The sequence below is a fragment of the Heptranchias perlo genome, chromosome 41 (assembly GCF_035084215.1).
Source record: "Heptranchias perlo isolate sHepPer1 chromosome 41, sHepPer1.hap1, whole genome shotgun sequence".
NCBI classification, from domain to species: domain Eukaryota; kingdom Metazoa; phylum Chordata; class Chondrichthyes; order Hexanchiformes; family Hexanchidae; genus Heptranchias; species Heptranchias perlo.
In genome coordinates this window covers 4,374,323-4,662,680 of record NC_090365.1, presented here as the reverse complement: position 1 = coordinate 4,662,680, position 288,358 = coordinate 4,374,323, and the positions used below count along the sequence as shown (strand labels likewise).

The 288,358-nt window shown below is 45.2% G+C and overlaps 7 protein-coding genes and 2 long non-coding RNA genes across 16 annotated transcripts; 6 read left to right on the top strand and 3 right to left on the bottom strand.

The window, feature by feature from the left end:
* Nucleotides 1-19,268: 19,268 nt before the first annotated feature.
* On the bottom strand, nucleotides 19,269-101,765 carry LOC137305973 (SPARC-related modular calcium-binding protein 1-like). Of its 3 annotated transcripts, XM_067974954.1 has the most exons (13): nucleotides 101,382-101,765; nucleotides 80,860-81,031; nucleotides 79,077-79,189; nucleotides 77,472-77,571; nucleotides 75,483-75,533; nucleotides 74,163-74,213; nucleotides 71,632-71,709; nucleotides 69,740-69,808; nucleotides 68,733-68,925; nucleotides 67,001-67,083; nucleotides 66,290-66,386; nucleotides 64,853-65,100; nucleotides 19,269-22,251 (listed from the first exon to the last, which is right to left on the bottom strand). In XM_067974954.1, the coding sequence occupies exons 1-13, from the start codon at nucleotides 101,466-101,468 to the stop codon at nucleotides 22,238-22,240; spliced, it is 1,356 nt and encodes a 451-aa protein (XP_067831055.1). In that variant the 5' UTR covers nucleotides 101,469-101,765; the 3' UTR covers nucleotides 19,269-22,237. The 3 variants fall into 3 exon arrangements, with proteins under 3 accessions (XP_067831055.1, XP_067831056.1, XP_067831054.1); XM_067974955.1 differs by lacking the exon at nucleotides 71,632-71,709; XM_067974953.1 differs by lacking the exon at nucleotides 19,269-22,251 and having other exon boundaries at nucleotides 64,836-65,100.
* On the top strand, nucleotides 101,390-114,653 carry LOC137305977 (uncharacterized). The gene is made up of 3 exons (XR_010958799.1): nucleotides 101,390-101,545; nucleotides 108,857-109,014; nucleotides 114,277-114,653. It is a non-coding gene; the product is annotated as an uncharacterized lncRNA (long non-coding RNA).
* A 5,400-nt stretch (nucleotides 114,654-120,053) lies between these two features.
* LOC137305969 (dynein axonemal assembly factor 10-like) lies at nucleotides 120,054-133,361 on the top strand. 3 transcript variants are annotated; one of them, XM_067974946.1, is made up of 8 exons: nucleotides 120,336-120,627; nucleotides 124,967-125,067; nucleotides 126,560-126,690; nucleotides 129,038-129,139; nucleotides 129,697-129,812; nucleotides 130,921-131,055; nucleotides 132,052-132,149; nucleotides 132,875-133,361. In XM_067974946.1, the coding sequence occupies exons 1-8, from the start codon at nucleotides 120,433-120,435 to the stop codon at nucleotides 133,080-133,082; spliced, it is 1,086 nt and encodes a 361-aa protein (XP_067831047.1). In that variant the 5' UTR covers nucleotides 120,336-120,432; the 3' UTR covers nucleotides 133,083-133,361. The 3 variants fall into 3 exon arrangements, with proteins under 3 accessions (XP_067831048.1, XP_067831047.1, XP_067831046.1); XM_067974945.1 differs by having other exon boundaries at nucleotides 132,872-133,361; XM_067974947.1 differs by lacking the exon at nucleotides 124,967-125,067 and having other exon boundaries at nucleotides 120,054-120,627; nucleotides 132,872-133,361.
* Nucleotides 133,362-136,081: 2,720 nt separating this feature from the next.
* On the bottom strand, nucleotides 136,082-152,519 carry LOC137305970 (serine/arginine-rich splicing factor 5-like). Its single transcript, XM_067974948.1, has 8 exons — nucleotides 152,373-152,519; nucleotides 150,347-150,499; nucleotides 146,417-146,487; nucleotides 144,970-145,074; nucleotides 143,885-143,954; nucleotides 140,938-141,011; nucleotides 138,999-139,109; nucleotides 136,082-137,807 (listed from the first exon to the last, which is right to left on the bottom strand). Exons 2-8 carry the CDS (start codon nucleotides 150,470-150,472, stop codon nucleotides 137,510-137,512), a joined length of 855 nt encoding a protein of 284 aa, XP_067831049.1. The 5' UTR covers nucleotides 150,473-150,499; nucleotides 152,373-152,519; the 3' UTR covers nucleotides 136,082-137,509.
* A 2,167-nt stretch (nucleotides 152,520-154,686) lies between these two features.
* Nucleotides 154,687-163,643, top strand: ccdc97 (coiled-coil domain containing 97). Its single transcript, XM_067974944.1, has 5 exons — nucleotides 154,687-154,854; nucleotides 155,559-156,119; nucleotides 158,981-159,226; nucleotides 160,927-161,056; nucleotides 162,445-163,643. Exons 1-5 carry the CDS (start codon nucleotides 154,821-154,823, stop codon nucleotides 162,569-162,571), a joined length of 1,098 nt encoding a protein of 365 aa, XP_067831045.1. The 5' UTR covers nucleotides 154,687-154,820; the 3' UTR covers nucleotides 162,572-163,643.
* Nucleotides 163,644-168,928: 5,285 nt separating this feature from the next.
* Nucleotides 168,929-194,015, top strand: c41h19orf47 (chromosome 41 C19orf47 homolog). 4 transcript variants are annotated; one of them, XM_067974940.1, is made up of 8 exons: nucleotides 168,929-168,970; nucleotides 175,560-175,647; nucleotides 180,364-180,478; nucleotides 183,754-183,835; nucleotides 186,424-186,552; nucleotides 187,995-188,066; nucleotides 188,483-188,553; nucleotides 190,191-194,015. In XM_067974940.1, exons 1-8 carry the CDS (start codon nucleotides 168,952-168,954, stop codon nucleotides 190,734-190,736), a joined length of 1,122 nt encoding a protein of 373 aa, XP_067831041.1. In that variant the 5' UTR covers nucleotides 168,929-168,951; the 3' UTR covers nucleotides 190,737-194,015. The 4 variants fall into 4 exon arrangements, with proteins under 4 accessions (XP_067831041.1, XP_067831040.1, XP_067831044.1 ...); XM_067974939.1 differs by having other exon boundaries at nucleotides 187,995-188,141; XM_067974943.1 differs by lacking the exon at nucleotides 186,424-186,552.
* A 2,596-nt stretch (nucleotides 194,016-196,611) lies between these two features.
* ttc9b (tetratricopeptide repeat domain 9B) lies at nucleotides 196,612-210,952 on the top strand. The gene is made up of 3 exons (XM_067974755.1): nucleotides 196,612-197,259; nucleotides 208,351-208,533; nucleotides 210,756-210,952. The coding sequence occupies exons 1-3, from the start codon at nucleotides 196,674-196,676 to the stop codon at nucleotides 210,848-210,850; spliced, it is 864 nt and encodes a 287-aa protein (XP_067830856.1). The 5' UTR covers nucleotides 196,612-196,673; the 3' UTR covers nucleotides 210,851-210,952.
* An 18,622-nt stretch (nucleotides 210,953-229,574) lies between these two features.
* On the bottom strand, nucleotides 229,575-283,573 carry map3k10 (mitogen-activated protein kinase kinase kinase 10). Its single transcript, XM_067974938.1, has 10 exons — nucleotides 282,604-283,573; nucleotides 248,981-249,161; nucleotides 246,789-246,937; nucleotides 243,862-244,037; nucleotides 241,769-242,009; nucleotides 240,374-240,496; nucleotides 236,873-237,011; nucleotides 235,644-235,756; nucleotides 233,584-234,309; nucleotides 229,575-230,807 (listed from the first exon to the last, which is right to left on the bottom strand). Exons 1-10 carry the CDS (start codon nucleotides 283,409-283,411, stop codon nucleotides 230,371-230,373), a joined length of 3,093 nt encoding a protein of 1,030 aa, XP_067831039.1. The 5' UTR covers nucleotides 283,412-283,573; the 3' UTR covers nucleotides 229,575-230,370.
* Nucleotides 243,409-287,769, top strand: LOC137305966 (uncharacterized). The gene is made up of 3 exons (XR_010958797.1): nucleotides 243,409-244,058; nucleotides 280,478-280,617; nucleotides 286,477-287,769. It is a non-coding gene; the product is annotated as an uncharacterized lncRNA (long non-coding RNA).
* The last annotated feature ends 589 nt before the right edge of the window (nucleotides 287,770-288,358 follow it).

The window sequence follows — 288,358 nt, the reverse complement described above, 5'->3', positions numbered from 1 at the left end:
ACCTGTGGAATTCTCTACCACAGAGGGCTGTGGAGGCCAAGTCACGGAATATATTTAAGAAGGAGATAGATAAGATTTCTAGACACAAAAGGCATCAAGGTGTATGGGGAGAGAGCGGGAATATGGTATTGAGATAGAGGATCAGCCATGATCATAATGAATGGCTGAGCAGGCTCAAAGGGCCGAATGGCCTACTCCTGCTCCTATTTTCTATGTTTCTATCCAAAGTGCATCCTCTACGATTGAGGTCCATTACATTATACGATGAAATAGATAGCAGTGTGTTTGAAGGATGCAACATGTCTTAGTGTTGACATAATAGGGTAGAATTTCTATGTTATTCTCCTGATCTCCCAGCGTAACTTTGTCGGAAACCCCAGAGGAACAGCGGCAATGGCTGTTTACATCGTTTCTCCAGTTTCTGCTGATCTTCAGCTGAGGTCACGTTGGGAAATCGAGAAAAGCCCCATGGAGGTTTTACTCCAATGTCTATAAACTGCTCGTGTTTCCCTTCTCAAAGTTTACGACATCCTTTCAAGCCATCAGAAAGAAACAACTTGTATTTATATAGCAACTTTCACATCCAATTAATTATTACTTATAGCAAATAGGAGCAGGAGTAGGCCACGTGGCCCCCTGAGCCTGCTCTGCCATTCAGTAAGATCATCGCTGATCTTCAACCTCAACTCCACTTCAACTCAACTGCCCAATCCCCATATCCCTTGATTCCCCTAGAGACCAGAAATCTGTCTATCTCAGCCTTGAATATATTCAACGACGCAGCATCCACAGCCCTCTGGGGTAGAGAATTCCAAAGATTCAACGCCCAGAGTGAAGAAATTCCTTCCCATCTCAGTCTTAAATGGCCGACCCCTTATCCTGAGATTATGCCCCCTAGTTCTAGACTCTCCAACCATGGGAAATAACCTTTCAACATCTACCCTGTCAAGCCCTCTCATAATCTTATACGTTTCAATTAATTGTTATTTATTAATTATTTTTTGGAATTTTTTTTTATTCGTTCATAGGATGTGGGCATCGCTGGCAAGGCCAGCATTTATTGGCCATCCCTAATTGCCCTTGAGAAGGTGGTGGTGAGCCACCTTCTTGAACCGCTGCAGTCCATGTGGTGAAGGTTCTCCCACAGTGCTGTTAGGTAGGGATTTCCAGGATTTTTACCCAGCGATGATGAAGGAACGCCAATATATTTCCAAGTTGGGATGGTGTGTGACGTAGAGGCCAATGTGCAGGTGGTGTTGTTCCCATGAGCCTGCTGCCCTTGTCCTTCTAAGTGCTAGAGGTCACAGGTTTGGGAGGTATTGTCGAAGAAGCCTTCGCAAATTGCTGCAGTGCAGATGCGCCACACTGCAGCCACGATGCGCCGCTGGTGAGATGACTGGCCTCCATCAACCACTACCATCTTCCTTTGTGATGTGGAGATGCCGGTGATGGACTGGGGTGGACAAATGTAAGGAATCTTACAACACCAGGTTATAGTCCAACAATTTTATTTTAAAATCACAAGCTTTCGGAGATTATCTCCTTCGTCAGGTGAGTGAGTGAAAGGTTCTCAAATCGCATATCTTATATTAGGCTGGGACACCATCACACCAATCAAAGGTGTCGTTGGTGTTCAGACAGGTTAGCCACGGAAAACAGTAGGTTCCAGTATGCTGAATACACATTGTGTCAAATTACACAGACAGAGAGAAAGAGACCCAAAAGGCAGAGAGAGAGAGAATATTAAAAACCGATAACTTTTTTTTCCCTTGCTGGTGGGGTTACGTGTAGCGTGACTTGAACCCAAGATCCCGGTTGAGGCCGTCCTCATGGGTGCGGAACTTAGCTATCAATTTCTGCTCGACGATTTTGCGTTGTCGTGTGTCTCGAAGGCCGCCTTGGAGAACGCTTACCCGAAGATCGGTGGCTGAATGTCCTTGACTGCTAAAGTGTTCCCCGACTGGGAGGGAACCCACCTGTCTGGCGATTATTGCGCGGTGTCCGTTCATCCGTTGTCGCAGTGTCTGCATGGTCTCGCCAATGTACCATGCTCCGGGGCATCCTTTCCTGCAACGTATGAGGTAGACAACGTTGGCCAAGTTACAGGAGTATGAACGATGTACCTGGTGGGTGGTGTCCTCTCGTGTGATGGTGGTATCCGTGTCGATGATCTGGCATGTCTTGCAGAGGTTGCCGTGGCAGGGTTGTGTGTTGTGGACGCTGTTCTCCTGAAAGCTGGGTAATTTGCTGCGAACGACGGTCTGTTTGAGGTTGGGTGGCTGTTTGAAGGCGAGTAGTGGAGGCGTGGGGATGGCCTTAGCGAGGTGTTCGTCGTCATCGATGACATGTTGAAGGCTGCGGAGAACATGGCGTAGTTTCTCCGCTCCAGGGAAGTACTGGACGACGAAGGGTACTCTGTTGGTTGCGTCCCGTGTTTGTCTTCTGAGGAGGTCTATGCGATTCTTCGCTGTGGCCCGTCGGAACTGTCGATCGACAAGTCGAGCGTCATATATCGTTCTTACGAGGGCGTCTTTCAGCGTCTGTAGGTGTCCATCGCGTTCCTCCTCGTCTGAGCAGATCCTGTGTATTCGTAGGGCCTGTCCATAGGGGATGGCCTCTTTGACGTGGTTAGGGTGGAAGCTGGAAAAGTGGAGCATCGTGAGGTTGTCCGTGGGCTTGCGGTAGAGTGAGGTGCTGAGGTGCCCGTCTTTGATGGAGATTTGTGTGTCCAAGAAAGAAACCGATTCTGAGGAGTAGTCCATGGTGAGTTTGATGGTGGGATGGAACTTGTTGATGTTATCGTGTAGTCTCTTCAGTGATTCTTCGCCGTGGGTCCATAGGAAGAAAATGTCATCGATGTATCTGGTGTATAGCGTTGGTTGGAGGTCCTATGCAATGAAGAAGTCGTGCTCGAATTTGTGCATGAAAATGTTGGCGTATTGGGGTGCGAATTTGGTCCCCATGGCTGTTCCGTGTGTTTGGGTAAAGAACTGGTTATCGAAGGTGAAGACATTGTGATCCAGGATGAAGCGGATGAGTTGTAGGATGGCGTCTGGAGATTGGCTGTTGTTGGTGTTGAGTACTGAGGCTGTTGCAGCGATGCCGTCATCGTGGGGGATACTGGTGTAGAGTGCCAAGACGTCCATCGTGGTGAGAAGTGTTCCTGGTTCAACTGGTCCGTGGGTGCTGAGTTTTTGTAGGAAGTCTGTAGTGTCGCGACAGAAGCTGGGGGTTCCCTGTACGATGGGTTTCAGGATGCCCTCGACGTATCCAGAGAGATTCTCACACAGGGTTCCGTTGCCTGATACAATAGGACGTCTGGGTGTGTTGGCTTTGTGTATCTTTGGGAGGCAGTAGAAGTCTCCCACGCGGGGAGTACGTGGGATGAGAGCACGTAGGATGTTTTGAAGGTCTGGATCGAAGGTCTTGATCAGTTTGTTGAGCTGGTGGGTGTGTTCTTTGGTCGGATCTGCGGGTAATTGTCTGTAGTGTTCCTGATTGTCCAGTTGTCGGTATGCTTCTTTGCAATAGTCCGTTCTGTTCTGTATGACAATGGCTCCTCTTTTGTCCGCTGGTTTGATGATGATGTTGCGGTTGGTCTTGAGAGCGTTGATGGCGTTGCGTTGTGCTCGGGTGACATTCTGGACTGTCTTGTGAGTGCGGCTGATGAATCTGGCATTGACACATCTCCTTACTGCTTCAGCATACATGTCAAGCCGGAGCATGGTACATTGGCGAGACCATGCAGACACTGCGACAACGGATGAACGGACACCGCGCAACAATCGCCAGACAGGAGTGTTCCCTCCCAGTCGGGGAACACTTTAGCAGTCAAGGACATTCAGCCACCGATCTTCGGGTAAGCGTTCTCCAAGGCGGCCTTCGAGACACACGACAACGCAAAATCGTCGAGCAGAAATTGATAGCCAAGTTCCGCACCCATGAGGACGGCCTCAACCGGGATCTTGGGTTCATGTCACGCTACACGTAACCCCACCAGCAAGGGAAAAAAAAGTTATCGGTTTTTAATATTCTCTCTCTCTCTGCCTTTTGGGTCTCTTTCTCTCTGTCTGTGTAATTTGACACAATGTGTATTCAGCATACTGTTTTCCGTGGCTAACCTGTCTGAACACCAACGACACCGTTGATTGGTGTGATGGTGTCCTAGCCTAATATAAGATATGTGATTTGGGAACCTTTCACTCACTCACCTGACGAAGGAGATAATCTCCGAAAGCTTGTGATTTTAAAATAAAATTGTTGGACTATAACCTGGTGTTGTAAGATTCCTTACATCTTCCTTTGTGCTAGGTATGACTCCAGCCACTGGAGAGTTTTCCCCCTGATTTCCATTGACTTCAATTTTACTAGGGCTCCTTGGTGCCACACTCGAACAAATGCTGCCTTGATGTCAAGGGCAGTCGCTCTCACCTCACCTCTGGAATTCAGCTCTTTTGTCCATGTTTGGACCAAAGCTATAATGAGGTCTGGAGCCAAGTGGTCCTGGCGGAACCCAAACGGAGCATCGGTGAGCAGGTTATTGGTGAGTGCCGCTTGATAGCACTGTCGTCAATACCTTCCATCACTTTGCTGATGATTGAGAGTAGACTGATGGGGCAGTAATTGGCCGAATTGGAATTGTCCTTCTTTTTGTGGACAGGACATACCTGAGCAATTTTCCACATTGTCGGGTTCATGCCAGTGTTGTAGCTGTACAGGAACAGCTTGGCTAGAGGCGCAGCTAGTTCTGGAGCACAAGTCTTCAGCACTACAGCCGGGATGTTGTCGGGGTCCATAGCCTTTGCTGTATCCAGTGCACTCAGCCGTTTCTTGCTATCACGTGGAGTTAATCAAATTGGCTGAAGACTGGCTTCTGTGATGGTGGGGATATCAGGAAGAGACAGAGATGGATCATCCACTCAGTACTTCTGGCTGAAGATGGTTGCAAATGCTTCAGCCTTGTCTTTTGCACTCACGTGCTGAACCCTGCCATCATTGAGGATGGGGATGTTCACGGAGCCTCCTCCTCCCGTTAGTTATTTAATTGTCCACCACCATTCACGACTGGATGTGGCAGGACTGCAGAGCTTTGATCTGATCCGTTGGTTGTGGAATCGCTTAGCTCTGTCTGTAGCATGTTGCTTCCGCTGTTTAGCATGCATGTAGTCCTCATTTTTAGGTACGCAGGTTATGGGGAAAAGTGGAATTTTGTGCACAGCAAGATCCCACAAACCAGATGAATGACCAGTTAACCTGCTTTGATTGCTGATGAATGTGAGTCAGGACACTTCCTGTTCTTCTTTGAATAGTACCATGGGATTTTTTATGTACATTTGAGCAGGCAGATGGGGCTTTATTTTGAAGTCTCAAACCTCCAGCAATGCAGCATTCCCTGAGTATGGCACTGGTGTCGTCCTAGATTATATGCTTAAATCTAATCCCACTCTCCTGCTCACTTCCCATACTTTTTAATCTTCCTTTTTTTCAAGCAACTAATTCCCTTTTAAAAGAATTTATGGACTATCCTTCAACAGTGATTTGTGAAAGAGAATTCCATATTCTAACCACCTTCAGTGTAAAGACATCTAGCCTCCCCATTAATTCATTTTGCGACCATTTTAAATTTGTTCCCTCTCATTACCATCTCACTGACCAGCAGAAACATCTCTCACTATTTACCTTATCATAACCCTTCATAATCTTGAAAACCCCTGTCAGGTCCCTCCTTAACCTTCTCAGCTCCTTAACTTCTCACGTCTTTACACATATCTGTGTCTCCCTCATAAGAACATAGGAACAGGAATAGGCCATTCAGCCCCTCGAGCCTGTTCTGCCATTCTGTTAAATCATGGCTGATCTCTACCTCAGCTCCATTTTCCCACCTTTGCTCCATATCCCTTAATACCCTTACTTAACAAAAATCTATCGATCTCAGTCTTGAAAATTTCAATTGACCCTCAACATCCACAGTCTTTTGGGGAAGAGAGTTCCAGATTTCCACTGCTCTTTGTGTGAAAAAATGATTTCAATCCTAAATGGCCTAGCTCTAATTTTAAGATTTTGCCCCCTTGTTCTGGATTCCCCCACCAGAGGAAATAGTGTCTCTGTATGTATCCTCTCAAATCCATTTATCATTTTAAAGACATCAATTAGATTACTCCTCATCCTTTTATACTCAAGGGAATACCACCCAATTTTATGCAACCTGTCCTCATAATTTAACTAATTTCTCGTAACATCCCAGTGAATCTATGCTTCACCTTTTCCATTGCTTTATAACCTACCTATAATGGAGTGCCCAAAACGGTAGACAATTCTTTAACTGCAGCCTAACTAATAAGAACATAAGAACATAAGAAATTGGAGCAGGAGTAGGCCAATCGGCCCCTCGAGCCTGCTCCGCCATTCAATAAGATCATGGCTGATCTGATCCCAACCACAAATCTAAAGAACACAAGAAGTCGGAGCAGGACCCGGCCACATAGCCCCTGGGCCCTCTCCGCCACCCACAGGGCATTGACCGATCCGAACTCAGCTTCATGTCCAATTTCCTGCCCGCTCCCCATAACCCCTAATTCCCTTTACTTCTAGGAAACTGTCTATTTCTGTTTTAAATTTATCTAATGATGTAGCTTCCACAGCTTCCTGGGGCAGCAAATTCCACAGACCGACCACCCTCTGAGTGAAGAAGTTTCTCCTCATCTCAGTTTTGAAAGAGCAGCCCCTTATTCTAAGATTATGCCCCCTAGTTCTAGTTTCACCCATCTTTGGGAACATCCTTACTGCATCCACCCGATCAAGACCCTTCACAATCTTATATGTTTCAATAAGATCGCCTCTCATTCTTCTGAACTCCAATGAGTAGAGTCCCAATCTACTCAACCTCTCCTCATATGTCCGCCCCCTCATCCCCGGGATTAACCGAGTGAACCTTCTTTGTACTGCCTCGAGAGCAAGTATGTCTTTTCTTAAGTATGGAGACCAAAACTGTATGCAGTATTCCAGGTGCGGTCTCACCAATACCTTATATAACTGCAGCAATACCTCCTTGTTTTTATATTCTATCCCCCTAGCAATAAAAGCCAACATTCCGTTGGCTTTCTTGATCACCTGCTGCACCTGCATACCAACTTTTTGATTTTCTTGCACTAGGACCCCCAGATCCCTTTGTACTGCAGTACTTTCCAGTCTCTCGCCATTAAGAAAATAACTTGCTCTCTGATTTTTCCTGCCAAAGTGCATAACCTCACATTTTCCAATATTATATTGCATCTGCCAAATCTCCGCCCACTCACCCAGCCTGTCTATATCCCCTTGCAGGTTTTTTATGTCCTCCTCACTCTCTGCTTGTACAAGTTCAAGGAGATATTATCAGTGAGCATGGACAAGTGATATTCTCTCGATAATACCCAGCTTTTCAGTCTATATATAAATGACCTGGATTTGGGAATAGAGGGGAATATATCCAAATTTGCAGATGATAGTAAGCTATGACATATAATGAACTGTGAAGAGGAGAGGAAAACATTGCAAAAGGATTTATGTCCATCTGAGAGGGCGGACAGGGCTTCGGTTTAATGTCTCATTCGAAAGACGGCACCTCCGACAGTGCAGCACTCTCAGTGCTGCTCTGGTGTGTCGGCTTAGATTATGTGCTCATGGGTTCAACTCCCACTCTGGAGTGGGACTTGAACCCATGACCTTCTGATTCAGAGGTGAGAGTGCTACCACTGAGTCATGGCTGATACCTTTGTCACAGATTCAATCATGGTTTGAAACTAATAATTAGAAATACAGATGAAATAATGGCAACAAAAAAAAGAGAAAAAAATTCTTCCCTTTGACGTTTGCTTTCAAAACAGGTGTGTACTCGTTAAAGCCGCTGGAATTTCCAGATTCCAAACCCATTCTCCAGGAAAAAAAGAAACCGCCTGGATTTTTTTTTCAATTTTTCTTGTCAGTTCTAAAAAGATTAACAAAGAGCAGAGCTATGTGGTGCTGACCTGATTGAACCTGTCTCTCTTTGAGCTGTAAGGTTATAAATCGAACAGAAGATGAAGGACTGAACTGAAAGGTCTTGTCAGACCCAAAGAGCATTCCTTTTCTCTTATTTGCACGAAGGTGTTGATTCTTGCCAAGTCCCTCAGGTGCTGAGGACTGTCTGGTATGGTGCCCAAATGCCCATTTACTTAGCGGGAGTTTAGACCAGTGAGTGCCAGCAGGCTATATGATTGTGTAGGGCAACGCAAGCAAGTCCAATCCTGCCCTCGCTCAATATCCAAAACATAGCCACTTCCCAGCATAGCAATCCTGGCAGAATGTTTTATTTTTCCCCTCTCTGTTGCTGAGGCCAATTCTAGCACCCCCAGAAGCTGACTTGGTTGAGATCCGCTAATTGATTGGGTCTGTAGCTGAAAGAAAACCTCATTCGTTTACTTAAAAATATCGTTAGCAAAAGTAATGTCTTGCCAAGCCATGGAGGCCAGGAAAAGTCTTGGGGTCCATATCTGGTCTGTTTTAAACTGGCTCATCTCAGACAAAGCAGTAGTAAGGATGCTCCAATTGGCCTCTGTCCCTAAGTTAGGGAGAGGAAAGAAAGTTAACTGGGGCTCCTGCTGCTAATTGCTATCAAGTGATCTCTGTTGGAAAGCATCTGCTTCTGGATGTCAGGTTAGGACAGGATGTTGCTGGCCCGTGATGCCCTCCACTCTTGAATAGCCTGCTGACAGTCACTGGTAGGGCATTGAGCGCAGTTTTTTTTCCAGAGTTCCTGAAGCTCTGTAAAGTTGGGAGTAGAGAGAAATCCAATGTGTTCTGCACAGACGATAGACAATGAAATCTGTCAGGGCCCTCGACTTCACAGATCTTCAGGCTCTATTCGTAGACATTGGGTGGAAGATCTAGTCCTACAATCCCAGTCAAGTCTAAGCACACATACAAACAATGGCCACTGGGGGATAGTGGGGCTACCAGCAGCATGGAACCATAACTAACTGTGAGTCAGCATCTTGGGGAGAGCGCAAAAGGCAGAAAGTGGGGAAAATGTTGCATGGAATCAGTTGGGGGCGGCGGGGGTGGCTTTTCCATGGTTAGAATTCAGGAATATTGCTGTGATTGTGCTGAAAGAGTCTTTTTTTTTATTCGTTCATGGGATGTGGGCGTCGCTGGCGAGGCCGGCATTTATTGCCCATCCCTAATTGCCCTCGAGGAGGTGGTGGTGAGCCGCCTTCTAGAACCGCTGCAGTCCGTGTGGTGACGGTTCTCCCACAGTGCTGTTAGGAAGGGAGTTCCAGGATTTTGACCCAGCGACAATGAAGGAACGGCGATATATTTCCAAGTCGGGATGGTGTGTGACTTGGAGGGGAACGTGCAGGTGGTGTTGTTCCCATGTGCCTGCTGCTCTTGTCCTTCTAGGTGGTAGAGGTCGCGGGTTTGGGAGGTGCTGTCGAAGAAGCCTTGGCGAGTTGCTGCAGTGCATCCTGTGGATGGTACACACTGCAGCCACAGTGCGCCGGTGGTGAAGGGAGTGAATGTTTAGGGTGGTGGATGGGGTGCCAATCAAGCGGGCTGCTTTATCTTGGATGGTGTCGAGCTTCTTGAGTGTTGTTGCAGCTGCACTCATCCAAGCAAGTGGAGAGTATTCCATCACACTCCTGACTTGTGCCTTGTAGATGGTGGAAAGGCTTTGGGGAGTCAGGAGGTGAGTCACTCGCCGCAGAATACCCAGCCTCTGACCTGCTCTCGTAGCCACAGTATTTATATGGCTGGTCCAGTTAAGTGTCTGGTCAATGGTGACCCCCAGGATGTTGATGGTAGGGGATTTGGCGATGGTAATGCCGTTGAATGTCAAGGGGAGGTGGTTAGACTCTCTCTTGTTGGAGATATGATGTGGAGATGCCGGTGATGGACTGGGGTTGACAATTGTAAACAATTTTACAACACCAAGTTATAGTCCAGCAATTTTATTTTAAATTCACAAGCTTTCGGAGATTTTCTCCTTCCTCAGGCAAATGTTTCAAGAGCTCCTTGAATGCGTAGGCTTCAAGGAGCTCTTGAAACATTTGCCTGAGGAAGGAGAAAATCTCCGAAAGCTTGTGAATTTAAAATAAAATTGCTGGACTATAACTTGGTGTTGTAAAATTGTTTACAATTGGAGATAGTCATTGCCTGGCACTTATCTGGCACGAATGTTACTTGCCACTTATGAGCCCAAGCCTGGATGTTGTCCAGGTCTTGCTGCATGCGGGCTCGACTGCTTCATTATTTGAGGGGTTGCGAATGGAACTGAACACTGTGCAGTCATCAGCAAACATCCCCATTTCTGACCTTATGATGGAGGGAAGGTCATTGATGAAGCAGCTGAAGATGGTTGGGCCTAGGACACTGCCCTGAGGAACTCCTGCAGCAATGTCCTGGGGCTGAGATGATTGGCCTCCAACAACCACTACCATCTTCCTTTGTGCTAGGTATGACTCCAGCCACTGGAGAGTTTTCCCCCTGGTTCCCATTGACTTCAATTTTACTGGGGCTCCTTGGTGCCACACTCTGTCAAATGCTGCCTTGATGTCAAGGGCAGTGACTGTCACCTCACCTCTGGAATTCAGCTCTTTTGTCCATGTTTGGACCAAGGCTGTAATGAGGTCTGGAACCGAGTGGTCCTGGCGGAACCCAAACTGAGCATCGGTGAGCAGGTTATTGGTGAGTAAGTGCCGCTTGATAGCACTGTCGACGACACCTTCCATCACTTTGCTGATGATTGAGAGTGGACTGATGGGGCGGTAATTGACCGGATTGGATTTGTTCTGCTTTTTGTGGACAGGACATACCTGGGCAATTTTCCACATTGTCGGGTAGATGCCAGTGTTGTAGCTGTACTGGAACAGCTTGGCTAGAGGCGCAGCTAGTTCTGGAGCTAGTTCATCCAGCCCATGTTATGCCTGAGGTGGAATACTTGCTACTGATACTGGGAGCAAAAAAATTCAGTTCTCCTCACTTGTCTCCCTCGGCAAGAATAAAATTGTCTGCCCCACCACCAAGGGCAGGGATGGCTGTCGCTGATGTTAGTGTACAAATGCTTAACATGTTCATACCACGTTCTTCTCTCCGCTGTTTTAATGGAGAGCTAACCTGTTTAATAAAAAGGGTAATACTTGTGGACTCCCAGCTCACCGGGCTCATTTAAATGAGGCCCATGGCCCAATATTGGGTGTGCATCGTGCCTACCCATTCCAGCGCAGGGATTATTCCCTTGGTTGCTGGCACGAACCAATTGGTTGAGCCTATCCTTGAACAGATTGGTTCACTCTGCTGGCTAATGCACAGAGGCTCACCTGAGGGCAGCTCCAGTACAATACAGGACTGTCTATTCACTGTGCTGACAAGCCTTAGATGTCAAGGCAGCAGCCAGCAACTCTTTCTTTAAAGTTTGTATCTCTCATTAAGTTCCGTTTAACCAGTAATTCATTGCCACCATCATTCTGCTTTTAACAGCTCTACTCATCCCACATAAAGCACTCAAAAGATTATTTGTTATACATTACTCCCTCTACACTCAACCACACACACACATGAACACACCCACACATGAACGCACACACACCCACAAACATGTACAGGAACACATGAACATGAAAACATACAAACACATGAACATATATACACACAAACATAAATACACATGAAAGAGGATGCATGAATGCACATGAACAGGCACACAAATACACATGCATGAACACAGACACATATATGAGTGCACGTGAACACATACTTGCAAAACCACACCCACACAAACACAGCTTAGTTTATTAAGTAGAATTTTGACAAGATGCCAAATTGCCTACTCTGGACGTCCTGTGATTAATGATCATAGTAATGAGAAATGTTCTTCTTTGTAATTTTAAGAATAAAAAGAAGACATTTGCCTTGGGGCCCATTGTCACAGAGATCTCTGCAGTGTGGTAAGCTAGGTATTTAGAATTAATTTGCATGTGTAGACTGATGTTTGTGTCTGTACACTGTTTTGAAATCAGCTTTTTTATATCCAGATTTCTCTCCATCTCTCCTGAAAGTGCTGACTCTCACTGGGTCCTCTGTAACCTTGTCCAAGTTGACATTCTTCATGTGTGAGCTGAGACAGTGGGGTAGCTCTTGACTTTGTGCGATAGTGTAAAATGGGTGTTAGCGAGTCGGCAGCCTGTTTTACATCTCTCCCGATTTTTATTCCCATTGATGTAAAAGCTGTTTTATACCATCGCACAAAGTCAAGATCTACCCCTGTGAGTGTTACCAGTTACAGCAGCATGCATTTTGCAGCACAGCCCACTGGACACTAGAAGGAAACCTGCATTTATACAGTGCCTTCAGGATGTCCCAAATGCTTCACAGCCACTGAATTATTTTGAAGTATAGTCACTGTTGTTTTGTAGGCAAATGTGGCAGTCAAATTGCGCACATCAGTGAGATAAGTGACTAGTTAATCTGTTTTTGGTGGAGGGATAAATGTTGTCCCAGGACACCAAGCAAACTCCCCTGCTCTGCTTTCAGTAGTACCTTGGAATCTTTTACATCCGCCAGAACAGGCAGAAGCCGAGGCCTTGCTTTAACATTTCGTCCAAAAGGCAGCATTCTAACAGTACAGCACTCGCTCAGTACTGCAGTCTAGATTAGGTGCTCAAGTACCTGGAATGGGGCTTGAACGCATAATCTTCTGCTCAGAGGCAGGAGTGCTACCAGCTGAGCCAACGCACTGTTCTGAGTTGACAACCGGGGTTGTTCACCTCTGCATTGTGGTTTACAGCCAACGGGCTGACGAGCATAGAAGCAGAAAATCCCGGACGATGTGCTTAGCAAACAAGGACATGGGAGTAGTTGTAATACAATTCAAAGGACCATTCAACTCATAAGCCAAGAAGATTGGAATTGGATCAATTGGATATTTGTCTGAATTTTCTGGAATGTCTCAGCTCATATGGTGAAGCTTCAGTTTTCCTTTGAAAAATTAGTTACCATGGCAGTTGTTGTGTGTTGGTTGACATCTTTGCCCCAAGCCACAGTTGACAAAAACTAAACATTGTATTTCCTTATTTTGATATAACTGACTGTTTACAGGGGCATACATTCAGCTGGACAGCGGTGGAGCATGCATCTGATCCCATGGGAGCACGTTTTCAAGAAACTAGTGATTGATGATGAGTAACGGAATGTGTCTCTGTACTCTGATCATTTTGTGATATGTGTAACTATGATCCAAGGGTGGGGATGTGTCCCTGTCACCAAGTGGTTTGGCAGCGACTGTGCATCCATTAAAGGGAACAAAGAATGCCTCTACTAATCTCATGGTGGCATATGTCTAATCCATAATGATTAAGTAATGCAATATGCATCTATGTCTAATGGGTAGGGTTTGTGTCCAGTCCTTGGTGGTTTAATGCTGCTATGGCTTTATTTGTTCTAATGTGCTCTTCCTTTTATTAGAAATAAGAGCAGGAGTAGGCCCCTCAAGCCTGCTCCGCCATTCAATAAGGCCATGGCTGATATTCGACCTTAACTCCGCTCTCCTGCCTTATCCCCATATCCCTTGATTTCCTTAGTGTCCCAATATCCATTAATCTCAGTCTTGAATATACTCAACGACTCAGCATCCACAGCCCTGTGGGGTAGAAAATTCCAAAGATTCACAACCCTCTGAGTGAAGAATCTTTTCCTCATCGGTCCTAAATGGCTGACCCCTTATCTTGAGACTATGACCCCTAGTTCTAGACTCTCCAGCCAGAGAAAACAGCCTCTTAGCATCCATCCTGTCAGGCCCTCTAAGAATTTTATACGTTTCAATGAGATCAGCTCTCATTCTTCTAAACTCCAGAGAATATAGGCCCATTTTACTCAATCTCTCCTCATAGGACAACCCTCTCATTCCAGGAATCAATCTAGTGAACCTTTGTTGTGCCCCCTCTAAGGCAAGTATATCCTTCCTTAGGTAAGGAGACCAAATATGTTCACAGTACTCCAGGTGTGGTCTCAGCAAAACCCTATATAATTGCAGCAAGACCTCCTTACTCTTATACTCCAACCCTCTTGCAATAAAGGCTAACATACTATTTGCCTTCCTAATTGCTAGCTGTACCTATGTGTTAACTTTCTGTGATTCATGTACAACGACACCCAAATCACTGACTACCAACATTTCTTAGTCTCTCACCTTTTAAAAAATATTCTGCTTTTGTATTCTTCCACCAAAGTGGATAATTTCACATTTCCCCACATTATCCTCCACCTGCCACCTTCTTGCCCACTCACTTAACCTTTGCGTCCTCCTCACAGCTTACTTTCCCACCTAGCTTTGTATCGTCAGCAAACTTGGATACATTACACTCGTTCCTCTCATCTAAGCCATTGATAATAGATTTTTCTCCCTTTTCCGAGGGCTCTGATTCTTGCTGAGGTACACAGGCACCAGCGTTCCTCTTGGGCTTCATTCAAATGGAATCATATGAACATACGAAAACTGATGGGCAGGAAAAGACCTACTGGTCCATCCAGCCTGTCCCATATATTGTGATGTCTAGTTTATCACAATACATACATTCCCCACCCCACCCAGAAGCCATGTAATCTCCAAGGAGAGGCGAAAAAACAGATAAAAACCCAGGCCAATTAGAGGGAAATATTTGGAAAATTTCTCTCTGACCCCCTTAGGAGATCAAGTGAATCTTTGGAGTGAATGTCAGCAGGTTACTTGACCATGATTGGCATTACAACTCAATCCAATCCAGTCCATCCCTTTGCTTGCACTTTCCAGCAAGGATTATGGACTATTTTCCCATGATTCACTTGGGAAATCCTCATGAAGTATGATGTCACACCACACCAGATGACTTATTAGGTAAGTGTATTGCTCTGATTTGAGCTAAATTAGCTGATCTTAACCAGGCAGTGCTGGGAGCAGTACATTTGAGGTCAGGACCTCTGGGCTAGGGAGGAGAAAAAAATCAGCCAGGACTCACACTTCTTTCTGGACACTGTTCTAACCACTGATGTTACCGAAGCGGCATCTGAGAGTTACCATGGAGGAGGGATGCAATCCACTTGGAAGAACTACATTGTTGGTGTCGTTCAACCTGTTCTAACCCCGTAAAGAGGTGCTACTAATTAGTCAGCAGTTCAGTGGCACTGTATTACAGTGAACAGATGAGGGAGAGTGTCGTATTTGTAGAGGGTCCTTCATACGGAAAACTTTGAAAAGGTATTTGAGCAAAAAGCAAGAATAGCAATCTAGCATTTTAATCAAATTGTCACTAATCAAAGACCATAGACTGCAGACCTTGGATGTGAGTAGCTAGCTCATCAATGACATCTTACTCTGCCAGTGTATAACACCCACAAAACGTTGCTCTTAAGCACCTCACACTCGATGCTCTCAAGGACTTGAAGGAAGTTCTTCACACAAAGAGTGATCAACACATGAATGAGATTTCTGGGTAGGGTAGCGGAGGCAAAACACCTGGATGCATAAGAAACAGTCTGGTGAGGGGACTGTAGGGTTTTTCTGAATGGGACGAATGGCCCTACTCATCTATATCGATCATGTGATGTAACCCCTGATTAGACCTATTGGAGAGAGCTCCCCCTCAGCATTGACTTGTTAATTAAGGAGTATAGAAAAGTTATGTCAGCAGAAAAATATTTCTACTTACCCAATAAACATGAATATATATATTGCCAATCTCATATTTTGACTGTGTGGTTGAATAGAGCATTTTGTACCAATACTACGTGGCATGGCACTGCAGCATGTGGGATGGTGCTTCCCCGCAGGATGTTTCTGATTCCAGATTAGCTGACAGGCTAAGTCAATGAATTTAGATGAAATGTTTCACCATAGAATAGGGCTCCTAGCCCCTGCTTGGTCTTTTACCAAACCATTCCTGTGTATCTTGAGCCCTTTGTCTGTGTACTGTCAAAAACTAAACACATTGTTTTGCTAAATAATAGTTGAATACTGTTTTTGTTAATTATTATTCATAGTTAATTTATTCTGAAAAACACCAACCCAATGAGGAATATGCAGCCTATTGTTCCTATGTTGAAGTGCTCACATCTGTTGAAAAGGGTCCGACTAGAACCAGTGGTGTTGATGTGGGGGTGGCGGGGGGTGGGGGAACGGGATTGAAATAGAGCACATTCTTCAAAAGTTTTTTTTTGTGCTCATCAAGGTGCGGGAGAAGAGTGTTAGGGATGGAACACTGCCCACGGGTAGATTTTCCGCTTCTCGAGCTCACAACTAATGGGCAGAAAATCGCAGGCTGGTGAGCACGCAAGTGGAAAATCCCAGACCCCAGGTCAGCTTCAAACACCCCCCAAGTCAGCTACACCACAGTTAGATGAAGAGCAAGGCTTCCTCTACTCTGGCCCAATAACATGCCTCAGCCTCAACCTCCGAAGATTGCCCCCTACTCCACCAGTGCGGCACTTTTCCCATTTTCTACATCAGCCATCCTGTGGCCTCTGAGTGACATTGCCAATTAGGGCCGAATGACCAAGAAGAGAAAGCTTAGAAAAGACTTAGAATTTAGTAGTATTGATAAAATAGAGAAAGACAAGAGAGACGTGGGCTGGAGGTGCCAGAAGGATCATCTATCAAATGTAAAGTTTGTTTTTGTGTCCTAGACTATGAGGGAACCCCAGCTAGAAAGTATATCTATGTATGTACAGTGAGTGAGGAAAGGATTGGGTTTGGCTTTGAAGCCATTTATAGCTGCCAATACCAACTGTCTAGGCTCACACAAAAAGAATAGGCACTTGAGTGAGGTTTCAGAGAGTGATCGGTACCTGTGGACTGTTTCCAAAACGTCAATGTCTTCAGGAAGGAAGAAAATTGGGTTGGGGGGAGTTTTCTTTTAACCTCTGATCTTTCTCATCCTTGAATTGGAAATGGATAATCACTGACTGGAGTGACAGTTCAATTGGTAGAATGGTGTCACAGGATCAATGCCTCTCTAATCTTATTAGATCATGATGCTACTAACGCCCACCTGTGCAACCTCAATGGAGCAAAACCCTGAGTTGTTCAAGGGCTTGCCGGAAAAGTTCAGCCCATACATGTTGAAAACAAACCATTTCACTCTGCTAACCAACATAAGTGTCTACTCAACATCCACAGTAATCAAAGTCAGGGATAGCACTGTTTCATTTTGTTTCCTTCCTAAAGTGTTAGCTTGACTCATTAGTTTGCCTCTCGGTCAGTAGGTTGTGGGTCCAAGTCCTGATCCAGTGCTTGTGCACCTAATCTAGTCTCATACTTCAGTGCAGTACTGAGGGAGTGCTGCACTGTTGGAGGTTATGTCCTTTAGATGTGAAACTGAGGCCCTGTTTTCCTGTTCAAGTGTATGTCAAACATCCAATGGCTTTATGCGAGGATGAAGAAAAAGCAGCAAGTTCTGCTGGTGTTGATATTCCTCCCTCAACCAACAGTGGGCAAAAAAACACAGATCAATTAGGGTTTGCTGATTTGACTGAAGCTTTCAAAAGAAGCAGTCTTCCATCCCATCAATCTGGTCTGGTTACAAAGGTAAGAGGACAACCTATCAACCCAGGCCGACATTCAATAAAAATAATAAATGAGAACTTTCTTAGACCACACAGACTTTTTAATACCCCTTAGAAAAAAAATACCTTAAAAAAAGGAAAGCTTCACCTCAACATGAAACCAGGCGTCAGCCATGGCTCAGTGGTAGCACGCTCACCTCTGAGTCAGATGGTCGTGGATTTTAAGTTCTGCTCCAGAGACTCGAGCACACAATCTAGTGCTGCACTGTTAGAGGTTCCATCATTTGGATGAGACATTAAACTGAGGACCTCTCCGGAGGACGTAAAAGATCCCACGGCACTGTTGGAAGAAGAGCAGGGGAGCTCTCCTGGAGTCCAGGCCAATAATTATCCCTCAATCAACATCACTAAAAAAAATTATCTTGTCATTTATCTCATTGTTGTTTATGGGACCTTGCTGTGTGCAAAATTTGCTGCTACACTTCCTACATTACAACAGTGACGATACTTCAAAAGTACTTAATTGGCTATGAAGCGCTTTGGGACTGAAGCCATGAAAGGCACCATATAAAATGCAAGTTTGTACTTTCTTTCTAACTCATAATTTTTCTAGCACCTCTCTCCCATTCCTCGATAGGATAAAACTTGTCCTCTGGTAGTGGGTCTCTCTCTCTCCTCCAACCAACTACCCTCTTGCAACCTTTGTCATCTTTTGCTATTTTATTGTTTCCACTAAGATCAATTGGTTCTCTGAACATTCTTCTCTCGTTCCTCCTCAGCTCCAATGTACCTTCCTCATAGTCTTCCACCAACCTGCATCCTCACTATTTTGAACTCAAGAGGCATCACACCATCTTCTACTCTAATGATTCTTTCTTAGCACTTCAAATCGTGGAATGCCTTGCCTTCCTCAGTCTCCCCTTCCTCCTACCTCCTGTGGCCTATTCAAACCCAAGCTTAGAGTCATCTAGCCACCACTTCCCAGTTTATCCCATCTTCTCCCTCACTTTTTCCAATCTTGGTGATGTCCTGCACTATGGGCCTTGGCCCTTCACTTTGGGTTCTCAATAAACAAAGAGTTTTTTTAAAACCTCTCGAATTAAAAATAGGTCATCGCTGCCTGGAGTGATAGTTCAATTGGTAGAATGGTGTTACAATTTCAATGCCTCGCACACACAGCTCATTAAAACTTTCATCAGTAGTTTACAGTCTATCTCTTCAATCTGGGATTCTTCCATGTAACAGGATTTGCTCTGAGTGAAGTATGCAGCTTCGATTGGAACCCTCACACACGTACACTCAACGCTCTGTCTCTGCACCTGAAACTCTCTGCCTGCAGCTGCCTCCAAAGCCTCAGCTTGTCCTGTAATACTAGAAGATAAAGAATTCAGTCAGAAAGAGAGAGGGCGAGAAAAATGCCCAGCAGCACATCCGGTAAAAACAGCTTAGCATTCTGACAAACAAAAAAAAATCATAGGCCAACCCTTGAACAATAAATCACAGCTCAATACACATGAAACAAGAGACCAATAAAGAATACAGCTTCACGCACTGCCTGATTTGGATCACATTACATCTCAAATTGTGACTGCTTTTAATCCTCTCTATTCTGGCTCACGTGTGTCATGGTGAAGCATGTAGTTGGCTAGGAAGAAAACTAAAAAGTGACAGCAGAGTGCTTTCAACGTTGATTCATGTTTAATGTTTCACGTTTAATGCTGCAATCATTAAATATAAACATTCATTTGACAATCCTTTTTTATTTTACACACACAGTGGTGACTTGGAAATCCAAACAGGTTAAGTCAGTGATAGAAAATCAGTTGAAGGCTGTGACAAATTGATGAACTCTTCATCAAAAAATAATCTTATTCAAATGTATCCTCTACAAAAGGACCAAGGGTTACAGTACAGTAGTACTTGCCCCAACCACCGAGGGGTTCTTAGCTGCAATGTGCATTATAACTGCTGCCAATTGTCCTGCACAATCACCTGGTAGGAGGCGCACTTTGAGCTGGAGGCCGCTTTGGGTTCTTTTGTTCTTCTTGTTGCTGTGTTTAGAGGATTGCGTGTGCAGTGGAGCCCACCTGAATTTCCCCTATGCGCTGCACCCAGGCAATCCATTAAGCACAAGTGGATAAAAAGAAAATTTGCCCCAAAAAGTCAAAACATTTGGCCCATCAAAGCTCATTACTACTCTCACTCTCCCAATACAGCATTTATTTTCTTATATGTTCATGCTTCCAGTAACCCCACCCAGCAGTTATTCCAACCATTTCTCACTCTTTCATTAAAAAAGTTCTTCCTACTGTTCTACATAACTGTTTTAAATTTACTTTTCGCCCTACTTTCTTGATTGCACCTTAATTAATAATCTGGGTTTACCTTGTCTATCTGCACTGTTCATATTTTATACACCATGACCAGGTCACCCTCAACCACCTTCCTTGCTGACTGCAGAGTCTAGGCTTCTCTAATCTTTCCTCAGACCTCATCGCCTCTATCCTTGGGATCAGTTTTGTTTCTCTTCTCTGGTCCCTCTCCAGTGTTTGTATATATTGTGGCATGTTGACCACTCCAACTTTGGTCTGGCCAGTGCATTATAAAGCCCCAACATACTCTCTAGAGACTTGTACTCTACTGTTCTGGCTGTATACTAGCATTCTATTTCTAAGTAATTGCACCACTTTTCAATCCCCTCATCCCTAATCTTTTCTTGTACCGTACTCTTACAGTAGATCTGGTTGATGATGAGCTTCCCATGAGATAATTAGGAATAATTTCCTGTTCGACAATTTATTACAGTTTGATTTGAGATGCAAAAAGCTCCAATTTTATTTGATATTTGTTCTTGGAATGTGGGTGAAACTGGCATTGTCACATTGTCCATTTCGAGTTGCCCTCGGAAGCTGTGGTGGGCCTTCTCCTTGAACCTCTGCAGTCCTTGTGGTGATGGTGTTAAGGAGGGAATTCCAGGATTTTGACCCAGTGATGATAAAGGAATGGCATTATATGTCCAAGTCAGGATGGTGTGTTACTTGGAGAAAACTAGGAGGTGATGGTGTTCCCTTGATTTGTTGTTCTTTTTCTTCTCGGTGGTAAAACTCACGGAGCTTCGAAGTGCTGTTGGAGTAAATTTGATGAGTTGTTGCAGTGCATCCTTTACATCATACTTACTGCAGCCACGGAGTGCCAGTGGTGAAGTGGATGGTTACTGAGCCCAGTGGCGGGAACACTGATCAAACAGACTGCTCTATCCTGGATGGTGCCCAACCTCTTGAGTATTGTGTATTGCATCATAGATGGTGGAGAGTATGTGTTGCTTGATGGTGCTGTTGATGACCCTTTTAATCAATTTGCTGATGATTGGTAAGATGCTGATAGTGCAGTAATTGGCTGAGTTAGATTTGTCCTGCCTTATGGGGATGGGACATACCTGGGCAATTTTTCATGTTGTCAGGTAGATGCCAGTGTTATAGCTGCACAAGAACAGCTTGGCTAGTGATTCATTAAAGGATTGATCCCCAGTCGTTACTAAGTTAACTGACCTCAGATAAGGCTTCAATAGAACCTCTAGTTGAGACAGGAAGGGGGGGGAAAAAATCAGCCACACTACTAGCTCCTCATTGATATCGAGTAACTCCTGCTGGAAAGTGCGAGTGTGAGAATGTTGAGCGAGGATCGGGCTCAGCTGTGACGCTCCGCTTCACGGCTGAATAGGTTCACACTGAAGCAATGGCTGCTTGGGTAAGGTCCCAGAGGGCACCCCCAGTCCCAAAGGTAACATGCCTCAACAAGGAGTTACTGCCTTCAGGAGTGATGGGAGGAAATAGGGGAGGAAAAAAGCTACAAACAAAAGAGAATATCAATTGTTGCAGCTCAACTCAACGGAGAAGAATCCATTATGATGTTCCCTTACTGTAGTTGTGAACTTCCCCATTTTCTCTCTCCTAGCTGATCCCTTCTTCCATTGCTTCCTCATCAATTAGTTTGCAAGATAGTCCATCTCATAGATATCTCCAAGGATATTAACAATGCAGCTCTTCGCTTGACCAATTGGGAGGTGTACCTGAGGGGTACGTTAAGGGAATCCCCCATGCAAGTTTCTTCTATTCAATCCAGGCTGAGAACAAACTTTTGACCTGGAAGAGAATGGCAGTTGAGTACAAAGTTTCCTAGTTGAAATAGGAAACTAGTTGAACTGAAGCCACCTGGGAATTCTGTATATTTGACATCTTTAAAAAAATTTGTGGATTAACACCTTTTCAGATTGACAAGTCACCACAGTAAACAGTCGCAAGGTAAATGTATCGCTATGGTTCAGTCTTTAGATTCAATATTCTTTCTGCTTCTTTTTGTACTTTCAGCCTATAAGTCGACAAAGAAACTGCTGACAATGAACTAGAAGCTTTAGCAGAAATACAAAAACACATACATTGTATGTTAACTACATGCAGTTTTCTCTAAACTATGTTAGCAGCAATGCCTCAAGTATACCAGTATCTTACAATTCAACAGCCAACGAGGCTGGGTTACATATCTATGGCTGTTTTACAATCTATAAACTCTTTTTACAATCATTCTACAATTCACAGTGCAAATATCTGCCAAGGGAAGGTGTGATTGAAGTGCTCGAATCCAGCTGCTCTGTTGTAGGACCTTTTCTGGATTCCTGCTCGCTCCCGCTCCTTGTTCATGGCTTGTTTGCTGCAAAAAGTTTGAAAATTGAACATTTTAGAGAATTTATTTTATTTTACTATTTTTCCCTCCTCAGACTCTCGGCCTGAAATAGAGGGGCAGCGAACCTGCTCTAAGCATCAACCAGTCCAACTCTTGACCAGTGATTGCCAGGTGCATCTGACCTGACTGGCCTCTTCCTCCATGCAGAGAAATGCCTGGCTTGTAGATAAATAGACACTTAACCTAGAATAAGGTAGATGCAGATCTGATCCTTGCAATGGTTTCCAATAGATTAAGCCACTTCCCAGTCACTCCCAATGTACAGAATTAAAATAGACCAAACCCCTTCTCATTCACTCCCAATGTATAGAATCTCAAATAGATCAAACAATTTCCCATTCATTCCAATATGTGGAATTCCAATTGACAAATCCTTTTCCCACTCACTCCCATTGCATAGCATTCCAATGGACCAAACCATTTCCCATTAACTCCCATTACATAGAATTCCAATGGACCAAACCCTTTCCCATTCACTCCCATTGTATAGAATTCCAATGGATCAAAGTCCGTTCCATTCACTTTCACTGTATAAATATGATGTATTCCATTATACTTTGTCCTGCTACCTCTCTACCTGCTTTCAAAAGCCTCCTAAAGATCTCCCTCTTTGAATATGCCTTCAGTCTCCCACTAGAATCCCTCCTGGGTGGCCACCTCTGTCCCGTGTTAAGCCCTCTGAGGTGCTTGTCCAAGTGAGGGGTACTGTATAAACTGTTAAATGTGACTTTAATGATTTTTAAACTTGCAGCATACTAAATACAGTGAGGTCATTGTCAACTCCCCCTGAAGACAGCAGCACATTTGAGAAATGTAATAATTTATGTGCAATAAATATATTTTAGTTCAGTATTTCCTGTTTTTCTTCAGACTGACTAGCTGAATGAATGATTGAATGGCCTGCGGTACACACTGGCAGTTTTAATGCTGGTTTATGGAATTCTCTACTAAAGCCTGACATTTCTTGGCAAACTTGCAGTAACTTTATTAGGATTCCAGTGTATTAATGTTATTGCAACGTTATTTTGAACTATGTAGAAAACACTTAGCGTACTAGGGGCTCCTTTGGCACAAGTGGATGCCAAGTGCTAAACTCCATTATTACATTGAGCCACCCACTAGGAGGTGAGAGAGTGTGAATGAGTGAGAAAGGGAAAGAGAGAGATAAAGGAGTACGAGGTGACTGAAGGGCAAACTGATCTCATAATGAAAAGTGAACACAAAAGGGTAAATTCGGGGAGGCTGTACTCGAAGCGAGTGCCGATCAATGGTAAGATTGCAGCCCCGATTCTCCGACCCACCCTTCCTTCAAGTGCAGCTGGGAGCACTGAACTTACCCTAACCCTACATCAGTGTTATCACTAGGATTTCAGCAAATGGTGGGCATGCAAAATTTTCACTTGAACTATGAGAAACACCCAGCTGTACGATTACAGACTCTAACCGTCAAAACTTATATGGTGTCTGGAGAGAACACTGAGCTGTACAACACAGGGGTGAAGTACTGGTACAGGTCTGTCAGTGGTAATGGGTGCAGTTTAAGGGAATATAGCCTATTGCTGTTAATTCAGAGTTGCTTAATTCGAATTACTGGATCATTCTATTTCGAACTGTGCTAAAACAAAAGCCTCCAGTGCACTTTTATTCCAACTGATTCATTGGAATTACTAGAGAATTCATTTTTTTTAGTGCAAAAAAACAACTTTGAATTAACTGTAAATTAACACCATCCCATAGAACATGTGGGGATAGATTTCCAACATGCCGCCTGGGAATAGAAATGGAAATGAAAATCGGGCAGCTTCTATAAAGGGCAGCCAATTTGCATCACCAGCTTTACGCCCGGGCTGCAAGTTGAAGATCTAATGGGGGTGAATTTGGACATGGGCAGTGATACAAAACAGGCGGTATCACATTGGCCAACACTGAGACCTACAAAGGTAAGTGCTGGGGCCCATTTGGAGGGAGATGAGGCCTTTGCTAGCCCTCTCCCTTCATCACGGGACTTCAGGGTCATTGCTGCCACTAACCTGGGCCTACCGCCACCTTTGAACAGGTGGCCCCAGTCAGTGGGGTAGGAGGCAGCTGTCGGGGGCAGGGGGGAAGCAAAATCCAGATCCAGGTGGTAGTAGACCTCGCTGCCCTGTTTTCCTGCCAATTCCAACACTATCCTGCCCAGATTGGGGTGGGATAGTGGAAGGAAATGTTGTCTGTAGTTTTCATTTTGATTGTGAAAAGGGGCGCTACCTATTCCTCAGTGCAGAATGGGTCGGGCCTAATGATTAAAACTTCTCCGATAGCACCTAGAAACAGGTACAGGCCATTCAGCCCATCGAGCCTACCACCATTTTGTTGGCCGTGGCAGCTCGCTATCTTTTAATCCCAATTCCCCAACCTTCCTTTACATACTTAGTATCTTTACTTCCAAAATATGTACACAAATGTGAAACGATTATACTGGTTCTGGTGCACTGTCTTTTATTTTTAAATGGAGGAGTCAAATACTGGATTTTGGGGGTTACATTTAGCTCGCCTTAACTGCTCATTTTCAGGTGATTCTGGAACAAGCCAGAGAGGGAAATCAGCAGGTGAGCTGTTCTGCTAACTCCCCGTCACTTCCAAGATTTTCCTCCGAAGTAACAGTGGACACTGATTACTCGCCCATATTTGGGCAGGTGCATTCAAATGGAATGTTAATGAAGGAAATATGTCATCCAACATATTTTCCTGTATTAATCCCTGAGCAAGGCTGGTGGGTGGGAAAATCCACCCAGGTCAGAGCTGGGAGCTGCAGACAGGTGTAAAGCCCATCCTGCCATATTTCCGGTAAGTTCAGCCTTATTTAGTCGTGTTAGTCATGGCTCAGTGGTCAGCACTCTCACCTCTAAATCAGAAGGTTGTGGGTTTAAGTGCCACTCCAGAAACGTGAGCACATAATCCAGGTTGACACTACCAGTGCAGTAAGTGAGGGAGTGCTGCACTGTCGGAGGTGCCGTCTTTCAGATGAGATGTTAAACCGATGCCCCACCTGCCCTCTCAGGTGGATGTAAGAGATCCCATGGCACTATTTTGAAGAAGAACAGAGGAGTTTTCCCCTGTGTCCTGGCCAATATTTATCCCTCAACCAACACCTAAAACAAATTATCTGGTCATTTATCTCATTGCTGTTTGTGTGAGCTTGCTCTGCACAAATTGGCTGCTGCATTTCCTATATTACAGCAGTGACTACACTTCAAAAGTATTTAATTGGCTGTAAAGCACATTGGGATGTCCTGAGGTTGCGAAAGGCGCTATATAAATGCTAGTCTTTTTTTCTCTCTTCATTCCTAATGTGCTTAAAGTGCTTTCATATTGTATTGGCACTGCCAGGTTCTTGGAGTCTCACGCAGCCAGCTGAAAATTGTCTTTTTAGCAGGTCTTCTGAGACACTGGTCTTGGCAAGTGCATTTGACTTGGAGCCAGTTGTGGAAGAGCCCACACTTCTGGAGCTCAACTGCACTGGTGTCAGAAAAAACACTTCTAGATCTAATAATATGTCACAGAATTAGAAATGGTCAGTCCCATTCAGTACTTCTATTAAAAATATATTTGCCCAGGGCCTGAAATTCTTTTGAGGTAAATTTTGGGACTTCAATGCCATGGGTGTTGATGTTAGTTCCATTGCCCAGGAATGGGCTAATTGACTTCAGTGAAATTAATTGTCACAGGGAATCATCACTTAAGTGAAGCGCAATCCGAAAGCCACTTTGAGAAACACTTTTACAAGAATCGTGCGTTGCCAGGAGCCAATCATAAATAACTCATCTAATCGAGGGTCTCAGATCAAATCATAAACAAGACACGGGAAGCTGAAGCTATTTACAATCTATATTAATGAAGGGACTGAGTTTAATGTTTCCAAGTTTGCTGACGATACAAAGCTAGGTGGGAAAGTAAGCTGTGAGGAGAACACAAAGGGCTCAATTTTGAAATGGCGGGTTAGCAGCGGGGGGTGAAGGTGTGCATGGCAAACCCGAATAAAAAAAACGTAACTTTTCCGAAGCGATCGCAATGTAATTGATGGTGATTAAAGTTCTGTCCAGGTTTCGCGCCCGGCAGCCAGCCTGATTGATAGGCTGGCTGCCGACAGGAGCTGCAATGCCAGGGGGCGGGGGGAGAGAAAGAGAGAGAGCGGGACGTCATCCAGCGCTGGAACAGAGAGTGGAGGACACTGAAGATCTGGGGTGGGGGAGAGTGGAAGATCGGGGGTGGGGAGAGTGGTATATCGGGGGGGGGGGGGGAGAGAGTGGAAGATCAGGAGGGAGGAGGGAGATGGGGGGACGGGGAGATCGGAGAGGGACATCGGGGGGGAGAGGAGGAAATCGGAGAAGGACATCGGGGGGGGGGAGAGGGGGACATCGGAGAGGGAGACATCGGGGAGAGGGGGACATCGAAGCAGGGTGAAAAGGTAGGTTTATTTTGTTTTTTAACGTTGTGCAATCGTTTTTTATTTAATTTGTTTATTTTTGCCTGATCCGGCCCAAACCAGGCGTGAATCAGAAGCCGTGGGAAAGCTGCCCATGTAAGTTTAAAATAATTTCAACTATCTACAATGTCAGAAATAAAGTACCTTAAGTACCTCAATGAGGTACATTTAGTTCTTTAACTATCACCCCGCCGGCTTTAATTGCCGGCAGGACTTCCGGATTCGTGAAGCTCACGTGCACACAGCCGCGTCTGTGGGGAACCCAGAAGTCAGCGGGTTGGAGCCGGCTTCCAAACCCGCTTGGGATTTTTGCAGCCCCCCCCACCCCCAATGCACCCGCAATTTGATTTTAAAATTGACCCCAAAGAGTCTGCAAAGGGATATAGACAGGTGAGTGGGCAAGAAGGTGGCAGATGGAGTATAATGTGAGGTTATTCACTTTGGTAGGAAGAATAGAAAAACAGAATACTTTTTAAATGGTGGGAAACTATTAAATGTTGGTATTTGGGGAGACTTGTATGTCCTCGTATAAGAAACACAAAAAGTTAGCACGCAGGTACAGTAAGCAATTAGGAAAGCAAATGACATAATGGCCTTTTGAGCCACATAAGGAGGTATTAGGACAAATGACCAAAAGCTTGATCAAAGAGGTAGGTTTTAAAGAGCGTCTTAAAGGAGGAGAGAGATAGAGAGGCGGAGAGGTTTTGGGAGGGAATTGCAAAGCTTAGCGCCTAGGCAGCTGACGGCATGGCCGCCAATGGTGGAGCAATTAAAATCAAGGATGCGCAAGAGGCAAGAATTGGAGGAGTGCAGAGATCTCAGAGGGTTGTAGGGCTGGGGGAGGTTACAGAGATAGGGAGGGGCAAGGCCATGGAGGATTTGAAAACAAGGATGAGAGTTTCAAAATCGAGGCGTTCCGGGACCGGGAACCAATGTAGGTGATGCACAGGGGCGATGGGAGAACTGGACTTGGTGTGAGTTAGGATATGGGCAGCAGAGTTTTGGATGAGCTCAAGTTTATGAAGGGTGGAAGTTGGGAGGCCAGCCAGGAGACCACTGGAATAGTTCAGTCTGGAAGTAACAAAGGCGTGGTTGAGGGTTTCAGCAGCAGATGAGCTGAGGCAGGGGTGGAGACGGGCGATGTTACGAAGGTGGAAGTAGGTGGTCTTGGGGATGGAGCAGATATGTGGTCGGAAGCGCATCTCAGGGTCAAATAGGACACCAAGGTTACTCCTGTGAAGTGCCTTGAGACGTTTTACTTTGTTAAAGGTACTATATAAATGCAGATTGTTGTGTGTGTGTGTGTATGTATTGTAAGATCAGGCTCAGCTGTGATGGACATCATAGTTCAATAGCCTGCAGAGGTTCACTGCCCATGTTTGTATTCAAAGAAGAGCCACTTGGATGAGGCACTAAGCTGCCTTTATACTATGTGAGACCAGTGCTAGTGCCGCTGGTTTCCAACACGTGTGTCTTGCACTACTGGCTACAACCCAAAGGGAAAGTTGCTGGAATTTGCTAAGGTGACCAGCGGGTATACCTTCGGGTTGTCGCCAGCGGTGTGAAACCCATGTGTTGGGAACAGTTGGTGCTAGCACGGGTCTCACTTAGTATAAAAACAGCTCGAGAGAACCACTGATATCTGTGGAACAGTATCTCACACAAGTTCCAAGCTTCAGGAAAGGAGGGGCATAAGGGGAGACAACTAAAGAACAAAAAGGAGCTGAAAGTGTGTTGCACAAAAGCCATAAAGCTTTAAGATATAAATGGTAGAGAATAATACAATTGCATCATTGATAGCTAGGTACAGGGGGATTAGTTTGCACTTGGGAAGATTAAGGAAGATTAACATTGTAGTGTACATTATACACAATTACCCAAAGAATCCTACAATCTACAGGCTTTTAAAACCCAAATTTGGCATCATCTAAACACCACTTCCCAGCTTATCTCTCCTTCTCTTATATCCTTTTCAACCTTGGAGGTGTTCTATCCTCCAACTCCAACTTTGTGCTTGGCCCTTCTTAGGTTCCTCAATAAAGAAAAGAGCACCTCCCACTCTTGGTGGTTTGTTAGAGATTCCTTAGCACTTTGTGAATGAATTGCGGGTCTTTCATGCTTGATGGAACATGAGTTGCAACCTTTCAATAACTTAAACATCTTTTTGTTTGTAGGACCAGTCCTCCAATGATTGAATCGAAACCAATGACCCTCCATGGCCTTTAGTGGAGCAATGGGGCAATGTTGGTAGTCCGAGGCTGATAATGAAAAGCTTTGACTTGCCCACCGAGCTTGGGAATTGCAGTTCTGCCTGGGAGGTTGGCCATTAGGAGGCACGTATTTTAGATTTTTACTTTAAACTTGAGAAAATAGCTTGTGGGATTCCAAATATTGAAATTCCTCCAGTATTTTAGTAAAGACGTTGACCCATTTGAAATAAATAGGTAAACTCCTCAAAATAGCGGCATGGGGAACTTCAGATTGCTGTATTAAGCGTTCATGTCCCATGAAAGAAAGACTTGCATTTATGTAGTGCCTTTCACGATCTCAGGACGTCCTGAAGAGCTTTATAGCCAAAGAAGTACACTTGAAGTGTTGTCACTGTTGTAATGTAGGAAACACGGCAGCCAATTTGTGCACAGCAAGCTCCCACAAACAGTGAGGAGATAATGTCCAGATAATCTGTTTCAATGGTGTTGGTTGAGGGGTAAATATTGGCCAGGACACCAAGGAGAACTCCTTTGCTCTTCTTCCAATTAGTGCCATGGGATCCTTTACGTCCACCTGAGAGGGCAGACGAGGTCTCAGTTTAACGGCTCATCTGAAAGACTGCACCTCCAACAGTGCAGCACTCGCTCAGTACTGCTCTGGACTGTCAGCCTAGATTATGTGCTCAAGTCTCTGGAGTGGGTGACTTCGAGGAGAAGGGTCTCTCCTTGAGTGTCATTTAAGCACAAGCTCTGGTGGCATCATCTGGAGAAATGAGTTGCTGAGCCAGGTGGTCTGAGAAAGCTGAATAAATACATGCAATCGAAGCTGGATAATTGACTGTATCTCTACTGATGTTAATTCAGTTCCCTCGTGCTGCCAGGTTCAGCAACTACTCCAAGCTATAGCTGGATTATGTTAATTAAGGATGCATTGATGTGGGTACTGGAGTCCTATACCCCACGGCGTTTCTAGGCACTCTTTTAGCTTTCATAGCGACATGCCCCAAACCCATTCAAATTAACAATTAAATACATGTTTGGCAGCACAAGTAGAATAATTAAAACAATGAATCATTGTGCTGCCAGGCTTGGTGCATGACCCGTGTTGATGAACTTTTAGTGAGTAGGACTTGGCCTATCGTTTTATAGACAGGTTCCGCCACCAATTAATGCTCAATGTGAGGCAATACATTGATCAGAGGTGCCATTTTAAGCTAAAAATAATAATACAAACTGTTAAAAATGTTGGAGATTCAAGCAATCTGTTCTCTGTTCAGATGTTTAAACTTACTCAGTATAAATTGATCCAAAATTATTGAACTTTAACTTAGATCTCAATCGTTGAATCCAAGACAGAATGTACAGTATGGGACAGGACGAGGCTTGGCTCAATAACAAGGTTCACTTCTGTGACCCCCGTTTGAACCAAGCCCAGACCAATAGGACGAAATTCTCCTCTGCCAGCTCTATCATGATCCCCGATCCTGGAGGCATCAATGCCAACTTCAGATTCTATTCCTTAGCACTGTTGTCTTTTCAGCAATAGAAACTTGCATTTATATAGCGCCTTCAACGCAGAAAAACATTCCACTCACTTTACAAAGAAAAATTATATAAAATGCCCAGCCATGGTGCGAGAGTTAGGAGGGATGATCGAAAGCTAGGTTGAAAACATGGGTTTTAAGAGGCTTTTAAAGGTAGAGAGAGAAGATAATAACAAGAACTTGCATTTAAATAACATCTTGAATGTAGAAAAATGTCTCAAGACGCTTCACGGAGGCGCAATCAGACCGAAATGGACAAAGAAAGAGATATTAGCAGGGGTGACCAGGAGGGTCTTAAAGGAGGAGAGGGAGGTGGAGAGGCAGAGGGATTTAGGGAGATAATTCCAGAGCATGGGGCCGAGATGGCTGAAGGCATGGCCACCAATGGTGGGGCAAAGGGAAGGGAGGATGCACAAGAGGTCTGAGCTAGAGGGATGGAGAGTTCAGGAGGAGTGTAATGTAGGGCTGGAGGATGTTACAGAAATATTGAGGAGCAAAATATTTAAACACAACGATGAGGATTTTAAACTGGAGCCGTTGGAATGGGAGCCAACGTAGTCAGCAATATCAGCAAAAGAGAGAGAGGGGTTTGGGAAGGAGTTCCAGAGATGGGACCATGGCATATGAAGGCTCTGTCACCAATGGTAGAGTGAAAGGGAGGGGGATCATACAGAAAACCAGAATCAAAGGAATAAAGGGAGTTGAAGAGGGCATATGACTGAAGGTAGAGCGAGGCTGGGAAGGGATTTGAAGATGAGAATTTTTAACTCAATGCACTGTGGGACAGGGAGTCAGTTACTCTAAATGCACACAAAAATTCATCCTCAACTAAACAAAAGCTAAACTTTACTCTTGGCGATATTAGTGGACAAGCACTCATACGACATTTCTCCGTCTCCCATTTTAACGCAGCTGTTATGGTGGACAGCAGAGAGTCGTACGAAGGTTTCAGTCATTCATCGGCTGGTATGACCAGCAACAATCTTTAGTTGAGTTTCCAGTGCTTCAATAGCGAAGCTCGCAGGAACTACCCAATAATGGAGGCCTTTACAAGGCGTTGGGTGCTGATTCAGCCAAGACCAGCTGTATAGGGCTTCAACTTGCCTCTGGCCAGATAAGTGCAAGTTGTGCATTCATATTCTTGACCCTTGCTCCTCGTTCACTGGTTTTCAGGAACAATAGTACATAGCAGTGAGAGGTTGTCATAGCAACAGAGAAACACTCTCAGTAAAAACATGAACTCAGCAAGTTTATCCAGTGAGTAGCTGAGTGATAAATACCAGGAAAGGAAGAACCTGCATTTATAGAGCTCGTTATCTTATCTCTCAGGATGTCCCAAAGTGCTTCACGTACCATTAATCAGTTTTGAAATGCAGTCACTGTTGCTATATAGGCAAATGCTGCAGCAAAGTTGCACATAGCAAGATCCCATAAATATAAATGAGATGAATGACCAGTTAATCTATTTTTGGTGATGTTGGTTGAGGGAGGAACTTGGCCAAGACCCCAGGAGAACTCCCTGATCTTTTTCAAATAGTACCGTGGGATTTTTAGCATCCACCTCAACAGACAGATGGGGCCTCCAATAGTGCGGCACTCCCTCAGGACTGCACTGCATTGTGAACCAAGATTATGGGCTCGATTTTCGAATGAAGTAGCGGGAGCACTCCAGAAATCAGGGAAATCCTGAGCAGGTTCGGAACCCGCTCCAACCCGCAGACTTCCGGGTTCCCCACTGACGCATTTGGGTGCGCGCGTGCCTCCCAAATGCGGAAGTCCCACCGGCAATTAAAGCCGGTGGGATGATATTTAAGAGACTTACTTAGATACTTGAAGTACTTAATTTTGTCCACATTGAGGCCGGGGTCCGATTTTTAAACATCCTCAGCGTGTTTCCCATGCTGTGGGAAACACTCCATGTTCCACCAGAAGTGTTTCAGCCAGCAGCCAGTTGGACATTCAAATGCTTGTTGACAGATGGGGAGCAAAGGTGAGTTCTTGCTGCAGGGCACTCAGTCCTTTCACACAAACTTTTGGCTGCGAGATCTTTGTGTTTTCACTGAAAATTCTTACTTTCCTCTCACAATTCTTCTGTTCACACATATTTAACAACTTTTCAGACCCCCTCAAATTCACACCATCAGGATGGGGGGCGCACCATGGCTGCATTCGCCACTACATCCGAGGACAAGCAACATCACCAGCCTCACCAGGCACGGCGTGCACTTCCGCCACTTGGAGCTCCACAACACAGTGCTGCGCCAGAGGCACCTGCATAGGAGCACGGAGGGCAACAAAAGAGAGAGCGACGTTGCAGGAGGCACTACCCTCGCCACAGGATCTATAGACCGAGGCTCAGCTTCCTAGACCTCTCTGAGCAGCAGTGCATGCGGAGGCTCAGAGAGAGTTGCCAGGTAGTCGCAGACATCTGCAGCCTCCTTCATGCTGAGCTGCTCCCGGCTGGACCGAGCAGCATCTCCTTACCCGTTGCTGTCAAAGTCACTACTGCCCTCAACTTCTTCGCCTCCGGATCATTCCAGAGTACCACTGGAGACATCGCCAGAGTCTCTCAGTTGTCTGCACACAAGTGCATAAGGCAGGTCACCGACGGCTTGTTTCGTAGAGCCTCGCAGTACATCAACTTCCCCATGGACGACCTCAGCCAGACGGAGAGGGTAGTGGGATTCCACTCTGTGGCTGGCTTCCCACAGGTGCAGGACATAATCGATTGCACCCATATAGCAACACAAGCACCTCCACACAAGCCAGGACTGTTCATCAACAGAAAGGGGTATCACTCCATCAATACTCAACTCGTTTGTGACCACCGCAAAAGATTCCTTCACGTGTGCTCCAGATTCCCTGGCAGTGCCACGATTCCTTCATTCTGAGGGAATTCAACATCCCTCCCCTCTTCCATGCACCGAACAACCTTAAGGGCTGGCTCCTCGGGGACAAGGGATACCCTCTGCACACGTGGCTCATGACATCTCTGAGGAACCCCATCACCTACACAACATGGCACAAGAGAGAGGGGTGCTGCTTGAGGAGGTCCCATCCATGTCTGCCATCCACATTGAGGAGGACGAGGAGGAGGAGCCCATGGGCAGAGCAGCGGCTCACGTGGCTGCTCGTGAGGCCAGGGAGTCACTGATATGTGAACGGTTCTCCTAACACCAGAAAGTGTGACGAGTCCAGTCCTCAGACCACGTGAAAAAAGCAGCGCCCACACCAGGCCACCCACCCCTCCCTGCACAAAACAGTCCTGCAACTACACATACACCCACTGTAAAGTGACGCAATGGGTGGCATCAAGTGTCGCCATTCATGGTGAACGTCATGAAAGGGCCCTATCACAAAAGCTAGTCAAGAATGGGCAAGACGTGGCAGTAGTGGTGACAATCATAACATTTAATGTGACTTTAACAAAAAGCAAATATAAATGAAAAACATGACCATCTGTCAAACACCCTTGTGCATAGCCTTCGTGCTCACAAAACCTTTGCCTTTCTCTTACGACTACTTCTACGTGGTGCATCCCCTGTGGCTGCAGCAGAGGTAGTGACAGGTTGCTCATGTTCATACCCTGACTGCTTAGATGCTTTCGGCCTACGCCTCTGGGTTTCGGAGCCCGTGAGGGGCCCCTCCAAAGACTGCTCCACCTGCACCTGTGCGGGGGCAGACTCGGCCACCTGGAGAGGAGGCAGCATTGCGGGTACTGGTTGAGAAAGGGGCAACGGGTGAGACGTGGGAGCACTTTGAGTGGTGTCCCCACTTCCATGTCCCCTTTAGCCATCATCCCTCCCCTGGGCCAGGGCCACATCATTCCAACCACTCTGCTGGACAAAAGTTTGGAGGACATGTGTGATGCCTTGTAAAAGGCCAGTGCTAGTGTATCTATCTGCCTGTTTAAAGCGGCAGAATGTTGTTCACAGTGAGTCTGAATGGCCGTTGTCAGGGCCTGAATGGACTCATTTGTGAGACGTGCTTGAAGCTCAACGGAGGCTAGCCTTCTCTCCATCTCAGTTGCTCACGTCCCTGCGACACTATCTCAGAGAGTTGCTCACGTCCCTGTGACAGTATCTAAGAGATTCCTTCCAGTATCTGTGCCACCATTCCACTCATGCAGCAGTTGGAATCCTCCATCCTCTGCGCTATAGTGGAGAGTGCGGGTGGCACCTGTTCCAGTACCTCACAAATGTGCCACTGTCCCTCGATCATTCTCTTTTTAAAGGATGGCCCTCGGAGTTCAGCATCCTGTCCAGCTGAGCAGAGCCTGGAGAGGAGTGCTCCCATCGACCCGGACTCTCCACAGCTGCCCCTGCCACCAGTGTCTGCTCGTGCTCACTTGTGTGTGGTGACTCACCAGGTGCCAACCCAACTAACTGAGTACTAGGACCCACCAAGGTGTGAGTATCTGCACTGGTGGATGGCTCACTAAGATGTGACTGTGCACTCTCAGAGGCCAGCGGGTCCTCTGAGGAATCACCCTCTGCCGTCATTGCGGTTGCTGAAGTTCCTGTAAGAGAACAGAAGGCAATATTAAGCATCATCACAGATGTGTCATGTGATGAGCGTACTGAGGTGCTGAAGTTGGCAAGCATTGTTAACATCAATTCATATTGTGTGTGATGAATGTTAAAAGTTGTGTCACCAGACGTTTTTGGGGGGCCAGTCTCGCCGTCCCCGACGGACAGGCACTCAAGGGTGTGGCTGAGCTCCAGCGCATCCTGCTCCACGTCTGTGAGGACCACTACTTGTTGTGGCCCCCCCCCCCTCCAGTCCCTGCCCTTTCGCGTGCATTTTGCGCTCTCTTCTAGAAGAGGAAAAAGAGCAGACGTGTGAGTGAGTGATAGTGAAGTGGCCAACTGATGAATGCATTGCTTTGGGTGAGGCTGACCGTGAAAGAGGTGCATCAGAGGGTGAATATGAGACAGAGCCATCACATTGGATGAGTATTGGGGTGAGTGGTAGTGGTGGGATGACTAATAGGGAGGTGAGGAAGTGCAGGTAAGTTGAGGATGAGCCTTAAGTGGATGTGAGGAGTTATGTGATAGAGTAGTCTTGGCAGTGCAGAATGAGTTGGGTGGGGGGATGATGTGCAACACGGAAAGTGTACTCACTTTTGCTGATCTAGTTAGGTCATTGAAGCGCTTTCTGCACTGGATCCAGGTACGGGAGATGTTGCTGCTGCTGGTGACCTCCTCTGCCACCTCGAGCCAGGCCTTCTTGGTGGCAGAGGCTGGGCACTTGTTCCCGTCCACGGAACAGTTCCCTCCTCCTCCTCATCCCATCCAGTAGCACCTGGAATGAGGCATCGTTGAACCTTGGAGCAGCCTTGACTCTGTGCTGCTCCATTGTGATTTCTGGGTGTTTGCTCCAGCAAAAGCCTTTGGAGCAATGGCCCTTTAAATAGAGCTCCTCCAGCTGACAGCCTGTGATGCAGGTGCGCAGCCCGCTCGCTGCGCAGCTTTCCAATGGCAAACCCGGAAGCCAAGTTAAGTGGCACCAATTCAATTGCGATCGTGTGGGAAACGGACATTTTTTATTGATCGGGTTACCCACGCACCCATTCACCACCCCTCCCCCCCGCTGGCATCCCACCTCCATTCTAATATCAGGACCTAAGTCACTAAGTCCTGGAGTGGAACTTAAATCTCCAAACTTCAGATTCAGAGGCAACAGTGCTACCAACTGACACTAAAGGCCAGATTCTTCATCTGTGTTAAGATGACGGATCCCAGCCAGGTCAGCGACTGGCTTGGTTGCAATCGGCCTAAGATTAAGAAGGGGGAAGTCGGTGACTCCTTGGCTGAGAGCATTCAAATAACCCACCAAGGCTCACACATGAAGAATGGCCCCCTGACTGAGGTAATAGTGGATGACTGGCATCTAACAAAAAAGTGCAAGAAAGCAATCAGTGCCTTTAGAAGAGGGGGGAGGAAAATTGGTGGAGAATATTGATGAGAAATAAAGGTGAGTTAAAACTTAGAGTATCTATCCTAAACCCCATCCGCACAGAAGGATTTAGACAGAGGCAGTACACCCACGTACAGGTGCTGGGGTTTTTGTCAGCGAGGATGAATTTATAAGCTGCCTGAAGGCTCATCTCCTCCTCCATTCCTCAAATACTACTTGGGTCGTAAACCTGTATTTATTCTCGGGGGGCACTGCTGATAACCTCACCACACCTGATGTGATGAATCACAGCAATGAAATTAAAAGCAATAATTCTCTGCAATAAATTAGTACTTAATGTTTGCTCACTCTATACTGTGCTTCAGAATGCCCATCAGCCTTCAAGGGACTGAGTGGCGGAGCTCCTCAGCTGGGTTCCTCACTTACTTCAGGCAATACTGAATGTAAAGTTGCATGTATGCCTTTGGTCTTACCAGTGGATGATTGTCATTTAACCCTTAGTGTCCCCCTGGAGAAGTTTATCTGTTGAGTCACATGTTTCTGAGGCATGCTGCCAACTTTACTCAACCATTGGTCTTCACTCCTCTCCTCAACGATCTACAGTGGCTCCCGGTTCCCAAACGCCTCAAGTTTAAAATGATCATCCTGGTCTTTAAATCCCTGCATGGCCTTGTTTCTCCCTATCTCTGTAATCTCCCCTATGCAAATTGGGCATATTCTCACTAGAAAAGAGAAGGTTGAGAGGTGATATCATTTCTGTTTTTAGGATTCTAAAGGGACTAGATAATGTAGATCATGACAAGCTACTTCATCTTGTTCAGAACAGTAGAACCAGAGGACACAACCTGCACTTGAAGTGGGGTAAATTCAAAACAAATCTGCGGAAACAATGGCCCCAATATTAATGGGGAGGCAGGGAGGCTTTGGGGTAGTACGGGGAAAACCCGGCAAGGCACGGGACGTGGAGGCCCTGCCAATTTTAACAGCGGGGCCTCATTTAAATAACCAGCTGCAGACTCCCGCCTGACAGCCGGCCAAATTAACAGCCTGGCCAGCGGGCGGAAGCACAAACAAGCGGCAGGAGGCCGCAGCCAGGGACCCGTAGGGTTCTACAACGGGCAGGAGATCCACTCTGCCATGTTACCGCCCTAGGCAACAAAGTTAAACTCCACGATCTCCAGGTTGCTAGGCCAAAGCTACTAGATTGTTCTACAAAAGTGGAGGGATCCTGCCACCCTTATCATGTGACTCTAGTCTCTTGCTATGTGATTGCCCTGATAGGCCTACTTATCATTGACGATGAAGAAGACCCATCACCATCACCTCAGGGCAACTAGGGATGGACTATAATTGCGGCCTTGCCAGTGATGCCCAAACCCTGAGAGCAAATTTTTTAAAAACTTCTGATTTAAATATACATTTCTTGACAAACCCACTAGCGCTGCATCAGAATTGTATTAAAATCTTCAAAAAATGACTGGAAATTTTGTTAAAAGGTTAATCGACAACTATAAATCTTTAAAGTCAGACGGTCTCTCCCACCGCACCCCACCCCCCCATTTCTTGACAAAAAATTTATCTTAGTAACAACAAACTCATGCAAGCTAAACCCATGGCTGATTACAATTCAATTTGGCTCTCCTGAGGCATTTTTGAAATAGTTTGGCTCCTCTGGAACATTTTCGGAATCGTAGCTCTATCGGCATGTAAACCGTTTACCTATAAACAGGAATGTTTGCTGTGTGCAGATTGAAAGCTGCCACAGTGTTATTTTGTCTCGCTTCTCTTTCCTTTTTTTTTAAGAGAGCTTCTCAACACCTGCAAACCATTTTGTTACAATCTGGGTTGAATCAAAAGAATTTCTTTTCTCCCTCCAATTTTCAGTATTTGCCAGGAACCCTTGAGATTGTTACAGCACTAATGAACTTGCTGACTGTCTGGCGCCCATGTTTTCATGAATGTTTACACATTGCATTTGTTAAAATTCCTCAGTGTGTGTGTGTGTCTGTGTGTGCACTTCACTGGGATCAGCATGTGACTGTGGTTTTGTGCGCGTGTGTGTGTATGTATGTATGTGTGTATGGGTGCGTGTTTGTGCGTATGTACGTGTGTGGTTATGTATGTGTGTGTGCGTGTGTGTATGTATGTGTGTCCATATTTCCTTGGCTGCATGTCTACACATTTATGAATTTGTATGCGTTTTTGTCTATTTGTGTGTAGGTGGGTGTGATTCTCTGTGTATCAGTGTGTGTCTTTCTCTATGTGAGTACGTATCATTGCATACATCGCAGTCATTGTGAATGTGTATTTGTAGTGGAAATCTGGAACTCTCCCCCCAAAAAGCTGGTGAGGCTACGTCAATTGAAAATTTCAAGACTGAGATCGATAGATTTTTGTTAGGTAAGGGTATTAAGGGATATGGAATAAAGACTGATAAATGGAGCTAAGATACAGATCAGCCATGATCTATTTGAATGGCGAAGCAGGCTCGAGGAGCTAAATGGCCTACTCTGGTTCCTATGTTCCTATAAGTGACCAGTTACTCTATTTTGGTGATGTTGGTTGATGGATAAATGTTGGCCCAGGATACTGGGAGATCTCCCCTGCCCTTTTTCAGATAGTGTCGTAGGATGTATATATAGAGGCTCTGGTTTTCACCTGTACTAGTCAGTAAATTCTGATTTCATCTCTACCCTTACAAACTCTCATCTCTCTATTTTATGGCCAGTGCTGCTCGGGATTTCCTCCTTTGTTTCTCCTAAGCTGTAAATACTAAATCCCTCCGTAAACTTCAGCTCATCCAAAGCTCTGCTGCCCGTATCCTAACTCGCACCAAGTCCCGTTCACCCACCACCCCTTGTGCTCGCTGACCTACATTGGCTCCCAGTCTGGCAACGCCTTGTTTTTAAAATTCTCTTCCTTATTTTCAAATCTGTCCATGGCATCGCCACTCCCTATCTCTATAACCTCCTCCAGCCCTACAACCCTCCGAGATCTCTGCACTCCTCCAATTCTGGTCTCTTGCGCATCAATTTCCTTCGCTCTAACATTGGTGGCCACACGTTCAGCTGCTAGGCCCTAAGCTCTGGAATTCCCTCCCTAAACCTCTCTGCCTATCTACCTCTCTCTCTCTTCCTTTAAGGCGCTCCTTAAAACCTACCTCTTGACTACCTGTACTAATATCTCCTTATGTGGCTTGGTGTCAAATTTTGTTTGATAATCGCTCCTGTGAAGCACCTTGGGACATTTTACTACGTTAAAGGCGCTATATAAATGCAAGTGTTGTTGTTGTATGTGCTCATCCTTCCCGCATTTTCGCTGTGTTGAAATGAGATTGCCCTGAGGTGATTCCCAGTGGGAGCTGGAACTCAAGGCAAGTACCAGTCGGGTAATTTAAAGGCCTACAACCTGTGATTTTCCATTCATTAAAATGAATAGACAGCAAATCACAGGCTGCGGGCCTATTTCTCGACCTGCACTCCCTGCGAGCGCCAGATCACCCCACAATACTCAGTGCACCCTCTCCTACTTCAACTCATTCTCTCACGGGACCTCAAAACTATGAAATCTTTATCTCTCTTAGCCTTCCTCAAACAACAAAAGGTCATTAAAACCCAAGCGTGGTGCTCCGCCTACTTTATCCTGATTTATCTTGTCTTCTCTTTCTACTGTCTTCACAAGATTGATACGGGTGCGTAAAGGCAGGTCGTCCATCTAGATAGAACCAACAGTCCTCCACCTACATCATCCAACTGTTAAATGATTCCAAGGTGTTTGCCTCCGTTATCCTATCCAAGAGTCCACCCTTTGTGCGAAGACAAGCATCCCGATAGCAGATCAAGATTTGCTTTTCTCCACTTTGGGTTGTAGCCTCTTGTCCCAAGGTCACCACTTAACTTGAAGGTCCATCCTTGATATGCCAAGGGCACTTGCCCTTCACCTAGGTTTCTCAATGAAAACTTTCTGTCTCGTACGTCACACCACGTACACCGGCCTCCATACATGTTCAAGAATGGTTAAAAACAAATGAAAGCAGGCATGGAACTGTTTCAAATGAGCAATGATTGGAGGACATATTATAAAGAATATCAAAAGTCTGGCAGTAAGTTTCAGGCAATGTTTCAATCTCAAAGTCCTGCTGATTTTCATTAATGGTTATAATCAGAACCACTTGATTGAATTACTGGCATCTAACTCACTGCCAGCTATCTCATTCCTTATGTGTAATGCAGACCCACGCTATCAAACTGACAAAGAGCCTTGAATCACCACAGCCTGAGTCAGCTCGCCATCCTACCACTTTGAGCTGTGTGGTGTGAGCACGAGTTACCGCCCATGTTGATCAGATGAACTTTAAGAAAATATGTTCTCCTTCTCCTTCTCCTAGTACTGGGCCAAGATACATCTAGCTGCTTCAGGGACCAGAACTGATTCAGACCAGATCCAACCCTCAGGAGAGGATTGTATTTTATTCAGAAACCCAGGGTAGGACAGTCGGGCCAACAGTAAAATGTTACGATTTTCCTTGGACTGAAAACCGGGTGGGCTGTACATTGGGCCTGCAAACCTCCATGCCCAAATACCCGATATGTGCTCCTGTCATGCACAGTCCTGTGCTAGGAGTGTTAAATGGTAATGCTTACCCCCCCATTTTTCATGAAGGGGTGTGGGGTACACAGTGTAGACGATCATCTGCATTTATTACAGCAGCAGTAGGAGGGATTCAGACGTCAGCTTATCCATTGCCATTTTGTCCAATGTATAGTTAACAGCCGACCCAGTGAAGGCTGTATATGTGAGTGCACAGCTAGGGTAAGGTGGGAGGGTAGGGTCAGCATGTCCATACTTTAAATTGCTAGCTACATCCCTGATTTTACAACGTGCATTACAGGCAAGCACAGCATGCTTCTGAGAACGAGTCTACTTTCAAGCCAATCCCTTAGCCTGAAGCTCTGAATGTTATGATGGCATATCACGTTTTGCTCATAGATGTATATAAATAATTATTATTTTTGTTAAAATATCATATTATTAAAAGCTACACCAGATTCAGTTGTTTCCTATTCAGAGAACATTCCACGAAAAGAAAAGGAGAGAGACAAACAAGTTGGGGAAAAAGGCGCCAACATCCTGTAGGTACTTGTCTTTCCATTGGCACAGCAAAATGAAAATGAACCACAGAAGAGGCTGTAACTGGTGGTATGGCAATGAGCTAAAGGTATTCTCTTTGAGTGCAACGTTTACCTCAGGTTGTCCAGACTTACCTATGTTCCTAGAACTGACAGCCAGAAAAAGTGTTTAATTTCTGAGTCAGTTGATAGCTTTAAAGAGGAACAGCATCAGTAACTTTCCAGAAAATGGGGGTTACAGAGATATCAATAGCTATGTCTGATTCACACGACTGTTAGGAAGAAATTAAGCAGTTACGGGTCTGTCACACATGAACTGAAAAAGGAACAGGCTGAATGGTCTTTTCTCATTCCAAACTCTCTAACATTCATATGTTTTTGTTTACATTTTCAGATCTTAGCTGTGAGAAGAGTCTAACGATGTACTTTACTGGACTTCCCTTTAAGGACAAGGCAAGTGTAGGGGAGCAGCTTTCTATTCAAGCACTGCCCCTAAAATCTCTCTGGAAAAAGTATATGATAGTGTGTATAGATATCTGCTGGGAACAATCTTCAAAATGTCTGCATCACGCGGACCCATCATTTCCCTTCAGTGACGTCAGTCATGCCAAGGAGCCTCATGAATCCTGAAGTATCTCCAATAAATTCCAACAGAGGCCAGCACTTCCGCCTAGCCTAATAGGGGACTGCTGTGGCTGGACTGCTCTGAAATTGGCGCCCAGGATGGTCTGAAGTGCAAGCCCAATTGAAATGAACACTGCTTCTCAAGAGTCCACGTGGGCATTTCTCATAACCAAGTTGCTAGCATGGCTTTGGAGGGAAGGAGACCTTAAATGGCAGGATATTTCTTGGATGGTAACAAATATACATGCTACGACTAGGAGGCCACCCATGGAATTGCACTGAAGGGCGGGCAGGGTTGGATGAAGGAAACAATATGGCTGCTGAAAGGATTTGGAACAAGGTTTGTAAGCGACATGCTCAGAAGCAGTGAAGTAAGTGGCTAAGTGGGCTAAGTTGGTTCTGGAAAATTTGAGCAAATAAAGGTTTTATGTGGATGAGCTCCTTACCCTACACATTGATGGATGGATGAATGGAGAAAGATGTAGGAATGGGTGAATAGACAGACAGATAGATAAAGAAAGAGAGACAGGGACAGTTAATAGACAGATATATAAATATCTGAGATAGACAAAGGGAAGTACTTGGAACAGAAACAATTTTCCTGGGCTTTCCTTTCCCTTTAAATGACACAATTTAACACCTTCACTCGCACAGGTTCGAATCACCTACCCAGCATGTCTCAGGGTGAGTGATTGTGTTCATTAAGATGAAGGATATCACTGTTGGGGAACTGAACACTTTCCCACTTTTTGTCCCTAGTGTCTGTATCAAGAGCTTCTAGGTCATGGCTCAGGTGCAGAGAAACGTTCCATCTACTTTCCCCCAACATTGACCCCAACCTCAAAAGAAATCAACCCTTCTGCTTTTCCAACACCACCATCTGTATTTGCTTTGTGAACCAGACTGGTAACAGTGCCAATTTGTGATTAATTCTGACCATTTTAGCGCTTGGGACAATGTCGAGACTTCCCCAAACTATCTGATTTCAGCTGCTTTTTGAGAGATTGGAGATCCTGGCCAGAAATCCAAATCTAGTTGGTTCAGTCAAGGCCAAAGCCCAAACTTTGTTGCCGCAGACCCATGTTTCTTCAAAACTGGGAGCATAATCCACCACAGAGGAAATTCAAAATCATTCATCCGAAACCGAATAAGATCATATCTGAGTCACAGACTTCACAAAGACATGGTGCCACAAATGAGCCCTTGACTGATTGCATCTGAAGAGAACATTTATCAGCTCCTGCCCAATTTCACATAGAAAGGAAAATAGCTGCAGTGACCTACTGCAGAGCTTTTATGAGGCATCTGGTTGATTTTTTCCCCCTGGAATGGATGTTCCACGTTGCCCAATTCTAACTCACTCTTTCCCAGGCCGTACACACTGAGGAGCTCCTAACCTCTCTCAATCTTTTCCTCCTCCAATTCTCTGCAGGCTTATAAAAACCTCCAAGCTTGGTGTCACCTAACCACAACTCCTTGATTTATTTCAACTTCTCTCTCACTCTTTCCAGCCTGTATTCTGGGCCTGGACTGTTCACTTAGCTTTCTCAATTAAAAAAAAATGAGGGGGCTTTCAGGTGCAAGCTCTCTTGCAAGCCCAATAATGTACCTCAGAAGACCACCCCTCTACTGCACCAAAATGATTTCTTACACTAGCTTTCTTGTGGCCTGCCTGAGTAAGATTGCCAGTTTAAGGGCTTTTCTTTTTACTGTAGCACTAAAAGACTTGCATTTATATAACGTCTTTCTCGACCTCAGAACGTCCCAAAGCGCTTTACAGCCAATAAAGTACTTTTGAAGTGTGGTCACTGTTGTAATGTGGGAAAGGCGGCAGCCAATTTACGCACAGCAAAATCCCACGAACAGCAATGTGATAATGACCAGTTAATCTGTTTTAGGTGTTGGTTGAGGGATAAATTTTGGCCAGGACACCGGGGAGAACTCCCTGCTCTTCTTTGAAATAGTGCCATGGGTTCTTTCACATCCATCTGAGAGGGCAGACAGTGGCTTGGTTTAATATCTTATGCAAAAGACAACACCTCTGACAGTGCTGCAGCACTCCCTCAGTACTACACTGGAGTGTTAGCCTAGAATATGTGCTCATCTCTCTGGAGTGGATCTTGAACCTACAACCTTCTGACTAAGAGGTGAGAGTGAGCCACGGGTGACACTAAGGCTGGATTGAAGTTGCTCAAACTCACTTCACATAGGACCCCAGCAGCCTGTTCCGCCATTCAATTAGATCATAGCTGATCTGCACATCAACTCCATCTACCTGCCTTGGTTCCGTATCCCTTAGTACCCTTGCCTAACAAAAATCCATCAATGTTAGTTTTGGCTGGCTCCTACTTATTCGCGGATCTGTTCTAGTGTATTTTTCCTCAAATCATTTCCCTCCTCGTCCCCTAACTTGCTCCCTTCCTTACGATTCTTCGAGCATCCTCTGGTATCTCAATGAAGTGGCCCCTCTTAGCCAAGACAGTGAGTGTCAACAGATTCGTAGGTTGCAGAGGGTATCACAGTCCAATCCAATCTGCTTCCCACCCAACATTCGTACTGCTGCTCTTTCCAGCAGGATCGGCGAATAGGGATTAGGTTCTGTTCCCTAACTCAAAGGCACTGAGGCAACCTCCAGTGTCCCTACTGCTTCCCAGACAGGTATCAGTTAACTCAGTTGAGATTGGGGATCAAACTGGGATGTTTCTGGTTTATGTACCTTAGCGCTACACTGGGCAGTATCTTTGTTCACTAGGGCATCAGGAAGCTAGCTCTCTTCAATAATATGCAATCTATAATAAATATTACATTAAAAATTATAAGTCAATGTGAGCAGACAACAGGCTTTGTTATAGATGCAAAATAAAATGAGAAAGATAGCCAGTTACCTAATATTGGGTGCTTCTGATCTATAGCCAAAACTGCCAAGCATTTTACAATTTGCATAGTTTCCCAACCAAACAACAATTGAACTCTGGTTGTCTAACAACTAGTCTTTGTGGCCTTGAACGGACACAGTTCCACTTTAGCAACAGAATAATACACTCATGCTGGGCTAGTGCAATGAGGCCGTGCCACGTGAAAGGCTCCCTCTTCCAAATATTGTAGTGGATAATCGGGAAGGCGGATAACTGGAATGTTCTAGTAAGTTCTACTACTATGTTGGCTCTTCCTGCATGGTTCCTTGTAATAAATACAGCTCCTACCCACACTCTCACTGGAATGGCCTCCTTTTCACTGGTGGAAGAGAAAGAGCACAGAAAAACTACCATGGAAAAATACAAGAATGGTAAAGGAAAAGTCAGGTAGTGATCTGAAACATGGCCCGAGCTGTTTTGCTCTTGTCTGCCTGAGGCATTGCACCTGGCTGGGAAAACTGCCACCGGAATCCATCACATCATCAACCGTCACTTTAAGTGTTTCGATAACATTTTTTTTTAAAGATTTCTTTTTATTCTTTCCGATTTCCACCCTTCTGTTCCCAAGAAGGTCACTTCTGCTAAAGTCCCAGCTGACCTACAGTCCCTCAGTAAAGCGTCCATTCTTTATGTGTGAGCCTAGGCGGCGATTGTTGGTAAGCTATTTTATCATGGGGGGCATCACAATTGATCCAGATCTTGTTGTTACCTGAAGCCCACACACGCAGACACATAAACACACAGACACAGACAAATACATAGTGGTGAGAATGTGGAACTCGCTACCACATGGAGTAGTTGAGACGAATAGCATAGATGTATTTAAGGGGAAGCTAGATAAACACATGAGAGATAAAGGGATAGAAGGATATGCTGATAGAGTTAGATGAAGTAGGATGGAAGGAGGCTCGTATGGAGCATAAACACCGGCATAGACCAGTTGGACCAAATGGCCTGTTTCTGTACTGTAAATACTATGTAATTTTATGTAATACACACACAAACATAATTTCTATCAGGGATTACTGGATAGCGATCAGAAATATGAATTGTGGCTAATATTCTCCTCCCTGGCCCAGGAGCGATGTGGTCAACTGTAGCCACCTCAACTACTGCCTCAGCCCAACTCAGCACAGACTGAGGATCAAACCTGCCGATTTCCCTAGCTGGGAAATCTCCCACCATATGTCCTAGTTACACCCCTGACTCTGGATTACATCTTGTTCCCCCTCACTCCACCTTCAGCTACTGATCTCAGCCTCTTCATCACTCCCCTCTGAAATTCTGTTCAATATTCCTTTGGCTTGCTTCTCTCCCTGCTTTCAGAATCGTCCTTAATGCCTCTCTCTTCAAGCTAAACTTCAGTTCCCCCTCCCCCACCCCCACCCCCCCCCCCAAAACAAGTTCCTGCTCAACATCCACCACTCCCCTTTGCAAAACAGTCAGACAAACTCATCTACGTGAGGAGCACTGCTCATATTTAAATTGCTGTTGTCTGTTTGGCACAGATCCACACTGCGGAATACATTTACCCATTGAGCTATTGGCAGAGCCAAAGTTTCTCTGTTTATAACTTTTCATCACACAATTTTTTTGTTTAGTTTTTGCCCTTTTTTTTGGAAATGGGTGAGAAAACAAGAATAAACAGGCAGCCAAGAATTTATCTAATTATTTGAAATTTATTCACACGCCAGTCAACTCCCCACCCCCCGCACCCAGCTTGGAGTCTCTATAATGCAAACACCGACCCCGAAGACAGTGTGTGTCAATTGTTATCCTCTCAATCAGCATTAAAAATAAACGCGCCATCAGCCCGAGAACAAGCACACTCCGAATCCCTCCGATTGATCACTCCATCACGGCAAAGGCAATGCTGAAATTAATTTGCAATTGCATATGTGATGTATGTCTTCCTAAAGATCTCGCGCTATTTTGAAGAAGAGCAGGGGAGTTCTCCCCGGTGACCTGGCAAAATTTATCCCTCAACCAGCATCACTAAAACAGAATGTATGGTCATTACACGAGGTACATCTAGGTACATCAAGTCTGCAGCACAGGAACAGGCCATTCGGCCCAACTGGTCTATGCCGCCATTTTTGCTCCACATGAGCCTCCTCCCTCCCTACTTCATTTAACCCTATCAACATGCCCTTCTAGTCCTTTCTCCCTCGTGTGCTTATCTAGCTTTCCGTCTCATTGCTATTTGTGGGACCTTGCTGTGCGCAAATGGGCTGCCATGTTTCCCTACATTACAACAGTAATTATACTTGAAAAATACGTCATTGGCCGTAAAGGGCTTTGGGACGTCCTGAGATGGTGAAAGGCACAATATTAATGCATAGTGGCCATTTGAGTGAGGTACTGCAGAATATCCGGCTCCTACTGAACCATATCCCAGCCTGAAGTTAATGCTTTCAGTAGTGGGAGGGGCAGAGGGAGAGAAATCTAGCAAAGAAAATTAGAGAGAGAGAAAAAAATAAACCTATTCTACAGACAAGCACCAAGATTGATACTGGTTAAGACCAGGATGCTGGCAGGAGTTTGCTTACACTGATCAGGGCATAACTATCATAGTAATAGTATAATGACAACTGAGTCTGACTTTATATAATTATCTGAAGATCAACACAAATGAGGACAACCATCCCGGCTCATCCATCAAGAAAGACCCAAGAGTCTCCCCATCGCAGCATCCAACTGTTCTTTAAATGATTCCATGGTTTTCACCTCCACTACCCTATCCTGAAGTCCATTCAGTGTTGATCACTCTTTATGTGCAGAAGAACTTGTAACATCGGTTATAAATCTACTTTTTGTTCATTTGAACTTGTATCTCCTTGTCCTGTTATGGTTTAATTTGAAGTGGTGTTCCAAATTAATCTTCTCTATATTATTCCCTATTTTATATAGGAGGTGCTACGCCTCTGTCAGCCTCCCTCGTTCTGGATGTGTGGAACTAAATTTATTTAAATTACATTTTTCCCCTGAAAACCATATCTGGCACTTCATCAAAAAGAGAAGACTAAACAGGTCAGCAGATGTTTTTAAAACAATGGGTGAATGACGCACGATAAAAATTATATATTATAGAATCAACATTCCAGCAAAGGAGACAATCCCCAAAATGGTGAGATGAGGTGGGGGCGGGATTCTGCTTTCATTTAAGAAAAACTGCAGTATGTTGGAAGAGTGAGCTCAATGAAAGAAAGAAAAAAGGATGAATGAGAGAAAATGAGAAAAAATAGAAAGAGAAATAGGGAAAGAGAAAAATAGAGGAAGAATGAGAGAAATAAAGAAAAAAGAGAAATGGAGGAAGAATGAGAAATAGGCTGAGAGAAATAGAGAAAGAAAAACAGGAAAAGAGAGAGAAATAAAAAGAGAGCAAGAGAAAGATAGACTAAGAACTGGAGAAAGAGAAATCAAGAAAAAGAAGGAAAGAAAAATAGTCAATGAGCAGAAAGAGGAACACATTAAAACCCATCTTTTCGGACAAGCTTTTGGTCTCCTGTCTTAATCTCTCCCTCCGTGGCTCAGTGTCCGTACCACTATCTTTTTCCATTTGTGAAGCATCTTTGTCTTTTTATGCTAAAGGTACTATATAAATACAAGGTGTTCATTTGCACAAGTGAGGTGATCGAAAAACGTACGAGCACCAAACTTGTGTGTGAATTGTATTCAGTATGAGGAACAAAATGTAAAAATATTAGTAAACTGCCTGTGGTATTGCTTATGGTCAGTTGATGAATACAAGGTCTTTTTGTGTACAAGATGGTAATGAAATTTGGGAAGAGGCTTCAGAGACTTGCTTCTTCACTCAGATGGTGGTGAACCTGTGGAATACTCGACCACAGAAGGCAGTGGAGGCCAAATCATTAGATGTATTCAGGAAGGAGATAGATATATTTCTTAATGCTAAAGGGATTAAGGGATATGGGGAAAAAGCGGGAACAGGGTACTGAGTTAGACAATTAGCCATGATCATTTTGAATGGCAGAGCAGGCCCGAAGGGCTGAATGGCCTACTCTTGCTTCTATTTTCTATGTTTCTATTTTTCATCTAATGGCCAGAGTCTGCAACTGCATTGTGACAGTTGACATACCAACATTGAATGGGAAATATTGACACAGCAATTTACAATGGTAAATGTTGACACAAAAATGTCACAACATGAAGTAAACAATCAATGCAAGATTCTTAACAATATATGGGTATAAATATCATACTCCATGAATGATTATACAAGATTGCTCCCTTGATCCCATTCCCACTAACTGCTGACCACCCAATTTCCTTTCCTGGCCCCCATGCTAGCTGACATTGTAAATGTCAATCTTCAAGTACTCAAAGAAGAATCATAGAAATTTACGGCACAGAAGGAGGCCATTCAGCCCATCGTTTCTGTGCCGGCCGAAAAAGAGTTATCCAGCCTAATCCCACTTTCCAGCTCTTGGTCCGTAGCCTTGTAGGTTATGGCACTTCAAGTGTATAACCAAGTACTGTCCCCCTCCCTCTTAAAATTGTGGTCGTCAGCCACCTCCTCGGGCTGAATGGCCTCCTTCTGTGCCGTAAATTTCTATGATTCTTCTTTGAGTACTTGAAGATTGACATTTACAATGTCAGCTAGCATGGGGGCCAGGAAAGGAAATTGGGTGGTCAGCAGTTAGTGGGAATGGGATCAAGGGAGCAATCTTGTATAATCATTCATGGAGTATGATATTTATACCTATATATTGTTAAGAATCCCACTAAATTTGCAAACTACCAGCCATCTCCAACCTCCCTTTCCTCTCCAGAATCCTTGAACGTGTTGTTTCCTCCCAAATCCATGCCCACCTTACTTGCAATTCCATATTTGAATCTCTCCAATCAGGTTTCCATTCCTACCACAGTATCAAAACAACCCAAACCAAAGTCATAAATGACAACCTCTGTGACTGAAGCATTATCCCTCCTTTAAACCTCTTCATAGCCTCGCTCCTCCCTAAATTTGTAACCTCCTCCAGCCCTACAACCTCTCCCCTCCCCACACCCCCAACTCTCCGTTCCTATCACTGTGGCCTTTTGTGCCTCCCCCTCCCTTCGCCACACCATCAGCCACCTAGGCCCCATGCTCAGAAATTCCCTCCCCAAAACCCCTCTGCTTCTCGACCTCGCTCTCCTCCTTTAAGACACTGCTTAAAACCCACCTCTTTGTCCAAGTTTTTGGTTACCCCTGCTAATAGCTCCTTCTTTGGTTTGGTGTCTATTTATTTCTGATTACATCTCTGAAGCGCCTTGGGATGTTTTTCTACATTAAAGGCGCATTATAAATGCAAGTTGTTCACTGTTTTATATACTTCTATGAGGTCCATTCTCAGTCACCTTCTTTCAGGAGTGAAGAGCCCAAGTTTCTCCACTCTTTTCAGATAATTGGTATATTTCATGTAATTCAGCTATTGTCAGTGTCAGCTTGGCTCAATTGATGGCAATCCCATCTCTGCATCAGGGATTGTGGGTTCAAGTCTCACTCCGAGACTTGTGCAATTAATCACAGGCTGATGCATCAGAGCAGTACTGCTGCGTTCTCAGAGAGGTGTCGTGCTTCGGATGAGGAATTAAACTGAAGCCCGTTTTTTCCGGTTCTGGTGGATGTTAGAGACCCCACAACATATTTGAAGGAGAGAAGGGAGCTCTCCCAGTCTCCTGCGCTAAAAAAAAACAGATCAACTGGTCATTCATCTCAGTTGCTATTTGTGGGATCTTGCTGTTTGAGATTTAACTGCCATATAGCAACAGTGAGTGCACTATAAATGTTGTAATTCATTGTGAGGTGCTATGGGGAGTGTTAGGTGATGTGTTAATACGTTATATAAATGCAAGTTCTGTCATGGCTATACATGTGCTTTATTCTCTTTGTGTTTCAGCTTCATTGTAACTTTACAAAAGTTTAACTTACAGTTAAATGTAACCTTTAAAATGGCAAACGAATGGTCGGGCGTGTACCCATCAAAGCTAAATAAGATCAAGATCAAACATGGCAAGCGGAATAATCTAATTACTCCACATCCATTTATATTCCTGCACTGGGGTTAACCACACACATTTATTTACGGTGTTGAAGTTTATATATAAATAAGGATCATCTCAGAGGCTAACCCTATTTATTAATAAGGCAAGGAGAATTATCCTTTGTAGCGGAAGAAGTAATAGTTTGATCTTCTCCCAAGAGCAAGCTGGAACTAGCTGTTGATGGCGTGCACGTGGATCATACCTGGCACTATTTCCTCATTTACCTTGACTTCTCATTCTTTTCAACCTTGGTAGTGTCCTGTATCTTGAATGTTGACCCTTCACCCTTAGCTTTTCAGTTTAAAAAAAACTTGACTCAGAGGACTAAATGTTTCCTTGCCTCGTGCACCAATGAGGCTCCTTCATCACCTTGTCCAAGGTCCATTTGACTCCTATCGGCCTGGGCTCAGTTGGTAGCACTCTCACATCTAAGTCAGAAGGTTGTGGGTTCAAGCCCCACTCCAGGAATTGAGCATGTAATCTAGGCTGACAATTCAGGGCAGTACTGAGGCGGTGCTATATTGTTGGAGGTGCCATCTTTCAGAAGAGATATTAAACTGAGACCCTGTTTGCCTGTTCAGGTGGATGTAAAAGGTTCTATGGCACTATTCGAAGAAGAGCAGGGGAATTCTCCTGGTGTCCTGGCCAACATTCCTCCCTCAACAAACACCACCAAAAACTGGTTATTTATCTCTATGCTGTTTGTGGGACCTTGCTGTGCGCAAATCAGCTGCTGCATTTGCCTATACAACAGTCACTACACTTCAAAAGCGGAGCAGATTCGAGGGGTCGTATGGCCTACTCCTGTTTCTATTTCTTATGTTTTAAAAGTAATTCATTGGCTGTAAAACGCTTTGGGATGTTTTGAAGATGTGAAAGGTGCTATATAAATGCAAGTTTTTTCTTTTATCAAAACTATTTCCTGTCTTTAGCTCTTACGATTATTCCAATTATCTACAAGCACAGACGGACAAAGGAAAACTGCTCCTTGCTCTAGCCACAAGTGTTAGTGATTGTTATTGGAAACCATTTTGGAGGAGAGATGGGATTTGAAAAGGAGAGTCTATGAGATGTTTGTGTCCAGTCGACACACTGCTGCATTGGTGCTGACATATGGACCCTGACGAAGGCACAGAATTACAGGCTGGACTTTTCCAGAATGCGCTGTACAAGGAGGATGCTGGGTATCAGCTGGGAGGGCAGAGTGACCAACAGTGAAGGTAATGAAAAGAATTGACTTACGTTCAGTGATAGAGCATCCTGTGCTGAGAAAATTGTGATGAACAGGGCACATGGCTGAAGTCTGGCATTATGAGAAGGTGACAGAAGGGTCCCAGCTGGAAAAAGGCCTTGCGGAAGGTCAAAGCTCTGATGATAAGGCATTGTGCAGCAAAACCTGATGGGAAGAGTGGCTGAGTGGGCAGATAACTGTGGGAGTGTGAGAGGGAAGAGAATGATGATGAGGTCTTATGGCATTTATGACCACCTTGGTTATGACAACTGCCCGCTAGCTAAAGCAGTCTGGTTCTGATGTTGAGTCTGTCTGAGGCAACAAGTGGAACATCAGTGTGAGGCATTCACAGTGCAGCCTGGGGCCTGGTGATTCTGATGGGAGTAATTCAAAGTGATCTTATCCATGAAATGGTTCATCTTGAACAAATATCATCCTAAAGAGGGAAAACCCTGTCACTGGCCCTGATATGGTGATCGCACCTCTTAAATCATATCCATCTTTTGGATGAGACATTAGACCGAGGCCTTGTCTGCCCTCTCAGGTAGACGTAAAAGTTCCCACGGCACTATTCAAAGACGAGCAGGGGAGTTCTTCCCTGGTGTCCTGGCCAATATTTAACACTCAACAAGCATCGCTAAAAAACAGATTATCTGGTCATTATCACATTGCTGTTTGTGGGAGCTTGCTGTGCGCAAATTGGCTCCTGCGTTTCCTACATTACAATAATGACTACACTTCGAAAGTGCTTCATTGGCTGTAAAGCACTCTGGGATGTCCTACGGTTGAGATAAATGCAAGTCTGTCTTTCTTTATGATGTGAAGACACTTTCTGGATGAATGAACTAGGATGGGCAAAATGGCCCTCTTCGTCTGACTCCTGACCTGGCGAGATGATGTGAAAAAGAATATGCAACTGCACAAATATGTCAACCAGTTTTGTTTCTTTTAACAAAAAAGATTAAGGTAAAGATTCAGGATTTTGAACAATGAGGTTTAATATTGTTACCTTACAGCCCAATGCTGGTGGCAGTTCTGAATGATAAAAGAGCACTGCGATCCCTGGATATGCCACGACCCACCTGGCACCTCTGGCGTCAGGAGCAAATATAGAGACGGTCACTACCTGTGGCGCCAGCTGCCATTTGTTCTCACCTTGGCCACCCCCCACCTCCGACAGGTTTTATGTTCCCCCACCAGGAGGAAATTCACTGACAGCGAGAAATGAAAAGCATCTTTCAAAGAAACTTTGTGCCAGTGAGCTTGTGTCTGCAGTTTGCTGGCGGTGCTATGGATTCTTTCACATTTCCCCTACCCCCCACCCTTCGCCCCATCATTGGTGGCCGTGCCTTCAGCCACCGACAGCCCATGCTCTCGAATTCCTTCCATAAACCCCCCCGCCTCTCCACCTCCCTCTCCTTCTTTGACCCTCCTTAAAACACATCCCTTTGACCCTCACCCCTCCTAATCTCGCCTTTAGCTCAGCAACCGTTTTCCAGTGAACTGCCGTAGGATGTTTTTCTACATTAAAAGCACCAAGTGCAAATTGCTGTCCTCGTTGCCCAGCAATGAAAATAAGGCAGTACCTGCAACTTCCTCAGATTACAGAACCACTTCTACTAGAAGCCGTTCTTCAACACATCGTAAGTGTCCAACTTTTAAAAATATACGGCGGGAATTTCCTTCCATCTTCTCCTGCTGCACCCCCGTAACTTCAGGGTAAATGAGGCTTTGTGCCAAACTTCCGCTGCAGCTACAGCGGGAAAAGCCTCAAGGAAATTCCCGGCGATGCTGTTAAATCAGAGATTTAATTAACAGAGTGGGGATAAGGACTGTAAAATATGAAACTCTAAACTAACAGCAACCCTGCCTATTTTCACTAATTCATGCACTGCTCTCTACTGAAACATTAAGGGAAGTTGTTAGAAGGGAGGATTGGGCCACGGGGTGGGGAGGGGGAGGCGTTATTTAATGAGTCCACCGCATTGCCTCGCCCACCGGCAGTGCAGTGCAAAACTGCACCCTCCACCACGGTCATAAAATTGTAGGTAGTATCCACCCAAAAATTACCTCCAGTGTTGGGCACAAACTCTACATTGCATCTGGCAATGGTCAAAATTCGTTGTGGCCAATCTGGAGATAATTAAATGTAAAGATTTTTATTCCTGTATCCTCAAACTACGTTGCAAGCCAGGGGCAGGATGTGGGCCCTGTGACAGAAGCTGAACTTTATGTCTTAATATTTATATGCCTGTTAAAATAGCTAGAGTTAAATTGGAGGCTGTCTGCCTTCACTAAGGTTACATTGAATAGAATTGCATAGAATTTCACAGCACAAAAACAGGCCGTTTGGCCCAACAGGTCTGTGCCGATGTTTATGCTCTACACAAGCCTCCTCCCACCTTACTTCAACTCACCCTATCAACATATCCTTCTATTCCTTTCTCCCTCATTTACTTATCTAGGTTCCCCTTAAATACACCTATGCTATTCACCTCAACTATTCCACTCTCTGGGTAAAGAACATCCCATGTATATCAAATAATGCCCTGTGTGTTACTGGAGTATAACACCCCCTGTAACATCAAATGAAAGATGGTCAGCATGCATGAAGGAGGCAAATGCCTTGTGTTGGGTGATAAATAGTTACTTTGATAATTGGAACTGTTATTTGAAATGTTAATGTATGCGGCTGAACAGACAGAATTATGTTTGCCTAACTGTTGTCAGATGTTAAGAACAGACAATTATGCCACCCAGAAGACTCACTTGACATCCTGAGCGTTAAGAATGTTTAACGTTTTGACTGCCTGTCAAGAAGAAATCATGTCACCTTTAAAGGAAAAGACTTTTCTTAGCGTCTTTAGTCCTTATTTGCCTCATAGCTAATGTGTGCCAATTGGCAACTGTTCTCACGTACATTACTATCAGAGACGGTAGCCCTGAAATTGTTCTCCTGGTCTCCTGTTGTAAATCCAACAGTAACCCCTTTTTTTGGGAGGGGTTCTGCCAGTCTCCTACCAGCAGGAGACCAGGAGAACCCCCGCCGGATTTCAGGGCTGGAGTCCTTGGCAGGCAAAAACTGCAATGATTTTGGATTCCCTTGTTTTTAAACAAACAGACCAGTTCGTATATGAAGGGTAAGTTTGCATGTCCACATTGCCAATTGAGAACCTGAACTGACCAGTTTCACATGTCGGAAGTACTGGCGCGTACTGCCCATATGGGTGGAAAATGGTGGGTAGCGGCCCATCCTAATTTTTGATATATGCTGATGGTGGGTGACGCCTCCTCCAGACTCCTAAAATTACCCCTATTATGTAAGATTGGTCATTCTACAGCATTATCATCTTGTTATGACTTTTTGCTTCTGTATATTATTTCAGCTGTAAATAAATACGAGCCAGTAATTTAGCCTGTACCCATTAGTCTACTGGGGTGTTATTTTCTGCCTTCTGAAGTGACGGGAGAGTGTGTTGGGCATCCCATGTATTCTCTAGTAAATGGTTTACTGCAACTAGGGGTTAATTGGCCACACTAACCCATATACAACAGAGAATAAAGATGCTGGTTTTGATTCTTGTGAGACTCGGTCTGCTTATGGAAACTGCCATCTATGAACATGAATAAAGCTTTTGAGGGAAAGAGGCCTGAAATGTAACCCAAAATATGACCCAACGTATTTTATTAGCTTACTAAATTCCATGCCTGTGTCGTTTTGCATCTCTCTAGCAGTACACCTAACCTGGGAGAGAATGCTGTTCACATTCCTTGGTAACCAAATAGAGGCCTGTGATTTTTAAAATACTTTTTTGTTTTGACGGATCAAGATAAGTAAACAGAGAAACTAAACAAGGTGTTTGTTGTTCAGTCCCTGACATATTTATGTCTGCCACACTCTTGGCTTTTCGTGCAGTAATGCTCAGAGTCTTCCAAGTCAAACAGTGAGCCAACAGGCTTAGCCAGGCCTTTCTCTCCTTGGTCAATACGATGGGACCCGAGCAGTTACGCCCTGTTTGTTGCCATTGGCCTTCCGTCAGGGCTGCCCCATCATTTTTTAAAAAACTCACTCCCAACTGTCATAAAGTCAAGAATTCATGAAGTGGGTAGGTTTTATGTATTTTTTTTAAGAAGCAAATTACTCAGTTAAGAACTGAAATGCGACAGTCTCTTGACTGCCCCTCTCAGTTTGCCGGGCTTTAGAGGAGCGTGGCCTTTAAGAAAAAATATATTTGGCAAGCCTTTTTATTGCTTGGTAAAGGTGTGTGTCATTTTCAGCTAGGTGATCTCGCAAAAGTAATTAGATATTGCATTTTAGTGCAACTTATGCTATTTCATTGTGTATTTGGGAACAAATAATAAAACTTTTGCCATCTTAAGAAAGACTTGCATTTATACAGCGCCTTTCATGACATCCCAACGCGCTTTACAGCCAATTAAGTACACATCATGAATCTTAAATGATTCCAGTGTATTTGTCTTCACAGCCCAGAGGTCCATTCTATGTGTTTATCACTCTTTGTGCAACCTCCTGGCATCTACAGGAGTGTACAACATATAACGATTTAATGAGCATTGTTATAGCTATGCCCATTGGCATTGAGTTTTACAGATTTTAGGGATAGGTGGGCAGGGTGTGGGGAGGTAAATGGACAGGGGCTAGCCTACCTTTTATTGGGATGTTTCTTGTGGTGCCTGGAGCAAATGCCTTTCTCTTTTTGTAAGAGCTGTTCCACTGGATGGCATCGGGCAAGGAAGCATTGACGCTTATAATCTGGAACGATCCTGTTGCATAGAATACCAGTGTGGTTGTGACCATGACAGCAACTGGAAGATTCAGGGTTTTGAACCTTGGAACATCATCACTTTGACACAAGGAATTCATTACTGTTCAATATTTTAGCAAAGGAGTTATGAACATGATAATGCAGGAGAAAAATAAAGGTAATTTGGTCCATCCTGCTCACTCTGTTATCCAAGTCCTGTTCCATGACCTAATCTACAGCTTCCATCTTTTTCCCATCCTAAGCTCCTGTCCATTTCCATATCTCGCCTGTAAGCTTCAGCTAACACTAGGTGGCAGTCCAATCCATGAGTCAATGACTTGGAGCATGTAGGAATTATCCCTTAAGTTCAGCTCAGCTCGTAGCTTCTTTCATTTACTATCATGGATCTTCTCTCCTGGGCTGCGCAAGATTTCTCTCCACATTTCACCATATTAAGATCCTAAGACTTCTCAGAAACAAGCAGGGCCATTAAACCCAACAAGTCTGTTCCTGTTTGATGGATCTTAGTTCCACCTACACACCTTCTCACTTTATCTTTGTCTGCTCATCTCTCTCCAGAAATGCCTCCTGGGTCCATATTGGAACAAAAATGGAATGTTTCTACCCATTGTTTATTGGTCTTTTCTGTGTATACATGAGACACGACCGTCATAATAACTTCCGTTATTGCATGCTGGGAAATTAGCCATGCCTCTCTGGCCCTGCCTGAAGCACATTAGGAAGAAGCCAGTCACCGTTAATTGCTAACAGACATGGCATCTGAAGGAAACAATGATCCAAGTGCTAGAAAGAATTAACATGTATCACCAGGCAATCAATCACCGTCACAATCTATCCAGGATGACCTTTATTTAGACAGCCCTCAGTGACCTCCCCAGCTGGTCTTCAACAGTCCTTTTGTGTATGTGTTAATGCCGAGAATTTCCTCAGGGGCGTCTCTTCTGAGCAGTCACTGTAACATTGGCTGAAGATTAGCAGAAACAGGGTTCCCCAGAGGAATTCCCAACGTTGGGGTCCATTGTGCAAGTAATCGCCTTAGACTGGCATAATGGCTTCTCAAAAGTCCAGGCTGCATTTCAAAAGAGTGCGAGAAGTATAAGTTTTAGACATTTCTGATGTTCTAGTCAATTAGTTATGATTTTGACTGAGCCACAACAGACAGGGAGACAAGACATGAACACCTACGTAATTCCGAATAAAGACAACAACCAGCAGCGATTAGGGTATTATTAAGTCACCAAGAAGCTCAACTTATCCATTACCTGGAAAACCCTCAAAGAAAGACTATTTAAAAGGCCAAAACAATTGTCGGTTTAACTCTTCCATCTACTGATTTAAAATTATCCTCTTATTTGAGCTGACTTCGATAACTAGCTGCTGTTTGAGGCCCTCTCTCTGAATAAACTTGTTTGGGTATTTAATCTGATATGAAGAGGTGTCTGATGTGACTGATATTAATCGTGCTCAGAAGGAGTGTGAATGTGTAATGCACTGCAGTAACTCACCAAGGCTTCTTCGACAGCACCTCCCAAACCCGCGACCTCTACCACCTGGAAGGACAAGAGCAGCAGGCACATGGGAATAACACCACCTGCATGTTCCCCTCCAAGTCACACACCATCCCGACTTGGAAATATATCGCCATTCCTTCATCGTCGCTGAGTCAAAATCCTGGAACTCCCTTCCTAACAGTACTGTGGCAGAACCCTCACCACATGGACTGCAGCGGTTCAAGAAGGCGGCTCACCACCCCCTTCTCAAGGGCAATTAGGGATGGGCAATAAATGCTGGCCTCACCAGCAACGCCCACATCCCATGAACGAATAAAAAAAAATCCTAAGTACGAATCCAAAATCAATAAACAGGTCTATTGTTCACCTGCGGCAGTATCCCTGATTACTTTGAAGACTAAGGCATGCTTTGGAATATAGGAAGTGAGAGTACTTGCCTATGGGAGCTGACTTTTGTGTTAAGTATAAGAAAAACATCTGGTGAGAGCTGGAAATGCAACACTCGTGTTGAGGGTTGTGCAAGATACCTCTCCACATTCACTATATTAAGACCATATGACTTTCAAGAAATAGAAAGAGGCCATTAAATGCAACAACTTTATACCTTTTTAATAAATCCTAAGCACCCAGCCACCTTCTTGTTGTATTCCCTAATGCCTTCTCTCTCCAGAAGAGCAGCTATTAATGTCTCTTGAATCCATTTACTTTATCCACTTCAGCAGCCTCCCACAGCCTGTCTTCCCTTCTTACTTCCTAATCTTCAACTTTTTTGAACACTTTGCTTGGGTCAGCATTGCCAATCCCCCTTCGTATAATCTTTAAAACTTCAGTAAGGTCACCACCAAAGAAAACGCCACTTCCTCAACCTTTCCACAAAACTTGGATTCCTAATACCAGCAATCATCGCCATTGCTCAGCTCTGCATACTCTCAAGGACAATAACATCCTCCCTTTGGTTGATCAACACTGCACTAAAGTGCAACAGCAATATTTACATAATGACGTGCACAAAACACATTCCGGGATTCTCCTTTAAGGGGCGGAGTTCCGACAGGGTAGGAATTCCGCCCCAACCCTGATCCATTTTCCCAGGTCGGGGGTTATTCGCAATGCACAGCGGGCTCCTGGCAACATTTCCAACGCCAAGAGGGAGCCTGCCAGTGAGAGGGTGGAAAATCCCACTGCAGCGCCAGAACAGGCGATGAGGGACCTTAAAGGGGTGGAATCGCCCCAACGATCGAAGTGCATGTCCCACTGAGGCCTTGACCGAGACCAGGACCTGCAGCAGGGAAGTATTTGGGCCCTCTCCTTCCATTGGGGGACCCCAGGGCCTTTACCACATGAGGTAAAATCTGACCGATACATCTAACACGCAAGTACAGTACTGAGGGAGTGCTGCACTGTCGGAGGTGCCATCTTTCAGATGAGACGTTAAACTGAGGTCCCATCTGCCTGTTCAGGTGGATGTAAACGATCCCATGGCATTTTTTCAAAGAGCTGGGATTCTCCCAGTGTCCTGGCTAAAATTCCTCCCTCAACCAACACCACCAAAAGAAGATTATCTGGGCCTTCGTTCATTTGCTGTTCGTGCAACCATGCAGTGTTTTCTATGTAACAACAGTCACTGCTCTTCAAACAGTAATCTATTGGCTGGGAAGTGTTTTGGGACATCCTGAGGATGTTCCTTCCTCTTTTATTTTCCAAAACCATTATCCTCACCCTGCCATTACCCTGATCACTTTAGCGCATTGCTTTAATGAAATATCTCTGCCCTTGCCGGGGGAAGGGGGTCTATGCAAGAACTCTCATACCAGATTCTAAGTATAAAAAGGTTATGCATGTTGAACCTATTAGCGTATGGGGGTATGTAATTAAATTACTTCACTTAAATTACTTCACTCTCAGCAGCCCCCCCTCCCCGGCCCCCAGCTGGCAACCTAAGGTCACCTTCCCCTTTAACTACCGTATCACTTTGGTGCCAATTCAGATCTCTACTTGGTTCCAAAGCACAGTCTTCTTAACAGCCTGCCCTTTCAAAACTGCTTGGATCCAATAATTAGTCAAACTACCAGTCATGCTGCTCACGTCACTCCTTCAATTCTTAAAGAAGGGGCCATGGATGTCAAATGGATTGGCACAAGAAGCATCAACTGCTTCGACTGCAGACAAGAAGAGAGTCTTGGCTGCAGTAACTGTGTTCCTTTGAGTTGGAGCCAATGGCCGTTTCAGAATTATACTTGATCCTGATGCATCCCATGGCTTGTCAATGGTGTGAACAAACATGCCATCCAATATTAAAAACATGCTATTCTTACTTAGTGGGGCAGATTACTGTTCGTTTGCATGCTACTAAAAAGTCATAGGTCACGATAGGTCAGGCAATCATGAAATGACTCAATTAGCAATCCTTGGACTGATTCACCATCAAACAATGAAAAATTCACTTTGTGCCAATGCTGGAAAAAGATGTTCTTTTCTTCCCACTCTCCTCAATGTGTGGACTCTTGCTCTGAGGTCTAGTTCCTGCAACAACCTTGCTCAAGTGGCCCTCCACTCCTTTGCACATGTGCCTGGACAGTGAGTGGTAACGGGTCATTTGACTGTGGCGGGTATCACAGTTAGGTTCAATCCCATGGTCACCAGACTTCCACATGCATGCATCTTCATGCGGGGGTCACAAGAGGAATACAGATTAAGGAGGCCATTCAGCCCATCCGAGCTCAGCCTTACAGAAACAGAACCTTACATTCTTGTACCTTGAATGAATCCTAAGTTTTTTTTATCTCCACTACCCTATCTAGAAGACTATTCCAAGAAAGAAAAGAAAATCTTACATTTATATAGTGCCTTTGACGACCTCAGGATATCCCAAAGTAGTTTACAGCTAAGGAAATTTTTTTTTTAACTGAGTCACTGTTCTAATGTAGGAAACGCGGCAGACAATTTGCGCACAGCAAGCTCCCACAGACAGCGATGTGATAATGACCAGATAATCTGTTTTTTAGTGATGTTGGTTGGGGAATAAATATTGGCCAGGACACTGGGGAGAACTCCCCTGCTCTTCTTTGAAATAGTGCCATGGGATCCTTTATGTACGCCTGAGAGGTCAGACAGAGCCTCAGTTTAACATCTCAACTGAAAGTGTTGACCACTCTTCTGGACATCTGCCTTATTTGTCCTTTTTATCAGTTTTACCCAATGTCCCTTCTATTGTTACTGGATGACGATCAGGAACAGGAACCTTGACTAATTTTGTCATGCCGGGGCACTGAGGCCAATTATAGTGGCTGAGACCAGCTAAATCAGCACTGACCAGGGATTGAACCTGTGACATTCCAGTCTACATGGCAAGAAAAAAATGTTCTTAATAGGGCACCGCCACCTTCTCGGGAGTTTGTAACCTGGAACAGTCAAGAGCAGGCTGCTCCACTAACTCAATTGCCACAGTCGCCCTAATGGACACTGGGAACATTTGTGTAAAAAGCAAATGGAATACGTGCTACAGGGCACACTGCTGCAACGTGTGTGTGGGCCACCAAGATTGGTAAAGTAATGTGGTAACTACATCATCAACTGCTTCACTGTACATCTGTGTTACAGATGCCTGGTGAAATGATATCTCAGGTCCTTCTACCAAGATGACAATGTCCCTTCAAGCACTAACCAACGCTTGGGGAGTTGGATTTGTTTCTCATCTTCTTTAAATTGCTATTTTGCTCATCCACAATATTTAAACAAAGGAAATTAATCTTAAGAAGTAATAAAAATGAATTTCATGGTCCCTTGGCCTGGTAGGGCAATTTCCATGATTCACACCTCTGGCAACTCTTCCTACTATCTTGAGAGGCGTCAATGATCTGCCGTACAATATATGTCCTTTGTTAGGCGAGCATGCCAGCTGGCTAGCTGTGGCTGTATGGGTGGATTCACTGGCACCAATCCTCGTCAGTCTCTATTGTATTCAGCTGACTGGGATTCCTATCCAACTGCTGTGTCTTTGTCTCCTGTACAGTATATAAATGTAACATGCCTAAACCCTGAATATAACACGATTCATACCTCATCCCTCCATTATGATCAGCCAATATCTTTTCTCTTTCTCCCTTTGTCCCATGTCTATGTGCTTTAACCAAATTCCTTAGGTGGGCTGGCATAGACATGATGGGCCAAATAGCATGTTTTTTCTGTAATTCTATAATGCAAGCTTCTAGAATAATGAAGAAAGTGACTACGGTGGACGTAGAGAGATATTTTGTGCAAAACCAAACGGGGAACCAGAGGGCAGGACCCATGAGCTGCCCTCAACTACACTTAATGAATAACTTCTTCACACTTTGGGTATTGATTCATGGAATGGATTGTTACCTCCTGCACAAAAACTGACTTTGCTGAAGTATTCAAAAGAGAATTGAAGCAATTCCTGATTCAGCAAAGAGTGGAGGAGGGACACTTGGAGCAACCTGTCCACCTAAAAATGCCCCAAAGTTATGGAAACAACCCAGTGACAAGACAGGTCTATTACAGATTGGCAAATCTAAACATCAACTGGAGAAACATGATCTGCTGGTTGTGGGGCAAGATGGTACTTCGATCGGAATCAAATATCTTGCTCTGAACAGTGGGAGAAATGGGTTGCCTCATGTTCCACTAGGCACGGGAGACTGACTGACTAACTAACTAACATGACAGAGCCTTCAGTCATCTGAACTCTGAAACTCCCCCTTAAACCCCTCCACCTTGCAGGATCTCCCCTCAAAACCGACTTTATTGAGCATGCTTTCCTGAACCCCACTGCTAAACCATTGCTCAGTGCCTGACCCCTCCTTTGTAAAGCACCTCGGGATGTTTTACAATATTAAAGTCCTATATGAATGCAAGTTGCTGTCTAACTTATGGACCTGCCTATGGCTCATCCTCTTGGGAGAGAAAAGAACAGGAACTCAAAGTGATAAAAAAATATATTTAAAGATTAAATTTGCAGGTATCCATTTTTTCAACTACACTGTCAAATTCTACCTCATACCCACAAAGAAAATGAACTAATTTTGTGTCTACTTAATCACTTGTCACATTCTTATTCACTTCAAACACACAAGATTTATGAAAATCACGTGGCACTTTGATTTATGAGCATGCCGACATCTGTTACCGTACGTGCAAAATGTTGTTTAACTACAAAAATATGTGAACAAACAGGAACCCAGGATAGCACAAAGCTTTGAAAGGCTTCTGGCCTCAGACCTTCAGGTTAGACGATAATCTACAGCCAATTGCCGTTAAGTGAGCACCCTGCAGGGGACAGAGTGCAGAGAACTGTCAATACTGGGCCAGTCCCCAGGTGTGAGATTTCCGTTTGCGAGCCGTCTACCAAGGGATCAACCTGTGCCAAAACTACTCCCAACTGCCTGCACTAGGATAAGTAGCAGTAAATAGAACAAAGGGTCATTAGAGTCGGTCACAGACATGGGCCCTTTACCCTCCAAGGTTCCTGCCAAATCGTACTTCAGCCGAACTCTCATACTGTACTCGAAAGTGACTTGGCAAAACACAAATATTTGCAATCCTTCAGACTTCTCTAACTCACTGGACAGCAATGTATAACATTGGTAGTGTAAGCAAAAATACTCTAAACACTTATGCAATACAAAAATCGGGGACATTATACAACTTGGACAGGAGTTGCTGGAGACAAGAGCTTTTTGCTCAGACCATGCAGTAAGGAGCACACAGCTAATAAGATTTACTTTTAAAAAAGGTCCATAACTTCTGGCAGAAATGCCTAAAATGAGGCAATCGGTCAAAAACTGACCTTCACCCTGCCAACTTTGACCTTCATTGTATTGTTTCAGCAGTGCTTCAACAATATAGTGACAGCCAATCCACTCCTCATTGTGAAAGCATTGTGAGGTGACCATGGTACATGACAAAATGAAATCGGCCCTGTCATTGTACCATAGTGTTTACTGTAAATATTCTTATTGGAATTGAGAAACTTGAATACAGGTGAGGGGGGGTGGGAGTGGAATATCAGGCTCCAACCCACTGGATTATTAGTCCAGGCCCCTGGGTTACTAATGCAGTAACGTAACCACTACACTATCGTACCCTTATTCCCCATTTCGCAGCACCATCATCCTTCACCTTGACGAACATGAAGTAAAAATGTTATTAAAATATAGGCCTACTTCTGCTTTTGATGAACCCCAAGCAGCCCTTTAGCTCGTGCAGTGAAATGGACTTGTTGCCGTTGAGGTCGCAGTATTCAATGAACTTTCTGATGCACTTCCTCGGCTTGGCATTCTTCCTCAGGTACACCTTAAAGGGCCGCAACTCCTTCTCGGAGATCTCATTGTTGAAATCCTTGTCCAGTCTCCCAAAGTACCAGCGAATGGCGCGGTCCTCCAACAGGAAGCCAGTCGATCCTTCAGAAACTCTGCAGAGAAACAGAAAACACATCTACTAAGCCACACGGACCAGGAAGTTCCAGGTTCAATTCCTGCCATGTAAGGAATCAGCTGATCTTAATCAAGGCATTTAAATTGGTCTCAGCACTCCATCGTTGCTAGGTCAAAATCCTGGAACTCCTTACCTAACAGCACTGTGGGAGCACCTTCACCACACGGACTGCAGCGGTTCAAGAAGTAGGTCCACCACCATCTTCTTAAGGGCAACTAGGGATGGGCAATAAATGCCGGCCTTGCCAGCGATGCCCATATCCCGAGAACTAATTTAAAAAAAACATATCCCCAGTCAGACTTCCTCCCATATCTGGGTGGTCACGCCTTCCATTCCCAATGTTTTGAAATTAAGGCTCAATATCCTATATAAATCCAACATCCAGCACACTTCCGTTGAAATTATGGCGGCAGAACAGGTCCAGCGCCGAGGAAATTCCCAACCAAAGAATGACCAGAGAGAGGATAAATGTCTCCATGGCACAGCAGGTGGACTGGAATATCTAACTAGAGCTCATCATGGCTTGAGATGTCAGGACTGAGGAATGAAGCATTTTCCCACCTTTTGGCTGGAGGTTAATTTTTGGAGTGTGCCAGGGAAACTCACCGGCCACTAACCCAGGGACCCAGGAAATTACACCAGCCAGCGTCAGCATCAAGCACTCCCAAGTACTTCTTGGGTTACATGCAAAGCAAAACCCTATACTGCTCTAACAATGCACCTCAAATGCAATCTGTTTGCAACAAAGTGCAACCCGACTGCACCAGTGTGGCATTTCCATTACCTACACCAGCCAATCTCATGCCATGTATGAATGAGATTGCTAACTTGGTGCCAATTTGTACTGAATTTGGGAGACATTTTGTGCTGTGAACCCACACCCAATAGGAAGTGGGTTGAGAGTGCCCAACCCAGTTCACACACAACCCTTATAGCCAAGGGAGAGAGAGGAGAGCTTCATCCCATTAGTCTGAGCTAGATTCAGTTGCAGGCCCTTGAGTTTAATGGATCGTGAGACACATTGGGTTAGCATCCATTCCAGTCACATTTGTTCTTCAACAGTAAACAACAAAGTGCGCAACCAAGTTGCTGTGTAAGATACCAGGGCTTCATGGAAGCTACACGCCTTTCCCCTTTAAGCCTTCTTAAATACAATGGGACTATACCTTCTCCATGTTAGATGGGAACCAGATTGGGCCATGTCCATGATGAGGGACTTCAATAGTCCTGTTACAAACTCAGTCTTCTTACCACCAGGGCAACCTGAGACACATAATAAATATTAGCAGGATATAGCAACATGCTTTAAGACTCTCCCCTACACTTCTAGGCAAATGCATCAGCCAATTTGAACAAAGCAAGATCCCACAAACAGCAAATGAGATGAATGCCCAGTCAATCTTCTTCTGGTGGTATTGGTTGAGGGATCAATGTTGGCTAAGACACCAGGAGAACTCAACTGCTCTTCAAAAAAGTGCCATGAGGTCTTTTACATCAACCTTAACAGGCAGATGGGACCTCAGTTTAACATCTCATCTGAAAGACAGTACCTTTAATAATGCAGCACCCCCTTGATGAAGTGTCAGCCTAGATTATGAGTTCAAATCCTGGAGTGGAGCTTGAACCCATAACCTGATGACTCGGAGACAAGAGTGCGACTACTGACACATATAAAGGAATGTCACAGCTAGCCTTATCATACTATAGATGTCTCCGCAGGTCAGGCTGACCAATAACTCACACTTCATTGTTGTTCCTCTAGATACTTATTCTAAAAATGATATGACGCTGGCCATCATCTATGACTCTGCTTTCCTTTTTTGTCATTCTCACACCAAACCCAAATTAGACATAGATAAAAGATAACTTTTACTCACCTTGCAGTTTCCTGTCCCTGAAAAGGGGGCCCATCTCAGAGATTTTAGACCTTGCACCACTGCCGCAGTCAGGTGTCTGGTTACTGTAGAGAGAATGGTAGAGAGTTGACATCCCTTGGCCTGAATATTGACTTCAAGAACTTCAGGCCTCAAGATGTCCCCTGACTTTCTTGTATGATTCTCCTGCTCACGTTCCAATGAATTCCCTTTCCTATTTGGAGCAGTTTAACTCACCAATCCTTTCAACAGAGAGGCAAGTAGTTTCTGGTGGGACTATCGTCCAATGAGGTGTGGTGCCCTGCTATTGCAAGGAGGATGGTGGCAATGCACTCAGACATCTTATGGTGAATTGTACTGCTCACCATCCCACCCGAAAGGAGTCCCTGTTACTTAACTTTTCCACACTTGTTACTTGCCTAATGACCAACTAGTGACTATTCTCCCGAAATAATTTAGACTTTGCAAACCATAGTAACCTATCTGTCTCTTTTAAGGCAGTTTTCCAATTAGGGAATGACTGCAGGCTGTCTCAAATGTAAAGTGTGTGACCTCAACAATAACAATAACTTGCATTTATATCGCGCCTTTAACATAGTAAAATGTCCCAAGGTGCTTCACAGGAGCATAAATCAGACTAAAGTTTGACACCGAGCCACATAGGGAGATATTAGGACAGGTGACCAAAAGCTCGGTCAAAGAGGCAGGTTTTAAGGAGCATATTAAAGGAGGAGAGAGAGAGACGGAGAGGTTTAGGGAGGGAATTTCAGAGTTTAGGGCCTAGGCAGCTGAAGACACGGCCGCCAATGGTGGAGCGATGAAAATCGGGGATGTGCAAGAGGTCAGAATTAGAGGAACGCAGAGATCTCGGGGGGTTGTAGTGCTGGAGCAGGTTACAGAGCCAGGGAAGGGCGAGGCCTTGGAGGGATTTAAAAACACGGATGAATGACCTCCAGAACTCCAACAGCATTGACGAGCCAATTTTTTTGTGTATCTCCAAGTTGCCATCAGATTAATTGTCTCCCGTGCTCTGCTGCCAAATGTGCGGAGCTGGTTCTGGCAGTCTGCGTGCTTTGATGGTTTCCGACTTGTCCCCAGTGGCAGAGAACAGAGAATACTGAATGTAAATCAGATGTGGTTACAGGATTGCTCCACCATGATCAGATGCCAAGGATCTGCCTGTTATGTATTTTTTCCATTTTCTGTGTTTGCAGAGACTGATTGTTGGTGGCCAGGTTAGGGAAAGCCAGGGTTTTGGGAAGTGGGGAATCATGGAGACACAATTCAGTGACCTGGTTACTCGCTAGGTGTCGCACTGAGGCCCGCGATGTGGGTGGGTGGACCTTTTTACTTGGATGAAAGGTGGAATTATCACACAACAAGCAATAGAATTCACTCTACTGGGACAACTTACACATTTCAATATTTACAAGAATTGCATTCCCTCTGCTCTCCAAAATGTTTGTTTTTGCATCTGTTTCCCTCGCGTCACATACTGTTTCCTGCCTGAGAAGGAGGGTAAACACACAATCTGCTGCCACCAAAGGCTGATCTTTGACCAGCGACAAGGAGGAGCAGGCAGGTTGACATCCCCCACTTATAATGTAACCCCCACCCCCACCGCCAGATTTTAACGGACCCATGACTCGAAGTGTTTTCTGCGTGCTGCCAGTCTCAGCACGGCCACCACCGATTCAAGCTCGTCCTGGTGCTGCTTATCTAGTGTAGGGCTCACCGTGCGGTCGTGCCTTGGATCGGGTGGCCTGAATCAACTCGAACGCACCAACAGTATCCAGTGGCTTGGTGGCATTGCACCTGTTTGTATAATCCACCCGTGCTGCACTGCGGAACAAAGGCTCCCTCGTACTGATGTTGTTTTGCTTCTTCGATGGCAGCTCGACGCTCCTGTTCACATGACACCGGCTGGTCTAATGAGGGGTGGAGAAGTACACAGTTACACACAAGGCGATAAGCCACCATTAAAAACCTACTCTATTTTATTTTCCCCCCCTGCTCATGACTCATGCTGGGGTAGGGGTTGTCCTCCAGAACCCCATCCGAGCAGCCAGTCTTCATCTGTGACCCTAAACATTGAGTGTCTGTGGGCTATTTTACCACGTGGGGCATCACAATCCATCCGTTTTTTTTTCAGAATGCTTCCAATGGAAATGAAACCAAAGAGTATTTGAGTAGCTAAGTCTTGATTGATCTCTGTAAGTGTCAGTTTAACCATGTCATGAAGAGACCAGGTGGTGGGGGACAGGGAATAGGGGCGGGTGCAGCCAGCACCTGGGGAGCAGTGGCCAGGATCAAATGATTAGCCTCCCAGTGTCAACATCGATCATTTCCAGGCAGCTACAGCGGCGTTAGACGCAGAGTATAGTAAAAACAGATCAATTGGCCATTATTTGTGGGATCTTGCTGTGCTTAAAATGGCAGCCATGTTTGCCCGCATAACAACAGTCGCTGCACTTCAAAGTAATTCAGTGTCTGTGAACTGCTTTGAGGTGTTTCTGAGAGAGTTGATGGATCACTCTATAAATGCAAGTCCTACAAATGTAAGGCTTTCTTTCAAAAGACTGTTTGACCACGCCTTTAGTCATCTCCCCAATTCCTGCCAGGAGTCTGATATTCTCCTCCCCCTCCCATTCGTGAGGTGTCTTGGGATGTGTCACTATGGTAACGGCGATATGCACGCGCCCTGGCATCAGAGGGAGCTGGCAATCCACTGGACTCACTTACCGAGCTTGGCACTGCGGTTCGACTTGGCATCTCTAGTGAATAGAAACCACAGAGCTGGATAGGTCAGTTCTGGAGAACAAAAGCAAAATATTAAAACAGGAGAAGGCCTCAATGTCTCTTGCTGTTGCTCACTCTTCCCTTCCCCCATTTTATATATATTGGAACTGTGAGGATTAAGTATCACTCCTCCAAGCTGCAATCTTAAATGAAATGTTGGACTGCCATTCAGTGTGGTACCGAACCACACAGATCAGAAAGATCCCAGGTTCGATCCCCAGTCTGTGCTTAGTGAGCTGATCCCAGTTGGGGTGCAACAATTGTCTTTAGCAGCCCCGACTTCGGGAGGGAGGAAAAGAATCAGGGAGGGTTTCCACTCCTCATTGCTCTCCAGTGACGATGACACCAGGCTCATTTTGATATCCTCCATGGTTGAATAGCTGACAGTGCTCAGGCTCACACGCGAAGAGTGGCTAATGGAGGCCTGTCTGTCTCCATAGAGTCAGCATCTTCAGGAGAGGAGAAAATTGGAAGGAAAAAAAAGAATTTCTTTCTACATTTCAGTCTTCATTCCACCTTTGTATTCACTCCCCTTTCAATTCAGGTCTCGCACACATACATATCTATACATGTAGCATGTTTTTTTGTATGAACCCAGTGAAGGGTCAATTTCTGACTTCACACTCCTGACGAGGAGCCTCACACGCTGAGACCATTTATTGGAAATTTAGGTGCATGGTACACATGATTTTCTGACCAATAGACTTGATGCCTCAGGTTAGTAATCACTGGAGAGGCTTTGAGCGGACCAGATCCAGGAATTCAAGATTATTAAAGGCAGGGACATCATGAAAGTAGATGGTGTGTTTGATGATAATGATGGCGACAGGGAGAACCAGGGCCACCGATATAAACTCAGGAAATAGAGCGTGCAATCAGATGTCTGTGTAGCATGGACTAGATGATCAATAAAGCTCCCTCTATAATACCTCTTCAGGCAGTCCCAGGTCAGTTATAGTAGAGGAGATCCCCTTCTACTCTACTCAATGTTCCTAGGGTAGGGAGGAAGAAAATCAGCCAAAGTTCTCGTTCTGCTCACTAATCATGACTGCTGCTGGAAAGAGTTCATGCGGAGTTAGGGGGAGATACAGCACTGGGCTTGGTTGCAATGCCCCATTTGTCATATAGCTGCGAACATAAAGAATGATGCCTGGGACCCCCATAAAACTGTTACCCAGAACAAAGTAAGTGCCCTCAGGAGAGGAGGGGTTAAAAATTGGAGGGGGGCCTGAAAAATCTGGTGCAGTGCCATTTTTGTTCAGCTAGCATCATCAACACAACAGTTTCCAGAGTAGGTATCGCTACCGCTCCTTGGGATCACACCATTAGTCCCGACAGGACGGAACATTATACTGTATGCTTATCTTCAGATCTACTTGAAGAATGGCTTTAGCTGGAATGGATGTGCCGAAGGGTTACTTACCCCAAGGATGGGGACGGTAGTGTAGTGGTTATGTTACTGGACTAGTAATCCAGAGAATCATGGCAGTTTGAGAATTTGGATTCAGTTCAAATGGAATTGAATGGCTGGAATCAGTAAAAGTAACCGTGAAGCTGTCAGATTGTTGTAAAAACGCAACTGGTTCACTAATGTCCTTTAGGGAAGGATACCTGCCGTCCTTACCTGGTCTGGTCTACATGTGACTCCAGTCCCACACCAACGTGGTTGACCCTTAACTGCTCTCTGAAGTGGCCTAGCAAACCACACTCAAGAGCAACTAGGGATGCCGGCCTTGCCAACAACACCCCACATCCCGAGAATGAATAAAACAGTCACTTTCTGTTTGAGTCCCCACGTGTGTAGTGGGTAGAAAGAGAAATTGCAGAGACCTCACCTGGATTTTTGGAGACTACAAGCGCATCTTTATGCCTCTCTTCAACAGACCTCTGCTTGGGATGATCCATTGCTTCACCTGTTTTGGGAATAGCCAATCAAAAAAAAAATGTGGAATATTTTTGAAACTGTTGGTTTTTGCTGCCTTCTGGTTTGCTCGCAGTTGGAAGTGTGCGTCACTCAGTCACACCCGCACCAAAACTCCCCGTGACCTTAGCTGACCTCTCAGCTAAGCTTCCTCAGAGCCACTCTGCTCCGCCACTATGCCAGACACGTGGCGGAAACACGATTTACACTTGTAAAGGGGGATTCCTCCGCATTTCCGGTGATGTTACGGAGGCGGAGTGGGAGGAGGTCCGAGGAGACTCCTGGCCCCGATTATTATTAAGGGTGGAGATTGGGTGACTGATGTGGCACACTGGAGCTCATTTTCTCCGGCTCTCAGTCCCCCCTTGCTCTGAGTTCCCTATCTCAGCTGAGCAGCCAGCAATAAGAGGTTGGCCGCCCTCCATAATGAGGTTGGAGAGGGTTGGAGGGAGACTTACCCTGAGCGCACCTATCAACTGGTGGAGACCTGGGACTAGATCACTGGCCTTTCTGCCCTCTTTGCTGGTGATGGTGCATAGAATCATAGAAAGGTTACAGCATGGAAGGAGGCCATTCAGCCCATCGAGTCCGTGCCGGCTCTATGCAAGAGCAATCCAGCTAGTTCCACTCCCCCGCCCGACCCCCATAGCCCTGCAAATTTTTTCCTTTCAAGTATTTATCCAGTTCCCTTTTGAAGGCCATGCTTGAATCTGCCTCAACCACACTCTCTGGCAGTGCATTCCAGATCCTAACCACTCGCTGTGTAAAAAAGTTTCTCCTCATGTCACCTCTGGCTCCCCTGCCAATCACCTTAAATCTATGTCCTCTGGTTCACTCTACTCCACTTGTACTCACCTGCTTATTGGACTAAATATAATCTTGCACTTCACAGCATAACTCTCTTCAGAATGAAACAGCTAACACATATTTACAATTAAACAGAGAAATGAAGCACAAATGCCTGGCAAATATTACCAGTACAATCTGTAAACAAGATTCAGCAAGAAAAGTCTTTAATGAGTCAATTTCTCTTTGTAATTCTTTGTCAAAAGAAATACAATAGTCTTTTAGTTTTCAACAACAAATTCCTGGTTAGTAGCATGGTGAATTCAATAGGTTTTGTATTTGCGTACCTTACTCGTTGTAATGCAGCGTATTGTAATGTTTCCCTCAAGCAGAGAGTTTAAAATAAACTTGTCTGAGCTGTCGCCAGAACTTGCAAGAATTGCAGTATAGTTTTGGAAACCTGTAATAATTATGCAATGGGAAGATCCCAAAAGGGGCAAGCAGAGAAAATAACTTGAATGAGACAACCGTACTCTAAAAACCAAACAAGTGGTTTTGAGCTGTCGGAAATAAACGGCGATAATCTTTAAAAGGACATCTTGCCTGAAGACATAACTTCATTTATAGGCCTTTCCCTGTGAGTCAGTGAGTAAATGCACCACCCTGTGTGAAAAAAGTCCCAGGTTTGATCCTTTGTCTCTCCTGAATTTGCAGATCACTGCCGTGCTGGTGATGGGGCCACGACAATTGGTCTTGGGGGTCTCTGAGTTTGGAAGAGTTTTTTTTTAAAAATGGTAGAATTCCTAGTTTTAATCATTAGCCAGTGACTCCTACTGGAAAGTACCCGTCTGTGTGTGTGCAGATTGGGTGAGGGCAGGATTGAGTTCAGCCGTGACGCATTTCGCGGTAGAATAGAAAAAAAAGAAACAAAGTTTTGCGTTTCACAACTTCAAGATGTCCCAAAGTGCTTTGCAGTCAATGAAGTAGTTTTAAAGTGAACCACTGTTGCAACGTAGGAAATATAGTAGCCAATTTGCACACAGCAAACTACCGCAAACAGCAATGTGATAATAACCAGATAATCTGTTTTAGGTTTTGGCTGAGGGGTAAATATTGGCCAGGACACCAGGGAGTACTCCTCTGCAAATAGTGTCTTGGGATCTTTTACGTCCTCCTGAGAGGGCAGACAGGGCCACGGTTTAATGTCTCATCCGAAAGATGATTTCTTGAAGTGTCAGTTTGGCTCCGTTAGTAGCACTCTTGCTCTGAGTCAGAAGGGTGTGGGTTCAAGCCCTCACTCACGGGACTTGAGTACGTATAATAAGCTGATGCTTCAGCGCAGTGCTGAGGGAGCGCTGCATTGTCGGAGGTGCCGTCTTTCAGATAAGTTGTTAAACCGAGGCTCCGTCTGCCAGATCAGGCGAATGTAAAAGATCCCATGGCATATTTGGAAAAAAATGTAGGGAGTTCTCCTGGTCAACGTTCATCCAACTAATATCATCAAATACAAATTATTTGTTCATTTGCTGGGATCTTGCTGTAGAAATGCAAGTCTTTCTTTCTTTAAATTGATAACGTGCATAATTGCAAGTCAATCTATCTACAGTGAGATGCAGCTGGGACTGACGGAACAGAGCAATGAGCGCTATGTACCTTTACCTTCATTGCGAGTCAGGGTTTTTGTGGTTGGCCGAAGCTTGATTCCTTGTTCTGGGATCAGAGAAGAAAAAAATCGAAAAGACACTATTATTGAGGTTAGTATTATCTATTCTACCATATTCTTGCATAGATGGTCAGAAACAAAGAGAAGCCTTGAAAAGACAGAATGGATGAAAGGAGAGGGGCTTGTGCATTTCTGGCTCTGTAGCTACCTCTCAGGAACAATCACGTTTTCTCTCCTCCTCTCCTAAAGGCCTGCTCACTGGGAAACTCTGGGCATGCACTCATTAAACTGGGTACCTCAGTAATGTCACTTCAACACGTGTAATAATTCAACTTTGTCACACTATTGGGCCCCCAGTAACGCTTACAAACCAGATCGCTCAACAGCAGCTTACGACCTTCACGTAAGAAAGCGCCAGAAGCACTTTATGGGAAAAGTGGGGGCCACCAAGCAGGAAGTGGAGCAGGAGTTAGTGCTGGTGACTGAAGGTAGTCACAGGAGTGGGCTTTCAGGAGGCTGATTAAAGGGGGGGGACAGAGGTGGAAGGTGGAGGGGGTTAGGAAATGAATTTCAAACTGTAAGACTATGGTGGTGAAGGATTGATTTTTTTAAAACCCAAAAACCAGAAACAAACAAAATGATGTAAAAATTGTTTCTTTACTAGTGGATTTCTAATGGAGAGTTGGATCACGTGACTCTTTAAGTTTGGCGAGCTTGATGCAATCATTCAATAACTAAAAGTGGTTCATTTCCCACTGTTAACATCCCTCCATTTCCCACCATTATAAATGCATCCAACCTGTAGCTAAACAAAGAATTTGTTATTTATTTTCCCTCCAAATGGTTGAGCTCATCAAAGTGTGCATGCAGCACTCCCAGGTCAGGTATGGCAAAGTTAAGCTAGAGTGTAAAGCTCTCTCTGTCTCGCTCCAACAATGTGTCTCAGCCACAACCTGACAGCAGAACCTCCTCACTGCGCTCCCCAACATTTCCCGCACCAGCCTTGCTGTGACCCCGCTGAGCGAGACTGCCATTTTAGTGGTACATTATGGGCGGTTTTGTGCTGTGGGCCATGTTCCCTAGGAATCAGATTGAGATTGCTCAACTCATTTCACATAGAACCCATATAGCCCATAGACAGAGGAGACTTCATTCTGGGCTCAATTGGGATCCAGATACCAGAGGCGCAAGGACAGGGAACCATCTAGTTCCCTGCATTGTATTGTACTCCATAACCATGTTAGTTCTGTTCAGAGGAGAGTGTGGTACAGAGCTGCACCAGAATCAATCAAAATGGCTGAAAGCTTTTAACTTACCCATTCTGGTGGAGTCCTGATCCCGCCGGGAGGTTTTGTCCCTTGTAGAATCTGAAAGCAAAGTTAATTTTAGATAAATTATTCGTTTTTCACTGTTCACTGCATTCAGGGTTTTTGTAATGGCCCCAAACGAAGAGCTATTAAATAAATTGATTCCCAGGCATCTGCGTGACCCGGAAGTAAAGCTTGGTGGGAATCCTTGGCGGGGGGGGGGGGGGGGTCACTCCAACTGGAAAACATTTTTAAACGTTTTAAACAAAAATCGTGCAATTTTGCACCTTTGATTGCAACAGCACAGCACTGGGTCAGAACGAAGAGAAGAGGTCAACGGTTTACATAACGTCAACACCAGCACCAGCTTCTGGGATGAGATCCATGAAATGGTGGATTAATGCAGAGCACCAAACTGGAGCACCGCCCATCTGGGGCATGGAACAGATGAACAGGAGTCCAGCCATTCCCCACACTACGAACACCCAACCTCGGGCATACTGTGGCATGAAATGGCTCTTCATTAACGAACTGCTTCCCTCAGCCGTTGATATCAGCACTAGGGTAATTTTTTCCTATGTTGTGAAGCTACTCATGGGGGATGAGGAGGGGCACTCCACCTACAGTGAACGCAGACCTCTCTGCTCTTCCTGGCTTTCCCATGGCTCAGTGGGTAGCCCCCTTGCCTTTGAGGCAGAAGGTCATGGGTTCAAGTCCCATTCGAGGGAGTGCTGCACTGTTGGAGGTGCCATCTTTCAGAGGAGATGTTAAACCGAGGCCCATTTCTGCCCTCTCATGTGGATGTAAAAGATCCCATGGCACTATTTCATAAGAGCAGGGGAGTTTCCCTGGTGTCCTAGCCAATATTTATCCCTCAACCGCTGTCACTAAAACTGATGATCTGATCATTATCACATTGCTCTTTGTGGGGCCTTGCTGTGTGTAAATTGGCTAAAGTGGCTGCCATGTTTCCCGCATTACAACAGTGACTACACATCAAAGTTACTTCATTCACTGTAAAGCACTTTGGGACGTCTTGAGAGGTGCTGAATGAATGCAAATCTTTCTTTTTTCTTCCAACAAATTTCTAAAATTCTTTTGGAATTTTTTAATATAAATATAAGCTGATCTGTGACATCTCTCATGGAGTATGCAGGAGTATGGAGAGTGACTGTAGTGTCGAGCTGCTATCTGGCCTGCCCCTTTAAGGCCACTGCTCATGTACTCTTTGTAGGGAAGCGGCCTGAATAGGTTATAAATAGAGGCTAATTATTGTTATGGTTGGATGTTTCTCTAGATTAGCAGCTGCTTGGTTCCTCTCCTCATTATCTCAACAATCTGCCCAGGCGAGCTCAAGATGAAAAACAACCTGCAGGAAATGACTGGCTTTCTTTTTGCTTTAAGGTTGTTCGGTTAGATAATGTATTGGTGTTTTATACAAAGTGTGATGTCTGGAGCATGACGTCGATGAAAGGCAAACTGCAATCAGGCACATTGGCCTCAGTACCCAAATTCCCGATACATGTTCCCATTCCGGTATCAGTAAATCGCAAAATATATCCCAACATTTTACAAACCTCAGTGAATGCCTCATGTCCCAGTCTCTACAGTAAATGTATTTGTTTCACTTCCTATGTTACTGCATGATGTGGAGATGCCGGTGATGGACTGGGGTGGACAAATGTAAGGAATCTTACAACACCAGGTTATAGTCCAACAATTTTATTTTAAAATCACAAGCTTTCGGAGATTATCCCCTTCGTCAGGTCATTCACCTGACGAAGGGGATAATCTCCGAAAGCTTGTGATTTTAAAATAAAATTGTTGGACTATAACCTGGTGTTGTAAGATTCCTTACATGTGTTACTGCAAACATGCTTTCCAATAACCAAAACAAATGGAAATTTCCTTTGGCTTCCAAGTGCTCTCGGTGCCTGTAAAGAGTTAATTAAGAACCACCTGGTCACAAAGTTAAATGCCTGTGGGTGTGTCTAATACCTGAACAGGTCGGAGTCTGGTTGTGGACTGAAGATCCGCTCACTGGTTTGCCCTCAGGTGTGACACACCAGCAATAGCCCGTCAACTTATGGCACTGAACCTGTTAAAGCAGAGAGAAAGAAGGGAGAAATTATTGTGAAAGCTAACCTCTATGCACGTGTCTGTATATATGTGGATGTGGCCATCGCTGGCGAGGCCGGCATTTATTGCCCAACCCTAGTTGCCCCTTGAGAAGGTGGTGGTGGGCCTTCTTCTTGACCCACAGTGCTGTTAGGTCGGGAGTTCCAGGATTTTGACCCAGCGACGATGAAGGAACGGCCGATATTTGTCCCAAGTCGGGATAGTGTGTGACTTGATGGGGAACTTGGAGGTGGTGGTGTTCCCATGCACCTGCTGCCCCTTATCCTCCCAGGTGGTGGAGGTCATGGGTTTGGGAGGTGCTGTCGAAGAAGCCTTGGCAAGCTGCTGTAGATAGTACACACTGCAGCCACAGTGGTGGAGAAAGTGGATGGGCTGCCGATCGAGCGGACTGCTTTGTCCTGAACGGGGTTGAGCTTCTTGTGTTGTTGCAGCTGCAACCATCCAGGCAAATGAAGAGTGTCCCATCATATTCCTACTTGTGCCTTTGCAGGGTGATAGTGCAAATACAACTTACCAAGACTGTAATTAAATATGGTTCATAAATGTATAATGCCACCCAGAAAAACTTGGGTTATTTGAAGTGATGGGTCTGAAAACAAGAAATTGTTGTTTCAAAAAGGATGTGTCACAAGAAAGGCAAGTTCTTTCTATAGTTCACAAATGACTGAAACATGAAGTATTGTCTCTAGTAATTGCTTTCCCAAAAGCCAATACATAGTCCAATTCCACAGTTGTGGGGCAAGCCAGAAAATCCTTGGCTTGGTGCTAGCATGGGCATCCTTGCCCTCTGAATCAGAAGGCTGTGATTTAGGAACAGTTTATTGTAGTAAGCATATCTTAGCTATGTAGCAACTCGCTGCGTAAAAACATAGTTCCTCATCTTCCCCCGGTTCTTTTGCCAGTTATCTTAAATCTGTGACCTCTGGTTACCGACCCTCCTGCCAGTGGAAACAGTTTCTCCCTATCTACTCTATCAAAACCCTTAATAATTTTGAACACCTCTGTTAAATCTCCCCTTAACCTTCTCTGCTCTAAGAACAATCCCAGCTTATCCAGTCTCTCCACATAATGGAAGTCCCTCATCCTTGGCACCAACTTGTCACGAATGCCAACAGACAGGTTTGCAATGGCGTTCGAATGATATGATTGGTGGGAAGCTTCTGATCCAAATTGATCTGAGGAGTGAGGGGACCGTAGCCAGTTGGAGACTTACAAGTCCTATCCTAATCATGAGTGCAATGAATTTCCTTTTTAACTGCTTATCAAAAAACCATGGTATAAAATAAGTCAAAAATAAAAATTCTCAGTTAAGCATGAAATTATTTCTCTAACTTATTAATTAGGAGGTCACTTCAGTTGATCGTGATTGCCTGCCCAGGCTTCGATCGGTAAGATGTCATGGTTGGTGCCATGCCTATTTTCCTATCTCTACACCAACTGATTAACATTGATTCCCCACAGTACCTGTGCAAAGGAGCCATCCTCGTTGCATTCTGGTACAATGATGGAGTCTGTCGCCCTCCTCGTCTGTGCCAGTGCTTGGGCTCTGTCCTCTTGGCATCTTACTGTGGTGCTATCTGAAACACAGATCACATCATCTCAGAAATAACCAGGACCAATGCATTCCTATTCACTCTGCTCATCGTATTAAAGCACTGATAGTAATTTCTGGGGTCAAAGGTGATGTGAAACATTGAAACACTTGACCACATTCAGCTGTCCCTCAAAATCTCGCTTTTACCTCAGAGGCCATTCCAATTCCGGTTATGCTGCGAACAATAACTGAGCACCATAACTCAGGTCATTGAATGGTTGCTCAAGTTCTGGGTTGTCATTTGTGGGAAAAGAAATCAATAATAAGCAGGGAGAGAGGGAAGGATTCTATAAAGGGTAATCCATTCACATGTCCATCAATAGGTCCCGTAAAAGGATGGTCCAACCATTCGTCCCATAAATGGCGGTCAGGGTGGTCCAAATCTCTGGTCCCAAAAAAGGTGGTCCATTCACAGGAACCAAAAAGAGTGGTCCATCCAGAGGTCCATATCGACTGTCAGACTACAGGTCACCAAAAGACTGGTCACACCACAATTGGTCATCACCAACCCAATGGGTTGTTGGATGTAGAAAGGAGAAAGAGTGTAGTAGGACAACATATTTAAAGATTAGTAGGAACACGAGAGGAAAGTTCAGAGCAGCAATGACCAGTGTAAATACAGTGCAATAGAGATTGGAGGCTGCAGGCGAGAGAGGGATTGCCTTTAAGCTTTGTGCTAAATTAGTAATAAAAGTTCACTGAGGAGTCCTGCCAACTGGTAAGAATTGATTTTGACTGGATTCCATTCAAGATGCTTAAATTCCTCTGTGATCTTATACTTTGGGTGATCTTTTGTGTTAATGATGAGAATGGAAATCAGTATCAACATCAAACTGTGCTCTTGGGAGCCGGGTTGAAACTATCCCAAAAACTCATCGCACTGCCTCCTACTCCAATTCATTTTTGCTCCATAGCCACAAAACTGTAGAACTCCTTACTTCATTCAACCTTCCCTCATTCCTACAAGCTTTTAAAACCCAAAGATTGGCATCACCCAACTGGGTGTCCCCCCCCCCCACAGTGCTGCTCTCATGCATGGGAGCAAGCTGCCTTCTCTTTTTCTGGTTGTGGAGGCCCCACTCGAGGAAAAGATACCTTAAAAACAAAGTGTTGCCTTCACAAAAAACAGATTGTAATGGATCATCCACCTGCGCAGTGACACACGGAGATTTATGGAAAGTGTTAAATTGGGGGACAGTGCAGGTCAGAGAAATCCCTCGAGGAGTTATGCAAGAAACGCCCAGCTAATTGCTCCAATGATTTAACACTACCCTGTCACACAATATTTAAACAGATGACTTATACGTGACTAAAACGGAGTGAACGGATGTGTGCTACAGGCACCTGTCTGAGAGCTACCCTTAGAGAAGAGAGAGGTGGAGAGATTTGGGGAGGGAATTCCAGAGCTTAGGGCCCATACAGCCGAAGGCACGGCCGCCAATGATGGGGCGAAGGAAGTGGGTGGTGCGCAAAAGGCCATAATTGGAGGAAAGCAGAGAGATCGCCAATGGTTATAAGGCTGGAGGAGGTTACGGAGATAGGAATGGGGGGGGGGGGGGGGGCGAGGCCATGGAGGGATTTGAACACTAGAAGTAACTAGTAGACCATCGACTAATGGAAGCGTTGGCCCTGCCCTGGTGTTTCCACCCTTACCGCTGCATCGCCTCCGTGGCATTGTTGAGAGGGTGGGGTCCCTGCATTTCGCTCGCTGGAAGGCACAGTGGGATTTGTAGAGCTTCCTGTCGCTCCCGCAGACCGGCTTCTGTTGCGCTCTGGAGCAGTCGATATTGCACAGGCCCCCTCGGTCGCTCTCAGCGATAAGAAACTGAAACAGGAACAGTTCCAGTTAGATCCGTATGCATTTAGTGCATGAAAAAGCTCATTGTTCCCTGTACCACCCACTGTGTCATGGGCCTTACCCACCCACGAAATCTCCCGAGGGAACCCATCTCTCCGCCGCTCAAGCTAAAGAAGGCAAAACTCCAGAATACCCATCTAACCTCAGGCTGCATTTCACATCCTACAGTACAAATATAGGAACAGGAGGAGGCCATTCAGCCCCTTGAGCCTGATACGCTATTTAGTTAGATCATGGCTGATCTGTATCTCAATTCCACTTACCTGCCTTGGTTCTGTAACCCTTAATACCCTTGGCTAACAAAAATCTATCAATCTCCATTTTGAAATTTTCAATTGACCCCCAGCGTCAACAGCTTTTTGGGGAAGAAAGTTCCAGATTTCCACTACCCTTAGTGTGAAGCAGTGCTTCCTGACATCACCCCTGAACAGTCTAGCTCTAATTTTAAGGTTATGCCCCCTTGTTCTGGATTCCCTCCACCAGAGGAAATAGTTTCTCTCTATCAACCCTATCAAATCATTTAATAATCTTAAACTCCTCAATTAGATCACCCTTTAATCTTCAATACTCAAGGGAATACAAGCCCAGTCTATGCAACCTGACTTCATAATCTTACCCTTTTAGCCCCGGTATAATTCTGGAGAATCTGCGCTGCACCCCCTCCAAGGTCAATATGGAGTAGTTGGCCCATCAATGCAGATGAAATATCATGTGGACTGTGAATCCCGCACACAACCTCCACACCCCAATTCCTACATGGACTCCCATTGCAGGAGCCCTGCACTGGGGTGCACTAAACGCAAAATGTACCCCAACATTGCCATGGTCCTCGAGGCTCAGGGGCCATTGTGTTCCAACTGTCTCGATCCTTAGAACTCTCAGATACAATGGAAGTAATCTTGGCACCTCTCCTCAAAGAGGTGAGATGAGGAGAATTTTTTTTATGCCACGAGTTATTATGATCTGGAGTACACTGCCTGAAAGGGTGGTGTGAACAGATTCAATAGTAACTTTCAAAAAGGAATTAGATAAATACACGAAGGGGGAAAATTTGCAGAGCTATGGGGAAAATGCGGGGGAGTGGGACTAATTGAATGGCTCTTTCAAAGAGCCGGCACAGGCACATTGGGCCGAATGGCCTCCTTCTGCACTGTATGATTCTGTGAAAGCCAAAAGCAAAATCCCACAGAGCTTCTCTGCTGCTTCACTCGGCACGGTACTGACCCTTTACAGGCCAGGAGATCCATGTCCCGTTCCGGGAGACTCGGGGCAATCTGGGAAGGTTGACAACCCTCGCCAAGAAGGACCTGCAACTGAGCGTAGCTGATCTCAGTTGGCATGGCGGTGGGTTACTAACCTAGCCGACCTGAAGAGAGGAAGAATCAGCCTCCTCGGTTAACTCAGCACAGATTGGGTATCCAACCTTGTGTGGCTCAGTGCCACCATGGGTGATACCTAAAACCGCACGGCCATTGGGAGTAATAATATATGGCTTCTTTTAAAGAAAACTCTTTTAAAAAAAATTAAGTTTGCTAGATTTGCATTCCCCTTTTGAAATCCCAGCCATTTTAATACTGAATGGATGTTACACATGGATGGGAACAATTAACAGTAATTGCATAATTTAACAAAAATAGTCTTGATGTGAGTGGAATCACTGCTACTTTCTATTGAAAAATCAAAGCCAGGCAAAAAGATCAAACACCAGTACTTCAAAGGGCTTAGACCTGCACTGGGAGGGGACAGACAATTAAATGTAGCTGGGGTCCACTGCCCCAAGAGGCAGACTGTCTAGGGTCCATAACTAGTGCAGGTTACCACAGGTTGCTTTTGATGAACAGGTTCCTGAAACACAATGCAATGCTTAGCCCAGCAATGGGAAGAAGTTATTTCTGGGTGAATTCCTGTGTTCACTAATGCTGTGCACGGAGGAAGAACAAGATAATAGAAAGGTCAAAACTGTACCCATCAGTCAAAGGGCTGCATATCAACCCAACTCCACCATTGGCGCAGCCCTGATATCAACCATTTTGTTAGCCTTGTTTACACGGTGCTACCATTACCAGTGATTTTGTCGCCAATTTGTTAATTTTGCAGTGTTGCTCTATTGCACTCAATACATCACGACAGAAAGGTGAGCAGAAGAGAGAATGAGCAATGGAGGGAGAAAGAGAGAAATGGGAAGAGACAGAAACAGTGACGGTGAGAGAAAAGGATAGAGAGAGAGAGATGGGAGGAGAGAGGGGAAAGAGAAAGAAAACAAGAGTGGGGAAATAAAAAGAGGGAAGAGGGAGCAAGAAAACTAGGGAGAAAGAGAGAGGTGAGAAATGAAGAAAAGGAGGGAGAGGGAGGCCATCACTATATTTACTAGCAAGAAAACAAGAAAATTGTAAATAATATTGCACAAAAGTTCCTTATTTTTCTGGAGTTTTGGTAACAGTGAACATTAGGAATAGAGAATCATTGTCTGACCATGTTGTTATAGTTCATGGGTTTTCAAAATGAGGCCCTATTGAGTCTGCAAGGGAAGCAGACTTGTGTGTGTCTGGAGCAGCACATTCCAAGTACCACAAGCACAGTGTCTCGAGAACTCTGTGTTTCATATTTTTTCCTTATTTGTTGACTTACTTGCACGTTATTTTTGTTGCTGTTTATTAATAAATGTTTTCTCCAATTGGTAGCGCTCTTTTCCTTTAGGTAGCTGGCACAGGCTTTCAGAAGTTAGGACATGGGGTTCTCGAGTCTGCTTTCAATATATGCAGGGTCGTGCTGCAGCGAAGGAAATTGGGGTTGCACAAGAAGCCAGAGTTGGAGGAACGCAGACTTCTCGGAGGGTTGTAGGGCTGGAGGAGGTTACAGAGATAGGGAGGGGTGATGCCGCGGAGGGATTTGAACACAAGGATGAGAATTTTAAATTTGAGGCGTTGCTGGACCAAGAGCCAATGTAGGTCAGCGAGCACGGGGATGATGGGTGAATGGGGCTTGGTGCGAGTCAGGATACAGGCAGTAGAGCTTTGGATGAGCTGAAGTTTACGGAGCTTGGAAGATGGGAGGCCGGTCAGGAGAGCATTGCACCACTTTGTCAACCACATGTTGTGTGATTGGTGTCACAAGCAGGCCAGACCAGGGAGGGGCGACAGATTCCCTTCCCTGAAGGGTGTTAGTGAGCCAGTTGGATTTGTATGACCCAAAGTAAGCAGCTTTCATGGGCATTTTCTGGTACAGGCTCACAAATTACCATATTTATTGAATTATCGTAACTTGCAATGGTAGGATTTGAACATTTTTTTTATTCGTTCATGGGATGTGGGCGTCGCTGGCGAGGCTGGCATTTATTGCCCATCCCTAATTGCCCTTGAGAAGGTGATGGTGAGCCTCCTTCTTGAACCGCTGCAGTCCGTGTGGTGAAGGTTCTCCCACAGTGCTGTTAGGAAGGGAGTTCCAGGATTTTGACCCAGCGATGATGAAGGAACGGTGATATATTTCCAAGTTGGGATTGTGTTGGACTTGGAGGGGAACGTGCAGGTGGTGTTGTTTCCATGTACCTGCTGCTCTTGTCCTTCTAGGTGGTAGAGGTCGCGGGTTTGGGAGGTGCTGTCGAAGAAGCCTTGGCGAGTTGCTGCAGTGCATCCTGTGGATGGTACACACTGCAGCCACTGTGCGCCGGTGATGAAGGGAGTGAATGTTTAGGGTGGTGGATGGGGTGCCAATCAAGCGAGCTGCTTTGTCCTGGGTTATAACCTCTGGGTTGCCTGTTCAGTCCCATAAACAACTAGGCTACTGTACCCTCCTTCCATACATTTTGCATCTTTTCTTTTTGCTGCACTTTTGTGCTCAGGTGAGGGATAGAAATACTGGCAAATGGACCATGGAATTACAGAATAGAAGCTGGCCATTTGGCCCAACCAGTCCGTGTTGGTGTTTATCCTCCATATGAACAGTGGTTCCCCTGCCCCTGGTGAGGTATTTGACACAAGAGAAGGATCCACAAAGGGTGCCAAGCAGGGCAGGCTGCAAAAGAGGAGATCTTTATCCACCCCCTGGACCCTCTCGCCTGCATCTGTCTGTGAGACCTTGCTGTGTGCAAATTGGCTGCTGCATTTCCTACATTACAAAAGTGACTACACTTCAAAAGTACTTCATTGGTTGTAAAGCACTTTGGGATGTGAAAGGTGCTATATAAATGCAAGTCTTTATCTGTTAACATGCAGCATGGAGTTGGCCGTGCCAGTGACTTTAACAGTGAGCAGTAGCCTGAAATTTGGTGCCACTTGTCAGGCATGCTGCAATGTTGACCTATAAGGATATAGTATCTTGGAGTGGCACAGTGGACAATCATCTCATGCAGCACCATCGTATCTTAATCCCCTCCCCCTTCAGCCTTCACAAATGGGATCCCTTCAGAGCCTTTCCAAACACTTTCAGAATTTTTTTCACCCTATTCCGATTATTTGTCCCCTTCCCTTTAAATTGCATGCAATTTTCCACCCCTGCAACTAGCGGGCCTCCTGCATCTGTCCAAATCTGTACCTGAGGCTATGCAAGTGAGAGAACCTCAGGAAACTTCCATTTGAGTTTAGGGTCTAAACTGCACCAATAGCGGAAAATTTAGGCTCGAGTATCTGCAGGCTATTCGATCACAATGGGCATCACAGCCAAACCCACTAGAGGTTCACACGGTGAACTTTCTAGCAGGAGTCACTGGATTGTGATCAGGAATGGGAACCATTTTCCCCATTCCTAACTGGAGACACTGGCCTAAAAATTTGATGATGCTGCGCCCGTTTAACGAGCACAAAAGCATCCAAAGTGGTGGGCATTCTGAGCCGGAAGTGCGCCGCACACCATATTGGTATAGGCATCAAAAGAGGCATGCAGGGCCCCCACCTGAAACAGGCGTTAGGCTCTCTGCATAAGCAAATAATGGGGCCTAACGCCTGTTTGATGCCCCCTTTACTGAATTGGTTTGCCTGAACGCAGTCAACGCCAGGCAGGCTACATTCAGGAAAACCAGGTCTACATGCGGCCTAACCAGCGGGTCCTTAAAGGAACCGTTGCAAGACTCCACCAAAAAGATAAGTTTTAAAAAATTACTTATTGAATGTGGAGCTGGGAGGCACAGGAGTTCTCCTCCCAGCTTCACATTAAAACCATGGATCAGTGCCGGCCACTGCAAGCTTCTGCAGCTCGCTGGTCTGATGTAAATGAGGCCCAATATCGGGTGTGTCTCGGGCCTAGCCGTTCTGGCGCGATTCAATTTCTAGGCCACTGAGACCAACTGTATCACCGCTACTATTGCCCCGTCTGAGATCAGCTAACTCAGCACAGAGTGTTCAATGAAACGGGAATATAATTTTACCTAAAAACATACTACGTACAGGTACATTGCTTGCAGAATTGCCAGTGGTCAGTTGATGAATGTAACTTTATTTTATATGCACAAGATGCTGATGGAGTTGGGAGAGTGACCAGAGAGCCACCTGGTGACCAGAGCCTGCATCTGCAGCATAACAGTTGACATAGCTGAATGAATGGGAAATATTGCCATAGCAATCTATGATGATGAAAGTTGACAGAAAATTGTGACAATAGGAAGTTACGTTTGTGGGCAGCAAGTGCGTGCACTAGGCAACACACCATCCCGACTTGGAAATATATCGCCGTTCCTTCATTGTCGCTGGGTCAAAATCCTGGAACTCCCTTCCTAACAGCACTGTGGGAGAACCGTCACCACACGGACTGCAGCGGTTCAAGAAGGCGGCTCACCACCACCTTCTCGAGGGCAATTAGGGATGGGCAATAAATGCCGGCCTTGCCAGCGACGCCCACATCCCGTGAACGAATAAAAAAAAAATTTTTTTAAATCATTATACACCGGGAGTCAAGACCGAGTCTAATCTTTGTGTGAAGCATGGTTAAAGGGTTGGGGGATAACTGGCTCAGAGTGTACAAACATAATTCAGGCCTCATTTTCAAGTTATACAATCTGTCTTTATTTTTATATTTCCATTAAAAGTTCCTATTTATAATGGAAACTACCTATGTAAACTTGTCACACTGTAATTACACCCGCCTACCAGTGGTGGCACTGCCGTGCAGGAGGGTGTAATTACAGTGTGATGCGTTTACATAGGCAGTTTCCATTATAAATGAGAACATAGGAATTTATAACGGTAAAAAGTTGACAGGAAGTGCATGCAGACACAAGATTTATAATAATATATAGATGGCAAGCTTGGTAGAACAAGAGTTATTGGACTGGAGTGACTCACAAAACATTAAAATATTCTACATACAAGAAACAGGCACATAAATAGCCCATTATCTGGGGTTGCCAATAAAAATTGACTCTGCCTTGATGTGGCACCTCTTTGAGCTTCTGGTCTCATTTCTTCTCTCTGTAACTTATAGATCATCCAGGAAGATCCCAGATTAATCGGTCAGATATGACACTGAAGCAGTGCATTGAAACACAGAGAATAGATAAAGGCAATCTAGGATCTTCCTTGGGCGGATCAGGAAGATTTCTGCTTATATCATTCCTGTGAAACATTTTTTTTGCAGCAAATTTCTTGGGTCTTTCATGTTACAATGTCACTGCATCTACATGCTTGGCATAGGGATGATCTCCAGAGCAGATCAACCATAGCTAGTGACAGTGATACCCTCCATCCTTAGGAAAGATCAAAAGTAACTCCTGGCATTATTTCAGGAGTAAATAAACAAAGAGCCACAGAACTAAAATAACAACAGTTAATCATCTCGACGCCATGTTGGGTCTTGCTGCCATCTATGCAATGCCAATGGGTGAACTAATTTATGATTAGATATTTTCCTTTATGCAAATAGTCCAACAGCCCAAGGAATAATCACCTTAATAACTGTTTCATTGAGTATTAATCATGACTAATGGTTGTCACATTTTAAGGACCTGTAATTACAGGTTTTTGTTTACAGTTTTTTTTCTTCCCACCCCAGTTTTCTCCTTGCCCCAGAAGGAGTCCATTTGGCCCATTATGCTTGTGCCTTGAGAGAGCTATTAGTCCCACTCCCCCTGCTCTTTCCCTATAGCCCTGCAAATTTTTCCTTTTCAGGTATATATCCAATTCCCCATTGAAAGTTACTACTGAATCTGCTTCCACCAGCCTTTCAGGCGGTGCATCCCAGATCGTAACAACTCGCTGCGCAAAAAAAAATTCTCCTCATCTCCCCTCTGGTTCTTTTGCCAATTACCTTAAATCTGTGTCCTCTGGTTACCAACCCTCCTGCCAGTGGAAACAGTTTCTCCTTATTTACTCTATCAAAACTTATCATAATTTTGATTATCTCTATTAAATCTCCCCATAACCTTCTCTGCTTCAAGGAGAACAACCCCAGCTTGTCTAGTCTCCACTAGAGAATATATATACATTTTGCTCAACTCATGGCACATAGCATTTTGTTTCTATATGTCTCTGGTTTTCAAATTCATACTGCAGATTAGAGACTATTTAGGGACTAGATAGCGTTTGTGGAGATCAGTTGTTTCAACTAAATAGGTTAGGGAGGACCAGGGTCCACTCTTACAAGTTGTGTAAGGGCAGAACTAGGTTAGATGTTAGGAGGTTCTTCTCTTCCCAGACAATAGTGGACCTGTGGGACAGGCTGCCGGCTCATGCAGTGAACGCTGATTCGCTGAATTCCTTCAGGCGAGAGCTGGACCTGTTTCTGCCTGGGGCAGAAGGCGGAGATCACCTTGTACGAGAGGCAGGTGCCTGGTAACATTGATCCGGGCCAGAGTGGTCTCCTGGACCAGTTTCGACCGCCTAAGTGGGACTGAGAGCGATTTTCCAGATTCTTTTCCCCAAACTGGGATTTTTAAAAATCTGTTTATTGGCCTCTCTCAGGAGATTACATCCGGGCAGGGTGCGAACTCTAAGTATCGTGATGCACACACCGTCACACCTATGTGGGACAGGCTGGAAGGACCAGGAGGTCCCTTCCTGTCCATCACCTTTCCTATGTTCGTATGTTTGTAGAAACTCTTATTAGCGGTGGATGAAAATGTGGATCTCCAAAGCGGTTATATCTCTGGCGGTCAGTTCCTTTACTCTGCCAAATCGCTTTGGTGGTGGGCGAACCAGGCGTCTGCTCTATTCATCTAAAAATGACTGCCATTTCATGAAAAGAACCTCGCAGCACAGCTTAAAACACAGCCGCCGATGTGAGAGTACACACACATGTGTCATACATGTGAATTCAGGAGTCAAAAAGCCCCTGGTTTAGAGATAAATCGCTGTGAATAAACTACCACCTGCGTGGTGCAGAAGAGAGCCAGAGAGAGACAAACAGAAAGAGCGACAGAGAGGGAAGGAGAAACACAGGGAGACACAGACAGAAAGAGATAGTTAATAAACTGGTAGGTTCTGAACTAGGACAGTAGTTAGGACTACAATTGGCTTCTGTGCTCCAGAGCCAGGGAGGAGAAAATTTCAGTCTAGGTTTCTAGATCAATGTCCAACAGTCTCTGTTTGAAAGTTATCACAAGCCTGTGTGTGGCAGGTGTGGGGAGGACTGAGCTGTGATCTCACCCCTATTGACTAGTTTGTTATCACTCATTGCCAGCAGTGTTAAGAACATGAGGGAGAGAGTGGATGGTCCCTGGGGACTAGGTGAGGGAGAGAGTGGATGGTCCCTGGGGACCGGGTGAGGGAGAGGGTGGATGGTCCCTGGGGACTGGGTGAGGGAGAGAGTGGATGGTCCCTGGGGACTGGGTGAGGGAGAGAGTGGATGGTCCCTGGGGACCGGGTGAGGGAGAGGGTGGATGGTCCCTGGGGACCGTGTGAGGGAGAGGGTGGATGGTGCCTGGGGACCGGGTGAGGGAGAGAATGGATGGTCCCTGGGGACTGGGTGAGGGAGAGAGTGGATGGTCCCTGGGGACTGGGTGAGGGAGAGAGTGGATGGTCCCTGGGGACTGGGTGAGGGAGAGGGCGGATGGTCCCTGGGGACCGGGTGAGGGAGAGAGTGGATGATCCCTGGGGACCGGGTGAGGGAGAGGGCGGATGGTCCCTGGGGACCGGGTGAGGGAGGGGGTGGATGGTCCCTGGGGACCGGGTGAGGGAGAGGGTGGATATTCCCCGGGGACCGGGTCCCAACATGAACCGGACTTTGAGAAATGGGGAGAAAATTGGAGAAGGAAAAGAGTGGGAAACCTAGAAAAGAGACAGATGGACAGGGAGAGAAGAGACAGACAGATGGACAAAGAGATGAGAGACAGGCAGATGGACAAAGAGACAGAAAGAGAGAGAGAGACATATTGGACAAAGAGACAGAGAGAGGAGAGACAGAAGGAGACACAGAGACAGACAGATTGGATAAAGAGAGGAGGCAAATTGGACACAGAGCAGAGACAGAGAGATTGGTCAAAGAAAGACAGAGATGGATAAAGAGAGACAGAGATAAAGAGAGGCAGAAAAAGAGGGAGTACTGACACGTACAGACTTAGTTACACAGAGTGGGAGAAAGAGCAACGTGTACGAAGAGGTAAGGACGGGGCACCGGGGATTTACTCTGGGGGGGGGAAATAAATGCATAAAAAGGCTCGGTCTTAAAAGAAAAATGAAAGCAAACTGCAATTTGTTAGAGCTCAGTGAGAGACACTTCAGCAGAAAAACACATCTAATTGCCATTTGTATATTTGTGGAATAGTTTGGCAGCCGGAGTCAGGTGGTTTTGTGGCTTTGTGGCTTGCGGTGGTTTGGGAGCCCAGTTGGCAGTCGAGAGATTCCCGACCAGACGGTCCGTCTCACGGGGGAGCCCAGGAATGTGGCCGCCATCGGGAGACACAAGAGGCAGTTTCACTAATTGAACATTAAATAAATAAAACTAATTGAGAGAAATTAAACCCCCCCCCCCCCCCCACAAAAAAAATATTTTCAGTTCTAAGTTTTCTTAAGGTTTTTTTTTTCCATGTGTGAAATTTTCCAAGTGACCAATGAATTAACTCACTGAGTACCAGAGCAATGTGTTGAACTGATGGACTGAGCACACAACAGTAGTGCCAATAGAATTTTCTTTCTCCAGTACTTCAGCCAACTCGGAGCTATTCTGGCTGTGTGAACCTAGACAGTGAGCTGGGCTATTTACGTGTGGGAGGCATCACAGTCAAGCCCTGACCTGTTCTCATCCAGTACCCTCCATATAGCAGCAGCTTGTAGTTACATAGCAATAAAACGTCCCAAGGTACTTCACAGGAATATTATCAGTCAAAAATTGACACCGAGCCAAAGAAGGAGTCATTAGGACAGGTTGGTCACAGAGGTAGGTTTTAAGGAGTGTCTTAAAGGAGGAGAGAGAAGCAAGAGGATTAGGGAGGGAATTCCAGAGCTTAGGGCCTAGAAGACTGAAGGCACGACCACCAATGGTGGAGTGAAGGATACACGCACAGACACATAGTAAAGGAGTCACTGGATAGTGATCAGAAGTGGATCCTGTACCATTTGTTATTAAATTCAGTTGGTAACAAACTAGAAAAGACTTCAGAGCTTCAAAACGTGTATCGATTGGCCATTCCACTAGATTACTTGTCCATCACTTGTACACAAAGACTTCCTAGGTCAGTGGCAACAGTCAGGTTAACGTTTTGAACCTAACAAAAGACATGGAATTACACCAATATATTTACTGATTGTCTCCCTGTCTATCTATCCCAGTGATACAGAGCCCAAGTTTTTACCTGCTGAGATCAACTAACTCGGCACAGACTGGGATTTGAACCCTGAACTGTTCCAGTCTTTATTTTTTCAGGATACTTTGTGCATTTACCCCACTGAGTCATTGAGGGAGCGGTTAGTTCAGTGTTTAAAAAACATTACTCAATGACAGCAAAAGTCGTGGGTAAAATGCAGCAGTGCAGTTAAATGGAGCAAAACTCTGCACGGGATGGGTCAGAAACCAGAAAAAAATAAGTAAAAGATGAGCCTGGTCCATTTTTGAAAATGGGCGGGAGAGACCGATACCAACACTAAATGAAAAATGACATACTTGCATTTATATAGCGCCTTTCATGACCTCGGAACGTCCCAAAGTGCTTTACAGCCAATGAAGTACTTTTTGAAGTATAGTCACTGTTGTAATGTGGAAATGTGACAGCCAATTTGCACACAGCAAGTTCCCACAAACAGCAATGTGATAATGACCAGATAACCTGTTTTTTTTTAGTGATGTTGACTGAGGGATAAATATCAGCCAAGACACCGGGGAGAACTTCCCTGCTCACCTTCGAAATAATGCCATGGGATCTTTTACGTCCACCTAAGAGGGCAGACGAGGCCTCGGTTTAAGGCCTCTTGTGAAAGACGGCACCTCCGACAGTGCAGCACTCCCTCAGTACTGCACCAGGAGTGTCAGCCTAGATTATGTGCTCAAGTCTCTGGAGTGGGACTTGAACCCACGACCTTCTTGCAAATTTGCTCTGAGGAAATCACCAATGGATGCTGTGACCAGAGAATTCTGCTACACTCAGCAAATGGAGGAAGGCCACTGAAAAGGAGTTAAGTTTATTGAATCAAGGGTTTGACGGTAAGACTTCCCTATATATGTTCCTTTATACGTTGCTTTCTCCCCCCTCCCACCCCAACACTACTTTTTAAACTTTTCTACATGAGGGATTCACTGTAAACATGAACACACCCCTTACAAATAGTAGCACATTCCCAAGCACCCCTGTATATAGTGACACACTCCGATAGACGCAATGCAATTATGTAATACAATCCCAGTGTATTTCTACAAGTACTGACACACTCCGAGTCTATCCCTAAAATAATGACACACTCCCAGGTTCCCCTTCAAATGATGACACACTCTCAGGGTCCCCCTGCAAATACTGACACACACTCAGGGTCCCCCTGCAAATACTGACACACACTCAGGGTCTTTCTGCAAATACTGACACACACTCAGGGTCTTTCTGCAAATACTGACACACACTCAGGGTCTTTCTGCAAATACTGACACACACTCAGGGTCTTTCTGCAAATACTGACACACACTCAGGGTCTTTCTGCAAATACTGACATACTTCCAGAAACCTCCTGCAAATACTGACACACTTCCAGAAACCTCCTGCAAATACTGACACACTCTCGGGGTTCCCCTGCAAATACTGACACATTCCCAGGGAACCCCCTGCAAATATTGACATTTTCCCAGAAATCTCCGACAAATATTGACACATTCTCACCTATGGAATCTTACTGCAGCAGCTTCAGAAGATGAACAGAGAACGTGCAGAAACAAATTTTTTAAAAATGATTAAAAATGTGACGTAACTGCACGTTCTCACGCTCCCAGCTGGAAGCAGAGGGCTGGTCACAAACCCAGTTCTCAGGCCCAGTTCTCTGACCATTACTCCCTCTGAGTGCACCCTCCACCCCTTCCCACCCCAGCTGGGAGAGCGGAATCCCCCTGCAGAAGTTTCGGGGAGGAGGGGGGCGGCGCCATCTCAGATGAATTATTCGCAAAATTCTGCCAGCAACATACTGTTTCTAAAAAAAAGGTGTAAAAGGTGAGCTGTGAAGAGCTCTGATACAACAGAGGAGCTCGCTGGGCCACTTTAGAGGGGCAGTTAAGAGTCAACCACGTTGGCGTGGGACTGGAGTCACATATAGGCCAGACCTGGTAAGGACGGCAGGTTTGCTTTCCTAAAGGACATCACACCTATGTCTCTGTTTCCAACAGTGGAAGATTCCCCCCGCCCCCTAAGTATCAAGAGTTGGGGGGACAAAAGTCAAAGCCAAAAATACTTTCAACGCATTTGAAAATGGGAGGGTGGTGGGGAGGACAAGGAATGGATAAACCTGAACATGAAATGTTCAAATGAATTAGTGTCCATCATGGTTAGCTGACAAGCTCGTGTACATCAGCTGAATAAGAGGTGGTCTATACTCTGCTATAGAATCACAGCAGTGTGTGGATCCGATACTCTCTCAGTGCAGCGAGCCCCAAGCTGATATATTACGAAGGAATGCGACCGCAGATTACATAAATACATCACGGTATAAAAGCTCTTTTATTTTCTTAACATTATTGCTACATAAATATTATTTTGTTAACGTGCCAGCAGCGATTTACTCAGCGTGTGTTTGCACAAATGCTCTTCACAGCTCACAGGGTTTACTGTGTCGTGTTAATAGCCTAATAAAATGCACAGCCTCAACATACAAGGCCACTGGGCACAGAAAGGTGTCTTTGGATTTAAAAAAACTCAAATTCAAGCTGACAGCGATTCGTTTTCCAGCCGTCTTGTTTTCCCTGCTACCGTTTAATGGAGCCGGGCAGAACCTTCTCCTGACTGAACTGACATAGAATCATAGAATGATACAGCACAGAAGGAGGCCATTCAGCCCATCATGCCTGTGCCAGCTCTTTGAAAGAGCTGTCCAATTAGTCCCACAGTCCTGCAAATTTCTAATGGGGCAGTCCAGTCCCTGGGATGCCTTTTGTGAAGAAGAGTTTCTCGCACTTCTTTAAAAAGGGGGGCTCGTCGCTTCCCCCAGCGACTCCTGTGTGAGGTCTCCCACTCCAGGATCTGGGCACCCTGTCGAGGCTAGCACTTTAGGGCATTGCCGTATTGTCTCAGGTAAAATGATAAACCAAGGACTAGAATGCCCGTTCCAGTGAACATCGAAGGAGAGCAGGGGATTGTCCCAGTGTTCCGGTCAATGCCACCAAAAGTAGATTAATTGGTCATTTGTTGCTGTTAGTGGGATCTTGCTGTGCACAAAATGGCTGCCATGTGTATCTACATAACAGCAAGGTGCACTTCAAAGAAATTAATTGGGGGCAATTTTAACCTAAATCGCCAGGCGGGAATCACACGAGATTGGGTGGAACGTCGGTTTTACACCCCGCCCAATATTGCTCTGCACTGACTTCAATGGAGTAAAATCGGGCAGGGTACAAAACCAGCATTGCACCCAAACCCATCAGTTCCCCAAAGGGCAGGTTAGGTTAAAATCGCCCCCAAATATCTGAGATACTTTGAGACGTTTCTAAGATAATGTGCATTTACACACATATGCACAGATGGTATGCACACATACAGTCATGTGCAGTATTTTTACACACAGTGTATATTTACACATATAGCGTGTTCTTACACACATCGACGCAGTGTGCACTTACACACGCACATCGTCCACTCGCACACATGCTCCCAACAAGTTTCTCGAGCAGCCTCCACCACAGGGGCACTCACTAATGCTTCAGATTTGACGAGCAACATTGAATTACACACAGGCATGAAATTATTAATATTAATAGACTGAGGCTAATGCCTTAAAATGATTGAGAGCAGCAAATGCGAGGGAGGAGTGGGGGCGGGGGCGGTGGGGGGGGGGGGGGGTCGGTCGACTAATCAAATTTTCACTGCGAATTCCAGGGTGTCGGGGCTGATGAATGTGGCTTCGAGATCCATCATACCTCACTGTGAGCCGTGTACATAAAAATATCAATAGTGCCTTTATGTGCGAGTCAGTGCGGCGTTTATGTCACCGTGCGGGACAATGCCGAATTCAGCTCAGTAACTGTTCGGAGACTAAAAAAAAAAATTCTGCTAACGTGCAAGCGAGTTTAACAAATTAGCTGATTGATGCCTCGGAGTTAGCTGGGCAGCGGCCCTAACAAGCGGAGGTCAAAACATCAGCTACCAAGGGACGGGGTGAACATAACCTTCTGTGTAGCCACTGACTGCCTGGGGTCTGCTCGAGAGCCAGCAGCCTGTCACTCAACAACATCTGTAATTACTCTGCCGTGGAAGGGGCTGTGTGGGATTTTAAAAAATTAAATCATTTTTTTTCCAAAATAAATTGTGAAATAGGACACAAGGGATTCACACCCTTCAAGCATAACATGAGTACTGTTTTTGTAATGCAGCAGCCAAGCCAGCCCCTGGATCAGGGCCTAACTCCATAAAGGTTGTGAGTCACAATTTTAGCTTGGTGTGGGACCTGAGAAATTACAATCCTTCTCCTGCTGAGCACAGAGCCTCAATGTTAGAAGCGTTTAGGTAATTAAAAAATAAATAAATACTCTTTTTTTAAAAAAAAAATAAAGTACTTACAGTAGCTGTGTATAAGGCTTATATGAGTCCTGGGCCGGAGTGACAGGCTTTATTGATGGTGTGTTCTGTCATTTCAAAGGAATCCTGAATTACTGAAGTATATGGGGCAGTGCGTTGAGGCTGTACCATAAATACTGGTGCATGCAAGATTAGAAATTTCTTGTGTCAGCCGTGGCTCGGTGAGTAGTACCTGTGAGCCAAAAGGTTGTGGGTTCGAGTCCCACTCCAGAGACTTGAGCACAATAATCCAGGCTGACACTCTCAGTGCAGTACTCCCAGGCCCTATCTGGTGGATGTAAAAGATCCAACGGCACTATTTCAAAGAAGAGCAGGGGTGTTCTCTCTGATGTCGTAGGCCAATATTTATCCCTATCTATAAAAAACAGATTATCTGGTTGTTATCACATTGCTGTTTGTGGGAGCTTGCTGTGTGCAAATTGGCTGCTGTGTTTCCTACATTACAACAGTGACTACACTTCATTGGCTGTAAAGTGCTTTGGGGTGTCCTGAGTTCATGAAAAGCGCTGGATAAATGCAGGATTTTTTTTCATTTTCTGTCTCTGGTTGGAGCTTAATGGAGGGAGGGAGGAGTGGTCGTCTTATACAGAGTGTGAAGTGCTTTGGGATGTCAGGAGGATGTGAAAGGTGCTAAATAAGGGCAAGTTCTTTCTCCTCTTTACACAGGCCAGTGGGATTGGTTTCGGAAAACTATGGCCAACACAGACATGATGGATCAAATGGCCTCCTTCTACGGGTCATATCCCCCCTCCAGCTTCCCCCCTGGCTGGTTTCTCTCCTAGTGCAGTAATTTCCCCAAAGATGGGGCAGCTGCACCGGTGCCATCCCTTCTGCCGTTCGTCGCTCCGCTCCTGCTGCACCGTCAGGTTGAAATGGTAACTTTCCCCTCCCAACACCAGTCAGGACTCCCACTGCTGGTTCACAAAAATCAGAGACAGAGGAGATTTAAAACTGGGGCCAAAGGCAGGAGGGGAGAGCGGCCATTTTAAATATGCTGGAGGAGTGGATAGGAATGAGCCGATCAAAAGGAGAAAATCGAGGGAAAATGGCCACCACAGGTGAACTGTGACAGAAAGAAGCTTTGTAATGTTGACCCTGGTCTTTGTAAAAGGAGGACCATGAGTGATGAGTGCCATCTTATATGTAAGTCATCTTGTAGGCAGAGTGCAAGTTGAAAATCCTGTGTGGTCTCCCCCCCCACCCAGCCCACCACACTGAGATCGCCAATTTTAACCATGCAATTGAGGGAGAGGATGGGCTTGATTGACAGCATTCACCCCGGGCAGGAAAACTGGGAGGGTAATTGCCCAACCCCCAACCTATCCTTTGTTCTTTAGATCTGCTTACAGCCAATTGGGAGGAGTTGCAATGACAGGAGTCTGAAAACACATTGACCTGGGTATGAGATGTGGCATAGGGAAATCATTTTTCTTTTAATTTTCCCGCTGCCCCCTCCCCCGACGTTTTCTCTCCACTTCCCTCTCAGGTCCTGAGCCCTGGCGTGGTGCAGTTCCACTGGCCGTACTTCCTGTGTGAACCTACACGAGTGGATGTTAGTATTCAAAATGGAGGTTAGATTCCAGTGCCCCATCTGGATCCAATTGGATGTCATTCATTTAACCCTGTCACACAATAGTTTGAATAACAAGCATCATCATCAAGATGCTTGTAGCAAGTCAAGTAGTTCCAACATATTCTGATTGACTTTCACATTTTTTCACCTTTTGACATCGGTTGGATATTTTTTGGACTAAATCTTGTTCAATCAGACCATCATTGTTTTGATAAGAAGGAAGTTGCCTACTGAAGCCAAGTGTCATTTTTGACACTGGTGGGACAAAGAAAGTGACTGACATCAGTAGCCCAAAGAAGAACAAGACACTGTGGATATCTCCTTGGAAAATTACAAGCACAGCTAATAGGGAAAAATGGAAGGAAAGAAAGCAACATCAGGACAGATGCACATCGTTCAATAACGCCCAGGAATGAGTGGAAGTCAAGAAAGTCAACCAAGTTCTACAACTGGCTCAAGAATCAGGGATTTACTTCATTAAGGTTGTCAATCTGTTGGTCACGGATAGCAACTGAAGAAGAGACAATGAGAAACCCAGGTGAAGGAACAAGGACCATTGTGCAGGGGACTTCCGACTTTGAAGAGTCAAAAGATAGATGAAATAAATCAGGAATTAGTGATTAGGTGACTCCGCAACATTCAGTATTCAAAGCCCGCAGGCTGTAGGAGGAAGAGAAGATGGAGAGAAGCTGTTAGGTCCTGGGAAAGGAGTTAGAGCATCTGACGGTGCTCGCACACACACACGCTCGCTCACGCACATGCTCTCGCTCACACCCATTCCCCAGCCCCCAAAACACACCCATTCCTAGCTACATTTAAACCCCTCAAGGAGTTAATTTACAATCTCAATTGAAATGATTCATTTTCCATTTCAGGTCGAGTCACATCAATCTTTCAACCGTTGAAAAGTGTTAAAGAAAAAATTAAGAAATTCCATAATCAAAAAAAAACAGGAGCACAGTCCTCATGGTAAAAAAAATGTTTGGCAAACCTTTTTCAATTTGTTTGTAAACACCTGATGTCATTACATAAATCCTATTGGAATGCATCACTGCTTCATGACACATGACATTACAGCAACTAAAATGACTACAGGGGAGTGTGCTATAAGTTTCGCAGTCCTTTCCCACAGTGATCGAAGCTTATCTGAAAAGCAGCTCAATTCCAATGGCCTCTGCAGTCAGAACGAGCCACCAGTTTTTAGGTTTTTAGTTTTAATGTCCTCCTCAACCACCAGAAAAATGTCCACCTCCCCACCTTAAAGCAGTACTACCCCATATATGGCACAGAATTACCCTTTCCTTCACCTGGGTTTCTCATTATTACAAATAGATTAACGATTAAAGAAAATGTATACCTTTCACAGTATAGCTACTTACCTGACTGACCTACACTCTCCAGCTCTGAGTCCCATCATAGGCATTTACAGAAGGAGACCATTCAGCCCATCATACCTGTGCTTTTTTTTGCCAGGGCAATCCAGAACTGATCCCACTGCACCTCTCTCCCCATAGCCCGGTATCTTCCTCTGCTTCAAATATTTATCCAATCTTTTCCTTAAAAAAGATGCAGTGGTCTCTTCATGCCATGCTCCAACAACCCTCTGCATGAAGATATTTCTCCTAATCTCTCCCTACCAACAACAAAGATGACACAAAGTGGAGATCAGTGATATAAATACACACACTATGCCATCTGCCGTGAATACCTGAACCTCACACAAGAGGTGTGGTCATTCTTATCATAGCTATGGCAGGCTGGTCACACTGCATCTTTGTAATGAGAATGTCACACACAAGCAATGGTACTATGAAATTTGTATCATCGTGTCACAGGATTCGACAAACAACAAAACAAATGATTGGAAATGACTGCCTGGGGGTAGTGCTGAGGCTTGGTGTTGTAACTCCCTAAAAGATCCATTCTCCTCTTTCCCCACCAGTTAATTCATCAAGAGGCAGATTCTCCCCTTTCACTAAACTGTACCCTTCAATGCAATAAAGTCACCCTAGAAATATATTCACCGTAGAGATTTTATTTGCAATAAAACTGCTGGGGAAGGAGAAAGTTTTACTCTACAATCAGATGGCGGGGGGGGGGGGGAGGAGGGCAGATGTGAAGGGGAGGATTTATTCTGTGACATCTGGAGGCCACAGCATACCTTCAGAAAGGTGGAGGGGGGGGCATGTCAAATGTATTTAAACAATAGTGTTTATTGTCATATTGATATTTATTATTATATTTAAACAAAACGTATTTAAAGAGAAAAGACTGGCTAGAATCATACAGCACAGAAAGGAGGCTATTCGGCCCATCGTGCCTGTGCCGGCTCTTTGAAAGAGCTATCCAATTAGTCCCACTCCCCTGCTCTTTCCCCAGAGCCCTGTAAAATTTTCCTTTTCAAGTATTATTCCAATTCCCTTTTGAAAGTTATTATTGAATCTGCTCCCACCGCCCTTTCAGGCAGCGCATTCCAGGTCCTAACAACTCGCTGCAGAAAAAAAAAATTCTCCTCATCTCGCCTGGTTATGGGCAGTCAGGTGTGTAACCCTTCATCAGAACTCAGTTCTGTCTTTCCCTTTCTCCAGATGCTGACTGACCTGCTGCGAATTTCCAGCATTAGCGACAACAGTGCCCCATGTAACAGGTTGACTATCTAAGGCACCTCATGGGAATCTGGTGAATAAAACTGCGATTTCTGGGGGGCACGGTCACAAGCTGGAGTTAATCCCTGTCACAGAAACAATCACAGGTTGCTATATGTATTTCAGATTATTTTTATAAATCACAAATTTCATAGATGCATCTTCTGCTTCGTGATGAAAGGATTAAAATGGCCATAAATCATTTGCCAAATAAGCAAATAATCTTGCTGGTTAGGGGACAGCGATACTAAAATTCACCTTATGTGAGAAAGAGAGAGACGTGGGCTGGGGTCGCAGGTCACCCAAGGGGTTTTGCCTGATGTCACCCTGCCGCTCAGAGCCTGTCCGGACTCGCCCCTTAATGAACAACCGCAGCAACACGAACAAAAGCAGCATAATATTCACTTTCGTACAGCAGCGGATTAAACGCTCTCCAGCTGTAACTCCGCACTGTGTGTGTGGAAACACCGCTACTGAACGCAAAACGCCGCATAATGCCACACTGGACCTCACCCCCTCCCAAAAAAAAACCCCAAAGGAAAGTACAAATCAATTGAAATGAAATGGAAATATATTCTCAAATAATTTCAGTGCACTTGCTCTATTTTATGTCCGTTTTTCTCTGAGAAATGTGGCTTCAAAATCTTTTCAATAAAACTGTCTCCTTATTTCAAATAGAGAAACCCGCATCTCTAATAATAAATACCTAATATTAAGTATTTATAATATTTTGCCTATGTAACAAATCATTGCAAATTCAATTATAATTCATTGTTTTGAGAGGCGTGTTAACGGGTTGTATAAATGTAATTTCTACCCAAATATAGTAGAGATAAACTTGCCTTAAAAGGGATTTTTAAAATCCAGAACTGTACAAAAAAAAGGGAATTTAAAGGTCATTTTACTTTAGTTGATAGATTTAAATACTAGCACTTGGGAGCAAACTTGCAAACAAACTCCCCCAATTCCTGTGCTTACCAGGGTCCTGTCGAACCGATGGGGTTTGGAAGGAGTGGAGAAGCCGAACAGTTCAATTGTCAGAAGTATGAGAGAGAGAGGCGACATCCCGCAGCCCTTTGGATGGAGAGAGGGAGAGAGAGAGAGATCCTGGGAAAAGCTGTTCGGATGATTTCAGATTCCAGGTTAAAAAGTTCCTGGTCTTGTCAGTGTGAAGTTTCGCTGTTGTCTGTTTGTAAAATAAATCAGCGCCCGTTGCTGGAGGATGTAAATCGGAATTATCTCCCTCTCCTTGGCGCTGGCTGCCCAGCTGAGGCTCTTCTCTCACCACCCCGACGCCTGTGGGTTTGGTGCCCGCACTCGGAGCTCTCACTCTGGGTGATCGCTGCCACTTTTAACGGGACTGTTTGGGACCAGTCGACCCACGTGGAAAAAGGAGCAGGTCCCGCCCCTTGGCGCTACCCTCCATTGTCTATAAACCCCGCCCATTGGCCATGGGCCACGCCCACTCTCTCAGAACCCCACCCACTTATGTGTGAGCCCCGCCCACTTATTTTAAATTCCGTTCCCGCCTGGGTAAACCCCTGGACCCCGCCTCTTGAATGGATACAACAAAAGCACTTGCCATGTGCAGCCTAACAATTGAGTTTAATCTCCTTCCATTTACCGCCCTGTAAATGTTTGTCTTTTTGATTTTCTTGTTTCCAATCACACTTCATCTCCCAATTTTTAAGCTTAACCTTTCCACCCTTGGAATGGACTGCTGGCCAACCAAGAAAGAAAGCCTTGCTCTTACAGTATATGGCGTCTTTCACATCCTCCGTAGGTTCCTCAGCGCATTAATTACTCTTTGAAGTGCAGTCGTTGTTGTTTTATACACAACTGCAGCAGCCACTTTCCACACTCCAAGGTCTCACTCACAGCAAACCTGTTTTTGTTGGGTAAACTTGCCTTAAACTTGCCTTGTTGGGTAAACTTGCCTTAAAAGATTGAGGGAGGAATTTTGACCAGGACACCAGGAGAGCTGCCGACTCTTTTTCAAAAACAGTGCCATGTCTACTCGAATAGGCAGATGGGGCCTCGGTTTAACGTCTCATCGGAAGGACAGCACCTCCAACAATACAGCACTCCTTCAGTACTGCACTGAAGTGCCAGACTAGATTATGTGCTTATGTACTTATGGGTGGCTTTGCATCTGTAATCTTCTGACTCAGAGGTAGGAATGCTACCACCGAGCCAAGCTGACTATTAGGGTTGAGGATGCCACCTTCCCTGAGCTTCTGCCAATGCTATTTAGTCAATGACAATGAGGTGAGTGAAAAGAGCAAGGTCCTCCAACTGCCTCCCTGAGCTCTGCTTACCCTCTCCACCAGCCCATCTAGGTACGAACCAATGTCCCACCTCACCAATATCATCTAGTGTGCCTAGTTGAGCGAGTACCTTGATTCAGTAATGGACTGCACCTTGAGTGTTCAGATATAAACTTGAGTCTGCAGATCCCCACATTGAGGGCTAACAATCTGCTTGCTGATGTAAAATACCACTCGCTAATTCCAGCGTCGATATCACATAAAGCACTGCCACCTACTCGAAATCTCATCTGTTCATATCAGATTCCAGTTACCGTAAACTACCATTTTTTGCTGTTAATTCAGATCCACAGACTCAGTGGGTAAATGCAGCTACTTGGGTGGTATTGAGTTTAATGGATCAGGAAGGTCCCAGGTCGATTTAATTGGCTTTAATACCCCAGGGTTTGGAAAGGGGAAAATCAGCCAAGGATCCTGCTCCAGATCTATAACTAATTCCTACTGAAAAATGAGCTTAATGTGGATGTCAGGTGAAGGCAAGGCTCGGCTGTGCTGCCCCTATGCTTAGACAGCCTGCTGACAGACACTTTCTGGGCTTACAGATGAAGATTGGCCATTTAGGCAAGTTAAGGATGTCTGCTGGTGCCTGTGGAATCAAACCCCAGCAAGGAGTTAGCGCCGTCAGGAGGCGAAGGGAAATATGCATTGACGTCATCCTCTAAAAATACACGTTTTTTAAATCTCTTCTTACAAATTTACCTCACAATACATGTCATCCCTGGGGTGACAGGGTGAACAGGACAATCGCATTCAAACTTCTGCCTTTGTCACTCAAGACCTGCAAGGATAAGTGCGAGAGCCAGATCAGCTCGAATCACTGTAAATTTCTCTCTTTGCCCGCGAGCTAATCTACTGGGCAGAACTAGATATAAAAAATATTGAGGACGTTCAAAACCAGGCAGATGATGTGTTGGAAAGAGTTAGGTTACCATAGAAATTAGCTTCATTGGGTGAGATGATTGGCCTTTTTTTGTTCCCGACAACTCTATATTCTAACATCTGCCCTTAAACATCCAGATGAGACTGCGAATTCTGCATGCTGGGAATTGCATGCACAAGCCCCAACATTCCTTGCCCTGGCGTGTAGATGCATCAATCTTTCACACCACCTGTATTCGTTTTTTTTTATCTTTATACACATCTTTTGTAAATTGGGTTATAAAAGGCTTGCTCTAGGCTTGAGAGATCTCCACCAATGTTTGCATACTGGGAGGCTGAGTTTACTCAATTAGCCTCCCTGTTATCTAAAAAGAAAGACAGACTTGCATTCATATAGTGCCATTCACAATCTCAGGAATCCCAAAGCGCTTTACAGCCAATGAAGCACTCTTGAAGTGTAGTCGCTGTTGTAATGTCCAATTCTGTCTGACATGCAACTGGGCCTATTTTGATTGACCAAAGGGGTGGCGCTGTGTTGCCCCAGTATCACTTGACAGGAGTCAACACTACAAGGGTACCACTAATAAAATAAATAAACAAGTGGTCTGATTAAACTAAAGATAAGAACATAAGAAATAAGAGCAGGAGTAGGCCATGCGGCCCATCGAGCCTGCTCCACCATTCAACAAGATCATGGCTGATCTTCGACCTCAACTCTACTTCCCCCCCCCCCCCCCCGATCCCATATCCCTTGATTCCCCTAGCGTTCAAAAATCTATCTATCTCAGCCTTGAACATATCCAGCAAATTGGACTCAGCATCCACAGCCCTCTGGGGTAGAGAATTCCAAAGATTCACAACCCTCTGAGTGAAGAAATTCCTCCTCATCTCAGTCTTAAATGGCCGACCTCTTATCCTGAGACTATGCCCCCTAGTTCTAGACTCTCCAGCCAGGGGAAACAAACTCTCAGCATCTACCCTGTCAAGCCCCCTCAGAATCTTGTATGTTTCAATGAGATCACCTCCCATTCTTCTAAACTCCAGAGAGTGTAGGCCCATTCTCTCCTCATAGGATAACCCTCTCATCCCAGGAATCAATCTAGTGAACCCTCATTGCACCTCCTCTAAGGCAAGTATATCCTTCCTTAGATAAGGAGACCAAAACTGTACACAGTACTCCAGGTGAGGTCGCACCAAAGCCCTGTATAATTGTAGCAAGACTTCCTTACTCTTGTACTCCAACCCCCTTGCAAGAAAGGCCAACATGCCATTTGCCTTCCTAATTGCTTGCTCTACCTGCATGCTAAGTTTTTGTGTTTCTTGTACGAGGACACCCAAGTCTCCTTGACACCAACATTTAATAGTTTCTCACCATTTAAAAAATATTCTGTTTTTCTATTCTTCCTACCAAATTGAATAACCTCACATTTCCCCACATCTTACTCCATCTACAACTTTCTTGCCCACTCACTTAACCTGTCTATATCCCTTTGCAGACTCTTTGTGTCCTCCTCACAGCTTACTTTCCCACCTAGCTTTGTATTGTCAACAAACTCGGATACATTACACTCGGTCCCTTCATCTAAGTCATTAATATAGATTGTAAATAGCTGAGGCCCAAGCACTGATCCTTGCGGCACTCCACTAGTTACAGCCTACCAACCTGAAAATGATTCATTTATCCCTACTCTCTGTTTTCTGTCTGTTAACCAATCCTCTATCCATGCTAATATATTATCCCCAACCCCATGAGCCCTTATCTTGCATAACAACCTTATGTGGCACCTTATCGAATGCCTTTTGAAAATCCAAATATACGACATCCACTGGTTCCCCTTTATCTACCCTGCTAGTTACATCCTCAAAAAACTCTAATAAATCTGTCAAACACGATTTGCCTTTCATAAAACCGTGTTGACTCTGCCTAATCATACTATGATTTTCTAAGTGCCCCATTACCACTTCCTTAATAATGGATTCCAGCATTTTCCCGACAACTGATGTCAGGCCAACTGGCCTGTAGTTCCCTGTTTTCTCCCTCCCTCCTTTCTTGAATAGCAGTGTTACATTTGCTACCTTCCAATCTAATGTATCTGAAGGGGCTGCTCCTCAACTTCTGGCTGCATTTCAACCCTACGCTCCTGATCTTTGGCCACCCGGTGCTTAAAGATGCTTAAAATAAAACAGCAATTCCAAAAGTAAACTTACCATCGAAATGGTAATGATACGATCAGTGTCTATAAGATGCTCTTATACCCTGCAGTACTCACCGGTTGTGGAAGACATCAAACATACCGGTGGACACCATATGCTACCTCTCCAAGGCCACCCAGGCAAGGACAATATCATGGAAGAGAGGAGGGCAACCAGAGCGACCCCCCACCCCCTCACCTTCCATGGGCCGCGCCCATCCTGGATCTGTGAATCGCTATCTTGGCCAGGTCCAGGAGCAGAACCACAAGAAGATCCTCCGACTTAACCATGCCCCCTTCCTGCCCCTCCACACCAGGTGGCCAAAGATCAGGAGCAGCCCCTTCAGATACATTGGGTAAATTAACCAGTCTTTGAGATCTTCCCGGGCGGAGATCTGCTGTGTTAATAATGTGGGGTGTCACTGAGTTGCCTCTTGCATTAATGGTAGCTTTATTCCTGATGGATAACTTTGGATGAGAGGTGCACTGATACACTGGTCAGCCGGAAGATTCACCTGGCCACTACAGAGCTTAGATTGCCCTCCAAACCATGGGATTTCTTGGTGTTGAGATTGGCATTTCTGCACCCAGCCAGCACAGGGTATGGTCAGGACGGGGAGGATGCAGTCCAGGAATTGAGAAATGACTGCAGGTATGAAAAGGACAAAGGCAATTATTTTAGAAGGGCTAAAAACCTAATCACCCAAATTTCAGCATGACGCAGTTGGAAGAACCCTCACCTCTAGAAGTAAAGGGAATTAGGGGTTACGGGGAGCGGGCAGGAAATTGGACATGAATTTAGATTTGAGGTTAGGATCAGATCAGCCATGATCTTATTGAATGGCGGAGCAGGCTCGAGGGGCCGATTGGCCTACTCCTGCTCCTATTTCTTATGTTCTTATGTTCTTATGGTGGGTTCAAATCCCACTCTAGGATTTAAGCACAAAATCTATGATACCACTGAGTGCAGTGCTGAGGGAGTGCTGCATTGTCAGAGGTGTCTTCAAATGAGACATTAAACCTGTTCAAGTGCACTTTAAAATCCCATTGCACTATATGAAAAACAGGGAAGTTCTCCAGGTGTTTGGCTAAAGTTCCTCCCCCAATTAAAACTAATCGTGCATCTCATTGCAATTGTTGGATCTAGCTACCCACAAATTAGTTGCTGTATTGGCCTCCATAACAACGCTTCAAAGTAATTGTGTGACGTGCTTTAAAACAGAATCATAGAAGTTTACGTCACAGGGGGAAGGTCGTTTGGTCCATCAAGCCTGTGTCGACAGTTTGCTAGAGGAATCCAAAACTCATCCCGTTGGACCTGCTATCTCTCCATAGCTCTGTATCTTCCTGTTTCAAATATTTATCCTCTTCTCCCTTAAAAGATGCAATTGTTTGTCTCAGCTATTCCCTGTGGCAAAGTATTTCCATGCTCCAACAGCCTTCTGCTAGGGCTGTCAATTAATCGGAGTTAACTTCTGCCCTTAATGTGTTAAAATTTTTTTTAGATTATTTTTTAATCGCGGAAGTTACATGGAGAGTTCCCTTTCAAGTTACAATTTAATACCTCAAGAGCCTTTAAATTGGCAACAAATTTCAAACAGTTTCCTACATTACAACAGTGACTACACTTCAAAAGAACTTAATTGGCTGTAAAGCGCTTTTGTGGCATCCTGAGATCATGAAAGGCGCTGTATAAATGCAAAACTTTATTAGATGTCAGCCATGGCTCAGTGGTAACATTCTTGCCTCTGGATTAGAAGGTGTGGTATGAGCCCCACTCCAGAGACTTAAGCACATTATCTAGGCTGACACTCCAGTGCAGTACTGAGGCAGTGCTGCACCGTCAGAGGTGCTGTCTTTCAGATGAGACATTAAACCGAGGCCCCATCTGCCCTTTCTGGTGGATGTAAAGGATCCCATAGCACTAGTTTGAAGAATAGCATAGGAGTTCTCCCCAGTGTCCTGGCGAATATTTATCCCCCAACCAACATCCCTAAGAACAGATGATCTGGTCATTATCACATTGCTGTTTATGGGATCTTGCTGTGTGCAAATTGGCTGCCGCGGTTTCCTACGTTACAACAGTGACTACACTTCAAAAGTACTTAATTGACTGCAAAAGCACTTTGGGATGTCCTGAGGTCGTGAAAGGTGCAATACAAATGCAATCTTTCTTTCTAATTATTTTACGCTATAAAAGGCGGGCCGTTTAACAGTTGAAGTCGAGGTCACGAAGGTTGGCGGTGGAGGAGATAATTCAATCCGGGCGCGTGCCTTCCCGCCAAAATGTGACGACATCGTTCAGCTGAGAACCGGCACCAGGACCTGCTGAAGCCCGGGGGTGGTGAGGGGGGGGTCTTGCGGGACACTCAGCGACACCCGGAGGAAGGGGCGGGGCGGAGAGGGGGTGGGGTTGGTTCACTGCGTGATGAACAAGGGACTGACCAACGTCAAACCGTCGGGTGAGCCCGATCTGTGAGACCAAAGGCCGCAGGAAGGAGGAGGGGGGAGAAGCTGAAGTGGTGCACGATGGCTGGCCAGGTCCCTGCGGGGAGCAGATGGACCTAAGGGCAGCGGCACACAGCAAGATCCCACAAACAGCAGTGAGACATGTGACCAGGATGAGACTGGTCAAGAACTAGAAAAGTCCCCCTAGAACTCAAATTTTCCCAGGATGGAATCTAACTGGATATTGAAAGCCCATTAATGCCTTTGGGGTTAATTTTGACTTTGTGCAATACTGTAAAACGGGTGATAGCAAATCGGCAGCCCGTTTTACATCTCTCCACATCTTTATTGACTGAACTGGGTTCCACACCCAACACGTTAGCTGCTCTGTTCCCTCCAGAAATGCCAATGACCTGCTGGGCGTTTCCAGCATTTTCTGTTTCTTTTTTCTTTTTTTTTCTACTACTGGGGCAAACCATGTCAGCCCCCCTGGACCGATCACAAAAGCCGTGTCTTCTTTTTAAACTTTTAATCATGCAAAAAAAAACAAAGGGAACTTAGCAAATTAAATCACCATTTGATTCTCGGTGCTCTGTTTCTATTTCAGACTTCAAGCCTCCGCAGTTTTAAAAATTTTTTTGCCAAACATCCGTCACCTTGATGAGAACAAGAGGAAATACTGGGGGAGGGGCAGCACTTCATCATCGCATCACCCCAGAGAGAAAAAGGAAAAAGCCGGAGCCGACAGAGAAAATTAGTCACATGGTAAGGACAAACCTTAAAACATATAACCTGTGCAGTAAACACCTGTGTGCCATGTCAGATTTAGTCCCATCCTGAGCCCTGGCAAGCCATCATTATATCTTGGCAGGAGTGGGACCCATTACAATTTCCATCTGCTAATCAAAAATACTCATCCTTTTGGTATTCAGTTATTTTTGGAATTAATATATTGCCCTTGGCATCACAGGATCTGCAGATCTAGTAATGACATGTGTGACCATTGAAACTTTGCATTGCTTATTTATATTATAACTAGTCTCTCTCCCATGGCATTGCTCATGGAGAGTCAAGACCAGGTGTAGTCTTCAAATGAAATGGAGTGCGGCATACTTCAGTCTCCATTTTAAAGTCATAAATTCTGTCCTTATTTGTATATAATATTTGGACATTTTTTATATAGTTAAATAGCAAAGCTTCAGGCAGTTTGGGAAGCAGAGACAATAGAGTTGGTTGGAGCACAGGAGTTTCTCTGCAGCACAGGCCAAGGAGCTGAGAGAGCCCAAAATGTGGTACTACAGCACCATCACTGTCAGGAGGGTGTAATTGCAGTGTGACACTTTTACATAGGCACTTTCCATTATAAATGTGGAAATAGGAATTTATAATGGCAAAAGTTGGCACTAAAGTCTGACAAAAATGTGACAACAGGTTTTGTGGATATAACATTTTGATATATTATAGACTTTCTGAGTAGCTGGAGAGGTTAAATATCTTTCATTCATATGCATTTGAGAGAGAGCACAGCACACCAGAGAAAGGGTTAACTTAAAGGCGGGAATTTAAAAAAATTCGTTCATGGGATGCGGGCGTCGCTGGCAAGGCCAACATTTATTGCCCATCCCCTAATTGCCCTTGAGAAGGTGGTGGTGAGCCGCCTTCTTGAACCGCTGCAGTCCGTGTGGTGAAGGTTCTCCCACAGTGCTGTTAGGTCAGGGGTTCCGGGATTTTGACCCAGCGGCAATGAAGGAACAGCCGATATATTTCCAAGTCGGGATGGTGTTTGACTTGGAGGGGAATGTGCAGGTGGTGTTGTTCCCATGTGCCTGCTGCCCTTGTCCTTCTAGGTGGTAAAGGTCTTGGGTTTGTGAGGTGCTGTCGAAGAAGCCTTGGCGAGTTGCTGCAGTGCATCCTGTAGATGGCACACACTGCAGCCACTGTGCGCCAGTGGTGAAGGGAGTGAATGTTTAGGGTGGTGGATGGGGTGCCAATCAAGCAGGCTGCTTTGTCCTGGGTGGTGTTGAGCTTCTTGAGTGTTGTTGGAGCTGCACTCATCCAGGCAAGTGGAGAGTATTCCATCACACTCCTGACTTGTGCCTTGTAGATGGTGGAAAGGCTTTGGGGAGTCAGGAGGTGAGTCACTCGCCACAGAATACCCAGCCTCTGACCTGCACTTGTAGCCACAGTATTTATATGGCTGCTCCAGTTAAGTTTCTGGTCAATGGTGACCCCCAGAATGTTGATGGTGGGGGATACAGCGATGGTAATGCCATTGAATGTCAAGGGGAGGTGGTTAGATTCTCTCTTGTTGGAGATGGTCATTGCCTGGCACTTGTCTGGCGCAAATGTTACTTGCCACTTATGAGCCCAAGCCTGGATGTTGTCCAGGTCTTGCTGCATGCGGGCACGGACTGCTTCATTATCTGAGGGGTTGCGAATGGAACTGAACACTGTGCAATCATCAGCGAACATCCCCATTTCTGACCTTATGATAGAGGGAAGGTCATTGATGAAGCAGCTGAAGATGGTTGGGCCAAGGACAATGCCCTGAGGAACTCCTGCAGCAATGTCCTGGGGCTGAGATGATTGGCCTCCAACAACCAGTACCATCTTCCTTTGTGCTAGGTATGACTCCAGCCACTGGAGAGTTTTCCCCCTGATTCCTATTGACTTCAATTTAACTAGGGCTCCTTGGTGCCACACTCAGTCAAATGCTGTCTTGATGTCAAGGGCAGTCACTCTCACCTCACCTCTGGAATTCAGCTCTTTTGTTCATGTTTGGAATGAGGTCTGGAGCCGAGTGGTCCTGACGGAACCCAAAATGAGCATCGGTGAGCAGGTCATTGGTGAGTAAGTGCCACTTGATAGTACTGTCAACGACACCTACCATCACTTTGTTGATGATTGAGAGTAGACTGATGGGGCTGTAATTAGCCGAATTGGATTTGTCCTGCTTTTTATGGACAGGACATACCTGGGCAATTTTTCACATTGTCGGGTAGATGCCAGTGTTATAGCTGTACTGGAACAGTTTGGCGAGAGGCGCAGCTAGTTCTGGAGCACAAGTCTTCAGCACTACAGCCGGGATGTTGTCGGGGCCCATAGCCTTTGCTGTATCCAGTGCACTCAGCCATTTCTTGATATCACGTTGTGGAGATGCCAGTGATGGACTGGGGTTGACAATTGTAAACAATTTTACAACACCAAGTTATAGTCCAGCAATTTTATTTTAAATTCACAAGCTTTCGGAGGCTTCCTCCTTCGTCAGGTGAACGATGTGAAACCTGACGAAGGAGGAAGCCTCCGAAAGCTTGTGAATTTAAAATAAAATTGCTGGACTATAACTTGGTGTTGTAAAATTGTTTACAATTGATATCACGTGGAATGAATCAAATTGGCTGAAGACTGGCTTCTGTGATGGTGGGGATATCAGGAGGAGGCCGAAATGGATCATCCACTCGGCACTTCTGACTGAAGATGGTTGCAAACACTTCAGCCTTGTCTTTTGCAAAGTTTTAATGGTCTCCCATGTCATTACTAGATCTGCGGATCCTGTGATGCCAAGGACAATATAATAATACATCTCTAGAAACTTCTACCATATTCTCTGACTCGTTGTGAGCAATGCCAAGGGGGATGCATTAGTACTATAATAACATTGATGTTTATTGGGCGATATATACTTGCCTATCTTCCTATATCTTGTCCTTTTTTCCAATGAGACGATTAAACCCTAAATAAAAAGCATTTAAAAACTATTTGTTTTCTTTCTTAAGCATTCCTCGGATAGAACTGGGTGTGCTGCCCAAATTCCAGACACAGTCAACGCACTGTTTATGGCCTGCTCTAGTTCCCGTTGTTTGCAGCAGGAAATGTCAGGCAGTGTTGGTCAAAATGACCTCTCTCCTTCTGCCATTTTCAGTCCTGAACCGTGCCTTTGAGTCTGTTTGAGGGAAGAGGTGGGAGATGGGGGAGAGGGAGGGAGGCGGGGAAGGGGGGAGTGGGGAGGCAGGTGGGGAGAGGCGGGGGAAAGGGGGAGGCGAGGGAGGGCGGGAGGGTGGAGGTTGGGGTTGGGGAGGGGGAGGGTGAAGCGGGGAGGGCAGAGGCGAGGGAGGGGGGAAGCAGGGGATGGGGAGAGGCGAGGGAGGGATGGCTGCAGTCGGGTGCGTGCCAGGAGCCAGCTCAATAAATGCCAACATTCTGAGAGACATGCGGTGAAAGTAAATCGAGGGTTTGGGGTTTATTTATTAAAAATAGAACAGCGTGATCCGAGGTGGTTGCATCATGAAATGGAGTCATCACAAACCACATTAGCAAAACTCAAACAAGTTCACAAGATAATTACAGCTAAGAAAGGCCATCATTTTAGTTCAACCATCCAAAAAGACCCAAACATCCTCTAATTGGTTGTTAAATTCTCCATTGCCACACCCAGAGTCCATTCCAAGCGTTGGTCACTTTCTGTGTGAAGGGGAATTTCCTGACCTCAGTCTCAAATTTGCCTTTACTGATTCGAAACTGTGGACCCTGTTGTTCTACTCTTGCAATTTTATTTAAAGTAATTTTCTGTAGTCATTTTTTTTCCGCACTGCTAATTATCCTATATGCCTTTATAAAATCACCTATCAGATGAAAAAAAAGACGTGCATGACCTCAGGATGTCCCAAAGCGCTTTACAGCCAATGAAGTACTTTTGAAGCATAGTCGCTGTTGTAATGTAGGAAATGTGGCAGCCAATCTGCGCACAGCAAGACCCCACAAACAGCAATGTGATAAATGACCAGATAATTTAGTGATATTGGCCAAGGCACCAGGGAGAACTCCCCTGCTCGTCTTCGAAATAGTGCCATGGGATCTTTTACATCCATCTGAGAGGACAGACGGGGCCTCGGTTTAACGTTTCATCCAAAAAAACGGCACCTCCGACAGTGCAGCACCCCCTCAGTACTGCACTGGGAATGTCAGCCTAGATTTTATGCTCAAGCCTCTGGAGTGGGGCTTGAACCCACGACCTTCTGACTCAGAGCCGATTCTGATTCCTTTCAAGGCTGAAAAGCTCAAGTTTCTCCAGTCCTTCTTCTTAACTCAGGCCTTTGACACTAGGAATCAGCCTGCGTCTCCCTTGTGTCTCAGTGACCAGAACTGCTTTATTGATCTCATCTTAACCCTAAGGTATACCATCGAATCCACTCCAGACTGCGTTCTGCTCTTCACAAAATATTATATATTAAATGACTGCTTAATGTCATTAGCTGCCCTTCTGTGGCATTGCTCACAAAAAACGTAAGAGGACGTTTTTTTATAAGATAGGAAAATTATATTGTTAGCAAAAATGAAAGGGCATGGAATTGGAGGCAACCTATTGACGTAGGTAGGCAATTGGGTAGGAGATAGGAGACAGAGACAGAGAGTAGGGATGATGGGTATGTATTCCAATTGGCAGGATGTGACTAGTGGTGTCCCCCAGGGATCTGAACTGGCGCCTCAGCTTTTCACTCTTTTTATCAATGGCTGATGAAGGAATAGAGAGCCATATCTCCAAGTTTGCTGATGACCCTAAGTTCGGCGGCACAGAAAGCAGTGCAGATGGGAGCAGATAGTTAGAGTTGAGATGCAGCCATGATCTAATTGAATGGCAGAACTGGCTTGAAGGGCTGAATGGCCTTCTCCTGATCGTAGGAAGGGCTACGGACCGGGTGCTGGAAGGTGGAATTAAGAACGAGCACCTGGTTGTTCTTCGAGCCGGCGCAGACACGATGGGCCGAATGGCCCCCTTCTGTGCTGTATCTTTTCTATGGTTCTACGGTTCTATGTTCCTAAACCATGTAAAACATAAAGTATTATTCTGCTTCTAAGCATAAATGCGTAGCCCTTTAAAATTACAAGATCGAGCTGATATTAAGTATACACTGAGTGAGTTTATGCTCAGATCACTTAGCAGGTGGCAGACTCTGTGCCCTGTGGTATTTTGTGTTGCTGGAGAGTTTGCAGTTCCAAATATTCCTTCGTTTCTTTACACTTTTAAAGGCAGAGATTGACATAGACAACGTGGGACGTCTGAAGTGTGACAGGCACGAGGTGCAGGCGTACAGAATGTCTTCACAATAACACCAGAGCAGATCCCCCTGTGGCAAGGATGGGCCGTTTTATTACAACAGAGGCATTAGCAACAAAGTGTGACAGGGAAAGTGTTACAGGGTGAAAGCGTGACACTTATAGGAAATGTGCGCTTTACACGCCAGAGAATAGTGAACCTGTGGGACGGGCTGCTGGTGGACACCGATTTGCTGAGTTCCTTCAAGCAAGAGTTGGACTGGTTTCTAGTTGGGGCAAAGTTCACCTCGTACAAAAGGTTGATAACATTAATCAGGACCAGAGTGATTTCCTGGACCAGTTTCAATCACCTAAGGGAGTCGCAGAGGAATGTCCCAGATTTGTTTTCCCAAATTGTCCTGGGTTTTAAACCTGGTTTCTCGCCTCTCCCAGCAGATCACATGGTTTCCGGTGGATGGGGAGTGTATATATTTCGTGGCATCACAGTTGTGTGGGACTGGCTGGACGGACCAGAGGGTCTTTTCCTGTCCGTCATTGTTCGTATGTACACAATGCTTTTAATATATTATCTACAAAATATTAGAAGTCTTGCATGTAGCGCACACTTCCTATGTCACACTTACTTCTCATCATGAGCTTGACAAACAACTGATATTTGGGGAAACACCCATGGCTCTGTGTGTAAATGCACCACCTCAGCCGCACACACTTAGGCTTGATCAATCAGTTAGTGATTGGGCTGCTACGATTGGCCTTAACACCCACGATAAACGCTACCGGAGGGTCCGCATCCTGATTTCTTTCCTGTCACCTCTGCCCTAAGGTGGGGACATCAGGTAAGGACAGGAGCAGGCTTGGCTGTGACGCTGCCAGCGGTCGCTTAGCCCATTGACTCGCACTGTTGTCCGTGCTCACACATGAAGAACGGCTGCTCAGGGCAGGTACCAGAGACTAGCTGGCATCTGTACCATTGTACCCTAGAAAACGGAGAAAAAAACAGCAAAGTGACGTTATATCCTTTGGTGACTGGATAAGTCCCGAAGTAAGGATTTTAACAGGAAGATTACGGCCTGTGAACACACCAAAATAAAAAAACAGCCTTTTTCTCTGTTGTTTGTCACCAAAGCTGTCAAAACCACAAGGAAAGTATCACATCATTGAATTACGTTCCTTTCAAATCACAAATTATTTCTCACGATGTTTTCAGGAGGAAACATCTAACCCCACTTGTTGAAGAAAGTCAGCAAGGTTTCTGGGAGTCTGGAGAATGGAATGAGTGGCACCTCATGACAAGAATGTGACCAGAAAGGGCAGACTGTGCAGGGTAATGGCATTTACTGGATCAATCAGAGAATGTAATGATCTCCTTAGGGAGCGTCACAAAAACCCTTAAAGCTGCCTAAAGCGTGCAGTGTTTTAAAGGAACGTCAACAGTAAAAATTTCTGGCTCAAAAGGCCATAAATTCCTGGTGTCGATGGGCTGCCCATTTGGCATTGACTCACGTGGCCCTGGACAACAGGACTATTTTTGTACTTTTAATACTGTGGTCTTCACAGTGGCTGCATTACGGTCAGTGACGGCTGTTTACTGAACTCGTCTCGCCTTCAGTATCCCCCCCTCCTTTAAATATTCAAACATAAGAAAGGATGATAAATATTTTTAACAGGATTTTCTTATTTTATGGTCTGTTGATTCAAGAAACCAAAATTGGAAATTTTAGCCAGCAATGCTGATGACATCATGTGCCTGGTTTGACTGGCTTGGGTCAGGCACAGTCTGAGAGCTGGAGAGAAGTGAATTCACACACACACATACACACACACACACACACAGAGGCGCACACACATACACACACACACACACATACACACAGAGGCACACACACGCAGGCGCGCAAACACACACACACACACAGGCGCACACACACACGCACACAGATGCACACACACTGGCGCGCACACATGCACACAGACACACACAGAGGCACGCGCACGCACACAGACACGCACATGTGACAGAGGCACAAACACAGGCGCACACACACAGGTGCACACACATAAAGGTACACATACAGACACACACATACATGCACACTCGGAGGCATACACACAGAGGCACACATACACACACACAGAGACACACACACACAGGCACACATACGCACACACAGGCACACATACAGAGGCACACACAAACGCGCACACAAACATAGATGCACACATACACACACAGAGGCACACATATACACAAACACACACACATAGAGGAACACATACACACACACATATACACACGGAGGCACACATATACACATAGAGGCAAACTTGAGTGGCACCCCATCCACCACCTTAAGCATTCATTCCCTCCACCCCCGACACACCGTGGCTGCAGTGTGTACCATCTACACAATCATTTTGATACAGAATGTAGCCATTCGGCCCATCACGCTTAGACTGATGTTTACCCCCTTCCACCAGTTACTTTAATCCCAGATAAAAGCAGGAAACCCTGGGAATATTCAGCAGGTCAGTCACAATCTGTAAATAGATAAGTACAGTTATAATATTTTGGGTCTGTACCGCTCATCAGACTGATTATGACGTTTTGGGATTAACTGGTTATTCATCCCATTGCTGTTTGTCAGATCTTGCTACGTACAAAATGGTTGCTGTGTCTGCCTGCAAAACAACAGCGACTGCACTTCAAAGTAATTAATTGCTTGCAAAACACAGAGCATGCAAAACTTGCGAGCATGCATTCCATATCCTAATAACCCTTTGCATGAGAAAACTCCTAATCCTCCCCGCTTTAAACATCTAGTACCAATCCTGAACCCTTTTCCATTCATTCATCGAACAATGGAAATAAACCACTACTATTTACTCTCTCAAATCCTTTCAGAATTTTGAGCACAATTAAATTTCCATTTTAACTTTTGCTCCCTTGAAAAAAGCCTCTGTTTTTTTACATTTTTTGCCCTAACTATATCTTCCTAGTGAACCCATTTTGCACTGATCCATGGCTCTAATATCCTTTCTATAAAGGGGTGCCCAAAACTGCACACAATACTCTAACTGGGGCCCAACCATTGGCTTGTTTTGCATTCAATATTCCCCATACTGTATATAGAATCCCATTTGCCCTTTCTCCATCTGCAATCCCACTTATAATGATCTGTGTACCTGCACCCAACTATCTCACTCCTCTTCCACTCTGTTGAGACTTAGAAGGGGCAGTTTTCCAACTTTGTGCCATTGGTACAGAATCACCTGCGTGCTGCCTGTAATTTTCAGATTATTCATTTGCTGGAAGATTATGGAATGAGCACTCCCAGAGAGTGAGGGGTGACTAACATCATATACGCACAGGTTCAGGCCAGGTTCAGATCCAGTTTAAGGATCTCTGCACTCTCCACCCCCACCATTATCCTTCATCCCAGGGCTACACTTCACAGGGGCAAAATATAGAGCAGAGTTTGGGAACAGTTTGCATCCCCATTGCTTTCTGGTTATAGATAATACAAGGAGAGATGAGACAAGGAAGGAGAAATGGAAGGAAGGAAGACAGGAAGAAAAGAAGGAAAGAAAGAAAATAAATGTGTATCACTTTTCGGGCATTACTAGACTTAATGCAATGATGGAATTTGCTGAAACCAATCTACACACAATGGCCACTAGGTGGAATCTGTGTCCTGAGTTTTCAAAACACATTTAAAACCTAGAACACTCTACATGATATGTACAAATACTTACTTACAAATTAATGTAACATTTTAAATAAACTATTTTAAAATATCGTTATATTTAACAAACCAAATGAAACATACCACACTGTTAAGTTAATAAACATATATTGGGGAAGAAACATTAACTCAGATTGCCACACCGCTCAGTGGGTAAATGCTCGGCCTGGTGTGGTTTTGAACCGGGCAGACCGGGAAGGTCCGGTTTTGATTCCGGCTATGGGATAAATTAGCTGATTTCAGCTGAGGAAGCAGTTGGAGAGTTACAGCTTGTCTCAGCATCATCTGGGCTGAGGGGAGAGTGGGTGGAAATCAGTCAGCATTACCCTGACCAGATTCCTGCACGTGGGCACATGTCGGGGGTGGGGGAGAGCCGGACCAGGCTTGGTTATAATATTCTCCACAGTTGAATAGAATCATAGAATCTTACAGCACAGAAGGAGGCCATTCAGCCCATCATGCCTATTCTGGCTCTTTGCATTCAATTCGTCCCCTCCCCCTGCTCTTTCCCCATAGCCCTGCAAATTTTTCCTTTTCAAGTATTTATCCAATTCCCTTTTGAAAATTACTATTGAATCTGCTTCCTCCGCCCTTTCAGGCAGCGCATTCCAGATCATAACAACTCACTGCGTAAAAGAAAAGACTTCATCTCCCCTCTGGTTCTTTTACCAATTACCTTAAATCTGAGTCCTCTGGTTACTGACCCTTCCACCAGTGGAAACAGTTTCTCCTTATTTACTCTAACAAAACCCCTCACAATTTCAAACACCTCTATCAAATCTCCCCTTAACCTTCTGCAGGCACTGACTGACTGGACTTACACATGAAGAATAGGCACTTGGCTGAGGTCGGACCGGGGTGGGAGGATGGGGGTGCGGGGGCTGCTATCACTGGTGGAATCGTACGGCAGCATGATTCTGCACCTTCAGGAGTCGAGGGGAGAAAATGAAAAGGAAACACAGCGATCGCTGACAGTTGTGGGCCGCTGTTTCCACAGGCTGGGAAATATTCCTCCCTTTTCAGCTGTGTTTCTGCTGTGTGATTGATCAGTAATAATTATTTTGCAGGTATTAATGAGAACTCCACAATGTGGGAGTACCATCACTAAAAGCAATGAAAATAAAAGCAACAACAAACTGCAGTTAATTAACACTTGGCCATGCACACTGGGCCGTGCATCAGTGAAGGCATTTAACCCTTTGTCTCTCGCACTCTACTTCATTGCTCTGTCGAAAACCATTCACAAGGAGCACAAGACAGATACAGAGAAAGAAGGCCATTCAGCCCAAGTTCAACCATCCTGAAAGACCCTACTGTGCTTCCCACCCTCCCAGAGGGTAACGTGAGCTGTAACGGGCTGTCCCTTTGGCCCCCTCAGCTGACCAGCGGAATGGAAATAATGCCCAGGATTCTAAATGGCTCGGGCCCCTACCAGCAAGAAGGTCGTGGGTTCAGGTCCCACTCCAGTGACTTGAGCACGAAATCCAGGCTGACACTCCCAGTGAAATTGGCACCACTGTCGGAGGTGCCGTCTTTTAGATAAGACGTTAATGTCTGCCCTCTGAGGTGGACATAAAAGATCCCCCTGCCACTATTTCGAAGAAGAGCAGGGGAGTTCTCCCCAGTGTCCTGGCCGATATTTATCCCTCAAACAACATCACTAAAAATAAATAATCTGGGCATTATCACATTACTGTTTGTGGGACCTTGCTGGCTGCCGGATTTCCGACATTACAACTCTTGACAAGAACTTTTGTTATCCAAAATGCATGTTTCAGCACTTGGAATTCTTCAAAAACACTTCAAAAAAAAAGTCGTCATTTGGCTGTAAAGCGCTTTGGGACGTCCTGAGGTGGTGAAAGGCGCTATAGAAATGCAAATCTTTCTTTTCCTTTAAGTTATTCCTCGCTCGGCCGGCCGGGGTCACTGTTCCCAGACTGGGTGGGCGGAAGCAAGGCGCCAGGCCCCGCCTCCCAGCAACTTTCCTTTCACTTTCCACTCAGTTTCCTCTGTTGTGTTTGATTTTAAATCTGACCTGAGATTCCTTGTGCTTCAAATCTTTTTTTTTCGCGGCGATCTTTAAAACCCCTTGAAATCAGAGCTGGGGAATTAGCATTTTTTTTAAAAAACAACACAATTTTAAAGGAATTTTAAAGTTTTCTTTTTCTTTTGTTAGTTTCGACTAGAACTTAAGAATCAGAGCGGATCGGAAGAATCTGTATTCTTTAAATAGAATTTAATCTGAATGTTTACATTCTGATCGGTTGTGCACAAAGGAGATCTGCGTTATTTGAATGAAATCTTTTTTAAAAAATCATTCATTCATCTTTAATCCCCTTCTTTTCCCCGTCCCTTATCTGCGCGACAGGGTCGCTGCCCCCTTGCGATGTCAGACAGTCCCAAGCCCCGCCTGGTGTCTCTATCCCATCGGAAACTGCCTCTCACCCCCTTCGGGTGCCTGTGGATCCCGTGTAGCAACCGGTTCGTCTGCCTGGGGACATGCTCCGTCTCCGGGGCACCAAGTAGGGGAATCATCGGGGTTTACGGGACAACGAGCGGGGAGATCAAAGACGTGCACACGGTAACTCTTTTGTTTCATTCTCCCTCTATATTTTATATATTCCGTGTTGCAAATGGTGGGAAAAAGCGAAGGGGAAATGTTACAGGAAAGTGTTACAATGTAGCAATCACAAAGATTCAATGTTGCAATCGCCAGGGGAAATAATGGCTACAATGTAACGAAGGATCCCTGTACAATGGGCTCGCTGCTCTGGCTCCATTTGGCGAGATGCTGATCTCATCTCGACCGTCAGCAGTAGAGCTGATGCAATGAATTGGTCCCAGGTAAGAGATTCAGACAGAAGCAAAATACCGCAGGTGCTGGAAATCTGAACTAAAAAAACAGGAAATGCTGGAAACTCTCAGCGGGTCAGGCAGCAACTCAGTGGAGAGAGAAACAGAGTTAACGTCTCAGGTCGATGACCTTTCATCAGAACTGGAAGATGTTAAGAGATTCAGACAGTCTCCTTTCTCAGGTGTGGGGATTTCCACTCAAAGTGACATATTGTCACCATTCGTGTAGCTTGTCCATTTCCACTTGCACAAAACATGTCAATTTCAATGACTTAGGAAATGATTTTTTTATATCATGGATCAAATTCTGGATTATTATTTTTTTGACTTATTTGATTAAGTTGTATAGCTCTTTTTCGGCCGGCATGGATCCAATGGGTCGAATGGCCTCCTTCTGTGCCGTAACTTTCTATGATTCTATGATTTCATGATTCTGCCGTAGCAAGGTTCTGCCCGCAGCCTCCCCTTCCCCCCCCCCCCAGAGGCGGAGCTGGTGTTCGGCTGACTGGGAGAGGGGGTGAAGGGTCAAACTCGAGATTTGACCAATAACCTGCTCACCGATACTCAGTTTGGGTTCTGCCAGGACCACTTAGCTCCAGACCTCATCACAGCCTTGGTCTGAACATGGACACCACCACCACCACCACAACAACTAGCATTTATATAGTGCCTTTAACAAGAGCTGAATTCCAGCGGTGAGGTGAGAGTGACTGCCCTTGATATCAAGGCAGCATTTGACCGAGTGTGACACCAAGAAGCCCTAGTAAAATTGAAGTCAATGGGAATCAGGGGGAAAACTCTCCAGTGGCTGGAGTCATACCTAGCGCAAAGGAAGATGGTAGTGGTTGTTGGAGGCCGATCTCAGCCCCAGGACATTGCTGCAGAAGTTCCTCAGGGCAGTGTCCTAGGCCCAACTACCTTCAGCTGTTTCATTAATGGCCGTCAGAAGTGGGGCTGTTTGCTGATGATTGCAGTGTTCAGTTCCATTCACAATTCTTCACATAATGAAGCAGTCCATGCCCATATGTTTCAAGACTGACAATATCCAGGATTGGGCTGATAAGTGGCAAGTAACATTCGCGCCAGACAAGTGCCAGGCAATGACCATCTCCAACAAGAGAGAGTCTAACCACCTCCCCTTGACTTTCAACGGCATTACCATCGCCAAATCCCCCACCATCAACATCCTGGGGGTCACCATTGACCAGAAACTTAACTGGACCAATCACATAAACGCCATGGCTACTAGAGCAGATCAGAGGCTGGGTATTCTGTGGCAAGTAGCTCACCTCCTGACTCCCCAAAGCCTTTCCACCATCTACAAGGCACGAGTGTGATGGAATACTCTCCACTTGCCTGGATTGGTGCAGCTGCAACAACACTCAAGAAGCTCAGCACCATCCAGAACATAGCAGTCCACTCGATCAGCACCTCATCCACCACCCTAAACATCCACCCCCTCCACCACCGTTGACTGCATGGGACCCACGTGGCAGGAATCACAGTTGCTAGTATTGTGTAAAGCACTTTAAGATCAGCTGACTCAGCACATTCTCGGGGCTTGAACCTAGGACCTGCTGGTCTAAATGTCCACACTGGGCACTGCATTCACCAGCTGAGCAAAATGATGATTAGACTTGCAGTATAATAGTTACTGTGGCGAGTGTATCAGATTGCTTCTAACTGTTACATTGTCACAGAAACATATGGTAGCAGATCGCACTATAAATATCTATAAAATTGCTGCACTGTATGCATTCTCACTAAGTAATGGTAAGTTTTATATGATCCACCTTTCCTGTCATTTTGAGATTTTTGTAATTTTATCATACATATCTTTTTATCCAGTTTTGTTTTTGGAACATTCCTGGAGGAGATACTGTGGCTGGAGGAAAGACAAAGATAACAAATGATAAAATAATTTAAAATGTGTCGGTGGTTTCTCCCTCTCATTGCTCTGCACTTTTGCCCGAGTTCATTGTTTTTCTTGTTCTAATTTAAAGGGGCGATGGCTATCTAAAGGAACATATTCTTCATGAACAAATGTTGGGCAAAACACTTTTCCCCTCCTCCCCACTGGAAAAGAGAATTTGCAATGCCATTCATAGTGATGATTTTGTGTGTGTCTCTCCATCTTCTGGTTTGCCATTGCAGAAACTGCACCTTTTCTGTATTCTGCCCTTGCAGAGTTGCATACACAAGGGCCAAAAAAGACCCCGCGTGTGGTAATCAGTTTACTAAATTTAACTTCGTCTCATACTGCACTACCAAATTCTCTTTGAAATGGTGGCTGTTATCGCACAAACAAGAGGTTTGATACTAAAATAATTGATAACTTTACTTACAAACAAATAGCAATATGAAGCATAATAATCTCAAATAATAAAAGCACAATATATGTATAAGAAACACGATGGGAATGTATATAATTACCCTTTACAAGAACTTCTCTTCACTCTGGTGTCTGTTAATTTGACAAAGTGCTCTTGCTGCATTGTGAATTCTACCTGTCTGCACCCCAGTTAGAAGCTTAAACCCCTTTGAGAGTTTTACGATCTGTTTGTCCGACCACTAAGGAACTTCTGGTTTCTTCCTCCATCTGGAATAACGGGAAGCAAGAAAATAAATTGACAAACAACTTTTTGTTGAAGGCCCTACCTCTTTGGAGAAAAAAAGTGAACGAATCAAAAATTCCGTCAGTTACACTCAATGTTCAGCCTCCCATTTCTTGCCAATCACCGTTGTTTAAACACCTTGAAAGCCAGGAAAACCAGTCCTGCAAATATTGTGACCGGTAAGCTAGTTACACTACCCAAGTTTGTGTTGATGTGATGCAGTTTTGGCTTCACCTTGAGGCAGCTAATATTATATAATGTGACGTTGCCAGAATCACAGTTAGACAAGTGATGTAAGACTAACTGAAGAGGCTAGTCTCCTGCTTCTGCTTCTCGCTGCCTACAGTATAACCACAACTTCAAGAAAGCTTTAAGAGTTTTCAGGGGTTCCTTTGAGCCTTTTTAATTTTAATTTTTTAATCTTGTGGATGTTTGTGGGGAACTGACAGGACAGCCAGCTCTCCACTGGTATTAACATTTAACCAGCAAGCAATGACCGGATGTGGGTCGCGAACTCCATATTCCAAGGCATGCGCAGTGCAGGAGCCAGACTGATCTTGGACTCACTAGGCTTATTTAAGGAGCAGGCCCAGCACCACTTTCACAGGGCAACTAGGGATGGGCAATAAATGGGGCCTTGCCAGCCTCACCCACACCCTGAGACCAAATGAAAAAAATGTAGTGGTACACAATATTCTTTAAAGTCATGCAATACTCTTAATTGAGCCCCTCAAAATTGCTCCAGCACCTGTGACAGATTTGTAAAGAAAGTCCTGCATTTCTACAGTGCCATTCATGTCCTCAGGATCTCCCAAAGTGCCTTACAGCCAATTAAGTACTTTTGAAATGAAGTCACTGTTGTAATGTTGGAAATATGACAGCCAGGTCCCACAAACAGCAATGTGATAATGACCAGTTAATCTGTTATCTGGTTGAGGGATATATATTGGCAGGAGAACTCCCCTGCTCTTCTTCAAAATAGTGGCCATGGAACCTTTACATCCATCTGAGAGGGCAGGTGGGGGCCTGGGTTTAACGTATCATCCAAAAGACGACAGTGCAGCGCTCCCTCAGTACCGCACAGTAGTGTTGGCCTGGATTTTATGTTCATGTCTCTGGAGTGGGAATTGTAGTAACCAATTCTTGACCCTAGTGTTAATACAGCACAAAATCCTCTCCAGACACACCCCGGGTTTGGAAAGACAAAGTCTATGGTTGTATTCCAGGGTGTTTTTCCTCACTTCAAGTGGACATGGTGTACAAATTTCACAAATCCACTCTGCCAAAACCCAACTGACAACAATGATATGGCTGAGATGGTAATCAAATCTACCGCCTGTACCTGCTGCATGCCACAGTGCGTTGGCGCTCCACCAGGCCATGCCAGCGTGCAGCCGGTCCTACTGCAGTAATACTGCGATCTCAAGAAACCTTATTTCTTTCACCTTGTAGATCGAAAAGGCCCAAGCCTTCAGGTGTGGCACATTTGGAGCCACCAGTCTGCAGCAGAGGCACCTGGCAACAGGAAACTTTGATGGCAATCTTCAGATCTGGTAATGAGTGCAGTTGGTTGGTTGAGTTGGTTAGAGCATGGGTTTATGTAAAACTTCAAAATAAAAACTCTTTCAATTATTTCCAAAATCCTGCAATAAATCTGGCCTTTTGTTTAATATATTCTCCTCTCTTCTAATGATGATGATGTCTTGGTGGAGAATGGTTCCAAGGGCCACAGACTCTCTTCAGCACCTCACCAAGCAGCCATTTTTCTTATGTGAGCCTAGTGTAGGCTCATCGACTGTGGAGGGCATCACAGCTGAACCGACCCAGTCCTCGCACTACGTCACTGTGCGTGTGTTTACCACTGGGATCACCAGAGAGTGCTCAGGAGCAGCAGCCCCTTGCCTTCCCTAGCAGAGTGACATTGAGGCCAATTGTAACTTCCCTGCCATTGCCCTGGCTGGAATCAGTTAACTTTTCATGGACCAGGAATCAAAGCTAGAATCTGGACTGAGTGGCTCAGTACCGCATCAGGCGACTCCTGGACCCACTAAGCTTGTCATGGGAGCTCACCTGTCATTAATTGTCCGCATGGTTGGTAATTTGACGGGGGAAGGGGGATTGCATGCAGTGTACGTTGGTGTGCCCTGGAGTGGCAGAATGTGGGTTCTCACTTACAGTTCACCATCTGGTAAGTTCGGGGAGATAGGCACCACTCAACCTAGGGGGTTGAAGGCACGGCCGCCGATGGTGGAGCGATGGAAATCGGGGATGTGCAAGAGACCAGATTTGGAGGACTCTTCATTTGAATTCTAAAGGTGCTTTATAATAGTACAGCTGAGTGCAGTGGCAGGGGTCTCCCTCTGTCACCCACACTCCACACTATAAACGAGCCCACGTACCGGGAACCAAAAGCATGAAAATGTGGGTTGACATTCTTGCCTTCGGGGTAAGGGAGGTGGCTTCAGTTATGTGAAGGGGGCAGAGCCAGTCCCTGCAGGTTAACTGTCCGAGGGTCTTTGTGTAAAAGTAAAGCCCAGGTGCCTGCAGAGTCTGGCTCCCCTGTCCCAAGTGTAAAAAGTGGGACAGTTGGGGTTGCCAACCCCTCCCAGATTGTCCTGGAGTCTCCTGGAATTAAAGATTAATCTCCCGGAAACACTCCAGCGATCAGCCCGGAAAATGATGGGGGCGTTCCCTTCTCCCTCTTTGCTCCGGCCGGACTTGCAACAAACAGAAGGGCTGCAACACATCCAGGATGCAATGCGGCCCTGGTAAAACCAGGCTATGGATAGGGCGGTTTCTGGAGGGCAGAGGATTGTGGGTATTGTGGCCACCATTATTGACTGATTGCAGTGAGGATTGATGTGCTGGGCACCCAATGGTGGGCGTGTGAGGGCGGGGCAGTTGGAGGTGGGAGGTCATGTGATGTGATCTACGGTCCAGCCAGACTTGGCGACTCTAAGGGACGGTAGACCACAGTCTGCCAAGCCTGCAGCGGAAGTGCAAGTATAAAAGCACCTAAAAGCTGTCCTATTGCCATCCCCACAGGGACCTGGAGGCACCTGAAGCTCCTCTCTACTCAGCCAAAGCACACCGAGAAATCATTAACTGTATCGATGGTGTAGGTGGGCTCGGAATTGGACAGGGGGCCCCAGAGATAGTCACTGGCAGCAGGGATGGTGAGTACTTGTATAAAGGTGGTTAAAACTGAATTGGCAAAAGAACCAGAGGGGAGATAAGGAGAAATCTTTTTACACAGCGAGTTGTTCTGATCTGGAATGCGCTGCCTGAAAGTGCGGTGGAAGCAGATTCAATAATAACTTTCAAAACGGAATTGGATAAATACTTGAAAAGGAGAAACTTGCAGGCCAATGGAGAAAGAGCAGAGGAGTGGGACTAGAATGATACCCGGACTTCAAGGGTTAAGTTACGAGGAGAGATTACACAAATTGGGGTTGTATTCTCTAGAGTTTAGAAGGTTAAGGGGTGATCTGATTGAAGTTTAAGATATTAAGGGGAACAGATAGGGTGGATAGAGAGAAACTATTTCTGCTGGTTGGGGATTCTAGGAGTAGGGGGCACAGTCTAAAAATTAGAGCCAGACCTTTCAGGAGTGAGATTAGAAAATATTTCTACACACAAAGGGTGGTAGAAGTTTGGAACTCTCTTCCGCAAACGGCAATTGATACTAGCTCAATTGTTAAATTTAAATCTGAGATAGATAGCTTTTTGGCAACCAAAGGTATTAAGGGATATGGGCCAAAGGCAGGTATATGGAGTTAGATCACAGATCAGCCATGATCTTATCAAATGGCGGAGCGGGCTCGAGGGGCTGAATGGCCTACTCCTGTTCCTATGTTCCTATAGTTGGATAGCTCTTCCAAAGGGCCGGCACAGGCACGATGGGCCAAATGGCCTCCTTCTGTGCTGTATCATTCTATGAAATCAAGACTCATCGCACTACTGCAACTATAACCCAGGATCTCAAACTATGTAGCTCCTTTATTCCCTTCTCTCTACATCCTACAAGCTTTTAAAACCCAAGTTTGAGGGAAGAAGGGGATGAGGAGGGCAAGAACTCAGAAAATTGGCCCTTTGGAGTGAAATGCATCAAAACTAGGGTCACGTTATTGAACCAAAACAAATGAGTGTCACTGCTGATGAGTGAAACTTGACCGGCTGGTCCTGGAGAGCCGTATATTGTTTCTACCACTGATACAAACCCTGCATTATTTATGTATCTATTTAACCTGCTAGATAAATGGATACCAGCTGCTCCATCACCAATACAGCTTTCCCACCCATGCCGTTATCATCTGGAGGCTCTGATGTTCTCCTACCTAGTCTCCCCGCTTCCACCCTCCATAAATCGCAACTCCTTCAGAATGCTGCTCCCCATATCCTTACCCATTCAAAGCCCTGCACTTTCCATCTGCCTGGTTCTCACCAGGGTCCCATGGCTCCCTGCCCCCTTCCACTCAACAGCGTACAGATTAGGGTCTAACAATGAAACATTCAACAATGGGCCAGACAAAGGGGGCCTTGTTTTAACATCTCACTTAAGGACGGCACCTCTGACAATGCAACGCGTCCTCAGTATCGCAGTGAAGTGTCAGCCAAGACCAGGATGTTCAAACTTTGCTTTTACAGGTTATTTAAAGTCCACATCTAAAGTTTCAATCCCTGTTCCATTGATTCCCAGATATCTCAAGTTGCTGATATTAACCAATCTGGATGTTTTGATTTGGGATTTATCCACAATGAGAGGACAGCCCTTTCCAAAACCTTCAGCCCCAGGAAATTCAAACATTTAATAGAGGTGTTCAAAATTAAGGGGGCTTTTGATAGAGTAAATAAGGTGAAACTGTTTCCACTGGCAGGAGGGTCGGTAACCAGAGGTCACAGATTTAAGGTAATTGGCAAAAGAACCAGAGGGGAGATGAGGAGAATGTTTTTTACGCAGCGAGTTGTTATGATCTGGAATACGCTGCCTGAAAAGGCGGTGGAAGCAGATTCATTAGTAACTTTCAAAAAGGAATTGGATAAATAATTGAAAAGGAAAAAATTTACAGGGCTATGGGGAAAGAGTAGGGGAATGGGACCAATTGGATAGCTCTTTCAAAGAGCCGGCACAGGCTTGATGGGCTGAATGGCCTCCTTGGGTGCTGTGAGATTCTATGAAACAGAAAATTAGTGAGTAAGAAATATGAGTGCAACTAGCACTGAGTTGCCTGGACTTTGAGAGCAAGAACTAACGGGCCATAAACAGGTGACTGGCTGTACTTTGTACTGAGATTATGGCCCAAGTCCTGGGGTGGGGCTTGACAGCACAATCTGCTCGCTCTGGAGCAAGAGCCAAGCTGACTCTGATGATGGGTCGATCTGGCAGCCGACATCCCACCAAACAGTTCATCGGACTCCCATCAGTTAGGACGGAGGGAGTTTGGAGGGGAATGTGCTTGTAGGTGTCAAATATGAGAAATACCTGACACATGTGATCCCTTCATTTTGTATCTTTTCTCAAAGGTACAGTCAAGGTCTGGGATTCACGACAAAAGGATCTTCCTGTGGCCAATATGGAGCCTGCAGAGGGAGCCAGTCGGAGGGACTGCTGGACAGTTGCTTTTGGTGAGATGCTGCTCATAAAATCTATATCACGTCACGCAACATACAAATACACACAGACACACGCACATACACACACACGGACACACACATACATACACACGGACACATATACATACATACACACGGACACACATACATACACACGGACACATATACATACACACATAGGCACACACATACATAGACACACACATATACATATACAAACTTACACACACATAGACACACGCAGACACACACATATACTTACACATAGACACATACACATGCATAGATACACAGACACAAAAACATATACATAACACATAGACACATGCAGACACATACATATACACTTACACACACAGACACACATATACACACGTATACATATACACACACCTGTATACACACATCTGTATACATACATATCTGTATACATACACACATCTATTTACATACATACGTACACATACACATACATATGTTTAAAGTATGTTCTATGTTTAGAGTATGTTCTGTGTTTAAAGTATGTTCGTATTGCGCTTAAAATATGTTTGCTTTGGGCTGGTTCTCAGGCCACGCGTGCACTCGGTGGGACCGCTGCGTGTGCGCCGGATACGACAACGGGGACATCAAACTGTTCGACTTGCGAAACATGGCAGTGCGATGGGAGACAAACATCAGGAGCGGGGTGAGTATGGGCGATCCAAGCACATCCTCGGGGAGAGAAATAAAATGCTCCCATGGCTCAGTCGGTAAATTGGTATGAAACTGAACGATACGCCCCTGGGGCCTGGCGTCAGTCTCAGTCTCTGGTCTGAGCTGAGTTAATGGAACTCACCCGGGGGCCTGGCGTCAGTCTCAGTCTCTGGTCTGAGCTGAGTTAATGGAACTTACCCGGGGCCGCAGTGGAAGTTGATTCCAGCTGTAGTTCCCCGTCTGCTGAGCTCAGCGAACTCTGTGCGGATTATAACTGGCGTCAGCTCCCCAGCGGCGGTGGCAGGGACTGAAATCATGCTTCCGATCCCTATCCAGTGTTCAACCGTGGCTCAGTGGTAGCACTCTCGCCTCTGAGTCAGAAAGTCCAACTGGGTTCAAGTCCAACTCAAGCAACTTGAGCCCATGATCCAGACTGACACTCCCAGTGCAGTACTGAGGGAGTGCTGCCCTGTCAGAGGTGCCGTCTTTCAGATGAGACGTTAAACCGAGGCCCTGTCAGCCCTCTCAGGTGAACTTGAAAGATTCCATGGCATTATTTCGAAGAAGAGGAGGGGAGTTCTCCCCGATGTCCTGGGCCAATATTTATCCCTCAATCAACATCACTAAAACAGATTATCTGGTCATTATCACATTGCTGTTTGTGGGATCTTGCTGTGCGCAAATTGGCTGCCATGTTTCCTACATTACAATAGTGACTGCACTTCAAAGTACTTTATTGGCTGTAAAGAGCTTTGGGACATCCTGAGGTCATGAAAAGCGCTGTAGAAAAGCAAGTTCTTTCTTCCAGTGACTCCTGATAGAAAGCGCTGTTTCTGGACATTAGACGAGGATAGAACTGAGCTGGGCTCTGATGAAATAACTTTTTTGTCACTCTCTGTCTATGGTTACACATAAAGAATGGCCATTTGATCACGTAGCTGAGAGGTTGCTGCGGCCCATGGAACCATCCCCCAGTGAGCAACACTGTCCCAGGGGAGGGAGAAGGGGAAAATACATAAAATATAGCTGAGCAAAGGAACTAAATGTGGTTTTTAAAGCTTCTTCAAGCCTGTGTTGTTTTGGCGTCCATCTCGGGGTAGGTTTGCTGCGTTGAGTTCGATGGGAAGGACACAAGTTTGAACAAACTGGTGGCAACAACGCTGGAAGGAAGGATCCATGTCTTCAATATGCAGAAGTTCCACACAAACAAGGGCTTCACCTGTCAGAGTGAGAAGGTAAGAAATTCGCCACTGCTTAAATAACCCTGAAGGAGCTATTGGGATACCCTGGTCTTTTAGGAAGCGACCTGACATGGTCCAAGGATTAACTGGGGTCTCGAGGGAGGAGATTGGGGCAGATTAGGGGGTGTTGGATAGTCGAGCTTGTCCAGTGATGCAAGGTAAGTTAAGCATCATTGGGTAACCATGGTCTCCAGGAGCTTGATTGATTGCATTAAGGAGTTGGGAAGAATTTCCCCAGAGTTCTGTTGAAATCAGTCACAGTATTTTGTATTTCTTTTGCTACCATTAGCTGTACTAATGGTTCAGGAGATTGAACTAATCTTGTGGATAAGATCCGCAGTGATGGCTCTTCATACTTTGCATTGCAGTTTTAAAAACTATTCTGCTTGTCTTTTGGAACTCATTTCAGAGAGCCTAGGTATACAACGGAGTCTGAATTACTGAGATAGGCAGCACCAAATTAGGATCCAGTGGTGCAGGATTGAGTGCAAAGTACTAGTACCTTTCCATCTCCCTGTAGCTGCGCTGCTAAAATCAAGGATCATTGCACTGTCTCCAACTCCGACTGATTCTTTACCACAACTTGACTCCTTACCTCCCTCACTCATCCCTTCCACCTACAATCTATTGTCTTTTTTAAAACTCAAGTTTGGTGTCAATTAACCACCACCTCTTCATTTAGTTTGTTTTCTCTCTGTGTGGTCCAGCTCTGAGAGTCTCGGCCCATCCTCTAGGTTTCTTCATACAAAACGGAGGTGACCCAGGAGTGGCCTCTTCACATCTGCTTCCATAAACTGCTCAGGGTTGTACGGACGAACCCTTTGACATGTTACTACTCTTAGTTGGTAGAAATATACTTCTTAAAAAAATTTCAGGTCTGTAAAAGAGGGAGTCTCACCATCAGGAACTCTGGTCGAAGAAGTCCCCCATTAGGGGTATTGTACGCATTATTACAAAGGCTATTAACATATTTTCATTTTCATTTTAAAGCCGTACAAATTTACAGCTTGGACCGTGCGGCATTTGCCTCAAAATCGAAATATCTTTGTAACAAGTGGAGGAGCTGGGTGTCTGCATCTGTGGAAACAGTAAGTGGCCGTGTCTTGAGTTTGGGCAAGAGCTGAGGGGGTTACGTGTTACCAGCACACCAGCGTGCGGGTTGGTGCAGTGGTGGCTATCAGTTTGTGACCACAGCAACACACGTTCTTGACTGCGGCTGGTCAGTCAAGGAGAAGCCAGGGGCGGGGGGGGGGAAAGAGAGGTGAATGAGCGACTTGCTCTGGTCTGTTTCCATGTCCTCGAATGGCCTCACATCCTCACGGATTTGAGAGGTCACCAGGCAAAGGGGAGAAAGGACATTTCAAAAATAAATTACAGGGAATAAATAAAAGTGGAGCAGGGGATGAGTATAAAAATAATTAGAAATTTATTTTTTCAGGTGTCCCCTTCATTCCTTAAGGCAGTCACTCCTGCCGCAGGTGCTGGCCGACCTCTACTCCCCAGCCCAAGTGGCCGTTTGTGACCATTGTCGGGTTATTCAACCAAGTAGGGCATCACAGTCAAAACTGATCCTGTCCTCATCCCAGCACATGGGCACTTTCCTGTAGCCAGCAGACTCAGGAACTGGGCCTAACCCAGGGTCACGGTGGCCAGTTGTAGCGGCCTCAAACAATGCCCCCAGCTTTGATTTCTGCTCTTCGTGGTACCACACCCCATGGTACATTGACCTCACTGAGCCAGCAGGAGAAGATAATCATTCTTTGGATTTTCAGTGTTTGTCCTATGTGTCTCTTTTTTTTTTGTTTGCCAGCAGTGAATCTCCAACGCTGCTCGAAAGGACCGACCATGAGCGGGAGGACAAGGAGTCAACAGGTGCCACCTCACTCCTGAACAGCATCTCCCTCTCGTCTCAACCCATCGGCAGCCTGGATTGGAATGCTGATAAGCAAGGCCTCTGCATCTCTGCATCCTTTGACCATAATGTCCACATCCTCATCGTTGCAGACCAGAAGAATTTTTAGATACTGGGCAATGAGCAGCTCGGGAACTACGGAGGCAGCGAGAACTATTTTTATTACTTGATATTTTTCAGCAATCTACTGACTTGTCAAAAGCCATTTTATTGGGGACCACCACTCTGAGGATGTGGCAGTGTATCTAAAGTAGCAGATACTGTATTTTGTTAGTAAGGGTTTACACTGTAACAAAAGGCTGAGTTTAACAACTGTACTTTTCATTGAAATATTCGCTCATCTCATTGTCATACCACTGTTGGTAAAATAAACAATACTGTGAAGATATAGCAGCAGAGCTGGGGGTATATTTAGCACAGATGCAAAATTCCATTCAGTGCAGGCAAGCAGGGTGTGGGAATAAAACAAGAAAATAATGTCAATCAGATCCAAATTATTTAGCGTACTGCACTTCAATTAAACACAATAATTAAATGGAGGAATGTGTATACCTTGGAGCGATTACAAGGATATTCATTCTGGTGTCATTCTACAAGAGCAAAACTGAAGTAATTTATAAACACCGCATCCTTGTAATTACAGCAACTATGAAACTCTTTCAATGAATTCTGCAGGAGGTGTATTGCAAGAACTAGTCTTGAAAACGCTCCAAGATATCTTATTTTGTTCAATGTAACATTTAAGGAGTAATTCTGTTTCGTTTTGGATCTGTTCTTTTGTCATAGAATCATACACCATAGGAGGAGGCCATTCAGCCCATCATGCCTGTGTTGGATCTTTGAAAGAGAATCCCACTCCCTGCTTTTTCCCCCATAGCATAGCCCTGCATTTTTTTTTCCTTTTCATGTATTTATCCAATTCCTTTTTGAAAGTTGCTATTGAATCTGCTTCCACCGCCCTTTCAGGTCGTGCATTCCAGATCATAATTTGCCACGTAAAAAAAAAAATTCTCCACATCTCCCCCAGGTTCTTTTGCCAATGATCTTAAATGTGTCCTCTGGTTATTGACCTTCCTGCCAATGGAAATAGTTTCTCTTTATTTGCTCTATCAAAATCCATCATAATTTTGAACACCTCTATTAAATCTCCCCTTAACTTTCTCTGCTAGGAGAACAATCCCAACTTGTAAGCTCAGATGCTAAGTCAGTGTCGTCCAGGTCACTGATCCACTGCGTTTGTGCTGTCATAACTAAGTATTTTAACAATACACTGCTCTTCCTCCTTCTGTCCCTGCCCTGCAGGCACTAACTACTGCTTGGATCCAAATTCAGGTACCTTGCTCAAGTACCTATTCTTCAGGTCAGTGTTAGATGAGCTGATCATGTTCTCAGTAGATCTGCATAAGCTGCTTCTTGCAGTAGGGGTCACTGTAGGTGACCAGAGGCAACAGCCTGATACCTAGTGAGAGTTATGGGGGAAAAAGACTGGAGAAATGGGATTTTTCTCAGGCTGGAAATAAGGCACCTGCGAGGTGACCTTGTAGAAATATCGAAGGTGAATAATTTAATATTCTGGATAGATTTTTCTTTAAAGGGTAGCAAAAGGATGCAGGTTCAAAGAAGTAAAAGGTAAATTTAGGACCAATAGCGTGAAATTCTTCAGTGACCAACAGATGGAATGGACTCCCAGACAATAACTTGCATTTATAAATTGCACCTTTAATATAGTAAAACATCCCAAGGCACTGCACAGGAGCATAATCAGACAAAAACTGACACCGAGCCAAAGGAGGTGACATTAGGGCAGATGACCAAAAACTTGGCTAAAGAGGTAGGTTTCAAGGAGCATCTTAAAAAGGAGGGAGGGGAGAGGCCCAGGGAGGGAATTCCAGAGCCTGAGGCACGGTCACCAACGGTGGAGTGATTTAAAAAAAAAATCAGGGATGCACAATAGGCCAGAGTTGGACGAACAAAGATCTTGCAGGGTTGTAGGTGGTTATGGGGAGAGGCCACTGGAAGTATTTGAACACAATGATGAGCATTTTAAATTTGAAGCGTTGCTGGAATGGGAACCAATGTAGGCCAGCGAGCAGTCTGCACAACTAAGCTGTGCATTTATCCATTACGGCATGGGACTCCAGCTTCTAACCTATGCACAACCCAGTTACATAAATATGCATAATACTCTGCTGCTGCAGTTTGTACACAATTCCTTTAAGACCACAGGTGAACTTTTTGAAACAGATTCAGAACACATCAGTTGATGTGGTAATTACTTCCAAGCAGTTTATTGGAGCTCATTAGTGCAGGACAGCAATGAAAGTAACAAGCTGTGTAATAAATCACACCATTGCAACATTCTTACCTGTGTAATCACTGACAAAGGCTCTGGACTATTACCACACTCTAAACCCACTGAAGTGTGCAGCAAATCAATTACTAAGGTGGGACTAAGATTTAAAGCCACAGAAAGCAAAAGGAGACTCTTAGCAATAATGCTCCTTCACTTGCATTAGTGGATGCTGGCATAACCCTCAAATCTAGTAACAAAACTGTCACTCGAGATATGGGTGTTGCTAGCAAGGCCAGCATTTATTGTCCATCCCTAGTTGCCCTCGAGAAGGTGATGGTGAGCTGCCTACTTGAACTGCTGCAGTCCGTGTGGTGAAGGTGCTTCCACAGTGCTGTTAGGTAGGGCGCTCTAGGATTTTAACCCAACGACAATGAAGGAACGGTCGATATATGTCCAAGTCGGGATGGTGTGTGACTGGGAGGGGAACTTGTAGGTGATGGTGTTCCCGTGCACCTGCTGCCATTGGCTTTCTAGGTGGTGGAGGTCACTGGTCTGATAACTTGCTGCAGTGCATCCTGTAGACGTACACGTCACTTCTCCCTGCCCGCCCGCCCCCCCACCCCATCATCATCAACTGACTAGCAAGAGAGGACAACACAATCCCACAACCAGGTGGGCTGAAAACTGGGGCCCAGACGGCCAATGTGGGGTAGTTTTAGTGCTGTAGGCCCTGCCCTCAGTCCTGGATTGATAATCTGTCAAATTCCACCCAGTGAAAAATGCCTCAGTAAATAAACAAGCAAGTTCTGAAAAGGTCACTTTTAACTAATTTTTTTTTAATGCAGTACCATTTCTTGCTACAAGGAATGATAGCGATACACAGCCTGTATGTAGTACACAATAGACTATAAACTAGCAGGATACAGTAAAGGTACATGGAACATTGGGCTTTATAGTTTTTGTATAAAATTGTTGAGTACAAACATCTAAATTGGTGTTAAGTTTTTTGTTCCTTCAAATTCAGTTCCAATGCAGAGCAACATTCCAGGTTGGTTCTTGAGCAACTACTTAGAGGATGGGTCATGTTAAATATAAATTTATATATACTTTAAAACAATGTGAAAGGAACCAAATAAACCATGAACTATTAACACACTTGTGAACCAAAAACTATATATACATTTTGCCTGCCTTCCCTCCCAAAACACCTTGGGGGGTCTTCATCCAATGCTGCCTCCCTCCACTTGGAGAGCAGGTGAGAAAGCCTCAATATTCTGCAACCGCACACCAAGGCTTCACATTAAAAGCAAATTCCAAGTGCAAGTAGAGCAGGGTTCTCTAAAGGCAGGATGCAGCTGTGTACTACTGTCGCACAAAATCCAACAGCACTAAACCACTGCTTAAACACAAATCAAACTAATGAGAAAAAAAAGTTTAAAAATTGTCCCTGAATCAGTACCAACTCAAAAAAGGAACTGACCCAACCTGAAAGTTTCCAGTAAAACATTTCTATATTTTAGCCTGCCCGCTTGTGGAAAGGGCAACAAGTTCAGCCATTTTGTACAAAGCTTAAATGCTGTTTGTGCTGGTGAAACAGTGGCTTGATCCGGGTTAAGATGCAGCTAGTTTGGGAATTAAAATACTTTTGGTTTTCAGCAGTTATCTTGATGAATAGAAGCACTCTCTTTAAACAGGCTCATTTCATTTGAATCATACTTCAAACACTCTAGACTAGTCTCAACAATTAGTTGGGACACTGCACTACAAACCTCAATGTTCTGTAACAAGGGTACGCAATCAAATTTGGACCTTTTAAAAAAAAGTGTCAAGTCCCCTATGCACAAATTCCAAGTTCTTCATGCAAGTGCTAGGAATCAGTACAAATTTTCTAGAGGTTCCTACTGCTCAGTTGAGGAAACTTTCAATCGATGCTGGAACATTGTTTCAACGTGGAGTGACTGAAGCCCTCAGACTGTTAGTCTTGTGGGCCCCACCAGAATGTACTGGGCAAACGATGCTCATGTCTTCTTGTCAAATTATTCTAGGAGGTACATTACTTTAAACTAGATGTCTAGTTTAGGTATTTGAATGGGATCATAAGGTTCAAAGTGTTTGCATGAAATAAAACCCAAGTACTTAAACCCCAAACCCAGCACCAGACAGAAAAAAAAGTTTTCAAAATGAGGCCAACATTTCATAGAAAATCTTTAGCAAATTATAAAAACACTTCTACAACACGGTGTTTACTCTGCACTGTTGACAGGAGACTGCTCCCGAGAACCGGACCAGGACCGGGCTGATTTACCAGGAGAATTCGATCGCGATCTCGACTCAGTTGGCTTCCTGCGGCGTTTGACCTCCGGCGAGCGGCTTAGCGATCGAGACACATTTCTCTGCCGCTTTGTATCGCGAGCTGGCGACCGGCTGCGAGAGCGAGACCTGCTCCGGCTCAGCGAACGGCTCGCGGATCTCGACGCGCTTCTGGAACCTTTGTAGCCGCGGGATCTTGAAGAGCTTCTAGAACGAGATCTGGTCCAAGATCTGGAACGGCAAAGGAGGAAGGTAAACAAAAACCTCCCTACATAAACTATTCAAGAGTTTTTCCCCCCCATGCAGTGGTTATTTACATACCTACCCTTGAATTATCCCATGTCACATCTACAGAAAAATACCCATGTCAGGCAGCAGAATTTATAACAAGGAGACACCAGTCAGGACATAATGTAAGGCGTGTGGAACTTTTACAGGGTACAACCCCATCTCCCAATTATCCTTCCCTATTCCCCAGTCTCCGTATGTCATGAATAGTAGAATCTGCTTGTAATGATCATGTTGGTGCAAAGATTTCTCATTAAATGCCCAAATCACACTGCAATGAAGACTGTACTATCCCAGCCGCTTGGAGTGATCAGTACAAGATGGTTACACTGATCATTTTGTAGAGACAACAGTAAAAAGTTAGTTTCTGAAAATAACCAAGACCAAAATCAGATTTCGTATCTGAACTACCGCTCAGACAGTTTAAATTGCTGATAAATCAGCCACTCAGCTCCTAAACTGAAAGGCAAACAGCTAAGAGCACAGAATGTCTTGCTACAGGGAGTAATTGAGGCATTATTGAACTTTTCAATGGGAAGAGTAAATAAAATATTTGAAGCAGAGGAAGATACAGGGCTATGGGGAGAGAACAGGGCAGCGGAATTAGCTTGGATTGCTCAAGCAAAGAGCTGGCACAGACACAATGGTCTGAATGACCTCATGTGCTGTAAACATCTATGCTTTTAAGAGTCTTTATTTTTCACGAGTTGGTCCCAAAGCAGCCCCATGAGCAGAGTGTTGCTCAGCTGCTTGGTGACTATTATTGGACAGCTGAGCAGTGCTACCTGGCATCTTAAACAATCGATCAGCAAAATATATCAACTTCGTTATGGAGAATAAAAAGGCACTAGGAACAGACGAAGCTCAGTCTGCTCCATGTGTGGGCTCTTTCTATTGCACACATTAAACTTTCAGAACTATGAGGGAATTCATGCACCCTTAGGGGATTGTCACTCAGATTTTCCCCCTCACCCCAAACACGAGTCTTTTTTTAATAAAAAAGATAACATCCATTTTAGAAACACAAACCAGGCCAAGCTGAGAGTCTGAATCGACATTTCACTGATTTACAAATTTCCTTCGTGTGCCGCCCCAAATTAGAATAGAATTCCCCAGTGCCCAGCTGATTGTTACCTGTGACGCCGTGGCTCCTCAATCAGCTGGACCCGCCGCCCACTGATTTCTTTTCCATCCAGTTTATCAATTGCATTTTTCAAATCGCTGTAAGAAGCAAACTCCACAATACTGTAATGGAAAAAAAAAAGTCAGGATGGGGCAGAAATAATGCAAATAATTTTGCAGACCTGTGAAAGGGCAGCGTTGTCACTAAGGGCTGGAGGGAGGCAGAGAGAAAAATTCCCACATCCACTAATTATAGCAAAATCACAAATACATTTTTAGCACTTGGCACCAATGTTATGAAGGTCATACTTAAGGCAGTTTAATGTTGTGACACTCTTAACTAATCTCAAATCTGTTCCCACCACACAGTTCAGAATACTCTCTCCATACATTCTACGCTCAAAGACGAGTAATTTTCAACTTTGCCGCCTCTTGTAGAAACCGCCCTATTTTCGGTGTATTGAAAATAATGGATTGGAAATCAGGTGAGTGATCCACTGACAGGTTACTGCCTAGGCGGGGAGGGTGAAAATGACCCTCAACTTCTCGAATTGTATTGCTGGATCTCGTTCCAGTTTTAAAGCTGACCCTGGTGACAACACAAACATTACAAAAAAAGCTTCAGAAACTAATCAGACTAAGCAGCCCCAGAATATTCTAGAATCGTGTTAATTTTGAATAATCATCTAACTTTGCAGAAGATCCAAATTGGAGGATCGTCTGCTACTAATGACGGTTTTTCCTATTACCAGGAGGGATGCTAAGTGTTTATAGGGCAAACATCAGCCTGCTGACACATAACAGCAGCCACTTGGTGAGCTTGTCAGAGGGCTGCTGATCCCAGCACAACCGTATCCCAGTAACAGCCAGCACTTTCAGGGGAGGAGTAAATTGAGCAAAAGAACAGCCTTCTCCCCAGAGCTTAAAATTGAACAAACCACCTTCCCATCACCAACCTCCCTTTCTTCTCCAAAGCCCTTCAACCTATTGTCACTCCCCAAATCTGTGCTCATCCTTCCCACTACTCCAGGCATGATTATCTCCAGTCAGGTTTCCGTCCTTCCACTGCACGAAACAGCCCTAACCTAAGTCACAAATGACCTCAGTGGCCAAAGCATTTCCAGTAATGGCTTCTCTTCCCATCCTGTTACCTCCAGAGTCCAAGGATTTAATCACTGGCCCCTAGCCTTCATCCAGGCCCATGATGAGCTTCCATATGTACACTGACACCACCCAAATCTACCTCACCACCACCAGTGTTGTCAGACTACTTGACCGACATCCAGTCTTGGATAAGCCGTAATTTCCTCCAGTTAAACATTGGGATGACCAAAGTCATTGCCTTCGGCCAGTGTCCGATTCCATCCTCCTCCCTGGCCACTGTCTCAGGCTGAACCGGAATGTTCGAGATTATGGTGTCCTATTAGGCCTCGAGCTGAGCTTCCAACCCCAAATCTTCATCAGAGACCATTCACTCCCACCTCCATCCTTACTTCAGCCCCTCTTCTGCTGAAACTGTGCCCTTGTTGCCTCCAGACTCGACTATTCCAATACCTCCCTGGTAAGGAAGAAAAGTGAACAAAGACTTGTAGAATTCCCTCCCAACTCCCTCTACTCCTTTAAGACCCTCCTTAAAATCCACTTTTTTGACAAAGCTTTTGGTCACCCTGCCTAACATCTCCACCTTTGACAACACCTTTTTTTAAAAAATGTGTCTCCAAGAAGCACCTCTGGATGTTTTTCAGTTATTATTACTAATTCTCCATTAATGTGCCCAGTATGATTTTCCAATTAACTGATTAATATGGTGCCCATCAAGATGCTCGTTACGACCAGTCAGGATTCCATGTTCATAATTAAAATGGGAAATGCACAGGTGAGGTAACTAAATGTCACAAATGGACAGTCACCACTGTGTTCTCTCCCAATTACTTTTGCTGTTCTCTCTTACCCTTCATTATTGTGGACTCTGTGAGCATCGGTGAAGGTCACTTCACCAGCCTGTCGCATGATGTCCTTTAGATCCTACAAACAGGAAAAACCTTTAAAATGCAGTTCAGACAGAAACCTAACACACTGCACAGTAATATCAGTTACAATAGTCTCAGAATTGGGATGTCATGCTATGGCTTTGTTTTGACTAAGTGAATTACAGCAAGGTGTGAGAGCAGCTGCAGATAAAGTGTTGACCGCTTATGGTACAACCCAAAGCAGCGGCTCTACCATTCCATCTCTGAACAAGTGGCACCTGGTGACAAAACACCAGATCGAAAACTGCCATTTTCCAAGGCACAAAGAAAGATATGCCAAAAATTCTCGTTATCAGGCATAATTAACACATTATGAAATGCCACAGACAATTAAGGCAATCTTTCCAGGTTAAAAGTCAGCGTTTCAAAGCTCTAGTAATAGTCTGACCAAAATTCAAAACTGATCTTCAGTACATCAGCCGTCTCAAGTCATCGGGGCTTCTTTTGATTCACAATCAACCAAGTGAGGAAAATAACTTGGTTGGTGACAGCTCTAATCACTTACGAAAATTCACCAGCCACAGGGAGTCAAGATCGTTTCTATGACTTTTTCAAAAGAGTAGCGGTCTGCAAAGAAATCTACCGTCTTGTTTGTAGTACACTGCTCTTATTATTGCTGTCTTGATCACTAGGAGTATTTTTCCAATGCCCTTTTCTCATTTAGCCTCTTGTATTGTCTCGGGGGCAGGAGAAGGGAACCTCTACTTTCCCTCTTAGCCCCGGTCGCCATTTTCATTCATGTTATTTGCTTCACAAATAGTTCTATAAACATTTTCCATCTTTTGCCTCAATCCATGCAGCCACTGAACCAGTGAAGAATATGTGCGGATCCCAGTGAGCAATGGGACCACAGCAACTGATGACCCCTGGAGGGAAAAAAACCTTGTAATATTGTGTACAATATCATGACATCCCTATTCCACACGTTAAAAATATCAAAATTACAATTTAAATTAGCCCTGGGTTACCCAGCCAATTACAATTTTAGGCAACCATCCATGCCCTACATGATGCATCTAAGCAAAGGGTGCACCCACTCAATACAATACCCTTTCGATACAGCTTCTTGGGATATGGCCCTCCCTCAGTGGCACCGAATGTGCCTGCCACCCTGGGTAAAGTGCCACCAATAATCATGGGTTGTGTGAAGGCTTGGCCACCTTACAAGTCAATCTCCTGTCAAGCCTCCGAGCGAGATCGACACGGTTTTTTTTTTCTTACACCAGGACTGGGGATGCGACAGGTGTCGACGCCATCTGTGACCCTAGGATCAGTACAACCCAGAACCCGCGTCCAGCTGCCTGAATAATCGTGGGAGCCGACTGGCAAATTAGTCAACACGGGACCTTTTCCAGATACAGGACGCGACAACACGAGAAAAGGGAACTCCTGGTCAAAATGCGAATGACCTCACGACAAGCTGCTAAACAAAGGTTTTCAAATTTAGTCAAATGGTCATTAATTTCCAATCAAACAATATTAAGCCAGCAGATGCATATATAAACTGTCTACATTAATCACAGTAATTAGGAGTTAAATTGGAGTTAGAGTTACCATTAAAATTTAAAATCAGAAATTTAATGGCTATTCATTTTACATTTTTGTGCAGAATACCATTAGATTTCATCATAAAAGTACTAATTAAATCAGATGTGCCGGCCTAGATCATATTTTCACAAAAATAACCCAAAAAAACAAATCATGCAGCATTCCTTGTGGACATTATCTATGTGCTATTTTTTGTAACTGGACTGACCACCTGGCAGTTAACAGACATGACAGCAAGAGCAAGGATGGACGAGGTCTAGTGGCAGAGCACCCAGCACAGAACTGATGTCAGGAAGCACTTCCTCACACAGTGACTAATCCCTGGAATGATCTTCCGGCTGAGGTAAGAGGCAAAAATTCTGGAGTAATTCAAGAAGCAGTTAGATGTTATGATTGGGAGGCCTGGGAAAGAGAGGAGAGGGGGAATGGAAAGCAATGGGTTCTATGGATAAGCCACCCTCACTGGAAACTTATTTTGCAACCTTGGTGTATCATGGCAAGTTCAGGATTTCCTCACATCAAATTCCCAATCTCAACATGTATAATATACCAGACATCTACTGGGAGACAGGAAGAGGTCAAAAATTTTTGAATAACTGATTGCAACAATGGACGTCTGTGTGCTAGAATGCACTGGGGATATGGGCACAGTTATGCAATGGATTAGTATGGGTGGTGCAGAATAATGGTGCTTTAATGCATCGTGTCACAAACCAGCAAGGTAGATTTACACTAATCAGCTATTATCAGTACCCAACTGCAGGGAGGTGTTGGGCTGAGATCCGAGCTCCACCATTTTGGGGAGCGAGGGAAAAAAAATTTTTATGCCTGACAGGCATCTCATTAGCCACTTGATCAAGGACAGCATCGGCAAAGACCTTGGAGCAAATCACTCATCTTCCGTTGGTGCACATCACAGAGAAATACTGTCCTAAAGATCCAGGAAAATTGTCCACACAATGGGTTGAGATAACACAGAACACACTTAACCCAGAAGCCACAGATACAAGGTCCACTGAAGAGTTTAAACGGGAGAGAGATACTTGCTTGGGAAGCAAAAGGCAGGAAATTGGGGTTAAAAATGATAAGAGCTCCCACTGCTAACAAAATGCCAGAGCAGTCTCAATGGACCTACTTCAATTCCTATAATATTTATACACAGACATATTTCAGGTGCAGGTTAAAGCAGGCTGTGGGTTATATTTATGAAGTTATGACCCTTTTGTTTTTAAGCACATATATCCAAGAACAAATTAAGATTTAACAACTTTAGTTTGCTAAATTCACGTAGAGTTCTTATATTTGAATATCTGCACCCACCTGCCAGCTAACACGGGAAGAGAGATTCTTCACAATTAGACGGTAGTCAGTTCGAACAGGAGGTCCATATCTGAAATTTCAGAAAAGTAGTGTGTTACTCGAAAGCAGCAAAAATGCCCATGCAGTGCTAGGTGCCTCTCCAGTATTAATGTACAATGATTTCTTCCAATGATGTAGGAAGTCAAAGGTAATAGATACTGAACACAGAAGTTTTGCAGGTTTGCTTCCTGGTCTGTATTGCATCAGCTACCTCCATTGGAGTGACATTAGGGGCACTAGACTTTGCCTCAAGACTCTGGGTTGGGGGAAAAAGGACAGCCAGGACTCCGGATCACGCTGCTGGAGGCTAGGTGTATGGTGAAGACAAAATATAGCTCAGCTGCAACACTGCAGTCAAAAACTCACTCACTTTCTAAGCTCAAACCTGAAGAATGGCCAGTTAGGCAAGTTACCAAAAGCTTGCTGGCCTCTGTACCTTCTGGAGTTTGTGGGGAGGGGCAAAATAATGCAATATTATTTCCACTATTGTCATCTATAAACAGAAAATGCTGGGAAGCACTCCACGGTCAGGCAGCATCTGTAGAGAAAGAAACAGAGTCGACGTTTCAGATCGATTCATCAGAACTGGAAGATGTTAGAGATGAACAGCTTGTAAACAAGTACAGAGCCAGGGAAAAAAATGGGCAGAAAAAAAAGGTGGAGGGCAGGAGTGATTAAATGACAAGAGGGATGATGGCGCAAGGCAAAAAGGGGGTAATGAGATATGTACAAAAACAAGATAGGTCCAGAGGAGGTGCAAATGGTTACAGCAGAAAGCGAGGGAAGCATGGAAAATCTGGCAGAGAGAAGTCTCCTGTGGACCGGGAAGGCAGGTAGACGCCAGGGGTGGGAACCACCCCGTTGGCCGTGTACCAATAGGAGGCTAGTGCTTGGATGGGGATGCCCTATTTTAGTACTGTCTGCAAATTTGGACACCACACCCTTTAACCCTGTATTCAGATGGACTCGCTATGTAATTTCAGTATTTTCTGTTATTAAATAATACTGTCGTTAAGTTCACTTCTCCCCCAGTCCATTTTGTTTACCTTAGTCCACTGCTTCGTTCACTTCTGGGGCGATAATAGTTAAATCTTCCACCAAACCTGCCCCCTCCTCTCCGAGGTGGGGCCTTTGCAAGCTCCACAGTAATCCTAGAGAAGTTTAAAAATCAATTAATTGAAACCAGAAATGCTACATACATTAGTTGCAACGTAACCTTGAATTGTGCAGTATGTGTGCTTTACCAAGCACAATCCTTGTGAAAATTTCACAAACCCTGTTTCGCTTTAGTAAATTCCCAGTTGATAACAGAATTCATGTATACATTCTCCACTGGTTTCAGAATTAGACTTAAAAAATTGCAGGCATATTTTCCATAAGTTATAGTTATAATGAAAGAACTCTTTATCCCATTTACGTCTAATCCATTACAATGTAGCCCAACATTTAGCAATTTGAAATCTACTAATATTTACATGTGAAACCCTATCTATAAACATGAATCTGAAACTAAACAGTTTGGTAAAATTCAGCACAGCTCTGAAGGGTCCATATGGGACTTATGGAATTCTCACCAACTAGATTCAATATGCTTTCCCCACCCCCCTCTCCCGCCATAGACTTCTTATCCCATTCCAATCTTGGCCTCACCAGATGTCCATACATGCTCGCTAGCAGGATTTACTAGATAACAATCAAGGTTATAAACTCTGGCAGATTTCTCCCCACTCTAGCCTTATTACAGCTCCAGCTAATTGGGAATCAAACCCAACACTTTCTGGTTAATATGGCTTAGTGTTATAACGTTGTCCATTAACCTTTAGTTTGGTGTGTGTATGTATGTAATATTTTTAAGTCCATTAAAGTGCAAGCTACTACCAGCAAGTGAGATATTGCACTTTTAAGTGGCAGATATTTAAGTACATAAGAAATAGGAGGAGTAGGCCATTTGGCCCTCGAGCCTACTCCGCCATTCAATAAGATCATGGCTGATCTTCTACCTCAACTCCACTTTCCCACCCTATCCCTTGATTCCCTTAGTGTCCAAAAATCTATCAGTCTCAGCCTTGAAGATATTCAACGACTGAGCATCCACAGCCCTCTGGGGTAAAGAATTCCAAAGATTCACAACCCTTTGAGTGAAGACATTTTTCCTCATCTCGGTCCTAAATGGCCGACCCCTAATCTTGAAACCATGACCACCTAGTTCTAGACTCTCCAGCCAGGGGAAACAGCCCTCTAAGAATCTTACATGTATCAATGAGATCACCTCTCATTCTTCTAAATTCCAGAGAGTATAGGCCCATTCTACTCAATCTCTCCTCATAGGACAATCCTCAGCCCAGGAATCAATCCAGTGAACCTTTGTTGCACTGCCCCTTAAGGGGGTGTCTCCCAGTTCTAGTAAAATATACTTGTCTTGGAAAGTTACTGGATAAAGTTGATGACTTAACTAGAGGACTCAGATTATTCTGCTGACTGTTAAAGTCTTACCTCTCCCGGAACAGTTCTTTCCCATTGAGCTCATAAACTGCATCATCTGCGTCCCGGGGATCATCAAATTCCTAAACAAGAATGTCAAGAGCCCAGTTTATTTAAGGATTACATATATTTTGCAACACTTTCACAAAATGAATGGCTTTTGTACTGGACTAGCAACTCAAGAGGGCATGAGTTCAAGTTCCACCATGGCAATTTATGGAATTGAAAGTTAAAATCAGGTAATTTGTAGGTGGGCAACAGGAAAAATAACAACCACAAAAGCTGCTGGATTGTTGTAAAAACTCAACCTGTTCAGCAACATCCTTCATGGAAAATGTGCTAGTCCTACATAACTCCACCCCCGCAAACGTGGTTGGCTTTTAATGTCTCAATTGGCCTAGCCAGCCATTATCTTCGCATGGCAATGAGATGAGCAATAAATGCAACCTTGCCAGCAACACCCGTATCCAGAGAACAAGTCAGAAAAATGTTGTTAATTCAGGAACAGCAATGGGCACTGCATTTTGGAATAAATCATCATTTTACTGCAGAAAACAATGTACCCGTAAAGTACTTTTTGCAATAGTTTCTCTGGTGCATCATTAACCAAATCAGACCCACCTTTTTTCTAGATTAGCTGAAATGGTAGCCACATCAGCTACTGTACTACACAGGAAAATGGGGTCAGGCCACAGGAGAACATGCAGCTGCAATCATGTTTTAAATTGTGGCTTTGGTGGGGTAACAGAGGAAAATGCAATTATATATTTTTAATTAGATTGTTTGCATCACAATAGCAGAGATTCCACGGTCCAATAGACTATACTGCTCCCTTAAATGAAGTTTTTAATGTAAATTTCACTACCAGGGAAGCGGGGGGGAAGAGAAAGAGAAGCACTCAGTTCTGGCATCCATGGCTGGGTCCAAGCTGTGATGAGGTCTGGTAGGACCCAAACTGAGTACGGTGGGCAGGTTAATGGTGAATAAAGGTCACTTGATTTCACTGATGACCCCTTCCATCACTTTGCTATTAATTGGCAGGAGGCCAATAGGGCAGCAATTGTCTGGGTTTTTTTTATTCGTTCACGGGATGTGGGCGTCGCTGGCAAGGCCGGCATTTATTGCCCATCCCTAATTGCCCTCGAGAAGGTGGTGGTGAGCCGCCTTCTTGAACCGCTGCAGTCCGTGTGGTGACGGTTCTCCCACAGTGCTGTTAGGAAGGGAGTTCCAGGATTTTGACCCAGCGACAATGAAGGAACGGCGATATATTTCCAAGTGGGGATGGTGTGTGACTTGGAGGGGAACGTGCAGGTGTTGTTGTTCCCATGTGCCTGCTGCCCTTGTCCGTCTAGGTGGTAGAGGTCGCGGGTTTGGGAGGTGCTGTCGAAGAAGCCTTGGCGAGTTGCTGCAGTGCATCCTGTGGATGGTGCACACTGCAGCCACAGTGCGCCGGTGGTGAAGGGAGTGAATGTTTAGGGTGGTGGATGGGGTGCCAATCAAGCGGGCTGCTTTATCTTGGATGGTGTCGAGCTTCTTGAGTGTTGTTGGAGCTGCACTCATCCAGGCAAGTGGAGAGTATTCCATCACACTCCTGACTTGTGCCTTGTAGATGGTGGAAAGGCTTTGGGGAGTCAGGTGGTGAGTCACTCGCCGCAGAATACCCAGCCTCTGACCTGCTCTCGTAGCCACAGTATTTATATGGCTGGTCCAGTTAAGTTTCTGGTCAATGGTGACCCCCAGGATGTTGATGGTGGGGGATTCGGCGATGGTAATGCCGTTGAATGTCAAGGGGAGGTGGTTAGACTCTCTCTTGTTGGAGATGGTCATTGCCTGGCACTTATCTGGCACGAATGTTACTTGCCACTTATCAGCCCAAGCCTGGATGTTGTCCAGGTCTTGCTGCATGCAGGCTCGGACTGCTTCATTATCTGAGGGTTTGCGAATGGAACTGAACACTGCAGTCATCAGCGAACATCCCCATTTCTGACCTTATGATGGAGGGAAGGTCATTGATGAAGCAGCTGAAGATGGTTGGGCCTAGGACACTGCCCAGTTTCATTTACCCAGTTTTTTTTTTAAAAAGAGGATTGAACATACCTGGGCAATCGTCTACATCACATAGATGTAATATCACAACTGTACTAAAATTGCTAGATCTGGTGCAGCTCATCAGTACCACAACTGAGATGTTATTATGGCCCACAGCTTGTGTGTCCAAGCTGCAGCCCATGGATCACATGTGCCTCCACCCCCCTACAAGCCATAGCAATCCTACCTTATTTGCAATTCAAATTCACAGGCCTTGAGATAGTCAAGAGTCCCCATATTTAGTCTGACTGTAGGTTATTAAAGGTTCCGATTACTGTAAGCAAGACTCAATTTGTTTCCATTTTGTAAGTGATAACCCTCATAAAAGTGCTGGAAAACTGATTTACTGGGGTTCTGACCCAAAGCTAAAACTCAGCTGCACAGTTAAGATTCTAACAATTCATGGGCATCAGATAACTACATATTCTGCTATACTAAGAGCCCAGCTTTTGCAAGAGAATTTCAAAAACTCAATTGTATTTTAGCTGGTTCGTGCAAAATTAGGCCAAATCCCATGCAGGTTTTATGGATAATTAAGGTCCCACTCTTGCCTACATACAGTGACTACACTTCAACAGTAATTCATTGGGTGTGGTGAGTTGAGACACACTGGGATACAATATGCTGTTATATTGATGAAAATTCTCTCTTTCTTTCCCTTTACCGTAAAACAAAACACGTAGTACAATACCTCCCACCTGTGTTACAAAAGCAAAAGCAGCCATTATGAAACTTAATGGATTAAGCAACGGAGTGACGCCTACTAAAACAAATAGGATGTACCCCACATAGTTATCCCTGTTTAGATTGATTACTTTGTATATTTGGGCTGAGAGTTTGGACCAAAAGTCAACAAAAGAATGGTCTGGTTGTATAATGAAATTTGTCAGTATGTTTTAAGGCTTGCGTCGTTAGTTCAACATGCTGGATACAATACATCAACTTTAGTGGCATTCAAACAGAGAACAAACTCTGCCACGTCATGCAAATACACCAATGGAAATCAACCTTGTCTCACTTTACTTGCTCAGGAGCTGGCTGAATCAATCGCCCCATTGGGTGCGAAACACCTACTCTCACTGCAAGACCCATTCGCAATTCTTCAGATTTTGAAGCAGTCCGTGCCCATTGCCTGGTTGACCTGGGCAACGTCCAGGCTTGGGCTGGTAAGAGACAAGTAACATTTGTGCCACAAATTGGCAGACAATGACCATCTGCAATAAGAGAGCAGCTAACCATCTCCCCTTGACATCACCATTGCCGAGTCCCCCAATCAGAAACCTAACTGGACCAGCCACAAATGCCGTGGCAACAGAAGCATTTCTTTTCAAGGAGTAATAAAGGGAATAAAAAGTTCAATTATTTGAGTGTAAACACATGGAGTTAAAAAAGTGTAAAACAAAAAGTTACCTCCATTACACTACTTAACGTTTATTGGGGTAACAAATACTCTATCTCAAATTCACTTGTGAATCCGCTAGTTATATTTAGGAGAACAAAATCTACTTGTGAATGAGGATTTTAACATGGCAAGATGAATTTACATCAGCTGTTTTCCAAATAGTGAGTTCCCAATCTCAGCCAGGCTGTCAGGGTGTATCACTACCTGAATCAGAATTAATTTTAAAATTATATATAAAATTGGAGGGTACATCCACTCAGGCCTAGCAAGAAGTTTCACAGCAGTGCTATGGTAACCTTAAATTCAATACTGCACATTCGAGTTCCAAAATATGAATTCCACTTTTTTTTTTGAACAACTTCAAGACATCAAATCACACTCGATCAAATCCAGAGGAGCTGCGCAATTCCCTGAAAACAAAAACAATCTCAAACAAATGGCAAAATACTCACCACAAACCCAAAGCCTCTCTTCAGGTCAATTTCACGAATACGTCCATAACCTTTGAAGAACTTTTCCACATCGCGTTCTCTCACCTGAGGGCTCAGGCGACCAATGAATACACGGCAACCATTCATTTTGAAACGATTTTATATAGTCTGAAACTGAGAATATTGCAATAAAGTTGCAGTGTTAAAACCATGAATTTCAGACAGACTGGAAATGTCTCATAACCCACCAGAAATAAAGGCATATGGTCACCAGTCTAATCGAGACCATTTCAAAAAAGAACCCCACAAGTTGTGCAACCTGGCCTATCAGGTTATAGGGAGATGACTAATAATGAACCTACTTATGAAGTCAGGTTGGCGACTTGCCCGATTACAATTTATCTTCATTTAACAATAGCAGTAAAATAGAACTACTCCGTCCTTCCAGTGCCGCATCACCTATTACAAATATATATGACTGCATTGGAACCACAATGTCAGATTACATAATTCCTACATAAGTAACTAGTTATTGTCTGAAGTGCTTTGAATGTTAAATGCAATAAAGTGCAATATTAATGCAAGTATTTATCTTCTGTTTCTAAAATTATGTGAGCCTACACATTATACATTAATAAAATCTAGTTACTTCCTGCAGTTTTTTCAAATCTTCAGATAACAAGCTGTTAATCAGTAATTTCCAGCAATTAGGCTCAGAGTTTTCACAGAGAGCACACCCAAGCAGTGTATTCCTTTAAGGAGCACCTTAAAGAGACAGGCCAGAATAGCTGCTAACATTACAACAGTGCTCCTGATGACAGATTACCCATGAGCAATGCCACAAAAGGTCAGCAAGTTATTAAATGTAAACATTCTGATAACTGTTCCAAGATTTTTATATCTTTATGGTGTTAACAACTGGGTCAATGATTTGGACTATCAGGGATCCATTTTTTTCCTGGTTTCAGCTCTAGAACTAGGCTGAAAAGTTAATCCCAATGTTATACCCAAAAAAAGGACACCTCAGTTAAGCAATTCTAAGTCACCTAAGTTTCCTGCTATCACAGATTTTAAAACAGCAGGTCCTGCACTTCAATTTAGTGGTACTTTTAACACACGCATTAATTGAAAATCTGTTTCCATCCTGATTCAGCACCTTGGTAACCAGTTTTTTCCCAGCCTTTTCTAAAGTAATGGAAGAGAAAACATGAAAACAGAATGATTCAGCCCAAATTCTGAAATTAAAAATAGCAACTATCTAATTTCCTTCTAAAAGAATTTATAGACACTGCTTCAACAGTCTGTGGCAGAGAATGTCACACTTCTAACCACCCTCTTAACCCCACACTCTTCCCCATTCCCTCTTCACTAACTGGATTTTCTTGCACCCAGTTGTAAACATTTTTTCTAACCTCCCCTTTAATGCTTTTTGTAATTATCTCGAAATGTGTGTCTTCTTGTTGCCAGCTCACCAAACCAATGGAAACAATCTATCAGTATTTAACTTACTGTTAAACAACCCTTGATTGTAAAAATCTGATATGAGATTTGGGTTTCTAATAGCACAGTGAATAAACTGGGCAGTCAATTCCAAATAAACATTATTTTTTCTACAATCACCACTAAATAAAGAGGTTTAATAAATACATATCAACGACCTCAAATCCACTTTCCCTAATCTTTAAAAAAATATTTTAAGAACTATCTTTTTAACATAATCAAATCTGAAAAATCGCCCAATTTATTACATATATTAAATTTTTTAAAAACCACCATCATCATCAGGAGGGGAATTTTAAAAAAAAAGTACAAAAGCTGCTCGTGCACAGTGAGAAGATTCCAGAAAAACGAACTGTTAAAAACGATGAAATAGTGCAAGAGAGGAGCAGCTTGCGCCCCTCCCCCATCGGGCCTACGCCGAGCCGCCTCCCCAGCCCCGAGACGACGACGACGACAAGCGGCACCGCCGCCCAACATCTCGGCCATGTTTCCCCCCCCCCGGGCGAACGGCTGCCGTTCGCACGTTGAGTGTTTCGGCCTCGCTCACCCGCTGTCCCCTTTTCTCGCTCAGCTCTCTCCGAGTGCCTCCGGTGTCCCGCTCACAGCCCGCTGCCGCTCCTTCGTCTTCTCCGGGGGTTTTTTTCTCTCTCTCTCTCCTATAATCATTTGACGCCAACGTCACGCTGCAGTGGAACGGGGTTTCCAAGCCTCGGCTGCACGGGCTACGTTATGACGTCAAGCCAACGTCCCTCCCGCCCCTTTCCCTTTGCCCCGCCCCCCCTCGCTCAATCAGACCACGTGTCTCACCCCCCCCAGCCCAGTGTATTAACAATAGAAGCAGGAAGTCGCTGGAGAGAAAGAAACAGAGCTAACCTTTCAGGTCGAAGACCTTTCGTCTAGAACTGGAAGATGTTAAAAGAGTTAAAGTTTTTAAGCAACTACAGAGCCAGGGAAGGGGGGAAGATCTATGATGGGGTAGAGGGCAAGAGTGATTAAATGGCAAAAGGGATGATTGGTGCAAAGTAAGGAAGGTGGTAATGGGACAAGTAAAGAAACAAAAGATATGTATGTTGCCTTTCCTTAATAAATCCATAAGGAGGCACTGGGTTGCCCCACTGTCATCAAACAAAAGTGCCCCCTTTTAAAATTAAATAATAATATTACACCTAGTGTCTATTGTCTTTATTTTCAAATCACTCCGTGGCCTCGCCCCTCCCTGTCTCTGTAACCTCCTCCAGCCCTACGACACTCAGAGATCTCTGCGCTCCTCCAATTCCTGCCTTGTGTGCATCCCCGATTTCCTTCGCCCCATCATTGGCGGCCGTGCCTTAAGTGCACAGGCCCTAAGTGCTGGAATTCCTTCCCCAATCCTCTCCACCTCTCCTCCTTTAAGATGCTCCTTAAAACCTACCTCTTTGTTTGTTTGATAATGCTCCTGTGAAGCTCCTTGGGATATTTTACTACGTTAAAGGCGCTATATAAATGCAAATTGTTGTTGTTGTATTCCCTCCAGTCCCTGCGGTGTCCACCAGTCCCGGAAGGCCTTAAATGTATGTGTATGCAGTTTGCACTTAAATTAATCCCACTGTTTGGAGAATATTAATCATTTATTCCACATAAAATAAAAATCCACAGCTGGTGAGTTTCACTTATTTTAAAAAAAAAAGAAAAAAAAAGAATAACAAGGCTGTCACCCTTAATGGTACTGGTTTATTTTTGACACACAGAAAGAAGTCACTCTTTCCAATTGACTGTTGCTGGAAACACGTGAGACGTATCAGGTCTGCAAACCGCACCCCACCTCCCATTCCCTCAAATATCAGTGGAATTTGCAGGCACTGCAGAATGCGATAAAGGCCGAACTGTTTCAACGAGTTCAGTTTAAAAGCTTCAAGACACCAATAATTATTTCAGGCAGTTAACATCTCTTTGATGAGCATGTTCAAAAGAAATCCAGCGTTACATTGGGCATTGCAGAATCTGTATGCTATGAAAAAGTGGTTATAAACAATGAAGTAAAATATTTTCATCTATGAAATTTAAAACAATCTCAGATATTCACACACCATAACAGCAACAATAACTTGCATTTATATAGTGCATTTAATCCGCCAATGGAAGGGGGGACACAGTCAGACGAATGGAAAGTTTGTGGGGGAGGGGTTTTAGCTCTGGAGGTGGTTGCAGAGATAGGGAGGAGTGAGGCCATGAAGGGATTTAAACACGAGGGTGTGAACTTTAAATTTGACTAACAAATGATTAGGAGTGACATATCAATTTTGATGCACTTATTTTCTCTTTGCACTTTATGTGGCAAAATAGCAAATAAATTCTTTATAAATACGATTACATTTTTCTTATAACATAGCTCACATAGGAAATGTCCTTCCAAAGTATTTAAATCGGTCCCATTCTGAATATTTCCTACAGATTGAAAGCCCTCCACAGATGTGCACTGCATATGAAGTCATGCACGTTCTGGTTTTCTGTTTTGCAAATTGAAGAATGCATATTTTAATTTTCATTCGTATTCTAGTCTTCAGCTAAAAGTATCAACTACCTCTCTCCGTATTTGCTCTTAATATCTCAAGTATTAAAGATTTATGTAACATTTTTTCATAGCTACAATTGATAAAATATTAACCACATTTTACATCTATAGATACAAACGTATGTTAAACACAAAATGCAACTAATGCGAAATTTTATTTCATTCTAATAATGTATCCATCAATTTAATAATCATTTATATACCAAGCACTTATTATAAATTCGTATATCTTTAATAGTGTTGGACATTTCAATAAATGGTACATTCATGTCATCATGGGCTAGTGACAGGGCGGAACGTTCGAGCCGCGATTAGTTTCTGGGAGATTGGACTCTGTCCGTCGAGCTTTAGATTCCGGGTTATAAAACTTTGTGTTAAACTGGCTCCAATTGAATAAATAACTGGGATAAAAAACGGAGACGACCGCGTGTAAAATGTGAGGCGATGGACGGGGAAGACTGTCTGAAACGGGTGGAAGGTAAAACACCGAATAATATTCATCGGAACCAAGGGACATTCAGGCTGTGGTCTGGACACTGAGGCCTTCGCAGCCTCAGCTCCAAGGCCTGTGATTTAACCCCCAAATCCTGTTTCAGTTAATTACAGAATTACCAGGTTTTAGGGGAATGGTTTTCTGTCAGATTATTGACCAAAGCAAATCCCCCCACCCAAAAAAAATAAAAATATCAGCAGTAGATTGGAATATCTAATTGCATTTAATGTATGCAATAACATTACATTTAAATTGTAATCATTATTTTAATGTGTGTTTCTATTAGCTGTTAGACATGCTAAGAGTGAGATTGATAGGATTGGAAAGTGTGAGGCTGATTTTTTTTTAAAAATCCATTAAAAAATATGGAGGAAAAAACTGAATGCTAGAAATCTGAAATTAAAAATTGGAGGGCATTATGGAATCTTCCATCAGAGTTCTGCTCTGAAGATGAGAGTAGTTTTTGGATTGCTCTAGCGAGGAGCTGGCACGGAGATGATGGGCTGAATGGCCTCCTTCTGCACTTCTATGGGTCTTGCCTAGGCAAATACGGAAGGACCTGCTGTGCAGTTCTGTTTTTAATTCAGAAAAAAATTCTCCTTCTCCCTGCCCCGATTGGGCTCCAATGCTTTTTTTTTAAACTTGCGATAGTAAACTGTATAATTAATGGTTAATAATATTATCCGTAGGCCCACAAACACAGGATTCCTTGGAAATTGCTCCAACAGGAAGTGACCCTTATTCAGGTGGTGTCACTCAGGCAGTCAGTGCACAGATGGAGGAGATGCTTGTAATTCCCAGTGAGGAGTGTGCTACCCTGAATGAGATTGAGCAACAGGATCAGCCCACTGCTCTTCCCTCACCAGAGGAGATCGCAGACGCAGCCAAAATGATAAAGGAGCTTTCTGACCAGCGGGAGGAAGATGCCATGGATGCTTCACTAAACAGCATGTTCCATACAATTGCCAGCAGCAAGGCTCAGATCAAGAGCCAGCAGAAGGATGAGCCTGATCTCATGTATGACCAGAAGCTGGACATCATCAGGGATCTTTTCTGGTGTAAGCCAGTGGTTTTCCTGGAACGTTTTCACAAAATCATCAAAGAAGAGCACCTGGTCTGTTTCAATCATTTGGCTGGCAACTATGAAGTTACTTTTTATTGTAATGAAATTAGGAAGTCTTCAATGAAGAAAACTGCCCGAACAAATGTTCGCAACAAGAGGTACGCGGCCCTGCAGCAGCTGATTAAAGGTGATGTGTAAAAAGGTGTTTTTTTTGCCCCAATTTTATTACTTCTAATTTACAGAATAGAAACAGGCCGTTAGGCCCAACAGGTCTATGCTGGTGTTTATGCTCCACCCGAGCCTTCTCCCGCCCTACTTTTATCTCACTCTATCAGCATATGCTTCTATTCCTTTCTCCCTCATGTCTAGCTTCCCCTTAAATGCATCTATGCTATTTGCTTCAACTACTCCATGTGGTAGCAAGTTCCACCTTTTATGAAGGTGCTGACTTTTGCTGGTGCTGGCAGCCCTCCAGTATCTTCCCCCACAGTGGCTATTTTTCAGGCCAAAGCCTGGACAGTGAGGATCAGGGAGTATCTGAACCATGGAAGGTATCACAGCTGATTAGGGCTCATACGAATGGTGCAGTGATCAGATCTGTTGAGTAGGGACACTTAAAACAAGTCCGTCTCACCACATCCCTGTTAATTACTTTCTACACCAGTGAGTACCACATGAATTGAATATTTTTGCACATACTATTTACAGGTTCTTTGCTCTAAAGTATGACATTTTTCAGCAGTTTTTCTTTCCCCCCCTTCTAATTTTTGATGAATTTAGGACTTATCAAAATGAGGAATGTCCAAGCTAGGAATGCAAGTTTTTCTCTTTGTGTGTGTCCAGTGTTAACATCAAACACTTCCTGATAAGATATAAATTGAAGTTCTCTCTAATCTAATCTCAGCAATATTTCTCAACTCCACCAGGCTCTTTGCTAGTTTTGTATCAGATTATTGCTAGTTTTATTGCTGTGTAGATTTGTATCCACTAAGAATTGAGATAAAATTCTTCCCCCATTTCACTCAGTTTGCATCCTTGTAGCTAACAAAGAAAGAAGTCATTCATCTCATCCTCTGGGCTGGATTCAAGAAGGCGGCTCACCACCACCTTCTCAAGGGTAATTAGGGATGGGTAATAAATGCTGGCCTCGCCAGCGACGCCCACATCCCATGAACGAATTATTCAAAATCAGGTGTTAGATGTGAACAAATGATGTTCTAACCCACTGCTTCACCTAATCTCCTTTTTCACAGCATTACAGTGATATAAATAGTCTAATCTATTTAATCTGTGCAGATATTTATCTTCACATCTGGTTAGAACCCACTTGTAACCCCTTTGTTTACTTGTGCAGCCTGTACACCAGAGGTTCCCAGTTTTTATGTACACTCAGTCTTTCTAACCATGTTGTCCTTTTTTAAAAAATGTAATTTGCCAGAACAAGAAAAAATGTAGATTAACGTACATCTCTCTCTGCATTTGTTCTTTTGGAAGGGCAGAGGTCTGGTTTAAGAAGCTGTTTTCTCTCTGCTGGTTCTCATTTGTAACTAATTGCCAAAGGAAGAAATGTACAGTTTTTATTTTTTGAGCAGAGGGAATAACTGCAGCAGCCCCTTCCCCTATTTCTCTGTGAACGTTTACATTTAGAACCATAGAAGAAACAGGGAAGTTTACAGCACCGCAAGGGCTCATCTGGCCCGTCATGTTTGTGCCTGCTCTTTTGTTAGACCAATCCAAAACTAATCTCCCGTTCCTATTCTCTCCCCATAGCCCTGCACCTTCCTCTGCTTCAAATGTTTATCTACTCTTCCCTTAAAAGGTGCAACGATCTCTGCCTCAACTAACCTCTGTGGCAAGACATCCCAATGCTCGAACAACTCTCTGCCTAGTGCTATTTCTCCTAACTTCTCCCCTCACACACTTTTCGTGGCAGTTTTAAATTGATGACTCCTCGTCATTGACTCACCAACCAGAAGAAATAGTCTTTTCCTAATCACTCTGATCTTATAAATCTCCTCTTAACCCTTCCCATCTCCACTGAAAATAGTTTGTCTATTTTTTGTCCTGTCCTTTGAACACTACTGCTCCTAAATCATAGAATCATAGAAAATTTACAGCCCATCGTGTCCACGCTGGCCGAAAATGAGCCCCCCAGCCTAATCCCACTAGGGCTGTAGCCTTGTAGGTTACAGCACTTCAGGTGCACATCCAGGTACTTTGTAAATGAGTTGAGAGTTTCTGCCTCTACCACCCTTTCAGGCAGTGAGTTCCAGACCCCCACCACCCTCTGGGTGAAAAAAAATGTCCTCAGCTCCCCTCTAATCCTTCTACCAATCACTTTAAATTTATGCCCCAAATCTGAAGACTGCTTCACCCCACCCATATTTTCTCTTCTCCTTTCCTGAAAGTGTTGGAGCCCCGTTACATTAAAGACAACAGCTCTTCAGTGCTGTTCTTCATATGTGAGCCTTGACGGTCAATTTTTGATCAGTAAAGATTATTATTCTGACTTTCCCCGTGCTATCATGTTCAGATAAACGTAACTTCCCTTTACAGTCATGGGATGCATAGGAAATTCAAATGCTTATCTCAGCCAAAATTGAGTTTTAAACGTGGGTCTTCCAATAGTTTATCAGCACCCCTTATAATTCAGAAATGTCTTGAATAAAAGAAAGAAAGAAAGAACTAGTCCATTTCATGGCCTTTGGATGTCCCAAAGCGCTTTAAAGCCAATGAAGTACTTTTGAAGTGTAGTCACAGTTGTAATGTATGATATTCTGTTTTAGTGATGTTGGTTGAAGGATAAATATTGACCAGGACACCAGGGAGAACTCCCCTGCTCTTTTTCCAAATAGTGCCCTGGGGACCTTTTATGTACACCTGAAAGGGCAGACAGGGCCTTAGTTTAACGTCCCATCCGAAAAACGGCACCTCCGACAGTTCAGCACTCCCTGCACTGGGAGTGTCAGCCTAGATTTTGTGCTGAACTCTTTGGAGAATGCACCAATAGATGTCTTTGCTAATGTCACCCTTTGTCTTTCCCTGCAGACGGGGAGTATTTCAGCGATGAGCAGATGCGGACTCGAGATCCGCTGCTCTACGAACAGTATATTAGACAATACATGACGGAGGAGGAACTGCTGGCTCAGAACAGCAAAAACCTGGGCGATGCGATGTGTTTGTCTGACCTGCTGATGAGCACTTATCAGGAAAAGATTGTGCAGGAAAGGCTACAATGGCAACAGGAAAGGGAGGATGCCTGTGTGGAGGAGGAGGAGGAAGACGAGGAGGAAGGTGTGTTGCTATCTTAGGGTTAGATTATTCCTGCAAAGACAAATGTAGGCGATTGGACATGAAAACAAGAATAAACGTTAAAATGTTGCTTTTTCGCTAACTGATCAGCTTTTTCCTCCAGATTTTCTCCCCTTCTCTCTGAGGGCAGAGACTTATGCTGGGGTATAGCTTACTGAATAGTAGCCCTCGGGTACCATATCCAGTCGACATGTATTTAGTCCAGATGTGAGTGTTGGCAAGCTATTTGAATGTGGGGGGGGCGTCACGGCAGGGCCTGACCCTGTCCTCGTGGAGCGTTCATTGGACAGCAATCAGGAACAACCAACCCTATCTGAATTAGATCGGGGATCCTGAGGCCAAGTGTGGCTCCTGCCACTGCCAGGTGACGTCAACCAACTGATCTGGGCGTGCCTGATCATCCTGGAAGGGTTGGAGCGGAGGTTTTAACAGAGGAGTCCTGACTTGGTCTCGGGCAGGCCGTCGAGAGAAATTTGAGGCCCTGATATTTTTGCCTCCTTTGGGGTTTAACCTCGTAGGCCGAGCTTTGTTGCCAATGAGTTCAGTTTCAAAATCTGCTGCAGATTTATAATCAAATGGAATTCACAAAACAAGTATTTGTAATTTTCATCCTTTAGTAAATTAAAGCTTATTTAACGGAGACGTACAAGGATAGCCCAGGTAGTGATTGAAAATATAAAATTCTGCATGCTATATTACCGTTGTGGATTCACGGGGTAGCGTAATTAACCCTGTCATAGCCGTAAATTTTAACTTATTCCTTTTCTATTTAAAAAAAAAGCAATAAATTTAATAAACAAACAAGTTCGGGGCCTCGGTACCCACATCATCCAACCCCAAATCAGCACTGGCTACAGGTCTCTGTTTTTTTGCCTCTCCCAGAAGGTTGGAGGGGAGGTGGGGGCGTTGGTGCACAGAGATGGAATCAGCCACTCAATGAAGGGGAGCCGGTATGGGCCCGATTGACCCTTCCCCATCCTGGAGAAGGTGGATATCGAGTCCAGTGACAGGGGCACCAATCAAGTGGACTGCTGCGTCCTGGATGGTGTCGAGCTTCTTGAATGTTGTTACAGCTGCACCCCATCCAGTCGTGTGGAGAGTGCCCCATCACCCTCCCAACTTGAGCGTATAGATTGTGGGGAGGTATATCCGGTATTTTTAAGAAATCAGCTTTTCCATGCATTTTGGGACACTCTGGGGAAAAGTCATTTCAAAAGAAGAAATGTGTGACTGTAAATTCAAGGTGGACCCTCCAGATTTGATTTTTATTCCAATGTTCCCTCTTGAAGGAGCTGACCGTTTGCTGTGGTTTTGGCTTCATGGGTGTGTTCAGCCCTCTGGTACAGTGTCAGTGGGCAATTCAACTGTGGGGGCATCGCAGCCGAGTATGAACGATCCCGACATCCACACACCTGCTCGTTTTTTAGCTGACAATCCGGAACAAGAATCCGGATTCCTTATCCCTGAGGCGCAGGACCCACTCATAAGCGATCCCCAACTGCAACCCTGCCTGAGATCAGCGAACTCGGCGCAAACTTGGGATCGAATCTGGGACCTCCAGCTCCACTGGTTTAATGCTATACTTGGTTTTAGTGCTTTATCCAGGCCATCAGGTGAGCTCTGTGTAATTGTTTTTTTTTTTGAGTTCTGTCTGTGACACTGGTGGTCCTGTTTCCATATAGATGACAATCCTGATTCTAAAGCTGCAGACTGGGTGCCCAGTGATGATGAGAAGACCTTGCTGAGAGAGGAATTTGTGAGTCGCATGCACCAGCGCTTCCTGGACGGGGAAGATGGAGACTTTGATTACAGGTGACGATAATTAGAATCATACAGCACAGAAGGAGGCCATTTGGCCCATCGTGTCTGTGCCAGCTCTTTGAAAGAGCTATCCAATTAGTCCCACTCCCCTGTTGATTAATTGTCTGCTTTTAAACCGAGCTTTGATCGAAGCACATCCCTTCTCTCGGACAATATTCTTATTTCAAGCTTCCATCTTCTCTCTCGCACAACCATTCTTGTCTCACTCTGTTGATACCACAATGATTAGTGCTTCTCTCAATTTTCCTCTCTCATTTCTCCTAAGCATCAAGTACACCTATATACCCTTCCTCTTCCCTGGGGCTTCACGATGTTGAAACCATGATTCAGTTCATCACCACACGCTCTCATTCTATCCCTGAACTCCAAAATTGTCAAACTCTTTACCTCCCTCAGTCTTACTTTTCTCCTACCAAACCCGAGCCGACTCTTGATTTACCACATCTGCTGTCCTGTACTATCATATCCAGCACTATAGGATTGGCCTCTGACCTCAATTTAAAATAACACTTTATTATTCATTATCTCTATGTACTCCAGTCCATTTTTTTTTTACAAAAGGCTTGTCAGATTTTGTGCTTCTTGTCTACAACCTTGAAAGTAATCTTTCGGGTCAACCAAAAAGAAACTGCTTATCATTTCACTACTATAGCAACAGTGTTATTTGGTGAACTGGCTTGGCATTCTTTTTCCTGATGTTTCTGAAGCGCTTTGAGGTATTTCTCTATGTTAAATGAGCTGTGTGTCAATCGTGGCTCAGGGGTGGCATTATTGCCTCTGAGTCAGAAGGTCGTGGGTTCAAATCCCACTCCAGAGACTCGAGCACGTAATCCAGGATGATACTTCTAGCGCAGTACTGAGGGAATTCTGCTGAGACGTTAAACCGAGGCCCCTGTCTGCCCTCTTAGGTGGACGTAAGAGATCCCAAGGCACTATTTGGAAGAAGAGCAGGGGAGTTCTCCCTGACGTCCTGGCCAATATTTATCCCTCAACCAACACCTAAAACAGATTATTTGGTCATTATCACATTTCTGTTTTTGGGACCTTGCTGTGTGCAAATTGGTTGCCGCATTTCCTACATTACAACAGTGACTCCACTTCAGAAAGTACTTGACTGGGCTGTAAAGCGCTTTGGGAAATCCTGAAGTCTTGAAAAACGCTATAGAAATGCAAATTCTTTCTTTCTACGATGCGGTTTGCCAGCACTGTGCCTGGGTGCACGCAGGAGGAATGGCCACTTGGGCAAGCTGGCAGAGGGCTGCTGACACCAGAGACCTGTACCCCAGCATTCATAGCTTTATAGGAGCGGAGAGAAAGCAAACTATGTTTCGGAAACCTCTGTAATACTTCCTGTTATTTAAGAACCATTCTCCTTTCAGTGCTGTCGATGACAACCCAGATTTTGACAACCTTGACATCGTGAGTCGTGATGAAGAGGAGAGGTACTTTGACGAGGAGGAACCAGTGGAAATTGAGGATATGGAAACGGAGTTGGACAGGGAGTGACAGGATTCAAAAGTACTTCAATTGATTTTTTTTTTACAATTTTAGATTTAACAGCGTATCCAAGCTCTGTCTTTGTTTCTTAGGGACTCTTACAGAGAAGATTTGAGTAGATTTGCGTACATAGTACCACCAAACCAAGAAGACAGAAATCTCCCCTCTTCCCCATATTTTTAAGGAGCTGTTTAATTGGCCACAGTTTGTGTTGTTCTGGACTCGATGTTTTTTATATACTGTAGGTACAAAGGAGGAAGAAATCTCTAACAGGCATGAAATAGATTCCCCTAGTGGCTCAATGAGGAATTGCAAAATCTAGGGTGCAACTGATCCCTACAGACCAGCTTCCAGGTTTGATTCCTGATCCGTGTGGAGTTAGCTTTTTGGAAGGATTGGAGTGCAACATTTGGCCCCCGCATCTCAGAGAGGGAGGGCTAAAATCAACAAGCTTTCCCGTTCCTGTTCGCTTTCCAATGCCCTGTGCGTATGTTAGATGAGGCCATGATCAAGATCGGGTATGAAGCCCTCCACAATTGAATAGCTTTGTAAACACGGTGTCTGGATTGTAAGCCTGCTGGCCTACCTGTGACTCCATTCCCACACTAATGTGGTTGACTCTTAACTGCCCTCAGTTGGTTTGCTGCTCCCAATCGCTACCTAGTGACCCCTGCCGGAAAGTAACTGGGTGTATAGATGGCAGATGAAGGCAGGATGTGGCTTGGCTGCGATGCCCCCCTCAGTAGAATATCCTGTGTTGACACTCACTACCTAGGTTCGCACGTGAAGAGTAGCGACTTTAGCCAGTGCCTGGGGAACCATAACCCAGCGACAGTCACCACCTTCAGAAGAGGAGGGAAGAAGGGGAGTAAGATTATCTTGTAATTGCTTTTAACGGGAATTCTCAGTGCTTTATTCACTGCCTTCAAAAGATTTTTTTTATATAAAGGGGAGGCAGTATATCTGAACCCTGCAAAGGTTCACCAAATGAAAGTTCTCTTCTCTCACCTTGAAGAATTCTGGGATATCATTTTACAAATGTACCAGTTTACGGAGATTAAAATAAATTCTTTAAGGAGAAGCTGTTTCTCTGTCTTCCTGTACACACCCCTCTGCATTCACAGTACTTTAGACCAACGCACTTTCCATTAGCTGCTTCACTGAAAGCCCAGCGATCATTCCAGCTTCTCCAAAGCCATCTCTATATCTCATTTTGGATATTTATTTGGGGAATTTGAAAGCAATTTTCTCCTGTAGACCACTGACCCCTGGATAGAGACTCCCCAATCTTGGCTACACTAATTCTAGATTCGATCACCGCTAACAGTGACGTCAGATTGGAAGGTGTAATAGCAAGATCTGTGATTGGTGTTGAAGTAACACCCCATTGTCTTTCATGGTAGCAGATCACTGGATGATAAAGATTTGAGTATACATTATAACCAGAGCCAAAGTCAAATTCTGTTATTACATAGGATTGCAGATTTTTATCTGGTGTTTCGAGCATTGTGTTTTGTGATTCTATCTATTTAATTGAGGTGTATTAAATTATGAGGGGCCCAGACAGTGTGGATAGGGTGGACCTATTTACCTGAGCAGAGAGGGTCAGTGACCAGGGGGCAAAGATTTAAAATAACTGGTAGAAGGATTAGAGGGGAGCTGAGGAGAAATTTTTTCACCCAGAGGGTGGTGGGGGCCTGGAATTCACTGCATGAGAGGGTGGCAGAAGCAGAAACCCTCAACTCATTTTAAAAAGTACTTGGATGTGCACTTGAAGTGCCGTAACCTACAGGGCTACGGACCAAGTGCTGGAAATTGGGATTAAGATGGATAGCTGTTTTTCGGCTGGCACGGACACGATGGGCCGAATAGCCTCCTTCTGTGTCGAAACTTTCTATGGTTCTATGATGCTATGTGGAAAAACCAGTAACGTACCCCATAACATACAAAGCGACTTCTAATCCCTATAATCAGGGCTGCTGTTAGTGACTGAATTAGTCAAATTTTAGTATTTATTGTTTTAGGGATTCCACTTGCAATTCCACCTATTATTTCATGAAAAGACGTAGCACTTGATTATAACCCAGCACAAATACACTTTACAAAAAGATCTTTTCCTGTCAAATGAGAAGATCGTACATTATATATCCTAATTATTTAAAAAAAACACACCCAATATTCTCGTGTAAAGAACTCTATATTGTTTCTCTCAAAAAATGAAGTCAAAATTTAAACATTGGAAGTTGAAATTGGAATTTTGTATCCAGGAATTATCCTTGTATAAAAGTTAAAGTGTTGCTGCCTTGCTCTGAGCTTTGGATAACTCCACAAACCAGCTACACAGACACAATGTACGACATTGTCTCAACCGCTCCAACGAACCGAAGTAAGAGTGAGGCCACGTTCTTTGGCTGGTGGGAGACCTAATCCTTTATCCCCTTCACAGTCAGGTCTGACTACCTGAAGATGCTGGGGATCTGGTTCGGGGGGGGGACCCAGGCCAGCACCAGAAATTGGGAGGAGTGGATCGCCAAGGCCAAAAAGAAGCTTGGTATGTGGGTGGGGCAATCCCTCTCCATAACTGGCAGGAACCTGGTCATAAGGTGTGAGGTACTCGCGGTGTTGCTCTATGTGCCCAGAGGGTCTGGCCCATTCCCCACAACTCCGCCGTCGCCGTCACAGTCACCTGAGCTATCTTCCACTTTGGAGGTCCAAGGTAGAACACGTCCGCAGGGTGATCATGTAGAAGCCCCCAGACAAAGAGGGGAAGGGTGTCCCCAATGCTGCTCTGATCCTGATGGCCACCTTTGCGTGTGGCTGCCTCAGGATGTATGCGGAGCCCCAGTACGCAAACACCAAGTGTCACCACGTGCTGAGTTTCTACCTGTCCAACACACTGAGAAGGCTGGGTCTGGCCACGATGGCCGAGCAGACACAGAACATCCCGTTCAGCTGGACCGTACCCCCACCCCCCTGTCCCAGGTGGAGAAGTTCGTGAGCTACTGTCTGACTACACGGTCGTCAGACAGCGGTCGGCACGGAACGTTCTGAGAGCCCTACAAGGAAAGGTGAGGGTGGATCCGATCGGGCAGTTTCTCGACCAGTCGATGCCTGTTCGGCACAACGTCTCGTGGCCAGAACTGACTAACAAGCACCAGGATGTAGCCTCCCAGTGCGGTTTTTCCAACTCCCACGGAATCTCAGCGCCACCGCGAGCTGCCTTCGAGGCTGCGGCGGGGAGGAGACCGTCATCCACCTCATGATGGACTGCCCCTTCGTGCAGAGGGTGTGGAGAGAGATGCATTGGTGTCTGTCCCGGTTCATCCCCAACAGCTCGGTAACGCAGGACAAAGGTTGTTCCCCGGGAGGCACACCGAGGCAGATATCAACTGCGGCTGGAAGACCATCAATTCGGTGAAGAAGGCCCTTTGGTCCGCCCGAAACCTGCTGGTCTCCCAGCTGAAGGAACTGTCCACGACCAAGTGTTGCCAACTGGCACACTCCAAGGTCCAGGAGTACGTGCTGCAGGACGCACTGAAGTGAGGTGCGACCTACGCAAAGGCTCTATGGGGAAAGGCCACTGTGTAAGGCCACCCCACCTTGTATTGTACAGAATGTATCAGAAGATATGTACTGTGTTCTAGAATTGTAATAATGAGATCATAGTGTATACGATCTGCACTGTATTGCTTCGAACTGCCTTGCTGGAATTTGTGTCTTTTACTTGAACTATGTATAAACTGCATGTATCTTTAAATTTTATGAAATAAAGTATATTTTGAAATTTAAAAAAGGGCACACGCTGTGGGACGCACTGAAAGGAGGTGCAACTTACGCAAAGGCTGTATGGGGAAAGGCCTCCCCACCTTGTATTGTACAGAATGTTTCAGAAGATATGTACTGTGGTTTGAATTGGAAGAATGAGGTCATCGTGCACAATCTGCATTGCATTGGTTCGAACTATATTGTTTGGAATTTGTGTCCTTTTACATGGAACTGTGTGTATCTTTAAATTTTATGAAAAAGTATATTTTGAAATATAAAAAAAACACAAACATAAAAGATCCCGTAGTGCTATTTGAAGAAAACCAGGGAGGTATCTTGGCCAACATTCCTAATTCAAACAACACCACCAAAAAACCAGATGACCTAGTTAGCCATTGAATCATAGAATGGTTACGGGACAGAAGGAGGCCATTCGGCCCATCGAGCCCGTGCTGGCGCTTTGTAAGTGCAATCCAGTTAGTCCCATTCCCCTGCTCTTTCCCCATAGCCCTGCAAATTTTTTCCCTTCAAGAGTTTATCCAATTCCTTTTTGAAAGCCTCGATCGAATCTGCTTCCACCACCCTTTCAGGCAGCGCATTCCAGATCATAGCTACTCGCTGTGTAAAGAAGTTTTTCCTCATGTCACCGTTGGTTCTTTTGCCAATCACCTTAAATCTGTGTCCTCTGGTTCTCGACCCTTCCACCAGTGGGAACAGTTTCTCTTTATTTACTTTATCTAAACCAGTCATGATTTTGAACACTTCTATCAAATCTCCTCTCAACCTTCTCTGCTCTAAGGAGAGCAACCCCAGCTTCTCCAGTCTATCCACATAACTGAAGTCCCTCAACCCTGGAACCAATCTAGTAAATATTTTCTGCACCCTCTCTAAGTTCTTCACATCCTTCCCAAAGTCATTCATTCATTTGGTGTTTGTGGGATCCTGCTGTGCACACATCAACTGCTGCATTTGGCCACTTAATAGTGATTGCACTTGAAAAAGTAATTTGGCACATCCTGAAAATGTGATGAGGCGCTATATAATTGCTACTGCTTTCTTTACTAGTGGATCTGCCTTGGCACTATTGGTAACTTGGTGGTACACTGGTTTATAACGACAGGAGCGTTATAGCATATACTACTACTCATAGCCTATCTTACAGTAAGTCCTGCTCACCCATCACCCATCCACACTGACATACATTGGCTCCTGCTCTTGCAAAGCCTCAAAGCTAAAATTCTCATTCTCGGGTGCTACCCGATTGTTGCGAGGTATCGCATCTGATTATTCTTTTGCTAGGTATTGCTCCTGATTACCCCGTACCCTGTTGCCAAGTGCTGCCCCTGGATACCCCTGTTGCTAGGTGCTGGTCCTGGATACCCCTGTTGCTAAGTGCTGGTCCTGGATATCCCATTGCTAGGTGCTGGTCCTGGATACCCCATTGCTAGGTGCTGGTCCTGGATACCCCATTGCTAGGTGCTGTCCTGGATACCCCTGTTGCTAAGTGCTGGTCCTGGATACCCCATTACTAGATACTGGCCCTGCTTACACCCGTTGCTAGGTGCTGGTCCTGGATACCCCATTACTAGGTGCTGGTCCTGGATACCCCATTACTAGGTGTTGGTCCTGAATACCCCCATTGCTAGGTACTGGCCCTGGATACCCCATTACTAGATACTGGCCCTGGTTACACTCGTTGCTAGGTGCTGCCCTGAATACCCCCATTGCTAGGTACTGGCCCTGGATACCCCATTGCTAGGTACTGGCCCTGGATACCCCATTGCTAGGTGCTGGCCCTGGATACCCCCATTGCTAGGTGCTGGCCCTGGATACCCCATTGCTGGGTGCTGGTCCTGGATACCCCCGTTGCTAGGTGCGGGCCCTGGATACCCCATTGCTAGGTGCTGGTCCTGGATACCCCATTGCTAGGTGCTGGTCCTGGATACCCCCGTTGCTAGGTGCGGGCCCTGGATACCCCATTGCTAGGTGCTGGCCCTGGATACCCCCATTGCTAGGTGCTGGCCCTGGATACCCCATTGCTAGGTGCTGGCCTTGGATACCCCATTGCTAGGTGCTGGTCCTGGATACCCCATTGCTAGGTGCTGGTCCTGGATACCCCATTGCTAGGTGCTGGTCCTGGATACCCCATTGCTAGGTGCTGGTCCTGGATACCCCATTGCTAGGTGCTGGTCCTGGATACCCCATTGCTAGGTGCTGGTCCTGGATACCCCATTGCTAGGTGCTGGTCCTGGATACCCCATTGCTAGGTGCTGGCCCTGGATACCCCATTGCTAGGTGCTGGTCCTGGATACCCCATTGCTAGGTGCTGGCCCTGGATACCCCATTGCTAGGTGCTGGTCCTGGATACCCCATTGCTAGGTGCTGGCCCTGGATACCCCATTGCTAGGTGCTGGCCCTGGATACCCCATTGCTAGGTGCTGGCCTTGGATACCCCATTGCTAGGTGCTGGCCCTGGATACCCCATTGCTAGGTGCTGGCCCTGGATACCCCCGTTGCTAGGTGCGGGCCCTGGTCATCCCCGTTGCTAGGTGCTGGCACTGTTCCTTTCTCCTGGGCGCTCTGGAGATGACGTCAGTGCGCTCCGCGGAGCCGGCGGTCCCAAGATGGTGTCGGTGACTCTCGGTAAGTTGGCGAGAAGCGGCCAAAAGTGCCGGGACCGCCAGTGAAACTCGGCACACAGACGTGGGCCCGGGAGCGAAACTAGATGGAAACCCAAGGCCGGGATGTTTTTTGCGGGCGGGGCGGGTTGGTTGGTTGGTGGGAGGGTGCGGCGCTCAGGCCTCAGGCCTCGGCACCGAGCGGGGAAGAATGGGCCCGAGTCCCGGCTGGTTCCTCAGTCAGGCCGGGGTTACACGAGCAGACTGTAAACCCACCGAACAAAGGGATGGGATTGGATTAAAAACTCATTGAGCCGGAATCTCAACCCCTAAAAGTACGGCCCCGAGCACCTGGTGCCGGCTTAACGAGGGAAGAAAGAACTTGCATTTCTGTAGCGCCTTTCACGACATCAGGACGTCCCAAAGCGCTTTACAGCCAATGAGTTACTTTTGAAGTGTAGTCACTGTCTTAATGCAGGAAACGCGGTAGCCAATTTGCGCACAGCAAGATCCCACAAACAGCAATAGGATAAATGACTGGTTAATCTGTTTTAGTGATGTTAGTTGAAATCAGTGGGAGTGTGGCCTCTGACCGGGACTGGCCTAACAATTGGGAGAGGTAGAGAGAGAACTCCACCAAATCTAGATATTTACTGTATTCCATTCTTAAATCGGTTGTTAATGCCTCCGACTGACACTCCCAGTGCAGTAGTGGGGTACCGCCGTACTGTCGGAGGTGCTTGGCTCATCTGAGTCAGAAGGTCGCGGGTTCAAGCCCCGCCCCAGGATTTGATCACGTAATCCAGGCTGCTACTTCAATGCAGGAAGGAGTAGCATGGGAGCACTGCATTGTTGGCTTGGGACGTTTTACTACGTTGAAGGTGCTATATAAATGCAAGTTGTTGTTGCACTGTTGGAGAGGCTGTCTTTTGGATGAGATGTCGAACCGCCTGCCTCTTCAGATGGATGTGAAAGATACTGTTGCAATATTCAAAAAAGAGCAAAGAGTTCCGCTGTCCCGGCCAACATCGCCTCCCACAACCAACCCTACCAAAAATAGATTAACTGGTCATTTGCCTTATTGCTGTTTGTGGCATCTTGCTGTATGTGAAACAGCTGCAGCACTGCACTTCAATGTAGCTCATTGAACATGAAACATTGAGAGACATTTTTCTTTTGGTATATCATAGAATCATAGAAAGGTTAGAGCACAAAAGGAGGCCATTCAGCCCATCGAGTCCACACTGGCTCTATGCAAGAGCCCCACTCCCCCGCCCTATATCGTAGCCCTGCAAATTTTTTCCTTTCAAGAACATATCCAGTTTCCTTTTGAAGGCCATGATTGAATCTGCCTCCACCACCCCCTTGGGCAGTGCATTCCATAAGAACATAAGAAATAGGAGCAGGAGTAGGCCAATCAGCCCCTCGAGCCTGCTCCGCCATTCAATAAGATCATGGCTGATCTGATCCTAACCTCAAATCTAAATTCATGTCCAATTTCCTGCCTGCTCCCCGTAACCCCTAATTCCCTTTACTTCTAGGAAACTGTCTATTTTTGTTTTAAATTTATTTAATGATGTAGCTTCCTGGGGCAGCAAATTCCACAGACCTACTACCCTCTGAGTGAAGAAGTTTCTCCTCATCTCAGTTTTGAAAGAGCAGCCCCTTATTCTAAGATTATGCCCCCTAGTTCTAGTTTCACCCATCCTTGGGAACATCCTTACTGCATCCACCCGATCAAGCCCCTTCACAATCTTATATGTTTCAATAAGATCGCCTATTCCAGATCCTAACCACTCACTGTGTAAAGAAGTTTTTCCTTATGTCACCTTTGGTTCTTTTGCCAATCATCTTAAATTAATGTCTTCTGATTCTTGACCTTTCCGCCAATGGGAACAGTTTCTCTCTGCCTCGACCCTTCATAATTTTGAGTACCTCTATCAAATCTCCTCGCAACTGTCTCTGTTCCGAGGAGAACCACCCCAGCTTCTCCAGTCTATCCACGTAACTGAAGTCCCTCATCCCTGGAATCATTCTAATAAATCTCTTCTGCATCCTCTCTTAAGGCCTTCACATTTTTCCTAAATATTTAGATTTGGTGGCATTCTCTCTCTCTCTACTTCTCCCAATTGTTAAGCCAGTCCCTGTCAGAGGCCACAGAAGACCACACTTCCACTGATTTCAACTAACATCACTAAAACAGATTAACTGGTCATTTATCCTAAAGTGCGGTGCCCAGAACTGGACACAGTCCTCCAGTTGTGGCTGAACCAGTGTTTTATAAAGGTTCATCATGACTTCCATACATTTGTATTCTATGCCTCTATTTATAAAGCCCAGGATCCTGTATGCTTTTTTATCCGCTTTCTCAACCTGCCCTGCCACCTTCAACAGTTTGTGCACATATACCCCCAGATCTCTCTGTTCCTGTACCCCTTTTAGAATTGTGCCCTCTTCTTTATATTTCCCCTCGTTCTTCCTACTGAAATGTATAAATAGAACATGAAAGAAATTAACCACTTTCAGTTAATGGTGTATAACATTTTGTCTTCTGATGCAATGTTGCAGATTTTTGCTAATGTTTCACATCTTTTGCATGGAGGTCAGACGCTTCAGGAATGGAGCTGACATTTTTTTTTAAGACTTATACTCTATAGATGTTTGTAAATTGAAAACAGTGGAAGAAAAATAATCTAAATAGAAAATTGACCTTTAATGGGGCGTGGTTGCCATTGAAGATTTTCTTTGTTAAATCACAAAATGGCTTTGGATACAGAAGGCTCTGGACTCCATTTCATCTAATTAAGAAAACCAAATCAAAAGTACTTGGAGATGCGAGGGATTGAGCCTCTTAGATGAGGGGGGGGCCTCTTAATTGCAAAGCACATCCTATACCACTGAGAGCCGTTGCTATTACGAATTTCGGTCATCCATAGATACCTTCTTGGGTTTAGTGGCATCAGTTGTTCCCTTAAGCGGTTTGAACTACTTCCGTTGCTCTATACATACTTAATACGATAGTGCAAACCGGGAATGTAACAATAGCAACCCCTTGTGATCTGGACGGGAGATTTGTGCCTTCCGCACATGAATTTATTTAATCTCCCAAAGGCAGATCTAGCAAATGCTTGGTGAGACCCGACTTGACGTGATTCAGTAAGCTGCTTTATTTCTATCGACTGGACGTATAGAACAAAAGTTATGATTGGATTCACTTATTTTCCATCAGTACAGCTTGTCTTTGTATAATATAAAAATAACAAATATGCTTAGTGGGTCATCTTGCTTGATGGATTTTCTAACTCCTCCCTCCAGTACCCCACCCTTCTTGCAGCCTTTTGCTGACTGCTTGTGCAGCGTCCTGTTTCCAAAAGCCAGACGGCTTGTGTCTGCTGTATATTCTGGCTGTTCACATCCAGAAAGAGATCAAACTCCTTCCAACACAATTAATATGTGGTGGTTATTGGTTACTGAGACAAGCTAACAAAATGCTAATTATTTGCAAATTTATGAGGAAACAACATCAAAGCTAACTCATTAGCATCCTAATTGCTTTCCCATTTTCTTTTACTTGCAGGAATATACAAGGCTTTGCATTCCAACATATTAAGTAACCTTTTAAAAATCTTTTCTGTAGGAAGAAAAATAAAGACATCCACTGTAAATCTTTGCATGTTGGTTGGCATTCCATAGAAAAAGGGGTTTGGGATGCATTGTTATTGCAGTTGCATGTGAACAAATAGGTTTTAAATAACCTTTAAGCCAAAATTAAACACTGATAAACTTTCCTCTCCCATCCTCCAAAAAAAAATTCACTCTGCAGGAAATACAGCACCTGCTCCGTGAACTGTAATCTGTAAAATATAATCAATATATTTTCAGTTACACTGGTAATCTTTGACAATCTTAAAATTCTATACACAAATGTTCTGTGATGTAATAAATGCAGAATGCCCCTTTATTAGGAGTCACCAACGAGTTCAGTATAAATTTCATGCCTGACTGCAGCCGGTTATAAGCAGCAGTTGTAAAAAGGTTTAAAAAGAAATTCCTCTTAGTTCCTCGTGTTAGTTTCAAAGTGAATATGTCTACTGATTGACAGCAGCCATTGGTTGCTTTGGAGACTGTTAGCCTCCTAATACCAGTTGTCATACTTACCTAGCATGTGTGCACAGCAAAAGCTTAACAAGTGTTAAACCAATAAAACAGTTCCACTTACCTGGTATATAAAGGGAAAATAATGGAAGGAATTCATTCTACTTTTAACCATCTATTCCTTTCTCCCTCATACTTATCTAGTTTCCCCTTTAATGTATTTATTTAATTCGCCACAACTACTCCTTGTGGTAGCGAGTTCCACATTCTAACCACTCCCTGAGTAAAGAAGCTTCTCCTGAATTCCCTATTGGATTTATTAGTGACTATTTGATATTTATGGCCATCAGTTTTGGTTCTCCCACAAGTGGAAACTTCTCTACGTCTACCCTGTCAAACCCTTTCATGATTTTAAAGACCTCTATCAGGACACCTCTCAGTCTTTTCTTTTCTAGAGAAAAGAGCCCCAGCTTGTTCAGTCTTTCCTGATTTCCTGAATGGCCTGTTTCTGTGGCGTAAATTCTATATAAATCTACTGATTTGCAATGATATGCTAATGATGTTGAAAAGGAATCTATCCCGAGAATGCAAGCTGTTTTATTTTGCAGTCTACTCTCACACTCATGCGTGTGGTGCTATTTTTGTCCCAACACTTGTCTTTGGGTCCCAGTTGTCCCTTTGACCTTCAGCTACAAAATGTCCGAGATAGAGCTGTAGATTATGTCACAGGAGAATTCCAACCATAGCTGAAATTGAAAACCCAGCTTTTCAAAAACACATGGAAAATGAAGAGTTAGCTCAGATATTAAAAATGGCTATATTGCCAGGTGTGGTCCTGCTGCATTTTGGCAGCATAAGTAGGATCCCCCTGCCAAAACAGATCTGCTTTTGGTTCACTATTGTCACTATTTTCCTGCTGTTTTTGTTGACAATTGCTGTGTGTCGTACAATTGTGAAACACATCCCGACGCATGTACGGTGCATTATTGATTGAGCTGCAGTTCCCACAGGGCCCTCCAACGCTAACTGCACCGGAGTCGGTAGGAGTGCACTTAAATTGCACGGGGTGAGGGGGGATTTCCCAGATTACCGCCAGCCATACCCTCCTCAGCCCCCTCACTCAATATGGGGGCCGATCAGCAAATGTTTAAATGAAAAATGCTTGTTTTCTTTGGGGGTCCAGGCCACCAACCTGGGCTAGAATCCACTGGCGGGGCCCACTTTCTCCCACCCGTAGGCTGGTACACCTCAATCACTTGCATTTGGAGTTCCAGAGATATGCCGAGTCCTGACTGATCAATTGGAGCAGGACTCATGCTGAAGGGAACTCCCAGCGCTGGCTCTGCATCTGCAGTGATATTTGCCTTGTAGGGGTGGGCAGAGCTTCTACCCCTTACAAAGTGTCGGAACAAAGTCCACTGTCATACGCTGCCTTTTAAGGCTGAAGAGTCTGACTTTTTTGCCTAACCTTTCCTTATAACTCAGTGCACTGACCATAGGGATGCTTCATCATCCATCTCTGCATCTATTCCAGGCTTACAAGTTTCTCTGTTGCCTCGGTGAGTAGAACTGAATGCAGTACTCAGCCCTGACCAACGCGATACAGCTTCGGATTGACAACTTCAGATTTAAATACTGATTTGGTTTATTAATTGTCATTCTAATGACTGGACATGGTCGGTGTTGATTCCACCATCACTCCGAGATCACTTTTCAGCCCCTGCCCTGGTTAGTTCACTATTCATTAACTACATGCCGCATATTTTTCTTCCAATGTGTAAGACCTTGTGCTTACCTATATTGAATTTCATAAACCACAGTTCAGCCCACTTGTAAATGTTGTCATGTTCCACTGTAAAATCATCAGCTGCTATATCAGATCCTACTGTCCCTCCTTGTTTAGAATCATCTTTGAATCTGGGAGCTTCTTAGTTTGTACGGCTCAGTTACTCGCTGTCTTTACCAACTGAACCATTGAGGGAACCTCAGACTTTTTTTAAATCACTGGTTGCAACAACAACTACTTGCATTTGTATAGCGCCTTTAACATAGTAAAATGTCCCAAGGCGCTTCACAGGAGCGATTATCAAACAAGATTTGAAACCGAGCCACATAGATATTATCTTGGGTTAAAATTCGTTCATGCTAAATCTAAATAAAACTTTCCTATGTTGGGCGCTTCTGGTTTCACTGCAAGCAATGTGCCATTACTTATTGACAAAGATCCAATGATCAATCCACCTGCTGTGGAAAATGGGCATTTGAAACTCTCTTTTTTAAATGTTACAAATGATTTGGTGCCAGCACCTAGAGATTGGAGTGTCCTTTTGCTGTTTTCCTCTAAACACTTGGTAAGTATACTGTTTGAATTTAGTTCTTTCTCCCCACGCATCATGAAGCAGCAGTTCAATCTGGCATTGCCAGTCAAAATGGTGTCTGGCATAGCTGCCCTGCTTTGTTAAGAGAAGTGTTGTGCGCTGACACACTCCTCAGATTAAAACCTTTTTTCTGTTCCGCAGCTACATCGGAGTGGATCCAGTTTTTCAAAGATGCTGGGATACCACCAGGACCAGCTGTCAACTATGCTGTTAGCTTTGTGGACAACAGGTAGGGCTATTATAAAACCTGTAGGTTTCTTAACATTTGAGAAATTAACTGAAAAGGGCTTGCGGCTATCCTGGAAAATTTCCCTGCTGCACTATAAACTTGAACTATTTAAACTTGGTGTTATTTGATTTTTTTTTTCCTTTGTGTTCTGCCAGCTCCTCCCCCTGCTATTCACGTGTAAGCATCTGCTGGGATATATACGAGAGGCCATGGTGACTTACCTGCCAACTTTCCCCCTCCCTTTGGGAAGCTGCTTGCATCCACTTGCCCCATTTACATCCGTCGCAGTACGTTGGGGCTGCTGGTGTTTCATATCCACTGTGGATGGGGTTCAGAGAGCCGGTGGCAACTGCGCAAGCATAGCATAGATCCACAGCAATGTGATAAACCTCATTGCTGTGTTAGGGGTCAGCCTGCCCTGCGGCCAGAACAAAATGGCAGCTCCCGTGCCTAGCACTGCCAGCAGATGGCATTTATATTTTGCTGCAGAGGCAGGAAGCAAAAGTACCTTGTACAGTGTTGGTCTGTGCTTTCAGAGGTCAACCTGTAATTTAAACAAGATATGAGTGTGGTTGTCAGGAGCCCAGGTAAAAATGTGCATTGGTGTACCAGCCTCTATTGTCCTTTGGTTTTCAAAATACAAATATTGTACATCTGGAAAATAGCGATCCTACAAATTTCCAATGCTAAATATGTAGTAATGTACAGACACAGTATGGCTAAAACATTCGGGCGTAACAGAGATAATTGCTTTCAGCTCACAAGCAATAGTTCCCATAAATGCCTCTTTTGAAAAGCTAAATTTAGCTTGCACTTAAATAATGCATTACTGCTGGTAAATGATCTGATAGTATCCCCGCTGTTAGCATCTGCCAGTGATTTCCTACTAAAGAACCCTAAAGGAAAACATTTCCATATTTGAGCCTAGACTGTTACTTTATTAATTTAATCCAGAGACTGACGTGAACAGATAATCTTTTATTTTGGTGATGAATCAGGGTGGGAACCGGTGTAGGGAATTATGGCAATGAACCTGCATCCTGCCTCTCTGCGACACAAGACGTCACTGGACTATCCTGCAACATCACTTGTATTCCCTTCTGAGAGAAGCAGACGCCCATAGCTCATTACTTCTTCCAAGTATTGGAATAATCTGCATACAGCTTGTTGAATTGATGCCTTTTTATAGAACTCAGTATCAAGTGCATTCACTTGACTAGATGTGAAAAAAAAAGAACAGGTGCTTTGAGTGTGGCTGTGAAACTCCTTTGTCTCTTCAAATCCAACTTTGTAAGTTTATCATACAATGCCTGATATTCCTGTGTTCAGGGAAAAATGGGAGTGGTGGAACATTCCTCAATAGATATAATGTGCCTGTAAGTTATCACATACAGAAGTATGACAGAAAGAAGGCTGCTGACGTCATGGGATCCCTCTTGATCCCCTCGTGGACCCCTATGATCCAGGGACCCAGTCAGTTTGAAAATTTATGGCTTAAAGCTTAATGTGCTGCTAAGTTAATTACTAAGTTATAGAGACAAGAAAGCCCTAGGTTCCATTCCCTGTCTATATTGAACAAGCCGCTCTGAGCCAGGGAAGTAGTTGGGCTGCTACGATTGTCTAATAGCTATTCAATTAATAGCTGTCGCTGCTGCAAAATGTGTGTGTGTGTGTGTGTGTGTGTGTACATACGTAAGGACAATAGGTGAAACAATAAGAGTTTTTGACATTTTAATGGATTCAGCAGTGAAAGTGTTAAAATCTCCATACAAATCCTAACACTGTTACAAGAGAATTTGTAAACATGTAGTTATCAGTCATTGTCACATGTCACCAGGGAGTTAATTGTCTAAAAGCAGCAAATGTGACTGACTTCTGTGCTCATTTGGGTTTGTAAAATAATGCAAACATCTGGTATGCAACACTAGCCTGCAGTATTCCATCTAAAGATCATTTGTCAACATCATGATAGTGTAAGTAAATCACAAATACACCGATCTAAGAGTTTTAAGCATTTCCCTCTACTCTAAGATGTATCAGCTTGTTTTAAAAATGTAATATATTTAATTCCACATCAATGTCCCTTCCTTTAAACAAATGGGGTGCAACTTGATAAATTTAATTTTAAAATGCTATAAAGTGCATTTGTGTGGACGTGAAGTGAGAATAGGGTCAAGCTCAGTTGTGTGGCCCTGAATAGTCACCGCTAAACTAACTGTCTCGGCACACAAGTGAAGAATCATCACTTGGATGAGGTGCCAGTGAACTGCCAGCACAAGTCATCCTCCCCCCTTAAACCAGTTGATGGCTGTGATAGTCTGTCTCATCTGCCCCAGTATCGAGCATCACTTGAAAATTTGGAATCTAATGGGCAGGAGCAGCCACTGTTGGTCCCTCACTGCGCACAGACACACAAGGTAGATGTGCCTCTCTGGGTTCAAACCCCATTGGAGGACTTGAGCTCATAAAATAGGATGACATTGCAGTGCAGTACTGAGGATGTGCTGCATTGTTGAAGATGCGATTCTTTGGATGAGATGTCCAACTGAGGCCCCTTTTGTCTGTTCTGATGATTCAGGTGGATGTTAAAGATCGCACGGAGGAGCAGAGACTTCACTTAGGTTCCTTCCCTCACCCAACATCACCAAAGTAGATTAATTTGCTATTCATCTCATTGTTGTTTGTAGGATCTTGCTGTGTGCAAAATGGCTGCCACTTTACGTAATAATAACTGTAGTCAAAGTAATTCATTGTATGCAAGTCACTTTGAGATGTATCTGAGACACTGCGGAGTGGCAAATTTTATACTAGGTAATGTAAATTTGGTAGATTGTTGAGGGCAGAATCTCCGTATTAACTTGCCCACAACAGCAACACTGTTCTAAAGCATATAACTCCTTCATTTAAAAAAGGACCTTAAAATCTGGTGTATAAGTCACACCCTTATGACAGCTGCCGTTTCAGTAAGTTGCTGCCTATGCTTAAAAGACAAAAGCCTGCATAAAGATATTCTCTGCAGCAGATTTAACACAAGAATTGCTCTAAAACATACTGCTTTTTGTCTCTTTATTCGCATACCTATTATTTATCTTGTGTTGTCACCATTTTTATTTAACTTTTTAAAAAAAATATTGTGTTCAGCAAGAGAGGCTAGTGCTGGTGAATGGAAAACTCCCCCATCTCGGGCAGCTACTGCCACCATCAAGCACCCCCAAATTGGGTATAGCACAGATCAGATGCAAAGTAAAGCTCCCTTGATCCTCGCACAACAGTGTGCCTCAATCCAAATTCAGAAGTATGCTCCCTACTGCACCAGTGTGACACTTTTCATTTCCCACTCCAGGTATTGTGGCTACATCTCCATTGAATCATAAAAGTTTCCAGCGCAGAAGGAAGTCATTTGGCCCATCGTGTCTGTGCGGGATCTTTGCTTGAGCAATTCAAAACTCATCTCACTGACCTGCTCTCTCTTCATAGCCCTGTATCTACCTCTGCTTCAAATATTTATCCAATTTTCCCTTGAAAGATGCAATAATCTTTGCCTCAGCTCTTCCCTGTGGCAAAAACATTCTTTGCTGCAGCAACCCTCTGAATAAAGACATTTTTCCTATTCTCTCCTCGTTCTCTTGAATCATTCAAATTGTATCTGTGAGTTTAGTAACAGATGGCTTCATTGATTTAATTAGTGGGGGCTTCCTGTGGTATAAGGAACTGTTTTGTTCAATGATGAAGACATTGAACCAATTAATTAACAAACAAAGTTATAAAACCAAGCAAATTTTGCCTCAGGCAGACTTACAATCTATCTTTATTGGATTTATGCAATTGTTTGATTTGATCAGGAATAATTTTGGCAATCTCGTGTTAATTGGAAAGTTGTATGAAAAATAGTTTTGATTTGTCCGAGAGCCCATGTATCGGAGTTCCAAGGGCTTGAATAGCAGTAGCTTGAAGATAAAAAGAGAGCTGTTTTGAAAACTGCCTGCCTCAAGCTGGTAGCCAAAAGCAGGCTGAATTCACCACACATTTACAAGAATTTTGCTCATTGAATTGACAGACAAAATTAAATCAGAAGCTATTCTTGCTACGGGTAATTAATCCATTATGGATATCTTTATGGGGTTTGTGTTCTATTGATAATATACTTGTGTTTTTATTGCAGTTTGATATTAAATAAAGTCACCAGTCACTTTTGTGCTGTGTGATATTATCCATCCTTTTGAGAAAAATTTGCCAGCATTGTGCAAAGCTATGCTCAATCCAGTTAGCAGAATACTGCAAGAAGGGTAATGCTTAGCCATCAGGATGCAAGTTTACAGGGCAGAGAAAAGAAAGAGGTATGGTTTCCAGTTTATAGGGATAAAGCTCCACTTTTGGAATCAGTTGTTAGTGAGAAGATGGTCATAAAAATCCCAATATTGTAACAACCATTTTACGATCTTTCTGATTAAGATTAACAATTAGTGCTGGTTTGAGGGCATTTTTGTATATTGGCCCAATATCCACTAGGAACTGAGTTGAGAATGCCCAGACTCACTTCATGTAGGACCTTTACAGCCAGCAGACAAACAAGGCTTTCATCCCAAAGTCTGGCTGGATTTGAAGCATCATCCCAGAGATGTAAAGCCTAAGTCTAACCCACTGCATCACCCATCTCGTGACAGAAGCACCAGTAATAAACAGCACGTTTCATCCTAAACTTTTTTGTTTGCACAGGATACAGAAGAATATGCTAATGGACCTCACTAAAGATATTATGAACGAACTGAGCATCACAGTTGTTGGTGATATTATTGCCATTCTCAAACATGCCAAAGTGGTGTACAAGCAGGTGAGGGCTGGCCAAACCACTTTCTTAACCAAACAGTGTACCTATGTCTCTTGTTTCAGTATTTGTGTTATCAATGAAGTAAAACAGTTTAATCTGACTATGATAACCTGTGATTGTTATCTCCCTGCGTATCCCCTTCGCTTCCCTCATTAGCCAATAGCTTGAGGTGTATTCCATCTAATGTTATGTGCCCTCCCGCGTTAAATCTCTTTGACTGCATTACCCCGATTATACTCACAAATGATATAAAACCTTAGGGTAAAAGTGGATATTAAATATACACATGAAATAATGAAGCTACATAACATTTTTATGCATCTGTCAATAGTTCAGTACTGAACGTTTAGCATTTCAGATCCTCCTTTCTCTCAGCTCTAGTATTTGCCATTCACCTTGCACAAGTATTGGACGATAAAAAATAATGTTTTGAGCAAACTCCCTTTGGTGTGGCATTAATCTATACATAGCTTTGCACTGAAGTATATTTTCCAAATTACTCAGTTGATGAGGTCTCACTGCTGCTGTATCAGTCTCTGAATTGAGAGGATGGATGCGGTTCAGTAAGGAAATGAATATAGTAGAATCCTCTTAGTGTGACCACTGGATAGTAGAATCAATGCATAAGACCATTTTTTATATGGGATTGTGTCTCTAATGTAAACAGGACAATTTGTACCAGCCAGGTTTCCTCTCTATTCGAGGACAGGCAACTGGAACCTGGTGGATAGAATATTTAGTTGCTTGTGGGTTGTTTGGTTAGGTTTGTGTGTAAGATCTGTACAGTATCCAGTTTGTTCCTCATTCAGGCCATGGGCGTAAATAGAAAAAAACAGCTTAAAGTATTTAACGAATAAATTAATTAGATGAAGAAGATGTAACAGCAGTTATCAGCATCGGAAAATAATGCAGGATTAAAAATATGTTCTTAAAAGCTGCGAAATTTACCACATTTCTGCAGGATATAACTCAGCTTATCTAAGATCTGGGCCACTGTATTTTATGGGGGAGAGAGGGGTCAAATCCTGCAGGTTTATTAGGGCTGTTGTGCACATTTTAATTTCTGCCCCTAATGCACATGCGTTAAGGTGACCATTGGGACCGATACTTAGAACTGATGGGCAGAGACTAAAATAGACCCCAAGCAAAAATAGCTCATTTTATGGTGAATCATGAACCACATATATTCCATAAACCTAGTTCATCTGAACATGCTCTTTAAATAGACACTTCATTTAATTGTACTTTTAAAAAATCCTGTAGCATAAATACACAGAATTCCACTCACTTTCCAGTACAGCATACTGGCACAGACCCTCGTTAAGCCGAACTCTCATTACTCTGTGCTCTTCACCCCCTGCTTACTATATACGATCGGTCAGCCTTCATCCAGGGAGTTTATTCTTCTATAGAATGACGCAGCGCAGCAGGAGGCGATTCGGCCCATCGTGCCTGTGCTGGCTCTTTGAAAGAGCTATCCAATTAATCCTGCTCTTTCCCCATAGCCCTGCAGATTTTTCCATTTCAAGTATATATCCAGTTACTTTTTGAAAGTTACTTTTCAATCTGCTTCCACCACCCTTTCAGGCAGTGCATTCCAGATCAGAACAATTTGCTGTGTAAAAAATTTCTCCTCATCTCCCCTCTGGTTCTTTTGCCATTTATTTTAATTCTGTGTCCTCTGGTTACAGACCCTCCCGCCAGTGGAAACAGTTTCTCCTTATTTACTCTTATCAAAAATCAAAGGATGATACAACACAGAAGGCGGCCATTCGGCCCATTGTACCTGTGCCGGCTCTTTGAAAGATCTATCCAATTGGTCCCACTCCTCTGCTCTTTGACCGTGGCCCTGCAAATTTATAGAATCGTAGAACATAAGTTTGACCACCACTATTAAATCTTCCCTTAATCTTCTCTGCTCCAAGGAGAACAATCCCAACTTCTCTAGTCTCTCCACATAACTGAAGTCTCTCATCCAAGTGCATGTATTTTTGATAAGCCTTGACACTGTGCTGTTGTTCTCTCTCCATGTTATTGTCAATATTAGTACTAATTTTATTCTTGGTCGTATGATTCTGTGATCTTAAAGGGAAAAACTTGAAAAAAAAATCTCCAGAAAACGTACAGGGTTGGGCCATTAACAGTTAAAAAAAAATTTGGGGTTGTAAAGGGTTACTTAATCATAGTGGGAAATTTAGGACGTCTGGCCGCTGTAGTGGAGTCAAAAACCCTGCAATAATTTAAGAAACATTTGGATGCTGTGATGGGACTGTAGGTTATTTCTGGATGGACCAGCTAGTTAGGGCTGAATTGGATTCCTTATTCATGCCTCTCTTGTGCGATGAAGTGGAACTCCTGAGATTGATCACCCTAAGTGGTTTGCACGGCAATTATAAATGCATTTCAAACTTAACTACGTTGCACGAGAAACCCGACACTGTATGCAGAGGGTATGCAAGAGGGAGTGGCTGCACCACTTGCTATTTGGAGTTATACACTGCCAGCATGTACCACACAGCCTCCCAATGAACATATACTACATACTAATAAAATAGTTACAGCATTGTGTTTGTGCTGTGAATTTTTTGACCGTGATGGCAGCAGTCCCAAATGTCTTATTTTACTTGAGGAAGCTTTGGTGAAGAGCCACGGTCCAAAGTGCAGGACACCATCAAGGTTGAAGAGACTTGTGGGGGAAGAGAACAAAATAGATCAAGAAGCACTGGTTAGATAAGACTCAGCTCGCTTTGTTTTTTGGTCAGCCGGTTATTGACGTGGGTGGCTGATCCCCCCCCCCCCCCCCCAAAAATGCTCGGACTTTGAGAGCAATTTTTTTAATGAATGTTTTTACAGAATGGTTTGCCATGCAACACTAACAGAAAACCAGTGCTGCACTTTCAGCATTAACCTTTAGGGAACTCAAGCATGTTCCTCAGCTCTCAGTATCACAGAATACTGAAACGGGCAACCCTGGGTGTTTTATATATTGTACAAATTGCACTAATTACTTTTTTCTTTTCAAATTTGCTATTAAAACTATAGTCTAATAGGCATTTTGAGCCCAATAATATTTTAATATGTTTACCTCCCCTTCCGCTTCCTGAATCTTTACTGAAGCCCTAGTGACAGCACTAATACAGCTCTTGCTTATCTTTGCCTGCGATTATCTCTCTAAACTGCAGTCCCTTTTTGGTAGCCGAATAAGCTGAGCATGAAGGTAAAACATTTCACCATGTACTGTGTTACACAGTTTCTTAAACTGGATGTTGTACTTCTAGGAACTTGCTAAGGTGGCCACAGAGTCTATAAGCCCCAGTCATGGCAACGTGCATTTCGAATTAAAAAGAACAGCTAACTCACGTAAGTAGGCAGAGTTTGCAGTGCTTTTGTAAATGGGGGATACTTTTCAAACTAATTTAGTTTTGTTGTGCTCTTAGAGCAGCAATTTTTTGCATCCTGTTTGTATATGTTTCACTATTTAGCTGCATAAAACAAAATGAGCTCGTTAGCCTTAAACTGAGATGATATCGATGCATTGTATCTCGTGCTGCAGTTAGACTGAAATACCTGTCTGCGATCTGTAGCTGCAGAGTGCAACACTTGGACACTCTGGGCATCAGGAGAGAGCTCTATGCATTTCAGCATGCGACACAGAGTTCCACTCACACCCGGTAAATTTAGAAGATTTTTGAGAGCGCGCTGGAGTTATGCTCCATTGTTGAGCTCAAGTAGTGCGAGAGGTCCTCCCTGAAGTGGGTTAAAAGAAAAAGTTACATATTGTTGCATTCCAAAGTGCTTCACAGCCAATGAATTACTTTCAAAGTGCATTCACTGTTGTTACGTAGGCAAGTGCAGCAGCCTTTTGCATAGCAAGGTCCCACAAACAGTAAAGAGATAAATGACCAATTAAAATGTTTTTGGTGGTATTGGTTGATGGATAAATGTTAGCCAGGACACTTGGAGAACTCCCCAGCTCTTCTTTGAATAGTGCCATGGGCTCTTTCACACCCACCAGGACAGACAGGACCACAGTTTAACTTCTCATCTGAAATACATCTCTAATAATCTAGCTTAAAGCAGCAGATTGATGTTTCTGTTTAAAGAAGATAAAACAACTTGAACATAGTAGCTGTTGATATGCCAGTCTTTGCACGACATAACTTCAAAGTCTCGGAGTGCTAGAACCAGTGATGATTTAATTGCTTTGTTGGATATCAGTGCTCAAAATCAGAAATGTTTTGATATCGCTCCATCACCAAGACCTCCTACTTCCATCCCTGTAACATCACCTGTCTCCGCCCCTGCCTCAGCTCATCTGCTGAAACCGTGCCTTTGTTACCTCTAGACTTGACTATTCCAATGCTGTCCTGGCCGGCCTCCCGTCCTCCACCCTCCATAAACTTGAGCTCATCTAAAACTCTGCTGCCTGTATCCTAACTCGCACCAAGACCTGTTCACCCATCACCCCTATGCTCGGTGACCTATATTGGCTCCTGGTTCGGCAACGCCTCGATTTTAAAATTCTCATCCTTGTATTCAAAACCCTCCATGGCCTCGCCCCTCACTATCTCTGTAACCTGCTCCAGCCCTACAACCCTCCGAGATCTCTGCACTCCTCCAATTCTGGTTTCTTGCGCATCCTTAATTTCAATCGCTCCACCGTTGGCGGCCGTGCCTTCAGCTGCCTAGACCCTAAGATCTGGAATTCCCTCCCTAAACCCCTCAGCCTTTCCGCCTCTCTCTCCTTTAAGTTGCTGCTTAAAACCTACTTCTTTGACCAAGCTTTTGGTCACCTGTCCTAGTATTTCCTTATATGGCTCGGTATCAAATTTTGTTCGCTCACGCTCTGTGAAGCGCCTTGGGACGTTTTGCTACATTAAAGGCGCTATATAACTGCAAGTTGTTATAGTTCTGATGAGTTACATATATGGTTAACTTAAAAAAATTAAATTAGAAAGAAATCTTAGGGGAGCCCGCTTTGCTCATAGTACTCCCTCATTCTGTGTAGCTAAATAATATCTCCATTATTATTTTCTTTGGTATTTCTGTAGAAATGTTAATTTTATTGCCTGTAGAAATGCCAGCATTATTAAAAGTTCCCCACCTTCTACTCCTGACACTCGAGACTATCTCCCTTGCTGCTTGGTCACTCCAGCGATGTCATCAGTGAGGAGCTTAGGCTTCAATGCGGTGCGACACTGCAAAGCCACGCAACGGCTGTGAAATGTGCGTCCCCAGCCAGTAACATGGTTTACTGGGTTACAGCAGCTTTCAGGCCACTTGAAGTGACAGCTGCTGCTGTTCACTATGGAACTGTTGCAGGTGGCACCACAGCTCTGTCCCCTGTTGGGTTTGGGACACTAATGTAGCTGCTGCTTAGTATGGAGCCACTATGGGCTATGCAGGCATGTGCCCCCTGTTGGGTGAGGACATAAAGAGGGGGTAATGCCTCAAGCATCTCCATGCAGGCAGCAATATGGGCATTTCTAAACAGACATCAAACAAAATAGTAGTGAGTCCATTACTTTGTATTCTCAGTGGGAAGTACTTCAAACAAAAAGTGCTCTCCCTACAGGTTCCTTCCCATTAATCTTTACAAACCAGATACAGAACAATTGGAGCCTGGGAAAATGGTGGTGAATGGAAGATGGTGAGTCTTCGGGAGTTGCCACAGCGGCTGCAGGAAGCATCCTCATGAAATGGCTGTGTATCAACAAAAAAAGGGCTGTTTATTATTAACCACATTATTTCAGTGGTTTTAAGGCACAGTGTTCAGTTTTTTATGTATTGAGTTTAGTGTAAATAAAGCAATCTGCATTGTTTGTATAACACTGTAGAAACGGGCTTTGTTTCTGCACAAAAGGATGTTGCTGCTCCTGTTTCTAAGTTAATCTGTGTGTGGGTCTGTGCTACACGCATGTGTCCTCTCTATTTTTTTCCCCATTCAGCTGCCTCTAGAATGATTGCTAACAGTTTGAACAGGGAGTCCCCTCCTTCTACTCCTGTCCGGAGGCCAGAAACAAGCACTTCCAAGATATCCGTCACTGTGGCCAACAAACTTGCCACAAAGAAAGCAGGTATGAAAGGGGAATGAGACCTCTTGAAAATTGGTCACCATTTTCCTATTACCTTAAAGCATGAAGCTTGAGGTTGTACGCCCTGTGCGATGCATGCTTAGCGTTTGTTTTGTTTACATCTCTTTTACCCACTCCCACGTTTTGTTTTTACTCCTTTCCTGGCTGCACACACGTTATCACATCTAACGAGTTGAGGCAAAAATGGGTCATTGCGACAGATGACAGTGTCACTCCAGTGGACTCCCCTGCACAGTTGTCTCCCATTGCTTCCTGAAGGCAATGATTGGTAGAGACACAGAGAGGGGGATTTGGTACCGTGCTGGAGTATTGTTCCACGGGTTCTGACAGCTCTCTAGTACCTCAGACAAATTCTCCATGTTTGAGCCTTAAACAATGATTGTCAGCAGATTATTTGAATGAGAGAGGAGCAATTGCAGCTAAGCCCGACCCTGTCTTCCCCCTGGTGTCCACATGCATCCATTTTCCAGCAAGTATCACTGGATAGCAATCAGGATTGGGAACCCTGGCTCCTCTTTTTCTCCCCCCCACCCCCAGCTACCAAACCTGTGGTTCTGAGGATAATTGTAGTATCCTAGGCACCATCCCTGTTCCAATCAGCTGACTCAGAGCATTGATCCTGGGGCCTCCTGGTCTGCCTGGATAGTGAATTTATCTTTAGGGGACTCCAGGAAGAAGATACTCATTGCAAGAGATGAATATGATAACAATCCACACGTCCTCTCCTCCCCCTTCCCAAAACTCGTTCAGGTACAAGTGTCAGTTTGTACTTTGATCTCTAATCTATGACGTCAGTGGCACAAAGTGAGTGCTGTGTTTTCAGGGTGCATTTTTGGCTGGACTTAAAGCGAGGCCAGCAAAATGTAGCAGTCTATATGACCAATTACAACAGTAATATTTTGCTGACGTGGACGCAATTTAGTGAACTGTTGGATTAAAATGCCCAATTTCTAAATAGTGTCTTCTAACTTTATGCCAAAGAATCCTGTCAGCTGAATACTTTTGGTCTCTATACTGAGCTCAGGGCGAATGGAATGGCCACTTTTACAGATGTGACTTGTGCATGTGGCTGGTGAGGACAGCTGATTCGAATAAGGATTATTGTGATGTGAAAAAACGATGATGGTCGTTCACAGTAATCACCATTGCAGTACGAGTGATCATCTACAGTCTACCGATAATTCCGAGTTGTCTTTGCACTGAAGGTGCGAATTATTCAATAATTTGAATTAAGCAACATAAATAACAGGACATTTAGTGCTAAAAAATTGAATTACCAGATAATTTGAATTAAAAGAAACTCTAGTAGAATTTGAGGGGCTGGGAGACGTGAAAGTTAAAGTGAGATGGATTTCTTTGTTTTGGTCCTCTGCGCTGTTTCTTTCATTATACCTTATACTGACCATTAGCATTTTGTTGTCCAGTTCTTTCTAGACCAGCTGATCCCGGTCCCGACGCTCTTGCAAAGCGACGCCGAGTGACTGCAGAAATGGAAGGTAAATACATAATCAATATGCCAAAAGGGACAACTGCAAAAACTAAGAAAATCCTGGAACAGCAAGCCACGAAAGGTAAAGTGATCACACAGTGCATACTGTTGGGTGACTTCTGCATGCTAACACAGCAAGTACTCCTCATGTTGTAGTGCAGATTAAGTCTGTAAATACCTTAGCACTAACAAACAGGGCTGACAGTTTTTTTTGTTCCACGTCACAGTAATAATGCTGATTCTAGTACTCGGAAATTTGCAGCTCACAGTTCCATATTTTAGACACTAGAAAGCTTCAAAGTACTCGAGACACTAACAAAATCCTAAACTTTCAGGTATTGTTAAGCTCTCTCTTGTGTATTTGAGATGACCGAATTGGTGCCAGTACTGTAAATGTTTGCTCTTTTTTTGTCCCAACTCTAGGTTTGCCAAGAATGTCTGTTTTTGATAGGCTTGGTGCAGAAGCAAAAGCAGACACCACTACTGGGAACAAGGTGAGGCCTGAATGAAATGCAGCATTTGTTTTTAAACGGATTGCTTAACATTTTTTTCAGTGAGCGAGTCAGGTAACCTGTTGTGTACAGTGCTGTAGTGGATATAGCACTGGGCTAGAAACCTAGATGTTGTGAGTTCAAATCCCACCATGGCTAATTGCGAAATTGAATTCAGCTGGCACCAGGAAATTAAATGACCCAACTGGTTCATTAATGTCCTACAGGGAAGGGAACCTGCCCACTCCATCCAGCCCCACACTACATAGTTGATTTTTGATGCCTAGCGAGGCACTTAATTGCAAAAACAATTGCTGCCAGATTGACAACCTCCTTCTCTGGGCAACTAGGGATGAGCAATAAATGCAGACTTGCCAGTGTCACCCACATCGAGAAGAAATATTTTTTTAAATATTTAGGACAGATTTATGTGTAGGAAATAAAAGAACTGCCCTGACCTCCAAAAAAAATTGCTCTCTATATCATGTACCCCATCAGGGCTAGTGTAAATGCTGTTCTAATTGAAAGGGTGCAATTTTAGCCTCACTTGCTGGGCGGAAAAGCCACGGGATCGGGTGGAATGCCCAATATTACAATGGAGAGTAAAATTGGTGGTGGGGGGGTTTAAAACCAGCTTTGAACCTGAATCCGGCAACTTTCTGATGGGCGGGTTAGGTTAAAATTGCCCCCAAAGAGCTTGCATTTATAGAGCACATTTTTTTTATTCGTTCATGAGATGTGGGCATCGCTGGCGAGGCCGGCATTTATTGCCCATCCCTAATTGCCCTTGAGATGGTGGTGATGAGCCGCCTTCTTGAACCGCTGCAGTCCATGTGGTGAAGGTTCTCCTATCCTCTTTTCACATCCTCAGCCGATCGCAAAGCTTCTTTTGTTCTGACCGTGTTGGTTAAGGGATGAATTTTGCCCAGGGGGAGCTCAGGACTGGTCAGGTGGGTGACGTTACCCACCCAGTTTTCACTCTTTCACTGTGAGGAAGACCCTGCCCAGCCTCCTGTTTGCAGCTGTCCTGATCTGATTTGGAATTCCCAATACTAATTTTTAAAAAATTATTGCAAAGCCTTGTTGATAATAAAGAAGACGACATGTCACTGTTTATATTTGCGATATGAGACAATGACATTTTGCTTTGAAAGATTTGTTTCTATGAAAAATATTAAAGGAAAAAAACAGTGAAATGGGATTGAGGTAAGTAACTAATGTGGAGCTGGCACTGGCACGATGGGCTGAATGGCCGCCTCCTATGCTGTAAGATAGTGTGATTTCCCTTTTAAAAGCTTTTATGAATTCTGCTCCTACCACTATTTCTGGTAGTGTACGCCATGTCCCAACGACCCTCTGCATAAAAATTCTCCTAACCTCTTCCCTACATCCCTTGCTGATGATAAATTTATATAGTTGAAATTTGCTTTATCAGAACCGTTCATCATTTTGGACTCCTCTTATCAGATCTCCTTTTAGCCATCTTTGTTCTAATGAAAAGAGCCCCAGTTTCTCCAGTCTCTCCTCATAATTAGAAAATGCACTGGGGTACTGACGGGACAGTGGAAATGGACGCGGAATAAATTCAGCCACTGATGTCGGAAATCTGTACCTTTGCTGAAATGCTGCGTCTCTCTTAGCCGACAGGAGTCTTCAGTCGTCTGGGTGAAGTCGTCAACCAGAAGAAGGAGAGCAGTGATGACGATGATGCTGGTTCTGTGCTTCAGTATGCTGGGGTCTTGAAGAGAACCCCAACTGCAAACGTGAAGGAGAGCGTCAAGCCTGCACTCACAACCAAGATGAAACTCTCGGCTTTTAAAGCCAAGCCCACGGTTACCACAATAAGGCGGTTGGCCCTCCCCAAAGCCAGCGGCAGGACCGTCCCCAGCCCTGGCGTTCAGGCCCCAGTAGCGGCCCCCGCGCTCAGACTGCAGCCAGCGGCTAAAGCGAAGGTCAGCGTCAGGCAGAGATTAGGGAAGCCCATCACGGCTGAGGCGGACACGCAGGACAACAAGGTCACCAGCACCAAAAGTCGAGGAAGCCCCGAGTTCACCGTGACCATCAAGAACACTGCACGGGCCGCAGTTAGTACCAAAGTGACCAGCAGCACTGAAGGTCGCCTTGCTCAGATGGACGCCACAGGAACTGTCAGCGTGTTCGAAAGACTGGGCAAGAAGCTGAAATAGTGGCATTTCACTAAGGGCACACACAAACACACAATACTTTATTTTTGTATGTATAAAAGCTGCCTCTTTAGTCTTGGCAAAACACCACTTTTAACATTGACTGAAACACTGTGGTTTGGGTAATTTCCAAATATCTATTTACAGCCAAAAGACACTGGAGATAACAGTCAACAAGGACTGGATTTTAATTGGCACAACAATTTTGTTCTGATATATTTTATTGGGAACCCCATTTTTTTTTGTGTTGGGGCGGGAGGGGATTGAAACTGGCCTTTTTAAGGGGCTGCTAAATCTGATGCAGATATTTTGCACCCCAGGTTGCTGCCTTGCATTGGCGCAAGGATTGCTGTGTGATTGATGCGAACGGATCTTTCTGGGGACTTTTGTGATTTCACGTGGTGCAGAGTTGTGCAGTGTCTCTGATTGCAGTCATTAATTCAACGGATTCTGAACAACGGAGACATAGATAAAACAGAATTTTAGTTCACAACATAGCTATTGGTATTAATGGGCTTTTGTGATATTGGGATATCTCGGCACTGAGGAAGTGATGGGTGCAAAATTGTTCAAAGCATGCTGCTTTCACAAGCTATTTTATGCAATTCAGAGTGTTTTACGCCTAACTCTCTGTATTTATGGGCAGTTCTTTCCCAACAGTTTGTTTTCCATGATTCATTAGAATATATAAAATAAGTTTAATTCAGCTCTGTACCATAGTTTGATTTGTGGATTAGGTTTTGACCAGGTAGCCAGTTTGGCCACTAACTCGGAAACCTGGCTCGTCAAATTAACTTGCGTTTTTTTTTAAACATTTATGACGTTCGATCCAGTGCAGTAGCCAAACTCAAACATGGTCACCGGTGGCTACCAAAATTGTGCCAATGCACGTTCAAGCAAACAAAACATTTCAAAGAGTTTATAACAACTAGGATGATGATGAAATTCATGAGCTGGATTAGGCAGAAAATGCAGCTGTAACAGTGAGTGAGCTCTAGGCATTTGTGCATTGGCCAATATTGAAGCGTTCTTAAGTTGGAGAGGATTAACATTCAGGCCAGTATTGCATGTTATACAGTTTAGATACTTGTGTACATCAAATGTAGTTGTTACTTTTAACGTCCTGTGTTCATTTGAGTCCCACCGTAAGCTAAGTTTGGCCATCATTGGTTCCCAAAATGCCGAGGCCCTGGCTTTTATTTATTTTCGGCTTTGGGGGAAATCAACGCTGGCAGCTTTTAAGCGGCTTTTCTTTGCCAGTCGTTAATAGAACTGTTGTGTGTGATGATTTGCTTTTATCTGTGCATTTCTACAGTTTTCTTAGGGTGGAAAGTAGTTTCTTTCCCCCATTTTGGTAGCTAGTTGGCTGCCTACTTTGTGTTTAGCAGCTCAAAAATATCTTTTTAAAACCCAGATCATGACCCATTTGTGGAACTTATTCTGTTTGTCCTCCCATGGTTGACCAGACCCCAACTCTTTTGGTTGCGCATAGATCCTAGTGAACGTTTTTTATTACATATAATATGGCTTTCTGTTTTTAGTGTTTAAGCCAATAATGAAACTGGAAAGAAGAATTCCAAATTTTAGGATTAAACCCACTAAAACTCAAACCCAGAGAGATCCTCAAGCTAAATTTGTACATCTGCCCCCTCTCCCTCATCAGAAACAAGTAGGATTACCTACTTTGTCCCTTTCCTTTGCAAAACATCGCTGCCGTTCAGTGCCTGCTGTCACATTGACCAGGGCTTGTGCTATTCCTGACGAGCTGTGATTTCCCACTTGAACTTTTCCGATTACAAGCATTTTGTTTTATTTTTGATCCCAAGGTTTGCTGTCAGCTAATTTCACCCAACATTTGTTGACCCGACTTTGCACGCACACGCAAACAAAAATCAGAAGGCCTGAGGAAGGTGGCATTTTGCAGTTTACCATTTCATCTAATATTTTGGGAGCCAAAGCTGCAGCTGTGAATTTTAACCACTGAGTTTGTTCAAGATACATTTGGAAGTCACACAACTTGCATTTATATATCGCCTTTAACATAGTAAGACATCTTTACAGGAGCATTATGAAACAAAGTTTGACACCGAGCCACATAAGGAGATATTAGGACAGGTGACCAAAAGTTTGGTCAAAGAGGTAAGTTTTAAAGAGCGCCTTAAAAGAGGAGAGAGAGGTTTAGAGAGGGAATTCCAGAGCTTGGGGCCTAGGCAGCTAAAGGCACAGCCGCCAATGACAATATGTTTTCATCAGCACATTGTGTGCCCCTGTGTTACTCCTTGCTTCTTTCGTTAACTGCACACACTTTTAATCTCTCAAGACTGCCAAGTTACATATTTATACCACAAAAACTTTTTTTCCTTCTTCAAATGTATAAACTATGCAAGTTGGCAAACTCATGGAGTGATTGAAGAGCAGCTACTGAAAATTTTTTAAGCTTAGCAGGTTCCTAACTTTCTGTTTAACGCTCGCTTTGGAAACTTTATCAATGAAAAATATAGTAAAATGTTGACTCTTCCTGTCCACCGGAGCCTGTTTTTGATTGTAAAGGTCTAAAGACGGATGACCGTAACTTCCAGATTGAAATTTTTATTTAATGAAACTTGTAATAGTACATTGTTCGTGCTTTAAACACAAAATTTAATTTTAAATGAAAATTAAAACCTGATGTCTGAAATTTTAATTCCAATGCTCCGAGTTGAATTAGCTTGGAATGGTGTTTGTGAAATGGCTTCCAGTGCCTCTCATCTCAACTTATAATGGGTGTGCGCCGAGGTGCCCAGGGTTAAGGAGTTTCAGACAACAGATTAACGCTGGGGGGAGGAGGCAGCCACCAGCTCACCTCACATGCTCTAAAAGGAAAGGTGCAGGAGTTTACAACTGTGTGAGTGAAACACAAAACCAGTTGTGCTGATAAAATGGGTAGTACGCCCAGGCTGGTGAACCAGAGACACATGACATTTGTGTACAGGCACAATACTTAACTGAAATGCTAGATAAAGGCACACCAGTTCCTGAATTGACACACAGTATGTCCTAGTCTCAAATGTCCATTTCTGTATTACAATTGATATGCAACTTGCCAATGTAAAGGTCTTTCTACTGAGATGAATGTGCTGAATTTTTAAAATCTGGGACATGGTGTATTTATATGAGGGAAGATATCCCATTTGCAAAACCTGTAGGAGAGGGAATTGTGGGTTCCTTATAGGCACATGGTTCTATAAGAGGGTGTCTACTCTGTAACTTTGACGACCATTAAACCATGGCCATCTCAAATTATTTTGTTTATAAGGATAACTTTTTTAAAAAATAATGAAATGCATGAAACTTTGTTTGGAAAGAAAGCTCCTTATGTAAGTAGGAAAGGGTGTGTGTGGTCTGTGCTAGCAAATAAAAGGGGTGTTGTCTCCTTAATTATCTAATTTTTTTTATTCGTTCATGGGATGTGGGCGTCACTGACAAGGCCAGCATTTATTGCCCATCCCTAATTGCCCTTGAGAAGGTGGTGGTGAGCCGCCTTCTTGAACCGCTGCAATCCATGTGGTGAAGGTTCTCCCACATTGCTGTTAGGTAGGGAGTTCCAGGATTTTGACCCAGTGACGATGAAGGAACGGCGATATAGTTCCAAGTTGGGATGGTGTTGGACTTGGAGGGGAACGTGCAGGTGGTGGTGTTCCCATGTGCTTGTTACTCTTGTCCTTCTAGGTGGTAGAGGTCACGGGTTTGGTAGGTGCTGTCAAAGAAGCCTTGGCGAGTTGCTGCAGTGCGTCCTGTAGATGGTACACACTGCAGCCACGGTGCGCCGGTGGTGAAGGGAGTGAATGTTTAGGGTGGTTGTTGGGGTGCCAATCAAGCGGGCTGCTTTGTCCTGGATGGTGTCGAGCTTCTTGTGGTGTTGGAGCTGCACTCATCCAGGCAAGTGGAGAGTATTCCATCACACTCCTGACTTGTGCCTTGTAGATGGTGGAAAGGCATTGGGGAGACAGTAGGTGAGTCACTGGCTGCAGAATACCCAGCTTCTGACCTGCTCTTGTAGCCAGTATTATGTGGCTGGTCCAGTTAAGTTTCTGGTCAGTGGTGACCCCCAGGATGTTGATGGTGGGGGATTCGGCGATGGTAATGCCGTTGAATGTCAAGGGGAGGTGGTTAGACTCTCTTGTCGGAGATGGTATTGCCTGGCACTTATCTGGCGCGAATGTTACTTGTCACTTATCAGCCCAAGCCTGGATGTTGTCCAGGTCTTGCTGCATGTTGTCCAGGTCTTGCTGCATGTGGGCACGGACTGCTTCATTATCTGAGGGGTTGTGAATGGAACTGAACACTGTGCAATCATCAGCAAACATCCCCATTTCTGACCTTATGATGGAGGGAATGTCATTGATGAAGCAGCTGAAGATGGTTGGGCCTAGGACACTGCCCTGAGGAACTCCTGCAGCAATGTCCTGGGCTGAGATGATTGGCCTCCAACAACCACTACCATCTTCCTTTGTGCTAGGTGTGACTCCAGCCACTGGAGAGTTTTCCCCCTGATTCTTATTGACTTCAATTTTATTAGGGCTCCTTGGTGCCACACTCGGTCAAATGCTGCCTTGATGTCAAGGGCAGTCACTCTCACCTCACCTCTGGAATTCAGCTGTTTTGTCCATGTTTGGACCAAGGCTGTAATGAGGTCTGGAGCCGAGTGGTCCTGGCAGAACCCAAACTGAGCATCGGTGAGCAGGTTATTGGTGAGTAAGTGCCCCTTGATAGCACTGTCGACGACACCTTCCATCGCTTTGCTGATGATTGAGAGTAGACTGATGGGATGGTAATTGGCCGGATTGGATTTGTCCTGTTTTTTGTGGACAGGACATACCTGGGCAATTTTCCACATTGTCGGGTAGATGCCAGTGTTGTCGCTGTACTGGAACAGCTTGGCTAGAAGCATGGCTAGTTCTGGAGCACGGCTTCAGCACTACAGGATGTTGTCAGGGCCCATAGCCTTTGCTGTATCCAGTGCACTCAGCCGCTTGATATCACGTGGAGTGAATCGAATTGGCTCAAGACTGGCGTCTGATGGCGGGGATATCGGGAGGAGGCCGAGATGGATCATCCACTCAGCACTTCTGGCTGAAGATAGTTGCAAACGCTTCAGCCTTGTCTTTTGCACTCACCTGCTGGACTCTGCCATCATTGAGGATGGGGATATTGACGGAACCTTCTCCTCCCGTTAGTTGTTTAATTGTCCACCACTATTCACCATGTCCCTTGTAACTCTTTACAGCGAGCCTGGGTGCTCGCTGACCACTTGTTCTCCTGACCCAGGACCACAAAGGGAACACAGAGAACAAAACAGTTTGAATGTGTGTTCATCGTGTCCAGGCTGCCTTTGGTCTTCTGATTTGTACCGTTATACGTCTTTATTGATTGTAGCAGGAGTTCGTTGCATCAGCCCACTGGGGACACTCAGAACAACACTGCAGAACTGCAGCCCCGCCTCACCGGTTACAACAAACTTCAAAAAAATGCAGTGGTGTTAATGAAAATATTGACTCGGAAGGGGATATAATCCCAACATGGGGCACAGAAGGCATCAAAAGAGCTTATTGATTATATCACCCTTGCAGCACAGCCATACAAATGAATTGTGACAATATGCAGAGTTAAAATATAGATTAGCACCAGATATGCCCTTTGCTGCAAATATATTGAGGGATCACAGTGCAGGGGGACAATGCAACCTTGCAAAGATTGGTGGTGTCTTGGAGCAGATTATTGCCAATGTCCAAACTATTACAGCAATTCCTTCGTGGGTTGCATCAACCCTGTGTGTGAGTGTGTTTTTTTGGTGGGGGGGAGGAGGGAGGGGTTAAATACCTTCAAGGGTTAATGGGGAGAAACGGGCGCTGATGCAGTAAGATTGCCCTGGGAGCTGCGCGCTGTAAGCCTGCGCTCTCCATGGTGCTGAAGGACAGCTTGTGTTACAGGATCTCACCAATTACAGGGGTTAAATCACACAGACAGACGCCCTTATTTATGCACAGCAAATTGCTACAAACCATCAAGAGGCGACAGGTTTCGGATCTGGCACAAAATGGTCTGCCTGTGAGAGAAATGGAAGCCAAAAATCCCCTGAAAACGCAGAGCATCAGTCTAGGGGGCATCGCCAAGAGGCAGCCCGGGACGGGAGCGAGGGGAGCGGGCCAGCCTTCAGCCAGCAGCCGGGATCCTCTGAGGGCTGCGCCGGGCTTCCCGGACCCCAGGAACCCATCAGCCTACCACAGGGACGGGGAGTCGGACAGCGGCTGCAAGATCCAGAAGGCGGTGGGCTTCAAGATCGAAGGGAACCAGTGTTACAAGGAGAAGAAATTCCGGGAGGCGATCGGGAAGTATCACCGGGCGCTGCTGCAGCTCAAAGGGATGCGGATCATCGAGGCTTCGGGTCCAGAAGTGAGTGCATTGAGCAAAGCACACAGCAGACTAACCGAGGAGCAGAAACGACTTATCGAAAGCACCGAGATCGACTGTTACGATAGTTTAGCGGGTGAGCACTGTCATTTTATATAATTTTATTTACGTGAGTTTGCTAGTTACATAAACCTCCTTCAGATCCTAATTGTCCATTAAACCCACAAACAATTTGAGTTGAGCAATATTTTGGGGTCATTGTTGCAAGAACCACAGATTATATTCACTATAAACCCCCTTTATTAATTTACCAGTTTAAAAGAGGTTTCACTGGACATTTAACATCATCTCACCGACCGTCCCAAAATTCATTGGATTTATGACCTGGATCTATCCAGCAATTGAGTCCCTTCTGTAACTAATATTCGCATCTCTGCAAAAGGAATTTCACGTGTGAAATGATATTATGCAGCTAGGAGAGCTTGAGAATTCCTGTAAAAATTCTACAATGAGTGACTTGTACACAGGATATGTGGGATATCTTCCTAAGGATGCTGAGTTCCAGGGATTCCACAATTTGAAAGGCCAACATCAGTCTCTGGATTCCTGCGGGACCCCTGAAATATACCCTGTACGACCCTAATTGTATATCACTGCTGGTCACGCATCAGAAAGATGCTGAGTTATGAGTTAATGGATACAAGAGTGTCATACCGTGAAAAAACATCGTCTCTGGTTATATAATATTCCTTGTAGCATAGAATGAAATAAAATCTGATATTACTGCAGTTCAAATCATGTAGTTTAGTAGCACTTCAAATCACCCTGATGCAATTGCTGTTCATTATGGCATCCACCAGGCAAAAAAGAACACGAAAATGGCATTAAACTGGCCACAACCTCTACCTGTGTATATAATATAATATTGAATAATCTGAGTTGGGAATGCTTTGCAATTGTAAATCACCATTAAATGATTATTATTTGGAACTTGTGGTGTGTCGCTGTTATCTAATGTATTCCAGCCTATGTGTTATGTTGTATATAATCCTATATGATGTATGGGATCTCATTGTAATTTACCATTCCTGATAAACCTGCAGTAATGATATCACAGAGCACTGTGATGTCCTCCAGGGAATATTCAGTTTGGAAATCACTCCCGATGTTTTATCCTTCTTTCCCGAGGACCCTAGCTCAAGCTGAGGTAACTCTCCAGTCAGTATCTCGCCCAAGTGTCGATTCTTCATGTGTTAGCCTAGTAATGAGGACTAGCAGGTTATTAGATCATTGGGGTTATCACGGCTGAACTTAATCTTGGCCAAACCTAACGTTCACACACAGAATGGGTCACTAGATGGTCTGGATGACAATCCTGCTGATTTATCCTTTCCTGTCCCAAGAAAATGGAGACCAGTTGTAGTTTCCCCACTAACACCTCAACTGAGAACAACAGTATAACAGTGTTGAATCTTGGGACTGCCTGCCTGTAAAGCTCAGTATCATACTGGATAGTCCATTTACTCATTGGAGAACTAGTGAAAAACATTAATTGGAAAATATCATACAAAAATATATATTTTATTGACTAATCATCTCAATGGAGGACGTATTATAATCTTAGGATTCAAATGGCATTTATAAACCACTCCAATTTTGATTTCACAAATCTTGATGGGATTTATTTTGTTTCGAGGCCGTATTCCAATCTCGGGGTTCAGAAGATGGTTACAAATGGAACCATTCATTGTGTTACTGCCTTGCTGTACCCTCCTAGCTAGCAGCCATCTCAGCAACAATAAATGAATGTGTGTATCAGGAGGTCTAAACATGCATTTAAATGAGATAAAGGCAAATCCAAAATCATCACCAGAATGGTACAAATGGACACTCCTGCCTCTCTCATAGCCATTTAATTACACACTGTTCACTGATAAATAAAAGTAAAAATCAATTGCTTTTGCTGCCTCAATGTCTTAGTGAGTAAATGTACCAACTGGTATAATACTGAGAAATACAGAACATAAAGATCCCAGTTTCAGTCCCCAGTGGAACCAAGTTAACTGACCTCAGCGGGGGCATCAGTTAGTGTGTTACAATTGGCCTCAATGCCCCAAGCTAGGGAGGGCAAAACCATCCAGGGTTCTCACTCCCCATCGCAATACAGTGTTTTTGATTGAAATATGTGCATGTTTGGACATCCGATGAGGGTGAGACTTGAATCAGCTGTGTCGAACTACCTGCTGACGCTCACAGCCCAGACTCTCACAACAGGACAGACACTGGGCGAGATAGAAGAGACAACATGGACCCATGCCTCATGAGTCCGTGCTTTGTGGCGACCAGAATGTGGAAGATGATTGGATTACTTTAATTTATAATGGAAGTTGCACCATCATTTACACCATAGTGTAGAGGTGAAGTTACAATTCAAAAATCAGTGTTCTGCATAATTATAGCAGGGATTTTACAGTCCTGCAATATCCAATCATGATATTTCTATTGATTTAACTGTGATCTGTTAAATTTTGTATTTGTAATGTCAATAACACAGCAATGACTATAATCTCTAGACTTATTTATAACAATCAGAAAACTGGTTTTAGAAAACTGGTCAATCATGTCTTATAAGGAAAGACTGATGCTTAGCCGACAGGTAATATGAGGGCTGAAGTGGTCAGGTAGCAATGTGTGGTGCTTTAGTGTACAGTGATAAGGTAGAACTTTGTAACCGTGATACTCCCACATGAGAGGAGGTTGTTTCCTTTGAAGAAGAAGAAGAACTTGCATTTCTATAGCACCTTTCACAATCTCAGGAGGTCCCAAAGTGCTTTACAGCCAATTAAGTGCTTTTTGAGGTGTCACTGTTGTAATGTAGGAAACGCGGCAGCCAATTTGCACACAGCAAGCTCCCACAAATGGCAATGTGATAATGACCAGATAATCTGTTTTAGTGATGTTGGTTGAGGGATAAATATTGGCCAGGACACCGGGGAGAACTCCCCTGCTCTGCTTCAAAATAGTGCCATGGGATCTTTTACATCCACCTGAGAGGGCAGACAGGGTTTAATGTCTCATCTAAGAGACGGCACCTCCAACAGTGCAGCACTCCCTCAGTACTGCCCTGGAGTGTCAGCCTTGATTATGTGCTCAAGTCTCTGGAGTGGGGCTTGAAACTATGACCTTCTGTCTCAGAGGGTTGAGTGCTATCCACTGAGCCAAGGCTTTGTGTTTTATGTGTAACCATACTATAAACCTGGTAAAAAGAGTGCCTTTACACACTGATGACAGAATAAACCTACATGCAAATTTACGATAAAGACAGACTCCTGAAGGGGATCAAAACCAAGTCTCAGTTGCCACGGGGCACATGACCCAACATCCCACCTACCTTTTGTACGCTCACCTTTTTGTGGGTCAATTCTAGGTTTCAGCCAGCAATGGGAAGGAGCCAGAGTGGAGATGAGGCACCTTCTCACCGCTATGGAAAGAAACTCGCTTGGCCGACTTCAGTCCATCAATCAGTCTTTACCCACCTCCCAGGTAGCTGTTATAGAGGGACATTGGCAGAGACCAACAACTGGGCTCAGGGGCGATCAGAAAAGGGGAAGAAAGTAACTTTAAAATGGGGGAACAAAAAGAGTTACTAATACAACCTATTTATAGCTCTACTGTAAAGACATTGGGAGAAGATCTCCATGTGCAAAAAAATCATAATTATAATCAAAATTATAAATAGGTTTACAATTCATTACACACTATCACACACAAATTCTTCCCCTTTTGTATAAACACAGTTTTTGTCTTTTATTATTTTCTAATATGCGTATGCAAGTGAGGAAAGACTAGAGATTGTAGTGGAGGGAAGCTGATTAATTATCTGGAAGTTTAAAGGTGGGAATTTAATCGGGGGACAGGGAAGTTGGTCTTGGAGATCTTCAAGTTCTCAGCATTCTGTAAGTGCACCAGTAATTCTCAATATGCTTTTGTCATCTTTGACCTTGCTGTGCAATGGGGGATTAACTGAAAACTTTGGAGAAAAACAACTGGGCCAGGAGACTGGAATTTTCCTGGACCTTCCAGCAGTGTAAGGGTTAAAAGACCAATATGAAGAATTTTATTTAAACACCAATGGTAATTTTTCCTCGGAAAAGTGGAATGAATCCATCATTACAATCTCTGTGATACCTCTTTATACTGTAACGCTCTTAATGCACAAATGTAAATACTCTCAGTTTATGATTGCTCCGAGTTGGAAACTGTATATGGGCATGAATTCACATTTCAAGGCAGAACCTCTGTTTATTTACTGAGCTTGTGGATCAATCCCAGGGGCTTTTTTGTTATTACAGCTTCTGATGTGGATTTTCCACTTGCTGTAACAGCAGCTGCTTGAAGGCTGGGTTTTTATATGTTTGTGTGCGGGTGCGGGCATGTGTGCGGGCACGGTTATATGTTTGTGTATGTGTGTGTGTGGCGTGTGTTTATGCGTGCATGTGTATTTGTGTGAGTGAGTGTGCTTATGTGAGTTTGTGTGTTCTGTTTATGTGAGTTTGTGTATATGAGTTTGTGTGTGTGTATGTGAGCTTGTGTTTAAGTTTGTGTGTGTGAGTTTGTGTATATGAGTGTGTTTGTGTATATGAGTTTGTGTGTGTGTATGTGAGTTTGTGTGTGTATGTGAGTTTGTGTATATGAGTTTGTGTGTGTATGTGAGTGTGTGTATATGAGTTTGTGTGTGTGTATATGAGTTTGTGTGTGTGTATGTGAGTTTGTGTATATGAGTTTGTGTGTGTGAGTTTGTGTATATAAGTTTGTGTGTGTGTATGTGAGTTTGTGTGTGTGTTTGTGTTTGTGTATATGAGTTGGTGTGTTTTGTTTATGTGAGTTTGTGTGTGTGTGAGAGTTTGCGTGTGTGTGTTTTTTTGTGTGAGTTTGTGTGTATTTATATGTGTGTTTGTGGCCCTGCCTCAGTGTACCTCATTGTATCTCTCTATTGGATTCCTGCCCAGCTCTGACTAATGAAGGGCCAAAATATTTATTGATGAGATAATGGCTTAATGAGATCATGCTGGTGGAAAGAGCTGCTATTAAAACATATGTGAGCACGAAATGGGTGGAAACTCACTAACACTTAAAAATTGCAAATGTTTATTGTGCCTGTTGTATTATAATTAAAGCTTTCTGTTATTAGCATATAATACACACTGTACTGGCTTATTAATTTTCAGTTACCAGCTACAAGATTTATATTCAATGTTGGGATTGTCCTCTGTTACAAATCATCAATAACAGCTTACATTTATATCAGTATCTTTAACACAAAATGTGCTTTATGGAAGGAAAGCAGAGAGTGAGGTGAGAAGGGGGAATCAGGAGGGGGGAACCATTTATCTGCATACAAACACTTGACATAATTGTACAAATTTCCATTGCAATCTTTACAGAGGAATTTGAACTAAATATAATAAGACAATAATGATAAATAAAGTAATAACACATCCATTAAAATAACAGACAAAGAAATTTCATCTGAATGTCTTAATGTCACACAGTCACTCTTAACAGTCATCATCATTGATGCAGTGTACGCAAAACATACACAGTGATGGAGAGTGAGATTTGCACAATGACTGTGAGCTCCTCGGAGGGCTGGTTCAGGTGAATGGGATTGGGTTTAAAAGCTGCGTCTGCCTTCTTCTGATGTCCGTTGAATCATTTCTGGCCGTGTCACTGTGGATTTCCAAGGCAGGCTGGTTGTGATAAACGTACAGTGGCAGTGTTGTGATCATTAAACTGTCAGGGTGAGTAGCATCAAGCATCAATGGAGATGCCAGTGATTAGCCTCAGTGCGATCTGTCACTCGGGTTTCAGTCAGGTTCAATGGTGGGTGGGTGAAATTTTCACACTGTGCCCATTTGAACTGCGAAAAATACCCAACTGTGATTATAGATTTTATCCAAAGGAGATTGTATTTGAAGAGAGTACTGGAGCTGTGTAACACTAGGGTGACGTTACAAGTTTGTCACGGGAGGTGGAAGCAATATGAGGTGATAGAATCATAGAAAGGTTACAGCATGGAAGGAGGCCATTCGGCCCATCGAGTCTCCGCCGTCTCTATGCAAGAGCAATCCAGCTAGTCCCACTCCCCCGCCCTATCCCTGTAGCCCTGCAAATTTTTTCCTTTCAAGTACTTATCCAGTTCCCTTTTGAAGGCCATGATTGAATCTGCCTCCACCACTCCCTCAGGCAGCGCATTCCAGATCCTAACCATTCGCTGTGTAAAAACGTTTTTCCTCATGTCATCTTTGGATCTTTTGCCAATCACCTTAAATCTATGTTCTCCGGTTCTTGACCCTTCCGCCAATGGGAACAGTTTCTCTCTATCTATTCTGTCTAGACCCTTCATGATTTTGAACACCTCTATCAAATCTTCTCTCAACCTTCTCTGTTCCAAGGAGAACAACCTCAGTTTCTCCAGTCTATCCACGTAACTAAAGTCCCTCATCCCTGGAATCATTCTAGTAAATCTCTTCTGCAACCTCTCTAAGGCCTTCTCATCTTTCCTGAAGTGCGGTGCGCAGAACTGGACACAATACTCCAGTTGTGGCCGATCCAGTGTTTTATAAAAGTTCATCATGACTTCCATACTTTTGTACTCTATGCCTCTATTTATAAAGCCCAGGATCCCTTTTGCTTTTTTAACCACTTTCTCAACCTGCCCTGCCACCTTCAATGATTTATAGAATCATAGGATCATAGAAGTTTACAACATGGAAACAGGCCCTTCGGCCCAACATGTCCATGTCGCCCAGTTTATACCACTAAGCTAGTCCCAATTGCCTGCACTTGGCCCATATCCCTCTATACTCATCTTACCCATGTAACTGTCCAAATGCTTTTTAAAAGACAAAATTGTACCCGCCTCTACTACTGCCTCTGGCAGCTCGTTCCAGACACTCACCACCCTTTGAGTGAAAAAATTGCCCCTCTAGACCCTTTTGTATCTCTCCCCTCTCACCTTAAATCTATGCCCCCTCGTTATAGACTCCCCTACCTTTGGGAAAAGATTTTGACTATCTACCTTATCTATGCCCCTCATTATTTTATAGACTTCTATAAGATCACCCCTAAACCTCCTACTTTCCAGGGGAAAAAGTCCCAGTCTATCCAACCTCTCCCTATAAGTCAAACCATCAAGTCCCGGTAGCATCCTAGTAAATCTTTTCTGCACTCTTTCTAGTTTAATAATATCCTTTCTATAATAGGGTGACCAGATCTGTACACAGTATTCCTAGTGTGGCCTTACTAATGTCTTGTACAACTTCAACGAGACATCCCAACTCCTGTATTCGATGTTCTGACCAATGAAACCAAGCATGCTGAATGCCTTCTTCACCACCCTATCCACCTGTGACTCCACTTTCAAGGAGCTATGAACCTGTACTCCTAGATTTGTGCACATATACCCCCAGATCTCTCTGTTCCTGTACCCCTTTTAGAATTGTGCCTTCTGAATGAATTAGAATATTGCATAAGGGGTGTACTGACACCCTAGAATACATTGGTCTATATGCAGTTTTGCCTGGAGAACTTTGGTACTGATCCCACACCGTACTTCCCTTCCACCTATGCCCTACCTCTACGTGCAATGCCCATTTCTATATCTACTACCTTTACCCTTACTTCCTATTCCCCTACCGCCCTAAACCTTACCCCCACCTCCATCCCTACCCCATGTCTCTAATTGCTATCTAGATCCCTACTACCTACCCCCTACACCTACCTACCCCAACCCCCGTGCCCCTACATACCTCTCATCCCCATACCCCCTACACCTACCCCTTATCCCCACCACTCTGCACAATAACAATAGCTAAGTAACAATACTAGGAACATTTACCTGCCTCGGTTCTGTAACCCTTAATCCCCTTACCCAACAAAAATCTATCAATCTCAGTTTCGATATTTTCAATTGACCCCCAGTCTCAACAGCTTTTTGGGGGAGAGAGTCCCAGATTTCCACTCCCCTTTGTGTGAAGAAGTGCTTCCTGACATCACCCCTGAATGGCCTAGCTCTAATTTTAAGGTTATGCCCCCCTTGTTCTGGATTCCCCCCACCAGAGGAAATAGTTTCTCTCAATCTACCCTATCAAATCCTTTAATCATCTTAAACACCTCAATTAGATCCCCCCCTTAATCTTCTATAATCGAGGGAATACTGAGCTTCTTGCTCCACAGTTGGGCAATGAACTGACTCCAAACTAATTCAAACTGCTCCAGGATGTGTACTGCCTAGTCTAAGGGCAGTGATAACCTGCAGTGATTTTGGACTCTGATCTAATACTGGGGCTTTGCTTTCTATCGTCTCAGCCCTCAATTGGATTACTGCTGTGTAGTCCCTGCCAGGCATCCATTATTCTCTGTGCCAGCCATCTGCACCCCTCGATTAGATTACCCTTGTAATTACTCCCAAGTACCTACAAAAACCATCCCAACAGCTCACTCGCATTGCTCCCAGGTAGCCGTTATTTTCCATTCATACAGCTTGTCAGTACAGAGTTGAACTCGATTGTCTTTATTCGGCACTATTTACGCAATTGTAGGGGATGGAATTACTTTCTGAAATTCCTTCCCTCTCCCCACCCAGTACCACAAATTGGCTTCATAATTCGAGAATTTCACAATGTTTTCTAAGGTATTTTAATTATCTGTCTGTGTGACTCAGTGGTGGTGTAAATATTATATAAACAGCAGTGGGAGGGATGATAAGAAAAGGATATGTTAATGGGGTGAGATGAGGAGGCTTGTGTGGAGCATAAACACCGGCATAGACCAGTTGGGCCGAATGGCCTGTTTCTGTGCTGTAATCACCTTAACCATGTGTCATCTTATTGAGAGGTTGGGATCATGTTGTGAACTATGAGGGAAATTAAAGCTTCTGATTATTTAAACGCAAGAGAATTGCTGACATTCTCTATATGGAAGTTCCTCTCCATTCTCCCAGGTCCTTTCCCAGGCCCCGTGCATTTCCTTTCTTGCTGGTTGCCTGTAACTTGAAAGGAGGGGTGGGGGGAGAAAGAGTCCTGTTTGATCGTCCCTTCCATGAGATGTCCAACTTTTGTCCAGAGTCCGCGCAGCACGGTTGAGTCACGTGACGCAATCGCCAATACCGGAACTCTGAAGTTAAAAAAAAAACCACAAAATGGTGGCAATGCGCAGCTGTGGGAGCTTTAGGCCGCATCGATCCTGTCCTGTACCTGGCCTACAAGTGGGGCCGTCTGGAGGGAGCTTTACTCAGCAACTAACCTGTGCTGTGCCCGACCTGCGAATTCCTGTCGACGGGCAGGGGACCATTTCCGCCTGCGTCATTGAGCTGTAAAATGGCAGAATGGCTCCCAGCCCCACCCCCCCAACAACCCGATAATCAGGCGGGTTCTATAACGGGCGGGCGATCCGCTCTGCCAGTTTACCACCCAGGCAGTAAAGGTGAGACTTGCCCCCCGCTGTGTGAAGGGAGCTTTAGTCTGCGGACAGGGGAGTACTTGGTGCTGACACCAGGATAAAACTGAGATGAAAACAGGCTTTATATTTCAAAATATAAAATGAACTGAAGCGAGCTTTGTCTGTGTGTGAATTCTGTGGTGGGAGGAGTATTAGCGGTTAAAATTATTTGGGAAAAGGACCTCTACATAACGTCAGCAAGTTTAAGACAAATAGATCGATATGTACTTTGTTTGAGGCATTTACACAAAGCGCCTTGTCACCTTTCAAAGCACTTTACATAAGATTAATTACTTTGACACACAATAACTGTCGTAATGTAGACAAATGCAGCAGCCATTTTGCACACAGCAAGATCCCTCATACTGCAAATGAGACGAAAGATCATTAAAATGTGTTTGGTGGCGTCAGTTGAGAGGCAAATCTTTTTTGAATAGTGCCACAGGATCAATGGAGAAGAGCAGGGGAGTTCTTCCCAGTGTCTCGGCCAATATTTATCATCACCAAAACACAGAAGGAGGCCATTCGGCCCGTCATGCCTGTGTCGGTTCCTCTCCAGAATATCTGGTCGTTATCATGTTGCTGTTTGTGGGATCTTGCTGTGCGCAAATTGGCTGGTCAGTCAACACCTGAAGGAGGGGTAACGTTACGGGTTCTGATCGAGGGTCTTTTCTTTGGCCGACGTTGAGTGACCTACTCTACGATACCAACATTCTCTGCTTTTATTTCAGATTCACTGTTTTTATTTTTTTTATTATTTGGGCCTCCATTTTAAATAGTGCCTCAGGTTTCTCCGATATCAAAGGCGGGGATTAGTTGTCGAAAGGGCAGTCAGAAAATTCTAAACCTTGGCGGCCTCCGTCTCAGGCACCTTTTTCGAAATGCAAAAGGATTGCAAACATGACACAGCAGCAAGGTGAGGAGACAAGACAAGACCAGACTGCTTGTTGCTGTGGAGACAGGGAGAGAGTAGTTCAGCCTTGAGAAAAGGAAATGGCAGAGAAAAGATCGAGTCACTGACTGTGACGGAGACAACAATAGTCTGATCGTTAATGAGAGAAAGCACCTGGGTCTGATCCCACACAGGGTTTCTTGTTTGTTCATCACCCATTACGCATTGAATCCCGAGAAATCGAGAATCATGCAAGAATTTTTTGGTTTAAGTAGGATTTCTGTTTCGAGCGGTGAGAATGTGGAACTCGCTGCCAAATGGAGCGATTGAGGTGAAAAGCATTGGTGCCTTTAAGGCAGCTCTCTCGCCTCGGACTCAGAAGTTCGAGGGTTCAAGTCCCACTCCAGAGAATTGAGCACAAAATCCAGGCGGACACTCCCAGTGCCTGTACTGAGGGAGTGCTGCACTGTTGGAGATGCCGTTTTTCTGATGAGACGTCTGCCCTCTCGGGTGGATGTAAAAGATCCCATGGCACTATTTCAAAGAAGAGCAGTGGAGTTTGCCCCGGTGTCCTGGGCCAATATTTATCCCTCAACCAACATCACTAAAACAGATTAACTGACCATTATCACATTGCTGTTTGTGGGATCTTGCTGTGCGCAAATTGGCTGCTGCGTTTCCTACAGTGCAACAGTGACAACAATTCAAAAGTACTTCATTGGCTGTAAAGCGCTTTAAGACGTCCTGAGGTCGTGAAAGGTGCTACATAAATGCAAGTTCTTTCTTTGTTATTGTCCACACGGAATCTGACCCCACCTTTTCCTTCCTTGGCAGCGTGCCTTCTACAGTCAGAGCTGGTGAACTACGAACGAGTGAAAGAGTACTGTTTGAAAATTCTTGGGAAACAAAAGGACAATTTCAAAGCCATGTACAGAGCAGGCATCGCCTTCTATCACCTGGGGGATTATGAGAATGCCCTGCAGTACTTAAAAGAAGCAAAGGATCGAGAGCCCGCAGGTAAGGATGCACGGCAATGTTTACATTTTTGTTTTTAAACTGACAACAACTTGCATTTAGACAGCGTCCCCCTCCTGCGCAGGATGACATCTTAAAAGGACTTTACAATGAGGAGGAAAGGAATATTGAAAGGGGTAACCGAGGATTGGGAAAAGGGATGGGAATGGAGAGGCTAGGACGGGGAATTGAGGGGGCACAATCAAATAGCAGGATTTTGAAAACAGGAAGAAACGTGGCAAGGTGAAGTGGACTGGGTAGAGAGTTCCAGAGGGTGGGAGTGCAGTGGCTGCCAATGTGAACAAATGTAAGGAGTCTTACAACACCAGGTTATAGTCCAACAGCTTTATTTGAAATCACAAGCTTTCGGAGCTTTCCTCCTTCCTCACCTGACGAAGGAGGAAAGCTCCGAAAGCTTGTGATTTCAAATAAAGCTGTTGGACTATAACCTGGTGTTGTAAGACTCCTTACATTTGTCCACCCCAGTCCATCACCGGCATCTCCACACAATGGTGGTGAAGAGGGATTGAGGGGTGAAGAGGGATCCAGTGTTAGAGAAGTGAAGGATGCTTGCTGAGAAACAAGGCAAGAGGAGATCAGAAAGATAAGACAAAGCCATTAGGGTTTCTCCTTCATGTTTGTTGCATTACCCTAATCCTCGGAGATGATCTTGAGAAGGCCAAACGTACTTCATATATAGTCTTGATACTCCTCCACCCTCCCCAACTCCTAGATGACGACCAGGAGATTTGACTTGTTTGGGCACAATATCATTCCTTATCGTTGGCTTTATTTCAGCTCATCCAAAACTCTGCTGCCGTATCCTAACTCCATTAAGTCCCGTTCACCCATCACCCCTCTGCTCGTCTTGAATTTAAAATTCTCATCTTTGTGTGCAGATCCCTCCATGCCCTCGCCCCCTCCCTATCTCTGTAACCTCCTCCAGCCCTACAACCCTCCGAGATCTCGGCGTTCCTCCAATTCTGGCCTCTTGTTCATCCCCGATTTCTATCGCTCCACCACTGGCGGCCGTGCCTTCAGCTGCTTAGGCCCTAAGCTCTGGAATTCCCTCTCTCAACCTCTCCGCCTCTCTACCTCTCTCTCCTCCTTTAAAACCTACCTCTTTGACCAAGCTTTTGGTCACCTGTCCTAATATCTCCTTATGTGGCTCAGTGTCAAATTATGTTTGATAATCGCTCCTTTGAAGTGCTTTGGTGCATTTTACTATGTTAAAGGTGCTGTATAAAGGCAAGTTGTTGTTGTTTCCTGAATCAATGTGCATAATTTCATGTTTGTTAATAGATTTTCTGTGTAATTTTTTCCCCCTTTGATAAATTATCTCCCACCACCTTGGCCTAGAAGTCTTTGCTGGTCAGGAGCTGAGCCACCAGGCTTGTTCGTGACCACCGCCAATGACTCCAGTAGCAAACCTACAGCGAGTACTTAGGACTGTGAGGCACAAAGCTTCCCTCTGATTTCCCTCCCTCTGGTTCTCCTTCTATCATCCTGGTAATCGCACGATACAACGATAATGGAGTTGACTAATCATGGCGATCAATCTCTATCAATGAGTTGACAACAGACCCAGACATGAGCTGAGAAAAACCCCAGCGGTGGAGAACTTTGGGAACCATAGGTCCAGAGTCATGTGTCCCTCCTAAGCACGTTACACTTACCAGTTCTTTTTAGGACAGCAGGTGCTGGAAATGGTTCTGCCGTTGCCATTTACAGCTCCTCTAGACCCATCTTTTGTTTCTTTATTTGTCCCATTCCCACCCTCCTTGCCTTGCACCATCATCCCTCTTGTCATTTAATCACTCCTGCCCTCCACCCCATCAAAGACCTTCCTTTTTGTTCTTTCCTCGTCTCCTTCTTCCCCCTATCTTTCCCTGCCTCTGTACTTGCTTCATCAGAACTGTAAGAACTCCACGTTCTTACAGTTCTGATGAAAGGTCACCCACCTGAAACGATAACACTTCCTCCCTCCACAGATGTTGCCTGACCTGCTGAGTATTTCCAGCAATTTCTGTTTTTATTCCACTTACCACAGGCCGTGTCGCGTACTGTGTCCCAAAATGTTATAAATATGAGGGAGGGGACAAACGCAGGATTTACGAAAATGATGACGGAGGAACCCACTATGGTACATAAAGGGGAAACGATGGTGACTGAGTCAAGTTTGGGACGTGTCTAAAGTGACCTCACCCGCTCTTTTTTTTTCACAGATACAAACGTGTTCAGATATATCCAACTGACAGAGATAAAGATGAATCGATTCAACCAGAGGGAGCAAGAGGGCTGTAAGGAGATGATCGGTTAATAAGATGCAAGCCACCCTTGGACTGTTTCTCCGTCAAGTGCAGAGTGGAACTAATTTTAACAAAAGCATCAATGTTTGGGCATTATTTTCAGAACACACAAACAGACCGATGTTTCTGGGGAGGGGGGAGGTGCGGGGGTCCAGGGGGGAGGGGGGGAACGGGTGGGTTGGCTGCACACACTTTATTACGGAGATTATTAACGTACCAACAAAGTGGGCTTGGCGTGTCACTGCGAGTGTGAGAGTTTCTCTTTCAGCTCCTTGACCAGAGGGTTGTGTGTTCAAGGAACTCGGCTGCACACCATGTTAATAACCTCGTGCCCCAGGGGTCAAGACTTCGCTAGTTCTTGGGCGCGACGCGTGCAGAATAAAAGTGACACTCTGTCCGTTTACAGGTGACAGATAGATGCAGGTATCTCCCCATCAGCACACCAGTACTCCGATCATGGTGTCAGCCTCTGAGTCAGAAGGTCGTGGGTTCAAGTCCCACTCCAGAGACTTGAGCGCAAAATCCAGGCTGACATTCCCAGTGCCGGTACTGAGGGAGTGCTGCACTGTCGGAGGTGCCGTCTTTCAGATGAGACGTTAAACCGAGTCCCAGGTGGATACAAAAGATCCCACTGCGCTATCTCGAAGGAGAGCAGGGGAATTCTCCCCGTTGTCCTGGGGCCAATATTTATCCCTCAACCAACATCACTAAAAAACTGATGATTTGGTCATTATCACATTGCTGTTTGTGGGATCTTGCTGTGCGTAGACGAGCTGCCACGTTACAACAGTGACTTCAAAAAGTACTTCATTGCCTGCAAAGCGCTTTGGGACGTCCTGAGGTTGTGAAAGGCGCTATATGAATGCAAGTCTTTCCTTCTGACTGAGAAAACCCGCACAAACTCCCCACCTCGATGTCCCCAGTTCATGCAACGAATGCTTCATTGCACTCCAGACACAGCCGGCTCACCATGTGCCTGCGGCCCCTCTTATCGCTTGGAATGGCCTGCTTTTCTATTAGCCGACTGCACGAGGACCAAAGTGGAACCTCTGTGCCCGACGGTGAAGGCTCGCGATTTGAAAAAACGTTGCCCCACTTCACGCATGCAAACGTGGATTTTCTCCACATGCTTCCCCCTCCCCCCAAAACCCCTCCCCCACCCCGAGCTAGTAACAATGTGGTCCTCATCTTTCTGGACTGTCCCCACTCTCTAACCAGAAGGACGTCCCATTGTGGCAAGAGGTGATGAGGGGGAAAGAAGAACCAGGGGTGGGGGATTGCATTATTTTTAAGAAAAGCCATGAAATTAAGGTGAGGTGGAGGAAGCTTTAAGCATCACATCTCCCCCAAAGGAAACTGAAACCAATTTTTTTACAATTGCAAATGCGCCCTAAATTATTTTACGAGCTCAAAAGCTCGTAAAACAATCCCAAACGTATTTTGAATTAAATCCCCAAATGAAGGACACATTCATAAAAATTCTAATGGTTGAATGGAATTTGACATTGCAAAATTCTCCCTTCGTTGCCAAGATTAATGCCCCCTTTTTTTTTCCAAAATGGGCCGACTCACTAAACGATGTCAAAGGTTGAACAGATAATTGGAGGAAAGTGCCAAGAGACAACTCATCACTGGATCTATCCATTGAGAAAAGAGGGGGAGCAACGTACATTTGACAGTAGATTTGAAGGTTTATATTCAGAATGCGATATCCCAGAATGTTATACTTTTAATAAAGGATCCAAAAAATGATCAGAATTGAAGATTTTGTGTTGATTATTTAGGTTTGTGCTTTAATTTTATTTTTTGACAACCTTAAAGTGGATTGTCTAAATTTTTTTTTCATTCGTTCATGGGATATGGGCTTCGCTGGCAAGGCCGACATTTATTGCCCATCCCTAACTGCCCTTGAGAAGGTGGTGGTGAGCCGCCTTCTTGAACCGCTGCAGTCCGTGTGGTGACGGTTCTCCCACAGTGCTGTTAGGAAGGGAGTTCCAGGATTTTGACCCAGCGATGATGAAGGAACGGCCGATATATTTCCAAGTCGGGATGGTGTGTGACTTGGAGGGGAACGTGCAGGTGGTGTTGTTCCCATGTGCCTGATGCCCCTGTCCTTCTAGGTGGTAGAGGTCACGGGTTTGGGAGGTGCTGTCAAAGAAGCCTTGGCGAGTTGCTGCAGTGCATCCAGTGGATGGTGCACACTGCAGCCACTGTACGCCGGTGGTGAAGGGAGTGAATGTTTAGGGTGGTGGATGGGGTGCCAATCAAGCGGGCTGCTTTGTCCTGGATGGTGTCGAGCTCCTTGAGTGTTGTTGGAGCTGCACTCATCCAGGCAAGTGGAGAGTATTCCATCACACTCCTGACTTGTGCCTTGTAGATGGTGGAAAGGCTTTGGGGAGTCAGGAGATTGGTATAGGGCAGAATTATAATCGGAGGTTATAATATGAGAACAGTGTTTACAAAGATTATTCTACAACTGATAATCAGAGAAATTTCAGCACAGAAGGCCATTCAGCCCCTCATACTGGTACCAGCCCTGCATTGGGGCCTCCTACTCTAATCCCATTTCCTACACCCTTTAATGTTTTTATTTTTCAGGTGTTTATATGTTACCTCCTTAAATATTGTGACTGACGACTTCAGTAGCCATTTGTAGGAAATGCATTCAGCCCTTTCCCACACGTGTAAGTTTGTATCCGGGGAGTTAAAATTTGTACCTCCCACTTTTCCATCTATTGTTGGGTTTTTAATATGGGAGGGACTAGTTAAACCCAAGAGACTCCCAGAAGATGCTGTGACATTGAATGCTGTAAACCTTTAATCTGTTCCTTAGATATGGCCGTATCTGTTTTCAAACTTTGGGTACGTATGCTTGCCGAGCATGAGATTGCGGTCCAGTGAAATGGGAGAGTTTTCTGCTGTTCCCTGTGTTAACTCCAGCACTCCTGGTACAGGCAACAGAGGAAACTTTAGTTCCACTCAAGAGGAGACTTTGATTCTGAACTCTGGCTCCAAAGATGAAACATTTCTGCCTGCCTCTACTTACTGCTCACTATCTCTACCTCTGCATCTCTCTCTTTCTCTATCTACCTGTCTATTGCTGTCCTCTCTCTTGCTTTTCCTCCAATTCTGTCTCCATGTATCATTCATTCTCTACCTGTCTCATCTGCTACCTCTACCACCATCTCTGACACTCATCTTTAACTCTCTCTCCCTCTCTATACCTCAATTTCCATCTCTCCTCGCACTCTCCCTACTTTTACCTCTATCTCTTCCTCTTTTTTCCCTCACACTCCCCTATATCACTCTTCTCTATTACTGTATTTCTATGACCTCTCTACCTCAGGTGTTTATATGCTACCTCCTTAAATATAGTGACTGACGACGTCAGTAGCCATTTGTAGAGGCTTTCTACCTCTATCTGCCTCTTCTCTCTCTTTTCCCATACCCCCCTCTCTGTCAGTACTTACTGTACCTTTTCACTGTGACTCTCAGTATCTCTCTTTTTACTCTGTATCTCTCCTACCTCCGTCTGACTATCTCTTTACTTCTCTCTGTAATTTGACTTCTATCTCTCCTCTCGCTCTACCTCTTTCTGCATCTCCACTACCCCTCTCAATCTCTCTGAATCGACCTCTTCCTCCACTCCCTCTCTTTGCCTATATTCCTCTCTATCAGTACTTACCCTCTCTTATCTCTCAGAATCTCTTTACCTCTGAATCACTGCTATCTTTCTCTGTCTCTCTCTTTCTGTATCTCTTCACCTTGCTCTCTGTATCTCCTTCTACCTCCCTCTCATGAACCACATTATCTCATGCACACACTGACCAAGTCACTCGTTCCCGAATGAGTTGCCCTCTGGTGTGAATGAAAATAAGATTCATTTACTCTTTGCCAATTACACATGATGGTGAAGTCTTACTGATCTTGTCTTCGTGAAGTCAGGACTTCCAAATCTCCTTTGTTGATTTTTCTAACATGCTTCATTGAGCTGCAGCACATGAAGTGTTGCCACTGCATCAACAGAAAACTGACTCACCAAACACTGCTCATTTTCTCAGTAATTGTGCTTGAGAACTGGAGATTAAATTAATTGATTGACTGCGTCAGTCCCGTGCCGAATCTGTCTTTAGAAATTTTAAAAGGAAAACAACCTAACTTTTAAAGGCCATCAGGTAATGACCAGTTTTTTTCCACATTCTCTTCCTCCCCCCGAGACTCCTTCAGAACGTAATCTGGGCTGACTCTCCAGCGCGGTGCTGAGGGAGTGCTGCATTGTCGGAGGTGCCGTCTTTCGGATGAGATGTTAAACCAGTTCAGGTGGATGTCACTATTCCAGGAGGAGCAGGGAGACTTCCTGGTGTCCTGGCCAATATTCCTCCCTCACTTACACCATCAAAAAAAAACCCTACATTAACTGGTTGTTCACCTCATGTGCTGTTTATGGGATCTTGCTGTGCACAAACTGGTTGCTGTGTTTGGCTACACAATAATGGTGACTGCACTTCAGAAGCAATTCACTGGTTGTAAAGTACTCTGCAATGTCCCAGGGACATAACAAGGCACTACATAAATGTGTGTATCCCCCCTCGCGCCCCCCGACCTCGGCTGCATGGTCACTGTCACAATATCTCCTGCTCTAACTCACTCTTTCCCACGATCTCTTAAACTGCAGAACTGCTTATCATCCTCCTACAACTTTCAGCCTTGTGTGTCTGTATGTGTGTATGTCTATGTGTATGTGTATGTGTGTGTCTGTGTGTGTGTGTGTCTCTCTCTCTTTGTGTGTGTGTCTCTTTATGTGTGTGTGTGTGTGTGTCTCTTTATGTATGTGTGTGTGTGTCTTTATGTGTGTGTGTGTGTCTCTTTATGTGTGTGTGTGTGTGTGTGTGTGTGTCTCTTTATGAGAGTGTGTGTGTGTCTCTCTTTATGTGAGTGTGTGTCTGTGTGTGTATATATATATATATATATGTGTGTGTGTCTCTTTATGAGAGTGTGTGTGTGTCTCTCTCTCTTTATGAGAGTGTGTGTGTGTGTGTGTGTGTCTGTGTGTGTGTGTCTGTGTGTGTGTGTGTGTGTGTCTGTGTGTGTGTGTCTGTGTGTGTGTGTCTGTGTGTATTCCTCCACTTTTAAAATAGTCTCTATCTGAGGATGATTTAAGTCAGGTCTAAGTAATTTCTTCCCCCTCAAGTCCAAGAAGAATCGACAGAAACTTTGCCTCATTTTTTGAACGGGCATATTAATGACATCAGTGTGATTAACTGTGTGGATCAGAACCTACGAGTGCCCCTCCCACCGGCCACTCAATCCACCACAGTCAATGTGATACATTTTCCTTGAGGGTCATTAGTACATTGCCATTGGCTAAAAAATGCACTGCTGTCTCTAGACTTGTTCTGTAAGTGTCGCTCTCCCCAGGGCTCAGTGGGTATATGAGGTGCCCTGTGTTATACCCAGGCAAACAGACCAGGAAGGTCCCATGTTCAATGCCAGATCTGTACTAAGTTAGCTGATCTCAGCTACGGCAGCTGATGGCTTGTTACGGTTGGCGTCAATGTTGGGTTAGGAAGGAGAGGAATCAGCCAGGGCTCCTACGATCCAGTAACTCCTACTGTAAAGTGTTGGATGAGAGCAGGATCAGTCCTGGCTGTAGCCTGTGTGAGGGAGTAGCCTAGTCGCTGTCTAGAATTACACATGAAGAATGATGTTTTGGGGAGGTACTGGAGGGCGGCTGGCTGATCACCAGTCAGCACCTTCTGGAGAAGAGAGGGGTGGGGGGTGAGGTGGGGACAAATCACGTGACACACACCAGGCTGACAGACGTATCTCCAGCCTCTATGAGCTTCACATAAGAACCCTTCCTGCGCAAAAAGAGGTCTTCTGCCTTTAATCACAGGTGAGTAAAAAGTTGAAATAGTCGCGTTGTTTGGTACATTAAGACCCACCAACGGGCTGTGCCAGGGATCAGCAGGTTGGCCTCACCGTAATTTCCCACACGGTGAGTCTCCGCCTCAACTCGGCCAACTCTTTGCTCCACCTGTGGCCCCATCACAATTCCCATTGAAGATGTTGAGTGGATTAATGTTTCCCTACCTGCCCTGTAACGTTGCTCTTGGCCTGGTGTTAGGAGAGTCACAAGAAGCCTGAGGGGGAGTTGCAGCGATTTTCTCGTTCTACCTGTGAGAACACACCCTTGGTCCCTTCTCCTTTAATGCCAACTAGCAATTAGACCTGATAACAAGACCCTTAGAGCAATCAGAGAGGAGACTTTTAGCCCCTCTGCCTCAGCTAGATTGAAATCCATGTCAGTGCACCTCAGGAAGGATAAATTGGCCTTGGAGGGGGTGCAGTGCAGATTCACCAGAACAATACCGGGGCTAAATGGTTAAATTATTAGGACAGGTTGCAAAGACAAGGCTTGTATTCTCTTGAGTATATTAGTTTAGGGGGTGATCTAATTGAGGTGTTTAAGATGATTAAAGGATTTGATAGGGTGGATAGAGAGAAACTATTTCCTCTGGTGGGGGGCAGTCCAGAACAAGGGTGCAGAACCTTAAAATTAGAGCTCGACCGTTCAGGGGTGATGTCAGGAAGCATTTCTTCACACAAAGGGGAGTGGAAATCTGGAACTCTCTCCCCCAAAAAGCTATTGAGGCTGGGGGTTAATTGAAAATTTCAAAACTGAGCTTGATAGACTTTGGTTGGGTAAAGGGATTAAGGATTACGGAACCAAGGTGGGTAAATGGGGTTAAGAGACAGATCTAATTGAATGGCGGAACAGACTCGAGGGGCTGAACGGCCTCCTCCTGTTCCTATGCTCCTAGAGGTGAAAGGACTGTGTTCCAACCCCCTACACTACCCAACACCTCGACTTTGTCACCCCTATCAGACGGGATTGGAATTGGTTGCTCAAACAGCCACAGGACAAACTCTGTCTAGTCAATCGATGGCAGAATCCACTGCGGCACCAATACTATTGGCTCTGTGCCAGTTAGCAACAAGCTAATTGCACAATCCCGGAATGCTGCTAATGAATGATTCAGCTCGTTTTGTGCTGTATGGAGGACTCAGGCTGTTTAAAACACAAGGCAGCATCCCCTGTAGGAGCATAAAATGCACAGTGAATTCGGATCCCAGCATAAATCGGGTGGGTAGTGAGAGGGGTATATGCTGTGCCCACCCGACAGAGTTGGCATGGGGCCCAAGGCATTTTCATAGCCGGGCATCATTTACATTAATTCAGCATGGCCCCGTCTGCCCCTCTCAGGTGGACGTAAAAGATCCCATGGCCACTATTTCGAAGAAGAGCAGGGGGAGTTCTCCCCGGTGTCCCGACCAATATTTATCCCTCAACCAACATCACTAAAAAACAGATTATCCAGGGGGTTGGAACACAGTCCTTTCGCCTCTAGGAGCATAGGAACAGGAGGAGGCAGTTCAGCCCCTCGAGTCTGTTCTGCCATTCAATTAGATCTGTTATCACATTGCTGTTTGTGGGATCTTGCTGTGCGCAAATTGGCTGCTGTGTTTCCTACATCACAACAATTCAAAAGTACTTCATTGGGCTGTGGACATCCTGAGATTGTGAAAGGCGCTATAGAAACTCAAATCTTTCTTTTGTAGCAGCAGGCAATGTTTTTGCAGCAGCGAGGCGACCAGATACGAAAGTCTTTAAGGTTCAAAACCTCCAAGTGACTGGAGTACAAACGAGCACCAAACCTGCCTCCCCCTGACCACACTGCTTTAACTGTAAGTGTCATCTTGGTCCTGCTAAAGCCCTATTTTTAAGTGCAAATGGAGCAGCAGGGACACTAAAGTCACTTCCAGTTGGTGAACATACCTAAACGAGATGATACTCCTGTCACAGTGAGATGACTCCCCACTTACAATGAGAGTGTGAATGCCAATACTCCACCGTTTACCCCATATGGAAGCTCTTGACAAAATCAACGGGCAGCCAAACACCCAGGCATTGAGTATTTCATCTCAGTTTCTCTGTGCGGAATTAGATTCAGACTTGGGGGGGTGGGAATCGTGCTGTGAGGTATTAGTAACGCGGCTTTAATGTGTTCCATTTACGTCTTAATCCAATTCCCAGTGGGCACAGAGCAGCTCATAATTTGGTTCTAATTGGCGTTAAATTTGGTGAGTGATTTCAAGAGATCGTCTGATAAGAGAAATGGAAGAAAGTGTTACATTAATAGAGTGCCTTGAAATATCTTCTAGAGACGCCTTTACACCCAGCGAATTACTTCAGTGTTATTTTAAGCTGTTGTTATGGCTTCTAAGATTCAGGAGGAGGAGGAGGAGGACTGCGTTGTATCTGAGTTTTAGTCTGCGCCCAACCCACGCTGTGTCCGCCCTGGGAGTGCACGATGCTGACACTGGAGGGAAAGACCATTCCATTTTCCCCAAGATTGGCCTGTCTGACCTTTCAGAGGCAAAAAGAATTGACCCAGGACAAAACTTAATGCATGGAATATTTTTTAGGTCCTGACATAATATAAAAACCCAAACATGATAATATTGAGAACTAGATCAGCATCAGTCCCAAGACCATGGAGACAGTCGCTATGGTGATTCTGCATCAGCTCAAGGTAATTTAGACACCTGCGTACGTGCATCGAAACAGGCCAAAAAAAAAAGCAATAGGTTGGGGGATCGATGGTGGGAAATGTTAAAAATGTAACTGTGCGATATTTTATCAGCTCCATTTGCTTTTGAGCACTTTCTAAAATGTTCCTCAATGTCAGACAGCACCTCAGAACATAACTTTCACTCTGTAGAGAACTGACTTGACCACACAAGGCCTGTCCATCACCTGGTAATGGTTATTACAGTTACACGGTAACCGTGATAACTATAATCCAAAACTCTTGTTATGGCGGAAAAGCTCCTCTCGCAAGGTCATGATGAGAAAGGCCGCATTTCCTACATTGCAACAGGGACTACACTTCAAAAGTACTTCATTGGCTGTAAAGCGCTTTGGGACGTCTTGAGGTCGTGAAGGGGGCTATATAAATGCAAGTTCTTTCTTTCTAGTTGCATTCTCACTGAATGGTGGAACAGACTCAAGGGGCTGAATGGCCTTGAGAAGGTGGTGATGGAAAGTCTCCCAGTTCCTCTTGGGCAAACTAGGTATTTCATTTCTCAGGACTCTTTAGTGACGCTGATCGAGCAGCCTTTTATCTGAGTTTACTTTGTGCTTGGTATCTGCACAACTCTGCCGTTTAAACCTTTCCACCTGCCCTGCAGGGCTGAACAATATCCAGCACGGGAGGGAGCTGCTGTCTGTCTGTCTTTCTGCTCCTCCCCACTGCATCTGGCAGCTATTGACTATGATGAGTTGGGGGGAGGGGGGTGGTCAGAGGTTAATGGCTATCAGGTGTTTGCGCAGATTAATTGTAAGATCATCCTCTGGCCTTCTCCAATCTCCAATTTGCTGCTTGTCATCTCTCTCTTTTTTTTTGTTAGCCCCAGGGAGTGAGGTGATTGGTAGTTTAATGAATCCTGTCTCATTTCTCCTCCTTTCATTTCCACCCCGACACACTTCAGATTTGTCCTCCTTCACATTCGGCTCCAGGGGGGTGAATTTCCGGGGGACTCTTACTCTCCCCTTGCAAGGTCATGAGTTGTATGGCCATGTTTGCTGCGTTACAACAGAGGCGCACATCCCACCTCCAACTGCATCCTAGAAGGTGATAAATGTACTTGCCTGAGGTGCCAGTATTGAATGGAGCCCCTCTATAGGCCCTCTGATCTGAAGGGACAGTCCTGTCGCACCCAATGTCCTTGGCCGGATTTTATTTTGGTGTCTGACGGGTGGAACCTCCGGAAGAAAGTGCCACACCATGCCGGCATCGTTTGCCTCGGCTTTAAATGCTCCCGTAAGAAAAGAGGGGGAGAAAACAGGATGAATTGCAAAGAAAGGAAATGCTCTGATCCGGAGGGATTTGAACACAAGGACGAGAATTTTAAAATCGAGGCGTTGCCGGACCAGGAGCCAATGTAGGTCAGCGAGCACAGAGGGGGTGATGGGTGAACGGGACTTGGTGCGACTTAGGATACGGGCAACTGAGTTTTGGATGAGCTCAAGTTTACGGAGGGTGGAAGATGGGAGGCCGGCCATGAGAGCATTGGAATAGTCGAGTCTGGAGGTAACAAAAGCAATGAGATTATTGACCAACTAATCTGCTAATTTAAGCACAGCAAGATCCCACAGACAGCAATGTGATGATGACCAGATGATCTATTTTTAGTGATGTTGGTTGAGGGGTAAATATTGGCCCAGGACACCAGGGAGAACTCCCCTGCTTTTCTTTGAAATAGCACAGTGGAGTCTTTTACACCCACCTGAGAGGGCAGATAGGGCTTCAGTTTAATGTCTTATCCAAAAGACGGCACCTCTGACAGTGCTGAACTCCCTCGGTACTGCACCGAGAACGTCCACCTGGATTTTGTGCTTAAGTTTCTAGATCGGGACTATGAACCCGCAATCTTTTGATTCAGAGGCCAGAGTGCTACTCGCTGAGCCACAGCTGGGCCCAGTGTGAAGATACTGTCCCTTTAATCCTACTCGTGGCCAAATTGAATTAAGAGTCCTCACAGCTGCGCTTTTAGACGTTGTGCTGAATTCCAGAGGCAGCAGCTGGCACTTAACGGGGTCAATGGTGTCCTCGTTACAAGTTACTGGTCGTCATGGCGATTGTAGGCCTTTGGTTGAGTAAAATGCTGGCAGCTGTGGTATTAGTTAATGAGACTTGACCTGGATCAGTAGTTTTCCTCTTAACTGATTAGAGTGAGCGCTGGTGATGATTAGAAGCAGGAAGGGATTCAATTGGTTAAAATGACTGCAGATGTCAGCATCGAGAAGCCAAAGGGAAATGAGCAGAGTAAGAAGCCAAGGGTTTGCTGTGAGAGGGTGGAGGATGTGATTGCTGGTGGGTTTAAAGGCAACTTTGAATCTCAGATCAGTAAGTTTGTAGCACAGAACTGCCCCCTATTCACACTAGGCACAGATTGGTAGCCTCCTTCCAGGTGATGAGTTGGCATGGGATACGGTAACAATGTGGTGTTAAATTGGGATTCGTCTCCAGAAACTGGGGTCGTTCTCCTTGGAGCAGAGAAGGTTACGGGGAGATTTAATAGGGGTGTTCAAAATTATGAAGGGTTTTGATAGAGTAAATAGGGAGAAACTGTTTCCACTGGCAGGAGGGTCGGTAACCAGAGGACACAGATTTAAGATAATTGGCAAAGGAACCAAAGGGGAGATGAGGAGAAATCTCTTTACACGGTGAATTATTATGATCTGGAATGCGCTGCCTGAAAGGACGGTGGAAGCAGATTCAATAGTAACTTTCAAAAGGGAATTGGATAAATACTTGAAAAGGAAAAATTTGCAGGGCTATGGGGAAAGAGCAGGGGGAGCAGGACTAATTGGATCGCTCTTTCAGAGAGCTAGCACAGGCATGATGGGCCAAACGGCCTCCTTCTGTACTGTACGATTCTCTCAAGTAGAAATGTTGTGTAGAGCAAGGGGAGTTTTACTCCATCTAACCTGTGATATGCCTAAACTAGGGTTATATCCATTTCCTCAACAATGGAACTCATTTCTTGTTTGATCTGCCTCCGCCAAGCTAGTCTTACTGAGTCTATGAAGCGATAGTAAGTGCTGGAAATGGCAGATTGGGCAACACTTGCTGTAATGTTGACATTTTAGGTGTGGCCTGTCATAAGCCCTGCTCCCCCTCTTTGGGGGTTGGGGATGCTCAGTGTCAGAGAAGACCCATTATCCTGTAAAATGGAAGATTTCTGCCCTTCTTCTCATCCATGAGTCTTGTGGTGACTTAATGATTAAGTCCTTCTTCAGTGGGCAGAGATTTGGAGAGTAAATCATCAGCTTAAATTTATACAGCGCCATTAACGTAGTAAAAACGTCCCAAGGTGCGTCACAGGAGTGTAATCAGACAAAGTTTGACACCGATGTGATGGCAGAGGTTAGGTTTTAAACAGCGACTTGAAGGAGGAGAGAGAGGCAGAGAGGTTTAGGGAGGGAATTCCAGAGCTTGGGGCCTGGGCAGTGGGTGGGGAGTCGATTGGGAGGTGGACAAGGGTCTGTGGCGCTGGGGTGGGGGAGGGAAGCTGTTGATGAGGAATCCTGAGCGGGATGGGTCAGACACCTGCCCAACTCGCCGCTGATGAATTTTCAAAAGACCTCCTTTTACAGCTGTTAAGCTGCTGATTTGCATATTCAAGATGTCTAAAGGATAGGCCCCATGAATTTAGCAATGGGACCAACACACGCAGATTGGGTGCAGACTGTCCCACTGCTAAATTGGTTCATTCTACGCCCATAAAACAGGTGCCACTCGGACCAATTTCTGTCCCAAAGACTCCATTTTGGAGGTGATCCTCCTCCCTCATGGTGCAACATCACAAACCTCCATTTTCATATTTATTTTTGTTTTAGTCAGCAGCATTTTGTGATCCTGTCCGAAAATAGCACGGTGTGTGTTGCTAGGTTACTAACTGGCTGAAAAGCTTGCTTGATTGGCTGGTGTCAAAAGCTTCTCGCTTTTCCCAGCCTGTTGTGCAGCACAAACTGGGAATGTTCAACGTTCCTTGCCCTGGTCTGCAGGTGACAAACATTGGCAGCACAAATCTCGGGAATTCCGCATTTTTGTCACATCTCCCGGAAGGCTGCCTCGTTTTTGTTTTGGGAAGCCTAGGCTAAGGCCTAAGGCCTGTACTGCAGAACACCACCAACGTTGCAAAGCGCAGGACAGCGGCCCTGATAGCATCCCCCTCCCCCTCGAACAGAAATCAGGAGGGGGGGAGGGTGCAGTTACAATGAGGGCAGCGACTTACCCCTTCTAACCCCACTGCCTTTCCATCGTGTCTCCTAAAATATGCAGATCAGGGACTGGATGGTGTCCAGTTAAGTGTGTTTTAAATGCTATTACATCATGCTGTCTGCTTAATAAATCTGAGATTCCTGATATTCAACAGCTAAAGAACCTTCTTGATTTGAGGAGTAAATTAGAAATAAGCCCCTCTCACCACAGGCTGACCAGAGCCTGAAGACAAATTAAATGCAATGGTTAACTTGCACCGTGCTTCAGAGCTGCCTCCGCCTTCTCGACCTTCAGTCTCTGGTGTGATCTGCCAACTGTACCTTTTGGACCAATGCCTGCTTACAGTCGGCGCCAATAAGTTCCGTTTGAGTTTCCCCCCCGGTGTGGTACTGAGCTGTGCTCCAAGATTTAATCGCTGGTCTCCTGCTGGGTGGGTGCTACAGTTTGGCTTCGGTATCCCTGAGTTATCAAATCCCTCCATGGCCTCGCCCCCTCCCTATCTCTGTAACCTCCTCCAACCCCCTGAGATCTCTGCGTTCCTCCAATTCTGGTCTCTTGCGTGTCCCCCATTTTAATCACTCCACCATTGGCGGCCGTGCCTTCAGCTGTCTAGGCCCTAAGCTCTGGAATTCCCTCGCTACACCTCTCTGTCCTCCTTCTAAGATGCTCCTTAAAACCTACCTCTTTGACCAAGCTTTTGGTCACCTGTCCTAATATCTCCTTATGTGGCTCGGTGTCAAATTTTGTTTGATAATCACTCCTGTGAAGCGCCTTGGGATGTTTTACTACATTAAAGGCGCTATATAAATGCAAGTTCCCAGGGTCCCTGCTCCTGATTACTATCCACTAGCCCCACCCACCTCCCCTCCCAAAACCTGCAACGTTTGTGTGTGTGTGTGTGACTGTCAGAGGACAGGAACAGGCTGAGTTGCGATGCCCAGCATGGTCGAATAGCGTAATAACTATCTGGAACTCACGTTATGAAGAGTGGGTGAGGTGCTGTGGGCAATTTGAGGGGCCCAAGGGTTGCCAGGTGATGGAGTAGCTGACTATTGGGGGGCGGGGTGGAAGGGGAAAGAGAGGAGAGAGCGTCTAGTCACGATGATCCAGGCATTGAGTGTGGGGCAGGCTTGATGGACCAGCTGGCCTTTTCCTGCCTGTCATTTTCCTGTGCTCGTGGTGAGCAGAGACCCAGAGTGGGGAGCCAGCTCGGCAGAAGGCAGCTCTTTGGCCCATTTGACCTCAGTCTCCCAGAACAGCGACCCTGGGGTATCTGAGGGTGGCATTCTGTGCTTCTCCATCCCATTGAGTACCCCTTAAAATCTCTACAAGCTCCTCTTAGCGAGGCACCTCCAGCCTCTAAAACCCCCTTTGGCTAAGAGCGAAGTGGAGACCATGGCTCCATGAGAAACATCAGTGCTGGTTAAAATGACCAGAACCCTAACCTAGGGTTAGAACCTTAACCCTAACCCTAACCCTAAAGGCCTTGTACCTCAGGCTTTTAGCATGTGTGTGCGGGCCCTCCAGCCTGAGTCGGTGCAGGCACCCAGCAAGTGCACTGTTATGATTTACACATTAAGCAGAGGCCTCAATGTTTGGCTGCCAATCAATGAAGGCCTGTTCCCTTCAGTTGCTTCAATAAAGAAATTAAAAGAGGAAATGTCCCCATTTTGGAGATATTTAAACAAAAATTAATACGGTCTTTCTATTGCTAAAGGTGTCAGCTGTGGCTCAGTGGGTAGCACTCTTGACTGAGTCAGAAAGTCGTGGGGTTCAGGCCGCACTCCAGAGACCTGAGCCCATAATCCAGGCCGAAACTCCCAGTGCCAGCACTGAGGGAGTGCTGCACTGTCGGAGGTGCCGTCTTTCAGATGAGACGTTAAACCGAGGCTCCGTCTGCCCCCTCAGGTGGATGTAAAAGATCCCAAGGCCACTATTTCGAAGAAGAGCAGGGGGGAGTTCTCCCCGGTGTCCTGGAGCCAATATTTATCCCTCAACCAACATCACTGGGGAAAAAAAACAGATGAACTGGTCATTATCACATTGCTGTTTGTGGGAGCTTGCTGTGCGCAAATTGGCTGCCATGTTTCCTACATCACAACAGGGACTGCACCTTTTTTTAAAAAAAGTACTCCATTGGCTGTAAAGTGCTTTGGGACGTCTTGAGGTGGTGAAAGGTGCTATATAAATGAAAATCTTCTATTAGTTTCTGAATGGATTCCCAGTGTCAGCCCCACGCTGCCACCTTGTGGCCAGGCAGCATTCTCCTCCCGGCATCTCCTGGGGCCGATATCATCCCTTCCTAAACCTCCAGCCGCACAAAACCCAAACCGGACAAAGCAGCAAGTAAGAGATAAAAGTGAAAACAGGACTGGGGCTTGAGTGGCCAGAGGTTGAGTACCCCTGTCCAGATGTTCTCTATCTTGGAAGGAAGGCTGAGTAATCTTGCCCACACTGGAATATGGGACTCTGTGCCTCTGGTCCGGGACTCTGACCTGACGATTAATAAACCACAGGGGCAGAAATTTTTTTTTTTTTAAAAAAAGGTCAAACATTGACAAATAAGTTTTATTTCTTCTACAAATCACAGAATCACCATTCTCCTCACAGTATAACTTAAGGATAAATCAGCCATTAAAACCTGGCAAATTCTTTATATAATTTACAAGTATTTACATGGAGATAAGTTTAAACATCCTTCTTGACAGTTTAATACATCCGCTGTTAGATTTACTGCACCCACGCTCTTGTGAGTGGATGCACACATTATTTACTGTCATTTACATAATTTACATAATTAATTACTGTTCCTATATTGAGATTGCACAGATACCATGGGCTGGCTGTCCCAGCTTGAATGAGAAATCCTTCATATTTTCGCCACTAACCTTTTTCTGTATAGCGTCGCAAAGCTGTGACTGAGACACTCTGTCACGGTTCAGCTTTAGAAATGATGGCAGCTCCAGTGAGGATCTTTTTGGGGGGTGAGTTTTGTCTTGTGAAAATTGACATGATTTATTTTTCTTGTAAATTAGTTAAAGGGATGCTTTTCACACAATGATTAACACAGTGTAGGATCTAATCCTGGAATTTTCCTTTTAAGATGTGGGATAACACTGCCTAGAGTTCAATTGCCTTTTCCTTCTACGTAGTGAACGAGCTATCCAATTAATCCCACTCCCCCCTGCTCTTGCCCCAAAGTCCTACAATTTTCTTTCCTTTTCAAGTATTTATCTAATTCCCTTTTGAAAGTTACTATTGAATCTGCTTCCACCGCCCTTTCAGGCAGCGCATTCCAGATCATAACAACTCGTGTAAAAAAACAAATGTCCCACCGTCTGGTTCTTTTGCCAATTACCTTAAATCTGTGTCCTCTGGTTACTGATCTTCCTGCCAGTAGAAACAGTTTCTCCTTATTTACTCTATCAAAACCCCATATAATTTTGAACACCTCTATTAAATCTCCCCTTAACTTTCTCTGCTCTAAGGAGAACAATCCCAGCTTCTCCAGTCTCTCCACATAACTGAAGTCCCTCATCTATGGTCTCATTCTAGTAAATTTCCTCTGCACCCTCTCTAAGGTCTTGACATCCTTTCTAAAGTGTGGTGCACAGAATTGGATACAATACTCTAGCTGAGGCCTAACCAGTGATGTATAAAGGTTTAGCATAACTTCCATGCTTTTATACTCTATGCCTGTATTTATAAAGCCTAGGATCCTTTATGCTTTTTTATCAAGTTTATCAACGTCCTGCTATCTTCGAAGATTTATGTATGTAAACACTCAGGTCTCTCTGTTCCTGCACCCCCTTTAAAATTGTACCATTTTGTTTTTATTGCCTCTTTTCATTCTTCTTCACAAAATGCATCACTTTACAGCTTTAAAGTTCATCTGCCATGTGTCTGCCCATTTCACCAGCCTGTCTACGTCCTCCTGAAGTCTGTTACTATCCTCCTCGCTGTTTACTACATTTCCAAGTTTTGTGTCATTTGCAAACTTTGAAATTGTTCTCCCTATAGCCAAGTCCAGATCATTAATATGTATTAAAAAGAGCAGCGGACCTAATACCGACCCCTGGGAGACACCACTGTATACTTCTCTCCAGTCTGAAAAACAATCGTTCACTACTACTCTCTGCTTTCTGTCCATTAGCCAATTCTGTATCCATGCTGCCATTGCCCCTTTAAACCCATGGGCTTCAATTTTACTAACAAGGCTATTATGTGGCACTTTATCAAACACCATTAACTGCACTACCTTCATCAACCCCCTCTTATTTCATCAAAGAACTCATTCAAGTTTGTCAGACACAACTTGCCTTTAACAAATCTGTGTTGGCTGTCTTTAATTAACCCACGTTTTTCCAAGTGAAAATTAATTTTGTCCCAGATTACGGTCTCTAGAGGTTTCCCCACCACTGACATTAGGCTGACTCCCTTTCTTTGACCGAGGATTTGTAATCCTCCAGTCCTCTGACACCACTCTCATATCTGAGGATTGTGGCCAGAGCCTCTGCAATTTCCACCTTTACTTCCCTCAGCAACCTAGGCTGCCTCCCATCTGGACCAGGTGTCTTTTCTACTTTGAGCGCTGCCAATCTTTTAAAGACCTCTATTCTCTACCCCCCCCCTCCTTTACTGTGACATTGGCAGCATCCTCTTTAGTGAAGACCGATGCAAAGTATTCATTTTAGTACCTCAGTCATGCCCTCTACCTCCACTAGAAGATTTCCTTTTAGTCCTTAATTGGCCCCACCCTTCCTTTGACTATCCTTTTACTCTTTCTATGTTTATAAATAACTTTTTAGTGTTCCCTTTTATGTTACCCACTAATCTTTTCTCATGCTGTCTTTGCCTCTCTTATTTCCTTTTTCAGTTCACCTCTGTACTTTCTGCTGGATTCTCTACTGTTTTATGAACCTGACATTAATTATAAGCCTCCTTTTTCTGTTCCATTTTAATCTCAGAAATGGGGTGCTCCCTGTTCGTGACGTCACTGAAGAGAAAATTCAACGCTGAATGGCTGCCTCCAGCCAGCCTCTGACCACCCACCTTAAAACCTAAAACCAACGTGGACTGAAAAGTTGTGTACAGGAGTGTCCCTTTCTAAGAATTAATTCTGTCCTCCCTTTTAATTAGCAGTTAAATTCATGCGAGTCTGTGGCCTTGTTCAGCTTTTCTCAAATGAGTTACCTGGGATATAAACCAAATGGATATGATCAGGAACACTGGTGTCTATTGAACAGAAAGGTCTAATCCTGAGCTAATGAAAGGCTTGGCACTTTACAAATGTACATTAGATGGTTGAGGCCCAGGTCAAAATGTCGGACCCCCTTGCTTGGAAGACATACTTGGGAAAAATGATCTGAATCCTCTGGGCCTAACAGATCACCAGGCCTCGATTCCTTGTCCTGCCCATTGAGAGAGGCTATTTCCCATGATGCATTTCTCCAACTGGGCCTGTTCAGTTAATGAACCTGTTGCCCTCACTGAGAGTGTTCTGCGGCCAAGGAGCTTTCACCCTCCTCTCGCTCAGAGAGAAATACATTCTCTTCCCCCTCCTCCCCTGACCTTCTCCCTTCCCGAAGGCAGCGACTTGAGGGGTACAGTTTCACAGGTGCCAATCGCCCCCTGATACGACAGGTTGCGAAGAGGGGCCGAGCTGTTTGACTGAGCCGTGTTGTGTTGTACCCCAAAGCTGCACCCACTTGTTTTCCTACATGGTTCACAGATAGTATTTGGGGCGGGAGGCTCTGGTTTGTTCTTAAATCCACCCCACCCCATACCCCAAACTCCCACACAGTCACTGAGGCTAACTGTAGTGCCCTCCCCCCCTCCCCCCACCCCACCCTGAGATGAGCTAAATCCATATGGACCAGGATGAGGAGAAATGCTTCATGAGACCATCCTGCTGAGTTGGGTTCTTTGTCAATTTGATAACACAACTCTTAACAACACAAAGTTCTGCATTGAAAAGTATCTCCTGCTCACCATTTTAGTGGGTGCAGAAAGGTAGAGTGAGGAAAATGGAGAACAGGAGACTGGCAACCTTCACACCCACAGTAAATACACCTTGGGGTTGCCAACCCTCCAGGATTGTCCTGGAGTCTCCAGAAATTGAAGGTTAATCTCCAGGATACTTGCTGCGAGCAAAAACCCAGGAGAAAAATCATAAAGGGCATTAGAAAAGAATTGTGTTTGTCATTTTCTTGGAACACTTTTTTTTTGTTTATTAATTATAAAAATATTTGGAGATTTTGGGGGGGGGCTATTTGACCAGGTCATGTGATGAAACCTCCAGGAATATGTCCAACCAGAGTTGGCAACTCCTAAATACACCACACAATTATTAACTGCTTTTGAAGACTATTGTGTTGAAATATTAACTCCGGAGAGTTACAGAAAGTTTATTATTTATAACCCAGGGCCACTTCTGCAACTTGGGAGCTGAATATTTTTCCACCGGGGGCCTAGCAACAGATGACGCGCTCCTCTCAATCATCCAATCAGGCAGTTGGATTTTTCCCGGTCTTGCGTACGGATTGGATGGTTTAACTTTTTTGCTGTCCAATCAGGGCAGCGGATTTTGACAAGCGTCGGTCAAAGGGCTTTTTGAGGGCGAGGTCGCAGGTCACGCGGTTGGTTGCCGGGGCAACGGATTTGCGGCCTACGGGGTTTCAGCGCATGTGGCCGCCCTCGACGTTGTAAATGGACTCCTTGTGGAGGGCCAGGTCGGCCCGGCACAGCGGCACGGTCCCGTCCGCCGTCTGCCCCTCGATGTCGATGTCCAGCAGACTCCGCCCGAGCCGCGTGTCGGCCGCGGACGAGGTCCCGAGGCGCTCGTCGGCCGCGCTGCCGCCGGAGTCGGTGTTGGTCGGGGTCTCGGCGCTGCTGGCGGGCGACGAGCTGTGAGTCCTGGTGAAGGAGACGAAACGCCAGGGGTCGATCCGCGGGCGGCCGCCGCCGGCCGAGGGCCGGGGCCTCGGCGCGAACTCCAGAGTCTTCGGCCTTTCCAGCGCGGCGTCCCTTTCCGAGGATTTCCGCCGCAGGATCGGGGGCAGGAAGGAGCTTGGATCCGGCAGGCGAGGGATCTCGGCCGTGTCCTTGGGAATTCCTTGGAAGCGAATGGAAAGAAAAATAAATGAGGGGGCAGCAGGTGGAGCGGACACTGGGCGGGCACCAGAATGACTCGTCCAAGGGTCGGTAACCAGAGGACACAGATTTAAGATAATTGGCCAAAGAACCAGAGGGAAGATGAGGACTTTCCTTTTACGCAGCGAGTTGTTCTGATCTGGAATGCGCTGCCTGAAAGGGCGGTGGGAGCAGATTCAATAGTAACTTTCAAAAGGGAATTGGATAAATACTCGAATAGGAAACATTTGGAGGGCTATGGGGGAAAGACGTCCCAAGGCGCTTCACAGGAGCGATTATCAGACAAAATTTGACACCGAGCCACATAAAGAGATATAGGAACAGGAGTAGGCCATTCAGCCCCTCGTGCCCGCTCCGCCATTTGATAAGATCATGGCTGATCTGTGATCTATCTCCATATACCTGCCTTTGGCCCATATCCCTTAATACCTTTGGTTGCCAAAAAGCTATCTATCTCAGATTTAAATTTAGCAATTGAGCTAGTATCAATTGCCGTTTGCGAAAGAGAGTTCCAAACTTCTACCACCCTTTGTGTGTAGAAATGTTTTCTAATCTCGCTCCTGAAAGGTCTGGCTCTAATTTTTAGACTGTGCCCCCTGCTCCTAGAATCCCCAACCAGCGGAAATAGTTTCTCTCTATCCACCCTATCCGTTCCCCTTAATATCTTATAAACTTCGATCAGATCACCCCTTAACCTTCGAAGCTCTAGAGAATACAACCCCAATTTGTGTAATCTCTCCTCGTAACTTAACCCTTGAAGTCCGGGTATCATTCTAGTAAACCTACGCTGCACTCCCTCCGAGGCCAATATGTCCTTCCGAAGGTGCGGTGCCCAGAACTGCTCACAGTTCTCCAGGTATGGTCTAACCAGGGTTTTGTATAGCTGCTGCATAACTTCTGCCACGTTGTACTCTAGTCCTCTAGATATAAAGGCCAGCATTCCATTAGCCGCCTTGATTATTTTCTGCACCTGTTCATGACACTTCAATGATCTATGTATCTGAACCCCTAAGTCCCTTTGGACATCCACTGTTTTTAACTTTTTACCATTTAGAAAGTACCCTTTTCTATCCTTTTTAGTTGAAGCAGCCAATTCCAAGTTCAGGTTTTCTGTGACAGTCTCTTAATTAATCGTTTCAACCAATACACTGTACCAGTTAGAATTATAAGGACAATTATCTGGGCTATGACAAAACTCTTGGCTATTATTCTAGCCCACGGGTGCTGACCTATGTTGTAAGCCATCTCCCACCATGCATGATTCCCAAGAGATGAAGTCCCCTTTTTTTCAGAGTCACTTTAAGATGATCGGCAAAAAGCCAGAGGTGACATGGGAAACATTTTTTTTACACAGCGAGTTGTGATGATCTGGAATGCGCTGCCTGAAAGGGCGGTGGAAGCAGATTCAATACTAACTTTCAAAAGGGAATTGGATAAATATTTAAAGGGAAAAAATCTACAGGGCCACTGGGAAAGGGCAGGGGAGTGGGACTAATTGGCTAGCTCTTACAAAGAGTCGGCACAGGCACGATGGGTTGAATGACCTTCTGTGCTGTGCCTACCATGATAGGTGACCAAAAGCTTGGTCAAAGAGGTGGGTTTTAAGGAGCGTCTTAAAGGAGGAGAGAGAGGGGTTTAGGGAGGGAATTCCAGAGCTTAGGCCTAGGCAGCTGAAGGCACGGCGGCCAATGGTGGAACGATTAAAATCGGGAATGCGCAAGAGGCCAGAATTGGAGGAGCGCAGAGATCTCGGAGGGTTGTAGGGCTGGAGGAGGTTAGAGATAGGGAGGGGTGGCGAGGCTGTAGAGGGATTTAAAACAAGGCTGCTTGGATCCCTGTTCTCACGCCCGTGAGAAGGTGCTCGAGAGAGGCCTCAGCCTTTCGGTTTTCCTGGTCCTCCTGTCAGGATGCTTGTGGCCTCGGCTCAAGATGTCCACCAGTAGTGTAGTTGAGTTAAGGAATCTCGTGTGTCATCCTACACCCTGCTAACCCATGGCACAGCGGCTTAGAGCTTAACTCACTGCACCACAGTGCCATAAAATGACCAACATCACACCTGACATTGTAACTCTTAAAGGGGACATGGCCATGTTTTGGGCAAGGAGGATGAACTGAATAGTCCCTTGACAGAATGACGTCACATAAATGAGCGACAATGATGCAATAATATTTTTCAATAACGTCCATGCAAAAATTTGTCAATGCACTTGTGTGTTTATAAAATCATTTTTTTTCTCCCTTCCCTTCAAAAATCTCCCCACTCTCGTCTCCCTGAAGGAGCCGGCTCTTGGGGCATAGATCCACAAGCACCAGTCACCCGAGCAGGCTATTTGACTGTGGGGACGTCACATCAGAGCCTGAGCTAGTCCCCACCTGATAGCTATGTCCACACTCACTTTCCACAGCAGGAGACTCTGGATAGGCCAGGGGAGTGGGAACTCTGAGCTGTGTCTCCCTTCTTTTTTCTAGCTCTCAAGCCTAAAGAAAGACGCTGAGGCTAATTTTAAAGCCCTGGTGCTGACTCGGCTAAGGTCAGCTACCACTGCACAGGCCTTAAGCCTGGGGTTTTCCTGGTCTGTGTGGCCCAGTCCCTCAGAAGGGCTGTGTACTCACTCACCTGAACCACCCTTAGAAAAGAAGCTGAGTTTTCCCAGGGTAACGTGGTTCCATTAACCCACTGGTATCCACTGTACTGGAAGCAGTAACATATCAGGGAAAGGATGGACATGGCGTCTTACCTGCGTCCATTACGATTTGTGCACTGCCGTCTGATGGGGTCCTCCTGTGCGTCTGGGTCTGTGTCTGCCTGATAGCACTGTCGGACGGGATCCTCCTGTGCCCCCGTTTAACGGCAGACGCCATGGTCACGTGAGTAGGAGTGAGTGACTGCTTGGGGTCCTTCTTGAAACTTTCCACGGTCAGGTCCACCAGTGGGTTCACGGTGGAGGCCCCCGGCAGACTCTCTGCTACGCCCGGCATCTCGTACCCGTTTGGCTCGTCGCTGTCGGACTGCAGGAGCGAGCGGGTGGAGGTGCAGTCGGAGATGGAGGAGAGCGAGAGGAGAGTGACAGAGGACGAGCCCTCCAGCGAGGGGATGACTGACTCCTCCTTTCTGGTCGCGATGCGGCTCGGGGGGCTGTTGCTGCTTCGGAATCGGCCGGTGCGCTGGAAGATCCCCTCCCGTTTCTTCTTCTCCTCCTTGGCCTCCTGCTCGTCCTGGAGCACTTGCTGCCGACCCAGGTCCAGCAGGTCGAAGCCCAGGGCCACCGAGGTCAAGATGTTGGCGCAGCCCAGCAGCACCAGGTCACTCCTTCTCCGCTGGGAGCAGCGCTTGAGGCTGTCGCTCAGCGTGTAGCCGACGGGCGGGCTGTCGTCTGTGCTGCTGCCCTCGCTCTCGTGGAAGCAGAGCGACAAATGCGACTGGTTTGGATGTTGGACTCCTCCTCCACTCGGACTCTGTCCCTCTGTGGAAAGATTGAGCTAGTGTGAGGATCCAATCTGACCATTTTAACCAGCGCTCGATACATCTACGCAGCTCCCTAATGCACCTGCAAGCCATCTGCAAATGGACGCGAAAGACTAGCATTTATACAGTTCCTTTCGCGTCCTCAAGAATTCTCAAAGCACTTTACAGTCAACGAAGGATTTACCACGGTGTCAGCTGTAGCTCGGAGGGTAGCACACTCGCCTGAGTTAGAAGGTTATAAGTTCAAGTCCCACTCCAGAGACCTTGAGCCCATAATCTAGGTTGACATTCCCAGTGCAGCAATGAGGGAGTGCTGTACTGTCGGAGGTGCCGTCTTTCGGAGGAGTTGTTAAGTTGAGGCCCCGTCTGCCCTCTCAGGTGGACGTAAAAGATCCCATGGCACTATTTCGAAGAAGAGCAGGGGAGTTCTCCCGGTGTCCTGGCCAATATTTATCCCTCAACCAACATCACTAAAATAAACAGATGATCTGCTCATTATCACATTACCGTTTGTTGGACCTTGCTGTGCGCAAATTGGCTGCCACGTTTCCTACATTACAACAGTGTCCACACTTCAAAAGTACTTCATTGACTGTAAAGCGCTTTGGGACTTCCAGAGGTCGTGAAAGACGCTATATAATTGCAAGACTGACTTTCTTTCCCAAACTTTGCCGTTGGGAGTCGCTGGCTCATTATCGGGGGTCCTGGTCGACTTGTTTCCATTCCCCACTCCCTTGCCCCAAGGATGTTGAGGTTAATTGCAAGACTCCCCAATACCCCTCGTGAGTCCAGGTCACTAGGGGAGCACAGGGCTCTAAGGGTTAGATTATAAGGAGAGATTATATAAACTAGGCTTGTATTCCCTGGAATATAGAAGGTTAAGGGGTGATTTGATTGGGGCTTTAAGGATTTTGAAAGGAATTGATAGGGTAGATAGAGAGGAACGTTTTCTGCTGGGGGTGGTAGGAAGGGCGGGCAGAGCGGTGGGGAAGAGTCTAGGACAAGGGAACATAACCTTAAAATCAGAGCCAGGCCATTCAGGAGAGAAGTTAGGAAAGACTTCTTCACAGAAAGTGTGGTAGAAGTGTGGAACTCTCTCCCACAGAAAGCAGTAGATGCTCGCTCAATTAATAACTTTAAATCTGAGATCGATAGATTTTTGCTAGCCGAGGGTATTAAGGGATATGGAGCCAAGGCGGGTAAATGGAGTTAAGATACAGATCAACCAAGATCTCATTGAATGGCAGAACAGGCTCGAGGGGCTAAATGGCCCCCTGTTCTTATGTTCCCGTCTCTGTCTCTGTCTCTCTCTCTTTAAATATGATCACCTACCCATCTCGGTGAGGCTTGCGAATCCCATGGTGATTGGAACGTGCCGGGGAGTTTTTCCCAAGCTTGGCGCGCTCGAGGACCAAAACTTGCTGCCGTCCCCCAGTGATTTCAACCTGTAGACGCAACAAGGCAAAGTAACAGCGTCAGAGAGAATGGGACGGGATTGGGTTAAATGCAGAGACTGAATGATATGGCCATTCAGACCATCAAAACTCACTTCTTGGTCCAACCTAGCACCAAATGCAATTTAACCGCCCCCTAAATCTTTACCTCTCCTACCGTGCCCAACTATTCAAACCATTTCTTAAAGTTTAAAAAAACAGTTGTTCCTTGTATCTGCTTTAATTTACTTTTCACTAAGTTAAATTTATGGCCCCTGGCCCCACTTGTTTTTATGCGCTATTCTATATATCTGACATACGTTCATTAGGGACGGGATTGAGACTCCGTCCAGGTCCTAGTGAACGTGGACCCATCGCACAAAATTGCCCCTAACTGGGAACTAATCTCACCCAAAGGCAACAGGATGGCTGGCAGGAGTAACAATGCCACACTGGTGCAGTGGGGCACGCTCTTGAGGTTGGGGCTGAGGTTTATTGATGGGAAGAGAAGAGGGAGCTTTACTCTGTATCTAACCTGTGCTGTACCTGCCCTGGGAGTGTTCGATGGGACAGTGCAGAGGGAGCTTTACTCTGTATCAATCTTGATCTGGGGGAAGTGCCAGAACCTGACACTGACACTTGGAGCCTGAAATGGGAATGTGCTCCTCTGTCCAGTGATCAGAGTCCTCACCTCAAGCATAAAAATACACAACTCTTAATTTTGAATAGATACAGGATTTTACCCAGTGTAAAATAATATGCAAAAAGATAGGAGTTTCATCATGAGCAAAACCCACTCGTAGACCTTCCCTACCTGATATATCTGGTCTGGTAAAAGGCTCCTTCACTTCACTGTGAAGACTGTAAGTGGTTTTATTGTAGTTTAAGGACCCTGAGCATCAAGCTCTGTCCTCCCAGCCATCTATCAATGGGGTCTGTTTGAGGGCTAATGGGATGTAGTCCCACATTTGGCCTCTGACCTGTGAGAAGTCAGGTTCTGGGCACCATCGGGACAGCTGATATTGGCGGCCAGTGGTGGTGGGGGCTGGGCAGAATTACCACCAGGGTGTCACCCGCCTGCAAGCAAGGTAAAATCACCACAAGAGTCCCAGACATAGGGAGTCTCACCTGTCCTCGCCACCCAGCCGTTCCTTCTGCTGCGTCGAGCTCGGCCCCCAGGTCCGCCCCTTCTTCTTGTGGCCCTCGAACTCTTCGCGCTTGTACATGGTGCTGCGGCCCCAGGTCTGACTGCCTTCCCCGGGAGTCACTGTGGAGGAGAAACAATCCAATTACTAGTTGCGGTCACATTCAACAGCAGCTACTACACAACCAGTGGTTCCACTTTGCATTGACCTTCTCAATAACACAGTGCCGAGCTCATATAATTCCCGATAAATTTTTAAAAAATTCATTCATGGGATGTGGATGTCGCTGGCAAGGCCAACATTTATTGCCCATCCCTAATTGCCCTTGAGAAGGTGGTGGTGAGCTGCCTTCTTGAACCGCTGCAGTCCGTGTGGTGAAGGTTCTCCCACAGTGCTGTTAGGAAGGGAGTTCCAGGATTTTGACCCAGCGACTATGAAGGAACGGCGATATATTTCCAAGTCAGGATGGTGTGTGACTTGGAGGGGAACGTGCAGGTGGTGTTGTTCCCATGTGCCTGCTGCTCTTGTCCTTCTAGGTGGTAGAGGACGCGGATTTGGGAGGTGCTGTCGAAGAAGCCTTGGTGAGATGCTGCAGTGCATCTTGTAGATGGTACACACTGCAGCCACGGTGCACCGGTGGTGGAGGGAGTGAATGTTTAAGGTGGTGATGGGGTGAAAATCAAGCAGGCTGCTTTGTTCTAGATGGTGTCGAGCTTCTTGTGTGTTGTTGGAGCTGCACTCAACCAGGCAAGTGGAGAGTATTCCATCACACTCCTGACTTGTGCCTTGTAGATGGTGGAAAGGCTTTGGTGAGTCAGGAGGTGAGTCACTCGCCGCAGAATACCCAGCCTCTGACCTGCACTTGTAGCCACAGTATTTATGTGGCTGGTCCAGTTAAGTTTCTGGTCAAATTCTTAATTAGTGAGCTGGGGCTCGGTAAGGACACTGCAACTGTCTGCTCTTCCTGGGCTAGAAAGGAGGGTGGGGGGCACATTTCACTATCCATGAGTCCTGCTGCAAAGCAAGTGTGTGGACAGCATCTAATTTGGTTGTGAATTTTTTTCCCCTCCCCCCATGGGGTCTAATTTCCTGCTGATACTTGCTGACCAGGCTCTGTGTTGCTGGTTATTTTATTATAGTGGGAATTGTCCACTGGGAGATGGGAAGTGGTGGAAATTTTTTAATAGGGTAGCATCTTCATTCAGCAGTATTTGACAAACTTCTAAAACTTTACAAAGGTGGTGAACTCCACAGCCCCGAAGGTGCCCAGAGCCCGACATTCTGTGGGTTGGAGGTCAGCGATCGACCTGATGTAATTTGTGTTGGAGTGCGGTCACAATGTCACGTGATTTGGCCAAGTAATTCTGGGTCTTTCCTCTCCCTCCTTTAAATAGTTCTAAAATTAATTCCATTCCAAATAGAAACCCTAATCATAAATAGATCGAACCAGCCACCAGTAAAAATATTCTATCTGCGGGTACAAGTGAGAACTTTTGAGACAGGCTCTTTACATGTGTGTTTCCTTGCCCTGGCAGAAGGTCGTGAGTTCAAGTCCCACTGCAGAGACTTGAATACATAATCCAAGCAGGCAGTCCCAGTGCAGTACTGAGGGAGTGCTGCATCGTCGGAGGTGCTGTCTTTTAAACTGAGGCCCTGTTTGCCCTCTTAGGTGGATGTATAACAGCCCATGGTACTATTTCGAAGGGGAGAACTCCCCTGCTTTTCTGTGTCCTGGCCAATATTTATCCCTCAATCAACATCACCAAAAACAGATTATCTGCTCATTGTTATTTTCCTGTTTGTGGGACCTTGCTGTGCGCAAATTGGCTGCCTCGTTTCCTACTTTACTACTGTAAAGCGCTTTAGGACGTCCTGAGTTCATTAATAGTGTGTATGTAAAGACTCCACAGATTTGGAAATCAGGAATGTGCATTTAGAGACCACTAGAGGGTGGAATTGCTGCATTTTACACCAGAGGATTTGCAGTCAGTGCTTTTAATTCTCTTCTCAATCATGTCACTTGCATCCTTTGCCAACCGATATTCCCCAATCAGTGTTCAGGTTGCTGATAGTAACAGATTGTCAGTGTTCTGATTTGGGATTTATCCCTCAATGAGGCAACAGCACTAAGAACAGCCCTTTCCCAATCCTCCAGGCCCACAAAACTCAAACAGGACAATCCAGCGACTTAGAAACGTGAACAGATATCGCTCTGAGTTATCTGGGCTTCGAGGGCCTGATTGCCAGGGCTCGGGGGCCCACCTGAGCCTCCAAGGCTGCAGCTCAGACACCCCTGGGATAGTGGGTAAATGTGGTACTGAGCCATTAGGATCTCTGGTTCAATTCTCTGAGTTAAGTGATCTTGTAGTGTCTACATTAGGCCAGGCAGTGGGAAAACTAGCCAGGGTTCCTGCACCTGATTTGCTATTCATCGATTTTCCCCCCCACAGAAAGTGTATCCGTATGCATGTCAGGTAACGACAGCATCAGAATGGCTGTGAAGCCTGCTGTAGTTGAATGGCCCGTTGATACCCGCTCATGGAGGCTTGTCACTTTGGTGAGGTACTGAAGGGCTACTGGAAATGCACCCCAGAAAGAGTCAGCACCTTGATAAGTGAACATCTGGAAACTACATACTCAAACTGATGTGAAACATTGTCAAGGGAACATCTACAAATGCTCAATTTCACAACCAGGGAGTTGTTGGTGAATGAAAACAGCTGCAGCTGAATAATAAACACCAATGAGAGTGAACCTCCTAGTCTGTCGGACTCTGTGCTGTTCTGCTAGCTGGAGTTGATTAGCAAAAGGAACGGGGCAGAATTTCCTCTGTACAGGGCAGGGCAGACCGAGGCCCGGGCTGTCAGCTGATCTTCGCCAGGCTGGTGAGAGGGCACGGCAATTAGGGTCAGTAGGTTTGAGGAGGGCAAAGGTCGTTCAGCAATCCTGCTCCTGATGACCCTCCAGTGACGCATGTTTGTGGATGGCGGGCGAGGCACAGATGGGGGCACTATGACAGGTGACTGTCCCTGGGCTAGGAACCTGCAAAACATTAGCCAGGACCCCTGTTTCGCATTACTAACCAGTGATGCCCCTCCTCTTTTGTTGGCAAATGTGGACGGATTGGGCACAAACGTGATGCCCTCCAAAGTCAAATAGCCTTCTGACAGCCATTGGGCCATTTAGGTGAGGACTGTTGGTGGTGGTGTAACATGCTCCCAGCATAATCAGTGCCTTAAGGAAGGGGGGGGGAAGAGAGAGAGGGGATAAGTTTGCTTATTTATGAACTCTAAGTTTGAGGAATAATGAATAACTGATTATAGTTTTGCTCTACAATCAAAATATGCTCACAAACCCACCAAGCTGCACTAGAAATCCAGCGGCTCATTTGAACTTGTTACTGCACCTGTAACTAATGCTTCTGATTAATATAAAGGGCCCAGGATTCACTATGAGTTGGTAATAGTGCCAGAGAGGTACTTACAGCGGATTGCCCTTAATCTGGGGATGACGATGGGGCTTCCAGGGGGACTGGATCCATCGCCCCCCTGACCCTTCCTCTTGTCGACAGTCGGTGAGGCCTGCACTGTGATCTTGTGCTCGAACCCTTTTGAACAAAAAGAAGCCTTAATATTATATTTCAAGCACAAAGTGTATTAAAACAAAGGTGGCTTCTCCTGTCCCATGGCTCAGCCTGCGGCGTGGAACTGAGCTACACAGAACAGGAAGATCCCAGGTTTGATCCCTTGTCTTTGGTGGGTTAGAGAGAGTGCTGGCCAGAGCCCCTGGGAGAAACTGGCTGAGGATAGGATTGGGCTCAGCTATGATACTCCCTATGGTTGTATAGCCTGCTGGCATGTGAGCCTAGATTTTTCCAATCGGTGTTATTTTAAGGCCGGGAGTAATATATTTAAAATAAGGCTGATTGGAAAATCTAGACTCCATTGCTTAGGCTCATGAAGAATGGGCTCTTGCTCCAGGAGGGAAATAAAGAAAGAAACTGAGCGAGTGCTGCCCTCTCAGGTGGATGTAAAAGATCACACGGCCACTATTTCGAGCAAGAGCAGGGGAGTTCTCCCCGGTGTCCTGGGGCCAATATTTATCCCTCAACCAACATCACTAAAAACAAGTTATCTGGTCATTATCACATTGCTGTTTGTGGGATCTTGCTGTGTTCAAATTGGCTGCCACATTTCCCTACATTACAACAGTGGCTACACTTCAAAAAGTACTTAATTAGTTGTAAAGCACTTTGGGACACCCTGAGATCGTGAAAGGTTCTATAGAGATACAAGTTCTTCAAAGGAAACCATCTCCTCTCATCTGGGTGTATCATGAGTACAAAGTTCTGCCATCACTGTACACCAAAACACCACACATTGCTACCTGTCCACTTCAGCCCTCATATTACCCCTATACCTGTTGGCTAGGCATCAGTCCTTCCTCATGTCATGATTGACCAGTAATCTAGGTTGACACTCCAGTGTCCGTACTGAGGGAGTGCTGCATTGTCAGAGGCGCCGTCTTTCGGATGAGATGTTAAATGGAGGTCCCGTCTGCCCACTCAGGTGGACGTAAAAGATCTCAGGACACTAGGCAGTTCTCCCCTGTGTCCTGGCCAAAATTTATCCCATAACCAACATTACCAAATCCTGGTCATTATCACATTGCTGTTTGTGGGGTCTTGCTGTGTTCAAATTGGCTGCCGCGTTTCCTACATTACAACAGTGACTACACTTCAGAAAGTACTTCATTGGCTGTAAAGCGCTTTGGGACACCCTGAGGTCGTGAAAGGCATCATATGAATGCAAGTCCTTTCGTTTTTTTTACAACTGATCCCTTAAACCACGTCGAGCCCTCCCAGAAACGCAGCACACACCTGATGGTAAGCTGATGCGGTTTCCGTCTTTTAGCTTCAACCTGCTTTTCTTGAAATTGCCTTTGCGCTTTTTGACTTTGGGCTTCTCCTGGTACAGCTGGCGCATGATTATGTTCAGTTCGCGCTCCACGATGTCGATCTCGCGTTCCGCCAGCTCCTGCTCCCGTCGCCGAAGGACCTCTTCCTGGTTCTTCTGCTGAAGGGCAGCCCTGGTCAGCTCCTCCTCCCAGCTGCGCAATTCCTGGAATCGGAAGAGATACTCTAAGCTGTCGGGGCCTGTGCCGATTGTGACTGCCTCGCACTATACACAAGTCTTATGTACAATCTGTTAGAAATTCTACATCTGTGTTTGCCTCCTGTCCACAAAACCTTACTTTATTAGCGAGTCTTTGGCTCAGTGGTAGCATTCTTAACACCTTGGAGAGGGTGCAGAGGAGATTTACTAGAATGGTACCAGGGATGAGGGACCTCAGTTATGTGGAGAGACTGGAGAAGCTGGGATTGTTCTCCTTAAAGCAGAGAAGGTTAAAGGGAGATTTAATAGAGGCGTTCAAAATTATGAGGAGTTTTGATAGAGTAGATAAGGAGAAACTATTTCCACTGGCAGGAGGGTCAGTAACCAGAGGACACAGATTTAAGATAATTGGCAAAAGAACCAGAGGGCTATTAGGAGAATTTTTTTTATGCAGCGAGTTATTATGATCTGGAATGCACTGCCTGAAAGGGCAGTGGAAGCAGATTCAATAATAACTTTCAAAAGGGAATTGGATAAATATGTAAAGGAAAATTAGAGCAGGGACTAATTGGATAACTCTTTCAAAGAGCCCGCACTGACTCGATGGGCTGAATGGCCTCCTTCTGTGATATATGATATATGATTCCCGCCTGTGAGTCAGAAGATGCAAGGTTTGAACCCCGTCCCAGACAGTCCCAGTGAGTGAAGACCGAAGCTCCAGCTATGAATTCTGGATTGACGTCCAGTGGGATTCTTGCATCCGGTGGGTGTGGATGGCCCCTCCCTCATCATATGGATTGTGAGAGCCCATAAAACCTTCTTGGCCTTATAGGACTACCCACCCTATCGGCTGGTATAAAGATGGTTGCGGCCATGGAAGGAGCATTCACAGACTGTTAATCAGCCTGCAAATCCTTCTACTACTTAACACTATTCTCCGAGGGAAGAGTGTGAAGATACAAAAACAACTCCCTGTTGTTACACCTTGTCAACTTTTTACCCCATTATAAATTCTTGTTTCCATATTTATAATGGTACTTTCCTATGTAAACATGTCACACAGGAATTACATCCTTCTGCCAGTGGTGGTGCTATAGCACCTTGTTTTTGTTTATCCCAACTCCTTCGCCTGTACTGCAGAGAAACTCCAATGCTCAAACGAACTCTACTTGTCTGCTTCCCAAATTACCCCCAGTTTTGTATCTTAACTATATAAATAATCAAGTTATCACATAAGAATAAGGACGGAATGAATGACATAGGGACTGAATTACCTGGTCCAATTAGCACCCCCCCTGCCCGCTAACCCTGCAACAGTTGAAGACTAAACGTGCTCTTGACTCTCCCTATGCAATGCCACAGAAGATCAACTAGTATTTATACTTTTATGATAGTTGGAGGTTATTAAAAAAAAAAAATCAAAATGGAAGACCTCATTTTCTGAGCAGTCAGCTCTAGACTGCCATTGTGAGCAGGAAGGGCATAAATAGGGAAAGAAAAACAAACATGGATAAAATATTGAATTACACGGACTTGCTGCTGCATTGGGGAAATAATGCTTGGGATGGCCCTATATGAATGTCTACATAACATTACAATCTCACCTTTAGGCTTGGGTTTCTGTGATAGAGAAGAGCTGATTAGCAGCCTGATCCACATCAGCTCAGTTCGACTGTATTTACCTCATTTGCCTCTCTTTTCTCTGCCGACCGATATCACTTGTTGGTCAACCTAGTGGGAGGTGAGCCTGATGGACCTTCCAACTCCCTGTCCAGTTATTCCCATCCTCCTGCGTACGAGTCAGTGAAGGACGGTGGAACTCGTCCTATGTGAACCCACCAGCCATGTGCTCATTTACCTTTTCCTTTGTCCGTAGCTCATCGAACATCTGCTGGATCTCCAGCTTCCAGTCTTCCTGCAGGGAGTGAAATGACTCCAGAGGCATCTCGAAGAGTGACGACTGCTCGATAGCGACGAGCTGGGCTAGGATAGCCGTGAATGAAGGTCTGCTGTGGGCATCCGAGTTCCAACAATCTGTCACCAAACACGTTCACAGTAAGAAACTCTACTTTTCTACTGACCACACAATGTAAGAATTAGAAAATATCTGTTAGCTGCTAGTAGTTTTCAGTATGGTTTTATATCCAATGTCCAGTAAGAGTGTTGGATATCCCAATTGGAGAAGCAATCAAAGTTGTCTAAATTAGACCCCAACACAGTATTAATGTTCTTCCACTAGTATATTCCAGCAACTCTTTTCTGGACAGGGTGCAAGGAAAACTTTTTTGTTTGGTGACCTTTCTCTCACCGCTAGCTTCAAACGTGTGTCTAGAGTGCAATCTTTCTAGGCTCTTTTTGATTGATACTGGCATGGCCATGGCTCCTCTCGGTCCTCCTCAGCTGCAAATACACCATCCTATCTGCTCGGAAGTCCCCACTGTATTAAAATCACAACTCATTGCACCATCTCTAACTCACTCCTTTCCAAGACCTTGAAACTCCTTCCCTTCCTCTGTCTAGCTTTCCTCCTGCAATCTACAAGCTTTTAAAACTCAATCTGGGCATCTCCGAACACCACAGTTGGACTTAAATCATCTTTTCTCCGACTATGTTCAATGGATCTTTGCCTTTCACTCAGACTGTGCGTGCTCTGTCTCTGACCCCTTGCATCCATTATTGGAAACAGGAATCCATTTAGACTCCAAAGAAACAGAATTTTGGATCTGATTGTGCCTCTTTGTGATAATCTAGTCAAGGGTCTCAAGCAATCAAACTCTTTGATCACTGTCTGTAATTCACTAACCTGTTAAAGTTTAAGAATATGAAATGGTGAATTTATCTTTTTAACTTGTTTTTGTGGTGAAGTCCATTTGTTTTGAAAACCCAACTAATATATTTATTGGATGACATTCATCCACTAATTTAGTTACATCTTCAAAGCCATTGAAGGACAAAAAGGATTGTGAATCTTTGGAATTCTCTACCCCAGAGGGCTGTGGATGCTCAGTCATTGAGTATATTCAAGATTGAGATCGATACATTTTTGGACACTAAGGGAATCAAGGGATATGGGGATTGGGCAGGAAAGTGGAGTTGAGGTCGAAGATCAGCCATGATCTTAACGAATGGCGGAGCAGGCTCGAGGGGCCGAATAGCCTACTCTGGCTCCTATTTCTTGTGTTCTTATGACTGATTGCTTCCAAATCCAAGTTGATGACTCCACACGGTCTCAATGCTCTTCAGATGATCTACAAGACGTTCAAACATTTCTAACATTGTAAAAACAACAGATGTTGAGCTAAATGATCCATTTCTAATCTTTGTTGTTCTATAAAAATTTTGACAAAAAATGATAGCCCTCATGTGTCCTGATCAACATTTATCCCTCAATCAAAACCTCTTTTTTAAAAAAAAAAGATTGTCTGGTCATTTATCTCATTGCTGTTTGTGGGATCTTGCTGTGTGCAAATTGGTTGTTTCTCTGCGTTACAGCAGCAACTGCACTTCAAAATACTTCATTGGCTGTGTAGTGCTTTGGGACGTCCTGAGGATGTGAAAGGTGCGTTTGTTTTTTCTCTGTTATGTGAACACTCCTCACATCACAATGATGGAAATCTAAATTTTCTTCTTGCTTCCCTCATTTTTCAATTTAGTGCTCATCAAGGTGAAGTATGTTGGTGCTGGGGAATGGAATAATTTCCATTTCAGGCACCCAGTGTCAACATCAAACACTCCTAGGTCAGGTGAATCATAGCCAGGTACAAATCAAAGCTCCCCCAACCTCAGAAATGCATCCCCTACTGTACCAATGTGAAATTTATTCCATTTCCTACACTGACCATCTTCAGGCCTGTCTGAGTGACCTTGCCAATCGAGGGGCCGTTATGTGCTGTAGGCCATGCCCACTCCCAACCGGACTCCCTAACCCTAACCCTAATGCAGTGCAAACTCATTTCAGATAGGAGCCTAACAGCCAGTAGAGACTTTCATCCCATCCAGTCTGGGCTGGATTTGAACCCAGCTCCTAGAAGTCAAAGCCCATCGTCCCACCCATTGCCCTTCTGAGAAGGATATTCAATTAGTATGGGGTTGATGTTATGCTAAAAAAAAAATGAAAGGTCTCTAACCTGACCAAAGGGTGTTGTGGTATAATCTAACTGCACTGTGCCAGGACTGGTAAGATGCTGGTTCTCCCACAGGGTTTACTATATTGTGGGCTCTTGATCGCACCGTGCCATCACAGGGAGGCACGAAGCCTGGCTGCTTTCCGCCCTTGGTGGAAGAGTTCACCCCGAGAAATTCTCACTCGCCTACTCGCTGGTTACTGAGTCCATCGCAAAAATACCCAACCACAACAAGGTGTCGTGCAGGGATGGGAACCTGGAAAATTAAAAGCAAGGAGATGTGCAGCAATGGCCCTGGGGGATTCGCTCCGATTTTCCCCTTTTCCCTGCGAGAAAATGGCAACCCTGCAGGTCCGCACCCAGTCACTTTGGGAATCCTGGGCACGGATCCACATCCTCCCAGTCTGTGGGTGTAAGTAGACCAACACACTTGTTTTTACACCAATACAGATTCAGATATCAATTACTTTTGTGACGTGACTCACAGCACCTCCCAGAAGATGACTTCCACGACCAGGGCCAAAGGACTCGGGCGATGGATTCCTGCGTGACGATAATTTTAATGGAATTCTGTTTCGCCCTAATGCTTGACTTGAACTCTCTCTCTGTGCGGTAACGCCTGAGACACATCGTAATCAGGTCTCGCGCACTGGTTTCTTACCTTCCATGAGTTTGCCGAAGGGCTCAGGGCAGGTGCTTGGGATGGGAAGGGTCAGTTTATTCACGGCCACTCCGTAGGCCACAGCTAGTCCATCGATCTCGCGATATGGGACCTCTCCTGTCAGCAGCTCCCACAACAGGACTCCGAAGCTGAGGAAGAGAGTGAGCGAAAGGAGAATCAAAGCCATAGGAGAACAAGAGGATGGAAAATGAGAGGCTCATTCGGCCCATCAACCTCAGTCTCGGAACCCTTTTCGAACAACTTCAACTTTGTTTTCTTAAATGTGCCCATCGAGTGGAAATTTAAACATTTTCCATTTCAGAACCACAGGACAAATATAGCACAGCTAAACAGTACAAGTGGCTCAGTGGGTAGCGCACTCTTGTCTGAGTCAGAAGATCGTGGGTTCAAGTCCCACTCCAGAGGCTTGAGCACATAACCTTGGCTAACACTTCAGTGCAGTACTGAGGGAGTGCTGCACTGTCGGAGGTGCCGTCTTTCAGATGAGAAGTTAAACCGAGGCCCCGTCTGTCCCCTCAGGTGGACCTAAAAGATCTCACGACAGTTTCTGGAGCAGATCAGGGGAGTTCAGTTCAACATTTCTCCCTCAACCAACACTCCCAAAACAGACTAACTGGTCATTTATCTCATTGCTGTTTGTGGGATCTTGCTGTGCGCAAATTGACTGCCATGTTTCATGCATTACAACAGTGCCTACACTTCAAAAAAATGTAAATGCTTTGGGACATCCTGAAGTCGTGAAAGGTGCAATAGAAATGCAAGTTTTTTGGTTCTTTAAAAGGCTCTGTTGGTTTGGAGTTGAATAAAAACTTTAAATACTGTTTCGAGTTGATAGTTAATTTTTGAACTGGTTTCTGTGGAATATACTTTTTTAAAAGTTATTTCTTAAGCAATAAAAAGGACCCGATTCTTCTCCCCGTCTCCTGAAGGTGTTGATTCAGGCGGGGGTACAGTTCTATGGACACCTGCCGTCCAGTACCTCACCTGAATGGGTATTCTTCACGTGAGCCTAGACACTGAACTTCTGCAAGCTGTTAAACTGGGGGGAGGTGGAGGAAAGCAGACAGCGGTCCTGTCCTCCCAACGTCTGCACACGTGCATACTTTCAAGCAGGGGGACACCGGCTTGTCAGCAGCAGGAGCCCTCGCTGATTTGCCCCTTCCCAACCCTGATGCATCGAGGCTAATTGTAACACCTCACTCTCCGCCTCAGCTGACTTGACACAGACTGGGGTGGCGGGGAGGGGAGTGGAGGGGGAGAGGGGAAGGGGGAGGGGAGTGGGAGAGAGGGGAGGGGAAGGGGAGAAGGGGGGAAAGAGAGGACGGTTGAACCCAGAATCTTCTAGTCTGTATGTTTCAGCCCCAAACACTGGATGCTGCATTTACTAACCAAGATACAACAACAACAACAACAACAACACCTTGCATTTATATAGCGCCTTTAAAGTAGGAAAACCTCCCAAGGCGCTTCACAGGAGCGTAATCCAAAAATTGACACCAAGCCAAAGGAAGAGATATTGGGACAGGTGATTAAAAGCTTGGTCAGAGGTAGATTTTAAGGAGCATCTTAAAGGATGAGAGAGGTGGAGAGGTCTAGGGAGGGAATTGCAGAGCTTAGGGTCTAGATGGCTGAAAGCATAGCTCTCAATGGTGGGGCGAAGGAAGGGAGGATGCACAAGAGGACAGAATTGGAGGAACGTAGAGTTGTCGGAGGGTTGTAGTGCTGGAGCAGGTTAGAGAAATAGGGAGGGGGAAATATGGAGGGATTTGAACACGAGGATGAGAATTTTAAAATCGAGGCGTCGCTGGACCGGGAGCCAATGTAGGTCAGCGAGCACAGTGGGTGAGGGGTGAACGGGACTTGGTGCGAGTCAGGATACGGGCAGCAGAGTTTTGGATGAGTTCAAATTTACGGAGGGCGGAAGATGGGATGCCGGCCAGGAAAGCGTTGGAATAGTTGAGTCCGGAGCTGAGGGTTTCAGCAGCAGATGAGCTGAGGCAGGGGCGGTGATGGGCTATATTACGGAGGTGGAAGTAGGCGGTCTTGGTGATGGAGGGGACATGGCTATCAGGGAAAGCTGGAATATTTTTGCCTTTCAGATGTTTTTTTTTTGAGCGTTTCCCCGATCGTCCTTTGCAGCAGTGAAGTCGAGTTTGCAGTGTCACCAGTACCTCCACACGTCACTGCTCTTGGAGAACAGAGACAATTTGATGACTTCAGGAGCCATCCAGGCGTAGGTCCCGGCGGCACTCATTTTGGTCGTTCGATGCCACTCCCGCGCCAGCCCAAAGTCCGTGATCTTCAAAGTTTTGTTGGCGAGGTCATCATCTTCTGCCTTCTCGAGAATCAAAACTGAAAAACACGAGAAAAAGAAAAATTAATAAAAAAAAAAAAGCCACGCACACATCTCACTGGGGAGTCCACTTGTTCTTCCTGAACTCTGAATGTCCCTTTCCTACACACTCTTCATCCTCCCTGTCTTCGATATCAAGACTGGTTGACTATAAATAGCCGGATGAAGACTGCCCAAGAATTCAGCCAGCAACAGGAGGAGACTTTCATCCCATCAGTCTGGGTTGGGTTTTGGAGGATGGTGACTAGCAACTGCTCGCCCAGGTCCCCAAGGAAGGGAGCAGCTTTATCTTCTTTGCTTTTAGAGACCAAACATTCCAGGCAGAGATGTGAGTCTCAGAAAAGTGGACACAACCATTTGGCAGGGTTTCATTTGTAGACAATACATCATTTCTTCTCCTCCTCTATATCTCCCTCTCTCTTTGCCCAACAATCTCAAATGCACCAATTCCCAGTTCAAGGCAAGCGATCTGTTCCCAGGTCTCTCCTGAGGTTACCAGTCAGAGGTTTGTGAGATTGGCCTCACTCCCCCAGAGAGCAGGCCTCCCAACTTTGTTAAAAACAGGCTCAGCTCTACTGATTTTAAAGGGGTTTTCAGTCCGTCTTTATCCTTTCTGCAGTCACTCTCCTTTAAGCGTTTTAAAACATGTCATCTACACAAAGAAAGATAAGAACTTGCATTTATATAGCGCCTTTCACAACCTCAGGATGTCCCAAAGCGTTTTACAGCCAATGAAGTTCCTTTTGAAGTGTAGTCACTGTTGTAATATAGGAAACGCCGCAGCCAATTTGCGCACAGCAAGATCCCACAAACAGCAATGAGATAATGACCAGATAATCTGTTTTAGTGATGTTGGCTGAGTGATAAATATTGGCCCAGCACACCAGGGGAGAATTCCCCCGCTCTTCTTTGAATAGTGCCATGGGATCTTTTACATTCACCAGAAAGGGCAGACAGGGCCTCAGTTTAAACATCTCATCCGAAAGGCAGCACCTCTGACAGTGCAGCACTCCCTCAGTACTGCACTGGAACAGTGCAACCTCTGGAAACCAATCCTCTGACGTTAGCTTTGTTGCTGATGAAAATTGATGGGAAGTTTTAACACCCTCTAACTAATTCCTGCACATCCCACGACAGTAGATAAGAAAATGTAGATTGCCGTCTATTTATTTATAAGTTTTGAAAGTGCAGATGTGTTAAAAATAAAAGTTAAAGCCAGGCATTTCTTGCTGGTTTCGTCTGACCTGAAGCCAGAGATTTCTAATCACCTGCTAATTGGCAAACCTCCCTCACTGACAGCAATTATCCTCTAACTAACTTCGGGATTTAGAGCAATGAGACTTTATGGCCATAAAGGGACAGACCATCCTAAACGCAGATTTGCTTTGAAGCCACATGGAATAGAGTTCTCTCATTATAAAACTGCACGTCATCAACTTACTGTGAACAAAACCCATTTTAAAAAACACACACAGACTTTGGGTATCTCATTTTCTAGACACCCCACTGAGAAACCAGACTATTGAGTCCAAAATCCATTAGATGACAGCCCTAGGAGCGATGGGACATCAGTCTTCACCTGCAGTTCACCACAGTGTAAGCTCCTGGTTCGTGGGGAGTTCCTGAGTATATAGGCCAGGCACTTCCTCGTAAGTAAAGAGGAGGGGGTGAAATATCTACAGAATCAATACAGAAGGATGAAAGAAAGAACTTGCATTTATACAGCAGATTCTCACATCTTCAATGTATCCCAAAGTGCTTCACAATCAATGAATTTATTTTTGAAGGCAAACACAGCAGCCAGTTTATGAAGTGAAGGAAAGACCAGGTAATCTGTTTTTTTGGTGGTGTTGATTGAGGTAACGATGTTGGACAGGACACAGGAAGAGTTCCTGCTCTTCTTCGAATAGTGATGTAGGATTTCTTTACACCCATTTGAACGACCAGAACGGACAAATAAGGCCTTGGTTTCACATCTCATCCAAAAAAAAACACCTCCAACAATGTTGCACTCCCTCAGTCCTGCACTGAAGTGTTAGTCTAGATTATGTGCCCGGAGTAGGGTTTGAACCCACATCCTTCTGCAAACAACTGAGCCACGATGACACTTGAGATTCTATGGATACTGGGGCATCCCTGTTTTCCTTGACTTTTTTTTCAGAAAAGAAGTAAAGGGAAGAGGATTGAAGCTTGGCCATAGGCACATGAGCCACGTGTAGGTGTACACGCACGCACACACGTGATAGATGAAGATAAGGCAGGCCATCAATGGTGAGCACCACTGGAGGAGTGTGCGGTGAAACAGGGTGGGTAGGAGAGTGAAGGAAGTGGAGAAATATAGTGATACAGAGTGGGGGTAATGGATTGTTCCTACTTCATTCACTGTCGCTCACAGCTCGACTGAAGCAAGCAACGATTGCATGTTCACTGCCTTTATTTCCCCAGACAGCTGTCAACTGTGTAAACTCTCCTTTGTTTGTATCCTGAATCTCTTTCGATTTGTTTCTCCGGTCACCGCAGATCCAGCCCTGGAACAGATAATCTTTATTTTGACGTGGTGTTTGCGGAAAATTCGACAATGAAAACACCAAACCTCTGATTTATTATTTTTGTTTTGAAATCAGAATCTATTCCATCCATTTACTGCTGTGCCTCATCGTGTGGGGACGTTCCCCATTAAGCTTCACAATGACATCTCACCAGTGGCCATGCAGCCCTTTGAACTCGAGCCCCAATTTCCTCCCTTTTCCATCCCCCCCTCCCCGACCCCGGCCATCCTGTCCAGCTTTGTACTCGCCACCCACCTGATTTTTTTTACTGGGCAGTCTGGATTGTTTGGTTTTTTTTTATTCGTTCATGGGATGTGGGCGTCACTGGCGAGGCCGGCATTTATTGCCCATCCCTAATTGCCCTTGAGAAGGTGGTGGTGAGCCGCCTTCTTGAACCGCTGCAGTCCGTGTGGTGAAGGTTCTCCCACAGTACTGTTAGGTTGGGAGTGCTTTAGTTGGGAATATCCAACATGTGTTGTCACGGGGAGAGAATAACTCATCAAGACTATCAGTGCGTCTTATGGTTGACGCTCGCATCAGTCCTACTGTTTGAAGGCTTGTTTTCTGCTTGTGTGGAGAATTTAAACGGTAACTTTCCACCTATTTAAACTTCCTGCGTGAATGGTGAAAATTTAAAGAACAAACTTCCCCACAAGTCGCGGGAGTCGGGATGCTGGGCAATGCGGAGGACTTGGTGGCAGCTGGTTCATCAAAGATCAATCTCTGCTTCGCCCCCCCCACCCCCGGCCCCTCAATCTGCCCCAGGGCGTGTTCCCCTGTCATGCCTCTTATCCTGTCCGTGCCGTGACCCTACCCTGCCCTCTCACCCCCACTCCCTCCCATCCAAACTTGGTGGAAGATAACTCTAGGGTTTTATTGGCGGCTGCAACTGAACAAAAATATGACTGGACTTGAGGCCCCCCCATAAAGAGAGAAGTGTTTGAGTGAGTGAGGCAAATCGGGGATTGAGGTACTAAAGAAAGAACTTGCATTTCTATAGCGCCTTTCACAACCTCGGGTCGTCCCAAAGCACTTTACAGCCGACGAAGTACTTTTGAATTGAAGTCTCTGTTGTAATGTAGAAAACACGGCAGCCAATTTGCGCACAGCAAGATCCCACAAACAGCAATGAGATGAATGACCAGATAATCTGTTTTAGTGATGTTTGGTTGAGGGATAAAACTACAATTGATAGTCACAGAATGTGAGAGAGGCCAGAAGTTTTGTGGGTATTATTTGGGTGGGGGGAAGGGGAGATATTGTTTACTGCCTTAAGTCAAAGTTAGGAAATATTAAAAAAATAATCAGGGTAGTCCCCACAAAATGGTGGCTTTGCCAAGTATATCCTTTGTATTGCTCAGAACAAAGGGCATGACATGTGATCCTGAGAGGTCACATTCCTCTCTGGCTGAGTTTGAAAGGCCAGTAACAAGACCAGAACACGGTCATGTTTCCCCTGCGTACTGGGCCTTGCCCATGTTACCCTTGCTGATTTTCCTGTATTTAACCTCTTGTTGTATCCACAACGATGAGTGGTGGTGGTGGGGGAGGGGAGGATGGAGATGAGAAAATTAATCCAGACTTTTGGCACGTGAGCCGATCTCCCTTGGTGATGCTCGTGGGTGGTTTGGGGCATTTTACAGCAGGGTTGTAATGTGTCGCTGCTAAGATGGAGCTGTGTTTAACCTGACCAGCCCCTTTAAGATCTGCCCCCCGCACAGCGGACCATTTCTCCCATCTTCAGAAATCTCGTTCCATCCGGACCCCTCCATCTGGCCTCTTTCCCACTCTTGACCTTTTCATTGGGAACTGCTGGCATGAACATTTAAAGAACAAACTTCCCCACAAGTCGCGGGACTCGGGACATCGGCCGTCTCAATTTCTCCGCTCCCCTCCCTCTGAACTCGCAGCACTCCGTTCTCTCAGGTCCGACCCTGACATTGTCATTAAACCTGCTGACAAGGGCAGCGTTGTTGTTGTGAGGCGAACAGACCTCTACCTTGCGGAGGCTGAACGCCAACTCTCCGACACCTCCCCCTACCTCCCCCTGGACCATGACCCCACCGCCGAATATCAAGCCATAGTTTCCCAGACCGTCACTGACCTCATCCCCCCAGGCCTCCAACCTCATAGTCCCCCAACCCCACACAGCCCGCTTCTACCTCCTTCCCAAGATCCACAAACAGGACTGCCCTGGGAGAGCCATCGTTTCGTCCTGTTCTTATTTCCTCCTATCTTGATTCCATTTTTTCTCCCCTTGTCCAGTCTCTTCCCACCTACAATCGCGACTCTTCCGACGCCCTCTGCCACTTTAATAGTTTCCAGTTCCCCGGCCCTAACCGTCTCCTTTTCACCGTGGACGCCAGTCCCTCCACACCTCCATCCCCCACCAGGATTGGCCTGTGGGCCCTCCGCTTCTTCCTTGAACGCAACCAGTCCCCATCCACCACCACCTTCCTCCGCCTGCCTGAACTTGTTCTTACGTTGAACAATTTCTCCTTTGACTCCACTCACTTCCTAGCCACCTGTATGGGTCCCAGCTATGCCAGCCTTTTTGTGGGATACGTGGAACATTCCTTGTTCCAGTCCTACTCAGGTCTCCTCCCTCACCTCTTTTTCCTGTACAATGATGACTGTATCGGTGCCACTTCCTGCTCTCGTCCCGAACTGGGAAATTTCATCAACTTTGCTTCCAATTTCCACTTTTCCCTCGCCGTCACATGGTCCATCTCTGACTCTTCCCTTCCCTTCCTCGACTTCTCTATCTCCATTGCTGGGGATAGGCTGTCAAACAGTATCTATTATAAGCCCACCGACTCCCACAGCTACCTTGATTACACTTCCTCCCACCCCGCTTCCTGTGAGGACTCGATTCCCTTCTCCCAGTTTCTCCATCTCCATCACATCTGTTCTGACGATGCCACCTTCCACACGAGTGCTTTCAATATGTCTTCCTTTTTCCTTAACTGAGGATTTCTCTCCACTGTAGTTGACAGGGCCCCTCGACCATATCCGTTCTATTTCCCGCACTTCAGCACTCACCTCTTCCCTTCCCTCCCAGTACCATGATAGGGTCCCCCTTGTGCATCCTTCCACCCCACCAGCCTCCACATTCAACCATTCAACGTATCATCCTCCGCCACCTCCAGCGCGATCCCACCACCAAACACATCTTCTCCTCCCCTTTCAGCATTCCGAAGGGACCGCTCCCTCCGCCACACCCTGGTCCACTCTTCCATCACCCTGAACACTCGCTCTCCTCCCCACGGCACTTTCCTGTGCGAGTGCAGGAGATGCAACACCTGCCCTTTCACCTCCTCCCTTCCCACCGTCCAGGGTCCCGAACACTCCTTCCAGGTGAAACAGCGATTTACTTGCACTTCCTTCAATTTATTATACTGTATGCGCTGCTCACAATGCGGTCTCCCATACATTGGGGAGACCAAACGCAGACTGGGTGATCGCTTTGCTGAACTCCTCCGCTCTGTCCGCAAGCGTGACCCTGACCTGCCGGTCGCTTGCCATTTTAATTCCCCGTCCCACTCCCACTCTGACCTCTCTGTCCTTGGCTTCTTACACTGTTCCAATGAAACTCAACAGAAACTCGTGGAACAGCACCTCATCTTTCAGTTAGGCACTTTACAACCTTCCAGACTCAACACCGATTTCAATAACTTCAGATCATAACCACTGCTCCCATTTCTTTTTTGTGGGTCTGCAGCTGCTGGTAATGGTTCTGCTGTTGCCATTTACAGCTCCTCTAGGCCCATCTTTTGTTTCTTTACTTGTCCCGTTCCCACCCTCCTTGCCTTGCACCATCATCCCTCTTGGCATCTAATCACTCCTGCCCTTTACCCTATCACAGACCTTCCCTCCTTTCCCTGGCTCTGCAGTTGCTTAAAAACTGTTAAGCCTTTAACATCTTCCAGTTCTGACGAAAGGTCTTCGACCTGAAATGTTAACTCTCTTTCTCTCTCCACAGACGCTGCCTCACTTGCTGAGCTTTTCCAGCATTTTCTGTTTTTATTTCAGATTTCCAGCATCCACAGTATTTTGCTTTCCCTTTAAGATCACTCTCAGGTACTCCCTTAGGGGGGAAATTGGTGCAATTAGGCGCATCCTGATGTCAATTAGAAACTAATTGCTGAGGGAACTTTCTTTAGATTGGAGGCTGATTGTAAATCCCCAGCTCCTTGGAGAGAAGCCGAGTTCTAAAGGTTGGAATAATCGGTAGGAAAGACCTTTATGTTTGGTGTCTGAAGCGTGATTGAATGTGTGCTGGATGCACATATAAAGATAAAATATAAGGATTATTATTCAGAACAGTTCAGCTAATTGAGACAGTGAGGCCTCATTATGCAATAGGCCCCATGCATTGTTAATTCTGGTTTAGTGAGGTCTCATTTCATTCCGAGATGTTCCCATTCTCGATTGCTGTCCGGTGACCCTTGCTTGAAAGTGTACGTGTTTGTGGCTATTGGGTGAGGAAGGGATTGGGTCTGTTTGCGATGCCTTCTGCAGTCAAATAACCTACCGGCATTCCAGCCTGGATTTTCCACACGGCGCTATTTGAACACTGCCGATAACCACAAAGTCTGATCAGAACTCCTCTTGAGTTTACAGTTAAAGAATAACTTACTCCTACAGGGCAGGGGAAGGCTGCCAGAGCCCAGGAAGATCCCACACCTTCAGGAGAGATGGGGAGAAGAATAGGAAAAATAAATCTATATCTGGCACATAGGAACAGAAGGAGGCCATTCAGCCCCTCAAGCTTGTTCCGCCATTCAATCAGATCATGGCTGATCTGTATCCTAACCATTTACCCGTCTTGGTTCTGTAACCCTTAATACCCTTACCTAACAAATCTATCAATCTCAGTTTTGAAATTGTCAATTGACCCCCAGCCTCAATAGCTTTCTAAGGGAGAGTGTTCCAGATTTCCACTCCCCTTTGTGTGAAGAAGTGCTTCCTGACATCACCCCTGAACGGCCTGGCTCTAATTTTAAGGTTATGCCCCCCTTGTTCTGGACTCCCCCCACCAGAGGAAATAGTTTCTCTCTATCTACCCTAACAAATCCTTTAATCATCTTAAACATCTCAATTAGATCACCCCTTAATCTTCTATATTCAAGGGAATACATGTCTAGTCTATGCAACCTGTCCTCATAATTTAACCTTCTAAGCCCTGGTATTATTCTGGTGAATCTGAGCTGAACCCCCTTCAAGGCCAGTATATCCTTCCTGAGGCATGGTGACCAGAACTGAACGCGGTCTCTAGATGGGGTCTGACCAGAGCTTTATACAACTGTAACATAACATCCACCCTTTTGTATTCCAGCCCCCTTGAGATAAAAACCAACATTCCATTAGCCTTTTTAATTATTTTTTGTACCTGTCCACTAGCTTTTAGTGATTTCTGTACATGGGCGACCCCTAAATCTCTCTGCTCACCCACAGTTCCTAACTCCTCACCATTTAGAAAATACTCTGATCTATCTTTCTTAACTCAGTGTCAACTTTGTCTGATAACGCTCCTGTGAAGCCTTGGGACGTCTTACTACATTAAAGGCACGATATAAATGCAAGTTGTTGTTAGACCTAAAATGTATGACCTCACACTTGCCCATATTGAACTCTATCTGCCACAGTTTTGCCCACTCACTTAATCTATCAAATGTCCCTCTGCAACTTTCTGCTCCCACCTACACTATTTACTGTGCCACCTAACAGAGTCTCTGGGTGTTGGATGAAACACCAACAAAATTATTTAAGTGCCCTTGAGTGTCTGACCAGACTCTCCCAGCGTATCTCGACACTTGTCACTTCTGCTTCCTTTGCTTTTAATGCAATGTTAAACATGATTTGCATCCCCCTCACTGGGACGAGCTGGCACGCTGCCTGTATAAGTCACTCAGTTGTATTTTATGTCCTGTACTTAAACTTCATTTCCCAGCCCACTTCATTTGATAGGATGAGACAAAAAGCTTTTGAGAATTATCTCCTTCCACTTGAGATAACCAAACGCTTTGCCTCAAATGTTTTTGATCCACAATCCTGAAGCTAATTTTATTTCATAATGCTACTTAAAATAGATGTAAGGAATCTTACAACACCAGGTTATAGTCCAACAGTTTTATTTGAAAATCACAAGCTTTCGGAGCTCCGAAAGCTTGTGATTTTCAAATAAAACTGTTGGACTATAACCTGGTGTTGTAAGATTCCTTACATTTGTCCACCCCAGTCCATCACCGGCATCTCCACATCATGGCTACTTAAAATAGAGATTTGGCTCAATTGAATTTACCTTTTTTTTAAAAAAAAATTGGGAGATGAGGTAATCATGAGGTAACAGGCCCAGGCACGATGGGTCGAATGGCCTCGTCCTGTGGTGTATCATTCTATGAACGACTGGGCTGGTGGGTCTGACCTTTAGCTCAGCCACGGCTCAGTGGGTCGCTCGGAGTCAGAAGGTTGTGGGTTCAAGTCCCACTCCAGAGACTCGAGCCCATAATCCAGGCTGGCACTACTGCTGCACTGTCGGAGGTGCCGTCTTTCGGAGGAGACATTAAATCGAGGCCCCGTCTGCCCTCTCAAGCAGATGTAAAAGATCCCATGGTCACTATTTCAAAAAAGAGCAGGGGAGTTCTCTCCGGTGTCCTGGGGCCAATATTCATCCCTTAACCAACATCACCTAAAATCAGATGATCTGGTCATTGTCACATCGCTGTTTGTGGGAGCTTGCTGTGCGCAAATTGGCTGCCACGTTTCCGACATTACAACAGGGACCACACATCAAAAAGTACTTCTCTGGCTGTAAAGCGCTTTGGGACGTCCTGAGGTTGTGAAAGGCGCTATATAAATGCAGGTCTTTCTTTCATGAAGACAAAGTTTGGACTCTCCTGTTGTAAATACAGAGATCTTTCGAATTATCACGACCAGTTTGAGACAGATAGTTAGAGCCCTGAAAATGGGGTTCAGTTAGTAAAAGCTGAATTGTTGCACATAATGCATTTAAAACCTTATAGCGACTCCTTTTCATTCAATCTTGGGTTACAAGGAACCCTGAAATAAATTCAATCTACACTGGTGTCTGTGCAATGTGAATACTGCAGATTCCAGACCCCCCCCCCCCGTCCCCCAAGGTAAGTAGCACTGCTTTGATCCAAAATTCTCCCAATCCCATATAAATAAGGGGGTCAAGTTTCCGCTAGTTATATCAGCACAACCCGGGCGAAATCGGCCGAGCCGGTGCAAAAGATAGGGGGGCATTTTAAACGTAAGTGAATTATGCCCAAAACCACTTGCCATTCGTGTTTTCCGCGATCTTTTACACTGGTTTAAGAGTCAGTTCGCCTGAATCAGGCCCTGCCCCCAGGTCGGCATTGCGAGATTTCACCGATTGTGCTGTTTCGGGAAAGCTCTTCGAATTGCGCTCACTTTCTTAGGCACGTTTTAAAAGTTTTCTCATATCAAAAAATAATTTAATTTACTAAGAAACTTACCAGTGTACACCAATGAAACTAGTGAATGGTTCAGTACAGTTTGTTTAAAGTCATTTTCAATCAGGTTACTCGCTGGTGGAGGACTGGGCACTCTTATTAAAAATGCTTATTTTTTGGTGATAAACCCCATTTTCAGCTGTATTAATAAAACTGCAGCAGTTTCCCATTCTTGAATATATCAAGGAATACTTTTTAATGGAAAGGGGGGAAAAAAAAGAAACTATTCTATTTTTAGTTCTATTATGCTAAGCCGATTGCGCGGACTCATGGAAGATTTTACTTCTGTGATTATGCAAATGAATTTCATCAGAAACTTGAACTGTAACCTAACCCGCGTGAATTTGAACGCATTTTGGGTGCAAGTTCCTGCTTGAGCCCAAGAGCTCAAACTCTCGCCCCCGATACACTGAACTGGTGCCTGGTTCCAGATTTCGGAGGAGCAGCCTCTGAGAACCAGGCGACGCTCAGCTGAGTCCCCTAGTGGCTGACTGAGGCCTCGCTGATGGTATCGATCGTTACTGAGCTTCACATGGATACAGGCTGGGTGCAGAAAAGGCTCCACCTGCCAATCCTTTGCTGTTCATTTCAAAAGCACTGAATTCCTGTTGGGTGTAAACTCTGCTCCATTTCTAAACTGGTTTTGTCGGGTTCCCGCACACCCAATTGATCCAAGGTGCCCTTGCAGACTTTAAAGGAGGCGCCTGTGGTTTTTATTTGCTGTTGTGTTGCCATCTTTTGCCTGGTTCAAAAAAAAAGCACAATCAGAAGTAATACATGCTTTTAGGTGACGCCTGCTCACATCATCAAAACACTCTGGAGTGCTTCACACAATGAATTGCACAGTACAGTCAGTCGCGGCTCACTGGGCAGCCCTCTCGCCTCGGAGTTAGATACATTCAAGTCCCTCTCCGGAGATTTGAGAACATAATCTAGGCTGACACTCCCAGTGCAGGGCTTAAAGGAGGAGAGAGAGGGGGAGGGAATTCCAGAGCTTAGGGCCTGGGCAGCTGAAGGCACGGCCGCCAACGGTGGGGCGAAGGAAATCGGGGATGCGCAAGAGGCCAGAATTGGAGGAGCGCAGAGATCTCGGAGGGTTGTAGGGCTGGAGGAGGTTACAGTTATAGGGAGGGGGCGAGGCCATGGAGGGATTTGAACACTGGGATGAAACAACTTGTGCCTTGTACACCTATCAGTGCAGGACAAAACTAGAGGGGCAGAACTTCAACACTGATGTTGGGCCTCAGGTCTCCTGTCGAGAGGGTCATAACTTGTTCTCTTCACCACAGAATGGTGTGTATTCATGGGCTGGGGAAGGGAAGCCAAAGAGAGAGAAATTATTGAGATGGACAGTAGTAAACCTAAGAAAGAACTTGCATTTCTGTCGCCGTTTCACAACCATAGGATGTCCCAAAGCACTTTACAGCCGATGAAGTACTTTTGAACTGTAGTCACCGTTGTAAATGTAGGAAGTGCGGCCGCCGATTTGCGCACAGCAAGATCCCACAAACAGCAATGTGATAAATAACCAGATAATCTGTTTTTTTATTGAGGTTGGTTGAGGGATAAATATTGGCCCAGGACACCAGGGAGAACTCCCCTGCTCTTTTTCAAAATAGTGCCATGGGATCTTTTACACCCACCTGAGAGGGGCAGACGGGGCCTCGGTTTAACTTCTCATTCGAAAGACGGCACCACCAACTGTGCAGCACTCCCTTAGTACTGGCACTGGGAGCGTGGGCCTACACTGTGGGCTCAAGTGTCTGGAATGGAACTTGAACCCACCAACGTCGAACTCAGTGGCGAGAGTCTTACCAAACTTCGAGCTAATAGTTGAGGATCCCGCAACGGCTCGGTGGGTACGTGCACCTCCCAGTGTGATAACGGAGCTGCCAGGAATAGGAAGATCCCAGGCTCGATACCCGGTCCTTGCAGTGAACCGATCTCCGGTGGACGGTGGGGGGGGGGGCTCTACAATTGGCCAACCAGTCCCGGCTTAGTGAAAGCTCCTGATCGCTGTCCAGTGACCCCCACCCACCCTTTCCCCTTCACTGAGGTGCGTTTGGACATTGGGTGAGGACAGGATCAAGATTAGGCCATATCGGCACTCCCCCCACCCAGCAGTTAAATCACCTGCTGACTCACTACCAACGCTCGCACATGAATAATGACCTCTCTCGGTTGAGGTACTGGGGTCACCCATGCAACGGTACTACGGTGCGTAAAGTAGCGAGAAAGAAACAAAGAATATTACATCTCCCGATGATCTTCAAAAGGGTCATGATGTGGAGATGCCGGTGATGGACTGGGGTTGACAATTGTAAACAATTTTACAACACCAAGTTATAGTCCAGCAATTTTATTTTAAATTCACAAGCTTTCGGAGGCTTCCTCCTTCGTCAGGTGAACGAGGAAGCCTCCGAAAGCTTGTGAATTTAAAATAAAATTGCTGGACTATAACTTGGTGTTGTAAAATTGTCTTCAAAAGGGTGGGAGCGAAACCTTGCCCCCCATGTCACCTCTCTGAGATCTGCTGGTGTGAGTTGCAGCTGTGCAGGTATTGGTGAACGGTTGCAGCAGGTTTCAAAGAGTTTGTTTGTTTTGGAGTGAGGTGGGGTGGGGGAGGTAGGTGGTGGAGAGATGCAACGTTAAACCAAGGCTGGCTCCAGATTCGCTGACAAATGTCAAGGTCACCTGATAAGGCTCGCTCCCTCCCCTGAAACCAAATGCAGGTACTGGAACAAGCTCTCCATTGTGAAGCTTTGTTGTGAAACATGTGTAGAATTAACCCTTCACCTTCCAGGGCGATCTCTCTCTCTCCAATGTTCTCCCCCTCCATTACTGAAGGTGTTAACTCCCTCACCTGGGCACAGGTCCACAGGTGGCCATACTTTGACAGTGTTGGCAGGCTATTTAACAAGAGCGGGCATCAGAGCACAGCCTGATACCCTCCTCGCTCAAGTTCCGAGTGAGGACAGCGACTGGTTGTTTTTTTCCTCTCTCTTTGTTCCCTGATCCAGAGGCTCTGCATTCAGTTGTAGCACCCACGACTGACTGCTCCCCCAGCTCACATCAACCAAACAGAGAAAAGAAGAAAGAACTTGCATTTTTATAGCGCCTTTCACGACCTCAGGAAGTCCCAAAGCCGATGAAGTACTTTTTGAAGTGTAGTCCCTGATGTAATGTAGGAAACGCAGCAGTCAATTTGCGCACAGCAAGATCCCACAAACAGCAATGTGATAATGACTAGATAATCTGTTCTTTTATTGATGTTGGTTGAGGGATAAACATTAGCCAGAACACTGGGGATAACTCCCCTGCTCTTCGAAATAGTGCCATGGCATCTTTTACATCCACCTGAGTGGGCAGGCGGGGCCTCGGTTTAACGTCTCACCCAAAAGACGGCACCTCCGACAGAGCATAAGAAATAGGAGCAGGAGTAGGCCACACGGCCCCTCGAGCCTGCTCCGCCATTCAATCAGATCATGGCTGATCTTTGGTCTCAACTCCACTTTCTTGCCCGATCCCCATATCCCTGGATTCCCCTAGAGTCCAAAAATCTATCGATCTCAGCCTTGAATATATCCAACGACTCAGCATCCACAGCCCTCTGGGGTAGAGAATTCCAAAGATTCACAACCCTCTGAGTGAAGAAATTCCTCCTCATCGCAGTCTTAAATGGCCGACCCCTTATCCTGAGACTGTGCCCCCTAGTTCTAGACTTTCCAGCCAGGAGAAACACCCTCTCAGCATCTACCCTGTCAAACCCTCTTAGAATCTATACGTTTCAATGAGATCACCTCTCATTCTTCTAAACTCCAGAGAGTATAGGCCCATTCTACTCAATCTCTCCTCATAGGACAACCCTCTCATCCCAGGTGAGTACTCACTCCCAGTGCAGTACTGACCGTCAGCCTAGATTATCTGTATAGGTCGCTGGAGTTGGACTTGAACCCAAAAACTTCTGACTCAGAGGCAAGTGGGCTACCCACTGAGCCGAGGCTGACAAAGACTGAGGATCAAGCCTGGGACTGCATGGCTCGGCGACGAAGACTGAACGGCTCGGCGATGAAGACTGAACTCTCCGATAAGCTATGGAGAAGCACTCCCTCCGAGGTCTTTGTATTTTAGGAAAATGGAGCCTCGTAAATATCCAGTTAGAAGCAGGATTTATGTTTGTGTCTAGCGCTCGCTGAAGAGCACTAACTACCAATGACTCGTTAACCAACACTAACTGCTAATAGTTAGAACAGATCTACCAACATTCCCATGAGACCGTGCGATCCCCTGCCTCAGTATTCTGATCTCACAGCTCCATGGATTGTGACAGTAATTCCCAGCTTTATGACTTGCTCCCCACCAGGACAATGTTATGCATCCAGTGCAATCCCAGCATTCATATTGTAAGTGAAACCCCCCCACCCCATATTAAAACTGTAGATCAGCAGAAGCCACAGCCTGAGAGAGGAGAGAGAAAGACTTGTACACATACAACGTCTTATCACAGCTCTCTGAGCATCCCATTACACTTCACACGTAATCAATTACTTTTCAAGTGCAACGACTTATGTAGGTAGGTTTTAAGGAGTGGCTTAAAGGGAGGGAAAGAGGCGGAGAGATTTAGGGAGGTAATTCCAGAGCTTAGGGCCTAGGCAGCTGAAGGCACGGCCGCCAATGGCGGAGCAATGAAAATCGGGGATGCGCAAGAGGCCAGAATTGGAGGAGCGCAGAGATCTCGGAGGGTGGTAGGGCTGAAGGAGGTCACAGAGATAGGGAGGGGCGAGGCCACGGAGGGATTTGAACACAAGGGTGAGAATTTTAAATCGAGGCATTGCTGGACCTGCCTTTGAGCTGTAGATGTTTCTGGGACAGCAGGATAACGTAGAGGACGTGCTGACTGATGCTGGGCGCGCTCAGTAATAGCACTGAAATTCACACTTGTCCAAAAAATTGTAGCCGATCAAATTTAAGTGTCAACACTTTTTACAGCCACTTTAATAGGCCTGGGACTGACCTCAAGATTATTGTACAAACACACCAAGGCCAAGAATTGGTGCTAACTGAAGTGAAATCACAGGGGGCAGGGGAGGGCTGCAGCCAGAATATAACTTAAAGCCGCTGCGATATTGGAGCTTTAATTATTCTACAACTCAAATCCGTGTGGAGCATGAACACCGAGACCAGTTGGGCCGAATGGCCTGTTTCTGTGCTGTAAATGCTATGTAAAAATTAGCATGTGCATACTCACCGAGTACATTCAAAACAGAGATCGATAGATATTAAAGGCATCAAGGGATGTGGGGATGGTGCAGGAAAATGGCGTCGAGGTGGAAGATCAGCCATGATCTTGTTGAATGGCGAAGCAGGCTCGAGGGGCCGAATGGCCTACTCCTGCTCCTATTTCTTATGTTCTTATGTCCATAGGACTGAACAGCATGTGAAGATCTTTATAACAATGGAGGTTTTTCCTGGACTTTTATGTCTGTTATCAATTTATGTATTTGACACTTTGGTCAAACACTACATTGCTATTTGCTGAGAGAGAGTCCCCCTAGTCCTACATCCGAAACCTAATAAAATTGAGGCAGTCACAGCCGCTGATTGGTGAGTCGCTAACTAGAGGGCATAAATTTAAAAGCAGCGTCAAAAGAACAAAGGGAGAGGTGAGGAGATGTATTTTTTTTTTAAGCGGAGAATTGTTAGGGCATGGAATGCCCTACCAGAAAGACTGGTGGAAGCAGGATCTATAATGGCTTTTAAAAAGAGAAATAGGTAAAGATTTGAAATGGAAAAATATAGAAGCGTATTGGGAAAGAGCAAGGGAATTAAGACAGGGGGCAATGGACCTGCACTGTAAAATCGTATGACTGGTTTGAGGCCCTGTATGTAGGCCGTACAAGGCTACGGGCCAAGTGCTGGAAAGTGGGATTAGGCTGGGTGGCTCATTTTCGGCCGGCACGGACACGATGGGCCGAATGGCCTCCTCCTGTGCCGTAAATTTTCTATGATTCTATGTGATCGAGCAAGACCTAAGGCCTGTTGGAAACAGCCCCCCCCCCCCCCAGTTTCTGTAAGGGGGTTCCTACAATTCCATTTATTCAGCCACTTGTCACAATTTGGCTCCTGAATTATCCCTTTTCTCCAGGCGCTTGTCTTAGTCGCCCGCCGTCGAGAGGACGGGGAGGGGGGGGGGGGGGGTGATGTGACATTGTGCCTCTGCCTTTTCTCACCTGGAGCCAGCTGCTAACTCGCACCAAGTCCCGTTCACCCATCGCCCCCTGTGCTCGCAGACCGACACTGGCTCCTGGTCCGGCAACGCCTCGATTTTGAAATTCTCATCCTCCTGTTCCAATCCCTCCATGGCCTCGCCCCTCCCTATCTCTGTAAACTCCTCCAGTCCTACAACCCTCCAAGATCTCTGCGCTCCTCCAATTCTGGCCTCTTGCACGTCCACGATTTTAAGCGCTCCACCATTGGTGGCTGTGCCTCCTTAAACTCTGGAATTCCCTCCCTAAACCTCTCTGCCTCTCCCCCTCTCTCGCCTCCTTTAAGACGCTCCTTTGACCAAGCTTTTGGTCACCTGTCCTAATATCTCCTTATGTGGCTCGGTGTCAAATTTTGTTTTGACAAAGCTCCTGTGAAGCGTCTTGGGACATTTTACCACGTTAAAGACACTGTATAAATGCATGTTGTTGTTGCAACAAGGATCGTGAGAGGCCTAGAGATTAATTTTTCTTGCCAGCCTAACTTTATGTAAAATACTCAGAGTCCTTATTTTAACTCGATTTTTGTGTACATTTTTCTTACCCTCAATGTTTATCTCCTGATGGTTTTGATGCCTTTCTGTGGTAAAGAAAGCACAAATTTACCTTTATATAGCATCTTTGACATCTTTAGGACGTTCCAAAGTGCTTCTCAATTTATTACTTTTGAAGTGTAGTCACTGTTGTTCTGTAGCCAAACAGAGCAGCCAATTTACCCTTTCACCTCTGGAACTGGTGTCACGGTGACTTAGATGACGTACTTTTGCTGTGGGACCAGGGTCGGGATTCACTCCATAAGTGACTGGATGAAAGTCTCTTCCCTCTGGCAGCTCTCCTACGTGAAGTGAGTTCAGGGCTGAGCCCGTAATCTAGGCCGACTCTGCCAGTGCAGTACCGAGGGAGTACTGCACTGTCGGAGGCGCCGTCTTTTTGGATGAGACGTTAAACCGAGGCCCCGTCTGCCCTCTCAGGAGGACGAGAAAGATCCCAAGGCCACTATGTGAAGGAGAGCAGGGAAGCTTGTAGTGGCTTACGGGCTCGCAACACAAAACTGGCTAAAGTTTGACAATATTTGGCACCAAAAATGACGATCTCATTCAAATCGTCGGTTGGGGAAATGGAAATACAATATCTCTGTGAAGTAGTAAATTGGGCTTCACAAAGGTTCAAATGACGATAGTTCTGGGAACGTTATTGTGTATCTCACTGGTACTATCCCTGATGCTGCTTATCGAAGGGAGTGGAGACGAAGGAAGAGAAGAACTGTTGCACCCAACGCCATCAACCGCCCTCATTTCCAAAGAGTTGCTACCTCCCCTTTAAGACATGTTTGACTTGTGGCCAAACCATCGTCCAGCTCGGGCTCGCAGGACTAAGTGGTCGTCACCAGAGGCAGACACTACAACAGTGGCTGCATGCCATCGGTCAAAAAACAGAAACAAATCTCTTACCAACAGTTACTGGTGTTTCTCGCTGGAATAATTACACAGACGGCAACAAACATTCCAAACAAAGTTTGTTCAATATCTGTCAACCTCAATAAATGATGGGCCAAGTCTTGCAGGAAGTGCGAGCTGATAACAGGGCAGCGAAGGCAATGGGACATCTGGGACCTCAGCGAACGATGGAACCAACAGTCTATCCCCTTAACCAGTGAGATTTAAGGATTGAGAAAGAAAAAGAGCAACGACGGAGAAGGAGATAGGGTGAATTAGAATGAAATCAGATACAGAAAGAGACATTGAAAAAAAGGGAAAGAAAGATTGGATTAAGAGAGACAAAGGAAAAGTAAGAAAAAAATGTAATTTTTAAAAAATCGCTAAGAAGAATTTACTATGCAGGAATGAGACTCAACAGTTTAAACTGTTCCATTTCTGGGCAGGAGAGATTGATTGGCATTGCATGAACAATTATCACATAGTTAAAAGGGAACTTACACTGATAAGTACGTGCCCTAACTATCTGCGGCGAGTTTAATTGGAGTTTAATTTGCAAATCCAGCTAGTTCTTAAAATTAACGGGGATGTTGAAGGCGAGCTGCCGTTTGTGCGAAGCCGTAAATCGACCAGCAAGTTCTGGCGATTCGCAACTCACGGCATATCTCCCCCTTTCCCTGAATTTGCTGGCCTATTTGCGCATTAACAACGGCCTGCGTCGTGAACTTGCCGTTGTTTTTCCCAGGAAGTGTTGGCCCACTGTGACAGTGCACTTTAGGACCAGTTAGGAATTTATTATGTACCAAAACCTCGCAACGTCTGTTATCACACCATCTCAACTATTTCTCCTATCCCTCCTACTTGGGTGCACGCACAGGATGTTACATCCTGGTTACTGCACCTCACGCCCTTGGCTCCAGGTGCATTTGAGCTCGTCAGTGCGTTGTGCCAGAATCTCGGAATTGGTGGGATTGGCAGAACTGGTAGAGCAAGGGTTAAGCTTGTTTCCTTTTTGTGTGTTGTTTGTGAGTAAAACTCAGCAAAGGCTAGCACAAAAAAAAACCCCATACTGCACTAAACAAATACAATGTTTGTCTGGCAGCGCACATGTTTGTATCTATGCAAATTGTTTTCAGGGATCAAATGCCTCATTCAAGCGAACTGGACAGATTCCAGGAGGTATGAAAATGCCTGGAGCACTGAATAGCAGAAACCGGGCCCCGAGCTCCTCGTTACAAAATGTGCCCCCTTCTCGAGCTTTTGGTTTGGAGCACCTGGGTTTTTGGGATCGCTGGACGCCTCAAGAGCTAAGCCTCGTTCACAAAGCCAACCTGCAATTTCCACCCGAGATTTCAGTCAACACTTTCATCAGTGATTTTAAATTTATCACATCGTTATTAGGAACAGGAGGAGGCCATTCAGCCCCTCGAGCTTGTTCCGCCATTCAATTAGATCATGGCTGATCTGTATCTGAACTCCATCTACCCACCTTGGTCCCGTAACCCTTGTAACCCTCACCCAAACAAAAATCTATCAACCTTAGTTTTGAAATTTTCAATCGACCCCCAGCCTCGACAGCTTTTTGGGGGAAAGAGTTCCAGATTTCCACTACATCCTGACATCGCCCCTGCAATGTTGGCTCTGATTTTAAGGCTATGCTAAAGCTCGATTGCATCTTTGTTTGCTCAGCTTGACCGCCTTTCAGAGCTCATACCCTTTGACCTTGCCTTTAGAGGCAGTCAGCTTCCATCCATCCATCCACCACCACCTCACCCCAGCCTCAGTTCTTGATGCTGCTGGGGGCAGGTCCCAACACCAGTCTTCTGATGCCTTGCGCGAGTTGCCAAGTTTCATCAGTGAGTCTGGATAGTGAGCGACAGCAGCTGACTGAGTGACGCATCGCAGACAAGAAAAAAAGACTTGCATTTGCATGGCACCTTTCACCTTTCATGACCTCAGGGTGTCCCAAAGCGCTTTATAGCCAATTAAAGTGTAGTCACTGTTGTAATGTAGGAAACGCAGCAGCCAATTTGTTCACACAGCAAGCTCCCACAAACAGCAATGAGATAATGACCAGATAATCTGTTTTAATGATGTTGGTTGAGGGATAAATATTGGCCCCAGGACACCAGAGGGCAAATGCCCAGCGAGGGGGGGGGTCAATGCCTTAAAAAAAAAAGAAAAATAGCAAAAGGTAAAGCATAGCGACTTCAGGCATTCCAGCAGAATGGTGCAAGAGCCTCATTCCATTCCCACCCCCTCCAACCCCCATCTTTCCACCTTTTCTCCCCTTCTGTTTCCTGAAGGTGGTGACTCTCCTTGGGATCTGAGGGGTAATTTCCCCCCCCACTGTGCAGTCTCTGTTAAAAATTGCACTCACTGCTCCCAAATGTCCACGGTGCACTCTGATCGGGCGAGGATTCCTGTCAGAAAATGCCCCTTATGGTGTCAGGGACATCTGCAGGCCGCCCCCCCCACCACCCCCCACAAGTACCTTGTCCAATCGATCATTCATCCCATGTGAGTCTGGACCACAAGTGTGGGCAGGATATCTTTCTCACCCGCCTTCCCTCCGATGGGGAGGGAGCGTCACAGTTCAGACTGATCCTGTGGCCATTTCTGTGCAGGTGTTTTAGTTTGTCCTGTCCTTCCTCTTGTACGAACAGTTAATCTCCCCTTTACAGTGGATTTTGCTAATACGATTGGCCCAGAGGTAAAAAAAAAAAATAGTGGTTATTCTGGGCTAATCATGATTGTTGTTGAGTGCAGCTTAATAGTGGTTGTGATAAGGAATATCTGATCTTTGTAATCAGAAATGATTGCACTTCGAACACTCAACTGAAACTGCAAACCGGACTTTGACACATTAAGTACTGTAGTTAATTACCCCTCCCCAAGCAGACTTGGCCATTTCAGTCTACAACTTGCAAAAAATGGACACGTTTTGCCTCAATTTTGATTTTTAACTAATTGGATGACGTCCAAAGATAGAATGGATCCAGCACAATCGTTGATAAAAGTTACCAAACCAGGAACCGGATACTTGGCCCAGAATTACCTCTGACCTTTTTGTACTGGTGCGAACATTCCATCAGGAACACCCGTGGGTTTTGGACTGTTCCTGTTTCCCAACCCGTTTCTCATGGGTTCCTCTGATCTCACCATGTCTCTCCGACATGAAAAAACGGGCACCTGTGGAACCGTACCCCAGGGAGGAGTCCGATTCGGGAGGGGGGGGGGGTGGGGGGAGCCGGGGGGGGGTACTGGGAGAAGGAGGTGGAGCTCTGACGCTGTTCTGTAGACTTGGGAGCTGTGAATTCAGAATATTCCTGTAACCTGCAGTGAGTTTGGCAGCTGGCCAGGTCATAAGGAAGGTTGGCACGGTGCCAGTTAGGATTATGTGCACAAGTATGTTTGCGTTAGTCTCTTGAGGCTGTTGTGCGGCACTGTAGGGGTTGCTGGGTGAGACACCGTCTATCGATTTTCAACGGAAAATAAGCGAGCCAATGAGAATTCGTGCTTAGGGCACAGTGCAAAGAGTCAGAGAATGCGGGGAGGGGTTTGAAACTATGTACAGAGCAGGGGAGGGGTCCCGGTGTGAACGGAGAGGGGGAGGGGGCCCCCCGGTGTGGATGGAGTAGGAGGCAGTGATTGGCAGCTGCCATAATGCAAGAGGTATGTTGTGGCCAAAATGTGACACTGAGCCATACAAGGAGATATTAGGACAGGTGACCAAAAGTTGGTCAGAGGTCGGTTTTAAGGAGTCTTAAAAGGAGGAGAGAGAGGTAGAGAGGTTTAGAGAGGGAATTCAAGAGCTTTGGGCCTAGGCAGCCGAAGGCACGGCCGCCAATGATGGGGCGATGCAAGAAGCCAGAATTGGAGGAGCGCAGAGATCGCCGAGGGTTGTAGGGCTGGAGGAGGTTACAGAGATAGGGAGGGGCGAGGCTATTAAGACATTTGAAAACAAGGATGAGAATATTTAAATCGAGGCATTGCCGAAACGGGAGCCAATGTAGGTCAGCGAGCACAGGGGGTGATGGGTGATGGGTGAACGGGACTTGGTGCGAGTTAGGATACGGGCAGCAGAGTTTTGGATGAGCTCAAGTTTATAGAGGGTGCAAAGTGGAAGGCCGGCCAGGAGAGCATTGGAATAGTCAAGTCTGGAGGTAACAAAGGCCTGGAGAGGGTTTCAGCAGAAGATGAGCTGAGCCAGGGGCTGAGACGGGCAAGACCGGTATCATTTGGTACTAATTGGGACTTAAAAAATAATGTGAGAGACACCCACAAAGAAAGGAGGTTGGATTTGATGTGCAGGACCTGGATTTACAAGCTGCTCTTATCATCAGTACTGGCTGGAGTCTGAGTGGTTTGCTTCAGACATGACAGATGGGCACAGTGCCAGCCCAGATGGAATGTTACCAACCGGCAAGAGAATTCTGCCCTCCTCGTTCCACAAATAACAGATGTAAGGAGCCCTTTGTACGTTAAAGGAGCTCTTTTGATTTATTTTCTAAAGCAGGGTGGTGGGTGTGATTCGCCTCAGGCTCTGTGTGCCTGCCTGATGGACTGGCCCACATTGTGTGTGCGTACACGTACGGTGCCTTTGTTTCCCCCAGTGCTGCTGCTCTCTAGGGGCTCCTCCCCCCTCTACTGTATCGATTGCTTTTACGTGCTCTCAGTCCTGTGCCTCCATACTGTTGTCAGGTGCCTCCTCTCCCAATTGTCTGAGGAATGCAAAGAAAATGCCCAGGAGGCGCCTCACGGGTTTAACTTGCTGCAACAGGAGACCCCAATCCAAGGGCAGAATCATCCACCCACTGGTTGACTGAAAGTTGGGGCTCTTCACATTTTGACCCCAGTTGTACTCCTTTAGTATTAAACTAAAGCCGGCCAACAGAAATCACTGATTAACCCCAGGTGTGGCTATGGCGACACCATTTTAGCCATAGAAAACGCCTTGCGTACACTCGCACATACGGGTAAATATATTTAACATGCGGATATTTACTTAACAAACATCCACCATTCAGTAACCAAGGAAGTAAAAACACTCACAACAATCAAAAAAACACCCGCACACTCTGCTTTTCACCTTACCGGTTTACCAATAATCACTCAGAAAGGTTAAAGTTTACATGCACACTACGAGTATTGAGATCACAGGCCCAACGATGGTGTCAGTTACTCATTTTTAATTTACTAAACAGTGATGTAACTTAGCCACATCTGGATTCCCAATTAGCCACATGTGGCTAGTGGCTAATGTATTGGACAAGCACAAATCCTCCCTTTCAGGTGGTACTGAGCCGATCAAACCTGAAGGCCCCAAGCAGGCGGGGCAGCGGGACGAGCTGGATTGCTCACGCATCGAGCCGGCGCGGACTCGATGGGCCGAATGGCCTCCTTCCGTGCTGTAACCTTCTATGAAACTCTTGACAGCGATAGGGGGGTTCTTCCAACGAGTGCAAAGATTCAAGGTATCAGTAGAGCAGACCGTTCAGAAAAGGGGGAGCAACCATAAATTTAACAAAATATTGAAAAAGGGATTGTGAACCTTTGACCACAGTAAATTTTGATATGGTTTCCATTACTTGTCAGGTTTTTCTTTGTGTGACTTATCTGCCTACCATTTTCCCCCTCCCGCCAGGCCTCTGTTGGCCATGGTAGCATCTATAGTTCAGCGGCTTAGTCCTAGGCCTCTGCCAAAGCCACACTGCCTCATGGCTGGCTCAAGTGTACCAGGTATGACCAGTGATGACCTCCACTCCCCCTCACACTGATGCGAGTGAACCACAGCTCCTGACCTCTGACCCTGTTTCCACGGTAACGTGGCGAGGCGACGTTACATAAAAGGTTGTGTGTCATATCCATCACCGTACTCAACCTGGGGGCAACGCCAGAGAGAGACAGATCCAGCTGGGTTGAGGGGACACAAATCTCAACCGATTCCAAGCTGACTTAAAAGTAAAACACAAGCTCGCATGATGGCTCCGTGGGTTTAATTTTAAAAAAAACTTTCATTTGTACCCTATCACATCAAAACGCTTGATTCACACAAATTACTTTTTGGAATGCAGTGACGTTAAAAAAAAGACTTACATTTATATCACGCCTTTCACAACCTCAGGACGTCCCTGAGTGCTTTACAGCCAATGAAGTACTTTTAAAGTGTAGTCACTGTTGTAATGTAGGAAACGTGGCAGCCGATTTGTGCACAGCAAGATCCCACAAACAGCAATGAGATAATGACCAGATAATCTCTTTTTTTTTTAAGCGATGGAGGTTGAGGGATAAATTTTGGCCAGGACACCGGGGAGAACTCCCCTGCTCTTCTTCAAAATAGTGACGTGGGATTTTTTATGTCCACCTGAGAGGGCAGACGGTGCCTCGGTTTAACGTCTCATCCTAAAGACGGCACCTCCGACAGTGCAGCACCCCCTCAGTACCGCACTGGAAATATTGGCCTAGATTTTGTGCTCAAGACTCTGGAGTGAGGCTTGAACCCACGACCTTCTGACTCAGAGGGGAACGTGCTACCCACTGAGCCACGGCTGACAGCTAACAAGTTAACAAATAGACAGTTGGAGAATTGTTTAGGATTGTATCGTAACTTCGAGACAATGGGAGTAGATGGGGACTAATTTGGCCCAATAGAGTTATTGGCTTGTACCAAGAATCAGTCTCTACAATATCTAAAATTTACTAACCCTGTAAAAACCAAAAATAACACGCTGATCTCCCATGGCGATGCCTACAGCAAATCAGGACAAAGTGCATTTCCCCAGAGGGCATTAGTGACGCTGGAGGTCGAGGCACCGAGATCTGGAGCTCATGAAGCTCCGTCAAGTGGTAGAAATGTGCAATAGCAGGTGTGACACTGTGTCACAGAATAGTGATGCCCAAATAAGGAGTGTGCGACATTCACAGCAAATTATGCAGATACGACATGTGTCAATGAATTACAGCCTAAGAGGGTTATCAAAACTCAGGATTCCAATACCAACAAATCGATGTTTGCTCTGATTATAGCTCAATCTATTGACCTGACCTCCTGCAAAAAAAAAATCTCACAAATGTACCGTGTGGAACGTGATTTGCTGCCCGACTAAACTGTCCTGGAGGCAATTAAAAGGCTGGCGTCAGAGCAATAAAATAAATCACTGTTCTATTTATATCATCATCTGAATCCCTCGTAGAATTTAACAGCACAGCAAGAGGCCATTCAGCCCATTGCACCTGTGCCAGCTCTGTGAGGGAGCTATGCCCCTACACTTTTTCTATACCTTTTTAAATTTTTCAGATTTTTACTCATTTCCCGTCAAATGCTATTACAGATTTTGCTGTTTCTGGTAGGGCATTCTATGTCCTGACAACTCTCTCTAATCTCTCCCATCGATTGCCTTTCCAAGTTGTGACACTGAGCTATTATCTTCTCCCAACTTCAGAGGTCAGGAACTACCGTGAACTACATCATTATACAACACCATGTGAGTGTTATAGACAGGGTGATACTATCATATCACACACATCCTTTCATAATACACATTGTACAACTGATTCATTAATATTCTCCTGGTCTTATCTCATCTCCTCTACACCACACCTATAGTGTTTGGGGTCATCAGATTCACCAATACTTCCTCCTCTTCCACACTGAAGGGTGAAAAGGTAGAAGGGAAGATGAGATCAATCATGATGTGACACCAAGTTTGGGTTTTAAAAACCTGCTGATTTTAAACAGGAGGAGGCCATTCAGCCCCTCGAGCCTGTTCCGCCATTCAATTAGATCACGGCTTTTCGGTACCTCAACCCTGCTAACCCGCTGTTGCTCCATATCCCTTGATACCCTAACCCAACTTATCCTTAATTTCACAGCTCTGAAATTCTGGGAATGAATGGGTTACGGCAGGAGATGGTGCAACGATTCTTGATTTCAGCCTAATGAGCGTGGGAGCATGTATAGTGGCTGTTTAATGTTTCATTATTAATATCAAGTTACGTGTAGGTATCTCAGACTGCTCTGCTGCAATTACTCACTTAGCTGATGAAAATCAATGTATCTGTAACTGAGCAAATGAAGTTAGATGACATTTTAAACCCTGTTTATTCAGCAGAGTAAAGATTTAAACAAAGTAGAAATATTAATACCTGGGCTTATGAGGGGCCTTTATTAAAAAGAAAGACTTGCATTTATACAGCGCCTTTCACAACCTCAGGACGTCCCAAAGTGCTTTATAGTCAATGAAGTACTTTTGAAGAGTAGTCACTGTTGTAATGTGGGCAACACAGCAGCCAATTTGTGCACAGCAAGCTCCCACAAACAACAATGTGATAATGGCCAGATATTCTGTTTTTTAGTGATGTTGGTTGAGGGATAAATATTAGCCAGGACACCGGGGAGAACTCCCCTGCTCTTCTTCGAAATAGTGCCATGTGATCTTTTACGTCCACCTGAGAGGGCAGAGGGCCTCGTTTAACGTCTCATTCTGAAACGCGGCACTCCCTCATTACTGCACTGGGAGTGTCGGCCTAGATTATGTGCTCAAGTCTCTGGAGCGGGACTCGATCCCATGACCTTCTGACTTAGAGGCAAGAGTGCTACCCACTGAGCCACAGCTGACACAAGAAAACATCTGCTTGCTCCACAAGAGGAATGAAGTTCAGAGTGCGATGTGTGTTATGTGTCAGCTAATCTGCACTAACAGGGTCGCACAAACAGCACTGAGGTGAAAGACCAGTTCATCTACCTTTGGTGTTGGTTGAGGGATGAATTTACCTGGACACCAGGGAGAACTCCCTACTCTTCTTCAAATAGTACCGTGGGATCTTTTACATCCACCTGAACCACTGGAACAGTGGAACAGACAGAAGGGGCCTCAGTTTAATGTCTCAGTGAAGCTAAACAGTTTCAACTCACAAAATGGTTGAATCTTAACTGCCACTGATTCACTGCTTATTTAATAACCTCAGAAAGGGTATAATCTAAAACCCAATGTCATAAAGCATTATCAGACTTTCAAATTCAATCTTTTCAAGGGAGCACCTAACATCAACATTAACACTTGGTCCTCATCCAGATCACAGGCGACAGACCAGTCACCAAAAACAAGGAATTCGGCAACTACCTGAACCATTAGGAATTCTGCCAAATCGTCACAAGAGTTTACATTGTTCATGGACAATATTCAGACTCTCACCCACCTGGCACTGATTGCTCGGATTCTCTCCCTTTATGCTCGTGCGCACACTCACGCTCACACGTATACACACTCGCATGTACAGACACACGTGCACTTGCATGTACAGACACACATGCAGACACATGCAAACTCATACATACAGATATGGACACGCAAACTCATATGTACAGAAACACACACATGCACAGGGCACACACAGTCCCTCACTAACAAAGCGGGCAAAAAACCTGCCTTCACATGGTGCTGTTTTACACGTCGTGACTGAGCGGTGAGATTACAGGTCGTTTCTGTAACTCGGAGCGACTTCTCCATCCCAGCCGTAGGGTGGAGAGACAGAAGAGGAAAATGAAAGTGAGGAGATGTGCAACAACCTTCCTGAATTTTGTGAATCATACGACAGGCTGCACTAGATATTCGTGAACAGCAGAGACACTGTGTATGTGGACACTTCCTTCACAAGTGTGAAAATCTTGTCTCACAGGTATGAGCATGTTTCACACGAACACAGCCGTGATGTAGTTTACTCGGTTGGTGGGGTGGGGGGCGGTTGGGGATTCAGCTCCACACCATCTCCACTTTCTGGGGGGGGGGCTGACTATTAATTGATGATTCACTGTATTACATTATCATTTTTTTAAACTTAGCTGCCGTGAGCTGCCAGCCCAGCACAGCCCACTGTGAAATTCTCACTCACTCCCATGGAACGAAAACAACAACTTGTCAGTTCGCGTGAAACTCCAACCGCTTCAGAAATGGAACATTTCAACTGAATGCTCGGAAGAAAAAATAATGTCTTGCCTGCAGTTCTCTGACCTCACACCGTGTGTGGTGTCTGGAACTCAAGCTTGTGACTGGTGCCAAGGGAGACACCATTGCTTATCTATCCTGCGGAGAATTCTGGGTAAGACTTGCATTTATATAGCGCCTTTAACGTAGACGATGTCAATTGCAATTTTTATACATTTTTGGGGACGCCTCAAGGTGAGGAATGTTAACGATGGGGAATGGACCACTTCCCATTTCAGGTAACGTAAAAGATCCCACAGCACTATTTCGAAGAAGAGCAGGAGAGTTCTCCCCGGTGTCCTGGGTCTGATATTTATCCCTCAACCAACATCACTGTAAAACAGATTATCTGGTCATTATCATTGCTGTTTGTGGGATCTTGCTGTGCGCAAATTGGCTGCCGTGTTTCCTACATTACAACAGCGACTACACTTCAAAACTACTTCATTAGCTGTAAAGCGCTTTGGGACGTCCTGAGATCATAAAAGGCTCTGAATAAATGCAATTTCTTTCTTTAATCAGTTTCAGCACCAAGTGCCCCCAGGCCAGGAATAGTTTGGTTAGATACTGCACGTCAGTCCCAATTTTTCATTTCTGACACTAGCCATCCTGTGAACTCTCTGAGATTGCTAATTAATACTCTTCATTGCCAGATACGGGGTGGTATTGTACTGAGGGCACATGCCCCTTAGGAACTGGACGGAGTCTGACCAAACCAGTTGCAAGACCAGGTTACGTTCTGTAGTTGTAATTTATAACTCTCTTGTGTCTTGTTAGGTCTGGTCTATCTCCTATGGCAAACTAATGAAAATGACAGACAGAAAAAGACACACTAGCCCATCTTGCCTGTTCCATATACTTCTGATGCCCTATGCATCAAGGTACAAGCATCCTCTGCCCACCGAGAGCCCCATAATCTCCTGGAAGAGGCAAAAAAATAAGGTTAAAAACCCAGCCCAATCTGGGGGGGGGAAAAATCTGGAAAATTCCTCCAATCCCTTTAGATGATCGAAACTAGCCCAGGAGATCGTCCTGGACCTGATCGACATTCCCAGGTGGAGCAGTGTTTAACCTGGCCTTCAACTCTTCCCAAAGTGTATTCCTTGTGGGAAACTGCTCTTGGCTAATTAGCAATTAGAGACTAATTATTGTTACTGCGGGAAGCTCACTTGTGATTTGTTGCTGGTTTCTGAAAAACACGTAAGCCAATCGGGTGACAGGTGCGCCAGATGGAAGATTTTTTTTTCCCCCCCGATATCAACCAATAAACTGGCAAACTGCAGAAACCGAGTGACATGACCAGACCCTGAATGTACTGCAAGAAGCAGCAGGGGAGAATGACGAATGCAGTGTGCAGCTCAGGACATTTGGCAGAGGCAGTTGCTTGTGTGTAAACATTTGAAATATCGTGTTTCAGGCAGTGTGAGATGGAGCTCACCGTCAAATGTTCCATTAAAAAATTTTTAAAAATAAATTAACACAGAGATAAGCTTCCGTACAGACCCAAACAGAGCTCTCTTGAGACATTTTATAGGTGCCTACAGGGGACAAACATGTGATCTTGTAAATGACATGAGCTTACAAAAATAAGACTATGTATGACCCAGTACACAGTGAAATGTGTGCCTTGGGTCTCCTGCATTGAGAATTATAGATGTGCCTAACACAACTGAAGGGATTGGAAACTCCATGAGTGCATATTTCAAGCGGTCTATAAAGTCACCTAAATCTGGAGACTGGGTATGAACACTGAGCTCGCTGCCAAACATGTCTTTTTGTAACACAGGTACGCAGTTCCCCAGATTGAGTTCTTTTCCATGGGAGTTTACATGTTGGACTTCTTTATCTTCAGTCCCTGCTGCCTTTCACTGTTGTGCCTAAGACTATAATCGACACTGAGATTTGCCAGGAAGTATAGAACACCTCTCAATTATCCTATTTTAATTGGGATGTTAAAGAAATTAAAGAAACTGTTTCCACTGGCGGGAACCAGAGGACTCAGATTTAACGTAATTGGCAAAAGGGGTGATGAGGAGTCATTTCTTTAATGTAGCGAGTTATGATGATCTGGAATGCGCTGCCTGAAAGGGCGGTGGAAGCAGATTCAATAGTAACTTTTAAAAGAGAATTGGATAAATACTTGAAGGGGAAAAATTTGCAGGGCTATGGGGAAAGCGCAGGGACGTGGGACTAATTAGATAGCTCTTTCAAAGAGCCAGCACAGGCACAATGGGCCAAATGGCCTTCTTTTGCGCTATATGATTCTAGGTCCCAATATTCACCAGCACCACCGGGACAAGCACTCCAGAATCCCAAGGCAACAAAATCAACCAACTTGCGGTTTTTCGACAGAAGACTATACTCTTGCCCCAAGCACTGACCTGAATTCCACATTGCAGAATGTGGGGTCTGGGAAGAAAGGGCTGACACTCCACTAATAGTATCAGCTAAAAGGCAGGAAACATTCATACAATAAAACACACTTTAGTGGGATGTAATACTCCTGTATTTTTTTTTAATATTAAACACTTGCACCAAGTCCCATTCACCCATCACCCCCTGTGCTCACCGACCGACATCGGCTTCCGGTCCAGCAATGCCTCGAATTTAAAATTCTCATCCTTATTTTCACATCCCTCCATGGCCTCGTCCCTCCCTATCTCTAACCTCCTCCAGCCCTACAACCCTCCGAGATCTCTGCGTTTCTCCAGTTCTGGCCTTTTGCGCATTCCCGATTTCCTTCGGCCCATCATTGGCAGCCGTGCCTTCGGCTGCCTGGGCCCTAAGCTCTGGAATTCCCTCCCTAAACCTCTCCGTCTCTCTCTCCTCCTTTAAGACGCTCCTTAAAACCTACCTCTTTGTCCAAGCTTTTGGTCACCTGTCCTAATATCTCCTTATGTTGCTTGGTGTCAAATTTTGTTTAATTATGTTCCTGTGACTAGCCTCGGGATATTTTACTACGTTAAAGGCGCTATATAAATGCAAGTTGTTGTTTTATTGAGTTATATTTTTGTATTATATGAAAAATTCAACTTTTACTGAGTTCATTTTTTATTGTGTAATATTACATTTGGTTACATGGTTATAATGTTCCTGTATAGGTTTTATGTGAAAAATCTATTTCAGTTTGAACCTGGCTCTTGTCACTTCAGTGCATTAGAACCCCACTAAAATCTGTCAGCTCTAAAGCTGATTTAATATCCTTGTCTTTAAATCCCTCCATGGCTTGCCCCCATCCCTGTCTCTTCAACCTACACCAGCCCTACGGCTCTCCAGTCCTCTGACTCTGGCCTTGTGCATCCCCTCCTCTCTTTGCCCCACCATTAGTGGCCGTGCCTTCAGCCACCTGGGTCCCACTCTCCTGGAATCCCCTCCCTAAACCTCTCCAGCTCCCTCTCCTCCTTTACTCAAAATTCACCTCTTTCGCTAAGTTTCTTGGTCACCGCCTTCTAATCCCTCCTTTCTTGGCTTGTCATCGAGCCCCTGTAAAGCTTCTTGGGATGTTTTTCTACATTAAATGCGCAAGTTGTTGATGTAATAATTTGAGCGACCAATCTGGATTTTTTTCCCCTGTCGGAACAGACTTCCTCTGTACAGAAGAAAGAAGAGAACTACAAAGGCAACACACAACCGGTGTTGTGAGTCAAAATATCTTAGACATCATACACTGAAGTGAGAGGAATCTGTGCCTTCATATAACATGCAGGAACTTTGTATCTCAGGTACATACAGTGTAATCTGATTATAATTCAGAGTGCAATATTAGAAAATATATAAACAGGAATATTATATATTGGCATTTACTAGTTCCTGCATGTGAATCCAGCTCAGACTGATAGGATAAAAGTCTTGTCTCAGGATGCTGTGATGTAAGTTTGGGACAGTTTTATCCCAGTTCCTCATGTCCATCACCCAAAGCACAGGATTGCTCTTAATTTGGCACTAATTTGACACAGCAGGAGACTGTCCAGGAAACAGAAACATGACAAAGGTATAAGTAGAAGTGTTTTTCTGAAGTCGGGATTAAGGCTCATTATTGGAACAGGGAGCTCTGCTCTGCTATATCTGACCTGGGAGTGCTTGATGCAAACACTGGATGACACGGCCTGTAGGTTTTGTACCCCACAGGGCAGCAAATTTACCAACTGAGCCCTTCTGTCAGTTTTAAAGCAAATTCCAATGCGATGAAGGAAAACCACAGAGAAAGCAGTACACTACCTGCAGAGGTCTGACTGAATGCCTAACGCAGAGCTGAGCCCTGTTTCTATTGAAGTCCGAGTGTCAGGGGGCGCACTAGGACAAAGGGTGAGCAACGAGCACAATCCCTGAAGTCTTCTGCTTTCCCCTCACATCCTAAGACATGGTGCTCAATTTACCCAGCTCAGAACCATGAAGGACCGGGGCATCCCTACCAGGATTGATTCAGGCCTGGAGTCGCTCGCTCAACAGACCAGCCTATCCAGCATCCCAAAACTAGTGAGCCTTCATTTATTTTTGAAACTACTAATAAGTGTTAGTTGACTAGAACACCAACATGTGGCCGCTTGCTAGGATGTGGGTTTATTTCATGATCTCACATGGATGCTCGTAATGGAGGTTAGATATTTCCCCACAGGGAAGATGATCATTCTAAGACACTCTACTGCGTAACTGGACTGTTATAAAGTGGCCTTGGCAGGTCTCCAAGCCTTTCCTCTTCTCTGAGGTGAGATGGAATGGCTACAGCAGGAGGAATAGGAAATATATAGTGTAGTGGTTATGGTAGTGAGCTAGCAATGCAGAGGTCTTGAGTTTAAATGCCATCAAGGCAAAGTTGTGAAAATGAATTCAATAAATCATGCAGCACAGGAGGCCATTCGGCCCATCGTGCCTGTGCCCAATCTTGAAAAGAGCTCTCCAATTAGTCCCACTCCCCTGCTCTTTCCCCATAGCCCCCAATTTTCTTCCTTTTCAAGTATACAATTCCCTTTTGAAAGTTACTATTGAATCTGCTTCCACCACCCTTTCAAGCAGCGCATTCCAGATCAGAACAATTTGCTGTGTAAAAAAAATGACTCCTCATCTCCCCTCTGGTTCTTTTGCCAATTATCCTAAACCTGAGTCCCCTACCCTCCTGCCTGTGGAATCAGTTTCTTCTTGTTTACTCTATTAAAAGCCCTCATAATTTTGAACAACTCTATTAAATCTCCCCTTAACCTTCTCTGCTCTAAGGAGAACAATCCCAACTTCTCTAGTGTCTCCACATAACTTGAGTCCCTCATCCCTGGTGTTTGGTGGGCTAGCATCAGGGGACATGACCATGAAAGCTGGCAGACCCAGACCCAATGACGGGATGCTGGCACTCTTACCCATCTGGCCTACATGTGATTCTAGTCCGCACTACATGGTTGACTCAGTGCCCTCTGTGGTCTAGCAAGCCCCTCAGTTGTATTCAGGGCAAGTAGGGATGGGCATCAAATGCTGACCATGTTCCTATCACCCACAGCTCAATGACAAACAAACAAATAAATAAATATCTACAAAAGGAAAGGTTTACTTTCCGGATAGTGTATATGTTTCTCTACTGGTGTTAGGTTGGTGTAACCTGCGGCTTAGACTATTGGAGTTGTCTCTTTTGAAATGCCTTAAAGACATTGCTTTTTCCATGTAACTAAAATTGCAGCATCATCCATCAGTCAGAGGGGTGTAATGATGCATTCTCTACTTACTGTTGCTGGACTTGAGGTCCCGATGGATGACAGGGACAACAGCTTCATTGTGGAGATAGTTCATTCCTCTGGCAATCTGCACAGCCCAGTTGACCAGAACGTGAGGAGGGACCTTCCTCCCAGACAGGGCTCGGTTTAAAGCCCCACCTCGGGCGTACTCCATCACCAGACACAGGTTGGGCTCCTTGAGACACACACCCTTCAGCAAGATGATGTTGGGATGCCTCAACATGCCGAAGAGCTTGGCTTCCTTCTGGACGTTGCCAGCGGTCACACTGATATCCTCATCGGGATCTTGCCTGGCCGCTTTGACCGCCACCTCGTCCCTTCCCCAGGTGCCCTTGTAGACTTTGCCAAACCCACCGACCCCAATGATCTCGTCCAGCAGGAGCTCGGCGAAGTCAATCACCGGGGGCAAGGGGCAGTCCTCGCTGCCCTGGAACTGACTATAATCCGGGTGGCTGCTGACATAGTTGCTGGGGAAGATGCCCACTTTGTCCTTGATCTTCCCCGTCCACCAGCCTTCGTCCCCGGACACGTTGGAGTCCTTGGACAGCAGCTCCACCAGGTCTCCCCTGCGGAGGCTCAGCTCCTCGTCAGCCGTGGATTCGTAGTCGAACACCACCGTCCAGAAGCTGTGGGCGCCGGGGGGAGGCAGGGGAGGGTGAAGAAGGAGCTTGCACTCAGCAGGAGACTGGATGTGGGGAGACTCCTGATGGTCCCCATTGCAAGTGGCAGCGTCGGCCGCGGGGGACTCGGTGCAACTCATTCCCGATGGCTCCATTGCAGAAAATCCTGGATTGTGCATCCATACATCAGGCTGGCCATTGAGTGCTGGGCTGGTTAATGAAGGGCTTGTGTTTCTCGCCCCATCTCCATCGTTATTAACGATCAGCGCCCAGTGCGCCCGCAACGGGCTCTTAATTTTATTGACTATTATTTTCACTCTTTGCTTTGGTTTGCATTATTTCCTAAAACGCCTTTCCGCAAATAAAATAAAGGGCCACTACTTCCGTGTTGAAATAAACAAGGGCTTTCCCCCCACCCCCCTCCTCCTCTCCCCATTCAGCAGCGCTCCCGCTTGTCGGAGCCCGGCTCTCAGCTGTTACATGGAAGCCGATACACCGGCGGGGAGAGCGGCCGCGCGGCGCCCGCTGGGAGTTGTAGTCCCCGCCCCCTCCGCTGGCCGGCGGAGCGGACCCGGGGAGGGACTACGAGTCCCAGGGTGCAGTGCGCGCCGCCGGGCCGGACCGGGCGGACGTCAGGTTGAGTGGCGTGCCGGCTGCCCAATCAAACGAGGCGGCCGGCCAGGCTGGGCGGGCGTTAAGCCTTTTTGATGGGCAGCCCCTTTCCTGCGCCAATGAGGGAAAGAGAAGGGCGGGCTCTAGTGCTGTGGTGGAAATCATGGTTCTTATTTATTAGACATATTTGTTGTCTGTGATTAGCATGCAGCTAATGATGATTTAAAGTTTAATATTCCATCTTCCTTAATTTAGTTGCAAAGTTTCATCAATACTGCATTTTGTAAAACCATGTTTAAAGTATCTGCCCTGTCTCCACAGCCCAGATGTAGGTTGGGTTTGGAATGTCACCCCAGCCTAACATTTGCAATTCAAAGTCGTGCTATCGATGGGGAAAAGGCGTTTGGCAGTGTGTTACCAAGCACACAACACAGAGATTGGAGTAGGCGTGTTGAGGGGGAATTCTAAAGTGTATAAAACAACAGCACAACTCTGCAAAAATTGCATGAAACTTTACATCGAATTTACAGCAATTTGGCCCAACTGATCTATGCCGGTATTAATGCTCCAGGCGAGCCTCTTCCCACCCCACTTCCTCTCACCCTAACAGCATAATCTCCTATTCCTTTCACCCTCGTGTTTATCTAGCTTCCCCTTAAATGCATCTATGCTATTCGCCTCAATTACTCCTTGTGGGAGCGAGTTCCACATTCTAACCACTCTCTGGGTAAAAAAGTTTCTCCAGAATTCTCTATTGGATTTACTAGCGACTATCTTATATTTATGGCCCCTCATTTTGGTCTCTCCGCAAGTGGAAACATCTCTACGTCTACCCTATCGAACCCCTTAATAATTTTAAAGACCTCTATCAGGTCACCCCTCAGCCTACTTTTTTCACATCCCTTCCTGATGGAATTAGCTGCTCAGGTGCTGGAATCTGCCTGAAAAAAAATTCCCTAACGTTGAAATAAAAACAAAAAATGCAGGAAATATGCAGCAGGTCAGTCTGCATCTGTTAAGAGGCTACTGATATTTCAGGCCTGTAACCCTTCATCAGAACTGAAAAATAATAGCATCTTTCCCAAACTCAGGATGTCTCAAAGTACATTAGCACCAATGAACTAATGTCACTGTTGTAATGTAGGAAACACAGCAGCCAATTTGCGCACAGCAAGCTCCCACAAACAGCAATGTGATAAATGCCCAGATAATCTATTTTAGTGATTTGATTGTGGAATAAATATTGGCCCAGGACACCAAGGAGAACTCCCCTGCTCTTCTTCAAATAGTGGCCAGGGGATCTTTTACATCCACCTGAAAGATAGGGCCTTAGTTTAACATCTCATCAGAAAGACAGCACCTCCAACAATGCAGCACTCCCTCAGTACTGGCACTGGAGTATCAACCTGGATTATATACTCAAGTGGGACTTAAACCCACAAACTTTCTGATTCAGAGGTGAGAGTGCTACCTACTGAGCCACAGCTGACACTGAAGGCTGATAGTTAAACAGGCATTTCAATACGGTCAGAAAAAAAGAGCCAAACGAGGGGGCAGCAAATCGTTATTGCGTTCCCCATTCCCTTGATGGCTGTCTGGGTAGAGGCATTCCACCAGCTCAGTACTAGCTCACATAGACCAGATGTTCTCACAGTTTTTGGCATCCAGTTGCAAATTGCAAAATGAAAAATGAAATTTTGACATTTTGTAAAATATGTTTACATAAAACGGTCAATCCCTGGAATGTTCACTCCCTCAGGAGCAGGAACGTGAGGCGTCCAATATTTAAAGAGCGCCACGTATAATCCACATCGCTGCTTCTTAGGGACCTGGAGCTCGTGAAACTCACCAGAGACTGTAACTCTGGCCTCTACAGCCTCAAGTCCCATGTCCAGTGAGCAGCAACCCTCTCCCAGTCTTGCAGCCAGCGCTGACTGTAGATCGTTCCTGTGTTCAGCCAGACCTAGCAGCAAACCAGGGTGGGCTGTCACCTTGCTCTGTCTGTCGTTATGTGGGCAAAGGGGAGTGGAAGGAGAATAGGCTGCGTCCCGGACTCAAGCATGCGTGGTGCAAGTGAGAACTCTTACTCAGAGAAGGAGAATGTGGAGCAGCTGCAGATGCAGGATTTGCTCAGCGGGTAGTGCTCTCACCTTCTGACTCAGAAGGTCGTGGGTTCAAGTCCCACTTCTGAGTCTTAAGCACGTACTCCAGGCCGATACTCCAGTGCAGTGCTGAGGGAGTGCTGCGCTGCCAGAGGTGCTGTCTTTCAGATGAGTTGTTAAACTCAAGCCTCATCTTGCCTGTTCTAGCAAACGTAAAGGGCCCCATCAAAGAAGAGAAAGGGAGTTATCCTGGACAACGTTGCCTCCCTGGACCAACAGATTAACTGTGTTTGGGATCTGGCTGAGTGGAAATCAGCTGCTGTGTTTGCAGAGTGACAGTGTTCCAGAGAGTAATTGTTACATGTGAATCACTCTGGGACATCCTGAGGATGTGAAAGGTGATATTTAAAGGAGACAATAACAGAAAGGAAACAACAATGTGTTGCATTTATTGAGTGCCCCTCCATAAAAGAGGACCGTGGGATATTTTTTGTGTAAATGGTGTCTGTCATCATGAGTTGTTTTTTCAGATCGTTTTATAATGGAGACCCAACAATGTGGAAGATTACCCAGGGATGTCCCACCCACAGAATAAAAGGATAAAGCTAATCCGACAATTACTGCTCTAGCAACTTCCTCCCAATCATCAATAAAGTGATGCAAGGAGTCATCAACAGTGCCATCGTGATACCTACTTACCAAAAACCTGCTCACTGACGCTCAGTTCGGGTTCCGCCAGAACCAATCAGCTCCAGACCTTATCACACCCTTGATCGAGAGGTGGAACCCGTGCCTGGATGCCAGAGGAGAGGTGAGAGTGGCTGCTCTTTGACATCAAGGCAGCATTTAACTGAGTCCGAGCAAACCAAGGAGCCCGAGCAAAACCGAAGTCAATGGGGCACAAAGGGAAAACCCTCCAGGGGCTGGAGTCATACCCGACACAAAGGAAGATGGTCGTGGTCTTCAGAGGCCGGTCATCACTGCTCCAGGACATTGACGCAGGAGCACCTCGGAGAGGCGTCCTTGGCCCAAGCATTTCAGCTCCTTCATCAATGACCTTACCTCCATGAGAAGTTCAGGAATGGAACTGTTTGCTGATGATTCCACTGGGTTCAGCTCCATTCCTAACTCCTCCAGCAAGGAAGCAGCCCATGCCAGCCTAGAGAAGGACCTGGACAACATCCAGACTCGAGTTGACACATGGCAGGTAACAGTCACACCACATTAAGTGCCAGATAATGACCATCTTGAACAAGAGAAAGCCCAGCCATCTCCCTCCCCTCCAGCCTCCACTGCCAAGAGGAACAAGAGCAGCAATGTTGTGGGAACGCCATCCCTTCCAAATTCCCCTCCTTTTAGTGCCATTCCTTCATGGACGCTGGGCCAATTCCTGGAACTCCCCACCTAACACCAGCATGGAAGCACCATCACCCTCAGGACTGCAGCGGTTCAAGGAGAAGGCTCGCCACCAGCTTCTCAGGGCAGCTGGAGGTTGGCAATTAATGTGACCTTGCCAGCGTTGCCTTAAAAAAAAATGCTGAGCGGGAGGCTGAGAACGTTATGGGATGGTTATGGGGAATAAACCAAAACATGGTTGAAGAGATAGGATGAGGAAAGGGGAGGGACTGAATGACAGGAGCCAGTGAGGGAAATTTTAAAAATTAATGAGTCAGGTAGAAAGATCCCATGAAGATGGACAACTGGGCAAGTAGGAACCAGGGGACGGAACAGGAAATCAATAGATTGGGAAACCATTATCAGGAATTTGAATAGCGGAAATACAGGATCAACAACTGTTGGAGAATATATTACAGAATAAAACAAAATTGGATTTATTCTCTTCTTTAATCACCATCACTGTTAATTAATTTGCTTGTTATTGAGTTTCAAATACATCTGAGTAAACAGAAGGAGATTCTCAAAAAGTGATAACAAGGGGAAAAAGTGAACAGTCAATAACAAGACAGTGAAGGAGATTAATGTGTTTGGGCAAAAGAATTGGAGCTGAGTGGAGAGCTGGGATTAAGCTTTGTTATTCTATATTGAACCCAATTTTGTAATGTTTGGGCCTTGCGATATGTTCAGAATATTGAGTTGAAGATGAGGGTGGGACATTGACAGGAGTCTTGATTTCAGGAGCCAAATAAGTTTTCAATTTTGCCCGACTCAAATTCTCTGGAGCCCAAAGTACCAACTCCTATTATACAGAAAGAGGGAGAGAGAGAGAGACCGGAGATATACACAGGGAGAGAGAGAGAGACCAGAGATATACACAGGAAGAGAGAGAGAGACCAGAGATATACACAGGGAGAGAGAGAGAGACCAGAGATATACACAGGGAGAGTGAGAGACCAGAGATATACACAGGGAGAGTGAGAGACCAGAGATATACACAGGGAGAGTGAGAGAGAG

Bases quoted from the DNA above. Each gene is read 5' to 3' on its own strand.
- LOC137305973 (XM_067974953.1), bottom strand. From the start codon at position 101,468: ATGTCGCCTCTCTCTCTCATACTTCTGACAATTGAACTGTTCGGCTTC. The intron at 77,572-79,076 runs GTACTGTGGGGA...CTGCTTTAACAG, and splicing joins AGGATGGCTCCTTTGCACAG to GTTCAGTGCCATAAGTTGAC. The intron at 74,214-75,482 runs GTAAGTTAAAAG...CTCTGATCCCAG, and splicing joins TCAGGACTCCACCAGAATGG to AACAAGGAATCAAGCTTCGG.
- LOC137305969 (XM_067974945.1), top strand. From the start codon at position 120,433: ATGTCAGACAGTCCCAAGCCCCGCCTGGTGTCTCTATCCCATCGGAAA. The intron at 126,691-129,037 runs GTGAGTACTTGT...CTTTTCTCAAAG, and splicing joins AGTCACTGGCAGCAGGGATG to GTACAGTCAAGGTCTGGGAT. The intron at 132,150-132,871 runs GTAAGTGGCCGT...TTTGTTTGCCAG, and splicing joins TGTCTGCATCTGTGGAAACA to CAGTGAATCTCCAACGCTGC.
- LOC137305970 (XM_067974948.1), bottom strand. From the start codon at position 150,472: ATGAATGGTTGCCGTGTATTCATTGGTCGCCTGAGCCCTCAGGTGAGA. The intron at 146,488-150,346 runs GTGAGTATTTTG...ATTCTTGTTTAG, and splicing joins AGAGAGGCTTTGGGTTTGTG to GAATTTGATGATCCCCGGGA. The intron at 143,955-144,969 runs GTAAACAAAATG...CTGAAATTTCAG, and splicing joins GAACGAAGCAGTGGACTAAG to ATATGGACCTCCTGTTCGAA.
- ccdc97 (XM_067974944.1), top strand. From the start codon at position 154,821: ATGGACGGGGAAGACTGTCTGAAACGGGTGGAAG. The intron at 154,855-155,558 runs GTAAAACACCGA...TATTATCCGTAG, and splicing joins CTGTCTGAAACGGGTGGAAG to GCCCACAAACACAGGATTCC. The intron at 159,227-160,926 runs GTGTGTTGCTAT...GTTTCCATATAG, and splicing joins GGAGGAAGACGAGGAGGAAG to ATGACAATCCTGATTCTAAA.
- c41h19orf47 (XM_067974939.1), top strand. The intron at 175,648-180,363 runs GTAGGGCTATTA...TTGTTTGCACAG, and splicing joins GTTAGCTTTGTGGACAACAG to GATACAGAAGAATATGCTAA. The intron at 188,142-188,482 runs GTAAAGTGATCA...TCCCAACTCTAG, and splicing joins GGAACAGCAAGCCACGAAAG to GTTTGCCAAGAATGTCTGTT.
- ttc9b (XM_067974755.1), top strand. From the start codon at position 196,674: ATGGTGCTGAAGGACAGCTTGTGTTACAGGATCTCACCAATTACAGGG. The intron at 197,260-208,350 runs GTGAGCACTGTC...CTTCCTTGGCAG, and splicing joins CTGTTACGATAGTTTAGCGG to CGTGCCTTCTACAGTCAGAG. The intron at 208,534-210,755 runs GTAAGGATGCAC...TTTTTTTCACAG, and splicing joins AAAGGATCGAGAGCCCGCAG to ATACAAACGTGTTCAGATAT.
- map3k10 (XM_067974938.1), bottom strand. From the start codon at position 283,411: ATGCACAATCCAGGATTTTCTGCAATGGAGCCATCGGGAATGAGTTGC. The intron at 242,010-243,861 runs GTAAATGAGCAC...TTCCGATTCCAG, and splicing joins AGCTACGGACAAAGGAAAAG to GAATTGCGCAGCTGGGAGGA. The intron at 230,808-233,583 runs GTAAGACGCCAT...TTCGCTTCCAAG, and splicing joins ACAAATCGTAATGGACGCAG to GAATTCCCAAGGACACGGCC.